This window comes from Homo sapiens, chromosome 5, assembly GCF_000001405.40.
Source record: "Homo sapiens chromosome 5, GRCh38.p14 Primary Assembly".
NCBI lineage: Eukaryota > Metazoa > Chordata > Mammalia > Primates > Hominidae > Homo > Homo sapiens.
The window spans coordinates 161,807,235-162,060,364 of NC_000005.10; the positions used below are offsets into that span (position 1 = coordinate 161,807,235).

General features: G+C 34.8%; 1 protein-coding gene and 2 long non-coding RNA genes across 8 annotated transcripts, besides 1 other annotated feature; 1 reads left to right on the top strand and 2 right to left on the bottom strand.

Moving 5' to 3' along the window:
* Positions 1-1,614: 1,614 nt before the first annotated feature.
* Positions 1,615-43,359, bottom strand: LOC105377696 (uncharacterized). 2 transcript variants are annotated; one of them, XR_941158.4, is made up of 3 exons: positions 43,286-43,359; positions 12,224-12,277; positions 1,615-1,965 (listed from the first exon to the last, which is right to left on the bottom strand). It is a non-coding gene; the product is annotated as an uncharacterized LOC105377696 (long non-coding RNA). The 2 variants fall into 2 exon arrangements; XR_941157.3 differs by lacking the exons at positions 12,224-12,277; positions 43,286-43,359 and adding an exon at positions 7,484-7,600.
* On the top strand, positions 39,957-92,737 carry GABRA1 (gamma-aminobutyric acid type A receptor subunit alpha1). 5 transcript variants are annotated; one of them, NM_000806.5, is made up of 11 exons: positions 39,957-40,177; positions 40,957-41,188; positions 43,562-43,650; positions 46,924-47,036; positions 58,487-58,554; positions 65,883-66,103; positions 68,326-68,408; positions 75,324-75,467; positions 83,664-83,816; positions 88,432-88,634; positions 89,877-92,725. In NM_000806.5, exons 3-11 carry the CDS (start codon positions 43,577-43,579, stop codon positions 90,186-90,188), a joined length of 1,371 nt encoding a protein of 456 aa, NP_000797.2. In that variant the 5' UTR covers positions 39,957-40,177; positions 40,957-41,188; positions 43,562-43,576; the 3' UTR covers positions 90,189-92,725. The 5 variants fall into 5 exon arrangements, with proteins under 5 accessions (NP_000797.2, NP_001121115.1, NP_001121116.1 ...); NM_001127643.2 differs by lacking the exon at positions 39,957-40,177 and adding an exon at positions 40,497-40,552 and having other exon boundaries at positions 89,877-92,737; NM_001127644.2 differs by lacking the exon at positions 39,957-40,177 and having other exon boundaries at positions 40,886-41,188; positions 89,877-92,737.
* On the bottom strand, positions 103,228-193,962 carry LINC01202 (long intergenic non-protein coding RNA 1202). The gene is made up of 3 exons (NR_126372.1): positions 193,886-193,962; positions 116,383-116,630; positions 103,228-103,599 (listed from the first exon to the last, which is right to left on the bottom strand). It is a non-coding gene; the product is annotated as a long intergenic non-protein coding RNA 1202 (long non-coding RNA).
* Positions 228,859-229,465: an enhancer, noted in NCBI's record as "OCT4-NANOG-H3K27ac-H3K4me1 hESC enhancer chr5:161463099-161463705 (GRCh37/hg19 assembly coordinates)". NCBI's record gives its function as "activates a minimal SCP1, AML or CMV promoter by ChIP-STARR-seq in naive and primed H9 embryonic stem cells {active_cell/tissue: H9 hESC(naive and primed)}" and the evidence as "EXISTENCE:reporter gene assay evidence [ECO:0000049][PMID:30033119]".

A 253,130-nucleotide genomic window follows, 5' to 3' on the forward strand; every position in this document is an offset into this window, starting at 1 on the left:
GCATAGTATTCTGTGGAGTATATGTATCACATTTTATTTATCCAGTCCACCACTGATGGGCCCCTAGGTTGATTCCATATGTTTGCCATTGTGAATAGCTTGGCAATGAACAAATGAATGCACATATCTCTTTAATATAATAATCTACTTTGCTTTGAGTATATACCCAGTAGTGAGATTGCTGGGTGGGATGGTAGCTCTGTTCTTAGTTCTTTGAAAAATCTCCAAATTGCTTTCCACAGTGGCTGGACTAATTTACATTCCTACCCACAGTGTGTCCCTTTTCTCCACAGCCTCACCAGCATCTGCTGTTCTTTAACTTTTTAATCATAGCCATTTTGACTAGTGTGAGATGGTATCTCATAGTGGTTTTGAAAATATTAATAATTAAGCATCTAATTCTTGAAATTCATGGTGGATAAAACCAGTCCTAATATCATCTGACACTTGTTCTCAAATTCTGCCATTGCAATATTCAGCCTCTCATAGGGGACACTTTTTTGGTATAAAATGTAAGCCATAGTGTTTCAAATCATCTTCCATGGTTACAAATTAATGCCCATCCTATCTCTGATAGCGCGTCTCTATTTTTCTAGTTCCCAGTTTAGCATTGTGTACTGGGCAATGCCCTCTCTCAGAGGCTAGAAATTGAAGAATTAGATTGCATAGCATGGCATACATGTCTTGATTGGTAAATTAGTTGAGTATTTACTCAGGCATAGACAAGTAGCCTGGGAAGACTCATTGAGAATGGGACAAGTATTAGGTGAGATGAGAGCTGGAAGCAGAGACATGTTGGTGTTGAGGGACATGTGTGATATACTGTACTAACATTCACCAGAGACAGCATTAATACTAGAACCTGGGTAGGGATTGATCTTGAAAGTAGAATTCAAGAAAGTGGTTTCAACTATGTTTCAGATAAATCACCCCATTCCCAAATAGTTTTACTTCTACATGGCACTATTTGAAAACACTTGTGAGGAGGCAAGTTCTTGCAGTTAGAAAGCTGGAAAGACTCTTGGTGGTAGAAATAAAATATGTTTCACTATGAGAGAAAGAACCATAATAAACACATAACAAGTCATATGTATTTTTTTCTTTTGAAAAATATTGTGTTAATTTATGAGGGACCAGTGTAATTTTGTTGAATGCATAGACACATAGTGATAATGTCACAACCTTTAGGGTATTCAACACTCAAATAACATACATTGTACAAATAACGTAATTTCTCATCATCCACCCCCTCATCCTTTCAAGTATCCATTGCCTGACATTCTACTCTCTACGTTCACGTGTACACAATATTTAGTTCCCACTTATGTAAGAACTTGCAGTAATTCTCTTTCTGTGTATGATTTGTTTCACTTAAGATAATGACTTCCAGTTCCATTCATGTTGCTGTAGAAGATGTGATTTTATTGTTTTATGGCTGAACAGTATTTCATTGTGTGTGTGTGTGTGTGTGTGTGTGTGTGTGTATATATATATACATATATATATATATATATGTCACATTTTCTTTATCCAATCTCTTGTTTATGGAAACATAGGTTAATTGCATTACTTTTCTCTTGTGAATAGCCTGAAATACACATATGTGTAAAGGTATATTTTTGATACAACGATTTATTTTCCTTTGGGTACATACCCATTAGTAGATTGTTGGATCAAAGGGTAGTTCTTTTAGTTCTTAGAGAAATCTTCATGCTGTTTTCCATAAATGTTGTACTGCTTTACATTCCAGCCAACGGTGTGTAAGATTTCTCCATTCTCTGCATCCTCGCCAGCATCTGTTTTTGTTTTCATTTTTTTTTTTTTAATAAGAGACATTCTGACTGGGGTAAGATGATACCTCATTATGATTTTAATTAAGTCATGTTTATTCTTGATCTTGTTTTTGTTCACTTCCTTTGCCAGTTGAATGCTTTCTCACTTTCCAAGCATAACAAATGGAGATACCTATAAAGGATGAAATATAGGCATTTTGATTTTCAATTGATGCTGTATTAGAGTATGGCTTCCATCAATTATTCATTCCCGGATTTGGCAAAACTATTCTAGTGTGAAGGCGTGAGGATAAGAAGTAATAGATAAGATAAGAAAGCATAGGTAGTAGAAAAATGCTAGCTATTTTTCAAATAATTAAAAAATAATGTACAATAACTAATTGGTCATCAACTGTGCGTTTTTATAGTTACCCAAAAGTAGATATTAATTTCTGTTCTTAAATGCGTATACTTTATTTTTTGAAGTCAAGAATATCGAAGAAAAGGTTAAATCACTAAATACAATTATTCACAATAATAAAATTAGATTCATAAAATAATAGAAGACAGTCATGTGATTATAAAAGTATTAATCCCTAATAAACTCCCAGTATTTGAAAGACACTTGATTTTTCTTTCTTTCTTTCTTTCTTTCTTTCTTTCTTTCTTTCTTTCTTTCTTTCTTTCTTTTTGAAACGGAGTCTTGCTGTGTCGCCCAGACTGTAGTGCAATGGCACGATCTCGGCTCCCTGCAAGCTCCACCTCCCGGGTTCCAGCGATTCTCCCGCCTCAGCCTCCCGAGTAGCTGGTACTACAGGCACCCGCCACAACGCCCGGCTATTTTTTGTGTTTTCAGTAGAGACGGGTTTCACCATGTTAGCCAGGATGCACCTGATCTCCTGACCTCATGATTCACCCACCTTGGCCTCCCAAAGTGTTGGGATTACAGGTGTGAGCCACTGCGCCTGGCCAACACTTGATTTTTTAACATACCAGCCTTCATTTTATTTAAGAGTCGTTCTTTCATTTTTACTTTCATATCTCTCCTTCATTCTCTTTTGTCATGAAGGCGATATGATTAATCATGGTAAAACTACCTAAATGAAAATATATCTATTTTACAATTGTTTTGCCAAAGATAACGGAAAGGCTATATGGAAGTATTTTATTTAAAAAATGAGTAATCAAACTTATTTCTGTTTTAAAATACAGTCATGGAGATAGCTTGGGTAAAAAGCAGAAGCAGTTTAGAATAATAAATGTTCATAATTGATTTAAGCAAAGGAAGTTTAGAGGTGTGATAAGCTTTAGTCTAAATTCCATGCCAGGCAACCCCTATGAATACATACTTGACTTCCTTAGAAAAACTGAAGGTTTTGTTCTCCCCCTAAATAGGTGTTTGCTGTATTATATTTTCATCTCTCTAAAGAAAATTTTGATATCTTGGATACATTATGCAAGCCTCTGGCACTCCTGTGTTTTGTAGGATGCTTCCTCTTAAGTGTTTGGATTGCATTAGACTGTGCTGATTGTGGGCATGCTTCGTCTGGGCAGAATACCAAAGGGACAAAAGCACATTCCTGAGCCTTCAACATAAAGCACTCCATCCATGCAGCCCTGGCACCGGAGGGTGAAATATCAATTATTACAAACATATTCTGGGCACTTTAGAGACATTACTCATTCTTCCATGTGTAATGGGAATTTATGTTTTCAGGATAAGAGAAGGAGTTGGCAGGTGCAATGGGAAGCATTGCAGTAAAATTTTTCTCTACAAAGTGAGATGTTGTCTGTAGAGAGCACGTGCAATACCTCTAGCTTTGCTTAATCTATTTCTCTTGGGGTGGGGAAGCCAGTTTACATTTTCCAGTGAACCATATCCATTGACGATTGCTTTGATTTCATTGTACAGGAGGCTTAACAAACAGCCAACGGATTTATGTTTTAGTGGAAAGCACGACATAACCTTCAGCAGAAAAGCTCCTTCAGAAAGAAACTATGTGCTTAGACTGCCAAGTGCATTTAAATGTTGTAAACAGTCTAAGAAAACAGGACATCTGTGTGCCATGTTCACCAGGCTGAGTGTCCTTTGAATTATGCCCTTGGCGATGAATCTATGCACAGTAGCACGTGCTTCTTGACCTCAACTCCTTGAGCATCTCTCTGGCTGATGTCATAGAGGCTGGAAAGAAACTATGTAATAGTAAAATTTTCCTGTTCCCCTTTGAGGGATTTATGCATTTAAGAGATGCTCCTATTTAACCCACACATTTTGTTCTCTGTTGAGGGCAAAAGCAAAGCAATGATGTGGATAACACAACATGTCATTTCAAAAGATCTTTGTCTTTAATTGGAAAATTAAAATTGTGAACTATGTAATTTTGGAAAATGAAGAGTATAAAGAATTACCCCAAAAAGTTACCCATAATTACTCTGCTGGAGATAACATTTTGTTTTATTTCCTTTATGCATCTGTTTGTATCTGTTGGTATATTCCCATGTATTTGTTCATATCCAGATACATAAGTATTTACAAAGACATACCACATTATATCACAGTTCTTCACTTATCCTTGTATCTTGGACATTTTCTCTTGCTAACATAAGTTATTGTAAAGTTTAATTTTAAATATTTTTATAATATTATATCATATGATTGGTCCAAATATATTTATCCATGTCTTTCCTAGGAGATTCTGATATCCTCATTCTTTTTTTTTTAGGTGTCTGTGATAAAAGGGAAACAAAACAGCATGGGATTTGGAAATAAATTGTGTTGCTTTTTTCCCCTCAAATTCATTTATTTTTAAAATTGACATATAAAATTGTATGTAGTTACATGAACAACATGATGTTTTGAAGTATATATACAGTGTGGAATGATGAAACCTAGCTAATTAGCATATGTATTATCTCACACAGTTAATCACTTTTGTGGTGAGAACACTTCACATCTATCCTCCTAGCATTTTTCAATAATACAATATACTGATATTAACTATAGTCACCATGCCGTACAATAGACTTCTTGAACTTGTTCCTTCTGTCTAACTGTAAATATGTGAATTTGTGTTGCTTTTGTCCAGAGAGTTGGCTTTTGTTAAGAGTCTAGGGTAGAAAATATAATAGTCAGGTGGTGAAGCTAGCTTGCCTCATAGCTGGCTAGAACAAAGCCTCTACCCTGCAAACTTCTCCTGAAACTGTTCGCTAATATCCAAGAAATTTTAATTCCTACTTTGAGCTTTGACCTCTTTAAAAAATATAAATCCTTAGAAGATATACTATTTGAAGCACTTCATCATTTCATCGTGAATGACTTTTCAAGGGGTAGATTTCAATGCTTACCTGAAGAATCAGAGTCTGAAGGGACTAAGGGAAAAGTGAGAGGGAGATGCATTCCAAAATTACCAAGAAAGGGGGTTTCCCTGAGAGCTTGTAAGCAGGCTCTAAATTTCGTCTTAACAGAACAGGGTGATCCGGGAACCTGGAGCCTCTTTAGGGATATTTACTAACCTGGATTAGACATATATAGTTCATTCTTTATCAGATGTTATAACGAGAAGATACAGGAGCAAACAAAAACTTACGTTTGTTCGTTTTATAGAGCATAACACCTGCCAAGGCAAGGACTTGGCTAAGTTATCTTGACAACTCAGACTTAATGGATTTTTTGTTTGCTTGTATTATAGGGATAACATCATGACAATCTGCTTTATTTTTCAAGCAGAGATACTACATTTGGAACAGTGTCAAGAAAAAAATATGGAATCAAATTTGATGTCTGTGGTTGGTTTCTACGTAGGTCAAATACTGTGAGATTTTATTTTATGTATATGAATGGAGGGAGTTTTAAAACCAAAATCTTTTTGGTCCTATTCAGATTTACATGGCTTTGTCTCTAACCTAGGTTCTGTGGGCTTAATTCTAGCTTTGTTGCTTAACTGATGGGTGTAATTAGAAAGTAAATGTTCTCTGTTCCTGTGGCATTTCAACACAAAATTTGGAGATAGAAGGACATATGCCTCATTCATATTTATGCAACGTGTGAGAATCTTGAGAATTTTTTTTTAATTCCTTGTTTGAAAGAATCTGAGTCTCTCATTCCTCAATGTGTATTAGAACATTGCCCATGCTGTTCCTTCCACCTGGAACATCCCTCAAACTTCAATGGAACTTTCTTTTTTTTTTTTTTTGACAGAGTGTTGCTCTGTCACTCAGGCTGATACAGTACACTGGCGATCTTGGCTCACTGCAACCTCTGTCTCCCGGGTTCAAGTGATTCTCGTGCCTCAGCCTCCCGAGTAGCTGGGATTACAGGCACACACCACCATGCCTGGCTAATTTTTGTATTTTTGGTACAGACTGTGTTTCGACACATTGGCCAGGTTGATCTTGAATTCCAGACTTCAAGTTATCTGCCCGCCTCTGCCTCCCAAAGTGCTGGAACTACAGGCATGAGCCACTGCGCTGAGCCCCCCACAGGAATTTCTTCCTCACTTATGTCAAGATGTTGCTCAGATGTCATCTTCTCAGGAGGGACTTAGATGTGATCACTTTATTTAAAACCTCATCTTATTATCTGCATTTTGTATCCCCCCATCTGGCATTATTTTTCTTTCTAGCACTTAACACTTTACAAGGTGGAATATAATTTTTATATCATTTGTGTGATTGCCTTCCACTAGGATGAAAGCTCCACGAGAGCAGAGATTTGGAGCTGCTGTTTCACTGGTGCTAACTAGCACCTAGAGCACTGCCTTACACATAGTAGGAAAATATACACATTTGTTGAGTGAATGCTATTAGTGCAAGATTTTTTTTTATCAATAGATAAATACAGCTATATACAGCTTAGATTGATTTTAGAAAACTACCATGATCAAGGACTCTAATAGCAGCAACAACCCAGAATACCTGTCTGAATACTTATAATATTCTATTCCCAGATTTAAGCAATTATTTTAAAATTAAGTTGGCTGCATTAATTTTAAACTGAATACTTTATCATCGATTTGGGCATCAGCTCCCTAAGTCTCAAAATTTCATTTTTGCAAGATATGTTTTAGCTTAAAGGATATTCTTCCTTTCAAAATATTTTCCAGTAACAAAGGAATTTTTTTACACTTTAAGAGAATACAAAGGAAATTACAATAGAGTATTACCCAGTTTCAGTCAGTCTTTCACCAAAAACATCTAAAACAGGAAAGAGAAAATCAAACAACAAAAAATGACATTCTGAGAAAAACAACAGCATTGCTGTCTCAGAGTTCATGACTTTCTTTCTTTCTTTCTTTTCTTTCTTTCTTTCTCTTTCTTTCTTTCTTTCCTTCTTTCTTTCTTTCCCATTCTCTCTTTTCTTTTCTTTTTTTTTCTTTTATTTTCTTTTTTCTTTCCTTTCTCACCCTCCCTCCCATCTGTGTTTAACTGCATGCATTTACTGGAAGAGGGCACAAATTCATAAAACTTGTTTTCAAAAACACATTATCTATTTCAGCTATCAAACCTGATGCATGAGTTTGTTAGCCACTTTAAATCTGAGTAGGAATTAATTGCCAAATAAAAGATTATGCATTTCACTTATCACTCATTTATTAATCATCATGTACGTATGTACATATTGAGTGAAAGCCCACTATGCAAAAAACATTTTGCTAGTCTTTGTGTTATCTTCAAGATAAACAGAAGAGTCTTTTTATCCTCCAGCAACTTACAGTCTATGGTAGAAAACCACTTGAAAATCCAGGCTGTGTGTGACTGTACTTAGCCAGCTTCCCACAGGGATCTTTCATACAGTTGCTCTCTCCATGGTAATTCATGAAACTGTGCCTATAGTACACAGTCTCTGTGGTCACAAGTAGCTGCTGTGATGCAAACAACTTGCTAAATAAGGCAGGAGACCATAAGTGCTATTAGAGAGGTGTTATCAGTGTGCTGTGGGAGTAATTAATTCTGACTTAAAGTTTGGAGGGTGGGAAAGGGTGGCAAGAGCTAAAATTGATGTAATGCGATTTAAAGTCAGGAAGGTTATTCGGTTTAAGTAAACTGTTAGGGCTACTGGACGTAAAAGATAGAAAATATTTTATAGATCATTTCTAGTTCAATAAAATTACTGATCAGGAAACTGAAGTTCAGAGGGAGGAAGTGCCATTCCCTAAGTTATAGGAATAGTTAAATGCAGTACAGAATTCTGACATCATTTGTTAGCAACTATTTACTATTAGATATTATTTTCAATTCAGAATTTAGCTTTCCTTTTTTTCAACAAAAGTCATCTTTTTTAAAGGAAGCTCTTGATTACTAACATGATCTTGGTCAAACATAAGGAACTTGCAAGGTGAAGTGTATGTAGTATGAAAAACTTTTAGATAAAATAATATTTAAAAATCCACTTCAGGGAAAAATTATTAAAAAGAAATTTTTATGCAGTTTTTCTTAACTATATGAACTTAACATTATAATTTTGTATTTTTTTCTTCTCATGCTTAAAAAATAATTTAACCATAGCAGAAATAGCATGTGGTAGCAATAACAAAGGGGATTATTTGAGTTATTTAGAGATTGTAATAATAAATTTTAAATTTAAAAAAATCCTTTAAGTCTACTGTGACAAAAAGAATTAGAGCTGGAAAGGTTTTCCTCAGGAAATATTAGCACATTTATTAGGAGGCTTCAATTTGGTTCAGTTTCTGAATTCATCCCACCCGCTTCCTCCCCACATGGTGGCTTTCTTGGGAAAAATTATTTCGTTTAAAACTTTTTATTTAAAACTGGAAAAAAAATCCATAGTATGAAACAGCATTTAAGTCATCTTTTCACATAAAAAAAAAATCCAAGTTCTGAGACCTTCAGATAAATAGTCATTGACTCTTGGGTTGACCTTTAGCTATGTCTGTAGGCACTGAGAACTCATGTTCTCTAGGCACAGACATTTAGGGTAAAATTTCATCAGCTCAATACAAATAATATACATGAATGTTATATATCCATTTTTTTTAGTGTTCGAATAAATTATAAACGTCACTCATTAACTCATTCAGCAGACATTTTTGAGCACCTACACTGACAGTAGGCCCAGAATATGCAGTGGTGTACATTTAAGTGGGTTCTTAACTGTAATGTACCTGCATCCTTCCTTCATTTTCATCTGCTTGTCTTTTTGTTTTTGAGCCGGAGTCTCCCTCTGTTGCCCACGCTTGAGTGCAGTGGTGCGATCTAGGCTCACTGCAACCTCCGCCTCCCGAGTTCAAGCAATTCCCCTGCCTCAGCCTCCCAAGTATCTGGGACTACAGGCACGTGCCACCATGCCCAGCTTTTTTTTTTTTTTTTTTTTTTGTATTTTTAGTAGAGACGGGTTTTCACCTTGTTAGCCAGGATGGTCTCAATCTCCTGACCTCGTGATTTGCCCACCTCGGCCTCCCAAAGTGCTGGGATTACAGGCGTGAGCCACTGCGCCCAGCCTCATCCACTTGTCTTAAATCCAGCTTCAGATCCTTAATAGTAACCAACATCTGTATTGCAAGATTACATTTTCTTTTCCTAATTTCTTTCCACGTAGGAATCAAGTGTGACATACGGAGCCATAGAATTACAAATTATGTGAATAATGGCTTTTCTTTTGAGATTATCACTGACTCCATACAAGAAAATTTTCATTCCTACTCTCAGCAATACACAGCAGGTAATGCTGCAGATAAAGGGAGCAACCAGGTTTGTGTTTTGCTTATTTATTTTTTCACTGAATCTAAGCAATTCATATTATTTTACTGCTTTGTCTACATATATCTGGCCTCATCTACAATATTACAGGCTTACAGAAAAGAAGACAATGTTTTATACCCAATAATTTGTATCTGCCTTGGCATGAGGTTGGACTTTATCTATGAAATTGAATTGAAAATACTATTTGAAAGAAAAATTAAATGGAAACACTTTTTAATCAAATAAATTCATACACTTGAAAAATTATGAATCTGTCATTCAAATGATAGTAACTAACATATTTGAAAGACTGCAGTTCTAATAGTGTGCTCAAAATTCAGAGACATAAAAATATTAGTTAAATAAAATATATTGTCAAATTGCTACAAATCCCAAATATAATTTCATCTAGTTTATGAGATATTGAGTTAACTTTAGAGCCAGATTACTTGTTTACTAAACCAGTTCTGTATTTCCAAAAGGGCTCATTATTTTAAAGCATTTATGAAAAGGAAAAGAGATTTTTTGTGTGGATAGTTATTTATTTTTCTATTGAAAATAAAATTAAAGATAGTCAGAAAATATTAATGTCAGACATAGTTGAAAAGTGAGATTATCATTACATTTTCCTCCCATATTTTAGGATTGTAAACTTTTCACTGTTTTTGGTTTTGAGTGTATGTTGTATCTATCATTTGAAAAAGCAACCATGACTTAAAAACAGGCAAAACAACAACAAAATTAAAACGTGTGATTTCTTACAAGATTCCTTGGCATATTGTTTACTTATATATAATTTAGAGTTATTTAGAAATGGTCTGAGAATACTGTGTAAAAAATACCCTACAAAATTGAAAATTTAATGAAACAACTGTTAAATAAGGCATTTAATAGCTTAAGGGTACAACTGAAAAGATATCAGTGATTTATCATACCTTTGAGTTTTATGGAATACTGAAGTACCCTATGATATTATTCCAGGTTTCAAAGTTCCTAAATTTTAATCTAGGAGAGATATAGGAAGCGTAAGCAATAATTCAGCAGATGGCACTCATGCCCTTAGGTCTAGAATCAAACTCAATCTAAAGATGTTGGTTTCACACCTAAGTATAGAAATAGCACTTAGATATCTGTAGAAATTATTTATCATAATACCAGAAAGGGCAGCAAGTATATTTGCAGTGGGGTGGTAGAGTGGGATGAGCAAGCTCATATGATTCACAGTAAAGAACTGATACAGTTGAATCTGTCAGTAACCCTGAGTCTAACTAACAGTGTTCCATACCACTGTCATTGGCTTTTCTGCAAAGTCAGTAATTATCATTTTTGGAGAAACTATCGTTCCTTGTGGTTTAAAACTTTTAAAAATATGTTCACACTTGCAGAGTCACACTTAGTCTTCTTTCTCCTGAGATATTTGACAAATACCCATTAAGGAAAAGCCATGTGAAATGATATTGAAAGGTGTTTCATGGAGGGCAAACATGTTTCCGTTTTTTATATACTTGTTTTGGTGTAGAAAGCAATATGAGATGGAATCCCAATAATGCTTCTTTTTTATCATCAATCCTATGATACTAAATCAATTTCCCATCAAGTATATGAAAACTATAGAACGACCCTGTGGGAGAAAAATCAGAATTAAGACTATTTTTAAAATAAATGTCTTGTCCTGCTAAAGCACAGTAATATATGGTCCTTTCCTTTACCTTTCATAAATTGCATAAAGTTTTGAATTATTTGGTCAGAATCACAATAATGTAAATTTTTCCTATTCACAGTGTGTCATAGTAAAACTGTTAATACACAAAATTTGCCAATAGATTATGTTCTAAAAACAAACCAATAATGCTAAACTTTCAAAGTAGGAAAGCTTAGGAAAAGTAAATTTGATTTCTGTATCTTAATGCCATACAAATTTATTGAATGTTAATGGAATAATTTCAGAAACAGGAGTTAAAACTGCACTTGTAGTCCAACAAAATATCAGTAGCTTTCATTCAAAATTTTAGTCGTCTAAATGTTTAGACTACACAACACCCAATACATTGGGCAGACTGGAGGTCATAGTCAAGATTCATTTTGAATAATAAGAGACATACTCTATCCTCCTCACTCAAGGAAAGAATAAATAGAGAGTCTAAATGGTATCTATATAACTCATGATAGTGTTCCAGAGACTGTGACTTTGTCTGAGATGCTCCTCGGCTGAAGAGATCCATATTTCTAACATTCAGAGATTGTCGCATGAATCCTAAAATTAATTGGTCCATGACTTATGGAATATGTTACCGAGTACAAGTAAGGCATTATAACATGGGGGTCAAGAGTACATACTCAAGTTCCCTAGTTTAAAATCCTTGTTCTGCCACATAATAACTACGTGACCATGGACAAGTTGCTTATCCACTGTGCCTCCATTTCCTTAGCTGTCATGTGGAAACATTAATAGTACTTACCTGATAGTAATGACAGAAGAATTAAAGTTATTACTTGTAAAGTTTATAAAATACTGCCTATACATAGCAATTGTTACGTTAAATATGTTAAATAAAATACACTGGGGAAATGTTTGTATTGTAGCTTCCTCTTTAAGGTCACGATGCATAATTATATTAAAAGCTCCAATAAAAAATAAACGAAGATATGTCTTGGTAACAAACAACTCCAAAATAGCAACAGCTTACAACAAACATTTAATTTTTACTCATATATTATGTAAAATGGTTTCAAATATTGGTTCTGACACTTACCAGCAATGCGACCTTGGGCAATTGACTTAAGTTTCTGCACATCAGGGTCCACATCTGTACAATGAGAACAATAATAGTGCCAATGTACCAGAGGGCAGCTGTGAGAAATAGATATATTAGCGCATGCAACATGCTTAACACAATAACTGGGAGATTGTAAGCATACTATGTTAATTTTATAATTTAAATTCTTTTTCTGTCTTACAAGTGAGGAAACCAAGACTCAAAAGATGAGGTGATTTAAACAAAGGTAATCCTGCTATCAAATCAAATGATGAATCAGAGGCTCTCACTAAGATTGAACTAAATTAAATCCCCTTTGTACTGTTTTGCTTTACATTAATTACTGGGAAATTCTAATTGTTATAAATACCTACAATAATGCTATTGAGATATGTGATCAAGAATTTGTAAAGAAATAACTTTTTCCTAGCATGTTATATTTCGGTGAGACATATAATTTGCCGCATTTATATGCACAGAGACAGAATGTGAGAGAATATGAGATGGCAAAAAGTAAAAATACTGGTCACCATCATTGTGATTTTATGTATTTCCCAGTTCTCATTAATGTCCCACAGTAGGATAGAAGATGGGAACAGTAGGGAAGGAAACATTTATCGAGTACTGATAAGGCTTCTTGCACTATGCTGCACCACGCCCTACACCTCACTTACTTCCCAGAACAGCAACCATGTAAAATAGGTATAGTGGCTACAAATGTTAATCTTTGATCATGGCAATATTATTCCTAGGCTGATACTTTTTGATGTTCTCTCTGTCACTAATTTCAGCTTGAACCATAGCATAAAGTGGAAAATATTATTTTTCACTTTGTTAATGTCCCATTTTCTAAGAAAGATCTCTCTTGATCAAACTATGGAAAAGAAGTTTCATCCTAGTCATATCACTCATCACTCCTTGAAACTGTAGTGTACATTGATAATCTGCATCCCTCAACATTAATAGAAGTGTCTTACATGCAGGGGAATTGTCTGTCTCGTTCACCGTTTAATCCCCAGTGTCTAGGATAGTGCTTGAATGAATGAATTCATCTGAGAATGTAAAATAGAATGAATGAGGCTAAGAGATTTAAGAAATTTATCCAAGCATTCACAGCTTGTGTGTTGTACAACTGGAATTTGCGCTACAGATTTGAGTCCAAACCCTGTGGGCATCCCATTGTGCCAACTGTTTCCACCTTGCTTCAACAGTTAGTATCACTGTTGTCATGGAGAGCAACACAATGTGGTATTAGGTTAAACCATATGGGATGTTTTTCTGAATTTAGTGACAGTAAGTCTATTGTGTGAAGTATATAAAAGAGCTACACTGCTAATGGGAAGGATATTTTGTTATAGAAGAATCAGTAAGTTCAAAGGCCCATATGTCAGTGGAGAGCACAGGTTTTTCTAGAAACTGACAAAAGACCAACATGCTTGGAAATTAGTGAGTGACAAAGGGGGGTTTGAAATGAGATTGGAGAAGTAGGCAATGTATAGATTGTACATAGCCCTGCAGGTCTTGCAAATAAATTCAAATTTTATTCTACATGCAATAGAGATTTACTGGAGATTGTAAGTAGAACAACATAATCTGATTTGAGTTTTTGCAAAGTCACTTTGGCTGCTATGCAGAGAATGGACTAGGAATGGACAAAATATAAGTAAAATAAATGCATGCACACACATACACCTTCACACCCTATATGCTGCCTTTGAGGAATGTGTCAAATGGGAGAAGAGATTATTTTGCACAGGTCCAGAAACATAGTGACAGTGAAGTTTCCATCCAGATGATAGCATCCCAAACCTATGAACAGTAGAAGGTATTGACTCCCTCCATCACTGTTCAGCTGCCTGCCCTCTGAAGTAGCAAAAATGATCTCACACAAAATGGGATCCTACCCTATTGATAGCAACTATAAACCAAATATAATTTTGTATGCAAAATAGTCAGTGCATAACAACAACCTATAAATTTCCTATTATCCAAAAGCATTTTATTCTCTGTACTATGCAGTTGCTAACAGTCGTTTTCTTTCATTTTCTTTTTTATGACCATGTCATTCTTCCATCCAAAATTCCCCACCAGCTCTCCATTTTCTGTTATTTTCTAGGATGAAATTCAAACACTTGAAGTTCCTCATGATCCGATCCCCATAGTCTTCTCCATTCTCAACTTTATCAGCAATCCCTACTCATCCCTCTTTCTCTCTTTCTCTCTCTCTCGTGTGCACACACACATACACATGCACACACACACACACACACTGTACTGAGGCAGTAGTGAATATATTTATCACATTCTATTATTTTTCCCATGTTTAGTATCTTTTGAGAATTTTCATTTTTAAAATTTTTGGTCTGACAAGCTTCTTTTCAATCTTAAAACCTCAGTTATTGTCATCTTCCTCAGAAAGACATCCCTGGTACTTCCTTAATGGGAGGCAGATATACTTAAAAAAATGTTCTATACTTTTGTGCATGGATATATCAATTTATTATTTATTGAATTATTATTTATTTATTACTAGTATTAGTTTTCTGTTGAGGGACTGCATTTCATTTGTTTTATGTTTAATGGGTGTAGTATCATTGGACTCAAGATTGTTTAGCCATTCAACAAATATATTCCAGGTTAAATTATACCTTTCATATATATAGATATTCCAAATAACGAACATGCATGCAGAAATAAAGCAGATTATGCATAAACAGTAGAACCAAGATAACTATTATTAGCCCTTTGTCAATTCCTAATTACCAAAAAGTATTGCAACTTCACAAAACAAAAGAAAATAAATCCTCAGTAGAACTGAAAATATTCTTCGAAGTTCTAATATTTGTGTTTGTGGTTTTGGAAATCTACATATCTGGCATATATATTATAATGTAAAAAATAAAATGAAGTCAACTAAAAAGCTTTATTATTTTAAAAAGTAAAACTTGTAAAGAATGTGTTAATGTATTGTGGATACCACCCTCTTTATTGTTTTGATTTAAGCACTTCAAAAATGATGTTTCAATTGGGTGCCACCACCACAATTTATAAGGGTTTTGGTCTTTATTCGTTTATTCAATATGCTACCGAACTTTGAAATTTAAGAAACTGTGAGATGGAACAAAACAATGCACTATTTGTTATTTGAGAAAGCAGTAACTATAAGACTGCTGTCAGTTCTGGCAAACGAGATCACACTTGTGAAGGTACAGGAATAGGTTTTTTAAAGTCTCTATTCATAATTTTGATAATATGCAATACTTCCTGGACTCAGGACAACAGAAGTGAGGAAATAGAATATACATGCAATAAAGAAGAAGCCACAGTGAATATATTTATTTTTTTGTTGAACATTATCATTTCTTTCTCAGAATCCTTTGCTTTCTTTCACAAGACCACTGGAATGTCTGCAAATAACATACATGAAAATAGTGTTCTAATGAATTAATTACTTCAGGAAAAGGATCACAGACTTCAGCATAGTTATGTGAATTCCACTAGAGAGCAGATATTTGTGGGAAGTGTCCTTGTTTTACTTGTTCTCTTCTGTAAACACTGCATCTGAATCAGTGGAGCAAGCCAGGGAGAATCTTGGCATTTGTTGGACTAATGAATGATGCATTGAGTATGCAACTTAAAGTTAAATGAAAATAATAGTATTATTTTCAATGGTTACCACATTTGTTGCATTTTCCAATCTGTTTTTTTCCTCTGGAAATATATAGCCATATATTTCATTTTTGGGGAACTTTTCATGAATAAGGTGTAGACACATTGTTCCCTCACCCCAAACAGTACGGTATGTATGTTCCACAAATAACACTTTCTTGAATAACTATACTATAACTCTCCAGTTCAGAAAATAAAAATTGGTACAGTATTACCATTTGAACCTAAATTCCCATTCAAATTTTGTCAATTGCTTTAATAATGAGAACTTTATCTTGTTGGCTTTGGGTCTATCCAGAAAAGCAAGTTACATTAATTAATTGTTGCAACAGATTCTTTCATCCTGAATCAGTTCCTCAGTGTCTTTCTATCTTACATGTCATTGACAAGTTTAAAGGGGACACGCCCTACATTCTGGAGGATGACCCTTGACGCGGATCCATCTAATGCTTCTTCGTGTCCTGACTAAGGTCATGCATTTTTGGCAGGAGTGAGTTCCATGGAAATGAGGTGGCACGTTTCTTGGTGCATCACCTTAGGAGACACATGATATAGACCAGTCCTTCCCCTGGTGATTTTAACTTTAACCACTTGGAGACACAGGGTCTACTAAGTTCTTACACCTTACAATCACCATTTTTCCATTTGAATTATTAGTATATTGTAGGGCAGTATTTCACAATCATGCCATAAATTTATTCCTCAGTGAACCACCACTAAATGGCTTTCATATCCACTGACAGTACCTGCTTTAACCAACCATTATCTCTGATGGCTGCCAAGTAGCAATTCTCTTACTCCTATTATTCCTTTAAAATTCATTGGCATTCCATTGTAAATAAAAATTGTATCCCTACATTTCTTTATTTTTATATATAATAGACTAAATATAATATATAATGATTCTAATAATTAACTCATTTATGATGACAGTATAAAATCATGAGCTTCTATTTTATTCGTTAGGGTTGCAATACATTTTTGCCATTGGCTATTTTAATGCCAAAATCATCCCATTCAAACTAGCTTCTATATAGTTTTGACATGTCCCCAACATTCATTGAACATTGCCATAATGTCAGGTGCAACAGAATGTTGCAATCATGCTTTTCCCGCCCTTGTCCTGGAATCAGTCATTTCTCCAAGAAGCTCTGGCTCCTTTTAGTGAGGACAGCATTTAGAAGCTAAGATTATGGCCCTTGCCATGCTCAATTGTTACAGGGGTGTCATTGCTTCTAGGCCCTTTCAATGGACAGAGCTTGTATATAAATGTATACGAATGCATATACAACTATAAATATTTGTTGAATATGTACATTATAAAATCATAAGCCCATAGTGAAACCTCCAATTTCAATCCAATACCTCATGCTTGTTTTCATTATTATATTTTCTTTGTCTATTAATAACTTCTTTTGCTTTGAAAGGTTCCATTTTATTCTAAATGCAGTTACTTACTTGCTCAGTGTAACCAAACTGTAGCTGTGAAGGCCTCCTTTCTGTCTTTGCCGATCTCCTCCCAGCACTCCCACTGTTGGTCACCAAGCTTCTGGTCAGGTTATCTGTGTGGATCTCTAATCCTCCCTAAATGCCCTGCATCCCTGGTCACCATCAATCCTGCCAGCCCACACCTCATGTAGCTCTCCAATTTTCCTCTCTGTCACCACCTCACATTCTACTTTCCATGTGTTCTCCTCCACATGGTAAAGATTAACAAAAACTGGTAAACATGTTTTAAAAGTTTTTTGTTCATTGATGATTACTTCGCAAAAGATTCATTAAACATAGCCCATCTGTGCCTTCTTAGAATACCAACTAAAAAAATAAAGAAAAAAAGAAGAAGGAAAAATTCTAGCTCTTTCTTTTTTATTTTTGGGTCACATTATTTGAGTCATCTAAAGAAATAATTCTGCAGCTGTGCTTAAGACTTTATCTCTTTGCAGGTCGAGCCTCAGAATACTAATTAAATTTAAAAAGTGTTTATTGTAGTATTCAAGAAATCTGTCAATTGTAACACCTGGTGTTAGAGTTAAAATGTTGTGATATAAATATTAGTTATATAAGCACTTGTAAGTTGCTTTTTTGAGAGCATTCATATAAAATTTTATGATTTTTTAAAAAATAGAATACCAAGTGACCATATATATTATATGCAAGGTATAGTCCTTACTTAGGGCAGATTTACTGCCCCCATTCAACAAGAGAACATTGAGACAAATGTATCAAATAGTTTCCTAAAGTCTCAGAAGTGTCCAACTCTTACAATTTCACTACATAATGCTGCTAACTCTAACATGAAACATGTATCTAGAGATTATCTTCTCTTTTCTTCAAAACATAAATAGTATTGTGATGATATTCAGATAAAATATTTTTATCCATAAATAATAGAACATGCCATTCAAAGAGGGTCTGAGGAAATTTATTACCTCATACAACAGGAAACCCAGTGCCAGTAACGGTGAAGACGCTAAGATTTTACTCTGCTAGATCAGCTTTTGTGTTGATTTTAACTGCACACTGGTTCAGACAATGCCCTTACATGAAGTTGGCTGCATTACAGGAGAGAAACTCGAAACTTAGAAAACAAGTCTTCTTCAATGGACGGTAATCTTGCCTAAAGTTTTTTTGTTTTGTTTTGTTTTTTGTTTTTTTTGTTGTTGTTGTTTTGTTTTTAGGTAAACATTATCTTTACCACACTGAAAACAGTAAGCAAAGCCGCCGTTGGTTCCAGAATGAGACACTATCTGTATCTTTCAAACTCTTTTGCTATACAAACATCCTTGAAAAAAATGATCAGAATCAAAAGCAGTAAGTGCCTTTGCCTGCACAGAGATTTAAAGATATTCAAGATACCTACAGAAAATTAGACACAAGCTTCAGCTTGATTTTAGAGTTCATATAGCAAATCAGCAATATTATCATGGACCCAGATGCTCAGTACTTTTGTCCTCTTTTCTCCTTAGGATATTGGCAGCTGTTACTTACGTTTGCAAGATGTGTTCATCAGTTTCTTGGTACCATATTGGCATATGCCCACTGTAAGTGAAAAAGAAGGGTGTTCCTACTATTACATGTTTCCTGTGGGTAAAGCCACATAGATAGATTTTCCTGCATGTCTCTCTTCAGTATTGGGCCATACATTCATTCCTAATCCCCAGGTACCAAAGGGTATGAGACTGATCATGATTGTCAGCCTCCATTTTCCGTTCTGAGCCATTTAAGGGCCAATATCCAAATAAACTGAGGTACTATGGCAAAAAAAAAAAAAAAAAAAGTAGACAGACGAGGCAACCAGCTGAGACTTTCAGGCTCATGGATTCCAGAAATGTTGCTGCTTCTATGCTCTATAAATTTAAAAAATTTCTTTTGCAGCACAGCAGTAGAAAATGGCCTTTCTTTTCCACACAGATTAATAGAATATGAGCAATTACAGAAACCTTATATTTGGGGCAAACCATAACTAGGGAGCTAGGTGGGTCATGCAGCTTCATCCTAGGGTCTGATAGTTTAAGATTCTTACGCCATTTACAGGGATTCAATTCTAGATGTTTCCCTCGTTTTTACCCTGAAGACAAGTGACAATATATATTAGCATTACTATCTCTTTAAGGAACCTTTCTCAAGCTTCTGTTCTAAAGTGCTTCTTCTTATTTATATCTTTAAAAATATGAGTAGGACTGCTCCTTCTTATATTCGCTTGTGAGCGTATCAGTATCTTCTTCATCAACAAGTCATCTCTTGAATTACCAGAGAGCCAATTAGTATGATTCTGAGAGCAACTTATGTTTGAATGGTCTCTAAAAATGTGTTTTATGGAAGGAAAGTGAAAAATATCCATTTGATTAATTTAATCACTAAAGATGAAACTTCTTTTTCTTAAAAGTCAATACTTTCCCTCCAGTAGTTTGGCTCTTCTTTTTTGCTAAGCTAAACTTTTATATCCAAGAGTTCTGAAACACATACCCTACTGTGATATAATGGGATCTTATGAAACTGGGTTACTAAGTATTTCTAGAAACCTAAAGAAGATTCGTTAATCTTTTAACCAGAAAAGCCTTAGCAGAATACGATAAAGGCCTTTTTTACTACTTGAAAAGAAGAATGTGTTCTCATGTCTCTCTTCCTTAAGAGAAGTAACTACCTAAATTTTTCTATCTGGTTTTAAAATTCTGGTTTGCATTATGTTACATTTAGTTACTAACAGAGGACTTTTTAGTCTTTGATCTTGGACACTGGTTCAAATGTTTCTTTTGCTGTTTTTTTGTTAGAACTCTTTTCAAAATCATGGCCAGAGATAAAAGCCTACACATTGGGTATCGTGTATACTGCTTGAGTGATGAGTGCACAAAAATCTCAGAAATCACCACTAAAGAACTTATTCATGTAACTAAACACCACTTGTTCCCCAAAAACCTATTGAAATAATAAACAATAACTAAACAAATTTTTTAAAAATCATAATTTTGCTTTCTACGAAAAAAAAAATCAGAAAGTAAATGTGTCCTAGTTCACATAGTCACCTATTGACTTTGCAGAAGGGAGAAAAATGGAATCCTAAAACAGATCTTTCTCCTAGAATAAGTTGCCTTAGAGTACATCAACTAGTAAATTTTGAAGTAGGGTTCAGAAAGCCCTACTTAGCCTCTATTACTGTGTGACACTGAAAAAGTTACTTAACTTCTCTGGTGTTTTTGTTTCCTCACCTGTGAAGCACAGGCATTACATTAAATGCTCTCTAAGAATCATCATTCCATACAGACTTATTTCAGAATCTGTGGGACTTTTATGATTTGCATTACTTTTATAAACCAGTAGTCAGTATGTTTCCTAGATATGAGAGAATGCCTCTAATTCTCAAAAAGTTTTGTTTTGTAATGTTTTAATGATTCAGTTCCATGATTTTTATTCCAGTGTTTTTATCTCCATATGTGCAAAACAAAGACTGAGCTTCCTGACCCACCTTCCTAAAAAACAAGCTATCTATTTCTGCTTTTCTTCTTACTGATCCTATTGCTCTTTTGAAAATAACAAGTTGAATTTAATTGGAGTAAAATTAGATTTATATTCAGTAGTGTTCTTTTCTATTGAATTTGCTCTCTAAGAGACAAGCAAAACTTTTAATAGAATAATGATAGTAGTAATATGCACCACTAGCCACTACAAATTCCCTTTGGAAACAAGTTGAAGTACAAATAAAAATAAGAAAAAATATATTTTCTATAAGCAACCTATTTTAGAGTAATATATTTCTAAAATATCCATTTGTTATTTTCTAATTAACATACGTATTTATTAAGCTCACTAGGTAAGCAAAACCGTCACTCTATTTTTCCCTCCAGTCTGTTTACTCAGTGTCCGCCATGGTCAGATGAAAACGATGATACTTTCTGCCAAAAATTCTTGTGAGTGGTGGTTCCTGGATATACTATTTAGCATGAAATGATGCATTTTATGGGCTTAAAAGAAAACAATATTCCTAGAGAAATAATTTCAGAGACAATAGTCTTTAAAAAAATATATAGATGGTGGTCAAAACCACATGGGTGCACCTGAATACTAATTCCTTCTACGCTGACTGATTTCTCTCAGAAATTTACTTGGCAGAATAGAGGTGATGAGAATTGTGGCTAGGATATAAATGATAGCAACAACCACTATTACAATGAGAAAGACAGTTTACCTACAACCATCCCAACAAGAAGACCCTGATAAAATCTAATTCCTCAGCTTGGAACCACACTCAGAAGTATTTTACAGCCCTTCCTAAAAGATCACAAAGTAAACGTTCCACAGTGAAGATGGGGGATTGTTCAAAAGCTCACAACCTCCTCAGAATTTAGTGTGGTAGGAAGTTGGGCCAGGAGCTAATGAAGAGGGATACGGACTATTAAAAAAAATTAGACATGCTAAAGGATCCTAAGGCTGTTACTGTTTCCGAAAAAGTGATTACTTCCTTTGAAATCAGGGCTATACAGATTTTCACTGATGCAAAACCACTGGCACTTTAGTGTAAATGGTACTACTTTGTTGAAAGTGATCTTGGCTTCAGTCACAATGCCCAAGTGGGCATAGTGATAAATGTCACTGTGTGCTGTCTCTAACCAGCTTCTAAACGCTAGGAAAGGGGAGCCCTGGGAAAACGCAAACTTCCTTGACTACGTAGAATAGACTATGCTCTTGGCTGGGTGCGGTGGCTCACTCCTGTAATCCCAGCACTTTGGGAGGCTGAGGTGGGTGGATCTTGAGGTCATGAGATCGAGGCCATCCTGGCCAACATGGTGAAACCCTGTCTCTACTAAAAATACAAAAATGAGCCAGGTGTGGTGGCGTGAGCCTGTAGTCCCAGCTACTCAGGAGGCTGAAGCAGGAGAATCACTTGAACCTGGGAGACAGATGTTGCAATGAGCCAAGATCGCACCACTGCACTCCAGCCTGGGTGACAGAGTGAGACTTCATCTCAAAAAAAACAAAAAAAAAACAAAAAAAAAAAAACAAAAAAAAAACCAAACGAACAAACAAAAAAAAAACAAGAATAGACTATGCTCTTATCCTGAGGTACTAAAAGGTCTGCAAAGTGGCAGAGAAACAAAAACTGTCTTCAATGTGGAAGCTGCTGTTAGTGGGAAGATCTGATTAAATCAAAGAGGTGTCTGCAACTTTGTGCACTTATAAAAGGGTTGTTCTTAAATAAAATTGGAAAACGGGAGGATATTTTTAAATTTTTAATTCATGGAAATTATTTCCTCAAATATGAGCTTTCTTTTGGTTTAACAGTGAATGTTCTTAATTTCCTTTGATGTTGGTTATGTTCATGGAATGGGCATTGTTGCATGAATAAACACCAGTGGCTTTTTATTAATAAGTCAGAGAAGTGACTGCTGTAGTAGTTTGGGCTTTCTTATATTTGTTTATTGAATCCCACAAATAAGCTCCCTTATCCATCCTCCATATTGATGCCAGGAGGTCATTCAAGAACACAAATACAATCCTGTTTATCTTTGCCTACAACTGCTTAATAATTCCATGTTGCCTAGTGTACAGTGCCTGTATTCCTTAGATTGCTACAAAAAGCCTTTCACAATTTGGCCTTTGTTTACCTCTCTACATATGTAACTCTGTTCCAGGACAACATATCCACCCTTGAGACAAATTCACTCCTGTTTTCCAGCTGTATCAAGCATGCTGAAGTTCTTGGGAAACATGATATTTATATCTCTTTTCCTTTATTACACTTTCAATCTGTATTATATTTCCATTTTTCCCTCTAAGAAACTTCTATTCACCCCTCAAAACTTAATTTAGCATCTTCTGAAAAGCCTTCCATGACATAGAATCAATCACTCTTCATCTTCCCACATCCTCAGTATCTAGGGCAATCTCTAGCACATGGCAACTTCTTTTTTTTTTTTTTTTTTTTTTTTGAGACGGAGTCTCGCTCTGTCGCCCAGGTCGGACTGCGGACTGCAGTGGCGCAATCTCGGCTCACTGCAAGCTCCGCTTCCCGGGTTCACGCCATTCTCCTGCCTCAGCCTCCCGAGTAGCTGGGACTACAGGCGCCCGCCACCGCGCCCGGCTAATTTTTTGTATTTTTAGTAGAGACGGGGTTTCACCTTGTTAGCCAGGATGGTCTCGATCTCCTGACCTCATGATCCACCCGCCTCGGCCTCCCAAAGTGCTGGGATTACAGGCGTGAGCCACCGATGGCAACTTCTTAGTAGTTATTTTATTTATGTAGATATTATTTATGACAACACTTTTCAGGATTTTTAATCATCAAATGTACCTGCAAAACCTTTAAGAAAAATGTGGAATATGCAAATGTATCAGGAATTATGTCCATTTTCTGTTAAATAGCAGAGACCTGGCTACAATGGCTTAAACCATTACCATTTTACTTTCCTACCAAACATCTAATGAAGATGTCAGTACATCAGGGCTCATATAGTAGTATCACAAAGTAAAATGAAGTTTCATTTATAAGTTTTGTTATGCTAATTTGTGGATTTTATCCTGAAAACAACCCAATGTCACAAAACTGGGCTGTTGGAGTTCCATCATTACACACAATTTCCAAGCAGAAAAATAAAACAGGGAAGTGGCAAAATGGATGCTCCTCCAAGTTCATTTAGAACCCTTTACAGGACTTTTCTCATAGTACACTCCAAAATTAGACCTACATTTCACTGGCTTCCCCAGTGAAGTAAAGGCTGAGAAATACAGGCACATAGTATAAGATTATAATCCTTCCCCAACTAACTAAATGGGGTTCTGTTACTAAGAAAGAATATCAATTCTTATAATAAATAAATAAATTTTGCCAGAGGTTTTTCAAACTATGAGAACTTATTTTCATAAAATGCTACTATCTCTAGAAACATGCATTCTTTATAACACAGTTATGAAAACACTGGTTTAGTCAATCTCTTTTAGATATATTTTCCCAGTGTAACAACATGTCAACATGTTGGTTGACAAACCAACAACAAATTGGTTTCCAATTACCCAAGAAGTAAATTTCAGATCACTGTATATTTGATATTCTATTAGATCAAAGCCTACTTTTTCAGATAATTTTATGTGTTCCCCTTGATTATGTGCATTTATGAAACATTTCCTTTGGGATAATAATAATAATCCTTTTTTCTTTAGAGATATTTTCCAGAAACTCATCCTTTTCCTTCCAAAAGACCAAAGTCTAGAAGCACCTGGAATGCAGCATGGATCAGCTATATCCTCATGCTACATGATTGATTTAGGCACTTCTACTCATCGTATTGTGTAGACATGATACATCTGTTGTCTGATGACACCATTAAAAGATAAAAAGAAAAAAGAAATGTTATGTGCTGTATTTCAGCCAATGTGTAGAGCGACACTTTTCAAACAATGCAGATAAAAACCACCAATCATTTTGTCCCATGACTGAACCTAACAATCTTTGAAATACTGCAACTCTCTATCAACTGATGACAAAGCCGTCTGCTTCATAAGTGAAGGAACATCTGCGGCATAAAGATGCTTCATTACAATATGGGCTGCATATTGCACAAATATCCTGGCTCAGGAGCTGGGTAGTTCCAAGGTTCAACTCCTGGCCCAGGCATTGGCTAGCTGGGAAATCCCAAACAAAGGACTTCACTTCTGTGAGCATTCATTTCTGTCTCTGAAAGGAGCACTGCAGCATTTTATTGAGCACTTTTGAAGTTTAGAAAAAATATGTAAAGCAGTGAGCTTAGTTCTTGGAAGATGAGTCTCTCAATAATTTGTTGGGTTTTTTGTTTGTTTGTTTTTCTTCTTGTCTTCTGCCTCCTCCTTCTCTTTTTCCTTATATTTATATTTTATTTTAGTAGCATCAGAAGTATCTATGTTTTAGTAGTAATAGAAACAGTGTAATTAGTTGTAATAATACTTAGTTCTATTTCAGAAGTTTCTAAGTAAAGGTATTTTTTTCTCATTCTGTTCTAGAAATCCATACACCTGCATTTTCCAGTGCAAATGTATTCCTTACTTTCAGAATACTCATGGCATCAATAAACTTTAAGACTTTTAAAAATAATGAGGAAAGTGAAAGAATTCATAAAGTTAAAGAGAAAGCAGCTACCCTATTTGATTACCTTACTGTGGTCTATAATTTCCAGTATGATTTTGTGCCAGCACAAAGGGCTAAATTCATTAAATATCCATTTTTTCTCATCCATTATGTCCCAGCCATACTGCTTTTCTTTCTCTTTCTGGAAAAGAAAATCAAATGTATTAAATCCTAGGGTCTCTTCTATTGCTGTTTTGTCTTTTGCTCTCTTTCCTTTCCTCTTCCCCTCTTTCTTCTTTTCCCCTCCCTCTCACTCCTTTTCACTCCCTCTCCTTTTCCTTGTCATCTGACATGTCCTTTCCCAAAAATTCTACATTGAAGACCTTATACCAAATGTTATCACTTCATAAAGACTTTTCCTGACTATTATAATTAAAGAAGTGTTAGTTTATTTCACTGTCCTTCTTATTTAGCTTCATAGTATATATAACCATCTGGAATTTATACAAACACACACACACACACATTCACATATTTGTTCCTGTTTCTGCTCAGTACCAAGAGAAGAAGGAAATTGACAGTCATAGTCAGAACTGTATTCCTGGTAAGTAGAATAATATCTGTCACATAGAGGGTGCTTACTATATGAATAAATGAGTTAACGCTAAGTGTGTCTTTATTAAACAGGAAGAAAGGAAATCTCAGGCTATTTTTTAGTTTTCCCTTATTGAGTTATTTTATCTTCTTATCACTTTATCTGACTGCATTGTATCAAGAGCTATGCAATGTCTAATGCCTTACCCTACTTGCAAGCTAACACTTTCTCTTCCTGCAGTTTCATAACTGCTGGAAGAAGATGCAAGACTTCTGGGTAGGAGACAAAGTGCTTTATTATTCATGGGACAGCAAACAGCATGACATCGTGTTTGCATCAGTGCCCTTTACCCCAATTCCCACAGGGCAACGTGAAGAGGGCCAAGTGACATCTACAGATGAAATTGGGTGAATTACAGTAGATAGATCCTCAATTTAGGAAACCCACCTCTTTCACTATGAGAAGTAAGTGTACCTGCCCCTTGCAGAGAGGAACACTATCTCTATCTTCCATGGCTATGAGCAAATCTGCTGTTTCTTCAGGAGAGAGACACTACCTCTATCTTCCAAGGCTGTTTATTACAGAGAAATACTTGAAAAGATAATCTGGAATAAAGGCAATCAAAATCTGTGTTCAGAGAATGTGCAGAAATGCAAGATACACACAGTGAATTGTCTCCCAATAAGTCCCTCTAATTCTTACACTTCAGTCCAGAAATCTATTTTGCACTTCAAGATTAAATCTTATGTATGACTTTTAAAAACCATTTGTTTTCTCTGAATACTCCTGGTCTTCATGGAACTAAGAGTCTTGTATTACTAAATAAGAAAACCCAGATTCTCTGTCTCCAAAAACGTATTCCCAGCCCCACCCCATCCTAGTGATTACAGTCTCATAAGTAGTTTAAGTGCTGCCAGTGTTTTTCAGGCTGATATCCTAAGTAAAGCAGACAGGAGATAATCAAGTAATACTTCCCAATGAGAATGGAAGACTGGTTAATCTTTGAAGCATTTACAAATATGAAACCCAGCAGGAGAAATTAAAGCATGATTGCAGTCACAAAAATCCTCTCATGTGAATAATTACTATTGGTGTTTGTAATAATCAAAATGTTCCTAATCAGCATGGCTTCAATACTCTGGAGCTAGAAATGTGCTTCTCTTAGTTTGGAATGCAGTCACAATTTATAGTTAGAGTCAGGACTCAAGAAGGGAAGTTGTATTTCACTAGATATCTAAGCACCAGTACTTGAGCTATCAAGTATTTGAAATTGTTCAGTAAAAACTTTTTACTTTATCCATAAAGAAGGTATAAACTGATACATAGGGAAAAATGTTCTTGCTTAATTTCTGCAATAATAGACCTAATCATTAGTATTGAAAGAAGAAATAGAGAAAGAGAGTTACACATAATTCACAAACTGCAACATTAGCATATTATTTTTACATACACAGAGATTCATGTAGCCTAGGAGTAATCGTGCATTCTAACTGCATCTCCAGTAACGGTACCTACAGTGATGCTTTCCTTGAATTACTGGTTTCTAACCTTAAGATAAATACAAAGTATTAACTTCAATCTATAAATTTAGAAACTGAGTCTCAGAGAGGTTTTTAGTTATAATTTAATAAGAATATACATTATCAGTTAAGGTCTAAAAAGTTTTATTGAATATTTATCATGTGCCAGAAACTGTGCTAAGTACTTTAGCTAAGTTATATAATTTAGACCTCATAAGAAAACATTTGAGATGGCTATTATATCTGATCTTCAGGTGAAAAATCAGATATTAGATGGTTAAGTAACTTGTCTCAGCTCAGTACTTAGTTGAGCCACGTTTGCCTGAAACTGGCCTGTTATAACTCCACCCAGATGTTTCTTTCATTGTGTTTGTGTTGAATGAAAATCTCTCTGCCATCTTTCTGCCCACCCAAGCCTGGAAATTTAGCACCTATCTCCACCCTCTACCCTCATTTGATCTCAAGAGATGTAGAAAAATTGCCCACTTTACTGTACCATACTACAGGACAATCAAGTTAATCTTCACTACCTACTCTTCTGAAAGGCAAATATATTTAAGGGGAGTGAGAAACAAGATATGCTAACTTTATCCACCGGGACTCAATAGTAAAATGTAATGATCAAAGTTCTAAACTTAGAAGCATTTCAACAAAATCTTGAAAAAATATTATTGATGACTTAACCTGATTTTTTGTTCATTAGACAGAAACCTATGCTCTCAACTCATAGAATATATCAATGGATGTCCAAAATGTATATTCATATATGGAAAAAGTGTTGTATTTCTTTTAGAATGATATAAAGAAGAGATACTTTTTTCTTGACCATGAAGTTAACCATTTATGTCTCCAGAAACACTGAATGGATGTGGTACATTATGTAGGGGTGAAAACAAAGGAACTTGAGACATTTAAATTTATTCTCCAGTTTAAAAGTTACTCTCCTTGCTGAGGCTATGTGGGACAAAATATTTGCACATGAGAGAAAGAGCATCCTTGATGGAATTTTGGAGCTGATTACTTACATAACTGTTGTGCAAAAGTATAGAGCCAAATGTAAACATCCTTCAACACAGGGGATAAGAGGGGTTCATTTAACAATGAGGCTATGAGAATTACAAAACTAGTGAAGAGTTCCAAAGTGTAGAGACAGCAAAGTAAACAGAGTACTCTGGTTTCCATAAATATGCTACTAACATGCTCAAACATATGTTCCCTAGGGTATGTAGAAACACAAAACGATTTCTCCCTGAAACAACAACAACAACAGGAGCAGAAGCAGCAGAAGATGAAGACAAAGACAGAGATGAAGACAAAGAAGAAGGAAGAAGAAGAAGAAGAAGAAGAAGAAGAAGAAGAAGAAGAAGAAGAAGAAGAAGAAGAAGAAGAAGAAGGGGAGGAGGAGGAAGGAGGAGGAGGAGGAAGATGTAAGTATACATGTAGGTAACATTGCAAAAGTGATTTGGTATTTATAATGTGCATTAGACAGTTTTTCTTACTCAAACATATCTCTTTAGTTGACTGACAGTTTCAATTTCCAATCATTTGTTGTTGAATTTACAGTAGACCTCTAAGCATGTTATTTGGAAAAATGTTTAAGATTCTGAACTATCTTATTACCGAAGAGAAGTGTTACTCTTGGATGGCTATATAATTAGGAAGACAAAGAAAGTGAGTATGAGCTTCTAGCACTATGCTTCCACTTACTTCTCAACTTCTAGAAGTGAATGAAATCGCAACAATTTTGAGAACCCAACTCTTCTTCGGTGATAATTATAACAAACCTGTCTTTGTAAACCTAGAGTTCAGACTTTGGGATTTTAAGCGAACTCTGGGTGGCATTGATTTATGTCTTCTATATCTAGGAATCTAAATGTCATTATTTTCTTTTTCTTTTGTTATTATTTCCTGAAAAATTTTTACAAAAGATATATATATATATATATATATACTCACAAAAAATCATACCTAATGTAACGGATAAAATAAAAAGAGATAATTCATGTTAATAGTTTTACGTATATGAAATGCATATCATTGCATATTCATTTTAGACCTATACTTTATCTTGTATATTATATATATTTTGTAAAATACGAATAATACTATTTAGATCTTCGCTCATTGAATCAGCTAACCGTGAAAATGTCTTTTTGCATCAATGGATAAATATATACCTCATTTTTTAAATGCTCATTTAATTTCATGATGGGAACATACCAAAATTTATTAAACTATTTTCCTATTCTCAGACATTTAATATGGCTCTGATTTTAAAAGCATTTGCATTAATCCTACATTAAACTTCCATATGCTTATACCCTGCCACACTTGCATTCAAATATCTGTAGAATGGATTTCTAGAACTAGGATACTGATTTAAAATTTGTATACAGTATACTGATAATTTGATAGCCACTAACAGATTGCCATTTTTACAACCAACAACTCAAATAAATACTGAATAGCATCACTTTTTTAAAAAGTTTTCATTAGTCTGATAACTGTGACTGTTTTAGTTTGTGTTTCTATGATCACAATTGCTGCTGAATATCTTCTCTCATGTTTATTGGCCACTGGTGAAATTTCCTTGTTGACCTATGGTTTTGTCCTGTGTTCTCATTTTTATGTGCATTGTCTGATTTTTTTTAATTGAATTCATTAATGCATAGGATATTTGTAGGTTCCTTCTTTCACCAGTAAATCATTTTTATTTCTATTTGGGGGTGTGAATTTAATTTTAATGTTTTTGTTTACTTGTGTTTTTGTTTTATTTTATTATAATGTCTGTAATCCTTTTCCATGTATTAAATAATAAATTACACTGCTTTGGAAAGCTTCCTTTCCATATACAATTTCTTGATTATCCATGGGTCCTTTCCTGGATTCTTCATTGTGATTATAGCTGTGCAAGTCTTTCTGTGCCAGAATTATTGAGTTTTATTTACTATAGCTTCATGTATATTTTTATATCTGGTAAAATCTCTAAGCCTTGATTTGATGGTTTTGCTCACATTAACTCCTTCAGAGAACTTCTGGATTGATTTAACTAGTTCTAAAAATAAACTGATTGGTTTATTCAGTGTATTTTTAAAGATTATGTATACAATAAGTTTTGGAAACTGCAAGTTAGTGTACACATGTGTAGGTATGAATTCCTCAAATGGGCAGGAGAAAGTTTGCCTGAACAGGCATGTCCTTTTAATATAGTGTGCCGCTAAATGAGGAAATCTCAAATTTGGATTTAGATTTGGAAACCAGATAAAAACAATGATGAGTACAAACGACAGTTACTGAAGCTTCTTCAAATAAAAATGTGATAAAGAAATAACTACTTATATTTTCTAGGAGTCATGTTTATTAAACTGTTATGTAAAATTTTAGTTTTCCTTGACATCTGACATGCTGAACTTTGAGAACTATATTTATTTTTTATGTCTGCATTAATATACTTTAATAGAAGAGCAACCTTAGAGTGAAAATTATCTTTCAAAAGGAAAGAATGAGAACAGAATTTGTGACTACAATTTCAAATTTTACAACCACATTCTCTACCTGTACTCATGCATTGCTGTTGTAGAGGAGTTACTGCAAAGTTTATAAAAATCTTGTACTAAAATGTTCTTCTTTTTCCCTCTACATTTTCCTGGTACTTCACAAGCTCTTATCAAGGGAGATATTAGTTCATCTTTTGTTTTTTGTTTTTTTTTAATTTTCTTTTGTTTTTATATACTTTTCAGAGTAAATTACACATTGATTTTAGGAAACATAAGAAATAGCCCCATCTTGTAATGTTTGTTTGTTTGTTTTTGGAATTAATGGGGCCTTCCATGAGCATATATATGGGAAGCAGATTCCCTTCTATCTGAAAACAGGGCTTGTATTTGAGCCCTCTTTAAGACTTTGACAAAAGCTTTCTGAACCTTGACTAACCTTCCCCAACCATGTTCCTCCAAAGCCACAGGGCAATTCTACTGAATTCGCTGACTTGTTTGGGAGCCTGACAAAATTTTCTCCAGGCAATGAAATCATAATTTAAACATATGGCTGTCAGACTGACTTAGGACTGTTCAATCTGTGAAATAGCTAGGTTTCCTAGAGGTATCTAGTCTCCCAAGGTCATACAAAGAGTAACTATAATATTTTAGCGTAGTTCACAGAGCTAATAATGAAGGATAAGAACAGAACATCATTCCAGTTCCTAATTCTCAGTCACTGTTTCCAAGTTTTGACTTTATTTCACTTTGATAGTTTAGAAAAAGTACAAACTTTTAACCCAAATTGGTTTATATAGAAATTATAAAACAAAACAAAATGTTTTGTTTTGTTTTCAATACAATCATAGTTGATTTTTGTGTTTAATTTGAATTTAAGAACATTGATATGATTCACTTGATTCATAATAGAGTGAATTTGCTTGCTAGAATATTCTAAAAAATAAATAAAACAAAAATATGGTATAAAAATGAGCCTCTATGATAGCAATCCCTGATTCTTTCTTTGTCTAGTAAAAGTTGGTTTTCATTTCAGAATTTGCTGAATCCAAACTACATGGCTTCTTTTTCGGTATTCCTTTCTGATGTTTTGTAAATGGTTTTTTGCTTCAGCAATACCTACTCCAGTTGTTAATAAACATGTAAAACATGGCAAGCATAGGTTAGTTTCCTTTAATTTCTTATTCATTGTTTTTCATTCAATTTGTTTTGCATTCCATTTTATTTGATTTGAATTTTAAAACCTTCCCTTCCTCCCTCCCTCCCTCCCTTCTTTCTTTCTTCTTTCTTTCTTTCTTTCCTTCCTTCGTTCCTTCCTTCTTTCCTTCCTTCGTGCCTGCCTGCTTTCTTTCTTTCCTTGTTTCTTTCCTTCTCACTCTCTTTCTTTCTCTCTCTTTCCTTCCTTCCTTCCTTTCTTTCTTTCCTTCCTTCCTTACTTCTTTCCTTCCCTTCCTCCCTTCCTTCCTCCCTTCCTTCCTTTTTTCCTTTCTTTCTTTCTTTCTTTCTTTCTCTTTCTTTCTTTCTTTCTTTCTTTCTTTCTTTCTTTCTTTCTTTCTTTCTTTCTTTCTTTCCTTCCTTCCTTCCTTCTTTCCTTCCCTTCCTCCCTTCCTTCATTTCTTTCTTTCTCTTTCTTTCTTTCTTTCTTTCTTTCTTTCTTTCTTTCTTTCTTCCTTTCTTTTGTCTTTCCTTTCTTTCTGTCTTTCCTTTCTTTCTGACTTTCTTTCTCTCTTTCTTCCTTTCTTCCTTTCTCTAAACCTTATTGTCTTGTTAGTAAAAATACTTTAGCAGAAGTTGGATGGAGAAAGAATATTTTTCTTACTGTTGTGATGCTAAGGTTGAGTTTAACAATAGCTTGGGCCTTAAGCATTTTGTCTTTGGTCCTACCGCCTGCTGAGTTGAGTTTCTCTAAAATAATGAATTCACTTTCCTTGCAAATGCCAATTCTTCCTTGCTTCAGGCCTCAACCATATGATGAAAAAAACCCAAATGGTTAGTCTGGTATTTGATAAATTTTGGCTGAGTTTGAGTGTGGTGGTTCAACTGCAAAGCCTCAAATGAATTGGTTGCCATAGGCAAAAATCTTAATTTTATTATTCAAAAAGCTAAGAATTATACTAGAAAAACTTACTTGTTATCATAGACTGTTACACTGTAATGCTTGTGTTAACAATAACCATACATATCAATTGTTGAGAATATTTTAATTTGCTAACTACTTTACCAGTATTATTTCACAAATATTCCATGTAAAATGAAAGTATTAAATCTCTATTACAAATAAAGATACTAAAGTTCAAAGAAGTGGCCCAACTTAACATCCGTAAATAATCTACCTAGAAAAAAAGGACAGTTTTGCTTCCAAATTTCTTTTTTTAATACTACATTAGGCAGCTTTCCTAAAAAAATATATATATTTTTTCTTTTTTTTTGAGATGAAGTTTCCCTTTTGTGGCCCAGGATGGAGTGCAATGGCGGGATCTTGGCTCACTACAACCTCCGCCTCCCAGGTTCAAGTAATTCTCCTGGCTCGGCCTTCTGAGTAGCTGAGATTACAGGCATGTACCACCATGCTTGGCTAATTTTTATATTTTTAGTAGAGGTGGATTTTCGCCATGTTGGCCAGGCTGGTCTTGAACTCCTGACCTCAAGTGATCCACCCACCTAAGCCAGCCAAAGTGCTGGGATTACAGGTGTGAGCCACCGTACCTGGCCTGAATATTTAATTTTTAATAATTCATAATAACTACATTTCATTGCTGCAGATATTTGTGATCAGAAACAGTATCAACAGTCTCTCATTACAGTTATACTCCCAGGCTATGTGGAGGGATTTACCTTCACTGCCTTATAATCAGGAACTTTTGGAAGCCACAAAATCTATTTCTACATTCAAATCCAGATTCTGACTTATAAGCCATGTGTCTTTAGGAAAGTCTACTAATCTTACTGAACTCAGGTTCCCTATCTGTAAACAGCACCTTTATAAGAATGCAATTACGAATATTATGTGAGATATAAGCAACGACAACAACAACAAAACTAGTAGAGTGTCAGGTATATTATAGCTACTAAATAATAACTTTTTTTTATGAGGAAGGGACTGTTATTTGGGAGTTATTTTTTCTTTTCCCTTAAATAAAATTTAAAGGTGGCCAACTTTATGTTGAAATTCCAATATTGAATGTGGTTAATCACAAGCAGAAAAACCCACTCAATTCTTATTTATTTATTTATCTATTTTTTCTTTTCTTTTTTTTTTTTTTTTTTTTTTTTGAGACAATATTTCTTGCTCTGTCACACAGGCTGGAGTGAAGTGACGCAATCTCGGCTCACTGCAACCTCCAGCTCCCAGGTTCAAGTGATTCTCCTTCTTCAGACTCCTGAGTACCTGGGATTACCAGCATGTGCCACCACACCTAGCTAATTTTTGTATTTTTAGTAGAGACGGGTTTTCACCATGTTGGCCAGGCTGGTTTTGAACATCTATTTATTCATCCAGAGCATGCTTTCTGGGCCAAATCCCAAGTTTTCATAGGGGTCAGTCCACATTTCTGAGATTTGTATGAGCTTATCATTGATATATAATTACTCAAACTTGAATATTACTCATTTTTAAAACTCTCGATCTCTCCCTACCCAAGCGGACACTCTCTCTCTCTCTCTGTCTCTCTGTCTCTCTGTCTCTCTCTCTCTGTCAAAGTTTATTTAGGTCAAAAAAGAGAGAGAGAGATAGGAGACAGGTAAAGATATCAGTATCAATTTAGAAGTATAGATATCAATATTGATATAGAGATATGGATATTGATAACTAGTAGAGTGTTTATATAGCTATAGACAAATAGATATCTATATCTATATTTACATATCTATATCTCTCTATATGTAGACATAGAGAGAGAGAAGGGAGAGGCTATGAAATTTTCTCTGCAGAGAAATCTTGGTGAATGTTATTCTAAGCAAAATTGGAAATGAGTTTGGTTAAGAGAGATGCTTTTGTGTAGTTGTAAATTATAGTAAAAATATAATTACATCCATTTTCTACATTTAACACAAGGGCACTAGTTATGTCTGGAGATATTTATGTACAGCCGTAATAAAAGTGCATCTATATCCATAAATTTGTTTTCATTTCATTCCACACAACACAATTATTATAAACATCAAGAATTGGGAGCTATTGAACAGATGGTTTATTAGTGTCCTAATTCTTGATCTTTATTCTAGTAAATCCTTCCATTTCATATCCTTTCCACAAATCCTATGGCCATTCAGGGCATGATGAATGATTTTTTAAATGCTGCTTTAATGTTGATGTCATTTTTTTGTAAACAAATATGTAAATGCAGCTGTCCAGCAGGATAATGATACCACGTTAAACTCTTCAAATATTTAAACTAGACATATCCTAACATGCCAGCAGGTTATGAATAAGCTGAATGCAGTTTCTTGCTACAAATATGCCTAATGGTTTTCATTATTTTTGATATATAATCTCTGTAAGTTGACTCTCTCACTTAGATCTATGTTTCTTTCTGCAAGATAGACACTTAGTCGTTGTTACTGATTGGATATGTATTCATTCTGTTAACTTTAACAATGAAAAACATAAGTAAACATACATTCTTATGGTTTAAAAGGAGTTTACACATAGACTATGTGTGTGCATATATTTATGCACTTTAATTTTACCAAAGGAGACACATAAACATCCTGAATGCCTGATTTTAGCTATAAATTTTTTTTAATTGCATGTTTCCTCAATCAAGTTATATAGGATACAGCATTTTAAAGTATTTAATCTAGAGAGTTGTGACAGCATTTTAATAAATTATATTTATTTTCTTACCTCCCTTCTGACTTACATTAGTCATCGTGTTACCAATTTTATTTGGAGAGTCAAAAAATTCTTCTTCAAGGATTTCAAAAATAATTTATATATTATTTGAACTTTTAAAATAAATAATTGTTTCTAATCATCAGCTTATTATCATTTTTCCTAACTCTGAATAAATCTGCATTTACCTTCTTGGGTTGATGGGTTAGACATCTGTGAAAAGAAAAGTCTTTGAAAGAAAATGGGTGAATCTGGGTTACATTTGAGTTGCTGATAAACTGAAAACTGCCAAAAGAGGAAAATTGGATAGTGCCCTATTTACATTACTGTTAAATAGACTCTGATTCTCACATACATATTTTTATTCCTGATGAGTATTTGTTGCATCTTATGGAAAAATAATGTAAATGTATCTTTTGGGAAGCCTGTGGTTGACTGTACTAGCTGTGGTTCGAACATTTGCTGTGGTTGGCTATATCCTGTATTATATTCTCTTCAAATGTTACTGGTTTAACGTGTATGTAAAATACTCTATGCCCAAGGCCCATGTAGGAAAATTTCCCCGACTCAACATCTTAAAAATAAAAACATGGGCCTAGGATTAAGATGGCACAGGAGCTAGCTTTTCCCACTACCTGTCTAAGTGAAAATTTTATTTCGACAGTATGCAAAATGTTGACAGTACTATCAGTATTATTAGTTATTTAAACACGCTGTAGATAATGCACTAAAATGCAGAGAAAAGAATAATTTTATGGCAAGAAAAAAGAGAGAGGAAAATTGGCATTCATTAGATGTCTATTAGGTGTCACACAAGAGGGCTATCTGATTCACACTTGTTTTCCTATGTAATGCCACCACCAGCTTATAAAATATCATTACTTCATTTGAAAACTTCAGAAAAGTTCAGCAATCTGCCCACGGCCTTACAGTTTTGAAACATCTGTGACTTCAAGTATATATTCGTGCATAATCATTTATTGTGCCATGCTAACCTGGGTTCTACTTCTGTAAAGATCATGTGAAAACTTACGTAAGCTTTGTGACCTGTCAAAGTGGTTGGGGCAAACAATCTCTAAATTCCACTAGAGTGCCAAACACTTATGACTCAAATATACATAAATTTTGTTTTTGCTATATTTACCATGTTTCTCTGTATGCTGAAATACCAAACGAGACTTCCAGCCTGGGAAATATAATTTGCCTAAATAACCCAGATGACAAAGATGTCTAGATTAAGGTACAAAAATGTAACCTATTACTTAAACCACTTTTATTTTCTTTTACTCCTACTGAGCTATTATTTCAATATCACTTATAAAAGAAGAGACATCCCTCTGGATATGCTAGTATAGTCAATTAAACATGGTGGTCTGTATTATATACAGAGGGATTAGAAAAGTGGGACTACTTAAATGAGTGTAATGAAATATTCCATATAAATATTCATATATATAATGCATAATGCTAAAACACAATTTCATTGTAGATATCTGAGCCATTCAAATACACTTTAAAGGATCAATTTTTTCTGAGTTTCAACGAAAGTTTATTTGATATTTTATTATTTTTACTTATTTCTTTTCCTTCACCCTACATTATTTTGTAAACTATAAAAAGACACACTGAATAAATGAGAACACTCTTGCTATTTTTTTCTCATTTGGTTCACGTTTAGTTAAAGAAAGTAAAAACGTTTCTCTGTTGAATAGAATCAGCACCACTTCATCAATTAGGTAAGGGCTTCCTGCCATTTAAAATTGACAGTAAAAGCGAAAGGTACCAGACTGCAGCACTGGAGATAGAGTGATTAGGCATCCCTAGGATCCCTGGTTCTAGATTTGACCTCAAATTCTTTCTGCCAAGACTTTGTAACTGCTCAGAGGGCCTTGGCCACCGGCCTCATGAGACAAAAGAAAAGTAGCTTAAATCTCTGAAACGCTAAAGTAAGCCTGATTCTATGTTGCAGTTGGATGTACTGGATCATCAAAATAAAACTCTTGCCATGAATAAATAATAATAAATACTCAGAGATGAGCTTTATGTGACTGACATAAAGGTGGTCAAGCATGGATATAAAATGAATGAAAAAGATTTTACTATGAGCTCACAGTCTCACAGTAAGGAAAGAGAGTAATGTAGGAGTGTGGTTAAGAGAATAGGCTTTGAAGTCAGAGCATTTGGATTTGCATTTTAGTGTGGATATTCACTAGCTGTGTGACCTTAGGCAAGTCTTTTGATCTCTCTAGTCTACAATTTACTGAATGATTTGTATAACAGAAATATTAAGACCATCTCTCATAGAGACTCATTTTGAGAATCAAATTGAATTATTATGAAAATTACTTTTCACATTACTTGGCACCAAGTAAACACTCTAAGAATATTAAACACCATAGTTATTATCATTTAAAAAAACTGACATCATTATATGCACACATAGTTTGAAGTGGTTCATTCTGGCTAAAACAAAACACAAGAATATCAAAAATTATATAAAATATTGAATATAAAAACACAATATAAAGTATTTTCTTGTCATTAATTTATTATATTTTATGGTAGTATGTGCATATATTAATGACATATCAGATGGAACACAATAAACACACCCATAATTAGAGTATCAATTGATGTTTTGGAGTATTAAAATATCATTATTTTTAAACACTCACAATTTATGAAAAATATAGATGTCTTAAAGCAAATTACATGTATGTGTGTATGTATACATACATGCATATACATATTACAAGCTGATATTCATAGAGAATCATCTAGTAAAATCTACCTTGTGAGTATTACATTTTAAAGAGAGAATCATAGTATAGGTATTTCCATTTCCATATACACACTATAGCCCCCAAATTATTTAATATTTATTTCTTTAAATGTTTGAAAACGCTGTGCAATTGTATCCTGTTTCATAGTCACATAACATTTTTTAATCTGAAGCAGAATGTAATTGGCATTGCTCTGAGACTATTGTTCACATGATGAAGCTTCAGTGAATTTGTTTGCAAAACCAAAATCAGTAGAGTGATTTAGTTGTGTTTCATTAGATAAAGGATATAAATTTATTTTCAATTTGTAGAAGATCATAAAAGGACCTGCAACAGTTTAGCCAGGAGAACACTAAAAATTCAGATTTTTATAACTGTTGACTTTCATTAAAACAAGACAAAACTGTGGAATTGCATTGTAGATGAAGTAAAAGAATAATGTTTTCTAATCGTTAACTCAGGATTTCATTATTAATTATAAATCTCATTAAATTCAGTTTTATTCTCCAAACCACTCAATAAATTAATTAATCAATGGATAAGTAAATAAAAATTGGGTAATGACACATAGGGAAGCTGTGATGTTTCTTCAGCGAATATCTTTAAGAATACATTGGCATTTATTATATCTGAACATAACAGGCAATTAACTACTGCCCAGAAACAGGGCTATCTTAACATAATCTTCAAATCTCTCTTCCAAAAGTTTATCTCTAAAATCACTTCCCAGTTGACACTTGACCACAAAACTCAGAAGGTAACCAAGCCCAACCCCTAATGTGGTCTTCAGTTTTATATTCCTTATTATTGCAATCACCTTATTTAAGTTTTAATCATTAAGCTGATTGCATTGCTGCACAAGGTCAAGAAGCACTTGTAGAATCAGAAACCCCAAAGTGGTTATGGACTGGCTACTCAGATTTTTTTCTTCACTTGCTCAGGCTCCGCCCCATCTGAAACGTCTTCTCTGCTAGGAACTCACTAGGAGAAAATGACCAGTGAGCTTACCAAAGCTCAGACCTTATCCACCAGAAACATTGTATGGGGCACCTCACCTTTTCAGCACCTCCTGCCATAACAGGACGGAAGTGCTGAAGGGACAGCTCCCAGTGTTTTAGGTCTTAGTAAGCGCTCCCAGGAAGACAGCACCCATCCCCTCTCTGCTACAAACAGCCATTCACAAAATCCGAGGAGGAAACCAAGTCATCCCTGATTCCTTGGAAATTTAGTTAGACTGATGTTGAAACACACCCCCCTTTCCTAGTGTATAATTATTTGTGGGTGGAGAGCTACCAGGGAGGGTAACAGAAGATGCCGGAGAAGGGGGGGGAAAAGTAGATGCGGATTTCGTCCTGACTTCTAAAAATTCCTCCTCTCCCTCTCCCATTTTCCTAATCCGAGAATGATGGAGCTCGAGGCAAAGGAATGATTCCGGAAATGGAGATATGATTCTCAAACCTAGAAATGATCGGAGTGATTTATTAGTTAAATATTCTTCGTCCAGGAACCCAGCACAATTCAGAGGTAACAGCGCCTGCGTTTTCTCCATGATAACATAGACAAACAGTTGCCTCCAAAGGTAAAAACCCGGTTCCGGAGGGTATTCTTGCTGTCCTCTAAGCTACAGAAGAAGGTGGGGTGGAAAGCGCTCCCAACCTGAGAAAGTGCGAAAGACTCTCTAAATCCAGTAGCCAATTTCCTACCTGCCAGAACTCTTTCCTACCATCCGTCACCATTCGTGACTCTGCAAGACACGGGGACTTAGACATATGTGTGGGAGTGTGTGTGTGAGGGAGAGAGGCGAGACGAGTGCTCTCCCCACACGTGTAACCCTGCATCTCCCAGTTTCAGAGCTTGCGTTCATTCATATGCAGGCAGTGGTTTAATATTTGATCAAAGGTAGAATAGTTGCACTAAATAGTTGTATTTTTAATGGGCTCACCTTAAAATCGGGTGTTCATAAATTGCAAGTGTGAAAAGACTCTAAGTGCAGTCCGTATGTCTCTCACCCTTTCTACCCTTCCCTCCCCCATTGCCGCTCCCCCCAAAAAGAGAAGCTTGCAGCAGATTGTAGAAGGATTTGAGCCTGCAGCTAGAGAGAAGGGGATTAGGGCCAGAGTGGTGCAAGTTAAATTGTGCTGCATATAAAAAATGGGCGGATTGGTCTCCAGATCCAGAGGCTGGTACCACCTTCCTTTCTAAAATAAAATCTCTCTGGCATGAAGTCACCGCCTATTTCACATCCGGTTTGCCCTGGGACGTATTACTACTGTCTTGGTAAAGAGAAATCTTTTGTTGTATAGCTGCAGATTGGATATTGGGAAGCAAATTTGGGTGTGAAATCTTCAGCAAAGGAGCACGCAGAGTCCATGATGGCTCAGACCAAGTGAGTGAGAGGCAGAGCGAGGACGCCCCTCTGCTCTGGCGCGCCCGGACTCGGACTCGCAGACTCGCGCTGGCTCCAGTCTCTCCACGATTCTCTCTCCCAGACTTTTCCCCGGTCTTAAGAGATCCTGTGTCCAGAGGGGGCCTTAGGTAAGTGCGACTTTGGACCACGATACACAGACAGAGCTTTGAACGTGGCTTTTCCTAGCTGGAGAGACAGGAATGTTATAGTCGGGGGGGGGGGGCGGGGGGAGACGGGGGGAGAGAGAGAGAGAGAGAAGAAGGAGAGCGAGCGAGCGAGCAAGGGAGCGAGCAGGACAGGAGCCTGATCCCACAGCAGGTAGAAACAACGAAATGTTTTTCTTTCAGGGTGAAACCGCAGCAATATAAGAGCATTATTATTATTTTTTTCCCGCTGTCTTTCTTCTTTTCTTCTCCTCTTTCTTAGGCATATTTGAATGTATTCCGCAGGGTGGGTGGTGGCATGTTGTTTTGGTCTTTTATTTATTTATTTATTTGCAAGGGGGAGCTGGGGTGAGTTGGGGAGGGGCGTCGGGGGCCATCATCTAAAGTTAAGACGCTGGGACGGAAAACCTGTCTCACTGTTCCATCATCCTAGGGAAGGCACGCTCTTGTCCTGGCTGCAAAATTGCCTGTTTTTCCCTTTCCAGTGGACGCTGGTGAAATGCCCTCTTGTGTAGGGGTCTCTCCCATTCTGAACACGAAAACTCAACTTAGTCTTTGATATGGATGGCATGGGATGGTAACGTTTGGAGCGTGTGTCTGGGGGAGGGGGAGGTTGAAGGTAGAAAGTGGTAAGACTGCAGCTTAGCCTTTCTTTTAAACTATTATGTTTGTATTTGCAAGAAACTTTCTTAACAACTGAAGTGCCATGATAGGTTTGTTTTTCTCTTTTAAAAATGTCAGAAGAGGGCAAAAATCTATGGTGCCTTGTCAAATGGTTTTGCTGTGTTTTGTTTACCCATTCAGATATTCAATCTTTTTAAAAAGATCAACAAAAATTAATAGGGCTAAGAAAAGTTGTTTTTCCCTTGTAACAAACGATGAAGATTAGTAAAAGGGTAAATTAAAATTTTGCAATTTAGATGTAGCATTTTAACATAATATTTATCCAAGATTTCTTGTCATAGTCAACTAATCTGTTTCAAAACCAGTCACTAAATTACTAAATTAAGGAAAAGCTATGACGAGGCTCAGAGTTCTTATCTCTAGACCATTTCGCTCTAAACATATTATGTTTCATTGCTTACAAGCCTGTTTGTAATGGTTTTTAGTGATTTAAATGATTTCCCGAGACTGCAGAAAGCATTTTGTAGATGTATTTAAAGGCATACCACATTAAACTATAGAGGGTTTAATGAAAAAGAAGCTTTAAAAGATTGCAGTCTATTAATCACTTACCCTACAAAGAAATATAGATTAAATACTTTGAACATTCCTTATATTATGACTGGAATTAATTACAGCACATTAAAATGTTACCATAGCTGCTCCTTATCCAGGTAGTGCATTGAATTTCGAAAACTGACTCCACACATAGACTATATACATTTTTAATTCTCTAAGCTTTCTGTACTCTTCCAGTTCTCCAACATTCCACTACCAAGTCTAAATTCAACAATCAGATGGTGATTGATTGCACTTTACCTAAGAGGTAAAAAGATCCCTTTATTCATGCAAAGCAAAGCACTCCAGCTTCCATCTGTTTGAGATGAAACATTTTCTAGCAGCAACCTGGCAGAATTTGAGAGGGCTTGAAAGATATGTGTGGGCATGTTTGTGTGCATTTGTGTGTGTGTGTGTGTGTGTGTGTGGTTTGTATGTGAGAGAGATCAGCACATGGCTTGACTATAAAGTGTGTCCTTTAGCTTCACAGAAACATTAGGAAGCATGTTTAACAAAGCAGTCACAGGAACAGAATAAAAGCACGACTCCGGCATTCAACAGTGTGTTTCCTATGTTTTTAAATAGAAATAAATACAGTTGCTTCTGAAATCAAGGTACCTGCAGAATTCAAAGAGGAATTCAGCCATCACAACATGTTAACCTATCCCCTCCAATCCCTAAATATGTTCTTCCTGTTAGAGACACCAGCTTAAAAATTTTAATGCACAGTTCACTGTGGAAACTGAAATCTTAAAAGTCCAAATATTTAGATGATAAACAACAAGAAGAGAATAAACCAAACTATATTCTAAATATAAAACCTAGAGATAAACAACTCACAGTTTTTATGTTGAGCAATACTGTCACCTGAAAGCGTTTCAGCTTGTATTCTTTTACAGGAGAATAAGGACACTGATATATTTCTGAATGGAGAAATGGAAGGGAAAGTGGAGAATGGATGGTCCAGGTTTCCATTGCTTCCAATGAGGTGTCATATCCCAGTGAGGTCATTTCCTGACTTCAAAGCATTCATCTAAACTGCCTCAGTCAGCCCTGGTGGTTATAACCTGATGTTTCTTGCTAGAGACATTGATCTCTACTTATTCTACTTTTCAGCTGCTCCAGCCCGCGATGAGGAAAAGTCCAGGTCTGTCTGACTGTCTTTGGGCCTGGATCCTCCTTCTGAGCACACTGACTGGAAGAAGGTGGGGACACTTTTTTAAAAATCTGCATGAAAATTTCTGTAACTTTTCATTTATTTTATCGGGGGAAGAAAATTGTCCTCAAATGAATTTATGACTAAGGGAATTCAGAAAACTTAACTGCAATAATTTCCAGCTAAGAATAAAGAGGAGCAGTATGAAACAAATCATTATGTTTGCACGTTAGTTAGAATACAATTAACAAGCCATTGTTAAGACATGTATTAATTCAACATTTAAGTCTTAGATTGAACTTCTCACTGTTCAGTTGGAACTGAACAAAACGTGCGGTTTCCTAATTCATAGAAAAAGTTACCCCAATTAGTGGTTGCATACTGTGTAACCTGATTTAACAACAAGAAAATTTCTAGCCTATTGTAAAGATCATAGAGTAACTTTTGTGTTTATAGAAATGGAAAGTTTTAAATAATATCTGTTATTTGAAAATCACGTCTCTCTAAATGCATATGCATATCACGTTTTGAAATTGTTATCTATATAACTAATAAAAGTGGACTATATGAGACAAATATTTAAGAACTTTGGTAAAATCAAATTTCCCTATTAAAAAAACAATTACTAATTGTTTATAAAGCTTAATCATAGTCAAAATATGTTCTAATGATCCAATCAAGCATGTGAAATTAATATAATAGAAACTATTTACATGACTAAGTATTACAGATTTTTCTTTATCTGCTTTTGTATTTCTTGTGTAGCCTATTCCTGTGACCCATAAGAAGGTCAGACATATAATAAAAACATGAGTTTATTCAAAATGTAATGGCAAGGGAACTCTTAAGAGTTAAGATAGGGAGATGGAATAGTCTGGAAAGACATATGAATTTAGGAAGATTTATTTTAATTCAGAAGTTTTCTGTTGTTGTTTTTTGCTATTGTGTATGGTAAACACTGACAGACAGGCATTATTATCAGATATCCTTAATGAGAGAAGTTAAATGTCTTTACTGCTTTTGAAAAATTATATGAAGTGTTACTATTGCAATGACCTGTAGATGGAGTTAGTGCACAGTGTTTTATTATATAGTGGTTCATATGGAATCAAAATCAGGTAATGTAACTGGCATTTCTCTTCAAAATATATATTCAGTTTAGGAAACACTACATTGGGATGAGTGTTTAATACAAAATGAATAAGCATCTTATTCGTAGGGTTTTTTTCTGGCAATTAAAACTTGACATAGTAAGTTAGAAGTAAAGATGAAATGTCATTAAAAAATCACGTAAAATAAAGATTTCCATTCCAGCTGGGAAAGCAGAACTGGTCTTGGGGAAAAGGCAGTGGTCTCTTTGGGCATCTGCATTCCAATGCAAACAATTGGTGAAAACATTTGTAAGACAAAACCAGGAAGAAAAGCATTTTCTGAATTTTATATAAGCTGTAAAAACTTAGAGGGTGTAGATAAAGGTAATAAACACTCTATATTTTAAGAATTGTTTTAATAATTTAAGTTTATTTAGTCATGTTACCCCATTTCATCTTTTATTTCTTCTTATTGTATTGCTTTCTTCCTCAGAGTTCCCGATCAGGGCCTCCTCACAACTTAGGGTGTTCTAGCATTTATTTTCCATCTTTATCAAGATGACCTTCCAGCATCCTTGAAAGATGCAGGAATGGCAGTTGATTTTGTGACAATGAGTTTTTATAAATAATTGCATTCACAAAACTATTTTTGCCTTACTGTTGTCTTCTGCCAATGAGACATACTGGAAGACACTTAGCTTGTTGAAAATTTGATTTAAAAAAACAGCAAGATGTTTAATTTTGCCAAAAGAGAGTAAGCCCTCAATCTGCATGGCATCAATGTTGAAATTAGGAGAATGAAAAATTGTTTCAAAGAGACACATTACATATATCCAATATTATGGATAGCCTTTAGTTTTAGTAACTTTATCAAATTAAAACTTTATCAGAATAATAGCCATTGCATTTTGCCGATACGAAATTAATTACCTGCAAAACAGTGTTTGTTTTTGAAATGATTTTTTGATCATATATCTTGCTGCTGTCAAATAAGTGAATTCTGGCTTCAAATGTTACTATTTTTCTTATATTTATCAGTAACATCAACACACAGGAATGAAGCCCAAAGTATATTAAGTAGAAAATACAAAAGTGATATATTTGTGGCAGTTTCTTAGTTTACACCCTATATTCATTTTGCTTTTGTACTCAAGGTCAGAACTATGATTGAAATATATCAGTAAATGTGATCCATCCTAAGATAGAAAACAATTCTCTCAAAGGATTTTGGAGTTGTCATGCTAATCATCACATAAAATATGATTCAAGGAGCATAGATAGCAATGTGATTGATGTAGGAAATACACAATTTTTGAACTGAGGTCACTATGTGGTCGAAACACAAAGACTAATAATGGTAAGGGACACAGGCTACATCTCCAACTAGCAACGTTTAAATATAAATAATTATCCCAATATAGAAGAAGAAAATAAAGTTTCAGACTAGAATTTGAAGAAAGCTAGGTTCTAGGTCAAGGTTTGCTCACAAATAGGTGTGCCTTCTTAAACAAAACACTAAAACTGTGCTACAGCTTAGTCAACCACAAATTAAGATTATTGAACTTGATCTTTCTAAAGGTTCTTTTTACATCTGAGACTAGAAATAATAAAAATTAATTAGATGTTTGAGCAGACAAATTTTAATCATTGGGTCATGAATCTTAAGAGGAATGGAAATTTGCACACTGATGTAAAAATATAATTGTCCTAAGAAATGTTTTACCTAAATCTCTTAAAAGAACATCAAGAAAATCCCACCAAAACACAGACCTATATGAAGTGAATGAAGGAAAGGATGTTGGTAGGTAAAAACTTAGGCTTTTGCTGCATGTTAAATAAAAAAGAAAATCAGTTGTTTTGGTAACTCTTTTTAATTTGGAAAGAACTTTCCTAGGTTTGTTTTCTCTATTTTTTTTTATGTGCATTAGCATTCTTGCTTGCTCAGAGAAGACGTGCATTGCAACGTAATAAACATGATAAGAATTCAAAAAGTAAACAGACAGAAGTCATTTCTTACAATTTTCCTTTCACATTTAAAAACTGAAAATTAAAAATATAATTAAATGCCCAGAGTTTAAAAATAACATTCCTTTTTACCTTGTGAAAAAATAATTTTCAAGTTAAGATTCAGTAGAAACCAAAGTAGAAAAACTGAGAAAGGATTTATTTGGAAAGAGGTTTTAGTAGAAATGTATAATTTAGCTATTGCTTCTCTTTATGTTTTTTTTCAGCTATGGACAGCCGTCATTACAAGATGAACTTAAAGACAATACCACTGTCTTCACCAGGATTTTGGACAGACTCCTAGATGGTTATGACAATCGCCTGAGACCAGGATTGGGAGGTAGGTTGCATTATTGTATTTTTGTTTTAGAGAATAATATGAGATCTTTACTATCACAGCCTTAATTTACCTCTAAATGGTCAAATAATAAAAATGGTGACATGTAATTTAATGACAAATCTATTTTTAATGGATCACTCTATGTTAATTCAAGTTACTCTGTAGTTTCATATCCATACGTAGTAAAAGGCAGACACAAACTTCTAATAATGACACGAAGCAGATGCTACATTTATATGATAAGCACAGTACTTTCTGTGTAACGATTTTATCATATAGGTAAAAACTGGGATAATATTCTATCTTCCAGCACAATGACTGCAGCTATCTCACCTGGTACTGGTATGTTTGCATTTAATTCCAACAGGATATCTTTGATTCTATTGGTTCAAACATTTATTTTGGAATATTTCATATTGATCCACTATTATGTGTTAAATTGCCACCACCTCTAGGATAATAGGGGAATGAGATAGATGGTAGTGTTGTGGTTTAACTGTGCATTTGAACTTATACCCTAATTTTCTGTAATACAATTTTATTTTACTTGGTATATCAATTACTCGGTTATATTGATACATTTCTGCTTAGGAAGAAGACAGCACTTAATAACATAATATATATATAACAATAAGAGTAAATAGTTCTAGGAATTGCACACATTTGAATAACACTTGAATAAGATAATCAAACTATCTTATTTGGTTAAACAAAGACTAATGAAGCCAAATCAAAATATTGATCTCAGAGTAAAACAAGTGAAGCAAGGAAATAAATTTTCTTTCAAAGTCACACAGAAAACCAAGGTTAGAATCCATGATTCCCAACTATAGCTGATACTGAACCTTTCCTAAAGCATTTGTAGTAGCTATTTAATAGCAATATTTAAATAGTGATTAAATGGCAATATTAAGACAGCCACTTCTTCTTCATTTAGACAGCACAGATAAGCAAAGAATAAAAAGCTTACAAATTCAAACAATGATTTTTCAACTAAATGGTTGCATGGATTTACAGTTACTTTTAAATAAATATTTTGCACAGTATAATGACATGGTTGTGTATTATGGGTCTATTTTGAAGCTGCCAAATGTCATTAGAGTCTCAGAGGTTTAAGGGAAACTGCCTTGGCAAAGACACAACCCAAATATATGTCAAAGGTCTTACCAGGTGTCCTTTCTAATCAATTTCAAACATTCATTTTAGGACATACTATACAAATTTCCCCAGGTTTAGACTTCACCAAGTTTATATTGAAGTTTTTAGAAAAAATTCTTTAAGTCAAAATAGAGTGGTCACAAAATGGGGAGCCTAATTTTGTATATGATATGTTAAAACACTGCTTGTGTACATTTAAACATCTCAATTGGCTTCAAATTTTTTTTAATTTATAAAATTTGCGATAAATTACAAAACTAGCTAGATGAGGAATGTATGAAAAGAAGAAATAGCCAGGCTAGTGATATAAATTTTACATAGCAAGACTTTTGAAAATACTGGTTGTAATGTATCTGATTACTTTACCTAATCTCCTCCCTACCCTATGATCTCATTCCCTAAAAAGTCAGCAGAATTTTACAACATATTTAAAAAATTTCTCTTCATCCTAGTTTAGAAAATTCTATTTAATATTTTGGCATGTAAATATGAGTATTATTTGACAGATTTGTGCATCATCTTCAATTTATTAAATAGTTTTACACACAAACTGTTAAAATATTAGCCATGTGGTTATATTATTGTTCAGAGTGCATGTAGCAAACTGTGACTGTTCATTTCCTTTTAATTGCATAGAATAACTCTTTAATAAATGTATACTTTAACCCATTCATCAAATAAATTTTAGGTGAAATTATTTTAACTAATTCTCATATGCACTCCTAGACCCTGGAGAGCCATAGAACTTGAAGATATAAAGATTAGACTGAGAGTATATTGAAAAGCTAATTTTCAATACTGGTGATACTGGTAGATTTGCTTACAGGAATAACTACATTAATTCATACTGCCACACTGCTATTTTTGTAGAATCTACTTTTATCATCCAGTTAATCCCAGAAAATAACAAAAATAGATATGTATTTAAAGAGCAGAAATAGTAGTTGTCCAAGTATAGACAAGCTATCTTCCTTTTAGTGAAATGAGCCTAATATGCTACAATAATTCCAGGACTTGAGAAAATTAACAGTGGATGTGCTTTTATCTTTACTAAAGATGGTTTTTCTGATATTTCTGATTCCTGGTAACAATGCCTTTTGAGGGTATGATAGAAATTAAAACAAACAAAAAAGTAGCTCAAATATTTTCTCTATTTTTATTCTAAACATCCTATTGGAATTTAGTACACTTAAATGTGATGGATTTGAGATTTATGAAAAAAACTTTGATACTGATTAAACTTTTTTTTAAATATTCTTTTTTTGGAATTTTTTTTAATCCTTAAGGAATAAAATGGCACATGTTTATTACTTATATCTACAGAGTCATCAACATTTTAAAGTACATTTTGAGAAGGTATCTGTCATTAGAGAACTATAGTTTAAAATACTAAGTACAGTTTTAAGACATCTTGAAAAACATAACCAGCCATAGACTTAGAGAAATGTGATAATACCATGATAGCTGGCTGCTATTAAGTTGACATTATTGTGGCTTTTTTTTTATTTTTGCAGATTTGAAGTACTTAATTTTATTCATCTACCATGAATTTTTGGTACTTTAAGTATGACATGCATCCCAGTAGATCCCAATTGCAAAACAGACCCTCCCTTTTTACTTTTTTTTATAGGAGCCATTTGCCTCCAGATGAAAAGACTATGTAAAGGAAATAAGTGAGATTATCATTAGCTTCTAAGGGAGTAAAAGTTTTCCCTTAGTAATTTTATGATCACAGCTAGGATGATTTCCTCTTGCAACATAAAGGTGCCCACTGTCTTCTTTATTATGACAAAAGTCTTTTTTTATATAAAAGTAACAACATTATGCAAAAAACGGGGATTTTTGCTTCTGAATGTCCTCAGGAAATAGAAAAATGTGATAAGCTGAGACTTGAGACTAATACAAGAAACTCCTGTATTTGCAAATCCATCATGACCTGTTTTTTAGAAACACACACTGCATCAGAAGGTATAGCACTGTTCTTAGTTTATATGTACCTTGGATTCAATAATTAGAAAACAAAATATATAACTTGGTTAATCTAGATGATAGGAATCAGTTTGCAAATACTGTAAAACTATTTTAAAAGACTGCCTTTTCAGGGATAAGAGCAACCATGCAGAACTGCAAATAAAAGGATGACTAATAAAGAGGTATCTCCAGGAAGGGATTTTTAAAGGTAGGAGAGCTACAAAGGATTAGAATACGTGGAATTCTAAAAATTTAATATGGTCTATTTGGGATTGTAAAGAGAAAAATAAGATAGCTATGTTCATAATTTAAGTGCAATGTCAATGAAGACACTTTTAAATAGACTTGAGTTAAAATAATCAGTATCCAGAAAATAAAACTAAAAATTATCAGTAATTACTGGATTCATTCTTGTCCATAATCACTTTATTTGGTGGCAAGGTGTGGGGGGCTGCTACTTTCTTACAACTAGAAGCTGAGCAATGTATTTGAAAGAACTCTTACCTAAAGCATGGTCAGTGTAGAAGAATAAAATAAGGAAAAAAGGATAAAAGTCAGAAAAAATGGGAAGATGTGAAAGAAAAAAGTTAAAAAAAAAAGGAAAGCAAAAGAGGATAGAAAATAAAGAGAGAACAGAGGGGAGGGAGAGGAATTGAGGAAGTGAAGAAGAGCAAAACAGAGGAAATGAAAAATGAGAGGAATTAATCTCATGAGCCTGGGGAGACTCAAGTGTCCCTTGATCAATTTATATGGCTCTTTTAGTTTTAAATCAGGACGAAACCAAAATTTTCCCAGGAAATTCATTTTCCCAAGTTTTCTCCTCTTTGCCCGTATTATAATAAATGAAGGAAGCCTGGATGTTCTCCAGCTTCCTAAAAAATTAAATAATGCTCCTGCTGTACTGCACCCATCTGCGTGAAATTTCAGTCACTTTCATATTGGCTTCCCCTGCACTTTGGGCATAGGACAAAAATAATCCATAAACAGAGATTTGAAGCTGAATTTTGAAGGAAGATAATCAGGCTTTTATGGATACTTAATACTCTTCCAGTGATATGTTTCTCCTCCCTTTTGCCCCACCATATATACAGGCTACACTTTATTTACAATAAGCCAAAATCCCAGGTGAGCCACACTGATGTACAGTTTATCACTAAGAGGTGATGCCACCAAGCTAAGGGTTTTTTCTTCTTCTGTACATATGCTCATTTCCACATATCTAACTTACAAAAGATGTATTATTCTATAAACACATTCATTTCACTTCTTGGAAAACAAATTAGGGCAGATACTTCTTTAACTAGAACACAAACATGCTATAGCTGAAGGAATGAGGTCTTGAGTCACATTTTGAATTTCCGAAGAAAGACCTTTTCATCCTCTCTCTCCCTGTTAATGGTAGTTCCTGGAAATATTGTTATAATATCTGAATCAGTCTTCAACTTAATATCAGTGTATACTAACTTGGATGATAAATGCCCATCAAAAGTTTTGTCCTCAAACCACATAGATAAAGACAGCAAAGGAAACAGAGATGATTGTGTATTCCTAAAACGACAAATCCTGAGAGAAGAGTGGAGAGGCAGATGATAGAGAAGTAAGATTGTAGGTAGAGAATGGCCTACCTTTATCCCTGCTACACATTTAACAGATATTTAGTTAACATTTTCTTTTTCCTGTAAATGTTGTAGATTTGGATTTTTTTGGTTTTGGGGGTTTTGTTTTGTTTTCATTTATAGAGTTTCTTTGACAGCGTCAATTAGAAGAGCGTTAGTAACTGGAGCTGTCTCTGAATGTATTTTAACAGTAACATATTATTTTACAAATCATTTATGCCTCAGAGCAGACTTTCTCCTTACCATCATATTTTTTCCTAATCTTGAATTATTTATGCCAATATAAAACCTTTAAGACTAACCTTTAGCCTAATTGTTGCAAGAGATCTCAGCTTTAAGATGTAAGAATTCCCAACTCCTAATGCAAGGCAGCTGGGTTGGAAATTCCCTGCAGTTGGCAAGATGCTGTTGGCTTCTTAGGGAATTGGCTTGGGTCTTGGGTTCCATTTCTTTATGTAAAAGTAAGAAAAAATGGAAAACTAAGAGTGCTCTAAAAAGATCAAAGTATTTTTTGTGCAACTTTGTAAAATTTAGGTGACTCGAGGATAGGGAAAGCAGCACAGTTTAATTCTTTTAAAATTCAACTTTGAGCTGTCCCGGGATGATAAAATGCCTGATATTCATGTGATCTTTTGATTTTTTAATATCCCTTGTAACATTGAGATCAGAGAGAAACATTTTGTTCATGTTCAACTAATGTCAAAATATCTATTTTGTATTTATATTAAGAAAACAAAATTTCAAAAAATAGGACAAGATAATTTCAGTCACAAAGTGATAGCATTAGATAAAATAATCTACATTACTGACGATTTCCAAATAAAATTAAAAGATGGTTAGGTTTATCCAATCTCTTGTTGTTGTTTTTGCTGTGTTTACTTTACTAGAGAATAGCCTTTAGTATTATGTTTTGAAATTCTACTCTGGAATCCTTCCTTTTGAATTTGCTGTCGTTTTCTCTGTGGCTTTTAATGCAAGGTATGGAGCAGATGCTCAGACTTTGGCAAAATGCAATACATTTCCACAGAAATACTGTACCTAGACATTTCATAATTCAACAAATTATAGAGAAAAGGTAGTTACCAAAACCCCAAGAAGAATTGTTAAAATGAACAGAGAATACCTTTTAACATTTACTGGCTGAGGTCTACCATCAGCTCATGAAGCCACATTGTCTGATGAATTTAACTGAGCTACCCAAAGGAATGTTCTAGCGTGTTTAGACAACTTGCTACTTTCATCTTTTCTGTGGTATATAAACTATCTACCTGATCAGTGCCAATATTTTCCTGAGATAAAATGAAACTACTGCCATGTTTGTCTTTCTGTGCCTGCCTTATTTCACTCAGCATAATCACCTCCAGTTGCATCCATGTCACATGTTCTCACTTATTAGTGGAAATTAAAAATCAGAGAAATTAAACCCATGGAGACAGAGAGTAGAAGGATGGTTATCAGGCAGGGTAGGGTAATGGGGGGAGGGAGGTGGGGATGGTTAATGGGTACAAAAGAAAGTACAAAAAAGTAGGAAAAATGACTAAGACCTAGTATTTAATAGCACAACAGGGTGACTATAATCAATAACAATGTAACTGGACATTTTAAAATAACTAAAAGAGTATAATTGGATTGTTTTTAACATGAAGAATAAATGCTTGAGGTGATGGATATCCTGTTTTCTATGATGTGATTATGATGCATTGCATGCTTGTATCAAAACATCTCATGTACCACATAGATATATACACCTATTAGGTATCCACAAAAAATTAGAAATGAAACATTTACAAAAAAGTAACCACTGCAACTATGTCCAAGTTATAAGGTGCACAGTATTAGTAAACAGCCATTTTTTGTGCAGCTACTCTTGACCTTTTTATATAGTTTCAATTTCCTGTGTTGATTCCAGATCCAATGTGGGATTTTAACAAAATGTTGTCTATAGATCATTCCTTTTTTTTCTGGCAGAATCAGAATTCTGTACTTGAAAAATAACGTAGTGTTCCTGAGATGAGAATCTCATTTGCTATACGTCACAGAATGCCATTTTTGGAAAACTTAAGAGAAAGCAAGGCCCTAAGTATTGGCATATTTCTGTAAGATTGTTAATAGTATTATTCTCGTATAACAAAATGCTACCCTGTGAATGTGAAATAGGGTGCCTGAGAGTTATCACAGTTTGTACAATTTTGATCAAGACTTATACTGATTACTCACTGCATGCTTGTATCCAAACATCTCAGGTACTCCGTAAATGCATACACCTACTATGTTCTCACAACAATTAAAAATTATAAAAATTTAAAAAAGACTTCTACTGACCAAAAGAAACCCATTGCTCCAACAGCAAAATATACATTTTTTTCTAAAGATTAGCCCTATGTCCATAGAAACTGCTCATATTACAGCATATGGAGGTAATTTATCAGTGGAAATAAGATAAATAGCTCCTGCAATAATATCGACCTTTCTTCCTAGGACATGCTTGTATCATCTGAGTTCTTGGAATCCCAAAACACTGAAGAATCAGGGACTGGTCAAACGCCTTGAAACTTGGGTGTCTACCCCCATATCTAGACTTAGTAGCTGAATACAGCCAAAACTAAGTAGCTCTACATATCATCTAGGGGATAGTTTCCTGTTTTTCTGAGGCATTAATTGAATGGAGATGAAGGACAGGGGACAAAAATGTTGCTCCAATCAATCAGGTCAGCAGGGAGCTGGAACATTGCTTTATCCAGGAGTATACATTGATGTTTATGTAGGAGCCCAGGATATTTTCAGTTTCCAAACAGGACCATTTTAAAGTAGGGTTTTCAGATACATTTTATTATAATGACTAATATTAGTCCATTTAGTCTCCATGTGGTGCCTACCTCTGTGAATCAATAGACACAAAATAGCTTAAATAAGGCAATAGACCTCCATCATCAGTTATGAACCCATGGAACTGTTACTCTGAGTTCCTCAGCAGACAGCATTTCCGGGGAAAATATGGCCAATACCATATTAAACAAATGGTTGTGATAGGATTACTAACAAAATACCACCTACAATTCTTTCTTATTCATTCCCTCCTCCATTTTTTTTATTACAGTCACTCTTGCATTTCACTATTCACACAGCATCAGCTATCTTCTTAGACTGCAAGTTACATCATTTCATTTCATTACCCAAAGGCTTCCTACTGCATCAAAATAAAGGTCAACTGCTAGCTGAAATGCACAGGGCTCTTCAGATATGGTCCCACCTACCTCTAGATTGTCATCTTGTGCCATGATCTTCAGCATCACCAGGATCCAGATATACTGCACTTTCTGTTTCTTAAACATAACACATTTAACACATTTATTTTCACCTCAGATCCTTTGCCTCCTTCTTTTTTTTAATTTTTTTCCTCTCCTTAATGTATTTCCCTGGATCTTACTAAATTTTTCCCATCTTTAAAGTCTCATTTCAAGTTTTATCTCTTCAAATGACATTTTTTCAGAGCATTTATAATCTGAATTTAATTAGCAGAATGTGTATATATGTGTTTTTGCATAACTCTGTAGGTACTCACATCTCTATCCATCCCCTAATCGACCTAAAATATGTTTTTCCTAAAGTAAGTATGTGGTTTGCTACAGAGGAACAGAAGCATTTACAGTTTTACTCATCATTGTATTACTGTTACCTAGAAGAGTGCCTAAGTGGCACATAGAAAATGTTTAATAAACATTTATTACTAAATTAATGTACGCAATAGATGCCTCTCAAAGTGTTTTGGCACCACAGTGTTATTTGAACATCACTCCAATGCTATGTAGTCATTTGAGCAGGTATTATTTCTTCATCCAAAATGTAAGAATAGAGACTCAGAGAGATTAAAGTATTGCACCTAAAATCACATAGCTTGTTCTCGAGAAAAATCAGTTTAAATCTGAGTATTTAGATGCTTAATCTATTGTGCTTACTACTTATTTTACTACTCTGCTTTTCTCATTTTTGCCTCCAGTACTAATCTCATCTTTTTGAATTATCGCTTCAAAACATATGTTATTTCAAAACTTATCAGCAAGATATCAATATTGTAGAAAATTCCCAGGAAAAACAGATACCTGTTGTCTGGGAGTTAGGGGATGTAATATATAGTATTTGTGTATATATATATATACACATATACAGTGTGTATATGTAAAAGTGAGGATGTGGTTTGAGGAAAATGATTAAGTTTATATTTGAATAGAAAGTGGATGTGTTAGACTATTCTTGAATTGCTATAGAGAAATAACTGAGACGGGTAATTTATAAAGAAAACACGATTTATTGGCTCAGTATTCTGCAGGCTGTACAAGCATGACACTGGCATCTGCTTGGCTTTTGATGAGGGCCTCAGGAATTTCCAATCATGGTGGAAGGTGAAAGGGGAGCAGATGTATCACATGGCAAAAGCAGAAGTGAGAGAGAGAGCCACACACTTTTAAATGACCAGATCTCAGGTGAACTCAGAGATAGAGAGCTCAATTATCACCAAGGAGATGGCCCAAGCCATTCATGGGGATCCACCCCCAAAATCCAAACACTTCCCACCAGGCCCCAGCTCCAAAATTGGGAATTAAAGGTGCACATGAGATTTGGGCGGGGACAAATATCCAAACCATATGAGTGGATTTATGTGGATGGTGGCATTCCAGGAAAGGAAATTTTACTTGTTTTCATGTCTTTCTGAGTTTTTTAAACTTATATTTTGAAGCTTTTTTTTTTCTAACAACATAATGTATTATATAGTTATATACGCCTCAAGCGTACCCTACAGCTTTTGAAATATCTTAGAGTAGCAGCCCCAAATAATTTGGGGAAACATGGGTAAACAAGTTTGACCATATTTATTTAAGACATGATTTCTCAGAGACATTAGGATGTTAATGTTTTCAACAGTGTTAGAAAATTAGCAGAGTTTTCCAGCCACAGAAACTTCCCCCCTTGCTGCCCCGCCACTGGACACTTGCCAAGAGCTGATGACAAATCAAATGAAAGAATTTCTTGGGTATGTGGCAAAGGAGATATATTAGAGAGGAAAGTATAAGGAGGGGTTTATTTTCATTGTCATAAGCTATGTTCTCATTTTGAGCTTTTAAAAGGGTAAACTGCAGATAATTCCTACATCAAGGGGCTCATTTAAGCAGTTTGAAGTAAATTAATTTTTTTTTCTTTTATTATTATACTTTAAGTTTTAGGGTACATGTGCGCATTGTGCAGGTTAGTTACATATGTATACATGTGCCACGCTGGTGCGCTGCACCCACTAACTCATCATCTAGCATTAGGTATATCTCCCAATGCTATCCCTCCAAAAATATTGTATTGTTATTGAAGGGAATATCTCTGATTCAAAATTATTTTTTTAGCTGACTTACACATTATGTGTAGGGTATAACATGACCTTCTAGGGATAAATTTATACTGACAGTCTTAACTCTTCACAAGTAAATTGCTAAGGGAAAAGGGCCAGCTCTTGATTTCTAAAGGAAATGATCATTTTATAAATTCAAAGGAATTTATAAAAGGTGAATCACCTTTTTTATGTTATATGCCAGAGATGCAAATACCCTGGCATATAAATATTTGTACATGGCTAGAAAGATCCTCCAGGTGTTTAAGATACTCTTGGGAAATATATAGTGTACTTTAGCAAGACTTATTAACTCTTTAAGGACTCAAGAGTACATTTTATAAATGTTTGTTTTCTTGCATTAAATCATAACTGAGTTATCCAAATTATTCCCGGGGAAAAATATAAATTAAAAATAATTTAAAAAGTAAATAAAATAAAATAAAATAAAATAAATATAAAAAATAAAAAAGTAAATGAACTGTTAAAGATACTGCACTGCATTTTTCAGAGCTAGAGATGAAAATTATAAAGTCATATTTTTCGTTTTCACCCCTCAACAAATTGTTCCTTTTCTGAAAGCATTGTTTTTCTATTTCTTGGAGAATGGCAGTATTTCTCTGGAAATGTCTGTGTTCAGTTATTATAGCACTATAATTAATATGCTTTATTGGTTGATGTATGTGCCATCAGAGAACAATATAATAAAATCACATGGAATGTGAAACAGAATATATTAAGTGAACTTTTTCTGTGCCATAATATGTTCTTCTCATCCTGAAAATTGAAGAGACTTATATGGGATGTCATATTTTCCCCAGGGAATAATTGGATAACTCAGTTATGATTTAGTGCAAGAAAGCAAACATTTATAAAACATACTCTTGAGTCCTTACAGAGTTAATAACGCTTGCTAAAGTACACTATCTATTTCCCAAGAGGAGCCTAAATACCTGGAGGATCTGTCTAGCCATGTAAAAATACTTAAGCTTAAGCTATACCAACATGTTAATGTATTTTCATTACAATGTGAAGCAGTTTAGTATCATTTAGGCAAGTATGTCCACTCTTGAAGAATTCATTAGGCAGCAGCTGAGTTTTCCATAAAGTCTGCCTCCCAAAGTGGCATATTTAGGCTTCATTCTCCATAGAAAATATTAACTGTGAAATTTTATGTGTAAGCAGTAAATTATCAGGACTACACAGTGGACCAATTTTAGAAATAGCTAATCAAAGACAATCAATTTCCCATTTGGGTGTCAGTATGTGGTGGTGAGATCTAATAAGGACGGTTGACAGACACTCACTCGCCCAATTTCCTGCTTCAACAGAGCGTGTAACCGAAGTGAAGACTGATATCTTCGTCACCAGTTTCGGACCCGTTTCAGACCATGATATGGTAAGTGGACACTTTATCTTTGCTTTTCTTGAAGAATTTTTAAAATTTAACTTTTCAAAGAAAAATATAAACTAAGTTCTTAGGGAGCAACCTGAAAAGTCTTGGCTATACTTTTGTGTCTTTCTGTGTGTAATATGTAATATGTAATATAATATTTATACAATAGAAAAATACTCATTTGCATTCCAGATCAGACCTATTTCCATGATTTTCAACCACTGCAGTCATCTTTTTTTAAAAAATATTTTAAATGATTGGTTTGCCTTGGTTAATACCCCACAAGCCATACAGTATGAGTTATGTTTCATTTTAGTTAGCAGGCCATGTTGATTCAAGGATGCTGTTTTCAGGCAACCAGAACTGTTATAGAATGGCCATAAACATTATGATTTCTAAATTATTTTTGGCTACTAAAAACTAAAAGGAAATGAGTGTAAAAGTTGGCCAGAATTAGACAAAAATACTTAAAACACACCACCAGGAAACATTCTGCTTCATTGCAAAAAGCATTCATTAAAGTATTATCCAGAGTGGAAATACAATGAATCTATACCTGCTCTTTTTTTCTAGTTCAAATAAATTAACATGAATTTCTCTTCTGTCTGATGGGAGTTATAGAGCTCTACAGAAATTATATAATATTCCTGAACTAATAACAGCCAAGGTTCTATATAAGCAAAACATCATAAAGTGGTCATGGAAACATACCATTATGAATATTTCAAAGATACATTAATTGAATACTATTTTTGAAATGCCTCATGTTAGCACCAGCTTACTGTAAAAGTATTTTGATTTCAAAATAGCTCACAGAGGGTCAGAATAAAACTTACAGAAACTATGAATGGCAGAGTAAAAGCCCTGACAAGTTCTGAGGTAAAACAAACAAAACTATATTTTATCTGGTGTTTTCACAATTGTATTTGCCCAAGACCTTTTTTGTCATTTGACCCCTGTTTATATTCTGTAGAACTAATATTCTGTGAAGTGAACGTTGGGAAATTCTGGCCAAGAGGATAATCAGATATTTTAGATTTTAAGACAAGTTTTGAAATATGCCAACTGGACAAAGAAAAATATGTGGAGTATATAAGAGGTAACAGAGTGGTAACTAAGAATGCAGATTTCTGAACCAGATTGCCTGGTTTATAATGCCAGCTACTTCACATAGAAGGGTATATCCTTAGGGAAGTTACTTAATATCTCTCCAGATCAGTTTCTTCATGTATAAGGTGGGATTAATAATGCCACTTAACAAATTTTAGCCATTACTAATATGCAAGAAATATAATATGAAAGTCAATCATACTTGTGAATGTATGCATCTTACGATTTATTTTGTAATTATGGTCAGTCTGTAGACCACTTTATTGAAATAACATGTGATACAATGTGTTTTACTAAATTGACAACTCTCTGAGGACTCATGATTCTCTCATGTTGGAACTCAGTCTTCCCACACTATTCTCTCATGGTACTTTTATAGTTAAGAATGCTTATTAGGTCCCAGTCATGTTTAAGGTCAAATAAAAACTGTTCTGCCTGTATTCCCATAAATGATTTTGCCACTCTCTGTCACTTGTTCCCAATATTAACTATTTGTTTTAGTCCTGCTTTCTGCAAGGCAGTACAGTGTGGGGGTTAGCAGGGCTGGCTCTGGGATTCAAGCTGGTTGAATCCAAATCTCACCATCAGCAGCAGCATGACCTTGAACAAATTGCTTAAGCTTCTAAGGCTCAAAGTCTTTCAAATGTATATATTATTATAGTTGCCTATTCCTTCAACATTTTTATAAGTTTTAAATGAGATGTGCAAATAAAGTGTCTATCAATAGTGCTCAATAAATGATAGCTATTATTATTTTTACCTCTGAGCTCCTTATCATGCCATGCAGACCTCATGGAAATTTCTTCTACTCTTTACCCATCTAAATCAAATACTTCCGCAGAGGCCCAAATCAAGACCCAAACGCTTTATGAAATCATTTTTATTAGTCCAATAAAAAATTGACTTTCCGTTTTTGTATTCTAATCACATGTATTGACTATAAAATACCTTTTAGCTTTCGGCCACATATATAGCACTGCTTTGTAAACTTATTTCTCTTATTTATAAATAAATATCTTATTTTCTTAAATTGTTGCCAAACCTGTAAAGGCACATGTGTTTCACATCTTTCACAGTATTAGTTCATTGTTATTTTAGAGTAAATGTTAAATTACTCTTTTCTTGGTGATAGGTTTAGGAGCCTATAATATTAAAAAAAAAATGAGGTCTTGTGGGACCTAATAAGTTATGCCCTCTTTCTTATCTGTGTTCTGAAACTTTGAGATATAAGACAATAGGGTAGAAGGCATGGGGAATTAAAATGTCATATATATTGCTAATAATGATGATATTACAGAATGTGACTTATATCTGTAGACAAGTAGATTTGCAGAGATTAGGCACCAGAATCAACCAGATTAACCCACCCAGTCATAGGCAGTGTTGACTTTCCTTTGCTGGGGTGTACATTATGCATGTAAAACCTCCAGCATGGAAGAGCACAGGAGAATTTTTCACTCTTATAGGCAGCCAGCAGCCAAATGGAAAAGACAAGAGAAAAGGACTGAAATAGGTAAAATTGATGTTTTTTTTCCAAATTAACCTATCAGATTAAATCCCCTTCCTTCCTTCTTTTTTCCCCAGTAGAAGAATTGGGGAATTGGGAGCATACAGAAATTTCCTTTTTCTCATTGATGAAAACATCAAGAGAGGGCATGCAACATTCAAAAACATCACACACTGATGGCAATACTCATCTTACTACTTATAATAATGTAAAATTTGCTTAATGGCCATTCTATCTCAGTCTCTGGCACCTGGCATGGTGCTCACAGAGTCAATGTCCAATAGGAGTTGTTAAAGGACAATGCCCAAATGAAGCCACAGGCGATCAAAAGCCTTTCTCTTTTCTTAAAAAATAGGTGACATGCCTTTGAGTTATTGCTTCAGATTAATTGTGATTCCATAAACCAATGTTGGAGTTTTTAAATCTTAGAATAGGCTTTTTGATACACCTTCAAACCTGTGATTATAATCTACATTTTATATTTTACATTTGGTCAAATATCAGGAATAAGGAACAGCGTGTCCAACCAACAATATTCCCTATTGCCTAAAACCTCTGAACAAGACAATGTTTCAATTGCTCTGTCAAATGATCAGATTAGCCATAGGTCTGCCACTGGTTTGCTAGTAGCTGGTAGAAATTGTATCTGACCACCTTGCTTTAGAAGATTAATCATTTAAATTACATTATAGGAGAATTGTGTACAAGAAGAAGCAGCATGATTTAGAAGCAATCAAAATTAGAAGGCAGAAAGACAAAGCTATTTTTCAAAATGGGAAAATTTTGTAGTTTTTAAAGTGAGAACTAATAAATTAATCTACGTTAATAACATAACAAGATTTAATGCTATTGAATGCTTACAACACATTAGGCACCATGCTAAATGCTTTCTAGAAATTTCATCTAATCCTTGTGCAAACCTTTTAGCTAAGTATTATTCTTGTCTACATTTCCTGGAGAAGGAAAGTGACCTGCTAGCTAAGTGTAGCAACTTGAACCCAGGTTATTTAGCCCTAGAGACTCCATAGCTCCCAAGGCATCTGACTTCATCTGGAATAGCAAACAAAATTAGGACAATTCTCTAACTTTATTTTAAAAACCATTAATTGGCAATCAAACAGAACATTCCCAGGGCACTAGGTTCTGACAGAAATATCCAGGCAGTACAATCACAGAGCCTTGTTTTCCATAGTGCTTAAAATGTATTAAGTCAAAATACACACAGATGGTAATAAATGGCACAGGCAGGAACACTTCAATACAATATTTATTTAGGAACATAGCGGATGTTTTGTCCCAGATCTTCAGACTAAGACTCACATTCTCCAGGGACCTACACTATTGAACAGAGCAACTCATACTTTTCACTTGAGTGGTGGGGGCTGGAGCCTGGAAACTTGAGCAAATTATTTAGGAGAGGTTTACCTTTGTCCAACCTCTCTTCCACGGAGTCCCCTCTTCTGCATTTTGTTTTTAGTTAACTTGGTTTCGGCCACCTTCTTACTTTCCTTAGATTTCCTTTCCTACAATCCTTCTAAAGAGAAACACATTTTCATGACCAGCTACATAAAAACCTAATATAAATTTGTGTTGATAAAATAATAAAATGGGAGACAGATAATAATTTCTAACTTTTACTAACAGCTTCCTATGTTCTAGGCACTCTTAAAAGATATTCTCACAAGTCTCAACTCACTTCTCACGATTGCAGGGTGAATTATCCCATTTTATAGATTAAGAAACTGGGGACTTAGCAAGCGTAAAATAATTACCTAAGGCCACTCAGCAGGTAGGTTCAGAACTTACATCCATAGTCATTATGCTATAGTTCTGCTGCTCGCCTCTCTCTTTTTCTAGCTTCCTTAAGAAGGGGCTTTGGCCAGGCACAGTGGATCACTCCTATAATCCCAGCACTTTGGGAGGCCGAGGCGGGCGGATCACCTGAGGTCAGGAGTTTGAGACCAGCCTGACCAACATGGCGAAACCCCATCTCTGCTAAAAATACAAAATTAGCCAGGCCTGGTGGCGCATGCCTGTAAATCCCAGCTACTCGGGAGGCTGAGACTGAGCCAGGAGAATAGCTTGACTCAGGAGGTGGAGGTTGCAGTGAGCTATGACCGCGTTATTGCAGTCCAGCCTGGGCAACAAAGAGTGAAACTCCTTCAGAAAAAAAAAAAAAGGAAAAAGAAAAAAAGAAAGAAAGAAAGGAAGAAAGAAAGACAGACAGACAGAAAGAAAGAAAGAAAGAAAAAGAAAGAAAAAACAGAAAAAGAGGGGGTTCTGGCTAATCTTCATCCAGAAGCCCACTCTTGGTCTAATGAACTGTGCCCATGGGGCAAGGTCATCTTATAGGACTAGCTTCTGGGAACTACCTGCTGCTACCACAGCAATCACACAGGGAGAGTTCTCAGAAATGGGAGACCAAATATTTACACTGTTGGTTAGGCAGAAACTAATTTTCATCAACTGCTTTTATTTCATTTTGTATTTCAACTTCTAACAGTGCAGAAAATGGAAATGAAGATTAACCAGCGAGTGTTGCTCTGTGTGTGTGTGTGTGTGTGTGTGTGTGTGTGTGTGTGTGTGTGTGTGTGACTGGTACAGTATTTGAAGGAAGAATGTCCTAAATGAATTTGGGGATTCCATTGTCTGTCATTAGCACAAATAAAGCTGGTGACAAACACAATAAACATGTGAACATCAGGATGTTGGCAAGTCTTGACATAATTTTTTGAAATTATTGCCTTTGGGATACATCTTGTCAAAGATTTGGTAATACATCTAGTTTCAGTTTAGTTTATACTTAACATTTATTTTATTTTCATAAAACCTCTTTGGAGCAAGCAAATAAAATGAACCAAAGGCTCGATTCATGGGAACGTGGTCACCTTCAGCATCCTTGGAACTTTGATTTGCAGGTGGCCATTCATTCCTTCTGCTGTTGACCAATCTAAAGTCATTCAGTTGGACAGAAACTAGAGCTTATATGGCTAAGACCTGAGTAACAGAAAATTTCGTCACATATTATATCCCTACCTCACAAGCTTGTCTGTCATCCAGAGAGGAAAACCTGCACATCCTGAGGTAGATCCATCCACCCAGTTTTCCTGACAGGCATTGGCACATTGTATCACTTGCTGATATCATCCACAGTCTCCCTTCCCATGGAAAATACTATTCTATGCCCATCGTACACCTTCATGAGTTTTTCTTACAGTGCCCAAGCTTAAACAGTCCCTCCTTTGCTGAATTTATTAGGTGCTTAAGAGATATTTGTTGGTGAGTAAATTCCCTTTATGTATCTATCACAGTGCCTTTCATCTGACACTTCCAGACACAAAATCCTAACCAGGAAACAAGGTAACTTGTCTTGTCTACAAAGACAGTCTGTCACCGGATTACACCTCCTTGTTTCTATCTCAGTAAGCAATTAGTACTATATCTGGTGCATTATAATACATTTAATAATAATTGTTAGTTACTTGATCAGTAAGGGCTCAGTAATGCCAAACATGTGCCAGAGAACACACCTTCATTCAGCCTTCACCCAGTATTGCTTAAGCCCTTGGAAGGAGACATGTAGTTAAGTTCGTACACGAAACTCCTAAACACATACATTTTATTTTGTAGGTCCTAATAACGATATGTTTAACATTTAAAAAACACAACTGCCTTGTGATGTAAAAGGGCTTAAAGGATTAGGAAAATGTAGTATGATGTTTTCAAGTTAGTTCTCTTTCTGGTTTGGAGTATACTTAGATTAACGGAGAATGTGGTAATCTCTATTTCAAACCATTGAGCTCCAAATTTAGTGCCAGTGTGGCAAATACTGCAAGAAAGATGGATATTACCCTTTTCAATTTTAGGAGCTGGTAAGTCACATTGCTTGTTTTCAGATTAGCAGATGTTTGTCTCTGGGTATTGCCATAAGGAATGCTGTGTTTATTCAAATAAATAGATTCCCTGGCTGTGAATGATGATGAGCTTCAAACATTTCTCATGTGGCTTATACACATGTACAATCACAAACACATACTCACACACACCGACATACTCTGCATTCTTATTTTTGTTCTTTTTCTTTTTGAAAAGGATTCAAATTACCAGTAGAAGCAGTTTCTTTGTTTTCACAATCTTCTTTAATGTGTAGGATAATTGAAAGTCTATATACATTATCTGTGAAAAAAATGTTTATTTCGCCAAAAAAAGATGGAATTTTTACATCCATATTGGAATCACAATTTACTTGGGTGTGGGCATGAGGTTTTCAGAGACAATGAGAGGGCCCCCAAAACACTAGGCTTTATCTTTATGGCTGGAATTGTCTAATTTAAACATTTTTTTCCTGTGCATAATACCCTCTAACATGAGTTTGTTTTAAAATTGTGATATATTCTATTTCTTCTAGTGCTGCTGTGATAGGGTGGAGGTGGGGTGTTACTTTCCTTTTACATATCTGAGCAGATAATTGGAAAAATTTTTCTGACCAAAAAATATGTCAGGCATTTTAGATATTTTTTTTAAAAAATCATTACACCAACCAGTGATTCTCCTGACATCAACATGTACATGCTATCACACGTTTACTTCTAAAAACATCACCTAGCTAACATTATACTTCCAAAGTTGCAAAAATTATGCACTGTCTGCGTTAGATATTTGCATTGCAAAATACAGCACAGTGAACTCTTCGTCATTTTCCAAAATTACCTAGGAATATACAATAGATGTATTTTTCCGTCAAAGCTGGAAGGATGAAAGGTTAAAATTTAAAGGACCTATGACAGTCCTCCGGTTAAATAACCTAATGGCAAGTAAAATCTGGACTCCGGACACATTTTTCCACAATGGAAAGAAGTCAGTGGCCCACAACATGACCATGCCCAACAAACTCCTGCGGATCACAGAGGATGGCACCTTGCTGTACACCATGAGGTAAGGATGGCTGCACTGCCATTCATGAATGTTTCTGTACTTCATTCCCTTCCACTTGTAGGCAATCATCAGGCTGATGAGCCATGGTGGAATATTTGCTTCCTTGTTTTTCAACCTTAACAATCTTAAAAATCTCTCCAACCTGTTCTAATTCCCTCAGTCAAGGATGAAGTATTATTTATGCAAATGTTTATTTGCTTACATCTAGTTTTATTCTTAAATAATTTTCTGTAGCTAGGTGGATTCAATATAAGGAACTTCCTCTCCCTACTATAAAACTCATATATTCCTTCATTCCAGTAAGACCTAAATTTCTAGAAGCCATCTAATGATCTACATCTGAAAACATTCCTACTAAAAATGAAGTAATAAAAAACAAAAAATATGGAAAGTTACAAAATTCATAAAACACAGATTCATGTAGACATAGGTATTTTAAGAAGTATTTGAATTCACAATGGCGTTGATAGCTAGACGAGAATATAGATACTATTAATTTTGCTCAAACTAAAGACTACGTATACATTTCTGTTTTATAAACATTTCCCTCTCTTTAAGATTGCTGTAAAGCTTAGCATCTATTAAGTGTTGAATACCTTATGACTGAATGAAGGAAACATGAATCAAATAAAGTTTTGAATTTTATATAGAAAAAAAGAGATGTTTAAAAGTATTCCTCATTTATGAGAAATTAAGAATTGTCTGGAACTCATTCTTGAGAGCAGCAGTAATTTATTCCCAGATGACTTGTTAGATACGAGTTTTTTACATTTGGTCAATACACAGTAATTCAGATTTTTCAATTATTTCTTTGGTACAAAAAGGTAATAAAGGTAAAATCCTAAATTTATGGATTGTATGCAAGTACAGTAATATTTTGCCTTTGGAGAAAGCTGCCAGAATGCCTAGCTTTTCAAATGCAAACATCCAAAAGAAAAGAAAAGAAAAAATTCTTCAAGAGACACTTTGGATATTGAGCCAACTAATTAAAATGTATTAGGACTTAAAAAAATCTAAAAGATAGAAATAGAGGACCAATGGACACATGTGTTGAGAACTTTCTAGATTATCTAAGCAGGACCTATTCGTAATTGAAATTTGAAATATTCCCCCCTGATGAAACACCATACACTTGGCTTTGAGCCTAAATCCAGTACTCATTCCTCTTAGATGGCAATTTTCTGAGGAGAGACTTGCATATCCTAAGTGGTTTATTGATTAATGGTTTCTGATGTATACAGTGTTCTTCATCTGTATCTTTCATCTCCTAAAATTTTCCTTTGCTAATGTGTTTTTACTTTCTTTAATAATTTAATTTAAGAATGCAATTTAATCATAAATTTATACTTTGTATATTTGCTTTAGTTGGTATTCTAATCATTTAATGATTGACTATAAATCTATCTTACTACGTTTCTTGAGCTACTTAATAATATGGGTAAATATGCTTGCTAAAAATCATATGAAGGACATGAATATCAATTTCCTTATAATTCTACAAACTGAAAGCAAATATATTTCAGTGAACTTCTTTCTTAGCAATCCAAAAAAAAACAAAACAAAACAAGAATAGATTTCACATCCACAGAACATCCCAGGGACTAGAGAGAAGCACAGCAGAGTCCTAGCTTCAATTAGATGGTGGGTTTGTAAATAAAACGAAATGGTTTGCAAGTAGTGAGATCATGTATGGAGATGTTGTATTAATCTTAATCTCACAAAGCCTGAGGACACATCCCCCTTCAGCTTTTCCTACCTTCTTCTATGCATTTGGTGCTATTTTAGAGAAAGAAGCAGAGAGAGATGCACTTAGAACAGGAGAAATTCTCTTCTCTTCCATGCTATCCATGTCTTCCTCTCAAGCAAGGATAAAGTAGTATTTACGCAAGTGTTTATTTGCTTACATCTAGTGTTATTCTCAAACCATTTGCTATAGCTGAGTGGATTAATTAATGGTCGTTTTGGAAAATATTAACAAGGCTTGCCCATTGTACAATATCAGGGGTTGCCTTGTTTCTTAAAGCAAACAAACAAAAGGATAGAATCCACTCATTATTGTAAATATGTATTTTTAGATCATTTGATTATTAACAGCTCAGCATAACCCTGCAATTATGCCTTCTTTGTTAATATATTTGCTACAGTTAATAACATTCCACTTGTACTTATCAAGAAGTATCTAATCTATATGGCTCTTGTTTGTATTCTATGTTTCCCTTAAGGCTGACAGTGAGAGCTGAATGTCCGATGCATTTGGAGGACTTCCCTATGGATGCCCATGCTTGCCCACTAAAATTTGGAAGTTGTGAGTAAATTTATATGGACTTTTCTTGATTGTAAGTCATTAAGCAAGAGATCTCTAGCTATATCTGTGAGAAAAACGCGTAGATAAGGGAATCAAGAAAATTTAAACAGCAATATACCACATGGACTTTCCATAAGTAGTGCTCTGTGACTTCACTTTTTAATGTTGCTTCAAGAGAGAGCTTATTCTTTATCTACTGAACTAGAAAGCATGGATTAAACTAGTTATTGAAATAATTCTATTTATGCTGAATTTGTATTTATAGAAAAAGAAGTGAAGTATGGATGCTTCTACCTCATGGATAATATTTTCCTCTCAATTAATGGAGATCATTGTGTCTATTTTATATCTTTACTGACACTTGTTTGATCTTAAAAATAATTAAATTCGTTTACCAGATTAAAGTGTTGGTAAATGGCAAAGGACAGTAAGTGTTTCTTAATAATGAAGCCTACACCAAACTGATGTTGCAAAAAACACAAATACCCTAATCATAGTCTTAGAAAATTAGCTGATATGTGTGTGTATCTCATGGCATTCATATATATATATATATATTAGTGCTCTTGAAAGTATCCTGGATAAATGCCCTTCATAATAACTTCCTGGGTTTCAGCTGTTTGAAAATATTCAGAAACACCTTGGAGCAGCCAAGAGAAAAATGACTGTGAGAGTCAGGTTCTCCGGTCTTTTCTTTACCCTTCTGCTTTCAACTGGTTTACATGCATGGAGTGAGTGGGAATAATGTATTCTTGGTTTCCTGCAGGGGAGTTATGTACAAGGACTGAGTCAACTCCTGGACTACCTAACCGATTTTCTGTTCTCACTAGACAGGCAGTCTAAATGACTATTTTGGTGAAGATATGATTCATAGAAAAATAACAGTGGTAGTGTAGGAAGACAGAAAGTAAAGAAAATAGCAAAAGGCCTTCGGGCTCCTAGCAGCATCAGTCCTGGAGAGAGAATTTTATTTATAAATCCCATTTTGTACTGAAACTCGAAGATAAACTGCTTCAAAAACTCTAGGTTAAACAGACATTTGGTGATAACTCCCTTCTCCCTGCTTTTTTCCCAATTTAATATACATTCCTTAATATGAACGATTATGTTTTCTCCTGAATAACAGATCCATTTGTAATAATGACAATATGTGCTACATGTTACTTGCATGTCAGATAGTACATTAAATATTTGTATATTTATAAGTTCATCTAAATCACAACCTAATCTTACAGTTAGGAAGATCATACGCCGTAGTTTGCCTGGGACAGTATCGGTTTATGCCTAATATACTGGTATACTTTTTTTAAGAGACAAGGTCTTGCTCTGTTGCCATGGCTGGAGTCCAGTGGCACAATCATGGCTCACTGCAGGCTTGACCCCCTGGGCTCAGGCAATTGTTCTGCTTTAGGCTTTTGAGTACCCAGGACTACATACATGTGCCACCACGCCTGGCTGATTTGTAACTTTTTTGTATGGTTGTGGTATAGACAGGGTCTAGCTATGTTGCCCAGTCTGTCTCACACTCCTGGTCTCAAGTAAACCTTCCACCTTGGCCTCCCTAATTTTTGGGATTACAGGCATAAGCCACAGTGCCCAGCCTGGTATAAATACTAATAATTCCCCCTTTTATCTTAAAAAATCCTAATTTGGAAAATGAACTGCATATTTTTAAAAATTAGTCAGGAATGCTTTCAGCAGTGAGAATAGCTGAAAAAAGGAGAGTTTATCATTTTATATAAGATGTGTGAAAGTGAGTGCTGATAGATTTCTGATTGGTTCAGCATCCTAACAAGGCCACTGTCTTAAGATGTCTTTAGATATTCTTTCTCATCACAAGATGGCTGCTGTAACTCCAGTCAATGCAATTCTGTTTGTGATAGAAGGTAATAGTTGGTAAAAATGAAAGGAGTAATGCCTATACGAAAAAGATAAAAGCTTTCCCTAAAATCCTAGTGGAAATCTACTTACATCTCATTAATCAAATGTCTCACATTGCCAATGATATTTGCAAAGAAGGCTGGAAGTAAATATTTTTAATTGGACACATTGTCAACCTGAAGAATATTAGAGGTATTTTAAGAAGAGGTAAATGTATAGTGAGTAGAAAACAGTGTCTCATATAAGAAAATTGAAGCTAAAGAAAAATAAGTAAGCTGTTTTCCACCTCAGAGCCATATGCTCTTTTCTTTGCTTGGATTACTCTTCCCTTGGTTCTTAGCATGGCTGACTTCTATCTCTCCACATGTCAGCATAAATGTCATCTCCCAGGGCCTTCCCTGATGACCTTATCGAAATTTGCTTACAGTCTCACCAGTCTTGTTGATCACAATGCACATTTATTTTATACCATTTATCACAGCAATGATGATTCATTTTATTTATTGGTTAACTTTTGTATTGCCTGGAGACTGTAACGTCACGAGAGAAGGACATACTTTGTTCAGCTTTTCCTAGCACAAAGGCAAATACACTGTAGGTTCTCAGTAAATATTTATTGAATGGATAAAGGTTACAAGACTCAGGCTTTAAATGCCCCTTCACTGTTTAAGCTTCAGAAAAGAGAGTGTAAGACCTGTGGGGAATGAAACAGAGCAGACTAGACATTGAAGTGCAGGCTTTGACGGTCATGCTTAGCGGAAAAGAACACCATGGCTAATTACCACTGCCTGGCATTGGCACAAGAAGAGGCAGGGGCAGTCCATTTGTTGTCCAGTCATTTCTCTGACCTGGCCTACTTAGCATATTTCAAAGGTGAAGAAACTGAGGCAAGAATGGGCTAAAAATATTTTGACTCATTTTTCGAAGTAAACACCTTGCCGAAATATCAGAGAAAAGAATAGACAAGAGGAGTTTTCAATAATTTAGTGGAACAGTCTGTAATAAATGTTTATGAATATTCTGAAGCAACCTTATCCATATGGTGATAAAATCTAAAGTTGAGAAGCAGTCTTTCTTACCGTTCTCTATTAGATTCTGATTGTTAAGGCTAACTTAAACTTTCTACTGGTTATGGATAAAGCTCTCTTTATAAAGTCAGCTAACCCGAGGGCAATGTGCATGATACAACTGTGATCGTTTCACTGCTTTTGAGAAATATACCAAATAAGGCTTTGTTTCCAAAAGAAGAGATTTGGGTTGCAGATTCTGACATAAAGACCTAGGCAAAAGCTGAATCTATTAAGGCCTTAATATATGATTGTCTTTTGGCTAATTATCAAAAAACAATGCATTGCAAACACACTGAGAGGAATGAGTCAAAATTTGAATGAATTCTGAACAATGTACGACTTTAGAAATCATTTTGTTCATGTGGCTCATACAAATGGAAACACAGAGACTCATAAAAGTGAAATGATAGTGTCAATTAGCAACTCTCCTGATACTAAGTAATATATGTTCCCAGTGTTTTACCACCACAGAGTTCTTTCATAACACCAACCAAAACCTTCTTGTCTTTTTTATTTTATTAATTAATGTTTTTGAGACAGGGTCTCTCTCTGTTGCCCAGGCTGGAGTGCAGTGGCACAATCAGGGCTCACTGCTGGCTCAACCTTTTGGGCTCAAGTGGTCCTCGTACCTCAGCCTCCTGAGTAGCTGGGACTACAGGCACATGCCATCACACCTGGCTAATTTTCAAATAAATTTTTGTAGAGACAGAATTTTGCCATTTTGCCCACACTGGTCTCAAACCCCTGGGCTCTATAGATCTGCCCATGTTGGCCTTAAAAAATCCTGTGACTGCAGAAATAAGCCACCGTGCCCAGCCACCTTGTGGTCTTATTTCTAAAACTTTTTTGGGGGCATTATAATTTATTTGAAATTGTAACTTAAAATTTTTGGCTAAGTAGCTGAAGACTCTTTTTAATCTCACTTTTCTTATGCTGATGTCTCTGGTCAAGTACATTTTCATAGGAACTATTTTCTGGTTACTAAAATTTAAGGAAACAATAGGATATATCATCTTTGCTAAGGCCTTAAGTATATCTGTATTCTCCATCTTAAAATACTAACTTGCATCAGGTGAATCTACCCTTCATTTTGGAAGATTCTCATGGAGAGACATGGATAATGAGTCATCTGCACCTTCACAATGATGTCATGTTTGTAGTAGATGGCCTATACATTTTCATATGCAATGGTGCTTCTATGAAATTGCAAGAAATGAGACACCAAAATTATATAAAATGAAAAGTCAATGGTAACACATTTTTCCCCCTCTACAACTATATTAGCAGCTCCGTAACAACACATGACAAAGTATAAAAAGATAGGGTGCAGACACTTTTGCTAACAGCAGTGCAATATAAAAGCAAGAGTTTTAGTTTGTTGTGAAATGACACAAGATCTAGACTTGGTTTCATCACTAATTGCACAACCACCAAATATCTTTGCTTGGCTTATGCAAACCTATCTAATATACAGTTTTGCCTAGAAAAACACTTACAAAACACAGTAAAGTCAAATGAACGGCATCCTAAGTCTTTATCTTGGTTTTCCCAGTTATTAGTAATGTCTGCTTAAACAAGTCATTTATTTTTTTCCCTCAGTTTACCATCCGTAAAATGCAATTAAACTCTATGACTTTTGAGGCATTTGCAAATTGAACATTCAATCATTCCATGTTACCATAAACTCATTATGTCTTCTTAGGTAAGATGCTTCCATTAAAAAACAATAATTTATCATATTAAAATATTAGTAAATGTGGTTATCTACAAATTGTAAACGATAGGGTCCTTCTCAAACTAGTGTGCTCTGCCTTCTTCTAAGAGATTTGTAAATCACATTTTACATCCCTCCTAATAGACACAGTACTGCTATACACAATGGTGAAATGCTTTCATTTTTAAGACCATGAGGATAACCACAATTAAAAAGGAAAAACAAAGATAAATTCAAAATTATCCATTTCGTACTTTTACATGTCCCATGAACCACTAAATTTTTAGTTCATTCTCTTAAACTTATGGAAAATTTTGTTTTTAAAAACCATCTGATTATAAATTGATGCAGAAGTGATATTGGAACTGGCAGGCTACCCTTATAAAATCAGGGAACACTGGCTACATTTTTCTGCATCACTCACCTCAGTGAAAAGTAATCACATTAGAAGCTTTGTTTTAGGGACTGAAAGGCATGGCTCACATCTTTTTTCAGACAGCCTTATTTTCATGTAAAAAAGCAACTATAGTTTTACACCTCACTATATCTTATCTGGGGAAAATGTGTATTGGACAGAACACAAAAGCCTGGTTATTTAAGTGGGGATTGGGTCAAACAGAGGTGCATTATGACTTTTATGAGCCCTAGGCACTTTTGCCTTTGGAGGCCATTCCTCCAAGAAGAAAATTAAAATTATTTCATGACCAGGTTGCTACAAAGATGAATATAATCCAGATTATATTATATTCACTTTATCTTTGGATTTCAAAAGAAATTAAAATATTTTTGTGGCCTCCTAAAAGTATTGAGGGCCTCAGGCCCTGTGCCTAATGGAGAAGTTGACTGTTGGCCAATGAGTCAAGCTCTTGTCATAGGCCAACATTTACTATGATGCCTCCCCCTCAAAAACACTGGAAACAGCTTGCTTTTTCTAAAGTGATATTTTCTTTAATGTTTAACCTCATTCTGCATCTAAATAGAAGAGAGTACGTACTATCATTCCAACCTATGTGAAGTGGGTGTTATAGGACTAGAAATCAGAAAAGGTATGGAATTCCTTTTCCTTCTCTTTCTCTCTCACTCTATGCAATCTCTCCCTCTAAACTGTGTAAATTATCCATCAGAATTATGACCTAACCTCTTATTAGGAGATGGCCAAGTTCAAAGTGACATGGCAAATAAAAATGATTGAGAAGAGTGATAGAATGTAACTCATCATCATGGAAAATATCTATAAGAAGGATAATCAGTAGAAAAGAGGAGAGTAAACTCAGACTTGCTAATGGACATGCAGCAAAATTTCCAGTGATTTTTACATTTATCATGACCTTCGCATTTAACATGACCTTTTCCTGGCTTAACAATAATTTGGACCAAAGCTACTGCCTCTAACCTCATTTCATCTCTCATATGCTTCACTCTAGTCAAACTGGTCTTCCTCAAACTAGTCAAGCTTTTGCCTGCAATAGAAGAAAACACTTGGGAGGCTGAGACAGGAGGATTACTTGAACCCGGGAGGCGGAAATTGCAGTGAGTTGAGATGGTGCCACTGCACTCCAGCCTGGGTGACAAGAGTGAAACTGCATCAAAAAAAGAAAAAAAAAAAAGAAGAAGAAGAAGTAGAAGGAGAAGGAGAAGGAGAAGGAGGGGCAGGGGGAGGGGGAGGAGGAGGAGGAGGAGAAGGAGAAGGAGAAGGAGAAGAAGAAGAAGACACTTGTTAGTTTGTCTATTGGACAAACTCTTCCCCAAGATTTTCACATGCATCTGCCATGTATTTGTATAAATGTTACCTCCTCAGAGACGACTCTGTCTGAGCCCCTTACCTTACTTAGGATAAGTCTCCATCCCTTCATTCTCTATCCTTTTACTCGGTTGTGTATGACTCTATCACACTTATCTCTACTTGAAATTACATACGTATTTGCTTATATGTTTTTGTCCCCACTGCTACAATGCATATTCCATAAGATAAAGAACATTTGTTCTTATATTCACTACTGTATCCCCAGCACAGTATTTTGTCCTTTGTAGATCCTTATAACCATTTGTTGGAAGAGTGAATAAATGACTAAAAAAAAAAAATCAGAAAACGTGTTTTAGTTTTTGTAAATTAAGGGACATAAGCTCATCTTTCCTAGCCTGCCCTCTGGAACCATGATATAGAAAATATGAAGCTGATGAAAGGTACCAACTAAATAAGAGAATTGAAGTGGTAAAATATATGGATCATTTTCTACTGTTTCCTTTTAGATGCTTATACAAGAGCAGAAGTTGTTTATGAATGGACCAGAGAGCCAGCACGCTCAGTGGTTGTAGCAGAAGATGGATCACGTCTAAACCAGTATGACCTTCTTGGACAAACAGTAGACTCTGGAATTGTCCAGTCAAGTACAGGTAAGTACGATTTTGTTACTTCAGTTATGGAGGAAGAAGAAGAATAATATTTTGTGAGAACTCAATGAATCATTCAGTAACACAAGTCTAGGAGAGAGAACATTTCACTAAATTGGGCATCAGTTGAGCTGGGAACTAATGTAAACTCGGTAGACCTGTGACCTTGGACATGTCATTTAATGCCTCTTGGCCTCTGTTTCTGTTTGTTTGTTTGCAAATTGAGAAACTGGCTATAAGTAATTACTGTAGCACAACAGGTAGCTATGTGAACTCTTAGAGATGAACATCTGGGTTAAATCCTTATTCCCCAACCTTGTCAGTTGTTTGTAGTCCCCTTGCAGGGTGGTTGGAAGAAATACATTAAATTCTTAAAGAGTACTTATCACAATTCCTGACCCATCAAAAGCTTTTCATAAATAACTATTTATATAGTCTAGGCTCCACATATTACCATTAGTTAATGAATTTTGCTAAATTTGTAGCAGTGATTATTACACGCAGGACATCAAAAAGCCAATTCCTTCTACAAATTCGTTTGTATCTCTAACCAAGCATCTTCCGCAGCTAAAGCCAACAGAGTCATAACCACATTATTGATCACTCCATGTGGGAATTAAAAGTAGGTAGCATGCCATCCTTTTTAGTGTAGTAACTGATTTACTAATTCTATACTCAGAACTAGACCTGACACTGTGGAAAAGCTGGACCCACATCTTTAAAGTTGTTTCGAACAATAAGATAAAAGTTTTGTTATTCAAGTGTCCATTTTGTACTATCTGAAATGTGATCATCAGACCAGATAATTATAAATAAAAACTGGACTCAAACAATTAGAAAAATACATGCCCCACAAAGCCCATTATTTACTGAAAGCTTTAACGAGGGTCAAGAATTATTTTTCCAAAATTATGTCTTTCAAAATTTAAGTTGACTTTATTCACTCTTATTTTTTATTTCTAAGGAAATACGATTTAGTAGTAAATAAGAGGAGTGGTGATAAAAAAAACTTCTTCTGATTTCATGCTTTATATTGGGACCCTCACAAGCATAATACATTCCAATAATAGGTCGACCTCTCTTGCTATGATTATTAGACAAGTTCTGACTAACAGGATCTGTCTCTTGCTTGCTTAGAAGCCCTCATTGCTAGCCCAGAAGCTTAAATGTTTATGTGTTTTATTTTTTTTTTAAAAAATGGAAACTGTTTCTCTTTTTTTCTTATTTCAAATCCAAGTGGCATAGTGGAAAGGTCATAGGCTTTGTAGTGAGGGAGATGTGAACTCAAGTTCTGATCTTGTCGCTTAGAAGCTTTGTGACTTTGGGCAAGTCATTTGTTCAGTTGGAAACTCTAGTATTGCCTAAGTAATGATAGTCCTGTATTTTGTATTAAAGATGAAATAATATAAAATATTGCAGAGTGTTATATAATAGGTACTCAAATGGTAAGTAAGAGCTGTTGCTATGGTCCTGAAATACCCCAGAACATGAAAAATGCTCAAGATTTTTCCTTCTTACAACATATTATGTTGGAAAAGATATGAAAGTAAGCTGTGTTTACTTTTTAAAACTTGAATGTCATTATAAGCTGGATATAATGGCAGTCACTACAGATTAAATGATAGACAAGCTCAGATTTTGCTGTCATGGAACTTGAAGTCTAAAAGAAATTGAACACATAAACTGTAATTATCAAAATAGGTAGTTTAAGTGCTGTGATTAACATTTTTTTGTGATGGAAGAGACCACATCTGTCTTCTCTATCCCTATTATTTTCTGTAGTAGTTGAGACATAGGAGGCATTGAACAAATATTCTGAATTAATGAATAAAAAGTAAATCCAGCTTAAGATGATCTAGGAAGGATTGTTGCAGGAATTGATTTTTCATTTTGTTAGTCTGAATATATTGGGGGATAAATAATCACTCTCTAGGCTCCAGGCAGACCAAATAATGCACACATAACTTTTCCTCAAGGAACTCTTCATCTATTTTTGTTAGAAAGGAAGTTGGAGAATGTTGGGAAACAAATCAAATGCAGTAGTATGCAGGCATATATGTATGAAGTCTCAAAGGTTGCTTAGAGGAGGGAATATTCCTGCTCTAATTTTAGCTTTAACAACCTTAGTCATGTTACTATAACCCTCTTATGCCTGAGATCCCATGTGTTCAAAATTAGAGGCTTAGTCAAAATAATGGAGGCCTTCCTCACCTTTGGCTTTCAAGGGATTCAACCTGTCTACATTCTGGATACTCAGAAAAAATACGCAGTCATTTAGTAGAATGAGAGACAGTGGCCCAACCCATTGACACCTATGAGGGTAGACCTCATGGGCTGGGCCCACTAGAAGTCATCATTCTGTGCTAGAGCAGCAAGTTCACCTACATAAAATAAAAGCTTTTTCCTGTCACCACATAGTGAATATTAGGGGGTAAGAAGAACAATGAGCAAATTCTCAAATGGAAGCTCAGTTTGATGTACGTTTCAACTCCACAGTAACGCTGAATTATACTTCCTCTGGGACCACTTTAGCTCACCAAGAGTCCACCTTGATAGATTTCAGTAGAAAGAAACAGAGACCTTTGTGTAAGGTCTGCAATGCTGTATTTTACATCTCTTTGTGGAGCCCTGAAAACATCAAAATAAATGACCTTGAGTACCATTACCTTCCTGTTTCTGTCAGAAGACTAGAGAATGATGGTGAGAGAGAACACACACATTGAGAATGACTAGATAAAAGGCATCTTCTTCTACTTTAAAATTCTCCCTGGAGAGAGAATCATTCAATCCCCTTGGTAGTTTAGAAAGTGCTACTTACCTGCCACCAACACATGGGAAAACATAAACACACAATCCTACTGACCTCTTTGAGTCAAAATACTTTCTAAATCACTTCATTAACATAAGAGGCAAGAAGATGGAAATCCTAGCACAATATTTGAATTTCTAGTTCAGTACACATACATTAGAGGTACAATTCCTTCCTTGGATACTACCATTAAATTTAGGAAAAGAATATTTAGTTACAGCCTTAGTTTTAAGTGTACTTACTCACCTGGCAGAAAAATACTACTGGACAGAGTATATGGCAGAGAAATAGGCAAACGGGAAAGATGATCCAGTTAGTTTTCAAATCCAATATGTCTTTATTATTCATTCATTTATCCACGTAATCCTTAAATCACTTGTTCATTTACTGTGTCTGACACGGTGACTGGGCTTGAAGAAGAGAGATGAAAGGCACAAAACCCCTGCCCTTCAGAAGTTCTTAGTTGAGTGAGATAAATAGCTAACATGCATTGGCACTGTTCTATTCTTCAGATCTAATACTCACAAAAATCCTAGAATTGAGGTAATATTATTATCCCCATTTTATAGATGGGATATATGGGGGCCCAGAGAAGTTTAAACATTATTCCAAGGTCATACAGCTGGGAAGTGGCAGAACTGGGATTTGAACCTGGGTTGTCAACCTGCAGGGTATGTACTCTCAACTACATGTCATACCAATAACAGGCATCAGAGACACATGAGATGTGGAAGCATAGTTGCTAAGAGTATGAACCCTGAAGTTATACTACAAAGATTTCAATGCTGGTTTTGCAACTTATTTACTGTGTGACTTTTGACAAGTGTTTTAATTTTTATGGTTTTTTTTTTTTGTATGTATCTTTTTCATGAGCTATTGTGAGATGGAAATAAGAAAATGCATGTAAACTGCCTAGAAGAGTATCTGGTTTGTAAAATGTATGCAGTAAGTGTCCGATATTACTATTAATAATAAGAGTAGGCCTGGGTGCAGTGAGTCATGCCTGTAATCTCAGCACTTTGGGAGGCTGAGACAAGCAGATCAGATCACTTGAGACCAGGTGTTCCAAACCAGCCTGGGAAATGTGGAGAAACCCCATCTCTACAAAAAATTAAAAAATTAGCTGGCCATGGTGTTGCATGTTTGTAGTCCCAGCCACTTGGGAGGCCAAGATGGGAGGATCACCTGAACCCAGGGAGGTAGAAGCTTCACTGAGTCGAGACTACACCACTGCACTCCAACCTGGGTGACAGAGTGAGACCCTGTCTCAAAATAATAATAATAAAAATAATACTAATAGTAAAGCTAGTGTAAGGGAACTACATGATGGCATAAAGGAGGAAGGGGGTCATTTCTACTTGATGTGTCAAGGGTGGCATAACCCCTTGTCTCTTCCCACCCTCACCACATTATGCTTTCTAAGTAAGTCTTCAAGGACAGCCCATGCAAAAATTACTACAGTGACTTAAGGCCATGAAATATAACTTATAAAGAAAAACAAAATAATGAAATTGATCACGAAGCATAACAATATCAGTGTCCAGAAAACATTAATAATGTAATGCCATGCAATGTTTTAAAAACACACAGTGATGACTGCAAGTTCTCCATATTTACCTAAATAAATTTGATTATAAGAAAATTTGATAAGTTTGGTGAAAAAGAAAGTTTCTTCTGAATGACTATTGTTAATCCTTAAAAGAGATGACTAAGAAACATTGTAGTATTCTCTTTTTTGGACACAGAGTCGTCTCTGCATGAGTTGATGTAATCATGACCCAGAAGGGTCAAGATAATAAGAAAAGCAACAGTCTTCTTTGACTATGGAGTAACATTGGTGATCATCATTCATCCAAAGAGCCTAGGGGCTTCCATTTATGAAGCCTAGTACATGGTCTCCAGAGAAATAATTATAACTATAGAATGTAAGTCCTGGGAAAAAAAAAAGACTTCTGTGGTCATTTGGTCAAACCATTTATATTTCAAATGAAGACATGGTCCCAGAGAGGCTAAATGATCTAGAACTATAATGAGTGTCCCCTTATCTCTATTTAGAATCTCTGAAGCAATTAAAAAACATAACCACCACTTTCTCAATAACATTTTTGATAGAAAATTCCTTTTGCAATATTAGTATCCATAGAAAACACCAAGTTTAGAATACTTGGAAGGAAAATGACAGCTTCACAAGGAATCAATGTTCAATACAATTTTGTTGAATGACCAAGTGGTTGATCTCTGACTTAGAGAGAGAATGCATGTCTGTGTTTTTAATCTTCATACTGTAAATGTCCATAGAAATAGAGTTTTTAAAAAGTGCTTTCACTCAGATTATGTAATTTTATCCTCACATCCTCCTAGGAGACAGTTAAATTAAAAACTATTATATTAATTGGACAAATCGGGAAACTGTAGCCAAATGAACCTATGCAAGGTATTTACCTCCAAGTAACTAATATTTGAGAAGGCAAAGATTGAAAGCCAGGTCTAAACAAATCTTTAATGCTGTTTTGAAAAATTATATTAGTTGCTTTTCTTCCACTCTCCTTAATTTTGTTTTGCAATATATCAGAAATATTGTCACATCTAATTTGCAAGCTTCCTTCAGGGTTAAATAAACTGCAAGAATATTTGAATGACAATTCCCCTAGACTGTTGAAGGAGGGAAAATAATTTGACATGCTTTGTGCATAAGCACTTGATGTCTAGACGTATTATTTCAATCCAATTTAGGTGACTTGGTTTTTTGTTTTTGTTGTGTTTTTCTTTCATTTTAAAGCTATTACAACATGATTCTGATGTTGCTTCCCTTTTCTTCCTTATTTGAAAGTTTGTGCCAACACTCTTAAAATTGTATTTAATTTAGGAAAAGGTTTCAAAACATTGGAATTTCTTCTGTTAGGGAAAATCTGTTAGGGAAAAAGTTGTTTATAAAACAAATATAATGTCAAATAATAGCTCTTCAGATCTCCAAAAATTATATTCTTTTCAGGATCTTTGCAAAAATGTCATGTTGAGAACAACAAAAGATAATGGAATGTATACAGACACTCATTTTTCTGACATTATATACAGATGAATTTTTTTCTTTGAGCTGGTGACATTTTGCAGGCTGCAGTTGAATGAATTGTTAGGAATAATAATGCATGCCCCTGAGATGGTGAAGTGTAGCATGGGTATGTCCACATGAGACTATATTTTAGTAGTGTTTTGGGAAAATTGTTTTTCTACATTTTTCTTAAATTTGGATCACTTTCTTCTTTTCAAATGACCTTAAAGATATCACTAGAGGAACACACAGAAAATAATAAGAAATTAATCTGGTAACATTCCATTTGTCCTTTAAAAGAAAGATTCTTATGAATTTTGTTTTGATTGAGTGACCGTGAGCCTCAGTGCATCCATTTTCACTATATGAAGGTATTAAATACTGAGGATATGGCCGGTCATGCTACATAACCAAATAACTATTCTTCTTTTAATTAACTTTCAGTTTGGTGGGAGGAATATATGTATGTAGTTAAATAACTAAAATGCAAAGTATGATATATTATAAATATATACAAGAGATATAAAGTTGAACACAGTAAGTGTTTAGTAAAGGGCAGGTGCTATTATCAATAACAGTTAATAATGAAAGCAGGCATAAGTGCGTAGATAATTTCCTGCTACAGAAAGCAGGATGTGTTATTCTACCAACACTTCTACCAGTTCTGATTGAGGAGAAGTGTGAAGAAAATGGAGAAACAAATTAAATTTATTTTAACATTATAATGTGGTTACATAGTATCATCTTAATTAGAGCCATTCTTCTTTATTATCCCCATATTGTGCTTCTGACTATTTTGTAGACAAGAATACTAAGGGTAAGAGAGTTTAAGTGACTTATCAAAAGCTACACGGCAAGAAAATAGCAGATCTGGGTTTTGAAGTCAAATTCATTTGCTTCCAAATATTAATACATTTTCTTCCATAGGACAATAATTTCTATTCCACTGAGGACCTGGTACTTGGGCTGGAACCAACCTATAGATGAGCAAAATATTCAGCTGCAGAAGATAGGTAGAGTTTTGTAGGCCAATATATTGAGATGTTGAAATATTCGAAGAGACAAGAGAATTCAGTGCATATTAGAACTATGCTATGCATACTCTTAAATACAGATTAGGAAGTTTGCTTGTTACTTTGTAGAGCTTGAGTCACTTTATATTGTCACACAAGAGAGGGGCAGCTGTTTGCTACTGGCCTCTAGTAAGTAGAGTCCAGGAATGCTGCTAAACATTCTGCAATATATAGGACAGCCACCTTCAATAAATGATTATCTGTTCAAAAATGTCAATAGTGCTGAGGTTGAGAAAGCCTAATGCTGCTAATCAGTCTCCATTAAGATATTTTAAGTTAAAAAAAAAGAGTGGCAGAATCGCACATGTGAAAGATCACTCTACATCAAAATTTAGGAAAAATTGGAGTTAAGATGTGACTACAGCCTATATTAACCCTATATTTTGAGTGAATAAGGCTAAACAATCCTAAGATTTTTAACTGAGAAAGTATAAGGCAAAAAGAGAAACAATAAGACTCTCCTGCAATTTGGGTTGTGTGTCTACTGCTTTATACCTCTAACTGAAGTCAGAATTTGAAGTGTTTAAGGACCTTGGAGAGCACCTAACTAGACCACTGTTTCCCAGATCAATCTAGGAATTGGGACAAACTCAAAATCTGGTTATTAATACAGATTTTCCTGACCTTTCAAAGAATGGTTTGTAAATCTAGTTGGGATTTGAAGAACTGCATTCTTCAAAAGTTTCCCAGGTGATCCTGGAAAATAAATTTTGAGAAACAAAAGATTCTAGCCCACTCTCCTTATTTTGTAGATCAGGCCATGCTAAATTACTCTTCTGATGTCAAAGAGATATTTAATGCAGTTTTGGAGCTAAAATTAAACTGTCCTGATGTACACGCCAAAGCTTCTTCAGTAGGTATTGTGGATATGCTCTGTAATGGACACACTGGAGATCTGATCTGTTTCTGACCCATTGGTCTATGTCACAGGGTTTAGCATATTGCCTTCTCAGTCAATTTAAGGATTGGAAAGCCAATCCTTAAATATAAACTCAGATTTGTTCCTCCAATATGTGATGTATTTGAATTAAGAGGTAAGAATATCTTTAAAGACTCTGGCACCTCAGTCTCATCCTCAGAGTCATTTTACTGTGTGTTAAGTATGTCTCTTTTATTTTCTGGATAAAAACTTTTCCCTCCAAGAACTGGATGTCACATGGAGAAAGGATGTGTCTAATTCCCAGACCTTTGGTACTCATAGTAAACCTCAGAGATTACCTTTTTCTAAAGTCAAATTGCTCATCTTTCTTGTGTGTTTTACTTCTCAGGAGAATATGTTGTTATGACCACTCATTTCCACTTGAAGAGAAAGATTGGCTACTTTGTTATTCAAACATACCTGCCATGCATAATGACAGTGATTCTCTCACAAGTCTCCTTCTGGCTCAACAGAGAGTCTGTACCAGCAAGAACTGTCTTTGGTAAGTCCCAATCAAGATACATACGCAAGGAAGGGTATGGAAGACAAGTTATGTCATATCTGTGACACTGCAAAGAGAAATAAAAAAAAATATACACTCAAATATTAAGTTCATATAACAGAAAGTTTCAAGGAATTGCCACTCTCATTATGGTATATATTTTTTAAAACTATTTAACTAGCAAGCTGTTTTAGTATTTGTGAATAGATGGCATTAATGAATATTTGATTTGATATTTTGAGGTAAAAATGAAGTGAAGCAGGCATAAAATGCATAATATTAAAAACTCATAAATAAAAACTTAATATTTAAACAATATATTTAGAATATATAACATGAATCACTGAGTTGTTCGAGAAGCTTAGAAAATATCAGCAGAGCTACTTATTTACATTTATAAAAAGCAGAGCTTCTTTAAGTAGGGAGAGCCAATTAATGACCACCATATCACTACAGGAATAAGTCACTTTACCTGATGTGTGCACTTCTGTAGAGTTACATGCATTCATTTTTTCTATTACAATATTTTTAATGACCTACATGCTTCAAGTTAAGAAATCTAATTGAGTATTGTTTAAAGGGTAAACAACCTTTTACAAATAGGAAAACTTATTTCCTCATGTATTATTTTAGAGGGTGCATTTGATATAAAAAGGTATTTCCTGCCTATATCCCCGTATACTATTTCAACTGTATTTTTCAGGCTGATAAAAATGAAAGATTCCAATACAATATCTTCTAGACACAGAAAGCAGTAGTGAACTGAACACAAATCACCACTCTCGTTATGAAAATTGCATTCTGAAGCTTAAAATTGAGTAATCATAAAATCAAATGCTTTTATACTAGGCGCTATTCTATACAATTAGCCTGTATTACTTAACTATAAAACAAATTCTATCTACTATTATTATTTCCATTTTTAAAAGTGAAATCTAAGGAACAACAGATTAAGTAATCTGCCCATAGTTAGAAGCTATTAGATGGAGCCAGGACGAAGACCCTAGCATTTAGCTCTGGAGTCTGTTCGCCTAATGACAATGCTGTATCGTCACCTCTGAGCTATCCTGCTGCAATGAAAATAATTGAAATGGGAGTATTGTGGTTAACTTCATTTGGAAATCACCACTACGTATTTATTGGTGAGAGGTGCAATTATCAAGGTTCATTCCACAAATATCAACTAGGCACCTGCTGTTTTTAAGAGCTGTGCTAAAGGATAAAAGCCTTAAGAAGCTTATAGTCTAAACTGAGGATTATTCACCTGAAGAGATTCCTATGGTATCATTTTTCAATAATATGTAGTGTATGAAAAATCAGTTATCTCAGAAAAAAAGCAAGACTCTGCTACAAGTACCAGAAACGTGTATTTTCTTCTGAACTTGGCAATATGCTTCTAGATTGGCAAACACCAAATCATTGCTCCGACAATTGCCTAAGCATATAGCTAAATTAATATTCAGAATAATTGCAGCTGCAGAACAAAAGAGCAGTTCATTGCATACTCATTCTTTCCCATTACCACGTGTCGATATTAATTAGCAATGAACTCACTAAAGACGAAGTCTTGTTAAGATGCTTATATCTGTATGAGTATGCCTTTTTCTCACTAGGAAATTAAAACAAACAAACAAACAAACAAACAAACAAAAACAAACAAAAAACACAGGACAGGCCGGGCACGGGGCCCACGTCTGTAATCCCAGCACTTTGGGAGGCCGAGGCGGGTGGATCACGAGGTCAGGAGATCGAGACCATCCTGGCCAACATGGTGAAACCCCGTCTCTACTAAAAATACAAAAAATTAGCTGGGTGTAGTGGTGGGTGCCTGTAGTCTCAGCTACTCGGGAGGCTGAGGCAGGAGAATGGCTTGAACCCTGGAGGTGCAGCTAGCAGTGAGCCAAGATCGTGCCACTGCACTCCAGCCTGGAGCAACAGAGCGAGACTCCTTCTCAAAAAAATAATAATAATAATAATAATAATAATAATAATAATAATAAAATAAACACAGGACATATTTATGTTTTATTTTATTTTTGTAGTATGAGTACAACACTATATTGGAAAAGGTTCCTTTAAAAGGTGATTTACCCCTTCCCACACCAACGAATTCTACTCTTTTGATTTGAAAATTATTTACAGCATTTCAGATGGTGTATGTCAAAAAACATTGCTCTTAACTTTTTCAGCAATCTTATATCTCAACAGACTCATGGCCTTTGATGAACATAACTATATGTCTGTAAACTTAGTTGTGACAAGTATTTTTGTGTTTCAAGTTTTATGTTTCTAATATTTTAAGTTCACTAGAATCACAAATACAATTTTCTAGACTTTTAACCTTTTAACATTTATTTTGTACACATGTTTCTATGCTTTTTAGTTTGAACTCAGCACATTTTTTTTTCTGAGCTCTGTGAGAAGCCTAAAAGGATCATGTAGATTCAAAAAGAAAAAAACAAAAGAACCAAACAAACAAACAAAAGTTGTACTTTATAACCATTTATTAAAAGACATCCAGAATGAAAGAAGGTTGCAGTCTATCTTGTGCCTTAGAAGACCATATTCTTGGTTTTCCATGCTGTCTCTCATCTGGAGGCAGTGTGGTCACTTAATTTTGCTGCCAAATACATCCAAGTTTGAGATTCAGTCTCGCCACCTACCAGCTGCATGGCATTGGCAAATTTACTTCCTCTTATGGAGCTTCAGTTGTCTGTTAAATGAAAGTACAAGGAAAGTAAAGTAATGCTGTTTTTTAAAAATTTAGCAAATAAAAAAAATATACATTGTCAGGTTCCATACTTGTAACTTAAAAGCTGTTCAACAAATCTGTGTTCTTTTCTCTTTTCCTATAACAGGAATTGTATTTTCCTATGGCACAAATTGTATCTTCATGTTAATCTTCTCAACTGCTCTTAATTTATGGACACATTTGGTTTAAAAATACCCGTTACCACATTACTTCTGAGAACTGACTACATAAACCAAGATTTTTTTAAAAAAATTGAATTTATTGTAGTAGGGATTTATCAAAAAGGACTAAAGTTGTCAATTATAATAGTCATTAGTTTTGCCCTTATTATCAGGCTAAGAGCTAAACACTTCATTGCATTACCTTACTTAATATTCATGATAGCCTTCTGAGTTAAACTTATTAAATCAACTTACAAGAAAAAAATTTTATAAACCCCAGAAGCTCGTGATTTTAAGTCAATTTTCTCAACGTCATTCAGCAGTTATAGAACAGGGATTTGAAACTCGGTTGCCCTGGACTTTCAATTACCCTAATATTTGCTCAAGTTAATACTGACATGTAAATTCAGGAGCCTGAATTTACAAGTCATTGCATTTAATCCTCATGATAGTCTTTTGAGTGAGTGAGCAAAAATGTCCTTCTCCTAGAATTTCAACAATGGTATAGACAGTGGAGAGAATGAAAAACAAGTCATCCCTTTTACAGATATGGGCACAGAGTTCCTACAGGTTAAATCACTTAGCAGAGGTCATAGAGCTAATAAGTGGTAGGATTGAGACTAGTCACTGGAAGAAGTCAGAATTATTTCTACAATATGTAGCCTGATCCACCCTGAATGGGTAACTGTGACTGTTTTTTTAACATTTTTATATGGTTTAAAGGGAACCTGACAGCATTATACTTTTGTACTGAGTATAGTGCATTACAAATAGTAGGCTGATAGTATTTGGTAAATGAACATTAGAGGGTATCATCTTTCTCATACTAACATATAATTGTGTAAGTAAACTAAAATGGGCTAACTTGAAAACTTCTTTTGAATAGAGGGCATTTTAATCACTAGGGATGGATTTGCAGAGTAGGAAAGATGAGGCAGTCTTATCAGAAAGAAAAAAGATTCTAACATTCGAATCAGAAAAACTGGTGTTCAGATGTTGGTACTGCTACTTCTTAGCTGTGTATTCTCTAGCAAGTTACATAAAATGTATTATTATATATATGTGTATATATATATATGTGAGTGTGTGTCTATATGTATATGAGACACACATGTTTCTATCTATATATGTCAGATTTAGGAATTTCTTTAAAAATGTAGCTATTTTTGAATCAGGAAAGATAGTGTAAAACCATGAGTCAATAAAGTGGCAATTTTCCCCGAATAGTTCAATTATCTATAAATTATCAAAAAGTCATTCACTTTCTGGTTTACATATTTGGGGTACATAGAATATTAAACAGAGCTGAGTATCCAGAAGTTACCTGTGGATCACAGGCAAGTGAAGATCTGTGATTTCTATATCAAGAACTAGGTACAGTGAGGAATGTTATTTCTTGTTTTACCCAGGACACCCATGTTCAAAGCGCCAATTTAAAGGAGCTTACTATCTTCTGAAGAGCACCTCAATAGCAGAGCAATTTATTCCTACAAGATATCCCCCTCAATGCTGCCATTCCATGAATCACAGACTACACTGGGGTTAAATTAAGACTCATCAATTCTAAACCAAAATAAGATGGTCTAGAAACCACATTCTGTCATGATACTGTTGATTTCCTTTTGTTCAAGTAGGCTGTCCCATCATGATGAAATTTCACAGTATGAACTGGCATCATGTATGTTTTTTTTTTTCTTTACAGGAGTAACAACTGTGCTCACCATGACAACATTGAGCATCAGTGCCAGAAACTCCCTCCCTAAGGTGGCTTATGCAACAGCTATGGATTGGTTTATTGCCGTGTGCTATGCCTTTGTGTTCTCAGCTCTGATTGAGTTTGCCACAGTAAACTATTTCACTAAGAGAGGTTATGCATGGGATGGCAAAAGTGTGGTTCCAGAAAAGGTAAATGCTTTAATGGTCACTGTAGTACATCAATATTATGTCTCTTTAAACCTATGAAATGAGATGTTTTGGCCTGTGGTATTGGATGGAGTATGCAGAATAATAAGGATTCTTTTTTTCTTATGTCGTAAACAATTAAGTGCCATGATAATTTTGTTATTGATAAAGGGAGAGGTCATTTAGGTGAATAGATGTACAAAGTGGAGGAGATAAAGGAGAGTCAGGAAGGCAAACATTTCTAGTCAAATAGGCTTTCCTGTGGTTTCTATTGATTTGAGAACAGTTTTAATGAACCTGATATTAGGAGCAAATAAACTTAGTCAAATCCTTTATTTACCAAGTGCGTTATAATTTTATAACTTGAAAGTTATATTCTTTTGGTTGTTTTCTGAGCCTAATCATTTGGTCATAAATGTATAACCATAATGCCTCAATTAAATTAAGTTTGCCACATGAACCATCCCTAGTTCTCTGCAAAGTCAAGGGCAGGCACATTTTCTCTTTCCAAAATAGACATATGCTTTAGGGATCATAACACACAGAAATTACCAAGAAATGCCTCATGGTAGAAAATGTTCAAGTTAAGAATACTGCTGCTTCTCTCAATTAGAACCTATTACACAGTATGGATTTTATGTCACAGCTTGGGAGGATAGCTGTGTTTGTGGGGTTTGAAGAACAAGCGTGACAAAATGCAAGTAAGCTTTGGGATGCTGTGATGAAGAGCAAAGACAGAGACAAAGAGATTTTAAGATGTTTAGAAATAATCTAGAAGGAGTCACTTGACATAAGCTTTTCTGAAACTTTATTCTATAGAATATTAGTTTCTTAAGATACTCTCTGAAAATTTAGTTCTTTGTTGATGCCCACTTGAATATTGCTGCATACTGTATTTCCTGGTCACAGCATATTAAAGGGGCTAAGAAATTCTGTAGTAAATAAACTGGCTTAACTGTGTTTATCCCATAGTTAAACAAATGCATTAGATAAGAAAATCCTCTGTAGTGGTAACATCTACCTTATTTAATAAAATCTAAGGTGTTGTACTTCTTGATGGCAAAAGGCTATTAAATACTGCCTGCATTTTTAATTTATTATAATAAGACAGGCATAAATTATGTTTTTAAATTCCTAAATAAGGCACAGATTTAGGCTGCAAAATAAGGGCCACCTTGCTCAGCAACTTATAATTTTGCTTCTCACTGTTTACTAAACAAAATGCATTGCTCTTTCTTTCTACAGCCAAAGAAAGTAAAGGATCCTCTTATTAAGAAAAACAACACTTACGCTCCAACAGCAACCAGCTACACCCCTAATTTGGCCAGGGGCGACCCGGGCTTAGCCACCATTGCTAAAAGTGCAACCATAGAACCTAAAGAGGTCAAGCCCGAAACAAAACCACCAGAACCCAAGAAAACCTTTAACAGTGTCAGCAAAATTGACCGACTGTCAAGAATAGCCTTCCCGCTGCTATTTGGAATCTTTAACTTAGTCTACTGGGCTACGTATTTAAACAGAGAGCCTCAGCTAAAAGCCCCCACACCACATCAATAGATCTTTTACTCACATTCTGTTGTTCAGTCCTCTGCACTGGGAATTTATTTATGTTCTCAACGCAGTAATTCCCATCTGCTTTATTGCCTCTGTCTTAAAGAATTTGAAAGTTTCCTTATTTTCATAATTCATTTAAGAACAAGAGACCCCTGTCTGGCAGTCTGGAGCAAAGCAGACTATGCAGCTTGGAGACAGGATTCTGACAGAGCAAGCGAAAGAGCAAAGTCATGTCAGAAGGAGACAGAATGAGAGAGAAAAGAGGGGGAAGATGGTTCAAAGATACAAGAAAAAGTAGAAAAAAAAATAACACTTAACTAAAACCCCTAGGTCATTTGTAGATATATATTTCCAAATATTCTAAAAAAGATACTGTATATGTCAAAAATATTTTTATGTGAAGGTGTTTCAAAGGGTAAATTATAAATGTTTCATGAAGAAAAAATTTTAAAAATCTACGTCTTTATTACACAAACTATGGTGTGCTTATGTTTTTGTTTTGCTTTTTAAACTGATGTATAGCTTTAACATTTTGTTTCCAAAGCTGAAGATCCCCATTCTTTCTCTTTGAAAAAAAAAAAGGCCTAATGCATTATTTTGTCATAAAATGCTATTTTAAAATTCATGGAACTTTCATACGTAAAGGTGCAGTTGCTCATTGTAGAGCACATTTAGTCCAATGAAGATAAATGCTTTAAATAGTTTACTTCACTTTCATCTGAGCTTTTACCACTAGACTCAAGGAAGAATAATTTTAACAGACATGTATACTCCATAGAAACTAAACTAAAATAGTTTAAAAATATTCCCTTTTTCACCCTATTTTCAGATAGCACATGAGCCCAACACTCACTTAATTCTCATTATGAAGATGTTTTTAGAGGGGCAAAAATATTTTGCAAGCTCTGGAATTGTTGAATGTATTCTTTTATATAACTACATTAAAAGCTTTAGATTGAAATTTATGACTAGCAAACAAAAATAGAATATATAAACGATATATGTAAATATACAGCATGAGATTGTACATTTTTTACTTTTTTAAAATTGTGTTCTTAAAATATTGTGTAAGAATCACTGCACTTAGCTGTTGGAATGTTGTTAAATGCTATGGAAATACATTTAGAACCTGCATTTAAGAACAGAACAGCAAGTATGAACCACATGGAACTTAAAACATATGGGTGTGAAGTCCACTTATGTAGACAAAACTTATAATTTCCAAACTGTTGTCTAGTATACAGTGATCAGTTGCTCTCTGTTCAAGTCATTCCACACATTTCCCTATTTTAGGCTATTATAATATAGAAAGAAAATGGGAAGCATTAGTTGGAGCTAGAAAATGAACTGTATATTATTGCTATATTTGCTAATACCAACTATTTCAATAAGTGTTGTACCATATGTAGCATTAAATATAAAATACATAAAAGAATGTACAGAAAATAGCTTTTATTGAGTAATATTACATTTCATTTATACTGTAGCAATATATTTGTAGGTATACTATGTAAGGGCTTTAAATAAAAGAGGTCCATTAATACTTCCTTATAAAAATTCTAGTCTGTTTCATTACTGCCCAGATGTTTTAGAGATAAATATTTATGCAGAAGGTATTTTTGAAGTCTCCTTTTGTCTGATAGAGTTTAACAGATATTTAAATTTAGTGCTCAGAATCCACAAGTCACGGTCTAAACACACTTAGAATACTACAGCATAAATCTGTTAGCATTATTGCCAAATAAGACAGTTGGGATCCAAACCCAAGTCTTGAGCAATGTTTTTCTCAAAAAGCTGCTATCCAATGATATAGGAAAATACATTGTGTTTTCCTAAACACACTTTTCTTTTTAAATGTGCTTCATTGTTTGATTTGGTCCTGCCTAAATTTCACAAGCTAGGCCAATGAAGGCTGAATCAAAGACATTTCATCCACCAATATCATGTGTAGATATTATGTATAGAAAATAAAATAAATTATGGCTCTAACTTCTGTGTTGCTGTTTATCTTGTTATTTTTCGGCGTTATACTAATGTGTTTATTGAGAGCATTTTACCTTCCAGACTTCTCATGGCTAACTTTTGGTCTGTATTTTGCTCCTTAGATGTGAATATTTCTTATTAGTCTGCTTCCTGCTACGCAATGACTGCATTTCTATCATTTCTCAGTTTGTTAGTATATGTGGATAGTATTCTACTGTATAAATGATTGCAAAGTTTATCAAAAACAAATTATTATATGTAGCTTTTCTACAGTGCTTTGCTAAACCATGTAGTACTAGTTAAGTCTTCCTTGAAAATAAAGATACACTCTTATAGGGGACAGTTCCTGTTCACTCCCAGGAAACTTTTTTAAAAGATGACACTGAATGTTTATTGCACTTTAGTGCAGTGAAGTGGCAATAAAACCTAACATGAATCAAGGTTGTTTATGGCAGATGCATGTGTTGCTTTACAGAGTTTAGCAAAAGCTCTTAATTTTATGTCATACTGTATTCTACTGAATAATAAAGCTAACATTATTCAATAATAAAATGGAATACTTGACTCTCTTTTCATGTTTTGAAAGGACTTTTCATTGCTCTGTTTTAATGCATTTTTACATTAGAAGCACCTGAAAGTACCAAGTGCTAGCAGGAATCTAGGCCACTAGAAAGATACTAAAAAATGTCAATAGTATGATCCTAAACTATGATTTTTAAAAAATTATTTATGATATAAAAATGAATTAAACACCAGGTTTCTGGTATTACTAGTAGCACTTTGAAGTTTATGAAATATAAACATAAGAGAGTGAAAATGCTGAAATGATAATGGAATTTGTTCATATGTATTGATAGCATAGGAAACTCATTTTTCATTCAATCCTGAGACTCTGACTTAATTGTTTTGAGGTTGCATCTGAGCACTGTAGTTTTATAAGCTATCCTGGTGACTCTCAGTATGTAGCCAAAGTTGTTACATTGTTAATACTTTTCATTTTAACTTAAATTCCTTAAGGTTTCTGTAATCAGTCACATCAAGGTAAAAAATATTTATAATCACATGCAAGACAATAGAAAAATCATTTCAATGATAGACATAAAACCATAATTGGATTCTACACACCAGACCACATGAGACAAAATTTCTGCTTTAGATGATGGTCTTGCCAGAACAACGTAAATTGTACCTTCAACAAATAAAACCTACATATTCCCTAGTAATGACTCACAACTTTATAAAAACTCACAATTAAAAATCCTCCGACGGCTGGGTGCAGTGGCTCACGCCTGTAATCCCAGCACTTTGGGAGGCCGAGGTGGGCAGATCATGAGGTCAGGAGATCCAGACCATCCTGGCTAACACGGTGAAACCAGGTCTCTACTAAAAATACAAAAAATTAGCTGGGTGTGGTGGTGGGTGCCTGTAGTCCCAGCTACTCGGGAGGCTGAGGCAGGGGAATGGCCTGAACTCGGGAGGCGGAGTTTGCAGTGAGCCGAGATCACGCCATTGCACTCCAGCCTTGGCGACAGAGCGAGACTCCATCTCAAAAAAAAAAAAAAAAAAAAAAAAAAATTTTCCAACTAAATTATTTATTCAAATAAAACTGTCAATGTAAACTAGCTGAACCATCATATTTGTTGATTTCTGGGTTCTCATAAAAAAGAATGCGGTGAATGATGAATATTTTGTCTATCAAACCAAATTCATGTCAAGGCTCACCACATAATTATCAAAGAAATCACAATAAGAAAGGGCTTGGCATTATTGCTGACCATCTGTTTGAAATTCATTGTACCAGTTAGTTATAACCTTCTGTTGGATTTTTCTGAAATCTATCCAGCTCTTATGACCAACAATAATAAACATCTAACTTGACTATATTATACCCACAATCCAGCAAAATAGTTTAACTTCAAATGTTGATTTAATTTAATTAAACTAAATTCTACTAACATTGGCTGAGTCTTTTCCCTGTACTAAATACTGTACTTGATGATGGGGATGTAGATGTAAATATCGCCATTTTCCTTACAAAAATAATGGTTATGTTGGGGAAGGAAAACAATCAGACAAAGATAATAAAATAAGTATTATGATAAAGTAGAGGATGCTAACCAGTATGTAAAAGAAGTGCCTTGCCACTTTTCATAAGGCTAGCAAATTGGATTTGTAGAAACTAATGATGTTCAAGTTGAAACTTGAAGTATAAGAGGAATTGAAACCATCCTGGACCTGGACTATGAATGAGTGGACTTCTGATCTAATGCCAGTTTTGTGAGTTGTTAGCCATTAAACCACAAACCAAACATTTGAAACCTCTAAGATCCCTTTAGCTACTGGGATAGATACTGAGCTTGCAGAGAAGAAGATGACAATATAATCTTGGAAAGCTCATAAGTTCATAGAGATTCAGAAAGAATCTAAAATTACAATACTACCTATATTACATATAATTACTGAAAAATGTGCAAGTGTAGGAGACTTACCTGGGGAGTGGTATGAGGGAAGTCTTTAAATGAAAGTGTTAGCCAAGCTAGCTTTTGTTTTGCTTTAGGAATATAAACTTTATTTTTTCAATACAAGCTCCATCAATTCAAGACACTTCTGTAAGCAATGATACCAGACATTCAGTCCATTCCTAAATAACTGAGGGTCCTGGGAATATAACCATGTAAATGAAGTATTTTTTACATTAAGTGAAGAAAATGAGTGTCTTTTAAAAATTGTTAAGATCAGAAAACAAAAAATGTCAGAAAGAGATAAATCAGGACTGTAATGATTTCCAGTCAAAACTCTTGCAAAATTGCCCTAGTTTGACGAGATGCCCAAGCAGCATTGTTGGGGTGGAGAAGGACTCTCTGATGAAGGTTTCTTGGGCATTTTTCTGCAAAAGCTTTGGCTAACTTTTTCAAAATACTCCCATATAAGCAGATGTTATCATTCCTTGGCCTTCCAGAAAGTCAACAAGCACATTGTTTTTAGTATCACAAAAAAACTGTTGTCATGACCTTTGCCTTTGACCAGTCCGCTTTTGCTTTGATTGGACCACTTTGATATCTTGGTAGCATTGTTTTCAGGATTGTGCTGGTAGAGCCCATTCCATCTTCTGTTACAATTCTTAGAAGAAATGCTTCAGGCTTGGTCACATTTATTTAAATTTCCACTGAAAGGTTTGCTCTTGTCTGCAACTGATCTGCGCTTAATAGTTTTGGCACCTATTAAGTGGAAACTTTGCTCAACTTTGATTTTCAGTAAAATTGTGTAAGCTGAACCAGTTGAAATGTCTATGGTGTTTGCTGTGTGTTCTGCTATTAGTTGTCTTCAATTACAGCATGAACAAGATTAAAAATTTAAAATTTGCAAGTTGATGTAGATGGTTTGCTGCTGTGGGCTTCATCTTCAACATTATCTTGGCCCTTCTTAAAAATAGGTATCCATTTATGAAGTGTCTATTCATATCCTTTGCCCACTTTTTGATGGGCTTGTTTGTTTTTTTCTTGTAAATGTATTTAAGTTATTTGTAGATTCTGGATATTAGCCCTTTGTCAGATGGGTAGATTGTGAAAATTTTCTCCCATTCTGTAGGTTGCCTGTTCATGCTGATGGTAGCTTCTTTTGCTGCGCAGAAGCTCTTTAGTTTAATTAGATCCCATTGATCTATTTTGGGTTTTGTTGCCATTGCTTTTGGTGTTTTAGTCATGGAGTCTTTGCCCATGCCTATGTCCTGAATGGTATTGCCTAGGTTTTCTTTTACTTTTTATGGTTTTAGGTCTTATGTTAAGTCTTTAATCCATCTTGAGTTAATTTTTGTATAAGGTGTAAGGAAGGGATCCAGTTTCAGTTTCCTACAGATGGCTAGCTAGTTTTCCCAGCACCATTTATTAAATAAGGAATCCTTTCCCTATTGCTTGTTTTTGTCAGGTTTGTTAAAGATCAGATGGTTGTAGATGTGTGGTGTTATTTCTGAGGCCTCTGTTCTGTTCCATTAGTCTATATATCTGTTTTGGTACCAGTACCATACTGTTTTGGTTACTGTAGCCTTATACTATTGTTTGAAGTCAGGTAGCATGATGCCTCCCGCTTTGTTCTTTTTGCTTAGGATTGTCTTGGCTATGCGGGCTCTTTTTTGGTTCCATATGAACTTTAAAATAGTTTTTTCCAATTCGGTGAAGAAAGTCACTGGTAGCTTGATGGGGATGGCATTGAATCTACAAATTACCTTGGGCAGTATGGCCATTTTCACGATATTGATTCTTCCTATCTATGAGCATGGAATATTCTTTCATTTGTTTGTGTCTTCTTTTATTTTGTTGAGCAGTGGTTTGTAGTTCTCCTTGAAGAGTCCTTCACATCCCTTGTAAGTTGGATTCCTAGGTGTTTTATTCTCTTTGTAGCAATTGTGAATGGAAGTTCACTCATGATTGGGTTCTCTTTCTGTTATTGGTGTATAGGAATGCTTGTGATTTTTGCACATTGATTTTGTATCCTGAGACTTTGCTGACGTTGCTTATCAGCTTAAGGAGATTTTGGGCTGAGACCATGGGGTTGTCTAAATATACAATCACGTCATCTGCGAACAGAGACAATTTGACTTGCTCTTTTCCTGATTGAATACCCTTTATTTCTTTCTCTTGCCTGATTGTCTTGGCCAGAACTTCCAACACTATGTTGAATAGGAGTAGTGAGAGAGAGCATTCTTGTCTTGTCCTGGTTTTCAAAGGGAATGCTTCCAGTTTTTGCCCATTCAGTATGATATTGGCTGTGGGTTTGTCATAAATATCTCTTATTATTTTGAGATACATTCCATCGATACCTAGTTTATTGAGAGTTTTTAGCATGAAGGCTGTTGAATTTTGTGGAAGGTCTTTTCTGCATCTATTGAGATAATCATGTGGCTTTTGTCGTTGGTTCTGTTTATGTGATGGATTACGTTTATTGATTTGTGTATATTGAGGCAGCCTTGCATTCCAGGGATGAACCCGACTTGATCGTGGTGGATAAGTTTTTTGATGTGCTGCTGGATTCGGTTTGCCACTATTTTATTGAGGATTTTTGCATCGATGTTCATCAGGGATATTGGTCTAAAATTTTCTTTTTCTGTTGTGTCTCTGCCAGGCTTTGGTATCAGGATGATGCTGGCCTCATAAAATGAGTTAGGGAGGATTCCTTCTTTTTCTATTGATTGGAATAGTTTCAGAAAGAATGGTACCAGCTCCTCTTTGTACCTCTGGTCGAATTCGGCTCTGAATCTGTCTGGTCCTGGACTTTTTTTGGTTGGTAGGATATTAATTATTGCCTCAATTTCAGAGCCGGTTATTGGTCTATTCACAGATTCGACTTCTTCCTGGTTTAGTCTTGGGAGGGTTTATGTGTCCAGGAATGTATCCATTTCTTCTAGATTTTCTACTATATTTGTGTAGAGGTGTTTATAGTATTCCCTGAAGGTAGTTTGTATTTCTGTGGGAATGGTGGTGATATTCCCTTTAAAATTTTTTATTGCATCTATTTGATTCTTCTCTCTTTTCTTCTTTTTTAGTCTTGCTAGTGGTCTATCAATTTTGTTGATCTTTTCAAAAAACCAGTTCCTGGATTCATTGATTTTTTTGAAGGGTTTTTTTTGTGTGTCTCTATCTCCTTCAGTTCTGCTCTGATCTTTTTTATTTCTTGCCTTCTGCTAGCTTTTGAATGTGTTTGCTCTTGCTTCTCTAGTTCTTTTAATTGTGATGTAAGGGTGTCGATTTTAGATCTTTCCTGCTTTCTCTTGTGGGCATTTAGTGCTATAAATTTCCCTCTACGCACTGCTTTAAATGTGTTCCAGAGATTCTGGTACTTTGTGTATTTGTTCTCACTGGTTTCAAAGAACATCTTTATTTCTGCATTTGTGCAGCCAACAGACACATGAAAAAATGCTCACCATCACGGGTCATCAGAGAAATGCAAATCAAAATCAAAATGAAATACCATCTCGTGCTTGTTAGAATGGCAATCATTAAAAAGTCAGGAAACAAATGATGCTGAAGAGGATGTGGGGAAATAGGAACGTTTTTACACTGTTGGTGGGAGTGTAAATTAATTCAACCATTGGGGAAGACAGTGTGGTGATTCCTCAGGGATCTAGAACCATAAATACCATTTGACCCAGCGATCCCATTACTGGATATATACCCAAAGGACCATGCTACTATAAAGACACATGCACAAGTATGTTTTCTGCAGCACTATTCACAATAGCAAAGACTTGGAACCCACCCAAATGTCCATCAATGAATTACTGGATTAAGAAAATGTGGCACATATACACCATGGAATTATATGCAGCCATAAAATAGGATGAGTTCATGTCCTTTGCAGGGACACGGATGAAGCTGGAAACCATCATTCTCAGCAAACTATCACAAGGACAGAAAACCAAACACTGCATGTTCTCACTCATAGGTGGGAACTAAACATTGAGAACACTTGAGCACAGGGTGGGGAACATCACACACTGTGGCCTGTTGGGGGATGGGGGCTGGAGGAGGGATAGCATTAGGAGAAATACCTAATGTAAATGAAATTGATGGGTGCAGAAAACCAAAATGGCACATGTATACCTACGTAACAAACCTGCGCCTTGTGCACATGTACCCTAGAACTTAAAGTATAATAATAATAAAAAATAGTTATCCATTCGTAAAGTGCTACTGATTTCTTTGGGACATTGTCCCCATAAAATTTCTGTAATGTATCAGTGATTTCACCATTCTTCCACACAAGCTTCACCATAAATTTGATGTTTGTTCTTGCTTCAATTTTAGCACAATTGATGTTATCCTTCTTAGTGCCTCAAACTAGATCCAGAAACAGAATTTTCAACATAGATTTCAGACCCAGGTTTTAAAAACTGGAACACATTGCTTAATTTTCCCACAAAATCAGTCTTATTCTCAGTAATACTTTGGGATATTTATCACTGAGATGTACTGTTTCCTTCAGCAAAAAATTTTTAATTTTTTTTCAATTTTTTAAATTTAAATTTTATTTTTTTCCATCAAAGTATTCTCTACTACCAAGTTCCAACAGATGACTCAACTGGTTCTTTATAAACAAAAGACAACCCAACAAGAACATAGACATATTTTTCGAAGGAAACAAGAATGTATCTTCTTTCCTTGAACAAGGATGAGGGCTGACAAAGATTCTTTGCTTGACTAAATTGTCATCAGGTTAGTGAGCCGTCTTCTAGGCCCATCAGTGCACTTCCTTGTAAGAACTAGGTTTAACAAAGAACACTGCTAAATCAGTTTATTAACAAAGAACACTGCTAAGTAAATGTAAAGAACTCCAACCCTTGACTTATCTTATCAGGTTTCTAAACCTCCACCATCTCCCAGGTCTGATCACCCTGGCCTGAATCCAGTCCAGCTGGCTTAGCAAGACTTCCCCTTTCCCCCAATACTTCCTTTTAGCAATTTCCATCCTCTGACCCCATCCAGCTTCTTGGCTGCAAACCCCCATTGAGCCATGCTATGTTTAGTGTTGAGCCCAGCCTCTCACTCCCACTGCAAGACCCCATGGCAGTGGTCCCTACAACTGTTGTGATAGTGCTTAATAAAGTCTGCCTTACCATGCTTCAAGCTAGGATTTGAAGGACGATTAGACACTTATCAGACACTTTGGTGATGGAGATGCAGTTGATGATAAGAAATAGAGCCTTTATTAAAAGATAATGTTAACCAACCTAGGTGTACACCAAAAAGTGAATTTATAAAGAAAATGTGACATAAATACAATGTTAGAATAGTATTTTACTTTTTCTTAAAAGGAAATTTTTTCATTTATGAAAACATCAATGATCCTGGAGAACATTGTGTTACATGAAATAAGCCAGGCACAGAAAGACAAATACCACATGATCTCACTTGTATGTGAAACCTACAAGAGCTGAACTTATCGAAGGAGAGGGGGAATGATGATTACCAGGAGCTGGGGAGGTGGGTGTGGTTGGGGAGATGTTGGCCAAGTGAATATAAAATTTCAGTTAGAAAAAATCAATTGAAGAGATTTGTTGTAAAATGTGGTGACAATAGTTAATAACAGTGTATTGTATTCTTGAAAAAATGCAGTGAGGAGTTTTAAATATTCTTACCACAAAAAGTGATATGTGAGGTAACACCTATGTTAATTAGCTCGATTTAGCCATTGTATACATATCCACAATATATACATCTTTCAAAAAACAACATACTGTACATGATAAGTATATACAATTTTATTTCTATTAAAAATAACTTTTAAAAAGGATATAACTTAAAATATTAAACACAAAACTATTCAAAACAATGAAACAAGAAAACATCAAAGGAATTAAAAATAGTACACTAGAAAAATTCTACTTAACCCACAAGAAATAATAAAACAAGACTAGAAGATTACAAAAGAATTAGACACACAGAAAGCAAATAGACTGTCACCTGGCAGCATATACAAAAATAAGTCAAATTAAATCATAGATCCAAATATAAGCACCCAAACTATAAACTTTCCAGAAGAAAACAGGAAGGGAAATCTTCATGATTTGGGGTTAGCCAACAGTTTTTGGACACACTAAAATCAAAATCTATAAAAGAATGGTCATGGTTAAATTACACTTTATCAAAATTAAGAACTCTGGTGCTTCTAAAGACCACATTAGAAAATTAAAAATAACACAATCTGATAGAAAATATTTGTAAAAATTATATCTGATAATGAACATTTATCCAAGCTGCATAAATAACTTATAGAACTATATAATGAGAAAAACAACAACCCATTCTAAAAATAGGCTAAATATTTATTTGTTTTTTGTTTTTGAGACAGAGTCTGGCTCTGTCGCCCAGGCTGGAAGGCAGTGGCCCGATCTCCGCTCTCTGCAAGCTCCGCCTCCCGAGTAAAAATAGGCTAAATATTTAAGTAGGTATAAGCAAATGACTAATGAACCTATGAAATGTTCATTACCATTAGTCATTAGGAAAATGCAAATTAAAGCCACCATGATAACTTTATATCCATAGAATGGCTATAATCAAATGATAGACTATAGAAAGTGTTGAAGACAATGTGGAGAAATTGAAACATATATACATTGCTGGTGAGAATGTACAGCCACCTTGGAAAATGGTTTGGCAATTTCTTATGAAGTTAGACATAAACTTATGATATATCTCAACAGCTCTACTATTCAAACAAATTAAAAATTATGTATTCTTACAGAATTGTATGTAAATATTCATAGATACATTATTCATAAGAACCTAAAACTGAAAACATCCCAAATGTCTGTACATTAATTAATGGATAAATAAAATGTTATTCAACAAAAAAGAAGGAACAAAAGCTTGATACAAGCTACATGGATAAACTTCAAAAACATAATAAGTGAAAGAAGCCAGACACAAAGACCACATATTGTATAATTGTATTTACACTAAATGTCCTGAAATGTAGAGACAGCAGATTGTCGTGTCTGATACTGGGGGTGGCAGTGGGAACTGGTTGGAATTGAGCATGAGGGATCTTTTTGGCACAATGGAAATGTGTTAAAATTGCACTGTGGTCATGGCTTCACAACTTTATTAATTTACTGGAAATTTTTGAGTTGTACATTTTAAGTAGGTGGCTTTTATACTGAGTAAGTTTTAACGCATTAAAGCTACAAAAATAATGATAGTTAACGTGAAGAACTGTTTTGAAGCATCACTGATATCAAATTTATGTAAAAGAATCAGGCATACTTCCTGTCCTATAGTATATCTTGCAAAATTAAATAAACTATTAAGATAAGGCCTCCATTTTTAGATTGCAACAAATATTTAAAATTGAGTCTAAGGAGAGAAAAAAAATTACCAATGGGCCAAACATAACACATAATAAAATAGGGTAGGGAATTCTTATCTGTAAATCAGAAGTAGGGTTAAGGGTCAGTATGGATCCAAATATCTAAATAATCTAGTCCACATATATGAGGCAGGTGACTTACTTAAAACATTTGTAGAAAGATTCAACCCACCTCCTTACACACTGTGTGCATACTTCCACACTTGAACAAAGGTATTCCCTGTAGGCAATAAGATAATACAGCACCTGAGTATCCTGGAAAGCCACAGACCAGTGGTTCTCAAACTTCAGCATGCATTAGAGTTGCCCAGAAGGGCTTGTTGAAAGACATATTGCTAAACCGTACCAACAGACTTTTTGTTTCAATAGGCCTGGGGTGGGATACATTTGCAAATTTTATTTTATTTGATTTTTATTATTATTTTTAAGACAGAGTCTTGCTCTTTTGCCCAGGCTGGAGTGCAGTGGCACGATCTCGGTCACTCCAACCTCCACCTCCCAGGTTCAAGCGATTCTCCTGCCTCAGCCTCCTGAGTAGCTGGGACTACAGGCACAGGCCACCTCGTAAGTCCCCAGCTAATGCTGATGCTATTGGGTCCACGAAACACACACTGAGAAATTTACATGTAATATCGACATTATCCACAGTCCATGTTTATGGATTAATTGGCTTTATTTCAGAATTTAAATTAACAATCCATGTGCTTGAGAAAGAGGAAAAACAGGTTTTAAACAATAAAGTATGGACTTATTAGAGAAAGCATATACATTTTATTATTAATGACAAGGAATTTAAAGTTTTATTAAATCTATGAGATTTTTGTTTCATTCAGTATAAAACTGGTAATTATAATAAATTCCACCCACAAATGGAAAAGTGAATACAAACACAATAAAGAAATACAATTCAATAAGCCAGTTAAAACAGAGATTTTTTACACAGAATAATACTCAAATATTTTTGAAAATTACTTTGTCCTTTAAAGAGGGAAACTCAATTTCAGACACTGTAAGTGAGACTATATTTTCCTCTCTACATTATTGCACAGCTATTTGTAGGTCAGCCAGAAATATTTTCTCCCACTGTTTGTAGCTGTATCTACTTTGCCTATTAGCTCTAGTGATTTGAGAGCAGGGAAATGTCTGTGAATATTATGATTATTATAAATGTTTATAATCTTGAATGATGAAGTATAATTTATGCTTAGAATAATCTCATTTTAGAGGATGGCAAATGCGCAAACAATAGACACTGCCTAGATGTTTATAATATTGATGGTTGAAAAACCATATTGTTGAATATAAATTTGAATTTCTGGCATCACAATTATCTCCAGGTAAGGAGTACAATAAGAGTCTCTTCATAGTATTCTTGAGTACGTCTCTTTAACAAAGCTATTCAAATACTAAAAGGTAAACACTTAAAATTGCTTTTATTAATACTGGTGATTTTCTGTTCTCCAGTAGCCATATCTCTTCAGACTACCAGTGGGAGTTGGTAAATTGACATATGGAAACTGAATCCACATACTGGGAGGCCAGTTGTCCTCATCAATTTTCTTTATGGCCCCTGCAAAAATAGAAATGACAAAACATAATATACTAAAACTGTTCTCCAATTCAAACTGTTAAAGCAAGCTAAATATGGCCTGAGAAGGATTCCGTTCATCTATATTTGGGTCCTTGTGGATGAACTGTAACCTAGCTTAATAGACAAAATTGAAAACCTAATTTAGGAATAGGTATCTGTAACAATAGCTGAGTTTTGGGCAATCCCAATGGCCATACTTCAACCATTCATAGACTGTTAGGTGTTCAAACTGTGTTCAAATAAGGCAAATGCCAACCTGTAACCAATCCACCTATTTCTGTACATCACTGTTGATTTCTGTACTTCATTTCCCTTTGTCTATAAATCTTCTTCCACCACGTGGCTGTGCTGGAATCTCTGTGAATCTGCTGTGATTCTGGGGGCTGCTCAATTCACAAATCGTTCATTCCTCAATTAAACACCTTTAAATTTAATTCAGCTGAAGTTTTTCTTTTATCAAACCTTATGTAATACTTATTAAAGAATCAGGAACGTACTTTGATTCAAAAACTATTTTCTTGAAGAAGGCACTATATAAAGGTAAGATGGGGGTGAGGAAAATGGGCAGATGTTGGTCAAAAGGTACAATCTTTAAGCATAAGATGAACAAGTTCAGGGGATCTAACAAACAGCATAGGTAGTGATGTAATTAATTTGATATGCATCATTACACAAAGTATATTAAATCATCACATTGCATACCTTAAATCTATACAATATTTTGTCAATTAAACATTTCAAAATTAATTCAAATAAACTTTTGATATGTGGTCCAAAAAAGGGGACTTTATCCCCTTAACAAATTTTAGCTAGTGACCAGAAAGAAGTTAAATATTGATGTACAATTATATCTCTGAACTCCATGTATCCTAAATATAACTTTCTATCAGAAAATAAGCTATTGTATGACAGTGATAACAATCATTATTAGAAGCTCACGATAATGTGTTGATTTTTAGTGTCAGGGATTACGCCATATATATATATATATATATATACACACATTATTTAATTCTTACATCCCTACTTCATAGGGATGACAATCTCCATTTTATGGATGAGAAAACTGAGACTTAAAAAGGTTATAAAACTTGCCCGTTGTTATATAGATAAAAAGTGCCAAACCAGGCTTAGAAACTTAGGATTGAAACTAGGTCATTTTTTATGAGTTTAAGTGGATTGAAAAAGTTATCTAGATTAATTCTTTTATTTTATAAATAAAATAAGAAGCCACAATGGATAAGCCCCCAGCTAAAGGTAGAGTCAGGATTATAATACACTAATACACATTTCTCAAATTCTAACAACAAATAAAAATATGAATTGGTTCCTTTACATTAAACCTGTTACTGTGTTGTCTTAACCCTTAACTATTACAGTTTACAGACAGAGAGAGAATCGGCGGTTGGGGGGAGAGAGAGAGAAAGAGAGAGAGAGAGAGAGGGAGAGATTTAACCCAAGATGTAACTTTCAGGCTATGGGTACTACAAGAAATTAATTCATTGAGTAGATACATGTTATGAATTGCTTATGTGTCAGGAAATGTTCTAGACACTAGGAATACAAATATGATTATAATTTGTATATATTCTCTCTCTCAGAATACCTCTCCCTTTAAGAAAACACAGGTAGCATAATAGGCCAAAGGTTCTTTGGGACACATATGAGCAGAACTATAGGGGGCTGAATGGTAGCTCTTCAAAATATATGTCCATGTTCTAACCTCGTAACCTGTGAATGTGACCTTATTTGGAAAAAGGATGTTTGCAGATGTAATTAAGGATTTTGAGATGAGATCATCCTGAATTATCTGGCCCTAAATTAAATGCCAAACCCTTAAAAGTCATTATAAGAAGGAAGAGAGAGATAACACAGACCAGAGACAACACACACAGAGGAGAAAGCCCTGAAGAGCGGAGTGATGCAGCCACAGGAGATTCCTGATGCCACTAGAAGATGGAAGAGACAAGCAAAGACCCTCCCCATGGAGCCTTCGGAGGGAGGCTTAACTGAGGGAGGCTTAACTTTTAAGCCTTCAGAGGGAGACTTAACTTTTGACCAACACCTTAACTTTTGACCGTTGGCTCCCGGAAAATTGAGAAAATAAATTTCTGTTGTTTTAAGCCAGGAAGTTGTGATAATTTGATACAAGAGTCCTAAGAAACAAATATAGGCACATATATGGATTTTCCTAGCCCTAGAAGAAGAGGTGTTCTAAGCAACAATTTTTGAAATAGATCTGTCATTAAGCTTCCTCTAATGTGGCAGTGAACTAAATAGCAACAGATATTTATGTTAAATGTCTGTATCAAGGAAGTTTCCTATAATAAGCAATTAAGAGTTAAAACTTTGGGTCTGGCATTGTGGCTCATGCCTGTAATCCCAGCACTTTGGGAGGCAGAGGTGGGTGGATCACCTGAGGTCAGGAGTTCGAGACCAGCCTTGCCAACATGGTGAAACCCCGCCTCTACTAAAATACAAAAATTAGCCAGGTGTGGTGGCAGGCACCTGTAATCCCAGCTACTTGGAAGGCTGAGGCATGAGAATCGCTTGAACCTGAGTGGAGGAGATTGCAGTGAGCCAAGATCCTGCCACTGCACTCCAGCCTGGGCAACAGAGGGAGACTCCATCTCAAAATAAATAAATAAATAAATAAATAAATAAATAAATATAAAACAACTTTGAATTTAAGAAATCTACTAATTATCTTATTTATTAAACAACAGGCTCTGAGTCTTGAAGTACTAAAGTCTGTGACTATAAAACATGGTACATTTCTAAGATTTTCCCACTGTACTACATAATGGTTTAATAATCTATTTAATGGTATTCAACAGCTCTTCCACATTTGGAACCAAATAATTAATTCTCACAAGTTTGAAAACATAAGCAAGCATTATTTATCATGAATTTAAACATTTAACAAGAATGCAGCAGAAATAAAAGCACTATTTTCTTTATAAAACTCTGTCTCACTGGGATAAAATATAATCTTTGGACCAAACTAGCATCGTCATCATCCTACTCATCTTCATAATTTAATCTTCATCCAAAAAGCCTGCATCTACTAAAATACTAGGTCATAAGTGGTGTTGAATAAAAATACCAAAACACAAAAGTACTGTTCACTTGAAAGGAAAAAAGATGAAGGTTTAGAACCCAAATGGATCATTTGTAAACATTTAAATACTAGGAATCAGAATCACTTATTTTCTGAATGAAAATTCAGGTTATGGAACTTGAAAAGTACATCCAGGGAAGTAACTTCACATCATAGATGAGGTCACTACATCACAGAGAAGTGAATTACCCAATTTGCACAGTCTATGGCAAAGGTGATATCTGAAATGTGATCTCAATTCCCTAGCCAATGCTATTTCCAAGATTCCTTATTCACATTTTTATATCTAAATAATGCATTACTATCAATGTTACCAAGACAAGTGAAGGGTTTTTTGTAGGTAGGTGTTGGATTAGGGAGAAGAAGAAGCTTGAGATGATCATTCTATTGTATGAACATCAATAAATTTCATATAATTATACTTCCCACACAAAGAGTAACCCAACTTAGATTTAATGATCATGAACTGTTATTTTGTTGGCTTAAAACATATGTTGTCTCAATAAGTAATATATTCTAACAGGTGGCATTCAGCTATTACTAAATTCCTACCTCTACCCATTGAAAGCTTTTAGAAGGGTTTCTACTCGAAAGCCCTAGTCCTCAAATGCCCGCCAGGCTATTATGAGATTATTTATTTAAACCACACAGGCTTTTCAAGTGTACAGACGTTTATAATTCTTTTATACACTCTGACAAAAGTAAAAGTTGCAATTCTAACAATAACCTTAACATTTAACCAAAATACACTTAAACTACACTTGTTAGAATATAAATATTACACTCATCCATAGACACGGTTAGGCTATTTTCCTCATGTAAGGTCAATGTACTAGAGCAGGTGGTAGGATGGACAGACTAAATTAAAAGAAATAAATTTCTCTTCCTTATTCCACTTATGTGTGGTATTGAACACAGTCAAACTCATAGAAGCAAAGAATAGAATGATGGTTGCCCGAGACTTGGGGTGAAGGTTTATGGAAATGGAGAACTGCTCCTCAGTGGGTAAAAAGCTTCTGTTTTGCAAAATGCGTTCGTTCTAGAGACCTACTGTATAACATAGTACCTATAGATAACAACACAATATTGTACACTGTAATATATCTTAAAAGGATAGATCTCATGTGAAGTGTTCTTACAAAAATGAAACATGGAAATATTTTGGGGGTGATGAATATATTTAGTATCTTGGTTGTGGTGATGCTATCACTGGTATATGCATATGAAGTAATTCATCAAGATGTGTATGTTAAATGTGTACAAATTTTTTTTTTTTTTTTTTGAGATGGAGTTTTGCTCTTGTCCCCAAGGCTGGAGTGCAATGGCGTGATCTTGGCTCACTGCAACCTCCGCTTCCCGGGTTCAAGGGATTATCCTGCCCCCACCTCCCAAGTAGCTGGGATTGCAGGCACATGCCACCACATCCAGCTAATTTTTGTATTTTTAGTACAGACGAGGTTTCGCCATGTTGGCCAGGCTGGTCTCGAACTCCTGACCTCAAACGATATGCCTGCCTTGGCCTCCTAAAGTGCTAGGATTACAGGCCTGAGCCACCAGGCCTGGCCAAATGTGTACAATATTTGTATATCAATTATACTTTAATGCAGCTAAAACAGAACAAATGCCCTTTTTTTTTCTTTTGGGTAAAGGGATGGTTTCTGGTGATTATTTGAAACGGAGTGTGCAAACAGTTAAGTCTGACGTAACTTTTACCTACCTTATTTTCTTCTCCCGTTATCTTTGCCAGTGAGTCATTAGGCATGAGCTTGTGACATAACTTTGAACATGAGGTGAAGGTGAAGTTTCCTATTGGGCTATGGAAAAGATTTCTTATTCCCTTGAAGAGGCACAGAGGAAAAGGCAGGCTCTTTTCTCCCTGGATGTGGTTGTGTAAGACTGCGTTTCCTTGAATTGCAGCAGCTATCTTGGGACCCTGATAAGAAACTCACCTCAGGAGAAAATTGACAATGCAAATGTAGAAAGGGGTGATGGAAAGAACCTGAATGAAGACTTTAACATAGATGATCTGCTGAATTAACCAAATGCATGGCTCTACTACTCCTAGGTTTCTTGTTAGGTAAGATAACATATGCCCTTATTATTTAAGCCATTTTGACGTAGAAGTTTTTTGTTAAAGCCAACAGCTTTCTAAAAGATGTCCAGAAGCAGATTATTGGGGCAATCAGGCAGAAAGGCAACCTGCCTAACAGATGAATGCTTTTAACTCCGTTTTCTTATGCCTAACCTATTCCAGGTGTCTCTCATTCTTTAGACTTCAAGGCTCCCTCATGATTTTACATTAAGTTAGAGTTACTCATTGAAGATTATTTGCTTTTGTTTGATTAGGGCAGGGTGTGTTTACAGCTGAAAATACAGAGATAATAAGTATTAAATGTAAATGACTCCTGCAAAAAAAATCATAAAGAAGCAGGTTTTTCCACTCCAATCAGACAATAGAGAGGATGCCACCTAGCATTGCTATCTGCATAGCAATATTCAGGAGACAGTTTATTGTCTAAATAGTTCAGACTCTCACAATTCAAGCACTCTTTTTTTTGGCAAGCTATTTTCTCCAATGAATATACACCTCAAACATTTTTAAATGTTTTTTATATATAGGTGAATATTTATTTTGACATAAAATAGAATTTATTTGAAACTTACATTCATTTTTGCAATGAGCAAGTGACCTAGATTTCTTTTTTAACTTGTACAAATTCAGTGACTCAATCTTGACTCACATTTACCTTTACCTGAAGGGTCTTGTTTCACTAGTTTGATTGTAAGTTGAGAAATTGAGACAAGAAATTTTTACGAAGTTTCATAACATGATTAAAAATTGTTTCAAGAACACTGTTTTTCATGTGAATTATGTAAAAGATAATGTTCCCTTTTATAGAGATGGGTGGCATGACTGCCTCTTAGTATAGCCATAAATGTAGGTTTATCCATAAAATATTAAACATTTACATCCAGCATTCCAGAATCAAGATACTTTATTACCTCAAAATTTTAGGTAGTTAATATGGTAGATAGTGTTGAAGAACTGCTTGTTCACTTTCTTCAATATGGCCCAACTGAGTTAATAAAGTGACATTTTATTTGGAAGGTAAGCTGAATTCAGATATGATTATTCTTGTTTCTTTCATATTATAATTTTATGTATTCCAATGGAAAATTGAGCTTCGTTTGAATGAGTAAAAATGAATTGAGGATTAAGCTGTCTGTCTGGATATGTGTTCAAATGTTTGGCAATAATATAATGTGCTACGTAGACCTCTTGTATCCTTGTGATCTTTATAGGGGATCCACATGGTCAAGTCTATTTTTTTCTAATGATACTAAGACCTTTTGTTTTGTTTCACTCAACTGACATTTGCACTGATGGGACAATAGCATTGTGGGTAAAATGTCTTGAACGTTAGAATAGATCAAGACACTCAAACCCAAAATTACAGTAGTCATTATGTTGTTTACCATCCAGCCATCACAGGAAAACAAAAACAAAAAAAGTCGGTTTTACTTAAAAGTATACGCAGTAAAGAAGTAAAACTATTGATTTTATTATATCTCAACCATTAAATCCACAACTCCTTGGTATTCTGTGTGATGAAATGGAAAGTATTTATAAAACACTTTTGCTGAAAGCTGAATGATTATGTTATTTTAAGGAGAAGTTCTTAAATAATTGCATGAATTCTTATCTGGGGCCTTGTTTCACAGAATACCATCTGTACGTAAAAAACCATTGGCACTATCAAATTTGGGTATTGGCCAGACATTTTCTCAAAATGAATGAAGTCATCTTATCACTTTGAAGAAAACAATGAATAGTATTTTTTGCCAGTAATAGGATTTGAGCTTTCAAGTAAAGATTTATATAACTCAGTGATTGAAACAACATTTTCTAAATGACTAGTGAATAATTTTTTTTAAACACGTATGGGTAGAATATCCATTCATGTCCCAGATGGACTATTGGATTTTGTTGTAACACAGTAAGAAAATTTTATAAATACAATTTCAGCTTCTATATTAACACTACCCTTTAAAAAACAATCATTTGTCAAATTTTTGTGTAATATCAGATAATATTCACGATTATCTTAAAAGAATATTTAAATATTTCTCCGCTTTCAACTACATATTTATTTGAGACCAGCTTTTATTCATATATTCAAACCAAAACAATGTATTGCAGCAGAATGAATAAGAATTAGATATAAGAATCTAGCTGTCTTCTATTAAGCTGGACATTAAGGAAGTTTGCAAAAATATAAATCAGTATCACTCTTTTTTTGTAAAAATAATTTTCATTGAAATTATTTTTGGTATTTAATCAGTTTAATTATTTTATGTTTAAATAACATGCATGTTTACCTTTTAATTTGTGTGTGTGTGTGTGTGTGTGTGTGTGTGTGTGTGTGTGTGTGTGTGTGGTGACGGAGTTTCACTTTGTTACCCAGGCTGGATGGAGTGCAGTGTTGTGATATCTTGGCTCACTGCAACCTCCGCTGCCTGAGTTCAAGCGATTCTCCTGCCTCAGTCTCCCAAGTAGCTGGGATTACAGGCATGTGCCACCACACCTGGCTACTTTTTGTATTTTTAGTAGTGATGGGGTTTCACCATGTTGGCCAGGCTAATCTCCAATTCCTGACCTCAGGTGATCCGTCCACCTTGGCCTCCCAAAATTATCTTTCAAATTTTAAAACAGCAAATACTGATAGGTACAAAAAATATACAAAAGTCTTTGGGGTCCTCAATAATTTATTATATGGCAAAAGAGTCATGAAACTAAAATATTTGAGAACTAGTGGTATAAGGTGACAGATAACAGTTACTTTGATTATATGCTGCGTTAGAGACATGCCCAGTACAAAAATAGACTATGGGGACTCCAGAGGGGGAAGGGTGGAAAGGGTGTAAGAGCTGAAAAATTATGCACTGGGTACAATATCTAGTATTTGAGTGATGGATATACTAGAAGCCCAACTCCCACAATTACACATGTAATGCCCATGCAACAGACAAGCACATTTACCTAGCTGAATCTAAAATAAAATTCTAAAAAGACTAAAAAAAAAAAAGATGAAAAAGAAAAATGCTGAATACTATCTCCAAAATCTAAGAATGAGAAACTCTGTTTTCTTACTTAGAATTTGTTACATGTTCCTATAGGTTTTAAAGACATTGACCAGAAATTTTCTGGAGGTCTTTCATTCATATCTTTGGCAACATGTTGATAATAACTACGGCAGCTATTACTTATTCACCTAATGCACTGCCAGACACTCTGGTAAGTGCTTCACACGCATGACCTCACTAACTCTTACAACTTCATGAATTTAGAATTATTTATGCTTGTTAGGAATTTTTTATAAAAGAAACTCAGGTAGAATTATTTTATCAGTCGTCATGTTTCTTACATGAGAGAGAGAAAGGGAATATTTTTCTCTAAGTGCCAGACACTGTCTTAAGCACTGGAAATGCCAAAGTGAACAAGACAATACAGGTTCCTGATCTCATAGACTTTACATTCCAGTGGTTTAGACGAATGATAGAAATGTAATTAAATCATTAAGATAAGTACAACTAATAATATAAACCTATTTATAAATAGCACCTATGGTGGTCAAGGATGATCTCCGTGGGAAATCAACACAAGTTCTAAGATATGAAAGCCAGCAACTGACAATATACATGAGCCAGAGAGAAAAGTAAGAGCAAAGGACCTGTGGCTGGGATACATTTGTTAAAATTCTAGAAGAGAAATAAAGTACACATAGCTCAAGTGTTGTGGCTGAGATAGAGAATTGGAGGAGATGCTGGATAGATATGCAGGGGATATCCTGGAGGGGGTTTTAGACCATAGTTGAAAGACTGGATTTAATGCTAAGTTTTATTAGAAGCCCTTATACTTAATCAAATGCCAGTGGCCCCAGTGCTCTGCTGCTTTTTTAACATGAATTAAAAATTCATGTTTTTTCAACTCTGCCAATAACTGTAACATCATAACTGTTTCAAAAGAGAGCCAGAGAGATAGAGTTGATTTTAAAATAGATAAGAATTGCTTTGTAGGAACAAAAATATTTGTACATCCCAGGTGGTTTTTAGAAGAAGGAAAATAAAACCTATTTCTCTAAATGGTAGGAGAAGTTGGAAAACCCAACCATGAGCTTAGTGAGTCAACCAAGTGAAATCTCATTTCCAGGAACCAAAACAGTATATCTTCTCTTTGGGTATGTATTCACGTGTGAGTTTTATTTGTTTCCTATTGATTGACTAATGCCTGGGGGGAAATGGTAATGTAGAAAATTGCAAGTACAAATTTGGAATTTGTTGTAAACTTGTAATGGATATATAAAGAAAAACTACAACCGGAAAATTAGAAAGGGCCAATTGAATGAGAAATAGATTAAGCTGATGTTGGGCTTGGAAAATTAGAGAACCATATTTTTTTAAGTTTAAATAAATAGTATCAGGATTCTCCCACTCCCCAAGATAGGCTGAAAACTATAAATTTCAATACCCTAAAAGAGAGATTGCATAAAAATGAAATGAGCTTTGTAAGGGGAATTTCAGAAGTTGGCATACCAGTTTTTTCTACCAAGTAGCTTTAGCTGAACCCCCCAAAAAGGGAAAATTTTGTTTATAACAGATGAAGAAGATAGTTAAACCTCAGTAAATAGGTTTTGGAATTTTAAGAGAGAAAACCCAGATTCACAGTTGATGAATACATAAACACTCTATTATATACACTTTAAAGAGACAATGAATAAAAAATATTATTCTTCCATCACAGAGAGTAATTATCACTCTAAAATATATTTTCTACGTGTATTGACCCTGAATTGAGAGAAAATGTATAACACTCATATCTTTTAATATTATGCTTGTTTTAATCTATCTCTATACTAAAGTAATAACTGAAGGCATATTAAAAATAATTAGTTTTAAAATTTTAGAGATTCTTACTGTAGAAGAGAAATGGAAAAGAGTTAGAGTCACTTAAACAATTCGGCCATGAAGGCACAGGCTATAATAAGACCCATCGGCAAGCTTCAGCCTTCTGGTGTGTTTTTGTTAAAAACAAAATAGAATCATTATTTCTAACTCAGGAGAAATTGTATACACACCGGTTTGTGGGCTTCTTTGGAATCAAAAGAAAAGCTGGCAACATTAGACCTGCATTCTGCAAGAAAATAGTGGCTACTTCCCCTTCCAGATTGGGCATGAATGTCTCTGCTCTTCTTGTTTCTTTCCCAACACCCCTGATGGGCCCCAACACCCTTGTTGGGCCCCAAAACCCAGCAGCCAGGTCTGGCTTCATTTATTGATACAATCTTTCTGAACCTTGCAGGCATTTGGAGCCCCTAAGTCTGTAACATTATGCAGATCTCAATGGAAACTAAACAGTTAGGATTTATTACCTAGTGCCTTCTTCATATATCTGGATATTTGACTATTTATCTTTCTTATACTTGAGGAAATAACTACACATTTATGAAAGTATGTATGTATGTGTGTATTTGTGTATTTGTCTCTCTCTCTCTCTCTCTCTCAATACATACAGCGAGAGGGAGAGAGAAAGAAGCATATACTTACACGTAATTATGCAGTTATCCCCACAAATATTTAAATATTGCCTTCTACACTCAGATCCTGGTGAAGACAGAGTAAAAAGCATAGCAAAAACAGCAACCACACATTCTTTGATGCAGAAAAATTACAAGCCCATAGGTGATCTTGATTCTAAATGAAACTTCTCAATAACTTCTTATGGTACGGATGACACAATTTTTTTAAATAAAGGACAATTTCTCTAACTTGGAATCCCTCAGCCTTTAGGTACCTGTTTGCTTTTGTTGTTGCCAAAGGTTATTGGGACATAGCAGAAATGACAGATTGTCTGGAGACCATAAGGCTGCTAGAAGCCCAAGGCAGTCCAGGCAGCACCAGGGAGCAAACTTCCACAGACTGCCAGGCCCTGTGCTCTTTAATCAGGACTGCTAAATGATCCAGGTGGCATGGATTTCGGGCCCCTTAGAATAATGCAGAAAAAAATAGTGAATATTCCCTTCCCAACTGTCCCTTTTGGCTCTTCTTCACTCAATACAAAATCCTTGGGGGCAAAGGAGACCTACTTTTAAGGAGGGGCCAAATATCCTCTGTTCATCTATGAGAATACAAAGAAATTACAAACCTAAGGGAAAGCAAAACAAAACACCAACAACAACACAAGAAGAACCTGTTTATCAGACCCAGAAAAGGGCAGAAATAGCCACAAGTCTAAAGATTTCTAAAGGCACTTCAAATAGAATGTATGATTTTAACCTCTTATTGTACTTCAGATGATTGTTCCCTGCATGAACTAGGTCAGGTCCCTGGACTAAAACTCGGCTCCCTCTGAATGTCTGCCTTAGGGGTATACTTCCGTCACCCCAATGTCTTTTGCAAACTCTAGAATTCCCATTTGAGGTTGATTTCTAATTCTTAGTGCCTCCATTAAATTGAAGGTTTATCTTTCTTTATTCCCCTTATTCTCTTCACTGGCAACCAGGCCCTCATTTGCCTTGCCTGGTACCCAAAGTCTCAGGTCCTATCTGCCCCTTCTCACACCCATCACTGGCTCTCAAGACTCTCACTGGTCAAGTGGTTCACCAGAGAGACATGTGTCAAACATAAAATCAATATCACGTTAGAGGCAAAGTTAATATGGTGTTGAGTCACTTACAAACCTAGCTTTGATTCACTCCAAGGACTGTACTCTTAATAGCAATAAAAATTTTACTAAATCCACAAGAAAGTGGGTGAATGGAAGGGACAGAATGCACTGGTGGGTTCAGAGGTGAATGCACCCTCATGAGCTTGAAAATCAAGAAAAAATGCTCCTCCGTGTACTCCAAATGGACAGGTAAAGTTTGAATATAAAGTCCAGAAGTAGTGAGTATCCTGGGATGGAGAACAAAAAGACAAAGGTGACAGTTTAGAATCTACTGGGGCACATTGTGAGAACAATGAGGAAATGGTCTGTTTAAGCCATTTTGTTTCCAACAGGAGAGCAGCTGTGGAAGCTAAGACCATGTTCTAAAATAACATGTCTTAATGTACGCATTATTCCCATTCACAAAAACATCTACTAAAGTGCAGTGCTTAGGAGTATGAATTCTACTTTAAAGAGACAAATTTGAAATGTCCACTGACATTAACGCTCGGTGTGAACAACATTAAATCCTATATCCTGTCTATGACTTATTTTCCTACTATTTAGAGTAGGAATATTATTATTTAGTTTCTAGACAGATTGGGTAAATTGAATGAGGTAATGCATGGAAAAATTAAACAAAATATCTTGCACATAGAATTATTCAATAATTATATCATTAATTATTCAATCATTTGATATTTTTGAATCATCTATTTGGTTATATTTGCTGTGCTTGACACAAGTACTAGAAGGATGAGTAACATTGAGTTCCTGGACTCATCTCATCGTCTGTGAAGAAAGAGAGAAGTTAACCAATAGTTTTAATACCACATCATATGTAATGTGTTGAAGGTAAATACAAAAGGTCTCACCCCAATGCAGTGGAATGAGTAACACCTGAGGCCAAAGGGTTTGCGGTGCTAAGGAGCAATACCTGATTCAGGACTAGGAGGTCAGATCAGTTTTCCACAACATGGAAGTAAGAGCTGACAAAACAGAAAGGATCTTCCAAGCAGAAGGAAACGTAGGTACAAAGGTCTCCCAAATAGTTCAAATTGACTTAGTCGAATGGTGCACCAGGAGCACACCCGGCCAGGACAGGAGACAGGATTGGAGAATTTCCCAAGGACCTGACATTCGTTCAGTACTGATTCAAGTAGTGTTGGTGGAGGTTGTTACTTTCTGCATGAAAATCACAAGAAAAAAAGAAGGAAGGCGAGTGACTTCATAGAGTCTCTTATGATGATTAAAAGCATTGGCTTTGGAGACAGGGAGGCTTTGCATTTTTAAACACGGTTGTTACCTTCATAGCTTCAGGTAAGTTAACTGGTGCAAATCTCATCTTCCTTATCCATAAAATGGGGACATTTTCCCCATGGAATTACAATGGTGATTAAATAAGGTAATGTTAACAAAACAATTAGATCAGTGCCTGGCCTATAACCCAGATTCTGTATTTGCTATCCCCACTTACCACTGATTATTTTATTAATGGAAAGGCTTTGTTAGAGAAGTCACAATGAAAGGGGTGGCCCTTTATAACATGTGGCCCTACTCCTGTAAACATAGCTGGTTTTACCAAGGCTTCAAAAGTGACACAAAATTCTTTCAAGTAATGTGAAAGTTGAGTCACTTAAACGTTATGCTTGAACTAAGATGTCACAATGGAAATATGAGAGAACACTTACTAGTTTCTTACTATGTGTCAGGTATATAGTTACTATGTTATCCAATTATCAACCATACTTTACAAATTTAAAAAGAGAAGGACTGAAGTAAATTAGTCAAGTCATCATAAATAATCAATAATTTATTAATTCAGTGTTTGATTTAAAAGGAAAGTTTGAATTGGATTATGTAAGCTGAAAGCTCTTGCATAGAAAATAGGAAAAAAAATGTAAATTTTATTGTTGATTGATTGGTGGCAATCTTGGACACGCTCTTTTACCCTCTCCAGCCCTTGTCTTCCACATCCGTAAAGTGAATAGATATGTTTGAGGCATGCTAAAAATTTTATGTTTTTATAATTTTATGTTAGTTTTCTATAGATTTATCAGTCAAGCTGGACTTTTCTATATCTTCTTGGGAAATTTCTGAAATAATTTAATTTAAAAAGCTACTAGAAGTTAATATATTATCCCATCATAGAATTAAAAATTCCTAACATTGTTATTCACACTTCCTCACTTCTTTTCCCAGGCAGGCATTGCAAATCAATCACCACACTCATTCTTGCCAAGACTGGATGAGGCCCGATTATCTCAGTGAAATCAGAAATGACAGATGAAGTAAAACTTATTTGTCAAGACATCTGCATAGTGATGTCTTGAAAAAGAAAAAAAAACCTCTAGATTTCACACGAACCATTTTGAATACAAAGTTTGCTATGTTGGGGCCAAAATACGCTCATTTTTTTTACAGCTCCTTGAATTCTGCCTGCCATCAACAAAATCAAGCACCATGTACTTCTTACAGCCTTTCCAGTTATCCAACCTAACACTAATACCTCTCATTTTGTTTAGTAACCAGAGGACCAGCTTCCTGGGCCTTGATTATATCAATTTGGAGCATGATTATATAATGTCTTATAGAGTTAAACGAGTTTTTCTTACATTTATTCATTCGTTATTCAACAAATATTAGCTAATTTGTTTTTATAGATGAGGCAGTGATCTAGGCACTATAAATAAAACATGAAGATGATAGACACAGATTCTACAACTGAAGTTCCTTTTTTACAGTAGATAGGCAAAAACTATAAAATGTAATTAACGGGTTATAGGAACACAGAGTAGGAGTGTCTGAGGCATGAAGGAAGTCTTCCTGGAAAACATGAATTTGAGTTCTAGAGGATGTGTAGTAATTAGAGAAATACAGATAAAAGCAATGGGGTTCCATGATAAGGGGACATGAGGAACAAACGTCTAGAGCCAAATGAAAGGATGATAAATTAGTGAAGGAGGGAGAATTCAGCAAGTCTCAGGTACAAAGTGAAAAATGGTAAGAGATAAAGTTGAAGAACAATAGACGGATCTATTAATAAATGTTCTTGGAAACAAATTCAACTATGGATAACTTTTTAGAAATAAAAATAATTTAAACTGGCTGATATGGTTGGGCTGTGGGCTGGGCCCAGGCCCCCCTTGCTGTGTGCAGTCTAGTGACTCGGTGCTCTGCATCACTGCTGCTCTAGCAGTGGCTAAAAGGGGCCAAGGTACAGCTCAGGCCATGGCTCCAGAGGGTGCAAGCCCCAATCCTTGGCAGCTTCTACATGGTGTTGAGCCTGCAGGTGCACAGAGGTCAAGAATTGAAGTTTGGGAACCTCCACCTGGATTTCAGAGGAGGTACTGAAATGCCTGGATGTCCAGGTAGAAGTTTGCTGCAGGGATGGGGTCCTCATGGCAAACCTCTGCTAGAGCAGTGTGGAAGGGAAATGTCAAGTTGGAGTCGCCACACAGAGTCCCTACTGGGGCACCCCCTAGTGGAGCTGTGAGAGAGGGCCACCATCCTCCAGACCCTAGAATGGTTGATCCACTGACAGCTTGCACCATGCACCTGGAAAAGCCACAGACACTCAATACCAGCCTGTGAAAGGAGCCAGAGGGAGGCTGTATCCTGCAAATCCACGTGGGCGGAGCTGTCCAAGACTATGGGAACCCGACTCTTGCATCAGTGTGACCTGGATGTGAGATATGGAGTCAAATGAGATCATTTTGGAGCTTTAAGATTTGACTGACCTGCTGGATTTCAGACTTGCATGGGGCCTGTACCCTTTTGTTTTGGCTAATTTCTCTCATTTGGAATGGGTATATTTACCCAATACCAGTACACGAATTGTAGCTAGGAAATAACTAACTTCCTTCTGATTTTACAGGCTCATAGGCGGAAGGGACTTGCCTTGTCTCAGATGAGACTTTGTACTGTGGACTCTTGAGTTAATGTTGAAATGAGTTAAGACTTTGGGGGACTGTTGGGAAGACATAATTAGTTTTTAAATGTGAGAACACGAGAGTTGAGAAGGTCCAGGGGTGGACTGATATGGTTTGGCAGTGTCTCCATCCATATCTCATCTTGAATTGTAGCTCCCATAATTCCTACGTGTTGTGGGAGGGACCCAGTGGGAGGTAATTGAGTCATGGGGTGGGTCTTTCCCATGCTGTTCTCATGATTGTTAATAAGTCTCATGTGATCTGATGGTTTTATAAAGGGGAGTTCTCCTGCACAGGTCCTCTTGCCTGCCACCATATTAGACTTGTCTTGCTTCCCCTTCAACCTCTGCCATGATTGTGAGGCCTCCTTAGCTATGTGGAACTGTGAGTCAATTAAATTTCCTTTCTTTATAAATTACCCAGTCTTGGGTATGTCTTTATTAGCAGCATAGGAACAGACTAATACACTGGTTAAACCACATAATTGAGATAGAAGCTGTGTAGTCAGATCACAAGAAATGTAGAAACAAAGCGGTTCCCAGAGATCTCAGTAGCAGAGATTCATGATATCTTCGTTAGGGCACAGTCATTGCATTGCATTGACTCAGTTCTGACCAACTTTGGTCCTTTTTGGCACTCTACTATGTATTCAATTCTTGGAAAAGATCGATTGATCTCATTTGGTTCATGTCCTCATTCTCTAGAGCAACACTGTTGTTGACAGTCCTAACAGAACACTATGAAATGGGAGAGGTAATTTCTTCTGAAACAAATATGCGTAGGTGCACTATGTAGGCAAAAGGAGCTGCAAAGGACAAAGAGCAACAGACTCAAGACATGCATACCACATCATCATGATAAATCTGGATGCTAAACTAAAGAAAATAGCGTGACACTGGGCAATTCATACAGGAGAATGACATGAGCAGGTCTGCACTAAAGATAGACACAATGAGATATGGATTACAGGTAGATCATCCTGAAGGCCTAAGGTTATAGAAGTGAGAGATTATGGATGGAGATCTGAATAAGATAGTAGTAGGAGGAACAGAGAGAAGAAAACTGGTTCAAGAGATATTAACCTGTAGAAGGAAAAAGGCAAGGAGAAGCCGTATGTATTAGAGCAGCTAGCACATTTTCAGGAACAAAGCAATAACTCAGCAAATATCTATTGATATGACATAAACACAGAACCCTATGTCTTAGAAGGTGCTTAGTAAATTTTGGCATTTATAGACATTCTATGCATTACAACACCTGAATTTTTTCAAGTTGCTCTTCATTTTCTTTACATAATTCATAATAATTTCTTTAATCCCTCAATCTTCATAGTTGTATTGCCTAATTATAAGTAAGGATGCTTGCATTTTTAGGGAAAATGCATTTGTTTCATTTGAAGAAGAATCTTTATGTTAGAATTAAATTGAACATTTAGAATAAATAGTTTCAAACATGCACCTGTTGCTTAAAATGCAAGAAGATAGAAAACCTTGGTAGGTGGACATGTAAGAGTAACTCTAATAAATCTTCCAAAATTTTACATTTGTTAATGATGATAGCCTTTACAAAGCTCAGATTTCAGCTTTTTTCTCATCTACAACTGTGACAAATACAGTATTTTTCACCCATTTTGAGAAAATAAAACAATTTTCTTGGCACGTGGAATTTCACAGTAATTAATTGGAGATATGGATGTTAATAAGATTTGATGTAATCTAATTTGTATGAATTAAATCATTTTAGTTGTTAAGCTTGTGTAATGGCAGCCCACATTTTAGATAATTCCTTGTTTCTGGAACAAAGTAAGATGAGCAAGGAAAAAAAATATCACCAAAATGTGTAAAACAAAACCAAAAGAAAAACATTGTAGAAAAAAAGGTTGCTTTAGCATACCAACCTGAGTAAGGTTTTAGGAGTTACAGATGAAAATCTATAGTCATCGTCCTATGCACCACTGTCACAAAAGAAGAAAATGCTAAAGGTTGCTTTAGCATACCAACCTGAGTAAGTTTTTAGGAGTTACAGATGAAAATCTATAGTCATCGTCCTATGCACCACTGTCACAAAAGAAGAAAATGAGAAAGTAGGGTAAGGGCTCAGGAGAGTTAGAATTGAAATATAAATTAAATGTAATCATGCAGTGTATTACCACCTATGCACCTGCACAGCTCAAAAACCCATTTCAGCATAAACACAGCAACGGGCTGTTCCATCTGTAACTAGCTGACCTCAAAAGAGAAAATAAAATGATCTATTTTCACAATTGAAGCGTACTCTTGAGTAAAGAAATGTGATTTTAAGGGCATAGTTGGCACAGTGTTGCAATTCAAACGAACTGTTCGTTTGAAAGAATATCATTGATCAATCTCCTTTTTTTTTTCTTCCTCTCCTATCCCCTTGTCTTTTTGAAAACTGGAAATATAAGATCCAAAATTTGAATTTGGAGGAATAAAACATTAAAAAAGAAATGATTCACAATTGATTGAAAACAAGTTTTCCAGTGATGATTTTAAGAACAGTGTATGTAATCATGTCCTATGCTCCAAAGTACAATTGCAATTATTTAGGCAAAAAAAAAAAAAAATCACCATTCTCCAATTACAACACCTAAATAGATTTTAATATGAACTCACACGCCTTGTGTATACATGGAGTTAATAACTGGTGAGCATCAAGCACTAGAGAAATGATTTCTTCCACCCTCCCAGGGAAGTTTGAGGGTCCTGAAACTTATATATTACATTATATAACCTATATATTACATATAATATACACACATATGTATATATACGGGTGTATATATATATATATATATATATATATATATATATATAGTCACATACATTCTAGATATAAACAATAAAAAAGAAATTGTGGTGCAAAGGAATATTATTCAGACTTAAAAGATAAGAGGATGCTTCCATTTGTGACAGTATAGATGAACCTGGAAGACATTATGCAAAGTGAAATAAACCAAACACAGAAAGAAAAATACTGCATGACTTTATTTATACATGGAATCTAAAAAATGTTAAATACATAGAAGTGGAGATAGTAGAAAAGTAGTTATCAGTGTGAGGAGGAGAAAATGGGAAGGTGTAGGTCAAGAGGTACAAATCGTAATTATGTACATGAACCTATCTGAAGATGCAATGTGCAACAAGAGAACTAAATTTCATATTATAATATACTATATTCCAGAATACATGAGTCAATAATAAAAAATCAATTTATGTATATATAATATAGTAAATAATTGTGCATACCTTATACAACTACTTCAGAAATATTCTAGCTAAAAAAATCAAAATATGCTATGCTTAATAAAAGTGAAAAAAATTCTCATATATAATTGTGATGGTTAATACTGAGTGTCAAGTTGATTGAGTTGAGGGATACTAAGTATTAATCCTGGGTGTGTCTGTGTGGGTGTTGCCAAAAGAGATTAACATTTGAGTCAGTGGGCTGGGGAAGGCAGATCCATCCTTAATCTGCTGGGCACAATCTAATCAACTTTCAGGAAATATAAAGCAGGCATAAAAGCCTGAAAAAGGAGAAAGACAGGCCTAGCCTCCCAGCCTACATCTTTCTCCCATGCAGGATGCTTCCTGCCCTAGAACATTGGACTCCAAGTTCTTCAGTTTTGGGACTCAGACTGGCTCTCCTTTTTCCTCAGCTTGCAGACAGCCTATTGTGGGACCTTGTGAATTAATACTTAATAAACTCCCATATACTTATATGAGGTATATGTGATGCTGTTCCTACATTTATATAAATGTTGGATTCATTGTTAAAAGACCAGATGGGTGTACAGTCTCCTGGACTACTCTCTCTCTCTCTCTCTCCATATATATATATATAAATATATATAATGTATATATAGAAATATATATAATATATAATAGGATATATATATATATATATATATCCTACTAGTTCTGTCCCTTTAAGAGAACTCTGACTAATACAGTAACCATTTTCCACTAGTATTTAGGCAGGTAAATACAGTAACCATTTTTTGCTAGTATTACACTAGTATTTAGGCAGGTAGATTAGGATATGTACTAATTAGTAGCAACATTTAAATAAGTGCAATATTGCATTACTGAGATAAAGTACCGTCATTGAAGGCATTGTTCTTTCTTTTTTTTTATTTAAAAAAAAGGAAAAAGAAATATGATTGCTAGTATTCATGGGCTTTTTCAGCAAGTTTGTTATATTTCTCACATTCTTGATATGTCTGTGATATAAAATATTTCCATTCAAACTGTAGCATATATAGGTCACTCATTCATTCATTTGAACATGACTTTAAAGAGAAAGTACTCATTTAAATACTTCTTTGTCAGAAATATATCATCCTCATTGTCTTGAGAAACTGTCCTTTTACAGGTCACCTAAAAATATGAAATTCTGTTTTACATGTGTAACTGAGTAATCAGGAAAGGCTTGGAAGTGGGTTCACTGGAGAGGTAAGTGAACACAAACCTTCTTTTGTCTTGAGAGTATCTCCCTAGTGGACTGTAACTTGGGTTCTAACAGAGCATGGTCACCGATGGCCAATACATTCAGGTTTTGACTTCTACGACTGGAGTGTGATTGCTAGTAATTATTCAGACTCCTAATCAGTGCAAATATTTTAGCTTATTTTTCTCCAACACCAGCATGCCTACTGGTTGGTTTGACCTCATTCACTCTGATCCCTGGAAGTGTTTCCCACATTGGTGGGTTCAAGTACATTTCTGCAAGCTACCTAAATTCTTAAAGCCTGCCAACGGCCTGCAGTTAAAGCATTACCACACACTAAAATGGTAAAAATAAATAATCATTCTTATATGTGGGATTTAAAGCTTCTGCAGGTGCTGTATAATGCATCTCCTCTTTTAATGGCCTTGAAAATAAGGCATAGAATTGTCTGACTTTAAGACAGAAAAATCCAGGGAGGTGCTGCTGCCATCATCATACTGACTGACAGCCTGCTGTATTGACCACTCAGCAAAATGGGCTGAACTGACAGCAATGTGCTGGCCACAGAAAATGCTGTTCCTACATTTATATAAATGCTGGATTCATTGTTAAAAGACCAGATGGGCGTACAGGCTCCTGGACTACCCAGATATGTATTGTTTAAGGAATGACCACGTGTGTTGACTAACTATGGGAACAGATGCAAATATTTAGGCAACAAGCCAATCGTATTGTCACACATGTACCTGCCCAAAGAGGGTTCCACATCTAGAGGAAAAATCCTTTCTGCCAGCAAAACCTATCCATTCAGTTACAATTCTCTGGGATTGTGAAAGTCTGGAGACTCTTATTCTGTGACTGTGAAAGTCTGGAGACTCTTACGCATCCTAATAGTCCTTTCCTTCTTTTTTTTTTTTTTTTTTTTTTTTTGAGATGGAGTTTCGCTCTTGTTGCCCAGGCTGGAGTGCAATGGCACGATCTCAGCTCATCACAACCTCCACCTCCCAGGTTCAAGCGATTCTCCTGCCTCAGCCTCCTGAGTAGTTGGAATTACAGGCATGCACCACCACGCCCAGCTAATTTTGTATTTTTTATTAGAGATGTGGTTTCTCCACGTTGATGAGGCTGATCTCAAACTCCTGACCTCAGGTGATACGTCTGCCTCTGCCACCCAAAGTGCTGGGATTATAGGCGTGAGCCACCATGCCCAGCCTAGTCCTCTGCTTCTACGTGTCTAATTTAAACTGTCACTGCCTGTGTTTGTGGTGTTTGTCCCAGCAGCATACTTGACAAGTTTCTTTTATGGGAAAGAGAAAGAAGAATATATTCAGAGAGAGCCATATAGAGGGCTTCAAAGTACCGGTAATTTTCCATTACTGTGCTGTGTAGTGAGCACACAGGAATTCATTTCACTTTTATCCTTTGAACTGAACAATAGCATAATATGTAATTTTTGGTATAAGTAATTTCCATAATATTTCATATTATTTAATATATGACAAGTCTACTCATACTGTTCCCAAACAGTGTACTGAAACACACTGGGGTGTCACAGAAAATTTACATGGGTGTTGTAGGATATTATTCAATTTTTAGGTAGACACAGATATACAATTTTGCACAACTGTGAGTGTGCAAACTATCAGCCTGATGAAGAATATAGTTTCAATATTAGATTGCTACATCCCTTCAATGATGTCATTTCTTTGGAAAGCTTGGTTTTCAGTAGTTATTGTGATAAAAGTTGGTAGTATGTAAAATCTATGTGTAACAGAAAATGAGAATAGGAATGTCCAATCTGATTACAAAATTTGAGAACTTGTTCAGTGCTCAAGTTCACCTGGTGTTAGTACATAAATATTTAATTTATTTGAGAGAATCTACATAATAAATGAAATACACATATATATCTTATTCATGTATATGAATATATGATATACCTTGTTTTTTTGCACTTTGCTTTATTGTGCTCTGCAGATACTGTGTTTTATACAAATTGGAGGTTTGTGACAACTTTACATCAAGCAAGGCTTTCGGGGCCATTTATCCAACAACATGAACTCACATCATATCTCTGTGTCACGTTAGGGTAATTCTGAGAAAATTTTAGACTTTTTCATTATTATTATATCTGTTGTAATGATCTATGATCTTTGATGTTACTATTGTAATTGTTTTGAAACACCACTAACCACACCCACATAAAACAACAAACTTAATTGATAAATGTTGTGGGTGTTCTGATTGCTCCACTGATTGGTCTCTCTCTTTTTCTCCTTGGGCCTCCCTATTCCCTGAGACACAAATATACTGAAATTAAGCCAATTTATAATTCTATAATGGCCTCTAAGTGTTCAAGTGAAAGACAGTTGAACATTTGTCACTTTATACAAGAACTAGTAATTATTACACTTGGTGAAGAAGACATATCGAAAGCTAAGATAGACCAAAAGCTGGGCCTCATGCACCAAACAGGTTGTGACTGCAAAAAAACCAAAAAAAAACGAAACAAAACAAAAAAACTTCCAGAAATGAAAGGTGCTACTCCAGTGAAAGCATAAATAATAAGAAAGTGAAACATCTTTGCTGCTGATATGGAGAAATTTTGAATGGTCTGGATAGATCAAACCAATCTCTACATTCCCTTAAGCCAAAGCCTAATCCAGAGCAAGACCCTAACTCTCTTGAATTCTATGAAGGCTGAGAGAAGGGAGGAAGTTGTGGAATAAAAATGTAATGCTAGCAGAGGTTTGTTCGTGAGGTTTAAGGAAAGAAGGCATCTCCAGAACATAAAAGTGCAAGGTGAAGCAACAAGTATTGATGGAAAAGCTGCAACAAGTTATCTAAAGATCTAAGTAAATTAATTGATGAAGGTGGTTACAATACACAATGGAGTTTCAATAGACACAAGAGCCTGCTGTTGGAAGAAGATGCAATGAGGACTTTGGAAGCTAGAGAGACTTTAATCCCTGGCTTCAACCCTTCAAAGGACAGAGTGACTCAATCTTATTAGGGGCTAGTGCACCTGGTAACTTTAAGTTAAAACCAAGCTTATTTACCATTCTGAAAGTCATACAGCCCTTAAGAATTATGCTGAATTTACTCTGCCTTTGTTGTATAAAAGCAGTGACAAAGCTTGAATGAAAGCACATCTGTTTACAGCCCAGTATGCTGAGTACATTCAGTCCACTGTTGAGACCTACTGCTCAGAAAAGCAAAAGAGCCCTGTTAAAAATTACTGTTCATTGACAATGCACCTGATCACCCAAGAACTCTGATGGAGATGGACAAGGAGATTAATGTTTACATGCCTGCTAATATGCCATCCATTCTACAGCCCATGGACCAAGCAGTGATCTTGACTTTCAAGTTTTATTATTCAAGAAATACATTTCACAAGGCTACTGCTGCCATAGATAGCAAGTTGCCTGATGGATCTGGGAAAAATAAAATGAAAACCTTCTGGAAAGGATTCACCATTCTAGAGGCCATTAAGAACATTTGTGATTCATAGGAGGAGGTCAAAATAGCAATATTAACAAAAGGTTGTAAGAAGTTGATTTCAACCCTAATGCATGACTCAGAGGGGTCCAAGACTTCAGTGGAGAAAGTCATTACATATGTGGTGAAAACCGCAAGAAAACTAGAAGTAGAAGTGGACCATGAAGACATAGGTGAATGGCTGCAATCTCATGATAACACTCGAATGAATGAGGAGTTGCTTCTTATGAATTAAAATAGAAAGTGGTTTCTTGAGGTGGTATCTACCTTGTGGTATCTACTCCTGCCGAAGATGCTGTTGTTGAAATAACAAAAAAAAATTAGAATTACATAAACGTAGTTGATAAAGCAGCAGCAGGGGTTTGAGAGAATAGACTCCCATTTTAAAGATGTTCAATTGTGGGTAAAATGCTATCAAAGAGTATCACCTGCTAATGATATTTTTTTGTGGGTGTGAATGTGTCAATTAATGTAACAAATTTTACTGCTGTCTTATTTAAAGAATTTGCCACAGCTAACCCAGCCTTCAGCCACCACCACCCTGATCAGTCAGTTTCCAACAACATCGAGGCAATACCTTCCACCAACAAAAATATTGTAACTCACTGAAAGCTCAGATGATTGTTAACATTGTTTAGCAATAAAGTATTTTTAATTAAGGTATGTACATTGTTGTTTTAGACATAATGCTATAACACATTTAATAGACAGCAGTGTAGCATAAACACAATTTTATATGCACTGGGATACAAAAAAATTATTACTCACTTTATTGCAATATTCACTTCATTGCAGTGGTCTGGAAGCGTATCTGAATATCTCAAAGGTATGCCTTTATTTTACTTATATATATGTGTATATGTGCACACACACAAACACACACATTTTTTGCTTAAGAGTGCTCTGAAAAAATTACTGAGACCCTAAAGATGCCTTCAATCCCTGGTATACTCTACTATAGGCACCATTTTATATTATGTAAATACAGAGATCTTGAATACTAGCGGGGATAAAAAAAGAAATAACCCATATAAACAAATATACAAAAAACTAGCCCACCACAGTGGCTCACAGCTGTAATCTCAGCACTTTGGGAGGTCAAGGTGGAAGGATTGCTTGAGCTCAGGAGTTTGAGACCAGTCTGTGCAACATAGTAAGAGCCCATCTCTACAAACAATGAAAAAATTAGGCAGGCATGGTGGTGTGCACCTGTGGTCTCAGATGCTTGGGAGGCTGAGGTGGGCAGATTGCATGGGCCCAGGAGGTCAAAGCTGCAGTAGGCTGTGATTGTCCCACTGCACTCCAGCCTGGGTGACCTTGTCTCAAAAATAAAATAAATTAAAAAAAAAATAAGAAAATAACTGAAAAAACATATTCTGCAGTGAATTAAAATAGAATCTTCTAATGAATGGCCGAGTCACTAGTTTAGATAGGATTCTACTATCACATATAATTGAAAATGCTGATGTATATCACAAACTTCAAATTTTTGTCTGAAATAATTAATTAATGGATGTTATTTTTAGAGTACTTCTAGGCATATTGAAAATTAAGGTCCAGAGTTCCTATATCTTTCCTCCCCCTTCCTCAGAGTTTCCCATATAATTAACATCTTGTGTGGGTGTAGTATATTTTTAATAATTAGTGAGAGACCAAATATTGATACACTGTTATTATCTAAAGCTTATATTTTACATTTAGATTCACTTTTTGTTTTGTACAGTCTGTGGGTTTTGAAAAACAAATTATGTCAGTATCCACTATTAGAATATTATTTTCTCCAAATTTGTGGCTTGTCTTTTCTGTCTCTTAACAGTATCTTTCACAAAGCAAATAATAATTTTAATGAAGTCAAAAGTACCATTTTTTTTTCTTTCATGTATGGTGCTTCTAGTTTGGCATCTAAAATTCATCACCAAGCCAAGGTCATCTAGAATTTCTCCTATGTTATATTTCAGAAGTTTTTGAGTCTCATATCTCACATTTAGGTCTTAGATTCATTTTGAGTTAATTTTTGAGAAAGGAGTAAGGCCAATGCTAAATGTTTCTTTTGAAGGGAGTACAACTGTTTTGAGCGGAGGCATGTGATGTTTAGTTGTTTATTTAAAAGAAATTTATTAAAAATAACATCTTTTTGCCATTGAATATCCTTCTTCTTTGTCAAAGATCAGTTGACTATTATTTGTGGGGATCTGTTTTTAGGCTCTCTATTCCATGATGCATGATTTATTTTTCTATTCTTTATCTAATATCACACTATAATAATCATAAGTTAATAATGATTCTTGAGGTTAGGTAGTGTTAGGCTGACTTTCTTATTCTTCTTCAGTATTGTATCACCTCTTCTGGTACTTTTGCCTTTCTATAAAAATTTCAGAATCAATTCGTCTATATTCATAAATTAACTTGCTGTGATTTGGTCAGGACTGCATTGAATTTATAGACGAGGTTGGAAAGATCTGGCATTGAGATTTTCTATCAATGAACATAAAATGCCTCTCCATTTATTTAGTTCTTTGATTTCTGTCATTGGTGTTTTGTAGATTTTCTCAAATAAATATTGAATTTTCTCAAATAAATCAGCTTGAATTTTTTTTCCTGAGTCTTTCAATTTTGGAGTTTTTTATTATTATTATTATTATTATTATTATTATTATTATTATTATTATTATTATTACAGAGGTAGGTCTAGCTTGGTCACCCAGGCTAGAGTACAGTGGCATCATTATAGCTCACTGCAACCTGGAAATCTTGGGCTCAAGTGATTCTCCCACCTCAGACTCCCAGTTAGCTAGGACTACAGGCATGTGCCACCATGTCTGGCTAATTTTTAAAAATTTTTTCTAGAGATGAAGTCTTCCTATGTTGCCAGGCTTGTCTCAAAATCCTGTCCTCAGGCAATCCTCTTGTCTTGGCCTCCCAAAGCACTGGGTAGAGCTCATTTAATAGTAGTGTGTCTTAATTTCAAATGAAAATTGCTCATTGCTGGCAAGTAGCTGATTTTTGTTTGTTTGTTGTTTTCTTTAATAATTTAAACTTTTATTTTAGATTCAGGGGATACACGTGCAGATTTATTACATGGGTATATTTGCATGATGCTGAGGTTTGGGGTATGATTGATCTGATCACAAGGTACTGAGCATATTACCCAATAGTTAGTTTTTAACCCTTGAATCACCCTTTCCCTACCTCTCCTGTCTAGTAGTCTCCAGTGTCTATTGTTGTCGTCTTTATGTCCACGAGTGCCCAATGTTTAGCTCCCACTTATAAGTGAGAGTATGTGGTATGTGATTTTTTGTTCCCACATTAATTTTCTTAGAATAATAGTCTCCAACTGCAACCATGCTGCTGCAAAAGACATTATTTCATCCTTTTTTAGGGTGGTGTAGCATTCCATGCTATATATAAACTACATATTCTTTATTTAATATACCTTTGATAGGCACCTTTTTTGATTCCATGTCTTTGCTATCATGAAAAATGCTGTGATGAACATGCCAGTGGATATGTCTTTTCTGTAGAGCAGTGTATATTATTTTGTATATATACTCAGTAATGGGATTGCAGGTCAAATTGTTGTTCTGTTTTAAGTTCTTTGAGAAACCTCCAAACTGCTTTCTACTGTGGCTGAACTTATTTACATTCCCACCAACAGTGTATAAATGTTCCCTTTTCTCTGCAGCCTCACCAGCATCTTTTTTAAAAAAAGACTATTTAATAATAGCCATTCTGACTGGTTTGAGATGGTATCTCATTGTCGTTTTGATTTGCATTTCTCTGATGATTAGTCATGTGGAGCTTTTTTTCATGTTTTTTGGCCACTTGTATATCTTCTTTTGAGAAATGTCTGTTCATGTCTTTTGCTTTTTTTTTGAAATTTTAGAATTCCTTTATTGAAAGATGCTTGCTGATCAATATTTGCAAATCATATATCTGATAAGGAAACTGTATCTAGAATATATAAGAACTCTTACAACTCAATAATAAAAGGACAAACAGAACAATTTTAAAATGTACAAAGAATTTGAATAGACATTTTCCCAAGGAAGATACACAAATGGCTAACAAGAACATGACATGATGCTCAACATCATTAGTCATCAGGGAAAAGAAAATCAAAACCACAGTGACACACCACCTCATTCCCACCAGGATAGCTATAACCACAATGTCAGACAATAACAAGTGTTATCAACGGTGTGGAGCAATTGGAACCCCCATATATTTTTGGTTAGAATGTAAAATGGTGCAGACACTGTGGAAGGCAGACTGGAAGTTCCTTAAATAGTTAAACACATAGTTATAAGATAAACCAGTAATTCTACTTCTGGGAATATACCCAAAGGAATTCAAAGGAGGGACTCAAACAAATATTTGTACACCACTGTTCAGAGCAGCATTATATAAAATAACCAAAAGTTGGAAACAACCCAAATGTCTATCAACTGATAAATGGATAAAATAGTATGGCACATTCACACAATGGAATATTATTTGGCCACAAAAAGGAATAAAGTACTGATTCATGTCACACACACACACACACACACACACACACACACACACACACACGCACAAAGGCTTTTAGTTTCAGGGGTACCTGTGCAGGTTTGTTATATAGGTAAATTTCATGACTCATGGGTTTAGTGTACAGATTATTTCAGATTATTTCATTACCAGGTAATAAGCATGGTACCTCACAGGTAGTTTTTCAATCCTCACCCTCCCCACTACCTTCTTCAAGTAGCCCCTGGTGTCTATTTTTCTCTTTTTGGCCTCCACGTGTAATCAGTGTTTAGCTCTCACTTGTAAGTGAGAACATAAGGTATTTGGTTTCCTGTTCCTGCATTAGTTCACTTAGTCTAATGGCCCTCCAGCTCCATCCATGTTGCTGCAAAGGACACAACTTCATTCTTTTTTATAGCAGCATAGTATTCCATGGTGTATATGTGCCAAATTTTCTTTATCCAATCCACTGTTGATGGGCATTTATGTTGACTCCATGTCTTTGCCATTGTGAATAGTGCTGTGATTAACATAATGTGAATGTGCTTAATGTGAATGGGCATGTGTCTTTCTGGTATCTTTTGCTCTTTATTAAAATGAAGTTATTTGTTGTTTGCTTGTTCAATTGTTATGTATCTTATAGATTCTGGATATTAGTCCTTTGTCAGATGCATAGTTTGCAAATGTTTTCTCCCATTCTGTAGGATAGTCTGTTTACTCTGTTGATAGTTTCTTTTGCTGTGTGTAAGCTCTTTTGTTTATTATGTCTCATTTGTCTTTTTGTGTTTTCTTCCGAGGACTTAGTCATAAAATATTTCCCAAGGATGATCTCCAGAATGGTGTTTCCTAGGTTTTCTTCTAGGATTCTTATAGCATGAAGTCTTACATTTATATCTTTAATTCCATCTTGAGTTAATTTTTACTCACGGTGAAAGATAGTGGTCTAGTTTCATTCTTCTGCATATCTCTAGTCAGCTCTCCTAGCACAATTTGTTGACTAGGGAGTTTTTTCCTCATTGCCTATTTTTGTGGATGTTGTAAAAGATCAAGTGGCTGTAGGTATGTGACTTTATTTCTAGGTTCTCTCTTCTGTTCCGTTGGTTGATGTTATGTTTCTGTACTAGTACCATGCTATTTTTGTTATTGTAGTATTATAATATTGTTTGAAGTCAGATCACATGATGCCTCTGGCTTGCTCTTTTTCCTTAGAATTGTTTGGGCTATTCTGGCTCTTTTTTTGGTTCCATATGAGTTTTAGAATGGTTTCTTTTATTTCTGAGAAAAATGACATTGACAGCTGATAAGAATAGCCCTGAATAAACATCTGGGATGTTTATTCATTTGTTTGTGTAATCTCTGATATCTTTGAGTAGGTTTTTGTAGTTCTCCTTGTAGGGCTCTTTCACCTCCTTTATTAGATGCATTCCTAACTATTGTTTTTTGTAGCTATTGTACATAGGATTGCATTCTTGATTTGGCTCTCAGCTTGAATGTTGTTGTATAGAAATACTACTTATTTTTGTACGTTGACTTTTGTGTCCTGAAACTTTTCTGAAGTCATTTATCAGTACTAGGAACCTTTGGCAGAATCTTTTTGGTTTTCTAGGTACAGAATCATATTGTCAGTGAAGAAAGTTAGTTTGACTTATTTTTCTATTTGGATACCTTTTATTTCTTTCTTTTGCCTGATTGCTCAGGATAGGACTTCCAACTTTCATATATTAATCTTTATTCTTCAACCATGCTATAATAGCTTATTAAATCCAACAGTTTTCTTCTGTTAATTCTTTGGGATATTCTACACAGCAATCATCATGTCATTTGTGAACAAAGACAGTTTTATTTCTACTTTCCCAATCTGTCTATCTTTATTTCCCCTTTTAAACATTTTATTTTACTTTTTTTGTTGATGTTGTCTTAGTATTGGCTACAATTTCCAATATGATGTGAATAGGAGTGGTCAGAGGTGACTTCCTTATCCTGTTCCTGATCTTAAGGGAAAAATATTCAGTTTCTCACCTTTAGGTATGATGCCAGCTGCAGGTTTTATGTAGGTGTTCTTTATGAAGTTGAGTAACTTTCTCTCTATTCCTAGGTTGCTGACAATTTTTATTGTGAATAGGTGCTGTATTTTGTCAAGTGCTTTTTTTGCATCTATTGATATGATCATATAATTTTTCTTCTTTAGTGCATTGATGTTATGGATTATATTACTGGATTTTTGCATGTTGAACCAGCCTTGCATACATGAAATAAATCCCACTTAGTTGTGGAGTATAATTCTTTTTATACATTTTTATTTGATTTGTTAATGTTTTATTGAGAATTGTTGCATCTAAGCTCATGAGGGATATTGGTCTGTAATTTTGTTTCTTGAATGTTTTTACCTGGTTTTGCTATTGTATTATGGTAATGTTGGCTTCATCAAGTGAGTTAGGAAGAAAGAGTTAGTTATAAGTTTCCTCTGCTTCTATTTTTTTGACATGATTGCAGAAATATGACTTGTGTCTTGTTTGTGGAATTCACCAATAAAAACAATAGGTCCTAGCAGTTTCTATTCTGCAACAATAAGAGTTAATGATTCATTTTTTAATAATATAGTTATATTTAGATGGTCTTTTTCTCCTTGCATGCATTTAATCAATTTTATTAATCTTTTCTTTTCGAAAAAAGTTTTCAAAGAAAAAAATCTCTTTTGCTTTTCTGTTATCAATTTCATTGATTTCTGCTACTTTAAAAAAATATATTTTCCCACTTGATCTATGTTTATGTCGTTCTTTCTTTCTCTAGTTTCCTGTGGTAGAAGCTTAAGCATTGATTTTAGATTTTTTTAAATGTTCCATAATATGCATTCAATGCCACAAATGTTTCCCTAAGTACTGTTCCCATTGTATCCATACATTTTCAAATATTATTTTTTAAATTTTCATTCAGTACAACTTTTTAAAATGTCTCTTGTGACTTTGCCTGTGACACATTTGGTATTAGAATTTGTGGTTTAATCTCTACATATTTTGGAAATTCCTATCTTTTTGTTATTGATTTCTAGACTAATTTCATTGCAGTCCCAGAGCATACTTTGTATGATTTTTGTTCTTTTAAATTTGTAGGTAAGTTTTATGCCAAGAATATGATCTGTTTTGATGAAGTTTTGTTTGAGTTTGAGCATAATATATATTCTGTCTGTTGCTGTATTTTATATACAGCAATTAGATATCATTGTTTGACGATACTATTTATTTAAACTATGTATTTGTTCATTTACTACCTGTTGAATCTTTCAATTACTAATAGGTAGTGAAATCTCCAACTATAAAAATGAGTTTATTTACTCCTCTTTGGGATTATAACAGTTTTTCCTTCATGTATTTTGATGCTCCATCTGAGATGAATGCAAATTAATGATTAGTATGTCACCTTGGAAAATCAACTCTTTTATGCAATCCACCTCTATATCCCGATAATTATCTTTGTAATATTTTGTAATTCTTGGTAATTCTCTCTAATTCTCTCTGTAAATTTCAGATACAGAGGCCACTCAATGTATCTGAAATTAATAAGCTACTCCAGCTTTTTCTACTTTTGTGTTAATATGGTGTACCCTTCACCATAAATGTTCTTTTAATTTGTATCTTTATATTTAAAATAGATTTCTTATAGACAACATAAAGTTGGGTCCTCTTTTTTTATCCAGTCTGTCAGTCTGTATTTTAATTAGTGTATTTAGAACATTCACTTCTAATGTGATTATTGATATATACATAATTGAATAATATCTACTATATTTGTAACTCTTCAATTGATTGCACTTAATATTTGCTTACTTTCTAAATCTTGTCCTCTTTTTCTGCCTTCTTTGGATTTAATTGAGCTTTATATATCATTTATATCATTTTATTTTTGTCTTATATCATTTGTATCATTTCATTTTTGTCTATTTTTGTTTTAAATTAATATTTTATATATAGTGTATATATATAGTGTGCATATGCATATATGTGTGTGTGTGTATATATATATAGTGTATATATATATAGTGTGTGTGTGTGTGTGTGTATATATATATATATATATATATATATATATATATATATATATATATATAGTGTCTCACTATGTTCCCTAGGCTTGTCTTGAACTCTTGGCCTCAAGTGATTCTTGCACTTCAACCTCTCAAGTAGCTGGGACTACAGGCCACCGTACCCAGCTAATATTTTGTTTAGAAAAGAATTATTTATAGATAGGGTCTTACTATATTGTCCAGGCTACTTGTCTCTTAACAGGTAATTGTGTTTCCTTTTTATTTTCCTTTATTGACTATCCTAGGTTTGAAGTATGCATTTAAGACTATTTTAAGCTCACTTTCAAATAACATTATACCACTTAACAGATAATACAAGTAACTTATAACAGACTATCCCCAATTCTACCCTTTTCCTTATAACATTGCTACTATTTATTTTATGTACTCATAAGCTGTAATTACCCCACATATCCTGCCATTACTATTTTGAACCGTTATTTATTCAATTTGTTGAGTAAGAGAAAGTAAATGTTCTATTTTACTTTTATTTATGCCTTATCTAATGATTTTTGTTTTTATGTAAATCTGAGTTTATAACACATATTATTTTCCTTCTCTCTGAAGAATTTCTCTACCATTTTTTTGCAAAGCAGGTCTATTGGTAACAAATTCTCAGTTTTTATTTGTCTGAGAAAATCTTACTTTTCTTTCACTTCTGAAGAATGACTGTTGGATATGGAATTGTAGGCTGGTAGTTTGTTTCCTTTAGCACTATAAATATTTCATTCCACCATTTGCCTTGCTTGAATGTTTTATGAAAAATTCTGATGTAATTCTTCTTCTTATGTTCTGTAGGTAAAATGTGTTATTTCCTTTAAAATCTTTCAACATTTTCTCTCTGTCTTTAATTATCTGCATTTTGAGTATGATGTACTCAGGTGTGGATTTTTTGGTATTTATCCTGCTTGGTGTTTTCTGAGTTTGCTGTATATGTGGCATAGAGTCTATCATCAATTTAGAGAAATTTTCATTCATATTGCTTTACTACTTCTTTCCGTTTTTCTCCTTCTTTTGGTAGTTCCATTACACATGTTACATCTTTTATAATTGTTCCATAGTTCTTGGATATTATGTTGTTGTTGTTGTTTACCCTTGTTATTTTCCTTTTTACATTTCAGTTTGCAATGTTTCTATTGACATATCTGCAAGCTTACTGATTCTTTCCTTGTCCGTGTACAGTCTACTGGTAAGCTGATCAAAAACATTCTTCATTTTTGATACATTATTTCTATTTTTTCAATTTCCTTTGATTCTTTATTAGTGTTTTTCTTCCACTTATTAGATTACCATGTGTTCTTGCATGTTATCTACCTTTTGCATGACAGACCTAAGCATATTAATCATAGTTATCTTATTTTATTTATTTTTTTGAGACAGAGTCTCACTGTGCCTCCCAGGCTAGGGTGCAGTGGCATGATCTTGGCTCACTGCTACCTCCTTCTCCTGGGTTCAAGAGATTCTCATGCTTCAGCCTCCTGAGTAGCTGGGACTACAGGCACGCACCATCATGCCCAGCCAGTTTTTTTTTTGTATTTTTAGTAGAGAAGGGGTTTCCCCATGTTGGTCAGGCTGGTCTCGAACTCCTGACTTCAAATGATCTGCCCACCTTGGCCTCCCAAAGTGCTGGGATTACAGGCTTGAGGCTCCATGGCCAGCCAATTATAGTCATTTTAAATTTCTATCTGATTACTCCAATATTTTTGCCATATGCAAGTCTAATTTTATATTTACTTTGTTTATTTAGATAGCGGTTTCTTTCTTGCCTTTTAGCATAACCTTTTTGAATGCTGGACATGACATTTTGGGTAAGAGGAACTTGAAGTCCATAGGTCTTTACTGTGAGATTTTTTAATTTATTTATTTGAATGGAATTTAGGCCTAGTTCAATGTGTGCGTCAGCTGTAGGTGTCAAGGGCTTCCACTTCTTCTAGTGTCCTTGTTTTGTCTCTGCTATTGACTTTGGGCTCCCCTAGAAACTCCTTAAATGGAATGTGTATCTGGCAGCTCTCTAAGTTGTTATTTACTGTTACTCAGTATATGAAGCTCTGTTGATGTGGTGGTAAGATACCAGGAAAGGAAAACATTCTATAATCTATGCTATTTATTTATTACTGGTGAGTCATAGTTCTTGTGCTGTGACTTTCATAATAGTTTCTTAGTTTTTTTTTTTCCCTCTCCTTGTGTAAAACAGGAGAGATAAAAGTTCACTAATTGATCTTTTCCAGGTTAAATATGGCATTCTGAATGTAGTTCTTTGAGAGTTAGCCTTTATTAAAATAAATAAATAAATAAAAAGAACACATGCTCTGGATGTATTTCAAAACGATGACTTTTCTTCTTTGCATATGTTACAATGGTTACCTTTTCCCATCTTCTTACAAAAAGTGTGATCAGATTTTTCTCAGATACTCACAGTGAGAACCTGATGGGGGTCCTGATAGTAAAACTCGTGAACGTGTGGGAACTACCTAGGACTGCACCCTCCGTAGTTTTTAACTCTCAAGTTAGTTCATAGTGAGCCTCCAGCAACTCATTAATCAGGGTGTTGGTATTCATGGTTGTATTGGTTCTGTCATTGGGCTTCTGCTCCTGGCAAGGTGTGATTCTCTATTTCTGCTTCTTTTTCAATTTTTCAGGTCATCAGTTTGCACTGACACTCCAATTCTCTGATGAATCTAAGAATAGTTGTTCCTTTTCAGTGTGTTTAGATTTTTTTCTTGTTGTAACAGGGGAGTGATGACTTCCAAGCCCTGCAAAAATCAAGAATCTAGAAGTTTGACAGACAATGATTACTCTTTTTAAGGGAAATCTAAATAAAGCAAGTGGTTTTGATGGTTTAAATTAAATGCCATAATTTCCATCATAATAAAGAGTTTCTTTTAATAAAAGGGGAAATATCCTGACTTAGCTAACAGCCTTATTGACTTTCATCATCATTTCTCAAGCTCCAGTTAAGGGTATAAAGTTCAATTATATAAATATTAAAAATAACAGTTAAAGAATATTAATGAATTGGTTTCTATGTGCCTGCTTTTGTAATAAGAACTTTGCATTCAGCACTTTACTAAGTCCACACAGCAGTTCTGAAAGATGTTAACAGCATCCTTAATTTTCAGGTGAGAAGAAAAGCCATACAGAGTTTACATTATTTAATGAAGGTCTCACAGGTCAGAGGTAATACAGATAGAGTTTGCATTAGATGAATCTTACTTCAAAGCCAGCTGTCTGATAATGCCTTTATGCCTTTTAAGTTTTATTTCCTCAATGTAAGATCAATCTATTGTTTACCTATTGATAAAGTTTGCTACATATATATATATAGATAGATAGATATAAAATTATAAATGAAACTAAGAAATATCCTGGGTGAAAGAAGCCAGGCAGAATAGACTACATACTTTATGGATTCATTTGTATGAGATTCTAGTTGGTAGTACCAGAAAGCGGATCAATGTTTACCTGGGCTGGTGAATGCAAGGATTGATAGAAAAGGGGATTTATTGAGGTTATACAAGAGAGTAATCTCCCATAGTTCATTGAAACTATATACTCACATTTTGGGCATTTTGTTATTTGTAAATTATACCATGATACAGCTAAATAAAATGTGATAATGAAAAATCTAAAGAAACATTACATAGATATTAGGCATATGAAAAGATACTCCACTTTACTAGGTGTGTTAGTCTGTTTTGCATTGCTATAAAGAAATACCAGAGAGTGAGTAATTTATAAGAAATGAGATTTGTATTGTCTTTTGGTTCTTCAGAATATATCACAAGCATCTGCTTGTGGAAAGGCCTCAAGAAACTTTTAGTCATGGAGAAAGGGAATAGTAGCCAACTAGTCATATGGTGAGAGAGCGAGCTAAGAGAGAGGAGGGAAGTCCCAGTCTTTTTAACAATCAGATCTCCTGTGATCTCATTACTGCAGGGAGGGCACCAAGCCATTCATGAGGGATCCACCCTCGTGACCTGAAAACCTCCCACTGGGCTCCACCTCCAACATTGGAGAGATTTCAACATGACATTTGGGGAGGACAAATATCCAAAGTATATTATTCGTATTTAGAAAAATACAATAGTGTACCATAACCAAATTGGCAAAGATTAAAATGTCTGAAAATAGCGATTGTGCACATGAATATGGATATCATAAACTCACATACTTGGCTCATGGGGAAGTTAATTGGTTCAATAGCTGTAGGCAATAGTTGATAGGATTTGGACAAGCCACACCCACAAGGTCACATGCAGTCAACCTGCTGGGTTCAAACCCCACTCATTTACTTAATATAAACTCTTGCCTTAATTTATTTGCAAACTGAGGATAATCATTAAAGCTATTTCTTGACAATCTTATGGGCACTAGGTTAGCTAATATATGTAGTATCTGTAAAGTGCTTAATACAATGCCTGGTTTAATCAGGGAAGTTTACACAGGAGATTCCACTTTTTATAAAACATTTTATTTTTGCTTTGTTTCTTTGAACAATATCTGAATTAAATAGGATCATGTTAAATTTTGTCAAGCATGTGTTGCATCACAAGTGTTCAGGTTGTTTTATTTGAATGGTTTAATATATAAACTGCAGCTTTTCTATACTAGTCCTAATCTGTTTACTTTTTTTTTCTTCTGACCCTGGTACTACTTGTATATATTGTCCCCCCGCTAAAACAATAAAACAATTTCAGCATAGGTTTAAAGCATATTTCACAAGAACAGACTTAGTTTACACACATGTGTATATCTTATTTTTATTTTATCATTTTATCAGCTGTGAATATTAAAGCCAAATTTATATTACTTAAACATTAATATAAAATGTTTAGTTCTTTGATAGTATTTAGCATCAATTTATTTTACAAGAATTTTGCCTTCATTATTTTTTGTAGACTTTTTTGTTTTGCTTAATTACCCGGTGTTTTAGCCAGGGTTAAGGATGAATAGCCTAGACTCAAGAATCTGGAGATAAGTTGCTTCTTTTGTAAGAGTTTAAATGTTGATTATGCTCATTATTTATATTCTCATCAAATTTCTATATATTTTCCTCCTTATTCTTGTGTCCCAGATTCCATTGTTTGTTATAATGTTTTGAAAAAAGCATTTTATCATTATATCATAAATCACTTCTGAAACATTTTCCAAAAATCAATGGACAAAATCATGTAATTTCAACATTTTTCTTAAAGGTAAATTGAGTTGTCAGACTAAATGATCTGGGAATTCAAAATTGAAAGCAGTATTGAGAGAGAGAGAAAGAGAATAGGTTGGAACTAATAAAATATTAGTTTACCAAAAAAAGGAGAGATTTTTCTGGTGTAAACTCTTTAATGAAGTTGAGCTTTAGAGCATTTAAATCTATCGCTGAAATGAGAATGAATGCAGCAATAAATAAGAACAAATAGTTGCTAAATAGATTTAAAACGAAAATGTATCTATTGACATTTCCTACATTGTAAACTCAGGTGGAGTGTTGTTAAGCTACCCGAAAGTTACTTTCTTCAAAGTACAATTTCACCCACATATATAGTATTTTTTTCTAGATGGTAGCATTATTGGTGAGGTTTATAATTTTTGAGCTTTAGATTTAACAATAGCATACAGTATTCTTGGAAAATTTTATTGTTAAAATGTACCTAATATCTTAAAATAACACAAAGTTTAGAATAAAATCAGATTCCATTTTTACGGTATACTCAACTCAAAAATAAAAAACAGATCCTTTTAGTTCCTAAAACTTGCCAGTTGTTGGAGGGAATAAAATAGTAAGAGTTCTTTTATATTCTATAAAGAATATATCATGGATAACTTCCATGTTAAATATACAGATTTAATGTATTTGGCTGAATAGTTACAAAGTACATTCAATCACAATTGTACAACACAGTGGTTAAGAATATGGGTTTTATAGTTTGCATTTCTGGGTACCAAGCATCCTAGCTGAGTGATCCAAAGCAAATTACCATGCCTTTCAGTGCATCAATTTCTCTATGTTCTAATGGGAGATTTTTTAAGTTTTTACTTACTCCCATGGGTTTGGTATGAGAACTAATAAATTAACCAATGTAACAAGCATAGTAAACTAATACAAAGTTAGTAATTGTTAAGTAAATATTACTTTATATTATTTAGATTTTTCATTGATAAACATGTAATTTGCATTCAAAAGTTTTATTTAAGCACATTTACTAAAATGTTAAATGGGGAGAGAAACTAAAAAATTTAAAACTGAAAACATGGAAACAATTTATTTTCACCACCTCGCTATATTCATTTTACAATTAAAACACAATTATGGTCCAACATTTCACAGCTACACAAAGAGTCAGTGAATAGGCCAGGATGCAATCTGAGATTCTTATCCCAGGGTCAGCATTCTTTCCACAAAACTTCTCTTATTTGTCTTTAGATTCTTTTTTTAATGTGTCATAGATCACAACACCCTTCTAAGAATGTATTTTAGAGCAGTAAATGATGAATAATTCATACAAGCATCAATTCTGCAAATATAAAATGCTTCAATTGATCGATATTATTTATTATTAATTAATCTTCATTTATAGAAGAATTTCTAGTTGACTAACCACTTGGTGATGACACTTTTGGACTGCCCAGAAAATATGGCAGATTCAGCACTGGGTTAGCCACACTACTACCTCTCCACACTCTCATTAAAATGTCAATCAACAAATAATATAGGCACATATTCACAAAGACAAATGAATGGGAGAGAAGACAGCTGTTGACTACCCATGCCAACAGAATTTTGGAAGATAGAGAAGAGATAATAACTAACATAATGGAGCAGATAAAGCCGAGTTCGTATGCTATGACTTTTACAAGAAACAATCAAGTATGCACAAGGAACAAAAGTTCCATGAACTGGAGATACATACACTTATGACAGTAGGACTTGAGGAATAGCACGAAGATTAGAAATTCATGAAAATCTATTTAATAAAATATATCCTCATACATGTGCAGTTGAAAGTCAGCTCTCCAAACAAATGGAAGATAGCAATTTTATTCTCTGGATAAACTGAACTTGGTAAGCTACAGGCTAGGGCACAAAGGAGGAGGTGTGGCTACATTCTAACAACAGTGTTTTGGGGATATGAGTAGTCCTAATAAAAACCAACGGCTTTTCCTGTCTGATTTTAGAACCATCTGAGATATAGACAGATGGAAATTAAAATACAAGCTTTATGATGAGTATAGATGAACCCAGACTACAGGTGATCTTTGAAGAACATAATGGTTGGGATTCTGACCTTCCACACAGTTGTAAATACATGTATAAATTTTGACTCCCTGAAAACTTAACTACTAATAACCTATTGATGTCTGGAGGCCTTAATAATAATATACAGTCGATTAAAACATATTTTGTATGTTTTATATATTATTTATGTTACAATAAAGAAAGCTAGAAAGAGGAAATGTTATTAAGGAAATTGTAAGGAAAAGAAAATACATTAACAGTACTGTACTGTACTGATCAATACCATAAGTTTACCTCATCTGTTTACAAGATGAATCCTGTCTGAAATGGTGGGCAATCACAGCTGCAGATCTCAATCTAAGATACATATGAAGCAATTCAACCTTTTTCTTGTAGTGTCATGACTTTTCTCTGCATCTTGGGAGCACTCCCAGTATCACTGGTGGCACTCCACATGGGTTCCATGGTGTTATTCAAGGTTTATGGTATTGCCCAAAATACGATGAAAAATACGCACTGCAACAGATCACTTTATGCTGCTATATGCAATTTACTGGAGAGGTGAAATGCTCACACAGAGATGATTAGCAATCTACATCATTTTAAGTGGACACTCCCAACACTTATGTTCACTGCAATAACAACAGTAGGTAGCTATGAAATTATTACAATACTACAGTATAGACTACAGTAAATGTTACAAAGTTATAATTTAACACTGCATTCTTATGTTTGTTTACATTTCTCTTGACTGTGAATGGTGCCATGTATGGTCTGTATTTGTGTAAGTTTTAATACATTTTAACTGTTTATAATAGATGTATATATATTTTATGGTAGTAAATGATAAACTAGATAGTATCAATATATATTTTATGCATTTGTAACATAATTAATTTTTCCTTAATCCTTTCAATGTTTCTGGGGTACTGCGTTCATCTAAAAGTTTTTTCAAATCTCTAAAAATTTTTAATATATTTATTGATAAAAATATCCATGTATAAGTGGACATGCTACGTTCAAACTCATGTTGTGCAAGGGTCAACTTTAATTGGTAAGATGTGCCTTTAGATTTGAAACATAAAGAGGCTTGCTAATTCTCCTAAGAATCACATTGACTTATCAACTCCGTTAGTCAGAACTGTGAAACTTTAGGCTTCCTCTGTAGACTTCTCCACTGGAAAAGTATGGCACAGAGAACCTCAGGTTGCATGTGGTCAGGCTGGCTCATCAAAGATGGGAAGAAGGAGTGGTGCTGAGCATACCCAGTTCCCTTTGATATACTTATTCATTAGGTAGCAGTGGGGAGAGAAGCCATAAAACACTCCTTTCCAGGGAAATCCACCCACAAGGCAGATTACGTAGAAGGAAAAGTACTGAACCACGAGACACACTCAGCCTCTTTCTGCTGTTCATTTCCCACCAGGCTGGCGTCCAGCATGGAGTAGCACCCTAAACCCCTACTTCCAGGCCACTTCAGATACTGGATTGGAAACTTTTCTTTAGGGAAATTCAATAACTCCAGTGAAAAATCTAGAGACGCCATTTTTATAACATTCTTTAAACATGGATATTCATTTCTCTCTTTTTTGGGGTGGGGGTGTTTGGTTTTGGTGTTATTTGTTTGTTTATTTCTTGACATTGAGAGCTGAATGAAAGCCTCAGGCTGAAACCCCTTCCTTTTGAACATGCATTGTCTTTTCTTCAACTGGTTGAAGTCTTTCTCCTGTTGTAGCTGTTGCTTGGCCTGCTAACTTTTCCCCATCCCCAAACCCTGCTTAGTTCAGGCTGTCATTATTCCTCACTTACAACTTTATGATAGCTTCCTTACCTGGGCTTTCTGCCACTAGAATTATCATTTCTGAAGACTTTGCGTTCTGTAGCTATTGATTCATTCAAGACCTGAATCTGTATCTGCAACTGTGAGATACTGACTACCATTTTCAAATCGCCCAGAAGGCCATTCTAAGTCCATTTATCATTTGTCTCTGCTTGTTTGTTTGCTTTCTTGCTTCATTTCTTTTCCTTATTTCAAAAGTAATACATTTTAATTACAGAAAAATATAGAAAGACAGGTTGCCAAAAAGAAGAAAATAAAATTATCTATATTAGCACCCTTCAGATGGAGGCGAATCACTTTAAACAGTTTGGCATGCATTTTTCCAGCAAAGTTCTGAATTTGCTTTTCTGCTACCTACACTGATTTCGTCAAAAGGGCCTATTTATCATGAAGACATATTGCTCTCATCATTCATTTGCTTTTTGCTTTGAAAATAGCATGGAAGTTTCAAGTATAGAATTCTTCGTGGTCAGAAATATGCAGGAAAACTAGATTAGTGAAATCATCTACCCTTCTTCAGTCACAATTCAATGCTGCAATCTGTGAGGTAATTTACTTAAAAATGCTGTACATTAGGAAATAAAATACGAAACATAAACATTTTATAAAATTCATAGGACATATCATTAATTAAGAGCATTAACCTAAAATAAAATAGAGAGTAGCTCTCACTGAAGGAAGTAATATTTTACATAAATTAGAAAACTAATCTCAATACCATTTAATCATTACACTAATTGACACAGTAAATTGACTATGGAAGTAACCAACAGAATATCTAAAACTAGAAAAATGTGTAAAATTTTTATTAACTAAAATTGAAACAAAAATCTATTCTTATTGACAAAACATATCTGAAAAACTATTTTCTATGGTCTGAGACTGTTGTCATCAATTTTACTTTTGGAATTTATGACACAATTGGGTGGAAAGAAACAAAACCACAGAAAGAACAATCAGCAAAATCGAAAATAAATAAATGTGGTCAATTAAGCAAATCTTTATTGTTAAATGTATCAGAAAATAACTCTTCCTGCCAACAATAATGCTTAAACTGTCCTTATTATAATATTGATCAAAGGACTACATTTGCTTAATTGGATTAGTAGCAGAAAATACCTTTTGAGAAAAATTCATCGATGTTGGCATAATTCAGTTAAAATCTTCACCAACAAAGTGGAAGTTAAAATATTCTGGGTCAAAAAAGCAGAAACTAAATGGTAGGGTCAAAATTTCTTATAGAAACTGTTTCCCCCTCACGTTGATTTGAAAGTATCATGTTGTAATCCATTGATAATCCATATGTTACAAATGCATGTAATCCATTTGTTCTCCAATTTTCTTTATTTAACAGTTATAAATAGATAAATATTGTTACATGTAATTACAAAGCTGATATATTGTACCTCTAATCATACTTATTCTAGACTGAAAATTTTTAGGTAAAATTTTTTCACAGTTTACATCTTAAAAAATAAGAATCCCTTATAGCTTAAGGAAGAAACCATAACTAATGGAATCAAAACTCTATGTTCCCTTCTCTGATCACATTCTCATAACTTGTTATAAACCAAACATACAACATACTTCTGATACGTTTCTTCCATTTGTGGCTGTTCAAGATTCCAGACAGACCTGAACTCAAGCCAGGTTCTGCCATTTTTTAGAGGCAGGATCTTTTTTAAGTTACTTAATTCTTATAGCTCATGGTTTCCTCAATGAAAAATTTAGGGAGTAATATTACCATATCATTTATGGTTCTGTGTGGACCAAGGAGATAATCCTTAAAATTACTCAGCACCAGGTTAGTATTTAATACATGTTACATGTGTAAGAAATTTTGATTTATTATTATTATCATTATTTTTAATAAAATTAGGATTAATGCCTAAATCCATACAAGGCCTTTCCCTTGGGATGGGTTTCAACTAGGAACTTAACAACCAAACAGCTGAAGCACTGGGAGTAAATATAAAACAATTCTAAAGTCACCCTTTATAAAAGGAACATAAAATTGCCATGCTAAATTATTTGTATAATGAGAAAATTTGGACATATTTTGTAACATTTTCCAAAGGCTTTAGTAATTAACTCAATTTAAGGCAGTTCAGGAGAAAAAAAAGTCTTTTGGAAGACAATGGTTATCAAATGAAGTGAAATATAACCTCCACTATCAGCACTGTTTTTATACCAGTGCAAGACAATTGATGAGAAATGACTTATTTTTCTGTGTTAGTACGACCAACGTGCAAAAATAGATGACGTATTATAGAGATATGTGTGCACAACACCCGTTCTATTTGAAATGATATCTGTACTCCTCTGTGTGTCATTTGCTTGTTTTTACACATTTTCCAAGATAACTAAGTCTAATTACACTTAACCATGGCTATGTTTGCTCAGATTCACATTAAAGAATAAACTTAATAAAAAAAGTATCACTGTATTTTTAGCCTGAATTAGAAATATTGAAAAATTACATTTTCAAGGTTTCCAAATGCAGAATATGTAAAACATGCAGGAATTATTATTATATAATCTAAAATAAACTATGCTCAAATAAGTGAAAAGCAGTGTTAGAACAGAAATAGTGTCAAAAAATATAGCAAGAATACTATTATTTTCTGAAGTAATTGGACTTGGGAATATATAATGTTAAATGTATTTTATCAGCAATTTACATAAAAGTATATGTATTTTTTATTTAAAAGTTTGACAGAATAGAAAATGGTGTTTAATTTTCAATTGCTTTGTTTTTAAGATTGTTCATTTATAAAAAGCAGCAGAGTATCATTTAGAAATTATGATGAATTTTCAGGTTTAGAGTCAGATGCAAACTCTAAAATTAAGTAGTTCCTGAGGATATCAATGATATGCACAGATCTCATCAAAAACATCTTTAACATCAAGGTACGGCTGTAATCAACATTACCGATCAATGCTTATTCTCTTACTTGGTGGAAGGTCAAAAAAGATGTGGGAAAATAACAATAGCAAAATACTTTTTCCTAGCTTCTATCTTGGCAAATAGCTAGTAGTCATAGTACATTTAAGCCTAAATACCTTTAGAATTGATGATATTTTTATTCTTAACTTGATTTCACAGAATCTCAACACGTACTTTGACACAAATGTGAATATAGCGTTCTCTACCTCTTCATTTTGCAGGTTCATTGATTCTGCAAGTCTCAGTCTAAAACTCACTTAATGCTTCAAAATTTTAAAGTTTTAAATATAAAAGTAATATAGTTGCTTTTGTATTTACTATTGTAGCACTATTCCAAAGAGGGGTTCTGTCCCTAAGTTTTCTCCCTTCCTCCAGATACATTTCAAAGAATATTTCCTTGTGATATTTGTCAGGTGAACATATGCATTTGCCCAGAGGATTTTCTCTCTGTCTCTATAGATATTACCTTTGGCATATCTGAAGACACTTTCTCATTTCTTTTAATCAAATTAGACTTAATATCAGAACATAGTCTCTCTTATAAAAATATGGAGATTGTGAGCACATCAAAAGTCACAGTGAAATTAAACTCACTGGCCATTTTTGTATTTAAAAAAATTTTGAGAAATCAATATTAGTCAACCAGTATTTTCTAGGCATTTTGTAGGTGAAAGTAATATGTGTAAACCCTGTGGAATAAAATGTTGTACAATCTGAGGGGAATTCAAAAAGTTTCTGGAAAATATGTATGATGAAAAAAACTATGCATAGATCTCAAAATGTTTTTGAACCAAAATAAACTTGCAGTAACTTGTTATAAGATATCTGAATAGGATCTACTTTAAGGCACTAAGAAGGATAAGACATCAGTTTGAAAAGAGTCCTCATCAGAGCAACACGAATTCTGCTAAAATTGGACCAAAAAAAACCCCATCAAACTTATAATGAAGCTTGGGTGGAAAAATGGTGAAATAATTAATGCTTTACAAAAATTTTATGGGAGTAATGACCCAAAGAAATCAACTGCTTCTCTGAAAGAATAACTATTTGTAAGATGGGATGAGATTATATTGAAGGTAAACCCCACTGGAGCAGGTTATCCACATCAATTGTTGAGGAAAAAGATTAATCTTGCTTGTGCCTTAATTGAAGAGGGTTTAGGATTAACAACAGAACCAATAGCCAACACTGTAGACATCTCGATTGATTTAGTTTACACAATTCTGACTGATAAATTAAAGTTGAGCAAACTTTCCATTATACAGTTGCCAAAACTGTTGCACCCAGAACAGCTGTAGATAGGAGCAGAGCCCTCAATGGAAATATTAAGTAAGTGGGATAAAGATTCTGAAGCAATTCTTTGAAGAATTGTAATGGGATATGAAACATGACTTTACTAGTATCATCCTGAAGACAAAACGCAACCAAAACAGTGGCTACCAAGAAATGGAAATAGTCCCAAAGCAAAAGCAGACCAGTTAAGACAAAGGTCATGACCTGTTTTAGGGAAGTTCAAGGCAACTTGCTTGTTGACTTTCTGGGGGGCAAAAAAGACCCACAATAACATCTGCTTATTATGAGAGTATTTTAATAAATTTAGCCAAAGATTTAGCAGAAAAATACCCAGAAAATCTTCACCAGAGAATTCTTCTCTACCACAAAAATTCTTCTACTCATTCTCTTCACCAAAGAAGGGAAATGTAGCTAAAGTTTTGATGGGAAATTATTAGGCATGTGCCTTGCAGTCCTAATTTAGCTCCTTCTGACTTATTTTTGTTTCCTAATCTTATAAAGTGTGTAAAGGGCACCCATTTTCTTCAGTTAATATTAAAAAAAATCTGCATTGGCAAAGAACCCTCAGTTCTTTAGGGATGGACTTAACGGCTATTGACCTTGACAGAACTTATGCTAAGAAATAAAGTTTATATTTATATTTTTATCTTTTAATTCCATTTTCCATGAACTTTTTGAAGTCCACTTATATATTCCCTGTATTAATTCAGTTTTAATTAGAGGTGGTTTGTGCATTTGTCTTTGGTGGGAAGTGTTGGCGTTAATAATGAGATATGGGCATAAGGAAGGTGAAGCTGCAACAATCTAATGTAGAATAGGAGGAAGTGCCAAAAGTGTGTGATCTCAGCTATATATGTGCTCTAGAAATTCAAAGAAGAAACTGAGTAAAGAGATTTGTTAAAATCTGAAGTAGACATTGCAAGAAAAGCTGTAAAATAAACTATAAGATTTAGAAAAGCTAACGAAGGTTGACTTGAGCAAATAAAAAGTGGAGGACTTATTTTTCACGTATTGGGTTCAGGTGCTTCAACAGGATGGCTTCATTCCCAGGCTCCCCATGGAAGTGAGATAGTTGCCTGCAAGATTGTGTCTACACCTACAGGTTGAATACTTTAGAAAAGAGAATGTCTCCTTCTTGAATAGCCCTTGCAAATATAGACAAGAATTAGCTCTGATTGGGCCAGGTGTTTGTCTTGAGATCAGTAACTATGGATAAAGAATGTTATGACCTGATTGCACTGGACAGAATCATAAAGCAGCTTTAACACATTGGTGTGGGATCAGAGCTACCTGAAAACCACCCCAACTGAAAAGAGGAGGACTGCTGATGGCAAACAAACAAACAAAAAATAATAAATATTTAGTATGCACAGGCTGATATATTATTGTGTAACACAACATTTATTTTCAGAAATTTACAGGGAATTCTTGCATAATTAAATAGCCAGCATTTTGCAGGTTCTACAAGAGATTATTATAAAATTTTCGATCACCAGTGTTTTCTCTAGGACTAATGATATTGCCATTTACTGCATGCTATTTATCATGCATTGTGCTTGGTGCCTTTTGTATGTCATGTCTAATCTGCAGTACACCTATTTCATTGAAAGCATGATATTGCGCCTTATTGCCTTGCAAATAATTCCAATTCTATTTCTAAGGCTCTATTTGAGTTCTAACATTTCTCACAGTGTTTTGTTTTATTCTGTGAATATCACCATTTTTTACTTTTACAACTTTTTATTTAGTTAGACTTCTGAAGAAGAATGTTTTATTCAACAATTTTCCCTCTAATATTCCAAATCTTAATATTTATTTTCCAGGATATATAGCAGACAGGATAATGACAAAATGCATGGAATCCGGAGTCAAATAGACCTGAGTCTAAGTCCCTGTTATGCAACAAAATAAGTACCAAAAAATTAAAACAAAGTAGACAGAAACGCTTTAGAAATAAACACAACGTTAAAATTATTTTTCACATTACTTTCAGTTATTATTTCTATTCTTTTTTTTCATTTTATAACTAGATTTCCCTGTCAACATTAGTAAACTATCTGCCCTACTATCAATGAGTTCGATTTTATATCCCTGGGCCTTCACTTCATCTGTAAAATGGGTTAGTGATGCTATGTAGTACGAATATGTTAATTACTTTATGTTTGTTATCTCATTTGTTCCTCCCTGTCAATTTTTACAAAAGAGAAGGTAGACATTCTGAGGGTTAAATGATGTGGCAAAAGTTACACCAGAGGTCAGAGTCTCATATTAAATTTAAGTTATAATTGTCTCTGAATCATTTTTGTATGCACATATAATAATTTACTTCAATATTTCTAAAATATATTTACAGGAGATTTCAAAAATATACTTGGTGATATTAGTCCTGGATGTTGACACAAAATGAGAAAGACGCAAACAAACAAGCAGACAAAATTAATGAATAATTAATAAATAAGTAAATAAATGATTGATGATGAAATGAACTAGGCAATATACATTTCCCCTTTTCTAATCTTCAACAGGGCATAATGGCAGTGCTACCAATTGCTCAAAGGCCAGAGATTCTTACCTGACTACATGAAAACCCCAGAAGTATCTTTTATTGACATTATGTAAGGTAGCTAGACGCAGATAAAACACTCTTTTCTCCCAGCATATTTTTCTCTAAATGCAATGAGGGTCTTGAAAATCTAAAAATGAATTATTTCAGTTTATTATTTTGTAGCTATACTTAGAATGACAACATCAGAAGAGTGGTTACTTTGCTCTGCAAAATACTGAAATAACCACTATTGCTGTTAAATGTTCCTTTTGATAGAGTGTATTCAACTTCAAATGCTAAAGACCCTAATATAATTTTCATTTCTTTATTCTCTCTTCACAATTTTGATACTATATAACACAATTGAAACAAAATTATAAACTATTTTCCAGTTCTTGATATTATCTGTATTATTTATTTTTCAAACAAAATTTGTTTTGTACAGTAAAATGAAGAGACAATTGCTCAGTAAGATTTTTTGATGAAATCATATGTCTTGAATTTGCATCTTTAATATCTATTAGCGAGGGTAGGAGAAATAGACATCTTTTGAAGTTGTTCATAGGAGATGAATTTATATATCTCTTTAGAAAACAATTTGCAATATTTTTCACAATATAATATTGCTTTAGTGTATTACTATGGACAGAGAACATATTGATTGAGGAATCCCACTTCTAGAAAAGTTTCTTAAAATAGTATATATAGAAGCATATTATTTGCGCCATAGTTAGTAATCATAAAATATTGGAAAAATCTGAATGTCCACCAATATGGAATTGAGTAAATAAATTATGATACATAGTTATAATGACAGACTATATAGCCATTAATAGAATAAAGCATCTCTACATGATTGTGAGGTGAAACAATCTAAACATATATTATTAAGTAACAGTAAGCAAGTTGTACATCCGCAGTAGAGCAAAATACCATTGAAATTAGTAAAGGAGTATACATACACATTTGTAGAGACACTGGATATTAATATATGGTAAAAGAATTTCTCTAAGAAGAGGAGTTGGTGGCAGAGGGGCAGGAAACTTTTTTTCACTTTATGTACTTCTGTAACTTTTAATTTTTTATCTTTACACAGAGTAAATATGCATTCTTTTTAGAGAAAGAATATCTGGCTAAAAACAAACATTTGTATGTAAACCCTTTGGGGAACTATACTATCTAGACAGCAAAAGTTATTTCTGAAAATCATATTTAGAAGAACTTCCTAAGATGAACATCTCAGAAAACTTCTACCAAAACGACAGAAAAGATAAATAATATGCAGACAGAAAGAAAAACATTTCTATAATCTTGCTAAAGAAACTAGCTCTTGAGATCAATGTGGGAAATTAGCGATGCTAGTTATAGTGCAGAATTGGAGCTGTCTTATTGATAATTTTGAATATTCATATTGAAAAGTTACCATATGTAATACATTCATTATACATGAGACAGACAAAGACGCAGCCAAAAAGCTTCAATATGCTGACATGACCCAATTTATTCAAGGTCACTCAGCCAGTCTGTGTTAAAATCAAAAATGAACTACGGCTCATAATGGAGCCCTCATTTTACTAGACTACATTCTCTGAGAGAAGTGAGTAGCATTCATCATGGTGACATATTACCCTTAGGCTAGACCACTGTAGTTTGGCATTCATAATAAAAGAGAAGCAGTAAAAGAAAACAAAAAAAAAAGAAAAATCCACTTATTCAAGTTAAGAGGATATCTCTTTTCCAGTAACTCCAAATTTACCAGTATACCTGTTTCTTCCCATGAGCCTGATACAATAAGTGGGAACAAGATGTAAGAGCAATATTTGGGGTAAGGACAGCATCTAGAATGGCAAATGAATTTCAGACTCCAACTCCACCCCACTTCACTCTCCAGACTAATTTCTGATTGACATTAACAAAATGCAAACATGCATTATAAAGACATTTTCTCACCTCCCTATTATTTGCATTATTTACTTATCACGAACAAAATGCATTTTAAAGGCAGAAATGTATAAAAGTTATTCAAGTCTGAATTCTTGTATTCTGAGTATGGTCCACACCTTCACTTATGACATTACTTATATGCAAAAATCAAATGCAAGCTTATTACAATAGACATATATTTTGCAGCTCCCAATGTTTAAATAAGTTTGAACAGTAATTGTATTTTTCAACAATCCCTTGGGAGGAAATAAAATATTGTTTCTTCTGATCTCTAACTGCAGGAAAAAAATGACTTTATTACTACTTTCCTTTGTTTCCTACAGTCTGTACTTTGACACTACATAAACTGAAACATTTTTACAAATAAATAAAAACACTTTTCCTTCATAGATATCTTTCTAGAAAGTCTAAGTTTGGGCAACATACACACACACAGGTACACACACAGGCACACACACACAGGCACACACTCCCTCGAATGAAATGGTCAAACCGAATAAATATTTGAAATATAGACAAAAATCTGAATCTTCTCTCCTTTCATATGAAGTAACTCATTTATATATGCATTGTTCTCGTCAAACCATCTTGGAATGTGGTATATACTACTAAAAAGCAAAGCTTTATTCTCCTTTGTGCTGACTCTATCCTTTCATTCGTTAATTCAAAAGGAGATCACAACAAATTTTTAGGCATTTTCTACAGTTAGCTCGTGTTGAACTAAAATTCCTGTATCTCTCCTATCTTTACTTAAATATACAATTAACTTATTGTTCCTGTTATTTCCTTTTGGCAAGCCAGCATAAGATTTTGTATTATTACCTGATATTTTATCTTCTTAAAATGGAAAATTATCTCAACCACTCAAACTTTTTTTGCATTTGATATTGTATTCCATCACCATTTATTTACAATATTCGTCACCTTGAAATTAGATAGACAAGCTATCAGTGTCTTCATCTGAGTCATTAATAAAATTTTTGATGTGCCAGAGCCAAATAAAAAGCCATCATATTCCAAAGTTAACATTAACATATATCCAACACTTGCAGACTCATCCATCTCTACTAGGAAATATTTCTATGCCTGGTTCAATAACATTTCTGGGCACTCTGTCAAATACCTTATTGACTTACAGAAGCACTGTGGCTTCTAATCTATGAGATCTGTTTGGGGATAGGTGCAATAAATAAATAGATTGTTGTAATTAATAATAATCAATGTGTTATTGTAATTAACATTTAGATGACAATAAATAGCTTAACATCCATTATTTTGTCATAATAACATTTTCACTAATTCTAAGCAAAATTATGAGAAAATAATAATACCACATATCCTGTTCCAGGCCTCTTTACCATCTTACTTTTTTGCATCATCTACTTATGTTCAAATTTCTATGCCTTGTTTACTTTATGCCAGAATTTTGAATCTCATAAACTAATTAAATTTAAAAATAATAGAGATTCCAGTAACAATAAGTTGCCAGCTTTGTATTTTTCAAGTAAAGAGAATAAAAATAAATCAACTCAATTATGATTGCTTTCATTTAATGAAATAAATATTTTTTATTAAAAACTAGAAAAACAATCTCAGAACATGAAAACATACACAAATTTACCTTTATGAAAACTAATCACATTTGTTTATTTATTTTTCATTGACTCAAGAAAATATTTCCATAAACCATTTTTTGGCAATTACTGATCTAGACTTTGTTGTCAGTCAACAGAAAAAGAAACATTCCATTTGCTCAAAACACATCCTGAAAAACTGCTATGTCAGGAATTGTGATAGGTGCTAGAGGGATGGAGATTTTGATAAGATATGCTTAGCTGGGGAGAAGTAACAGACGGGCAAACTGAAAATCAATTGCAATATAGAATAATGTTAAGTCTATGTCAGTGTCAACATAGGGTGCTATAAGCAGAGAGTAAGGACTACCATTTTGATTAAAGGATCGAGTGAAGTGTTCCAAGATAAAGTGAGGGCCAAGCTAAAATCTAAGTTATGATGACAATAATGACTATGATTATGATGACAGTAGCAATCAGGAAGGAGGGAAAAGATGCAGAGAAGAAAAGATTGTTCAGATATTGGTAACAAGTAGTGAGACCAAGCACTGAGAAATACATTGGAATTTTGCAGTAACCTAGTTTATTATAAAGCACAGAATCCCGGAATAGGATTGATGAGATGTGAGAATAGAAACATGACTGAATTTGCTGAAGATAACAATGCGTACTTTCTATTTAGTTTCTACATGGCACTACAGCCATTCTTCATTTAAATTAATTTCATTCTTACACTTTTATTATAGTTAAGAACTTGTAAAACAGCAGTCTATCTTGTGAGAGAGAGACAGAAACTCATTTAATCTTCAGAATATCTATAAAGTAGGTGTGTTATTATGGCAAAACCAAGGCCCAAAGATAGAAAGATGCTACTAACTCGTTCAAATGATACAGCTGGTAAATGGTAGAACCTGGGTTGAAACCCAGTCATGTTCTAGAATCTCAGCTTTCAAACATCACATTAGGCCATAAGAAATACATAGTATCTCCATTCTAAGATTTAAGAACTCATTTAAAAGCCCAACATTACTAAGTACAGAAAGTTCTAAAATTTAGGAACTCAGTTAAAAGCCCAAGATTAATAGGTCCAGTTAAAAGCCCATGATTTTAATGGACCTCAACTTCTGTGTTCTACAACTATGAGAAAGTAGCTCTGAACATTCTGAAGCCAGACTGACAGTGTTCACGTCTCAACTCAACTGCTTATTAACTGTGCCAGCCTGTAAAATTTCTCAGCCCTCCTATGAGTCAATTTCTTCATCTACAAAAAAATCAATAGTAAAACACTTGCTGTGTAGGGTTGTTTTATGCATAAATAAGTTACTTTTAAAGATAATTTAGAAGAATGCCTAGAATGATTGATAACGCCCAGTAAGAGTATCTATTACAATATTGTTTTACACTGCTTCCTGAAGAACGGCAGGCTCTGCAATCATTCATTGTGATTATGTACACTTTTACAGATGTATGATCAAAGAAACCATTTTTTAATATAAAACCACTCCTGAATACATTAAAAGAGCAAGTTGATCATTTGACTGGCTATAGATCAATTCAAATATTAAGTTTTAAAATTAAATTATTAATTTATGTGTTTTGTTATTTTTTCTTTCTGTGTTTCATTGTTTAGATTTAAGATATTCAGGTATTAGTTTTAGCTAAAGGGGAATTTTAAGTGATGCCCTGTCTCTGCTGCTTATAGCTCTCAGATATGTGGCTTACTTTTCAAGAAGAAACCGGAGTCTCCAATTAGAGCAATATGACCTGTCAGACAAATGAACCATTTGCTGATTTCAGCAATAAGATGTTCTCAACTGATTTTGTTGTCACTTTTTCTTTTCTCCCTTATTTTAAGACTCCTTAACGAATTCAATGCAACAAAAAAAGTCAGCTGAAATTTGATGAGAAAAAATAAAGTAAGTTACTTCCCACGCAAATAAAATCTTAAACTTCACTAAATTTTATATCAACATTATCAGGTATAATTTATTTTCTAAGCCACCCTATAACCTCATAAACCTGTCTTTCACACATTATATCAATATCCACAGATTTATGGATTGATTGCCTCTCTATTTTTTTCCTACAGTTTAATTTAGAAGTCAGGCAAATCCTGGGGTTTATTAAGTATCACAGAAGCTAGATAAATTATGTTATGAATTGCTTAAAACTTTAAGAACTATCAAGCCTAGTACATTTCAAATGTAACTAAATTTTATGAAATATTGTCAATGTTGGCTTACCAAGTGCCTGACAATGGATGTGAATGCCACACACAATGGGCAAAAGATGTATTCCCAGTTAGCTGGGAAGAAATAAAAATAATTCAAGAAGTACACTAACAGTTAACATATTTTTAATAACAAGGAAAGAATATAATGATAGCCTTTCTTACAGATCAGGAGTTCGAGACCAGCCTGTCCAGTATGGTGAAACCCCATCTCTACTGAAAAATACAAAAATTAGCCAGGCGTGGTGGCACGTGCCTATAGATCCAGCTACTCGGGAGGTTGAGGCAGGAGAATCGCTGGAACCCAGGAGGCAGAGGTTGCAGTGAGCCGAGATTGTGCCACTGCACTCCAGCTGGGGCGAGAGATTGAGACTCCCACTCAAAAAAAAAAAAAAAAAAAAAAAAAGAAAAGAAAAAAAAAAGAAATAGAGCACATCTAACTTGAATCTGCTCATCTATATATCCACCCACTCAAACAAAAAAATCTTTATGTAACATTGATTATGTGTCAGGTGTATGTTGGACACTAGCAATACACAGAATAATAAAAAAAAGCACCTGCCCTGAAGTAACAATTATATTTCCACTATTTTATAAATCTGAAATTCAAATGATCACTTTACCTAATATCCAATTATACTTAATTCAACTAGCAATAGTCAAAGTATTTATTGGTTGATATCAGTTAATCTTTAAATAATATTTATTCTTCTTTTAAAAAGATTATATAAAGTTAAATCCATTGACTTTTTAATAAAATTATGCCTCTTTCAGGTTAACAAATACACGCTTAAAAACTTGGTATCAGTAGTTTGACCTTCCGTATGTCCAGGATCAGGAGTTATTACCAGTTAATTATATAATTCTTGGCTAATGGGGAAATGAATTGAGTGTCTCCTCTTTTGTATGGGCAGTTGTTTTTCCCTTTAGAAGAAAATCTTATTCTCAATTAGAAGCTATCAGATAAGTCATTTCCAAGGTGAAGTATGGCTAAATGCATGCATTAGCATTACAAACTGCTCAATAGAATTTTCTAGATAAAGTCCTTGCTCCTAAATTACAATGTTCTTTCGGCTTCTGCACTGAAGCCAACATTTTCTCCTTATGCATATAAAAGAAAACAGCAGTTAATATGATATGCTGGGTAAAATACTCCTGTTGTCATCATCTATAAGTGTCACCTTTTTAAAATGTCCTTTTGCACTCATCTGACAGGAGTAGCCATTTAAGAATATTTTAGAGAATTGTAATTAACCCTTCTTTTCATTTCCTTAAAGAAATTTATTTTAGAAAGTATTTCAAGATGGCTTTTCTTTTCAAAAGGAGAAACTCAAAAGCATCTGAATGAATTAGAGGGCTACATAATCATTATCTACAAAAATGGAGATTTAGATATGCCATTTCATTCACTGTAAATTATGTCTCTGTGATTTGTCTGGAAAGGAAATTGCTCATCAATTTAAGATTATGTTTGCCCCTCTTATAGAGACAAGTAGAGACACATATGCTACATTAGAGATGAAGTAGGACAGGAAACCCAAAAATTTTATTATAAGCCCCATATTGAATTTAATAGGACAGTCGTGCATGGCATAAATGAGATTTGAATGCTTTTTGAATACAGGCACTTTTTTTTCTTTTATGACATTGCAAACGAATAGTTTATGCATCAATTGCTATGGGATGATTTAGACAGTTGAGAAAAATGTTCACGATTATCTTAACATGGCATTCAATTGTGTCAGCTCTCTTTCAACAAAAAGCATTTGTGTTTCTACATCCAGAGAAATAACAGGGCAATTTTTCTCATCATGAGAACTGGAACTGTTTTCTCTAATGTTACAAAAGAAATGTTTATCTTGCTCTGAACCACTGCACTAACTGCAAATAGGTAGAGTAAGTTTCTACTATTTATTACTCAGAGAAGGAGAATATGCTGGCAAACGTGTCCCTCCTTCATCAGTTACCTCCATTAGGAGGAGCTCTAACAATATTTGGCCTAGCTGGGTTTAACTTGGCAAGCGTTAGAAGCTACTCATTTTCACAGTGCTGCAAAACATACTGAATTTTAAAACCCAGAACACACACATTTTCTGTCATTTCTTTCTCCATGTAACTGCAAAGTGTTTATCTCAGAGTCTACACACTTCTTTGGTTCCGTTGAAACATGCTAAGAGGGCTTCTTCAAGCACATTCAGCTCAACAAAGTACTAAGTCTACTTTTCAAAAGCACTTAGAGATGGTGTTGGAAAATTACAGCTTAAAAAGAAGACGAGAAATCTAAGAAGCAAGCTAAGCAGGGGACAACTTACAATAATTGTATGCAAATACATTTTCAAATTTAGTTCTGATTTTCATATAATGCAATAATTAATACAATATTTTGAACTCATCAGGTACTGAAACTGTTCTAAGAATTTGCCATAACTTACTTATTTCTAAGTAATTTATGATGTATCTAAAATTCAGAAAGTTAAGTAAAAAAAGTCTCACATGAGTGAAGACATAATAATTGGTCCAAAACCTGGGAGATCAGAACACTGGCTGCAGGGAAATTGACAGAAAGAGATTTGAAATTGTTCAGAACAAGAAGTGACAGTCTTGAGAGAGGACTGCTTCTGAAGGAGGACCAGGCATACCTTGGAAACTAGGAGGCAAAGGGAATGAATAAAACAGATAGTAGAAATTAAAGTTCCCTAGGGCTGGGCACAGTGGCTACCACCTGTAATCACAGGGTTTGGAAGGCTGAGGTGGGTGGATTGCTTGAGTCCAGGAGTTCCAGACCAGCATGGGCAACATGGCACAACCCCATCTCTATTAAAAAGAAAAAAAGAAATTAAAGTTGCCACAAAACAAAAGAAAAAAAATAAAAAAAATCAACAACATACCTAATATCCTCTACTAAAATAAACACTGCCTATTAAAGATACTACACTTCACTGTATAGCTGATTAAGGCGGTTCTGAAATTGGGAACTTAGTGAATTACCCTTTACTTTCATTAGAACACTACAACAAATTGCCATTGATAGTGTTTTTACTCTGGACTATCACACGTGTTTTATCAGCCTGAAACACTTTCTGCAATTGCTTCCAGATGGAAAACCTTACTTATCTTTTTATATTAGCCCGAGTATCATTTCCTTTCTTCCTCTGCTGCCAAATTTTATGTGACTTTCTATGTGATCCTGTGGTAGTATATATTTTCCCATCCTCGTTCTTGCCACACTGCATTGCAGCTGTCTTCTTACCCCTCTCTCTTTCCCCATTAGGCTGTAAGACCCTTGAGTGCAGAAGCCACACCTTTTTTATTTACTGATTTTGGCCCCAGTGCCTGGTAGGCACACTAAATATTGTTTGAAAAAACTAATGATGTCCTAAGTTAGTAAAGTGTAAAGATTCATCAATGAATATCAAGTGCAAAGAATCTCATGTTTCAAATTCCCAGAGAAGGTTTGATCAAAGTATATGATAAATATAAGCACACATGGAAGAGGTACTGAGCTAGAAAAACAGTGCATTTAAAAATTTGTTCCATATCATTGGAAATTTGCTTGGAGCTAAAAACAACACAGTAGATAAGTTAGTATTAATTAAACTACTTTCTGGTACAATAGAGTTTAACTTTAATTAGGTTTTGTTTTCCTCGTCTGATAATAACCTAATTTGTCTTCTTCTCTCACCTTTCTTTTTTCACCAAAATTTCATGCGACCTATTAACTACAACACAATAACTTAAAATGCATCTTGTGGTGTTAATTTCAAATTTAACAAGTTTATGTTACTGAAGATCTTTAAGTACAGTAGTCCTCTTATTTATGGAGGATACAGTCCAAGGCCCCCAGTGGGTGCCTGAAAGGACAGGTAATGTCATACTATGTGTTTTTTTTTTTGTCTTATACATACATACCTATGATAAAGTTTAGTTTATATATTAGGCACAGCAAGAGACTAACAACAATAACAATAAATTAGAACAATTATAACAACATAATGTGATAAAAGTTATGTGAATGTGGTCTTTTTCTCTCTCTCTCAAAAGATCTTATTAACCATACTCACTTATTTTTTGGATCACAGGTGACTGTAGGAATCTGAAAGTGTGGAAGGTGAAACCATGGATAAGAGGGGATTACTGTATCATTGACTTAAAAGTTCAATAGACATGAACCTCTAGGTTTCATTAAAAAATCAAACGTGGGAGAAACAATATAGGCGTTTTGAATTTATTAAATTGAAGTATATTTGCAAAGAAAATAGCATTCAAATTCCAACACTTCTACTCATGCATGTAAATATAACACAACCACCATGATTCTGTAAAAAGCAACTCTAGGTTGCTCTTTTTTAGGAACACTAAATATTGTTAAAAGAAATTAATGATGTCTTAAATTACTAAAGTGTAAAGACTGATCAATGAATATCAAGTACAAAGAATCCCATGTTTCTAATTCTCAGGGAATGTTTGACTGAAATATATGATAAACTTAAGCAACTCTAGGTTGCTTTTGGTAGAAAATATTTGCTAAAAGACACCATAGTATTTCTTAGTTACAAAAATCATGTTAGTCATAACACCATGACCCTGTACCCCCAAATATTTTCAACTTGCATTTTAAATGTCTCAGCATTTTTCGTCTACTATATGTACTCAAATTATTTTTAAACATTTTATTTAAATAACTATAGATTCATAAATAATTGAAATAAAGCACAGAAAATTCTTATGTACCTTTCACCCAGTTTCACCCAATGGATACATCTTATATCATATAAAAATGAGGAAGTTCACATTGGTATAATTTGTATATACAGTTCTTTATTATTTTATCATTTGTAATTTGTGTAGCCATCACTACAATCAAGACACAAAGCTATTTCATCACCACAAAGATGTCCCTGGTACTACCATTTTGTACACACTCAAGCCCTCTCCCTACCCCATCCCTGAACTATGGCAATTGCTAATCAGCTTCCCTCTATATAATTTTGTAATTCTGAGAATGTTATGTAATGAAATTATAGAGTATTTGACCTTTTGAGAGTGTCTTTTTTTTCATCAGCATGATGCCCTTGAGATCTATCAACTTGTTTGAATCAAGTTTGTTCTTTTTTCTTGCTCAACAGTTTTCAAAGTATAGATTCATCAAAGTTTGTTTAAACATTTGCCCATTGAGAGGCATTTTGGTTATTTTCAGGTTTTTACTATTACATATAAAGCTGCTATGATAGGCTTCTGCAGAATTTTGAGCGTATGTAATTTTTTTTTAATCTGCTTTGTATCCTCTAGGGCATTTATCATAGTTTTTATTTTTCTAGGATAAATGCCCAAGAGTGCTATTGCTGGGTTTTATGGTAAGTATGTTTATTTTTATAAGAAACTCCCAAATTATTTCCTAGAGTGACTGTACCATTTTACATTCCCACAGCAATGTATGTCATATCTATTTTCTTTGTAACCTATCCAGCATTTGGTATTTTCATTATGCTTTATTTTTGCTGTTCTGTATCTTTCAGTAATACCACTTTGTATTTCTAATTTGCATTATCCTAATGGCCAGTGATGTTGAACATCTTATGTGCATTTTTGACCTCTATATATCCTCTTCAGTGAAATGCCTTTTCATGTCTTTTGCTCATTTTGTAATTGGATTTTTTTTTAAATTATTGAGTCTTAAGAGTATTTTATATACTTTGGTTCCTAGTCCTTTGCCAGACATATGGTTTGCAAATATCTTCTCTCAGTCTGTAATTTGTCTTTTTATCCTGTGATTAGAATTTTTTTTGCACAGCAAAAGGTTTTAATTTTGATAAATTCCAACTTATTGATTTCTTCTTTTAGAAATCATGTTTTCAGTGTCATGATTACACCCTATGTCCCTAAGTTAAGCCTAATTAAGACCTATGTCCCAAAGTTTTTCTACAGCACAATCTTTTAAACTTTTATAGTTTTTGATTTTCATTTTTATTATTATTTATTTATTTATTTGAGATGGAGTCTCGCTCTTGTTACCCAGGCTGGAGTACAGTGGAGTGATCTTGGCTCACTGCAACCTCCGCCTCCTGGTTTCAAGCAAGTCTCCTGCCTCAGGCCCCTGAGTAGCTGGGATTACAGGTGCACACCATCAGGCCCGGCTAATTTTTGTAATTTTAGTAGAGACGGGGTTTCACCATGTTGGCCAGGCTGGTCTCGAACTTCTGACCTCAGGTGATCCACCCACCTCGGCCTCCCAAAGAGCTGGGATTACAGGCGTGAGCCACCCCGCCCGGCCCTCATTTTTTTTTCCTTTTCTTGCCTATGGATATACAATTAGCCAGGCGCAATTTGTTGAAAACATATTGTTTCACTGAATTGCTTTTGCAAATTTGTAAAACATTCAGTTGGTTGTACGTGTATGAAAATACTTCTGGGTTCTCTAGTTTGTTGTTTTGTTCAATGTGTTCATCTCTGACAATATTATATAGTCTTGATTACTCCAGCTATATAATAAGTCTGGAAATGGAATAGACTGATTCATTTGATTTTCTTTTATCTTAGAAAAGTTTCAGTGATGTCATTTTTAATTTCAAATAAATTTTAGAAGAATCTTGTCTATATCTACACAAATTTCCCTGAGATGTTGAAAGGAACTGTGATAAATCTATGCATCAATGTAAGGAGCATTTGCTTCGTAGCTATGTTGAATCTTTGAAACAATGAGCATGGATTGTCTTTTATTTATATCTTCTGTGGTTTTATATCTTCTGTGGTTCTTTTGATTAGCATTTTGTAGTCTTCAACATGTAATCCTCTACATGTTTGTTAGATGTACACCTAATTATTTCATTTTTGAGTAATTTTAAATGGTATTATAGTTATAATCTATATGTCCTCATTTTCATTGCTAGTACATGATTTTTCTATAGTAATCGTATATCCTGCCAACTTGCTGAACTCAGTTTTTAATTTTAAGAGGGGTTTCTGTTGCTGTTTTTAGATTTTTTGGGTTATTGTATGCAGACCATTGGGAATTAGGGGCTGTTTTCTTTCGTTTTTATGATCTGAATACATGGACTAGAACTTCTAGTGCTATGTTGAATAGCAGTGGTGAAAGTGGGCATCCCTAAATGTTCCCAATCTGAGGGCAGAAGCATTCAGTCTTTCACCATTAAGTATAAGGTAATATACTTTATCATGCTAAGTAGTGCTACCACCGTGGTGAATGGAATAGACATGGGCCAAGTGGTAAGCCAGCTAATATATGCTTGTGAGAATTGATTACTACCCTTTCAAACATTTTGCGAGGCAGCTGACATCATGTTAGTGGCTTCATTTTAGCCAAGATGACAGTATTAATAGCATGTAAATTGGCAAGCACCATGATATGGTTTGGATCTGTGTTCCTGCCCAAATCTCATGTCCAGTTGTAATTCCCAGTGTTGGATATGGAGCCTGGTGAGAGGTGATTGGATCTTGGGGGTGGGCCTTCATGAATGATTTAACACCATCTCCTTGGTCTCCTTGGTGCTGTTCTAGTGAGTGAGTTATCAAGAGATCTGGTTGTTTAAAAGTGTGTGGCACCTCCCCCATCTCCCTCTTGCTCCAGCTCCTGCCAGTTAAGACATGCTGGCTTCTCCATCATGGCTTTCCGTCATGATTCTAAATTTCTGAAGGCCTCCCCAGAAGCCACGCAGATGTCAGCCTCATGCTTCCTGTACAGCTTACAGAACCCTGAACCAATTTAATCTCTTTTATTTATAAACTACCCAGTCTCATGCATGTTTTTATAGCAATGCAAGATGGGACTAACACACACCACAAATCAAAAATTTGTTGAGGCCCATTGTAAAACATTTACCAGTACTTACAAACATTTACCAATATGTTACTATGTGGATACTTGTTTTAATAAAAGTGTGGATCAATGTAGAAGGCAGACGGAAACAAGTAAATTTATAATTGTAAAATAAGAAAATTGTAGAGAGGAAAGGAGAAGAGTAGTGTGATAGGGAAAAACAATAAAGACTTCTTAGAAGAGACATTTGATTTGAGATCTGAAAGCTGAGAAAGAAAATCATGTGTGGGTTTGGATATGATTGTGAGTTAGAGGAGTACATCAGTTTGAATGTGAGAATGTTTCAGGAGGAAAAAACAGCAGTAAGTTAAGGGATGGGGGGATCTTGGAAATTCTGAGGAAAAGAAAGGAGGCTGGTATTCCAAGACAATAGTCAATGAGGGTTAAAGTGGCATAGAATGTGGTTGGAAGGGAAAACCAGGTCAGATCTTACACTACATGCAGTGGAAAGCTCATTGAAATTCTTCAACTTGGGATGACATGATACAATTTACATTTTAGAAGATCCTTTTGTGCTGCTGTGTGGATTATCTGTGAGCAAGATTGAAAGCAAGGGTATCATTTAGGGTAATATTAACAGAGGTTCTCTTGGTGAGACTTGATGGTATTTTGACCTACACTACTAAGATTAGAGGTTTAGAGGATTGGATGTTAAACACAGAGAGAATTTGGAGATAGTTTGGATGGATGTGTGTGATAGGAGGAAGTATATACTTTTTTATTTTTGTATTTTATAATTAGTGTAACTATTTGTATATTTTTTCTAACTGTAGATGAGTAGATTGTACATGTAGGGTGAACAAGAACATCAGCTCTGAACTCAGTCTGTCTGGTTTGAAATCCTCCCTGTGGTACTTATTGTTCATTGGAATTTCAGAGGTAATTTAATCTCGATGTGATTCACTTTTTCTTCTTGGGAAGATAAGAGTGCTAATACTATAATACTACCTATCATGTGGGTTACTGGGAGGATTAAGTGAAAATTCAGCTAATGTTTTTAACAGAGGCTTGTATTTAGTATTTAGTGAAATGAAGTATATTAGAGAAAAGCATTTATTAAACATATGAGAAGTTACCACCAATACTATCAGTGAAATCAGGAAGGAGCTTGTAAAAAGATGGTACTTTAAATAACACTGGACTACCAGAAAACAATGGGCAGGTTAATAAAGCAGGTGGGACAGAAGTGAAATCCATTGATTTAATTGAAGGAAAAAAAAACTAATCATCTTGAACATAATTACATATTAACCTCAGTTAAAAATATCTTTAGCCCATAAGGCACTCTTGTAAGTTTCCAATAATACAGATTAAAGTAAAAAAAAAGTATTTAATATCAATTCATTTGTTTACTATCAATGCATTAATTTAATATCAATGCATTTTGTGAAAATTTTTATGTAGATGAATGATGATGAAGTGCTCTTATTACAAATCACAGTCTGAAAAGCCACCCTATGTGTATGGTTTACTCTCCACAGTACTCTTAGCAGTGCAGTTGGAAAGTTTCTATCAAAATTTCCTAAAATAGCCGTGCGCAGTGGCTCATGCCTGTAATCCCAGCACTTTGGGAGGCAGGCGATTGCCTGAGCTCAGGAGTTCGAGACCAGCCTGGCTAGCATATGAAACCCCGTCTCTACTAAAAGTACAAAAATTAGCTGGGCGTGGCAGTGGACGCCTGTAGTCCCAGCTACTCGGGAGGCTGAGGCAGGAGAATCTCTTGAACCTGGGAGGCAGAGGAGTTGCAATGAGCCCAAGATTGCCCCACTGCACTCCAGCCTGGGCAACAGAGCAAGACACCGTCTCAAAATAATAATAATAATAATAATAACAAAATAAAGTTTCCTAAAAGGTAAACATATTTTGGTTGAAACTGAGTAGTCATGACCCCTTTCTGCCGGGATGTGTGATAGTCAAATAGCAACTTCCCTCATTTGGGCTTCATCCTATTCATGTTACACCCTGGTTCTTTAAAAAAAATAACTGTGCAATGCTTTTTTTTCACATCTTTCTCTCTGTATTTTTTTTTATTATGTACCCGAGGAGGTGGCTGTATTTATTTAATAGTAAAAGACATGAAAGGAACATACACTCATAGTTCCACACTGATAGCAGTTCAATACTAGGGCTCTGTAATATCTGGAGCAACAGTAAATAAATAACAATTATCAATGGTCTTTGTGATTTCTTCACATAACCATAGATTATTCAGAAACATGATGTTTAAATATATGGAGACTTTTAAAGATATCTAATTGTTATTGATTTCTAATTTAATATTCTTTTGGCAAGAGAATATACTCTATTTTAACCCTTTAAAATATATTAAGACATTTTTATTGCTCACTATGTAGCCTGCATTCATAAATATTACCCCATGCTTTTGAATAGAACACCTATCAAGCAGCTGTTGGATGTCATGTTCTAAAATGTGGATTAGAAAAAGTCATTGATGGTGGTTTTCAAATCTTCAATTCTTTTGGATTTTTGTATGTTTATTTTATCAAATACTAAGAAATGGTATTAAAATTTCTAGCTATGATTCCCTATTTTTCTATTTTCTCCTTTAGTTTTTTCAGTTTTCAAATCATATACTTTTCATCTGTTCTACTATGTATATATATTCAACCTTATGTCTTTTAGATGAATTGATTCTTTTTACCATTATGAAATGACATTTTAATTTTCAGTAATGTTCTTTATCATAAAATGTATCTTGAAAACATTATGTTATTAATATTACTTTATAATCAAGGCCACTCATATATTACACTATTTTTTAAATGTTGATATTTGTATAAGATTAGTGGCTCCCAGAAATTAATATATTGTGAGATTTTATGTTGTGAGAGGATACAAAAAAATGAGTTGCTTCTTCACATCCACCTTGATTCACTAATTTATTTAATTCATTCAATACAGAGACATAGTCTGTGCCAGCCTCTGTTCTTGGTGCTGAAAATACAGCCATAAAAAGCAAAAGAGATATCCCTATCCGCTGGAGCTTACATTCATCAATAAGAGAAGCTTACCTTTTATCCATGTATACACTAGAATTATGTAAAATTCCAGCTCGAATTTAAAGCAAATGTATCTGTTGATAATGAAATGGTCACAAATCTACTCATATTAACTCAGTTTTCTCAATAACTAGGCTTTTAGAACTGATAGCTTAAAATAAAACATTTTTTACTTTCCATTTTATAAGAGTGAGCAGCTTTGGAAGCCAAAACTGTTAAATATCTAGGTAAATACCCACTATTATAAAATAGTTAGAAGAAAATTCTTAAAGAATAGTTATCATGAAATTAAATAGTTATTTGGACATGGCAGAAAAAAAACAAATTGTCTGGAAGTTAAGCATGTAGAAAGTATCCAGATTGAGGCTGAGAGAAAAATATAAAAATGGAAAATACAAGAAATAAATTAAATGTGTTTTGTAAAGTGGTGAAAATATATCATGTACTTTTTAAACTTTGAAATAATTATGGATTCCATATGCCTTTAAACCTTTTTAAGTTTAGGAGTACAAGTGCAGATTTGTTACATAGGTAAAATTGTGGAATCAGGGTTTGTTGTACAGATTATTTCATCACCCAGGTATTAAGCTTAGTATCCATTATTATTTTTCCTGATCCTCTCCCTCCTCCCACCCTTTACCCTCAGAAAATTCCCAGTGTATGTTGTTCCCCTCTATATATCCTTGTGTTCTCATCATTTAGCTCCTGCTTCTAAGTGAGAATATGTGGCATTTGGTTTTCTGTTATTGCATTAGTTGTTAAGGATTATGGTCTCCAGCTCCATCCATGTCCCTGTAAGGGACATGACCTTGTTCTTTTTTATGGCTGCATAAAATTCCATGATTTATGTCAGAATCCCATAAAGTGAGAAGAGAGAGCATTAGTCCAGACAATTTGAAGAGCTACTGGCTAAATATTTTCTAAAACTGGTGAGATATAGCCCACATAATTTATCTCTAAATAACCCTATATGAAAAAACAAAACAATATAAGAAAGAATAACAAAAAAGCACCTGGGTCATATTATGTTAAAATTCTTGAGATTTAAAAGGAAAGATACATTTTAAGTAGATAGAGGGAAAGTAAAGGACATATAACCTTCAAAGGGACTACCATGGTGGCACTCTGAAAGGACAGAAGGCAGAGGAGAGAGGATGGTGTGACAACATTCTCAATGTATGCAAACTGGAAAGTTGCTTAACTATTATAATATTATTAAAAATAGAATTTAAGACAAGTTAATATTAAAAGCATAGGATTTTTTTCTTACTAAAATGGGACTAAATTAAACAGAGAAATGCAAAAATGCAAAATGTTTATGCACCTGACAATGTAGTTTCAAAGCACCTGACAAGGTAGTTTCAAAATACATGAAGTAAAATTCATTAGAACTAAAATGAAAGATAGATCAATACACAGTCACAATTGGAGATGTCAATTCATTTCTCTCAGCAACTAAAAAACAAGCAAATAAAAATCAAGGAGGCATTAAAAAGCAGCAAGAATAGATTATCTAAACAACATGATTTAAAAACTTGATCTATATGACAAATATAGAGTGCTGTACCTGCCCAATGCAGAATAAATACAATTTTAGTGTCTATAAAATACTTGATAAAATATACCATATGCTAGACAATAAAGAATTCTCAAATTCTCAAAATAATTGTGATTAGTAATTGTGCAGAGTATATTCTCTATCCGTAGAGAAATGTAGGTAAAAATATGCAACAGAAAGATAACTTAAAAATTCCATTAAATGATTGGGAAATAGGCAATACCAAATTATGTAAGCCAAGCATTAAAGACGTCACATGGGAAATTAGAAAATATTTTAAACTAAATCATAATGTAAATACTATATATTAAAATGCTCAGAATAGAATCAAAGCAATATTTAATGAAAATGTATAGCCTTATATCTGTCAAATTAGAAAAAAATTTAAAAGTCTGAAGATCAATTATTTAAATATCTATTTCAAGAAACTTTATAAGCAGTGTACATGTGAATAAAAGCAAAAATATTAATGAAATAGCAAATACATTATAGAAAATCAAACAGTCTTAATTACTTTGAAGATATTAAACATTTGCATATTTCAAAACACTCATCAAGAAAAACGAAAGAAAACACAAATGCCAATATTAGGAAAGAAAAGAGTGGTATCACTGTAAATCTTACACATAATAGAAAAATAATAAAAGCATATGATGAACAACTTAAAGCGCCAAAACTTGATTAATAACTAAAATGCATACCTTTCTTGAAAAAGGAAATTTACCAAACTTGGAAGAAAAAAATTCCTTCAGTTCCACAAAAGCAATGGCAACAAAAGCCAAAATTGACAAATGGGATCTAATTAAACTAAAGAGCTTCTGCACAGCAAAAGAAACTACCATCAGAGTGAAAAGGCAACCTACAGAATGGGAGAACATTTTCACAACCTACTCATCTGACAAAGAGCTAATATCCAGAATCTACAATGAACTCAAAAAAATTTACAAGAGAAAAACAAACAACCCCATCAAAAAGTGGGCAAAGGATATGAACAGACACTTCTCAAAAGAAGACATTTATGCAGCCAAAAAACACAGGAAAAAAAATGCTCATCATTACTGGCCATCAGAGAAATGCAAATCAAAACCACAATGAGATACCATCTCACACCAGTTAGAATGGCAATCGTTAAAAAGTCAGGAAACAACAGGTGCTGGAGAGGATGTGGAGAAATAGGAACACTTTTAAACTGTTGGTGGGACTGTAAACTAGTTCAACCATTGTGGAAGTCAGTGTGGCAATTCCTCAGGGATCTAGAACTAGAAATACCATTTGACCCAGCCATCCCATTACTGGGTATACACCCAAAGGATTATAAATCGTGCTGCTATAAAGACACATGCACATGTATGTTTATTGCGGCACTATTCACAATAGCAAAGACTTGGAACCAACCCAAATGCCCAACAATGATAGACTGGATTAAGAAAATGTGGCACATATACACCATGGAATACTATGCAGCCATAAAAAATGATGAGTTCATGTCCTTTGTAGGGACATGGATGAAACTGGAAACCATCATTCTCAGCAAACTATCGCAAGGACAAAAAACCAAACACCGAATGTTCTCACTCATAGGTGGGAATTGAACAATGAGAACACATGGACACAGGAAGGGGAACATCACACTCTGGAGACTGTTGTGGGGTTGGGGGAAGGGGGAGGGATAGCATTGGGAGATATACCTAATGTTAAATGAAGAGTTAATGGGTGCAGCACACCAACATGGCACATGTATACATATGTAAGAAACCTGCACATTGTGCACATATACCCTAAAACTTAAAGTATAATAATAATAAAATAAAAATAAAAAATAAAAAGTTTAACCATCTTAAGCCAAATAAATATGACTAATTTTTCTTTGAAAAAAAAGAAATAATCGTTGATAGTTTATAAGTCAAAAAAAAAAAACAAAAGTAAATTTTTAATCAAAAGCATTTTTAGAAAGGGACCTCCAGGCACAAATGGTTTCACTGGTGAATTGTTATAGATGTTTTAGAGAAAAATGAAACCATCTTTAAAATTTTTTTTCACACAATGGAAACAGTAAGTATACATGTTATCTTAGTTTATAAGGCCAGGACATTGTAAGAAAAGATAATTACATGTTAATCTCTCTTATAAATACAGACCTAAGAGTGCAAAACTAAATATTTGCTAATTGAATCCAGCCATATAGAAAAAATAATATCTCACAATTCGGAAAACTAGAAACATAGGAAATAAAAATTATCTAATAAAGAATATTTATAAAATGCCTATTGTAAACATCATATACATTGACACATTGTTGAGAACATTTTTACTGAGTTCAGTCTCTACTGAATTCAACATGATGAAGTCCTAGGCAAAGCAATAAGGTAAGAAAAAGTACCTATGTAGAGGATTTGAAAAGTGGAAATAAAATTTTCATTTATTCACATATCACATTGGGGCTGGAAAAAGTTCTATAGGCATCTAACGAAAAACTTTTAGAACTAAGTCAATATCAAACAGTTACCTGGGTAATAATGTATATTTCTATGTATTAGCAAATATTAAAATGCTTTAGTTGTAGTAATATCAAAACAGTAAATGTGTAGAAATAAATTTAATCTAAAATACTGATTTTTATTCTTAATAGTTAAAGAAATCAAAATAAGTGTAATATCAAAACAGTAAATGTGTAGAAATAAATTTAATCTAAAATATTGATTTTTATTCTTAAAATTTAAAGAAATCAAAATAAGTGGAGAGATATACCACATTCATATAAAATCATAATCATTAGGCAAATAGATTTTCTTATTGGAAATTGATAAAAATTGACTATTAATAGCCAGATATAAAAGATTTATATGATATCATTAATGTAAAATTTTAATCCAGTGATATTAATATTTAATTTAAAAATTCAGAATTGTACTGCCTTTTTGGGGCAGTGGATGAGGTGTATTGATTTTGATAGGGGATAAGGAAGGCTTTCATTGTGCTAGAAATAATCTTTGTCTTCATCTGGATGGAATTTTCTAGACGTACTTGTTCATAAAAATCTACTAACCTTTTATGATTAAGGCAAATTATTTTTATTCAATTATATTAAATATTAATTTCTTAAAAAAGAAAAGATGTCTATATAACTTAAATAAAATTGATATAAGCTTAACATGGAGGAAGAAAATCTGAGAAAATGACTGGAAAAATCCATGGTATTTACATCTTTTAAAGTTTCTTCAATAATAAACGAGCAACATATTATTTCAATGGTGATGAAAATGACAGATACACTTAACTATTTCTGTGACTTCCATGTGTCATTTTAACACTTTATGGTGAATGAGTGCATCTCTTTAGAAACTTTAAAATATCAGTAAAATATTCAATTTTATTGATGTAGATATTGAAAAGCCCCTAATTTGAATGGCCCCAAATCCTAAATATTGTTTATAATATCATTTATTATATGTATAATAAGTTATGTATACATATAATACCTATCTATAATATATAACTCTATAAATTTAAGTCTTTTAATTCTGCTCTAATAGGTCATTTTAATGAAACTGCTTGAATATTTGATAGTCAATGGAATCATGGTTTCACTTGTTGAAACTACTCACAATACTTTTTTTCCATTAGGTTCATTATATGTTACTTTTTTATTTTAAATATTAATTTATCTCATTTTAAGATACATAATTTTTCTCTCTTTTTGTTTTGTTTTGTTTTGTTTTCATTGATAAAAATTACTTCTTATCATCAAGTTTGACCTTTTAAGGTTTAGGGCACCATTATTTTTCCAGGCCACCCAACTGTTCCATATTAGAATAGAAATGAACTAAACCCCTGTAAATATATGAATTGTTAGGTGTTGATAAATGAAATGCTCATTGCATTAACAAAAAGCCATTGACAGCAGAAATAAAATTATACATCAGAGTAAGGATTCAAAGCATGGTGAGTATAAGCTTTTGGTTAGCTAAATATATAATTTTTACCGAAGACATTCGTCTTTCTGTCTTCTTGACAAAGTTTTAATAATATTTCTTTACTTTTGTTTCAGTAAAATTAGAAGTACATAGGAGATAATAAAAGCTTCCCTAGACTAAGAATGAGGAGATCTGTATCCTAAGTACACAATACTATTAACTAACATTCAAACGTGGCTCAAAGTTATCTCAAATTTGCTGTTTAGAATCCTTCTTTTGAAAAAGATTTTGTAAGCCTTAATTATGCCACAATGACCTTAAGGTCAACTGATGCGAAGTGAGGGAATAGGCAAGACAAGTGTAATGTCAGATTAGGGTTACAAAATTGCTCCAAACTTGATGTAGTACCCAGAAGCTCTAGGAAAAGCATTACAATTTACTTTTTTTAAAAAAAATTATACTTTAATTTCTAGGATACATGTGCAGAACGTGCAGGTTTGCTACATAGGTGTACATGTGCCATGGTGGTTTGCTGCACCCTTCAAGCCATCATCTACGTTAGGTATTTTTCCTAATGCTATCCCTCCCCCAGCCCCCAACCCCCTGACAGGCCTCGGTGTGTGATGTTCCCCTCCCTGTGCCCATGTGTTCTCATTGTTCAACTCCCACTTCTGAGTGAGAACATGCAGTGTTTGGTTATCTATTCTTGTGTTAGTTTGCTGAGAATGATGGTTTCCAGCTTCATCCATGTCCCTACAAAGGACATGAACTCATTCTTTTTTATGGCTGTATAGTATTCCATGGTATATATGTGCCACATTTTCTTTATCCAGTCTATCATTGATGGGCATTTGGGTTAGTTCCAAGCCTTTGCTATTGTGAATAGTGCAGCAATAAACATACGTGTGCATGTGTCTTTATAGTAGAATGATTTATTATCCTTTGGGTATATACCCTGTAATGGGATGGCTGGGTCAAATGGTATTTCTAGTTCTAGATCCTTGAGGAATCGCCACACTGTCTTCCACAATGGTTAAACTAATTTCCACTCCCACCAACAGTGTAAAAGCATTCCCTTTTCTCCACATCCCCTCCAGCATCTGTTGTTTCCTGATTTTTTAATGATTGCCATTCTAACTGGCAAGAGATGGTATCTCATTGTGGTTTTGATTTGCATTTCTCTAATGATCAGTGATGGTGAGCTTTTTTTCATGTTTGTTGGCTGCATAAATGTCTTCTTTTAAGACAAGTCACACCCTGTTATTTCTTAGTTTATGAAGATTCGATAAGCTACTTCATCATATAAAAGGTGATTTTCATCCAAAATGTCCTTTTATTTTCTACATTTCAGAAAATAAAGGAACAAAATATAATGAGGGATCAGAAGGAACCAGAATATAAAAATGGCAGAAAATGAATTCCTGGGCTCAATGGATCTGCACACCTCAGCCTCCCAGAGTGCTGGGATTGCAGGCATGAACCACTGTGCCTGGCCCATAAATATTTCAATGAGTGTATATGTGCATGTATGTGTGTATGTATATATTACATGCAGAAGGAGAGAGAATCACACTCAACACAGAGAGCACTACCATCACCCCCAAAGGTTTCCTCCTGTTCATTTTCAGTCAGTCTTCTTCCATATGTCAGTCTCCTGGCAGTCATTGATCTGCATTTGTTACTATAGCCTTGACTTCTCTATTCCTTCAAATAAATGGAGTCATATAGTATGTAGTCATTTGCATCTGGCTTCTTTCACTTAATAGGATGCTTTTGAAATTCATCTATATATATTCCATATACATATGGGATTTAACTATTAAATAATTCTATAAAACAAGTGCTTTTCATCTATTTCTTTATATTTGTTTCAAATATATTAGGATTTCAGATATCCATTTTAAATAGAAGAAATGTGCACCTGAAAACATATATATGTATAGAATATATATGTGTGTGTGTGTGTATATATATATATATATATATATTCAGAAAATTTTTAGTATATGCCTACATTCTTTCTGTAATTCCTCACCTCAATTTTGGTTTTAGAGTGAATATTCTAATGGCAGGTCTTTTCATAGTCATCTTAAAAAGATGCTAAATGTATATAAATTCTACAAGTGTCACTATGACATTTTCGTTCCTAGCAAACACCAGATAGGTAGAAGCAACCCTGTAAATATTATTTTTAAAATAGTGTTTCCCATTTATGAGCAAAGCAGTGCAGTATCCTGGTTAAGAACACAGGCTCTGGGCTGGGCGTGGTGGCTCACGCCTGTAATTCCAACACTTTGGGAGGCCGAGGCAGGCTGATCATGAGGTCAGGAGATCGAGATCATCCTGGCTAACACAGTGAAACCCCGTCTCTACTAAAAAATACACAAAAATTAGCTGGCCGTGGTGGCAGGCGCCTGTAGTCCCAGCTACTCGGGAGGCTGAGGCAGGAGAATGGCGTGAACCCAGGAAGCAGAGCTTGCAGTGAGCCAAGATCGCGCCACTGCACTCCATCCTGGGTGACAGAGTGAGACTCTGTCTCAAAAAAAAAAAAGAACACACGCTCTGGAACATGCCTGAGTTCAAAGCACATTCCTGCCGCTTATGAACTGAATGTTTGGTATAGTTAATCTCACAGTGTCTAAACCTATAAACTGGGGAAATAATAGTGACCACTTGAGAGGATAATGATTATATTACTTAATGCATGTTGCATGCTTAAAACAGTGCATTTTGCATGTGATTTGCTCTGTACTAGCAGTCTTGATTAGCTAGCAAAGTAGAGTTGGTTTTGAAAATTGTATATGTGTTTATGTGTTAATTGCAGTCTATGTTGTGATATTAGGAAAATTAACTATTAAATAATTCTATAAAGCAAGTGCTTTGCATCTATTTCTTTATCTCTCTTTGTTTCAAATATATTAGGTTTCAAATATCCATCTTAAATAAAAGAAATGTGCACCTAAAAATTTCATAATTTAAATCCTGCAGGATTCATATGATCCACTGGTTGGAATCACTGATTTTTCTTGTCTGCCTCTGGACAATTTCTACACCTGCTCTCATACATATTCTCAGCATGGATCTCTGACAGCCTCCTTCTCTTTTTTTGGTCCTGCTTTGAATTAGGTTTTCTTATATTTACAATGGAGATAATGAATCTGGGGCCTAGTCATCTCGTGAAGATATTCACAAGGTCTTTTGAAAAAACATGGATCTCTTTGTAATCCATATTCTTGTAAAGAAATAATATTGTTCTATCATGTTCATAAACACCTACCCAAATCAGAAATACAGATGACATGTAAGTCATAATCCTTTCGTCCAAGGCTTACACTCACAGGACTCATTTTCTTTTGGCATTTACTTCATGCCCCATAAAGTTTTAAAATCAATATTTCAAAGCCTCCTTTAATCAGATTTTCTATGGCCTTTATCCTTACAAAAATGTTGGCTGCTTTACATTGTACTAGAGTCTAGCTTTGTCATTCAAACTTTAGACTATGAAATTGGTTTAATTACATAGTTAAAGAATCCATAATCTGCCTAAACTTTGTAAAGAAATTCTCTGCTTTGGTATTAAAACAGGAAAGTCAATTTATAATAACAAGCTAAACAGATTATAGAACCTTTTCTTCTATAATTTTTCATGTTCTACTTTTTTATTGGGATCTGGAAATTATTTTCATTATGGATAATTCTTAGAGAAGAACTTTATAAATACACATTACACTGTAATTAATAACAAAAACTTAATGCCAGTTGTTGGTTTTGTATCATCTGAGATAAAAGTAGAAGCATAAATCTCCTGTCTTCTTGATTGCTAAAGATATTTCAAACCATGGCTAAAAATAACTTCATACAATCAAGTTTGACCTTTTAATATTCATAGGGGTTTATGGCATCTTTTTATTTCTCTGTTTCAGGAACCACTGTTCTTTAAAAAATGGAAAATAAGATGTAACTCTTAAAATATTTCAGAGCAAACTTTCCTGGGTTTAAAATTCTATTTATTTTTACTTTTATTTTTTTTCCTTTTAGGTATTTCAAAATATTTTTAATTTCAGTGTAATCATTATATATATTAATTCCTTAAGGTCAAAAAGCTGATACACACTGCCTAATAGTTGAAAACGAACTAGAATTCCCATAAAAAGAATGTATACTTAGTGGTTAATAAATGAAACAAAATATTTGTTTTATGTTTAAAAAGTCAATCATAGAGCCATAATTTAAATATCACATAAGAAATAGCATTCAATGCATTTGGTGAACATAAGTCATCTCTTAGATCAATAAACACATCTGTTTTTCTGGGACTGTTAATAATTTTTTTTCCTTTATAAAAAAAATCAGTGCTGTTTTGTTTTGTCCTTTCTAGATGAGCATTCTATCACCCTCAGGGATATTTCTAATTTATTTAAAAAATAAAGAACTCTCATGTTAGATAATTTCATAAACTATAAGAGACTTAGAGCTAATGTGGACCTCTGAAGAAATTAAGATCAGTTACTCTGGATAATTTAACCAAGACACTCTTTTATAAAACACTGTCTTTCTAATTCTTACAAAAACAGAATCCAAAACCAGAGAGATTTAGTTTTCAGACTTTCAAAGAACCAAATCCACATAAATAAAAATTAAATTTTAGTAGTTCTCTGTTACTAGGTTAGGCATAATATATTAGATATATTTTTGCCCAAGTTGGAAGAACAATTGGAATGGTCTGACTTAAATGCATATCTTATTTGATAAAGTATTAAATCTTTGGTGGTTGGATTTATATTTATTGTACAATTATTCATGGACTTGTTTCAAAATACAGTCTTTGGAATATAGGGTTTGACCTGGGTTTGAGTCCCAATATCACCACTCTAAATTACCAGGAAAATCCTTTAATTACAATTAGCCTCACGTTTTCTCATCTGCAAAATGAGGACAATAATACCTTATATACATCATAGGGTAGTTATTTGATTAAAGGGTAGTTATTTGACTATCTCATAGGTAGTTATGAGATGAGGCACATAAAGTACCCAGCACAGTACCTGGTGTACAGAAAGTGTTCATTAACATTTGTTAGCTATTATTGGTATTATTATTACACTTAGGCAGTTGTTGTGAATGTTAGTGATTGCCACAAAGATAAACAAATTGGACTTCTGAATACTACTGGTACAGATAGCAGGTATTTGCGTGTGTTGGGGGTGGAGGACAGCTTTCTCCTCTTGTGTCACTAGTTCATTCATTAAATACAATTCAACAAAGTTCAACCATCCACAATTATTCCCTGTTAATATACAAATATTTATTAGCAACTGTCATCTATATAGTATCTACTGTATAATATATAAAGAGCCAGTGGGTAACATTTTAGTAGTATAAGGCATGGATGGTCTATGTTCTTAAATAATTTGTATTTTGGCTGAATTAAAGAAGACTAATTCCTACAGGTCATTCACACACAACATAATGGACTATAAACTCAAAGGCTAAATATCATAGCAAAAGTGTTGATGTGGTAGTGTATTGGTAAGAAGTTCTCCAACTTCTTACCTATTTATTTAATACCTATGAATTATTCCTTATTCCTTATTTAATACCTATGAATTATTCCTTTCTCCAATGGTTCAGATGAATACTAAAATTACATGAAAATTCCTACATCTTATTTTGGGGAAACAAAACGTATTCAGAAATAGATAAAATGTGGGTTCTTCAAATGACCCAGTTTAATAGACAATAATGTTGAAATGACTAAATTTGGACCCTGCAGATAGATGGATAGATAAATGCATAGATAGATAGATAGATAGATAGATAGATAGATAGATAGATAGATAGATAGATAGACATCAGCATAGATAAGGATTAATCTGCAATCTATACTTTACAAATCGCAGAAACAAATTTTAAATATATTCATCAAGCAAAGTGGGGAGTAGGAGAGAAGGATTGATACTGGAATTTGCAGGGTAAGCACTAAATTCAGAAATAGCTTAATCCATGTTCAAACAATATTGTGGGTTTCTCCCTCTTTTCTTTATACCCATCCATCATTCAGCTGGCCTTCCCTGACTTGTGTTAGATGCACTTTCTTGCAGACTTTCTCTATGAGGTGGCCCCTGGCAGTCCAAAGTTACATCCTCACTACCTCAAGGACAAACAGGAATCAGAGACAAATGATTTTTTAACCATCTCAACAAAAATCCCATGAGTACATTATCTGCATCATTAGTTCTGGTTTGTGTACCTACATGACCATGCCTGAAGTAAGCACACTTGTGTATGAGGGAGGGAAATGAGAGAGGGTTACAATGCCTTAATTGGTCAAGTCTGATATTCCTAATGCTAGAGGTGAATTCAGCACCACCACAAATAAACCAAGTGAATTCTTATGAAGGAAAGGTTTCTTCTCCAATGAAAAAATCACTATTGTATCAAAAGAACATTATATAGATGCCTGGAATCTTCCAAAACAGATGCCCATTATACTGATAAAGGCAGGTTTGACTCCAGATTACCAGTGCTTATTGTAGAAACCCTAGCACTGTTCCAATAATTTCAGTCAAATCTTCTTCAGCAACAGCTACTTAGTAACTAAACTCTAAATTGCTTTCCAGTGAGCTTTCAATACTTTAAACTACTTAGGTAAATATTATAATCTTCATACTGCAGATGAGGAAACTGGAGCATATCTGGGGTTTGTGAATGGCTATAGGGCAAATAGAATGAGGAAAAATTATACAAAGCCATGTCTACCTAATGTAATTACCTTACCAATTTAATGAAATCATTCAGCATTCTCTTAAGTCATAAGTCATAAAGCCCATGTCCTATAAGAGCAAGAAAGATAATATAAATTGATGGAGTGAGCAGGGTAGTGATGAACAAAGTCATGAGTCTGCATATCTTCTCCAAAGGGGACAGCTTCTACTCAGTGCCAAATAGTTGTTATCATGCAAAAATTCAGGCCGTGTATGCCTAATCTTCTCATTTTTAAAAAAGTGGCTGACTGTCTGATGGTGGTATGAAATTTCCTCATATTTAAAACTCAAAATCTAATTTATTGAAAAACAAAATGCAACTCTGTGGGCCACAAAGAAACATTTCTCATGCCATCCATATATGGCCTGCTAATTCCAATAGCTCAAGACTCTGGCTCCCACTCAATGTCAACACTGCAGAATTAAGTATGTTTACTCCACCTTTCTCAACCTACTGTTCTGAGAATGAATAAATTCACAGGAGCATTGTGCTGTTTGTTGGCTAAATGAGCTGCATACATTAATCTTGTTCGTGATCATTTTTCTTTGTCCTCCTCTTTCTTTGCTGCATTGTTATTATATCTCCAAAAATTGTGGAGTAAAGTGGAAGAAGAAGCAGATAGTATAGAAAAAATTAGGAAGATGATCAGAAAGATTCCATCTAGTTAATATGGAGATAAAAGAGGGCAATAATTTGAAAAAAAGTTTCAGAGATAGAATCAAAAGTATTTAACTCCTTTGGATAGTTAAGAGAGAGGAATTGTAGGGTGTATTTGTCTATTTTCACACTGCTGATAAAGACATAGCTGAGACTGGGCAATTTACAAGAAAAAAAAAAGAGGTTTAATTGGACTTACGGTTCCACAAGGGTGAGGAGGCCTCACAATCATAGTGGAAGGCAAGGAGGAGCAAGTCACATCTCACATGGATAGCAGCAGGAAAAGAGAGCTTGTACAGGAAATTCCCCCTTATAATAACCATCAGATGTCATAAGACTTACTCTCCATTATGAGAATAACATGGGAAAGACCTGCCCATATGATTCAATTACCTCCCACTGGGTCTCTGCCACAAGATGTGGGAATTCAAGATGAGATTAAAGTGGGGACACAGCCAAACCATATCATTCTGCCCTGGCCCTCTCAAATCTCATGTGCTCACATTGAAAAATCAATCATGCCTTCCCAAAAGTCCCCCAAAGTCTTAACTCATTTCAGCCTTAATTCTAAAGTCCACAAGTCCAAAGTCTCATCTGAGACAAGGCAAGTCCCTTCTGCCTATGAGCCTGTAAAATCAAAAGCAAGTTAGTTACTTCCTAGATACAATGGAGGTACAGGCATTGAATAAATACAGCCATTCCAAACGGGAGCTATTGGACAAAACAAAGGGGCTACAGGCCCTATGCAAGTCCAGTGGGACAGTCAAATCTTAAAGATCCAGAATGATCTCCTTTGACTCCATGTCTCATATCCACATCACAGTGATGCAACAGGTGGGCCCATGGTCGTGGGCAGCTCCCTGTGGCTTTGCAGGGTATAGCCCCCCTCCTGGCAGCTTTCATAGCTGGCATTGAGGTCTGTGTCTTTTCCAGGAGCAGAGTGCAAGCTGTCAGTGGATCTACCATTCTGGTGTCTGGAGGACTGTGGCCCTCTTCTCACAGCTGTACTAGGCAGTGCCCCAGTAGGGACTCTGTGTTGGGGCTCCCACCCGACCTTTCCCTTCCATACTGTCCTCACAGAGGTTCTCCACAAGGGCCCTGCCCCGGCAGCAAACTTCTGACTGGGCATCCATGCATTTCCATATTGCCCCGTCTCCCTTATGTTTTTATCAGGTGAAATCTAGGTGGAGGCTACCAAATCCCATTTCTTGACTTCTGTGAACTCGCAGGCTCAACACCACATGGAAGCTGCCAAAGTTTGGGGCTTCCACCCTCTGAAGCAACAGCCCAAGCTGTACCTTGGCCCCTTTTAGTCATGGTTGGAGTGGCTGGGATGCAGGGCACCAAGTCCCTAGACTGCACACAGCATGGGGACCCTGGGCCATGTCCAAGAAACCATTTTCTCCTAAGCCTCCAGGCTTGTGATGGGAGGCCTGCTGTGAAGACCTTTGACATGCACTGGGGACATTTTCCCCATTGTTTTGGAAATTAACATTCTGCTTCTCATTACTTATGCAAATTTCTGCAGCCAGCTTGACTTTCTCCTCAGAAAATGGAATGTTCTTTTCTATCACATTTTCAGGCTGCAAATTTTCTGAACGTTTATGTTCTGATTCCCTTACAAAACTGAATGCCTTTAACAGCACCCAAGTCACCTCTTGAATGCTTTGCTGCTTAGAAAGTACTTCCACTAGATATCCTAAATCACCTCACTCAAGTTCAAAGTTCCAAAAATCTCTAGGGCAGGGGGAAAATGTCGCCAGTCTCTTTGCTAAAATATAACAAGAGTCACCTTTGCTCCAGTACCCCAAAACTTCCTCATTTCCATCTGAGACCACTTCAGCCTAGACTTTATTTTGCATATCGCTATCAGCATTTTGGGCAAAGCCATTCAATAAGTATCTAGGAGGTTCCAAACTTTCCCATATCATCCTGTCTTTCTGAATCCTCCAAACTGTTCCAACTGTTAGCTAGTTCCAAAGTCGCTTCCACATTTTTGGGTATCTTTTCAGCAGCACCCCACTCTACTGGTACCAATTTACTGTATTAGTCCATTTTCATGCTGCTGATAAAGATATACCCAAGACTGGGCAATTTACAAAACAAAGAGATTTAATTGGTCTTATAGTTCCACATGGCTGGGGAAGCCTCACAATCATGGTGGAAGGCAAGGAGAAGTGAGTCACAGCTTATGTGGATGGTGGCAGGCAAAGAGAGCTTGTGCAGGAAAACTCCCCCTTACAATAACCATCAGATTTGTGAGACTTACCCACTCTCATGAGAACAGCATGGGAAAGATCTGCCCCAATGATTCAATTATCTCTTACTGGGTCCCTGTCACAACACATGGGAATTCAAGATGAGATCTGGGTAGGGACACAGCCAAACCATATCACAGGGATTTCCCTGATTTTTACTTCATAAAAATATTAAGGTCAAGAGGGCTTGTTCAAATCCCTGATTGATTACAGAGATGTACCTGGAACAACCCAGACATTGTTGTGACTTCCAGCTATCAGTTGTCCAGCTCTTTCAAATCCCCAGAGATACTCAGGTTCTCTCTCTCTTTTAGTCTCTCTCTCTCTCACTCTTTCTCTCTCTCTGTGAATGTGTGTGTGTGTATTACACAGTGAGGTGACAAATGGATAGAGACATGCTGCTTATATTTGTGCCTGATCATATGAAAATATTAAAATGTGGAAAGGAGAATTGATGTTGAGCATAAAACATAAGTAAAACAAAACCAAAAAGAATAGATATCATTCTTTCAGTAATAAAATTCATTGTTCTTCTAAACATTCCAAAAGTACTTTTTTTTTTTTTTTTTTTTTTTTTGAGACGGAGTCTCGCTCTTTCGCCCAGGCTGGACTGCAGTGGCGCTATCTTGGCTCACTGCAAGCTCCGCCTCCCAGGTTCACGCCATTCTCCTGCCTCAGCCGCCCGAGTAGCTGGGACTACAGGCGCCTGCCACCACACCCGGCTAATTTTTTTTTGTATTTTTAATAGAGACGGGGTTTCACCGTGTTAGCCAGGATGGTCTCGACCTCCTGACCTCGTGATCCGCCCGCCTCGGCCTCCCAAAGTGCTGGGATTACAGGCATGAGCCACCGCGCCTGGCCCCAAAAGTACTTTAAGGAAAGATCTGAATGCCTGTCTATCGGTCTATCTTTCTATCTCTCTACCTCCCTCCCTTTATTTGATCACCTAAAACAGGAGCATGCCTGTAATATTTTCTCAAATAATTTATTTTTCATTTCTTTCATTTGAGTAGGAAGGTTTTGCCTACAACTTGGTTTCAATTTCCCTACATTTTCTCCCACACATCACTTTTGTCACAGTCATATTAGCCTTTCTCTTTTTGTTCCTGGAACATGCCAAATTATTTTTCACTTGCTCTTTTTACTGCCTGAAATGTTCTTTCCTCAAAATTTCACAGGCCTGACTATTTCTCCCTATTCAGACACCAGCTCAAATGCCCATTACTATTCAATCTGAAGTAAGTCCAGTCAAAGATTCTGTCCCTAATATTATCTTAAAACAATCATCCTATAGATTTATTGCTTCTGTTGTTTTTCTCTTCCACAAGATGGAAAGCTCTATTTGAAAAGTTCTTATCTGTCAACGGCACCATAGCATCCCCAAATCTAGAAGAGCGATTGACACACTGGTGGTGCAAAGGTCTTGGAGGGGCCACATCTTTACATCTTCTCCATAAGTGTTCGAGAAACAGAGAGGTGGAAAAAAAAAGAGAAAAAAGGAGTGGCAGATGATAAGTCCAGTCAATGATTCTGTCCCTAATATTATCTTAAAACAATCATCCTATAGATTTATTGCTTTTGTTGTTTGTCTCTTCCACAAGATGGAAAGCTGTATTTGAAGAGTTCTTATCTGTCAATGGCACCCCAAATCTAGAAGAGTGACTGACACATTGGTGGTGCAAAGGTCCACATCTTTACATCTTCTCCATAAGTGTTTGAGAAACAGAGATGGGGGAAAAAAAGAGAAAAAAGGAGTGGAAGATGAAGGTCAAAGTATTATCTACATCACTGGCTGTAGTATAGTGTGATAAACAAATAGGTCAACTAATTAACACAAGAATTAGGCTGACTCTCTCTACCTGTTTCAGTCAATATCAGCTGGGTCAGGCCTGATGCAGAAAAATATACTGCTGGAGGATCAAATGAGAATTCATGACTTACAATGAAAAAAGAAGGAGCTGTACTGAGACTGACCAGTTTATTCTTCTGGTATCAGATGAGATCACTCTGCTGTCCTAGAGGGTCAGTATGTCAAGAGGCGGAGAGAAGCCAATAGGTACATTAACTGACCTCCTTTCACCTGGAAAGAAGTGTCTCAAGAGAGAAATTAGTGATATCTCCTAAATAAGAAATCAATAAATATTCTTTGAATAATTTTTTCGTGAACTCATTACAGATGACAAAATGGAGATGTTGTGGGGTTAAAAGAGATTTTCCCCCAGATTTAAAGCAGGTGTCCTGTTTTCTAGTCCAGTATTTTCATACAACACTGTAATAAAGTATTTCTGAATTTAAACTTACTGGTGGCCAGCAAAGGCCACAGGAACTAATAATGAGGCATGAATGAAAGAAAACAGATATGTCCTGAAATTGTAATAGGGGACATGAGACCAGTGTTTACATTCCAAGCACCCATCAGTTTGGGATCTAAGAGCCGGTTTTCTCTGCTCATTGGCTGCTCATTTTCAGTGAGTCTCCATTACTAAAAGAAGACAAATAAACCATGGATAGAAACTAATCTATCTACACTCAATTAAACTACGACGCACTTAATTTTTTTGCCCCTAAGAGAGTGCAATTAGTCCCCTTTGAAAATGTATTCCTGTTCCAAGGGAATAGCAGAACCTCTGAAAATGGATGTTGAAAGCAAAAATGTTTTGAAGAAAGTCTCCTCACCCTTTCTTAACCATCTGGCATTTCAGTTTTCCCTCTTTAGGCCCAACTTCCCCTTGTTCAGTCCCTGATGCCTCCCTAAGATAATTCTCTGCATGTCATTGTTTTTCTAGTAATAATTTTCTTCTTATTGTTCACAGAGGCACCTAGGCTAAGATCTAAGAATGTATAGAGTCAGAAGTGTACCCTAGAAGTCACCCTGGCTTTGGAGGACAAAGTTCTAATTTCTAGTTCTTCGTTTTGTAACTCTGGGAAACTTGTTTCACTCTCTCTGGGCTTCAAGGCCCTTATTTTTAATTTGAAGTACGGGATTTCAGTTAGCAATAGAACACCTGAAACATTTTTTTCATCAAACTCTTAAATAAAAAGCAATAAAAATATGCAACTTCTCTGGTTAAAGTAGAAAGAGGTTGTGGGGGAAAGGGCAAAAACCAAAGGAAGTCCTTCTCAGGCCGTTAGATGTACAGGGAACAAGCCACTGAACTAAACAATGTCTGATATTCTTTGCATTTCTAATAACTCTGATTCCTTTTTAGTGAAATATGGTCTGTAGTTATCAGATAGATCTAAGTTTGAATTCAAGTATCTGTGTGACCCTTGGAAATTTATTTAACCTCTCTATGCAGATTGTTTCGTCTTTCGCAAACGGGGGAAGTTAAAATACATTACTCTGTTTTTCAAACAAATGTTGGCAAAATACTTTTTCTGAGACTTTCTTATCTCAACAATATCTTAGCATTTTTTCTGTGTAAATCTTCCTCATCTTTGTAACTGCTCCAAACTATTCCAAAGCATTAATCAAACATAATTACCCTTTGCCTTTCTATTGAACTTCAGAATTTTACCATATTTTTTTATTGTAAATAATCTTGCAATGAATATCTGTATGTTATCTACTTCCAAATGTAAAAGATATCTGGCTTATTTATACGTTTTTCTTTAATTCTTCCCAAAGCTCCATGTGTTAGACAGAATATAATTTTCTATTTGAGAATTGGGACTCAAACTCAGTTTTTTTCAGACTTCTAGAATATACAACTTTAAAAGAGTTACATTTCTAATAGTGAGATAATCATACTGTGGTCCCTCGCCCCCTGTAGTATTGGAGAAGACCAGATCTATGGCAGCCGTTTAGTGACTTTTTGGAAAACTTGCAAATTCTGATTGCAGGATTAATTTGAGTTCTGGAGTTTTAACCAGGACAGGCAAAACTTCAGCATTTGTGGTTGGGTGTGATCGCTCATGCCTGTAATCTCAACATTTTGGGAGACTGAGGTGGGCAGATCACCTGAGGTCAGGAGTTCAAGATTAGCATGGGCAACATGGCGAAACCCAGTCTCTACTAAAAATACAAATATCAGCTGGGAGGGGTGGTGCATGCCTGTAATCCCAGCTCGTGGGATTGAGGCACGAGAATGGCTTGAACCCCAGAAGTGCAGGTCGAAGTGAGCCGAGATTGGGCCACTGCACTCCAGCCTGGGCAACATGTTGAGATTCTGTTTCAGAAAACAAAAACAAAACTTTAGCAATTGTTTTTCTATCCATTGTTGGAGGGAAAAACAACAACCACAACAACACCTAGAACAACTTCTGAGTTAAGAGATGGGCAAAACAATCTGAGTGTAATTTACTCAATTATTTTTAGTTCCACATGAGACACTGACCATTTGGCATTTGGCAAGAGAAGAAAAATTCATTCACGCAACTCTTGGGAAATGTTAGGAATCTGAAGAACATTACAAACCACGAAGCCAGTATTCTGCATAGATGAAATAATATCCCTGCTAACTCAGTTTCTCACCCTGGATCCTACCAGCAACTGACACCAATTGTCTTACTACCAAAATTGCTGCAGTCACTTTTCAAGTGGTCTTCATCATGGAACTAGTCCTTTCATAGACAAAGAGTACTGAAGCAACAATAAAGTTGAAGCTGAGAGCAAAAACCTAAACAAAACCACTCAAGCAAACAAACATGGCTGCAGTGCATACCCATCTCTAGTGGGGATCCTGACTCTCATCTATATGAACCTCAAATCTCCTTAAATATTATTTATAGCTTACTCTCTCATCCCTACTTTACTACTTATTTGATTTTATCCATACCCTCAAATAAGGAAAACAAATCTTATAGTCAATTATTTATCCCAGCTTACACACATCCCATCATTTCCAACTTTTGCAAAGTTACCTTGTTGCATCCTTTCCTTCCATTTCACTTTACCCACCATTCTCTAGGATGTCATTATCTCATGACTGGATGGATAAACAACATTAGTCTGTCATCAAACTTTACTTTAGTCTTCTCCTTTTGTAGAATATTCTAATCATCCAAATGAAATTCCCGGAATATATCATAATGTATATATTGTTACAAAGATCCTAAAACACTTGGCTGACTGCAATAAACAATCCTATTTACTTTCAAGTTCCTTTATTCTAGGACATAATTGGCCATCTTTGTTCTCATATAAATCCTCAAAATGAGTCTAGCTTTCCTGTCTTCGCTCCACACTTTTTTATTTTATTCTTTTTTTTTGTAAATCCAGCACATCCCCTCATATTAAATATAAAAAGAAATAACCCTCAAGCTTTGTATTGAGGAAAGCGAGGGAAGAAAATACATAGTGAAGTTACAAAGTGCTTAACTTCAGAATAGTGCTGCAATAAACATGGGAGTGCAGATACCTCTTCAATATACTGATTTCCTTTCTTTTGGGTGTACACCTAGCAGTGAGATTGCTGACTTATATGGTAGCTCTATTTATCATTTATTGAGGAGCTTCTAAACTGTTTTCTATAGTGGTTGTACTAATTTACATTCCCACTAACAGTGAATGAGGATTCCCTTTTCTAAACATCCTTGCCAACATTTGCTATTGCCCTTGTTTCAGATAAAAGTTGTTTTAACTGCAGTGAGATGATATCTTATTGTAGTTTTGATTTTCATTTATCTGATGATCAATGATGTTGAGCACCTTTTCCTATACCTGTTTGCCATTTGTATGTTTTCTTTTGAGAAATGTCTATTGAGATATTTTACCTGTCTTTAACTCATAAGTTAAATTTTTTCCTCTAGAGTTGTTTGAGCTCTTTATATATTCTGGCTATCAATCCCTTGTCAGATGAATAGTTTGCATATATTTTCTCCCATTCTGTGGGTTGTCTCTTCACTTTGTTGATTGTTTCTTTTGCTGAGCAGAGCTTTTTAATTTGATGTGATTCTATCTGTCCATTTTTGCTTTGGTTGCCTTTGCTTGTGGGGTATTACTCAAGAAATCTTTTCCCAGAGCAATGTCCTGGGGAATTTCCCAAATGTTTCCTTTTTGTAGTTTCAGTCTGAGGTCTTAGATTTAAGTCTTTAATCAATTTCAAGTTTATTTTGTATATGGCAAGACATAGGCATCTAGTTTCATTCTTCTGCATGTGGATATCATTTTCCCAGCACCATTTATTGAAGAGATTGTCCTTTCTCCAATATCTGAATAGACATTTCTCAAAATAAGACATACAAATGGCAAACAGGTAAAAGAGAACGTGCTCAACATCATTGATACAACAATCTGAGAAATGCAAATCAAAATTACAATGTGATATCATCTCACTACAGTTAAAATGGCTTGTATCCAAAAGACAGGCAATAATACATGCTGGTGAGGATATGGAGAAAAGGGAACCCTGTACACTGTTGATGAAAATGTAAGTTAGTAAAACTACTATGCAGAACAGTTTTGAGGTTCCTCGAAAAACTAAAAAGAGCTACCATACGATCCAGCAATCCCACTGCTGGGTATATACCCCCCAAAAAGGAAATCAGTATATTGAAGAGATATCTACACTCCCATATTCATTGCAGCTCTATTCACAATAGCCAGGATGTGGAAGCAACCTAAGTGTCCATCAACAAATGAATGGATAAAGAAAATGTGGCACAAATACACAATGGTGCACTATTCATCCATAAAATATATGAGATACTGTTATTTACAAAAACATGGATGGACCGTCTGGCCATTATGTTAACTTAAATAAGCCAGGCACAGAAAGACAAACTTGACATGTTCTTACTGATTTGCGGGAACTAAAAATTAAAACAATTGAACTCATGGAGATAGAGAGAGGACAATGGTTACCAGAGGCTGGGAAAGGTAGTTGGAGGTTTAGAGGGAAAGTGGGGATGGTTAATGGGTACAAAAAGTAGTTATATAGAATTAATACGATCTAGTATTTGAAAGCACAACAGTCAATAATAATAATTTAATTGTGAATTTCAAAATAACTAAAAGAGTATAATTGGATGGTTTGTAACACAAAATATAAATGCTTGAGGTGATGAATGCCACATTTACCCTGATATGATTATTACACATTGCATAACTGTATCAAAATATCTCATTTACTCCATAAATACATACACCTCCATGAATACATACACCTCCTATGAACCCACAAAAATTGAAAATAGAAATTTTTACAAAAAGAAAGAAAAAATGCTTATCTTGGGGAAAATGGGAGTGTAGGTATCATTTTATATCATTTTTCTACTTTTCTCTACTGTTTACAGTTTTTAGTGGGAAAGCATTTCTTTTATAACACAGAAAAGAAAAAAACAGCCATTTTCTTACTTTGCTATCTACTCTCTTCCATCTTAGCATTGGAATTTTTAAAAATATTTGAACATGTTGCTGCACAGAATAAATAACCATGTTTTCCCGTTTGCTTTACAGTTAGATATGGCCATGTGACTTAGTTATGGCCAATGAGATGTAAAGGGAAATAGTATATACAATTTTGAGAAAGTTGGATCATTTGGAACTAAAATTGGCTGAAAAAAAAGGGACTTTTTCTTCTATCTTCCATCTTTCCTTGTCAAGTAATGATATTTTAGAATTCCCACAACCATCTTGGATCATGAAGTGAACTTGAAAATAGAAGCACTAAAGAGAGTGATGGAGCAGAACAATAGCAGTCTGGGGCCCTGAATCACAGCGTGGAGCCTTCTTATCTGCTTCAGCTTATCTACCTCCAGACTTCACTTCTCTTTTTCCAGAGATGGAAAATAAAGTTGACCTTGTTTAGGTGATCATTGCTCTAGTTATTGCTTGTTGTATATGCAGAGAAGCCTAAACCTAACTAACGCAAGGAGGTAAAAAATAAATCATCATAATGTTGTTAATAATTTAAAGTAATATAATTTATGATCACATAAATCAACACACAAACGATTTACATAATTTATTTGTAAGAAGAAAGAGCTAATTATTCAGTCCTGGGACTCCTAGCTTCCAATATCAAATCCACCTTTCACAGCAGTATGAATTTACTGCATCTATTGAATCTCAGTGTCTTATTCAATATAATAGGGTGTGCAGTTCCCACATTGATCTCTATCTCCTGGCCTTCATTCTCTTGTGTATTCCTCCCCTTGAGTACAGACTGCAATTATTGTTTCTATTCTGTTCTAATTTATATCTACATTTGTATATGTAGAGAAGCCAAAATCTAAGAAATGAGCTTTAGTTAGGTTTAGGAATATACAACAAGCAACAACTACAGCAACAATCACCTAAATAAGATCAATTAGCTCATAAAAGACCATCATTTCCATCTTTCACTTGCTTGCTCTTTCTCTCTCGCTCCTTCTCTCCTTCCCTCCCTCCCTCATTCTCCTTGGCTCCGTTGCCATGAAGAAGAAGCCAGCTGCTATATCCTGAGCAGCCCTGTAGAGAAGCCCATACTTCATGGCTGAGATCTGAAGCTGTCAGTTCAGCAGCCAGTAAAAAACCTGAAGCCTAATAATCATGTGTGTGACCTTAGTGGATCCTTTGGACTCACTTAAGTCTTGGTATGTCTGCAGCTCTCGCTAACAGCTTATGTGAAACCTCATTAGAGACTTTGAGTCACAGAAATCCAGGCAAACCACTTCCAAATTTCTGACCACAGAAAGTGTGAGAATATAAATCTTGGTTGTTTTCAGTCGTTAAGTTTTGGAGTAATTTGTTATTCAGCAAAACATGGTTTAATTGTATTACATAGAGGTATAAGTATCTCCTCATATATATTTATTTTAATAAAACAGCTTGAACCCTGGTATTCAAGGCTGCAGTGAGCCAAGATTGCACCACTACACTCCAGGCTGGATGACAGAGTGAGATCCTCCCTCTTAAAAAATACATATATAAAAAGAAAAAGAAGCAAAAATGTTTTTATTAAAAATAATTAACAGAAAATTATTTCTGGGAATTTTATCTCTCATTTGCAGAGCATACTCCTCTTTCCACTTTAATTTCTAGATAAAGACTACTAAAATGTCTTATTTATCTTTTTTATAAGTCTTATGTTAGTGTATCATGGTCTTAATATAGAGTAGGCATAACAAAAGTTGCTTCACTATGGGCCATGCTTTAGGTAAGAGTTTTTAACCTCAGCACTACTGACATTTTAGGCCAGAAAACTGGCTAATTATTTGTTGTAGGAGAGTTGTATGGAGGATTGTAGGATATTTAGCTGCAATGCTGGCATTTACACACTAGATATCAACACCATCCCTCCCTCCAAGGTCTGACAATCAAAATTGTCTCCAGAAGTGGTCAAATGTTTCCAAGAGGAGCAGACAAAATTGCACCTGTTTAATGTTTTAATGTCCTGTATTATGGGCAAAAAGAGGGATTTTATTTGCAAGTAATAATTTGAACAGGGTTGAGTGATGTTCTTGGCAGATGGCACATCCTTTCTGCTGAACCTGTTAATGTCAGCCTGAGATGGACTATGACCTCCACAAAGGTAGCACTCAGTGATATGTCTGTGATTGTGCCATAGCTCCCACTCACTCTTTGAGGCAATCAATCATTGCTGATCATGGTCCTGGACAGTCTATATGTGTGTGTGTGTGTGTGAGTGTGTGTGTGTGTGTGTGTGTATTTTTTGTTTGTTTCTTTGTTTGTTTTCCCCAGGGTCTCACAAAACTTTCTAATCTTTTGGGACCTGTTTCTAGTCTATAATAGCGGAGTCAGATTTATCTGTTTTTATTTTCTTTCAAATGTATTCTTTCTAATATAAGCTTCTCCTTTTGGGGCTTAGCCATTTAAATTCTGAGTTAACAAGCTTGTACAAGCCAAAACCTTATGCTTTCAAGCTTAAATTCTCTCCAAAAAGTTAAAGAAGTTTGTTTTTATTTTTACTTCTGTTCTGTGCATATGATTTATCACTCTGATCTATTTTAATGTGAATAGCAATGTAAAATAAGTGGTAGTAGTTGACAGGGAAATAAATCCCTAGTAGTTAGTATATCAAAATATTCCCTCACTACAAATTTAAACAGATTATTTCAAAGTATTGGAAAAAATATAATATTTCAGTGTTGTATGTCTGTGAAATCTGGGTCACATTATTATGAAGCCATGACTCATAAGATTTAGTCTCTAAGGATGGTTGCTATTTTGCAGCATGATTTACAACTGAAAATTAATTAAAAGGAGATTCTATTCTTTTATATGTTACGGAGGCCACTACAGATGGTCCAAATCATTAACTGTCTAGCAAATTTTCTAATATTTCCTTTTAATTTTCAAGCATGGAGAGAGATACATATCTCTTCCTCAATTTGGTTTAATAACTTCTTTTCCTTTTCCCCTCATTCTTTCTTATAGAATTTTTAAGAACAAAAGGGCTTACCTCCAAAAAGGGGCAACACTTTCCTATATGTTGTGAAGAAAAAGAAACAGCTTCAGCGAGATTGCCATCCTCTTTCAGTCCAGGTTGAAGGGAAAGGCTCAGCACATAAAAGCACTAGCAATCTGTGCTGAGTGCTGAGAGAACACCAGAAAGGAAGTTCTCCATCTGTGTAAGGGGAGGAGGGAAATGGGTGGGCCAGGAAAGCATATATGGAGGACGTGGGGTCTTAAAAATGAAAAATGTGCCAGAAGGAGAAAAAAAGAGCTGCAGAAGTGTGATCTTGCACTTCTCTCTTCTCAATCTCTCTCTCTCTCTCTCTGAGACAGGATCTTACTCTGTCGCCCAGGCTGGAGTGCAGTGGCATGATCATAGTTCACTGCAGCCTTGGACTTCTGGGCTCAAGTAATCCTCCTACCTCTCCCTCCTGAGTAGCTGGGACTACAGCTCCACACTACTACAGCTGGGTAATATTTATTTATTTATTTCTGTAGAGATAGAGTCTTACTATGTTAGCCTAGCTGGACTCTAACTCTTGGCCTCAAGCGATCCTGCTGCCTTGGCCTCCCAAAGCACAGACTATAGGTATGAGCCACCACTCTTGACTTTTTGCTTCTCTTCACTCTTCTAACCCTGACTTATCTCCCATGCAACTATTATTTATTACAACTTGTGTTTGTGTGTGGTGTCTGAGTGTACACGGTCTCTTCCCTTATATTACACATTTCTTGAAGGTAAAATTATGTATCACATTTACTTATTATTCCTAAGAAAGCAATTTAATAGATTGTAGATACTTAACAAAGGCTATTTTTTTGCCTGTTGCTGAACCTAATTCCTTTATGCAAAATGTGAATCACATGTGGCTACAGAGAGGCCTTCAAAATCTTCAGCCCATAGAAGGAAAGCACAGTAACTATAACTCACAAGACACTTCTTAACTCATGTGGAGCTTGGAATAGAAGTCTGGAGGAGGGAAATTCCACAAAAGATCACAGATGTATTATTTGCAGATTAGTCAACATATGGCATGTTTAACTGCAGCTCTGAAAAAACAAGACTAAAACTGATGGTTCATTTTTAAAGTCACAAGCTATCGAGGCTTCTAAACATCATTTGAAAATGCCAGTGTTGGCCTGGCGCAGTGGCTCACGCCTGTAATCCCAGCACTTTGGGAGGCCGAGGTGGGTGGATCTCTTGAGGCCGGGAGTTCGAGACCAGCCTGGCAAACTTGGTGAAACCTCGTCTCTACTAAAAATACAAAAATTAGCTGGGCGTGGTGGCGGGTGCCTGTAATCCCAGCTACTTGTGAGGCTGAGGCAAGAGAATCTCTTGAACCTGGGAGGCGGGGACTGCAGTGAGCCGAGATGACACCATTGCACTCCATCCTGGGCCACAAGAGTGAAACTCCATCTCAAAAAAAAAAAAAAAGAAAGAAAGAAAATGCCAGAGTTTTGTTGACTCAAACGAAATTACCTAAAGCATTTTTCACATTTTAAAAATTGAATTGGAAATTCCAAAGTAGTTGAAAGTTTGGAGGGAAAAATGATTTTTTAAGGAGGCCAACTGTTCGTTTCATCATAAAGTCACAATCTACTCCCCCTCTTTCTCCCACAGGAAAAAAAAAAACACAAGATATGAAATAAAACCATTTTAGTATTACACGAAATTTATAATCTTCCTCTTCATTCATCTTGAACAGTAAAAAGAAGCATGGAAATTTAAAAAATAAAAGATTAACATTAAATCCCAGGAAAACATTCAGAATTCACTTTTATTATTGAGATAATTTAACAATGAGGAGGCCTCCTTGCTCTAAATTAGATCATACATTGATCATTCATTTTAATCACAGAGAGACAGAAATTTTAGGACTCCATATGACAGAGTGGACAAAAGGTTTACGTGACTCCTACACCTTATCAATTGCAATGCCCACTTCATTTCCACTGATTACTGTTAGAGGTTTTAAATCTCTACTTGAAGGTGGACAGCTTCAATTTTCTGGAAGATTAAGAACCTCACAGGTGCACTGCATTTGTGCATGGGAAGAACAGATTGCCAAAGCCTCTCATCTGAGACTGGCAGGTTCTACTGCACTGCAATCCCGTTGTTTGAACTATGACTCCATAATGAAATCCAATTACAGTTTCTTTTTTATAGTATTTTAAATCCCCATGGACTATCTCCCTAATATATTTATGGAGATATATGTACTAAAAGCACAAGACAGGCATACTTCTAACCAAAGGAAGAATATCACTCATCTTTCCTCAAGACAGACGTGCATCTAGTTGTTCATAAAGTATAGACCAATACTTTGGTTTAAGGACTGTTTTCATCTTTTATTTGTGTACTAATTTTCTCAAAGAAAAAATATATATCTTGCTGTTACACACTGAATGTTGTGTCTCTTATAGAATTCATAGGTTGAAGACTTAACCCCCAGTGTGGCTGTATTTGTAGATGGGGTCTCTAAGAATTAATTTAGGTTAAATAAGGTAATAAAGGTAGAACCTTGATCTGATAGAATTACTGTCCCTATAAAAAGAGACACCAGGCTGGACTTGGTGGCTCATGCCTGTAATCCCAGCACTTTGGAAGGTTGAGGCCGATGGATCACGAGGTCAGGAGTTCGAGACCTGCCTGACCAACACGGTGAAACTCCTTCTCTATTAAAAACAGAAAAAAATTAGCCAGGCTTGGTGGCATGCACCTGTAATCCCAGCTACTCAGGAGGCTGAGGGAGGAGAATCTCTTGAACCTGAGAGGTGGAGGTTGCAGTGTTGCAGTGAGCCGAAATCACACCACTGCACTGCACTCCAGCCTGGGTGACAAAGCGAGACTTTGTCTAAAAAAAAAAAAAAAAAAAAAGAGAGACACCAAAGAGCTCTCTTACCATATGAGAAGAGATTGGCCATCTGCAAGCCAGAAAGAGAGCTCTCAACAAAAATCAGTGTCCAGATCTTGATCTGGGACTTCCAGCTTCCATAACTGTGAAAAGAAAATTCTGTTGCCTAAGCCACCCAGCATGTGGTATTTGGTTATTGCAGCCTGATCAGACTAATACACTTGCTAATACCATGTAATCTTAGGCTACTTAGAAAAGGCACAATTAGGCTGATGACAATTAGAAACTACCTCTTCTGAATGTTAATTTTATATTTATTTTTTCTAGTATATAATTAAGTGATATTACAGTATGGTTCTTTGTGTTATTCTTTGAAAGTAATTTTGGAAGAGAAAATGTAAGTCAGAGTATTGCAAAACCACAAATTTGAGTTTTTATCTGTAAAATTCTAAGAATTCACATAAATCTTAACATTATTTCCTGTTATCTATAAGTTATCTGAAATTGTTATGTAAGTGACTTAAGATTGATTATATTTCTAATTTTTATTATAACCTACATTATTTGTTTTATTTTTACTTTTTAAAAATTAGTATTTATCTGTTTTACTTGTTCTCATTACATCCCCATCTTTAGTTCATTGCATCTGCCCCCTAGTGCCTTTAAAAGCATTGTATTTGTATAATATTTGGCTATATCTTCCTGATACAGCAAGAGCTCTGGCCTATAGCAATTACATTCTCCCTTGAAGCAACAATTTGATGAAAATTTTGTAAATTGATTGTATCAGGACTTTCCTCATTTACAACTTTATTAAAAAATAATCACCAAATATGCTGAATTTTGTCAAATTGTTGTTCTGAATCTGTTACATCAGGGGATTTTTCTATTTTAATCTCTTAATTCGGTGGATTACATGAATTAATTTTTGTAGTATTAAACAACATCCCTTGCCTTCTGTGATGCCTGTAACTTCCTTGTTATCCATTTTAAAGTAGTTTTAGTTTGCTACTATTTTGTTAGGATACAGCTACATTCATAAAGGAACTTGGAATGAATATATGTATGAAGCTAGAATATGCTTGATACAAAAATTCAAAATAGGGCAGCATGAAAAAGAAAGAAATATATATACATATATATATACATACATAGTGTATATATATATAGTTATCTTTATTCTTATGTGTACATATATATGTGTGTGTATATATATTTTTTCTTTTTCATGCTGTTCAATTTTGAGGTTTGAATCACAAATATGCTAGCTTTATAAAATAAGCTAAGGTTTTTTTCTTCTTTTTATATTATCTAGAAGCATTTTTGTGTAACTGAATTTTTTTTTTTTTAAACATTCGGTAGAAGCTATGAGTAAAGCCACTTGAGCCAGGAGTTTTCTTTGTGGGAAGATGTTTCACTACTTACTCAATTTTATTAATGGTTATGTGATAATTTAGGTTTGCCTATTTCTTCTTTTTTTACTTTTTTATTTTATTTTTGTGGGTACATTGTAGGTACATATGTTTATAAGGTACATGAGATGTTTTGATACAGGCATGCAACGTGTAATAATGACATCATGGAAAATGGAGCATCCATCCCATTGAGCATTTATTCTTTGTGTTAGAGCAATCTAATTATGCTCTTCTAGTATTTTAAAATGTACAATTAGGTTATTATTGACCATAGTCACCCTGCTGTGCTATCAAATAGTAGATCTTATTCTTTTTTTATTATATTTATTCTGAATAAGATTTGCTAACATATACTTTAAAATATTTTGTCTATATTCCTTAAATTCCAAATTTACATGCATAAATCATGTCCTGTTATTTTATATTTTTAAAACTTGCAATTTCTGTAGTGTGTCTTGTTTTAATTCTTGTCATTAACTATTTGGGCTTCTATTTTTTTCAAGCATTTTTCTCTTTTGCACTTTATGAAATTTATTTTTGATTAATTATTTTTCATTTATTTATTATTTATTTTTTCATTTATATTAGCCAGAGTCCACTCATAAAACATGAACATTAGACATATTAAACATATATGTTTGTTTAATGTTAGTCCACCTCCCTGGCCTTCCCAGGATTTCTGTAACTTGCTTATTATCTATTATTTTAAGTTGTTGACTTTGTGTGTGTGCATGTGTGTGTGTGTGATTATATGGATTTGATGTTATGCAATCATGGGAGTTGATTAAACAAACAGTTTCTGTAAGGATGCTGTATTTGTGTCTTGCACTAGAGCTTTAAATTGCAGAGTAGGAAATCAGGAAGGAAAGATTGATGTATGACCAGAAACAATGAGGATAAGCTGAAACCCATAAGTAGAAGGTGGACCCAATGAGGATGCCCTAAGATGTTTCAATCCTTCTGCCTTTCACCTCCTTTAACTTCAGCGATATGGATGTCCTGCAAGACAAAGCAACACCCTGCATCATGGAGTTAAACATGCATTTTTCCCAGTTGTTGGAATAGCTGAAGGAAAATGGTGAAAGGGGAATGAACAGAAGAGGCAGCTGCAGGCTGATTGTAGCCCATGCCAAGGAGGTGAGCCAGCAAATATGAAACTTGTGTAAGCTGCAAGTGTAGTGTACTTGGTAGCCCAATCTTGGATGTAAAAATCCATCACTTTTATCATATGCTATTGCATAAGAGCATTCCTAAATCCAGCCCATCCTGAGAAAAAGGGGAATATGTAACAAGAGGCAGCAAACATTGAGGGGCACCTTACGGGTTTCTTACCAATTGCTTTTCTTTTCAAAACTGCATTGACAAAAAACAAAACAATCTCATATCTCAAGATAAGCAAGTGTCATCAAACTATCAGGAATTATAAACCTTTTCTATATTTTCATAACTTTAAAATTTAAAAAAACATGTTATGCAATGTTTTACTTGTTTCTTTTCTAATACTACTATACATTTTCCAGGTAAACACATATATTTACATAAAACATTAACAATAATAGTAAGAAGAAAGAAAACTAAAATTTGATTTGGCATGAGATAATATTCTTTTAAATTCCTTGTAGTTTATATATCTTTTCTTAAAACAAATGAGCTCATTTCAGCTCAGGCCAATATTTCATACTCTATCTAAAGAGTTCTCTATGAAAATTTGCAAGATATTCCAGGTGGCATAACTCTAAAGATATTTGAAAGACAGGTATCAAGCAGGCTGTAAATTTCTTCATTTATCTTTTCTCCTCTATATACTTAATAAGGACATCCTGAACAGCAGTCCAAGCTGTCCTGCTTCAAAAGGCAAAAGTATAACAGCCAGTGATTTTTATGAGTACCTTGGAGACCAAGTTGAAAAAATAGATGTAGCCAAATACTATCTAAATTATCTCCATATAAAAGTAAATATTTTTCTTACTTTTCTATGGAACATAAATAATTTTAAAACTCATATATCACTCTTTATCACCTTGCTATCCAAAGTGTCAATTAAACATTTTTGGGAAGCTTGTGCAGCTACCCATATAAAGAAACTCCATTTAATATTTAACTAAGATGTGGATAACTTTCACTCAAATTTACTAAGATAGTTAATCAGAATGTTGTAAAATATATTCTATAGCCTATTGTCTTTTTAAAATTTTATTTTAATTTCAAGTTGGTTGCAGGGATAAATTCTTTAGGGGTGATTTCTGAGATTTTGGAGCATCTGTCACTTAAGCAGTGTACACTGTACCCAATATGTAGTCTTTCATCCCTCACTCATTCCCAACCCTTATCATCTGAGTTGACAAATTTCATTATTATTATTATTATTATTAAGAGACAGAATCTTGCTCTGTCACTCAGGCTGGGGTGCAGTGACATGATCTCGGCCCACTGCAACCTCCACCTCCCAGGTTCAAGTGATTCTCGTGCCTCAGTCTCCTGAGTAGGTGAGATTACAGGTGTGAGCCACCATACCCTGCTAATATTTTGTATTTTTAGTAAAGACAGGGTTTTGCTATTTTGGCCAGGCTGGTCTCAAACTCCTGGGCTCAATTGATCCACCCTCGTTGGCCTCCATTACATCATTCTTATGCCTTTGTGTCCTCAGGGCTTGGCTCTCACTTATAAGTGAGAACATACAATATTTGCATTTTCCATTTCTGAGTTACTTCACTTAGAATAATGGCCTCCAGCTCCATCCAAGTTGCTGCAGAAGACACTATTTAGTTCCTTTTTATGGCTGAGTAGTATTCCATGGTGTATATATACCACATTTTGTTTATCTACTTGTTTGAAAGGCATTGAGGTTAGTTCCATATTTTGCAATTGCACATTGTGCTGCTATAAACATGTGTGTGTATGGGTCTTTTTCATAAATGATTTCTTTTTCTTTGGGTAGATACCCCAGTAGTGAGATTGCCAGATCGAATGGTAGTTCTACAAATCTACATACTGTTTTCCATAGTGGCTGTACTAGTTTACATTCCCAACATCAGTACAAAAGTGTTTGCCTTTCACCACATTGGTGCCAATATCTATTATTACTTTCTAATTATGGCCATTCTTGCAGGAGTAAGGTGGTATCTCCCTAGGGTTTTAATTTGCATTTCCCTGATAATTAGTGATGCTGAGCATTTTTTATATGTTTGTTGGCTGTTTGTATATCTTATTTTAAGAATTGTTTATTCATGTCCTTAGCCCACGTTTTGATGGCATTATTTGTTTTTTTCTTGCTGAACTGTTTGAGTTAGTTCCTTGTAGATTCTGGATATTATTCCTCTGCTGGATGCATAGTTTACAAAGATTTTCTCCCACTTTGTTGATTGTCTGTTTACTCTTCTGATGATTTATTTCTCTGTGTAGAAGCTCTTTAGTTTAATTTGGTCCCATTTATTTACTTTTGTTTTTGTTGCATTTGCTTTTGAGGTCTTAGTCATGAATTATTTCCCTAAGCCAACATCTAGAAGAGTTTTGCCGATGTTATCTTCTAGAATTTTTATGATTGCAGGACTTAGATTTAAGTATTTGATCCATCTTGAGTTGATTTTTATATAAGGTGAGAGATGAGGATCCAGTTTCATTTTTCTACATGGGGCTTCCCAAGTATCCCAGCACCATTTATTGAATAGTATATCCTTTCCCCACTTTATATTTTTGTATGCTTTGTCAAAGATCAGTTGGCTATAAGTACTCGGCTTTATTTCTGGGTTCTCTATTCTGCTCCAATGGTCTACATGCCTATTTTTATTCCAGTACTATGCTGTTTGGGTAACTTAAAGCCTTGTAGCATAATTTGAAGTTGAGTAATGTGATGCCTCCAGATTTGTTCTTTTTGCTTAGTATTGCTTTGGCTATGCAAGTTCTTTTTTGGTTCCATATGAATTTTAGGATTGTTTCTTATAGTTTTGTGAAGAATAACGATGGTATTGTGATGGGAATTCCACTGAATCTGAGAATTGCTTTGGGCAGTATGGTCATTTTCACAATATTGATTCTACCCATCCATGAGCATGGGATGTGTTTCCATTTGTCTGTGTTGTCTATAATATCTGACAGTAGTGTTTTGTCATTTTCCTTGTAGAGATTTTTTACCTCCTTGGTTAATTATATTTCTAAGTACTTTTTTCTTTTCATAGCTTTTATAAAAGGGATTGAGTTCTTGATTTGATTATCAGCTTGGTCATTGTTGGTGTATAGCACTGCTACTGATTTGTGTACATTGATTTTGTATTCTGGGACTTTTCTGAATTCATTTATCAGGTCTAGGAGGTTTTTGGATGAGTCTTTAGGGTTTTCTAGTTATATGATCATGTGATCTGTGAACAGCGACAGTTTGACTTCCTCTTTTCCAATTTGGATGCACTTTATTTCTTTATCTTGTCTAATTACTCTGGCCAGAACTTCCAGTACTATGTTGAATCAAAGTGGTAAAAGTGAGCATTTCTTGTCTCATACCAGCTCTCAGGGGGAATGCTTTCAACTTTTCCCCATTTGGTAGGATGTTGGCTGTGGGTTTGACTTTTAGTTTCTATTTTATTATTATTATTATTTTGAGACGGATTCCCACTCTGTTGCCCAGGCTGGAGTACAGTGCGCGATCTCGACTCACTGCAACCTCCGCCTCTCAGGTTCAAGCAATTCTCTGCCTCAGCCTCCCGAGTAGCTGGGATTACAGGCACCCACTACCATGCCTGGCTAATTTTTGTATTTTTAGTAGAGACGGGGTTTCACCATCTTGGCCAGGCTGGTCTTGAACTCCTGACCTTGTGATCCATCCGCCTTGGCCTACCAAAATGCTGGGATTACAAGTACACGAGCCCCACCGCACCTGGCCGTGACTTTTATTACATTGAAGTATGTCCTTTCTATGCCTGTTTAGTTGAGGGTTTTTATCACAAAAGGATGCTGGATTTTATCAAATGCTTTTTCTGCATCTATTGAGATGATCGTATGACTTTTGTTTTTAATTCTGTTTATGTGTCTATCTGTGCTCTTTCAGACTCTTGATGTAGGCATTTAATGCTATGAACTTTCCTCTTAGCACTCCTTTTGCTGTATCCCAGAGATTTTAATAGGTTGTGTCACTATTATCATTCATTTCAAAAACTTTAAATTCCCATCTTGATTTCCTGGTTAACCCAAAAATCATTCAAGAGCAGATTATTTAATTTTCATGTATTTGTATAGTTTTGAGGGTTTCTTCTGGGGTTCATTTCCAGTTTTATTCCACTGTGATCCGAGAAGATACTTAATCTGATTTCAGTTTTCTTAAATTGATTGAGACTTGTTTTGTGGCCTATAATGTAGTATACCTTGGAGAATGTTCTATGTGCTGATGAGAAGAATGTACATTCTGCACTTGTTGGAAAGAATGTTCTGTAAACTTCTGTTAAATTCATTTGTTCTAGGGTATAGTTTAAGTCCATTGTTTCTTTGTTGACTTCCTGTCTTGATGATCTGTCTAGTGTTGTCAGTGGGGTATTAAAGTTTCTGACTATTAGAGTGTAGCTGTCTATCTCATTACTTAGGTCTAGTAGTAATTTTATAATAATTTTTATATGTTTATAATTATTTGTATATGTTTTATAAGTTTGGGAGCTCCAGTGTTAGGTGCATAGAAATTTAGGATTTTAATATCTTCCTGTTGGACTAATGCTAATTCCAGAAAGCATTAAGAGCATTTGGTGTAAAGTCAATAGACATGTGATAGACATTGTTTAAAACTTGAACTTTTGATTTTGCAGCCACTTAATTGTTCTCAAAAGGACCTGATGAAATCTTCTACATTGACATGTGTATACACTCTTAACAGACGGCATCTTGTGCCCAGAATATTCTCAAGGAGGAGGAAAATTTACTTAAGTTGTGTATTAGTCTGTTCTCACACTACTAGTAAGACATACCCCAAAAATGGGTAATTTATAACTAAAAGAGGTATAATGAACTCACAGTTCCACGTGGCTGGGGAGGCCTCAAAATCTTGGTGGAAGGCAAAGGGGAGGCAAAAGCATGTCTTACACGGCAGAAGGCAAGAGAGAATGTGTGCAGGGGAACTCCCCTTTATAAAACCACCAGATCTCGTGAGACTTATTCACTACCATGAGAACAACACAGAAAGACCTGCCCCATGATTCAATTACCTCCCACTGGGTCCCTCTCATGACACATGGGAATTATGGGACCTACAGTTCAAGATAAGATTTGGGTGGGAACACAGCCAAACCATGTCAGGCTGTCACTGTGTCATCTTCAAAGGAAAGATTCTAATTTTGGTAGTTACCGATTAATAATGGGTCTAAACTAACTTAGGGCGACTATAGCTTGACATCAATACCTCAGCATTCAATGGGTTTGAGGAGTTCTATCTTCAGGAAAGAAAGGATCTGTATTAAAATTTTTTCAGGTCTTTTATTTTGTCCAAAGCTAAACAGCAATTGTATGTCTTAACAGGTAAGGGTAAGTGTGATTTTTTTGGTGTCATTTCTTGTTTCCTAAAGTCTTCTTCTGAAAACTGATCAAGTCAAGTGTTTGCTAAGGAAAACATCACTTCATTGTTTTTGTTTGTTTTTAACAGCATCTTTTGGATTGTATGTGTCTTTCAAATTTTAAAGAGTAATACTTGCTCATTGTAGAAAACTTAAGAAACACGGGAAAAATACTGAAATTTAATTTTCAGAAATCATTCATAAGCCACCATTCACATTTTGATGTTTTCACTTTCAGAGGTATGTGTGTATATACAAGTTATCTATCTATCTATCTATCTACTCATATCGCAAATTCTGTTTTCCAGGCTGCTTTTTATCCCTCTTAATTAAACATGGTAAATCAGCTTATTGAGTGGTAAATATTCTCATACATTCTGATTTTTAACAGTTGCATAATGTTTAGTTACAAGGAAATGACTTGAACAATCTCTTACTTTTACATAGTTACCTTATAATTTTTCAGTTTGTTATCATAAAATTTTCTGCAATGATTATCATATATAAATATTAGCTTACATCTCTGTTCATTGATTTCCACATAATAATTAACTAAAAGTAAAATTGCTATGAAACAGGACATGTTATATTGATATTGTGATCAAATCTGCATGCCACTTATTTTTACCAAAATAAGGGAATAAGACAAAGCATAACTTAGCAAAACATACATTAATAATGAATACACTGGCCAGGAACAGTGGCTCATGCCTATACTCCCAGCACTTTGTGGGGCCAAGGCTGGCAGATCACCTGAGGTCAGGAGTTCAAGACTGGCCTGGCCAACACGGTGAAACCCTGTGTCTAATACAAATACAAAAATTAGCCAGGTGTGGCACATGTCTTCAATCCCAGCTACTGGGGGAGCTGAGACAGGATAATTACTTGAACCGGGGAGACAGAGGTTGTAGTGAGCTTAGATTGCACCACTCACTGTACTCTAGACTGGGACAAAGAGTGAGACTTCGTCTCAAATAAATAAATAAATACACCAACATTCATAAAATAGAAATATAAGAATGCTTTGAATAAAGATGGATGTCAGGGTAGGAAAAATTGTCCCTTTTCTGCATTTGTGATAAGCCAAATCAAATGGAAAATTACTTCAGACATCGAGTTTTCTACTCAATTTGTTGCTTTGTTCAGAGAAAAAAATAAAAGCAATGATTCATTTAACAAATTACTATCCAAATCAAAAGTATGATAATTGTGCTCTCTTTTTAGCAAATTATAATTACAGTTAATCTGCATGGAACTTTTCTATTTGTCAAACATGTTACAGGTCTAAGCTAAATAAATGTTTCAGTAATTTTTAGGAAGGCTATCCTCTGTTGTTGCTATTTAACAGATAAAGGAAAAACTGCAGCTTAGAAAATCACTCATCCAAAATCAAGCAGAACTTTTATTTGAATTCTGACATTCTGATACTAGAGCCCAAAAAGAAGTTTACCAAATTCAAAAATGTGTCAAAAAGATAATACACCACGATCAAGTGGGATTAACCACAGGGATGTAAGGATGGTTCAACATAAGCAAATCAATAAATGTGATACATAACATCAACAAAATGAAGAACAAAACCCACATGATCATATCAGTAAATCAAAGAAATTATTATTCAACATCCCTTCATGATGAAAAGTTTCAGCCAATTAGGTAATGAAAGAACATACTGCATTATAATAAAGGCCATATAAGACAAATGTATGGCTAACATCATACTAAATTGGAACAAGACAAGAATGCTCACTTTCAACACTCTTATTCAATACAGTACTGAAAGTTCTATCCAGAGCAATAAGGGAAGATAAAGAAAAAAAGGGCATCCAAATTGGAAAAGCTGTAGTAACATTGTTTCTATTCACAGGGACATGATCTTATACATAGAGAAACCTAAAGACTCCATCAACAAACTCTCAGAACTGATAAAACCATTTCGTAAATGACATGGTTTGGCTGTGTCCCCACTCAGATCTCATTTGAATTGTAGTTCTCATAATCCCCACGTGTTGTGGGATGGACCCAGTGGAAGGTAATGTAATTATGGAGCAATTACCCTCATGCTGTTCTCATGATAGTGAGTGAGTTCTCAAAAGGGCTGATGGTTTTATAACAGGCTTTCTCCCTTTTCATCAACATTTCCCCTTGCTGCTGCCATGTGAAGAAAGATGTGTTTGCTTCCCCTTCTGCCATGATTGTAAGTCTCCTGAGGCTTCCCCAGTCATGCTGAGCAGTGAGTCAATTAAACATCTTTCCTTTATAAATTACCCAGTCTTGGGTATGTCTTTATTAGCAACTTGAGAATAGACTAATACAGTAAATTTGCATGATACTAAATCAACATTAACAAAATCAGTAGCATTTCAATGTGCAGATAAAAAACCAACTGAAAAAGATATCAAGAAAGCAATGCCATTTACAGTAGTTACAGACAAATAGAATAAAATATTCAAACAAGGAGTTGAAAAATCTTTAAAAGGAAAAGTATAAAATACTGATAAAAGAAATTGAAGAAGACACACAAAAACAACGAAAAAACATCTCATGTTCATGGATTGGAAGAATTAATATCATGAAAATGACTATTCTACCCAAAGTAATCTACCAATTCATTGAAATACTTATCAAAATATCAATGACAGTCTTCCCAGAATTAGAAAAAATAACCCTAAAATTTGTATGGAACCACATAAGACCCCAAATAGTTGAAGCAATACTGAGCAAAAAGAACAAAGCTGGAGGCATAACACTCCTGACATCAAAACTTATTACAAGGCAATAGTAACCAGAACAGAGTGGTATTACTATAAAAGTAGACACATAGACAAGTGGAACAGAATAAAAAGCCCAGAAATAAATCCACATATTTACAGCCTATTATTTTTGACAAAGCTGCCAAGAACCTACATTAAGGAAAGAGCAGCTTCTTTAATAAATGGTGCTGAGAAAACTGACTAACCATATGCTGAAGAATAAAACTGAACCTATCTCTCATCGTATACAAAAGTCAACTCAACATGAATTAAAGACTTAAATGTCCAACTTAAAACTATAAAACTATAAGAAGGAAACAAAAAAACTCTTCAAGACATAGGTCTAGGCAAATATTTTATGGCTAAGATTTCAGAAGTACAGGCAACAAAAGCAAAAACAAATGGGACTATATTAAGCTAAGAAGCTTCTACATAGCAAAGGAAGCAATCAACAGAGTAAAGAGACAACCCACAGAATAAGAGAAAATGTTTGCAGGCTATACATTCAACAAGAGAGTAATATCCAAAATGTGTGAGAAATTCCAACAACTTAACAGGAAAAAATGAATAATCTGGTTTAAAAGTGGGCAAAGAATTTTCATAGAATTTCTCAAAGAAAAGATATGGAAATGGCCGACACATTTATGAAATAATCTTCACCATAATTAATCATCAGGTAAATGCAAATCAAAACCAGGAGATCTTATATCACTCCAGTTAGAATGGCTATTATAAAAAAGACAAAAATAACAAATGCTGGCAAGGATGTAGAGAAAAGGGAACTCTTACACACTGCTGGTGGGAATGTAAATTAGTACAACCAGTATGGAAAACAGTATGGAGATTTCTTGAAAAACTCAGACTACCAAACGATGCAGCAATCCCACTGCTGGGTACTTATTCAAAGGAAAGAAAATCAGTATATTGATGCAATATCTGCAACCCCATGTTTATTGCAAAATTATTCACAATAGTTAATATATGAAATCAACCTAAAAGTTCATTAACAGATGAATAGATAAAAAACGTGGTGTACATACACAACTGAATACTATTGAGTCACAATAAAAATAAAATGTTGTCATTCATGGCAACATGGATAACCCTGGAGGACATTGTGTTAAGTGAAAGAAGTCAAGCACAAAAAGAAAAATACTGCATATTCTAATTCATATGTGAGAACTAAAAAAAAGTTGAGCTTATAGAAGGGAGATTAAAATTATGGTTACTATAGGCTGGGAAGCATAAAAATGACAAGTAGAAACAGAGGTTGGTTAATAGGAACAAAATTGTAGCTAGATGGAAGGAATAATTTCTAGTGCTCTATAGCACTGCATGGTGAATATAGTGAACAATAATGTATATGTTCAAAAGCTAAAAGAGAGGATATTGAATGTTCAAAACACAAAGGATTGATAAATATTTGAGGTGATGGATATGTTACTTACCCTGATTTCATCATTATATCCTGTATGCATCTATCAACATATCACTGTATCCCATAAATATGTACTATTATTATGTGTCACCTAAAAATAAAAGGAACAAAATTAGAAATTTACTTATGTGACTATATGCTTATCATTTCACCTTATTTTTCTTCTGTGTATCAATACTGAAAAGTTAATTATGAGAGATAAAAGCAGAGACCTAGGTATAGAAAGAATCATTAGCAGCTGACTTATATACATTGATATTTACATACATTAATTCACATTTCAATTTTTATCATCACCTACACAGCTTACCTATATTACAATTGCTACTATCTGTTTTTCTTATTGTTTTTAGATTAAGAAATAACATATAATGTGTGTATACCTTAGATGTATAGCTTTATAAACTTTTACATATGATTAGTACCTGTAACTACTATTTTGATTAAAATTTTGAACATCTTTCAAGACCAAAAAGGATCTATTATTCCACTTCGAAACATTATCCCCTTTTTAAATGTAATCACTATTCTGGCCACTAACACAACAGCTTAGTTTGCCCTCTATAAAATCCATGTTAATGAAATCATATAGTATAGAGTATACTTATTTTAGCTTTCTTAGAAATTTTCCAATTGTTTTCCGAAGTGATGGTACAAATGTACTAGTGATGTAATTGACACCACATTGGTAACCCTTGGTATTGTCAATCTTTTTAATATTAGTTATTCTGTTGACGCATAGTTGTATGGCATTCTGTTAATGATTTGTATCTCTGGTGATTAATCCTGCTCATTTTTTATTAGTTATTCAGCTGATGAACTTGATATGATAACCCATTTGTGGCTTTGGCAATTTTTTTAAGATGAGTTGTTTGTTTTTTCTAAGTAGTGGGTTTTGGGGGTTTTTTATGTTTTTATCTCTTTGGCTACAGTGTTTTGTCATTTTTCTCTCTTCTTTAGTACAGTTATTATTTTTTAATGCTATGTGAAATAAAAATATTTGTATTTGCAAAGTAGTGAAGATATTCTCTAACATTTTCGCCTAGAAGATTTATGATTTTAGCTTTCACATATACATTTTCAATTCATATTGGATTATTTTTGTATATGGTATAAGATAGGCATCAGTTAATTTTTCCCATTTTTTTCATTTACGCCAGCAACATTTATTGAATATCCACTTATTTTCCCTTTACATATAATAATATCTCATTTATGAAATATTAAATATGCATATATGTAGGTATATTTCCAGGATTTCTACTTAATTTCTTTGGTCTAATTGTGCTACCTTACCCTAATCTTATACTGCCTTAATTACTGTAGGGTTATGTAAAGTCCAGAAATCTAGTGCTGTAACTTTTCCAACTTGGTTCTTCTTTAAGCTCGCATTAGTTAGTGCTTCCGGTACAACGTTGAATGTGAGTAATGAGTTAGGCTACCTAGATATATTTTACAGTGGTTACTTGTCACCTTCCCTGCTAGAGATATGAGGGGATCTCTGGCTTTTCACTATGAGAACTTGGTGGGAATCCTGATGATAAAACTCACCATAATGTAGGACGTCCCTTAAGACTGCAATGGGAGTTTCACACCGTATAGCTTGTTCACACTCAACCTTCAGCCATTTATCAAAATTGCTACTTAGGTGATTACAAATTTATGACTCCAGGAGAGCATATATCTCAGCTGTTCTTCTCTGATTTGAGGTGGCAGTCTGCTCTGTGAACTTAGTTCTGTGATGGCCATAGGAAAATTATTGCTAAATGTTTCTCTTGATTTTTCTTGTTCTCAGGATAGCAGTGACAACTTTCAACTCTATATATTGGAACTGAAATTGGAAATTCTCTGCCAGATACATATAATATGACAACTGTTCAAGTTGCAATCAAGTCTACTATTTTTCTTTTTTTATATGTTTTCATTTCTTTCATTTTTGTCACATTCTTCGAGATTAAGTATTTTAATTGTTTCATTTTATTTCTTTATTAGCTCTTTAATCACATTTGATTTTGTTACTCATTTTATTCTTTTAATGGTTACTCTATAGATTAAATTATGTGTCCTAGGTTTATTCACACTATTGATTAAATTCATTTATTTGCTGCTTCCCAGAGAATGTAAGAAACTTACAACATTATAACTTCACTTACCACTTCCTAATCTTTTGTGCTAAATATAATTTTAATATATTATAAACTTCATAGGATATTATTATTTTTCTTTTAATAAATAGCTAATATTCAATTATATTTATCACTGTACTTAACTTTCTAGTCTTTTTGTATTTTTTTTTCTTAGAGTTTTGTGCTTTCATTTGTGATAATTTTCTCTTTAATTTAAATAATTTCATCCTGCTGGCAAGAAACTATTGAAAAATATGAGCTTTTTAATAAAAAAACACAATTCCTTTCAAAAAACTTTACTTACTGAAGAAGAGTTTATCCGCATATAATTCTGAGTTGGCAGCACTTTTATCTCTTTAAAGATTATCTGAATTTTTTTAGATTTTTTAAAAGGTTTATCATTGGTCTATTATTCCTTCCTTTTAAATTTTTTTAAAATTTTTTAATCTGGCTACGTTTAAGATGTCAGCTTTTTGACTATCATATGCTTAGGTATGGTTTGTTTGTATTTATTTATTCTGTACCGGGCTTGCTAAATTTTTTGAATCTGTGGGTTGATGTTTTGATCATATTAAGAAAAATACTGAACAATATTTTTTCAAATGTTATTTATGCTCAGTGTTAACATTCTTTTTTTTAGGAACTCAAAAATAAATGTATATTATATATATGACCGTAGTTCACATTTCTTAGAAACTATTTTTTGTTCTTTTCTGTCTACTCTGGATCTCTTCCATTAATTTGTCTTTTACTTTTCAAATCATTTTTTCTTCTATCTCCACTCTCCTCTTAAAACCACCCAAGTTCTTAAGTTCAAATATTGTATTTTGCCATCCCAAAAATGTCCATATGACTTTTTAAATGGATTCTCAGTTGTCTCTAACATAGGATTATAGTTATGCTGATGCCTTTGTCTACAATATCCAGTGTTTTGAACATCTTCGGTCATAATTTTACTGTCTTTTTTTCCTCTTTATTAGCTGCTGCTTTTTCTTTCTTTCATAGTTTTTTTATTGCATTGGATATCATGGAAGATATGTGGTGGGTATATATTATATAACTTTTATTTAAGGAGCATTCTGAAGTACGCCCAGAGACAGTGGACCTGGGGGACATGCGACATACTGAGACACCAGCTGGGGCAGTCAAGGAAGCGGTGGCATCACCCATCCCTAAACCCAGGCTGCACAGCTCACATGGCTCCAAAAGAGATCTGTCGGACAGTGATCAGTCAGGTAATACAAGTGAATCACTTTGTATCAAACTTTGGTTTTAGGCTTTGTTGAGTATTTTTTTTTTCTTAAAAATATGGCATGATCATAATCCTAGATTATGCCTTCATTGGAGTTTCAACTGAACCCCACAGTGTCTATCAATGTCTCTTTAGTTGGGCACAGAACTTAAGCTCTCTCATCCAAAATGGAGGCATATAAATAGAAAAAACAACAACTTAAGCTCTATCTCCCCAATACTGTATAAGCTCTGAAATGTTTGCCTGGATCTCCAGCTTCCCAGTGGTTCTGCCTTCCAGACCTCCTGAAGTTTTCCCCTGTAGATGTGTAGGAGTTGGTAAAGACATTAACAAGGTTGTTTACAAAGATTTTTGGAGACTCTTTCTTGCTTCCTTCTCTCTAGGACCAGGTTTCCCAAATCCCAACTGTCTGGCCAGTTCTCAATACTAAATCTATGTTCCCTGCCTGCAGAGACCACTGTTCTCTGCTTAACAACCTATTTTCCTACACCACATTTTAGAGCAGGGATTGACAAATATTTTAGTGGGGAATGTAATTTGCTGATCCCTGTTTTCGTGGGTTCTCAGGACAAAAGCCACAGTAAAAGTGAAGTTCAACTCTTGTACCTCCCTTATTTCAATAATTTTATGTGTTATCCAGAAAATATAAAACAGACACCTGATTGCTTGGAGATATTCCGCCGGGATTTTATAGTTTTTTAAAGTGTGTGTATGTGTGTGTGTGTGTGTGATTTACAGTGATTTGGTCTGATGTCATTTTATGCCATCTTTTATAGAACCAGTTGTGTGGTCTTATTATTTTCACATAAAGCTTGTAGTTAAATTATAAGAAAAGATAAATATGACTCGCTGTAATTCTACATGTTCTCTGATTACTTCAAAGGAAGACAGATGTAAGGCATAAAGTTTAGAGAGGGTAGAAGGTGAGGATGAAGGCAAAATAAAACAATGGGAGGGCGGGTGAGCTCTTTCTCATACATTGTATTGATCAACCAGAGAAGTTGTACAGTTCTGTCCCTCTGCCTCAAAAGATGAAGATATAAGCAAGTACCATGTCCTTTTTCTTAGAGCTCTTTTATTTGTTGTGAATCATTTCTCATTTAATTAGCATCAATCTTACACATACTCTGATCAGAGCTAAACATAAATATCTCAGAGCAATATGTAGATAATAGGAAGCTTGCTTGAAGTTTGAAATTCTCTTAACTATTTCCCATTTCCATTAACATATATAACTGATAGAGGCTGTTAGAATCTCCTCATCTTTTTTTATAAAAGAATGTCTGCATTAAGAATACATTAGAGAGCGAGGCAGAGCAAAATGGAGGAATAGAACTCTCCACTGATCACCTACCTCCACCCCCAGAAAAACACAAATTTAACAAGTATTTACACACACACACACACATAAAACACTTTCGTAAGAACCAAAAATCAGGTGAGTACTCATAGTATTAGGTTTTAACTTCATATCACTGAAAGAGGCACTGAGAAGATAGCAAAAACAGTCTTGAGTCTCAACACCATACCTCCCCGACCCCCAGTATCACTTGTGTGATCAGAGAGCTTCTCTGGATGCTGAGAGGTGGAAAATACAGCAATTTTGAGGGATTGAACTCAGTGCTGTCCTGTTAGAGCTGAAAGAAAAACTGGACCAACTTGAGGTGATGCCTGCCCGCAGAGGGAGCATTTAAACCAGCCCTAGCCATAGGGGAATCGCCAATTCTAGAGGTTCAAACTTGAGTGCCGGCAAACCTTGCCACCCAGGGCTGCCGTGTTCTGTGCTTTCAAGTAAATTTGAAAGGCATTCTAGACCACAAGGATGGCAAAACCTAGATGAGTCCTAAGGCTGAAGTACGCCCAGAGACAGTGGACCTGGGTGACATGCAACATACTGAGACACCAGTTGGGGCAACTGAGAAAGTGCTGGCATTGCCCCTCCCTAAACCCAGGCTGCACAGCTCACATGGCTCCAAAACAGACCCCTTCCTTCTACTTGAAGAGGAGAAGAGAGGACAGGAGAGGAGAGGAGAGGGAAATGTGGGGAGGACTTAATCTTGCATCTTGGATACCAGCTCAGCAATAGTAGGATAAGGCAATGATCAGAGACATGAGGCTCCCATTCCAGACCCTAGCTAGCAGATGACATTTTCAGACACACTCTCGGCCAGAAGGGAACTCTCTGCCTTGAAGGGAAGGACCCAGTCCTGGAAGGATTCTTCAGTTGCTAACTGGAGAGCTCTTGGGCCCTGAATAATCAGCAGCAATACCTAGGTATTACATCAAGATCCTTGAAAGAGCCTCTGAGATTTGCTGGCTTCAGGTGAGACTCAGCACATTCTCAGCTGTAGTGGTTATGGTGCAAAACTCCTTCTTCTTAAGAAAAGCAGAGAGTAAAGTAAAAGGGACTTTGTCTTGCACCTTAGGTATCAGGAGACCTACAGTGGGTAGAGCACCAAGCAGGCTCTTGGTGTCCCTGATTCCAGGACATCAACATCCCTTCATGATAAATATCCTTCATCATATTCAACATCCCTTCATGAATTCAACATCCCTTCATGATAAAAGCCCTCAAAAAACTGGGATGGAAGAACATGCCTCAACTTAATAAAAACCATATGTGACAGACCATTCAGCTAGTATCATACTGAATGAGAAAAATCTGAAAGCCTTTCCTTTAAGATCTGGAACACGACAAGGATGCCCAGTGTCATCATTGTTATTCAACATGTTACTGGAAGCCCTAACTAGAGCAATCAGACAAGAGAAATAAATAAAGGGCATCCAAATTGGAAAGGAAGAAGTCAAACTGTCTTGTTTGCAGAAGAAATTATCTTATATTTGGAAAAACCTAAAGACTCCACGAGGAAACTCTTAGAACTGATTCATTTAGTAAAGTTGCAGGATAGAAAATCAACATGAAACAGTCAGTAGCATCACTATATTCCAACAATGAACAATGTGAAAAAAGAAGTTTAAAAAGTAATCCCATTTATGATAGCCACACATAAAATTAAATACATAGGAGTTAACTTAACCATACAAAACACTGATGAAAGAAATTGAAGAAAACACCAAAAAACGGAAATATATTTCATGTTCATGGATTTTCAGAATCAATATTGTTAACATGTTCATACTACCCAAAGCAATCTACAGATTTGATGCAATCCCTATCAAAATACCTATCATACTCTTCAGAGAAAAAGAAACAAATACTAAAATTTATATGGAATCACAAAAGACCCAGAATAGCCAAAGTTATTCTAAGCAAAAAGAAAAAACATACTGGAAGAATAACATTACTTGACCTCAAGTTATGCTACAGAGCTATAGTAATCAAAACAGCATGGTACTGACATAAAAAACAAACACATAGACGAATGGAACAGAATAGAGAACTCAGAAACCAATACACACATCCACAGTGAACTCATTTTTGACAAAGCTACCAAAAAATACACTGGGGAAGAGACAGTCTCTTTAATAAATTGTGCTGGGAAAACTTGATATTCATAGGCAGAAGAATTAAACTAGACTTTTATGTATCACCATATACAAAAATCAAATAAAAATGGATTAAAGACTTAAATCTAAGACCTTAAACTATGAAACTATGAAAAGAAAATATTGAGGAAAATCTACAGGACACTTGTCTGGGCAAGAATTCTATGGCAATACCCCACAAATACAGACAACAGAAGCAAAAATGGGGACAAATGAGATCACATCAAGTTAAAAAGCTTCTACACAGCAAAGGATACAATAAACAAAGTGAAGGGAAAGCCCACAGAATGGGAGAAAATATTTGCAAACTACCCATCTGACAAGGGATTAATAACAAGAATATAACAGGAGCTCTAACAAACCTACAGGAAAAAAAAAAAAAAAAAAAAAAAACTAATACTCCGAACAAAAAGGAGGCAAAAGATTTGAGTAGACACGTCTCAGAAGGAAGACATACAAATAGCAAACAGCCATATGAAAAGGTACATCATCAGAGAAATGCAAACGAAAACTACAATGAGATATATCATATCATGCAGGTAAAATGACTTATATACAAAAGACAGGCCATAACAAATATTTGCGAGGATATGGAGAAAAGGGAACACTTTTCTGCATTTGGTAGAAATGTAAATTAGTACAACCACTATGAAGAACAGACAGGAGGTTCCTCAATATACTAAAATCTGAACTATCATATGAATCAGCAATCCCATCGCTGGGTATCTACCCAAAATAAAGGAAATCAGTATATCGAAGAGATATCTGCACTCCTGTGTTTGTTGCAGCACTGTTTACAATAGCTAAGATTTGGAAGCAAGCTACGTGTCCACCAACACATGAATTGATAAAGAAAATGTGGTACATATACACAATGAAGTACACAATGGAGTTCAGCCATAAAAAGGGCTGAGATTTAGTAATTTGCAGCAACGTGGATGGAACTGGAGACCATTATGTTAAGTGAAGTTAGCCAGGCACAGAAAGACAAACATCGCATGTTCTCACTTATTTGTGGAATTTAAAAATCAAAACAATTGAACTCATGGACAAAGACAATAGAAGGCTAATTACCAGAGGCTGAGAATGTTAGTGGAAAGTGGCGGGGAAGTAGGTATAGTTAATGGGAACAAAAAATAACTAGAAAGAATTAATAAGACCTACTATTTGATCACACAACAGGATAACTGTAATTAATAATAATTTAATTGTGCTTTTAAAAATAACTGAAAGAGGGTAATTGGATTGTTTGTAACTCAAAGGATAAATGCTTGAGAAGATGGATACCCCATTCTCCATGATGTACTTATTTCACTTTGCATGTCTGTATTAAAACATTTCATGTATCCCATAAATATATATACCTACCATGTACCCACAAAAATTAAAAATAAAAACAGTGAAAGGGAATACATCACAAAATGCCTTCAGAGAAAGTTGTGTTCTGGAGCTTAATAATGTTACTTAAGAAGAAACGTTACCTAATAAAGTTTTTAACCTGAGGCTCAAATTTCTTGAATATTAATTAAATTCTTCAAGGAAGACATTTTTCAAACCCAAAGAAATGAAAATAAGTGACACTTTTTCCTAAGTAGCTAGGAAAATTTGGGGAAAAAACTCCAGAAAACTTATTTAGAGGCAATACTTATGTCTCAAGTAATGTAGGTATTCAAACTCTGAGCATAATTCAGCTCAAATCCTTCACTCCACTTGAAGTGATGTTTGCAAATACTAAAACTAACACCAAGTCGTTTGTATTGACCAGCACTGCATTTGTAAAATCACAAAACCCTTTGCATAGAAATGTCCTTGATTTATATTTACCTCAAGTTAGCTAAATCCAACATGAAGTAAATAATTCTAAATTGTTACAAAGACACATTCTTTGCTGTAACTGCTCAAGGTATATATGCATGTGGAAGAAAGATTGAAATAATTCCAAAATATAGTGTGGTTAAATTGCCCATAGAAAGTACCTAAAATCTCTCTAATTATGGTGTTAACTCCTTACTTATCATATAGCTAATGTTCTCACTTTAAATATGAACTTTTAAAATATTTTAATATATTTTTTGGAGAGATGGTCTCACTATGTTACCCAGGCTTGTCTCAAACTCCTGGCCTCAAGCCTCTAATGATCCTCCTGCCTCAGCCTCCTGAGTAGCTGAGACTACAGGCACAAGCAGCCTTGCCCAGCTTCTAAATATAAATTTTAACATGTGGAATTAAAAATTAAAGGGCGTTGAGGAGAGCTCTATTTGACATTTATTGCAACTGATGACCTATGGACAGATAGACTCACTTTGTGCAGCAAGAACCCCAAGAGTTATTTCTAAAAATCCTAAGAACTAACTAACACTTACTGAACCCTTAAAACAGTGTCAAACACTACACATAAGTTATATTTTTAGCTTTCCCAATACATTATAAATTGTTATGTCCATTATGTGCAAATGACTAGGTGCCCAAGATGGTCAAGTGACTCACAATTCCGCAAACTAGTCAGTGTCAAAGCAGAGTCACCCTGGGTCTCTCAGTTAAAAGCCGAGACTCTCAATGCCTTTGACATTTTGCCTCTGAGCTAACATGACAGTTATGAAAAATTAGTTCTTTTGGGTTTTAGTCAATTAAACTATAAGCTCAGAAAGGCTGAGAGCACTTCTGTTGATTATTTTATTCACTCATTTGTTAATTCATTTAACAAATGTTTATTTAATGAAGATCCCCTGGGCATTAGAAATTTAAAACAAGACAGAAAATAATCCCTGTATCATGAAAATTATATTCTAGTAAGGAAGACAGTAGCATAGTAAGAAAAATAAATAAGATAATTTCTGTTAGTGCTAAGTTCTATGAAAATTATAAAATGTGATAGAAATGGGTTACATTTAGCTAGAGTGGTAATGTGAGACCATTTTCGCAGAAGAAACATTGGAGTTTATAAATGCACAACCCTGCATCAGCATTTTGAAGACAAGATTTCACATCTGTCGTCTTAATTTTGATTAATTCAAATTCAATTTTTTCTCTCCATTTCTTTAAAATTACTTCAGATGAAAAGTCACAGAGCTCCTTAGATGGAAATGTCTCCTTCTGTTGCTAACATTCTTCTTTTTAATCACAGTTACTGCTTCATAGTAAGAACATTTTTTGAAAAGAATGAGCTTGTATAATAGTATAACTTTGAGGAAAAGGTGATTATTTTTCCCATTGCTTGTCACTTAACAATTCAAAGGGCCTCTTTTGCCATTGTTAGTCTTGTTGAAGGTGGCTCTAATAAGTGAGCAAAGAACAATCTGCTTTAGTAAACGAGGCATATCAATTCATGAGATGGTAGTGAGTTTCTTTGTTTTCTAATGTTAGAAAAAGTATTAACCAACTGGGCGAATGAGGGAAATGTAGTGATAATATCCAATAGTCATTTGGGCACTATCTTTTTTTTAGTTTCCTAAATCGAATAACTGTCACTACTCATATGAACCAAATGCTTCCCTCATGTTTACCTTAAAATATAACAAAAAAGAATTCAGGCTAAATTTTTTTTAATCACAAAATTCTTATCACTTTCATAATACACCACAATATTTATTGCTTGTTCACTTTACTAAGGCAATCTCTGAATTAAATTTTTGTTTGTAATATTTCCTGATAGCATCTGAAAGTCCAAAATAAAACCTCTGTATACAGAGGCAATTAGAAACTTATCTTTCACTGGGGAAAATGTATCACCGAGGAGAAAGACTTTAATAATATTCTTCTTTTAGAGGACAAGATAGCCAACAACTATTAAAACTCTGAAATAGCATTGTAAATTTTAATTATATATTGTTTCACTATGGCCAAACTATGATTAAAAGAATATTTATATTCTTGTTACCAAAAAGGTACAGCACATTTTTTTTTTTTTACTTTGCCTCCTATTAATTGAAGCTATATAATCTCTAAACGCGAGAATAGAGCCATCTGCTCTTTCTTCTTCCTTTAATTAGTTTGTGTTGGCTTTGACAAGGTGTTACTGGAGATTTATTGCAAACAATTTCACTGCACTGGAGCCTAGGTCCTGTTATTTAAACATGGCAAAATCTGAGTGCCCTGTGGCTTGTGTACATGGTTTTTCAATGGGCTAATTTCCAAAAGAAAGCTCAGAATCTGTAAAAGCGGCATGATACAACTGATGTCCTACTCGATGGACTCTTGCTGAAAGCAAGATTTTGTTACCAAAACTCTTATTTTGTTAACTTTTTATTGTTATCTTGTCTGAACAATCAATATGTCTTTCTAAATTTTCGTTCCACAGATGTTCAGTCCTCTTTCTCTAGGACTTTCTTTGTAAGCTCCATTAGGGAAAGTTGTTTAAATAATAAATGTTTCCTGTTTTTCTCACTTGCTGTCTCTTTGAAATGTTGTTGAATAGTGATGCTTTTCCTCCTGAGAATGTTCTAATAATTAAGTTTTCCTGGAAACCTACAGCCTATCAAGATTGCATCAGCAAGAAATAGAAAACCTGAGCAGACCAATAACAAGTATCAAGAAGCAGTAATAAGGTCTGCCAACAAAGAAAAACTCAGGACCAGATGAATTCACTGCTGAATTCTCCTAAAGATGTAAAAAAGAACCAACATCGAACTTCCTCAAACTATTCCAAAAAACGGAAGTGGAGGGAATTCTCTGTAACTCATTCTTTGAGGCTAGCATGACTCTAATACCAAGATGAGAGAAGGACACAACAAAAAGAAAACTACAGGCTGATATCCCTGATGAACACAGAAGTGAAAATCCTCAACAAATACTAGCAGACCGAATCCAACAACAGGTTAAGAAAAAATAACACACCATGATAAAGTGAGATTTATCTTAGGGTTGCAAGGATGGCTCTATATTTGCAAATCAATAAACTTGATGCATCACATTAACAGAATAAAGGAAAAAACATATGACCATCAATAGATGCAAAAAAAGCATTTGACAAAAATAAAAATCCCTTTATGACAAAAACTCTCAAGAAACTCAGCATAGAAGAATCACACCTCAAAATAATAAAGGCCATATATGACGAACACCATACTGAATAGGGGAAGGTTGAAAACCTTTCATCTAAAAACTGGAACAACAAGGGATGCCCACTGTCACCACTCCTATTCAACAAGTACAGGGAGTCTAGTAAGAACAATTAGGCAATAAAAAGAAATAAAACACAGTCAAATTGGAAAAGCAGAAGTCAAATTGTTCATCTTCTCAGATGGCATAATTTTATATTAAGTTGGTGCAAACGTAACTGCGGTTTTATTCTAATGTCTAGGAAAAAACAAATGACATCACAAAAAAACTTTTAGGACTGATGAACAAATTCAGTAACGTTGCAGAACATAAAATCAACACACAAACATCAGCTGCATTTCATACATCAATAATGAAATAGCTGAAAAGAAACAAAGAAGACAAACCTATTTACAATAGTTATAAAAAAATACCTAGGAATAAATTTAACCAAGGAGATAAAAGATCTCTACAAGGAAAACTACAAAACACTGTTATAAGAAATTGAAGAGGATGTAAATAAATGAAAAGACATTCCATGTTCGTGAATTGGAAGAATTAATATTGTTAAAATGAACATACTGTCCAAGTTAATCTATAGATTCAATGCAATCTCTATCAAAATTCCAATGTCATTTTCACAGAATTAGAAAAAAAAAACCTAAAATATTTATGGAACCAAAAAAGCAAAAGCAATCCTAACCAAAGTAAGGAAAGAAAAATGGGAGGAAGGGAGGAAGGAAGGAAAGAAAGGAGGGAGGGAGGGAGACACTTAACATGCAATAATTCACAAGGTATACAAGCTACAGTTGAATCATGAATTCATTTAAAAACATATCTTTGGTTAAAACTTGATAAGTATTTTCTCTTTAATTATGATTTTCAATATATTTGAATGCAGAGATTTTAACAGCAAATAGAAAGAAATATTCATGGATTGTGATTTTTCTGTGTGAACTATACATAGTGGTTGACCTTGCATTTTTATTCATCATTTTGCATCTTTTGATTGTCAAGTAATATTTAGTGATTGATAACTGAATGGCTATCAATTATATGTGATAAATGCATTGATTAATTTAACAAAGGTTATACCTATATTATAGGAAACTAGCTCCCTTGCACTCACAACTATTTATGTTTGAATCATTTGTGAGGAATGTAAATGGACAAATGTAAATATTTTCTAAATGATGGTAGATAGGATTATGTACTTAATCATAAATCAGAAATTATAAATATTATGTACTTAAATAATTATTTGAGACACTAATGAGGTAATCTTACTATGTCTTTTAAAAATTCCTAAGTAGGTAATATCAAATGTCAGGAATGGTGTGGAGTTACTGAAATATATTTCTGGTTGAAAGAGTACATTGGTAAAATGACTTCAAAAAATAATTTAGTATGACCTGATAGTGTTGAATTTGCACACAGCTTATGGCCCAGCAATTTCATTCCTAAGCATATGAATATATATCCTCAAACCTTCTAGAAGAGATATGTTCCCATAACATTACGTGCTGATGGCCTAGAGGTCTTAGCTTCAGAGGGAGGAACGCTGCCACCAGGAGACACAACAATGATCCCATTAAACAGGAAGTTAAGATTGCCACCTGGACACTTTGGGCTCCTCCTACCTTTCAGTCAACAGGCTAAGAGGAAGTTACAGTGTTGGCTGGAGTGATTGACCTTGACTATTAAGATGAAATCAGTCTACTAGTACACAACAGAGGTAAGGAAGAGTATACATGGAATATAGGAGATCCATTAGGTTGTCTCTTATTATTACCGTGCCCTGAGATTAAGGTCAATGGGAAACTACAACAGCTCAATCCAGGCAGGACGACAAATGGTCATGACCCTTCAGGAATGAAGGCTTGGGTCACTCCACCAGGAAAAAAACAAAACAAAACAAAAAAACCACGATCTGATGAGTGGCTTGCTGAAGGCAATGGGAATACAGAATGGGTAGTAGAAGGTAGTCATCAATACAAGCTATGACCACGTGACAAGCTGCAGAAATGAGGACTGTAAATGTGATGAGTATTTCCTCATTGTTTTGTTAAATACATGTTTGTGCATGTATACACTTGTACTAAGAAAATATCTTTATTTTATTTCCTTTCTCCTTTATCATGTGACATAAGATTTATTGACTTCATATCAGCATTTAAGTATTGTTATCTTTATGTAATAATATTTGGGTTGGGGATTGGTTCATTTCCGGTTGTACAAAGGATAGTTGTATGACGTTAGGCATAATTATGACCTTACTGTTGTCTTTATTTGAAGATTATGTATGATCTCAGGAGATGTGTATGGGTTTAAGTTCACAAGGGGTGGACTTGTGATGGTTAATACTGAGTGTCAACTTGATTTGATTGAAGGATGCAAAGTATTGATCCTAGGTGTGCCTGTGAGGGTCTTGCTAAAAGAGATTAACATTCGAGTCAGTGGTCTGGGAAAGGCAGATCCGCCCTTAATCTGGGGGGACACCATCTAATCAGATGCCAGCATGGCTAGAATATAAAGCAGGCAGAAAAACATGAAAAGACTAGACTGTCCTAGCCTGCATCTTTCTCCCAAGCTAAATGCTTCCTGCCCTCAAACATCAGACTCTACATTCTTCAGCTTTGAAACTTGAACTGGCTTTCCTTGCTCCTCATCTTGCAGACAGCCTACTGTGGGACATTGTGATAGTGTGAGTTAATACTAAATAAACTCCCCTTTATATATAAATATATTTATATATAAATAAATACATATATTCTATTTGTTCTGTCCCTCCAGGGAACTCTAAGATATTTAAAATTATATATAAAATAACAGCTTGTAATTAAATAAATAGTGCATGACCACCAACATTAGAAGAGGTAAGTAATGTTTTTTTTTTAATTTATTTATTTATTTTTTATTATTATACTTTAAGTTTTAGGGTACATGTGCACATTGCGCAGGTTAGTTACATACATATACATGTGCCATGCTGGTGTGCTGCACCCACTAACTCGTCATCTAGCATTAGGTATATCTCTCAATGCTATCCCTCCCCCCTCCCCCCACCCCACAACAGTCCCCAGAGTGTGATGTTCCCCTTCCTGTGTCCATGTGATCTCATTGTTCAATTCCCACCTATGAGTGAGAATATGCAGTGTTTGGTTTTTTGTTCTTGCAATAGTTTGCTGAGAATGATGATTTCCAATTTCATCCATGTCCCTACAAAGGACATGAACCCAACCTTTTTTATGGCTGCATAGTATTCCATGGTGTATATGTACCACATTTTCTTAATCCAGTCTATCATTGTTGGACATTTGGGTTGGTTCCAAGTCTTTGCTATTGTGAATAATGCCGCAATAAACATACGTGTGCATGTGTCTTTATAGCAGCATGATTTATAGTCATTTGGGTATATACCCAGTAATGGGATGACTGGGTCAAATGGTATTTCTAGTTCTAGATCCCTGAGGAATCGCCACACTGACTTCCACAATGGTTGAACTAGTTTACAGTCCCACCAACAGTGTAAAAGTGTTCCTATTTCTCCACATCCTCTCCAGCACCTGTTGTTTCCTGACTTTTTAATGATCGCCATTCTAACTGGTGTGAGATGGTATCTCATTGTGGTTTTGATTTGCATTTCTCTGATGGCCAGTAATGATGAGTATTTTTTCATGTGTTTTTTGGCTGCATAAATGTCTTCTTTTGAGAAGTGTCTGTTCATGTCCTTTGCCCACTTTTTGATGGGGTTGTTTGTTTTTTTCTTGTAAATTTGTTTGAGTTCATTGTAGATTCTGGATATTAGCCCTTTGTCAGATGAGTAGGTTGCAAAAATTTTCTCCCATTTTGTAGGTTGCCTGTTCACTCTGATGGTAGTTTCTTTTGCTGTGCAGAAGCTCTTTAGTTTAATTAGATCCCATTTGTCAATTTTGTCTTTTGTTGCCATTGCTTTTGGTGTTTTAGACATGAAGTCCTTGCCCATGCCTATGTCCTGAATGGTAATGCCTAGGTTTTCTTCTAGGGTTTTTATGGTTTTAGGTCTAACGTTTAAGTTTTTAATCCATCTTGAATTGATTTTTGTATAAGGTGTAAGGAAGAGATCCAGTTTCAGCTTTCTACATATGGCTAGCCAGTTTTCCCAGCACCATTTATTAAATAGGGAATCCTTTCCCCATTGCTTGTTTTTCTCAGGTTTGTCAAAGATCAGATAGGTGCACATATGCGGCATTATTTCTGAGGGCTCTGTTCTGTTCCATTGATCTATATCTCTGTTTTGGTACCAGTACCATGCTGTTTTGGTTACTGTAGCCTTGTAGTATAGTTTGAAGTCAGGTAGTGTGATGCCTCCAGCTTTGTTCTTTTTGCTTAGGATTGACTTGGCAATGCGGGCTCTTTTTTGGTTCCATATGAACTTTAAAGTAGTTTTTTCCAATTCTGTGAAGAAAGGCATTGGTAGCTTGATGGGGCTGGCATTGAATCTGTAAATTACCTTGGGCAGTATGGCCATTTTCACGATATTGATTCTTCCTACCCATGAGCATGGAATGTTCTTCCATTTGTTTATATCCTCTTTTATTTCCTTGAGCAGCGGTTTGTAGTTCTCCTTGAAGAGTTCCTTCACATCCCTTGTAAGTTGAATTCCTAGGTATTTTATTCTCTTTGAAGCAATTGTGAATGGGAGTTCAGTCATAATTTGGCTCTCTGTTTGTCTGTTGTTGGTGTATAGGAATGCTTGTGATTTTTGCACATTGATTTTGTATCTCGAGACTTTGCTGAAGTTGCTTATCAGCTTAAGGAGATTTTGGGCTGAGACAATGGGGTTTTCTAGATATACAATCATGTCATCTGCAAACAGGGACAATTTGACTTCCTCTTTTCCTAATTGAATACCCTTTATTTCTTTCTCCTGCCTAATTGCCCTGGCCAGAACTTCCAACACTATGTTGAATAGGAGTAGTGAGAGAGGGCATCCCTGTCTTGTGCCAGTTTTCAAAGGGAATGCTTCCAGTTTTTGCCCATTCAGTATGATATTGGCTGTGGGTTTGTCATAGATAGCTCTTATTATTTTGAAATACGTCCCATCAATACCTAATTTATTGAGAGTTTTTAGCATGAAGGGTTGTTGAATTGTGTCAAAGGCCTTTTCTGCATCTATTGAGATAATCATGTGGTTTTTGTCTTTGGCTCTGTTTATATGCTGGATTACATTTATTGATTTGCGTATATTGAACCAGCCTTGCATCCCAGGGATGAAGCCCACTTGATCATGGTGGATAAGCTTTTTGATGTGCTGCTGGATTCGGTTTGCCAGTATTTTATTGAGGATTTTTGCATCAATGTTCATCAAGGATATTGGTCTAAAATTCTCTTTTTGGTTGTGTCTCTGCCGGCTTTGGTATCAGAATGATGCTGGCCTCATAAAATGAGTTAGGGAGGATTCCTTCTTTTTCTATTGATTGGAATAGTTTTAGAAGGAATGGTACCAGTTCCTCCTTGTACCTCTGGTAGAATTCGGCTGTGAATCCATCTGGTCCTGGACTCTTTTTGGTTGGTAAGCTATTGATTATTGCCACAATTTCAGATCCTGTTATTGGTCTATTCAGAGATTCAACTTCTTCCTGATTTAGTCTTGGGAGAGTGTATGTGTCCAGGAATTTATCCATTTCTTCTAGATTTTCTAGTTTATTTGCGTAGAGGTGTTTATAGTATTCTCTGATGGTAGTTTGTATTTCTGTGGGATCGGTGGTGATATCCCCTTTATCATTTTTTATTGTGTCTATTTGATTCTTCTCTCTTTTTTTCTTTATTAGTCTTGCTAGCGGTCTATCAATTTTGTTGATCCTTTCAAAAAACCAGCTCCTGGATACATTAATTTTTTGAAGGGTTTTTTGTGTCTCTATTTCCTTCAGTTCTGCTCTGGTTTTAGTTATTTCTTGCCTTCTGCTAGTTTTTGAATGTGTTTGGTCTTGCTTTTTTAGTTCTTTTAATTGTGATGGTAGGGTGTCAATTTTGGATCTTTCCTGCTTTCTCTTGTGGGCATTTAGTGCTATAAATTTCCCTCTACACACTGCTTTGAATGCGTCCCAGAGATTCTGGTATGTTGTGTCTTTGTTCTCGTTGTTTTCAAAGAACATCTTTATTTCTGCCTTCATTTCGTTATGTACCCAGTAGTCATTCAGGAGCAGGTTGTTCAGTTTTCATGTAGTTGAGTGGTTTTGAGTGAGATTCTTAATCCTGAGTTCTAGTTTGATTGCACTGTGGTCTGAGAGATAGTTTGTTATAATTTCTGTTCTTTTACATTTGCTGAGGAAAGCTTTACTTCCAAGTATGTGGTCAATTTTGGAATAGGTGTGGTGTGGTGCTGAAAAAAATGTATATTCTGTTGATTTGGGTGGAGAGTTCTGTAGATGTCTATTGGGTCCGCTTGGTGCAGAGCTGAGTTCAATTCCTGGATATCCTTGTTGACTTTCTGTCTCGTTGATCTGTCTAATGTTGACAGTGGGGTGTTAACGTCTCCCATTATTAATGTGTGGGAGTCTAAGTCTCTTTGTAGGTCACTCAGGACTTACTTTATGAATCTGGGTACTCCTGTATTGGGTGCATATATATTTAGGATAGTTAGCTCTTCTTGTTGAATTGATCCCTTTACCATTATGTAATGGCCTTCTTTTTCTCCTTTGATCTTTGTTGGTTTAAAGTCTGTTTTATCAGAGACTAGGATTGCAACCCCTGCCTTTTTTTGTTTTCCATTTGCTTGGTAGATCTTCCTCTATCCTTTTATTTTGAGCCTATGTGTGTCTCTGCACATGAGATGGGTTTCCTGAATACAGCACACTGATGGGTCTTGACTCTTTATCCAATTTGCCAGTCTGTGTCTTTTAATTGGAGCATTTAGTCCATTTACATTTAAAGTTAATAGTGTTTTGTGTGAATTTGATCCTGTCATTATGATGTTAGCTGGTTATTTTGCTCGTTAGTTGATGCAGTTTCTTCCTAGTCTCGATGGTTGTTACATTTTGGCATGATTTTGCAGTGGCTGGTACCAGTTGTTCCTTTCCATGTTTAGCACTTCCTTCAGGAGCTCTTTTAGGGCAGGCCTGGTGGTGACAAAATCTCTCAGCATTTGCTTCTCTGTAAAGAATTTTATTTCTCCTTCACTTATGAAGCTTAGTTTGGCTGGATATGAAATTTTGGGTTGAAAATTCTTTTCTTTAAGAATGTTGAATATTGGCCCCCACTCTCTTCTGGCTTGTAGGGTTTCTGCCAAGAGATCCGCTGTTAGTCTGATGGGCTTCCCTTTGAGGGTAACCCGACCTTTCTCTCTGGCTGCCCTTAACATTTTTTCCTTCATTTCAACTTTGGTGAATCTGACAATTATGTGTCTTGGAGTTGCTCTTCTCGAGGAGTATCTTTGTGGCGTTCTCTGTATTTCCTGAACCTGAACGTTGGCCTGCCTTGCTTGATTGGGGAAATTCTCCTGGATAATATCCTGCAGAGTGTTTTCCAACTTGGTTCCATTCTCCCCATCACTTTCAGGTGCACCAATCAGACGTAGATTTGGTGTTTTCACACAGTCCCATATTTCTTGGAGGCTTTGCTCGTTTCTTTTTATTCTTTTTTCTCTAAACTTTCCTTCTCACTTCATTTCATTCATTTCATCTTCCTTTCCTGATACACTTTCTTCCAGTTGATCGCATCGGCTCCTGAGGCTTCTGCATTCTTCACGTAGTTCTCGAGCCTTGGTTTTCAGCTCCATCAGCTCCTTTAAGCACTTTTCTGTATTGGTTATTCTAGTTATACATTCTTCTAAATTTTTTTCAAAGTTTTCAACTTCTTTGCCTTTGGTTTGAATGTCCTCCCGTAGCTCAGAGTAATTTGATCGTCTGAAGCCTTCTTCTCTCAGCTCGTCAGAGTCATTCTCCATCCAGCTTTGTTCCGTTGCTGGTGAGGAGCTGCGTTCCTTTGGAGGAGGAGAGGTGCTCTGATTTTTAGAGTTTCCAGTTTTTCTGTTGTTTTTTCCCCATCTTTGTGGTTTTATCTACTTTTGGTCTTTGATGATGGTGATGTACAGACGGGTTTTTGGTGTGGATGTCCTTTCTGTTTGTTAGTTTTCCTTCTAACAGACAGGACCCTCAGCTGCAGGTCTGCTGGAGTACCCTGCAGTGTGAGGTGTCAGTGTGCCCCTGCTGGAGGGTGCCTCCCAGTTAGGCTGATCGGGGGTCAGGGGTCAGGGACCCACTTGAGGAGGCAGTCTACCCATTCTCAGATCTCCAGCTGCATACTGGGAGAACAACTGCTCTCTTCAAAGCTGTCAGACAGGGACATTTAAGTCTGCAGAGGTTACTGCTGTCTTTTTGTTTGTCTGTGCCCTGCCCCCAGAGGTGGAGCCTACAGAGGCAGGCAGGCCTCCTTGAGCTGTGGTGGGCTCCACCCAGTTCCCGCTTCCTGGCTGCTTTGTTTACCTAATCAAGCCTGGGCAATGGCGGGCGCCCCTCCCCCAGCCTCGCTGCCGCCTTGCAGTTTGATCTCAGACTGCTGTGCTAGCAATCAGCGAGACTCCGTGGGTGTAGGACCCTCCGAGCCAGGTGCGGATATAATCTCGTGGCGCGCCGTTTTTTAAGCCCATCGGAAAAGCGCAATATTCGGGTGGGAGTGACCCGATTCTCCAAGTGCCGTCCGTCACCCCTTTCTTTGATTAGGAAAGGGAACTCCCTGACCCCTTGAGCTTCCCGAGTGAGGCAATGCCTCACCCTGCTTCGGCTCGCGCATGGTGCGCGCACCCACTGACCTGCGCCCACTGTCTGGCACTCCCTAGTGAGATGAACCCGGTACCTCAGATGGAAATGCAGAAATCACCCGTCTTCTGCGTCGCTCAGGCTGGGAGCTGTAGACCGGAGCTGTTCATATTCCGCCATCTTGGCTCCTCCCCCCGGTAAGTAATGTTTGATATATTAATTCCACAGACTATTCTACAGCAGAGAAAACAACTGAATAATAGCTATATGAAATGACATGGATGAGCTGCAAGATGTAAATCAAGCGAAAAGAAAAACTGAAGAAGAATATACAACTTAATTCTATTGATGCATATTTCAAATAAAACAGGAAACTTTTAGAGATAAAAATATATATAAGTAAGTAGAAGCAAAGGAAAAATAAATAACTCAATATGATGAGTACCCTGAACATGGAGAGAAGGAGATGGGAAAGGGATTGGGCACACAAAGAATTTTAAGCTAATAATTTTTTAATTACACTGAGTGTTGTGCCCACAGAGCATCACCATATCTTTATTCTTAATCCTTTACACATATTTTATAAATTTCCTTTTGTTTCTACTCAATATTTAATGAAAAATGATAGGTAATTGTGTAATGCTTGTGTTTTAAATAGGTATTTATAATAATTAAAACATATTATTGCTCCTTAAGCATTGAAGAAGAAATAAAAAAGAAAGAAAATAAATTAAAAAATTAAACCCCAAACAAAATTTTAGAAGTAATAAAAAAAGAGAATAATTTTGGACTCCTGGCATTAGCTACTATGATGACCTATTTATCTCCTACAGTGTAGTTGACATGAAGAAAAATTTGGCTAACTCTGGATTTTATTTCTGGCATATACTGCATTTAAAAACCTGTTCAGAAGAAGAATTGCTTGCATTTTGATTCTCACATAGCTAGATCCCCAGCCAAATCTAAGACTGTGTTTCATTGCGAGTAGATGCACATCTGTGTGTGTGTGTGTGTGTGTGTGTGCATGCACACATGTGACCTGCCTACTGGTACCATCCAAGGACTTGGAATAACATTGAAATTGGCTCAATACTTTTATCTATCTGAGCTATCATTTTTTCCTTCAGAAGCCATGAAATGTGTTTGATAAATTATAACCATATTATTTGATAATATATCACTACCATTGCATTGTAAATTATCAATCACAAGAAGAGTCAAGTCATCAGGCCCCCAAAATAGAGTTGTGGGAAGTAGAAAGCATTAAAGTCAAAAACACTCATGTTTCTCCTTTCTGTATTACATGTCATATGACCAAGCTCCACCTCACTATGTCTTCAACACTCCGTGTCTAGCCTAGGCTAGATATTTAACCAAGCTCAGTTCATTAACTAATCAATTTCACTTTACACAAATTCTGCAAACATGTTTTCAGGGGCAAACAAATTTTGGAAATACCTTGTCAACCACAGGTAACAGGTTCCTTTACTACTGATTTAGAGGATGTAAAACAAACTGTATTTTGATTCTTCATTAAATGGGGAACATTATACACATTTTTTTTTTCAAATTCATTTGATTTTGATGGTTATTCCCCTCCCTCGAAGATCTACCTCATAGGACTAGTGATTTTGTGGAATGGACTTTGGGAAATGCTGCTACAAGTTATTCTATTCTATTCTGTACCTGTCTCTAAAAAGGTATGGTAATTAGAAAATCCAGGATGTGTTAATAGAATATTAGCATATATCATGGAGTAGCAGAATGGGCACAGAAGCTACTATTGTTTTAATGTGTCCCACAGATATTCATGTGTTGGAAATTGAATCCCTAACGTAATAGTGTTGGAAAGTGAGGCCTAAGAGGAGGTGTTTAGGTCATGAGGGCAGAACCCTCATGAATAGATTAATGTCATCATAAAAAAACAAGTTCAACCCCCTCTTGGGCTTTTGCCCTTCAGCCCTCCATCATGTGATGGCACATCACGAAAGTCTTAGCCAGATGCAGGTGTCTTGATCTTGAACTTCCCAGACTCCTGAAGTATGAACCAACAAATTTGTGTTTATTATGAATTACCCAGTGTCAAGTATTCTGTTATAGCAGTGCAAAGCAGACTTAGACAGAAGTGAGCAGAAGTAAGCTGAAGCAAAAGTTTAAATATATATATATTTAAACTTTGAATATATAAATATATATAGTCTATAAAATATATAAAACTTTGAATATATATAGTATATAAAATATTTAAAAAGTATTTTATAAAATGTAATTTCCCCCATGATCTTTGAGGATACTATTAAAGACAGCCTTTGCCTTTAATATTTACTTGTAGCTTTTTTCCCCTGTTCTAAATCCCCCAAAATTAATCTGGCATCTAATGGTTAAAAAAATGGTATTCTAGTTAGATTCACCTTCTCTTTAATCAGGCCAAAGAATTTTCACCTTAATTATAGAAGAAGGTCTCACTCAAGTTTCTCTACAAATATCATGTGACCCATATCCTACTTGTTTGTTTTTAGATTCTTAGTCTCCATAAAAGAACAAGACCAAAAGGTGAGAAAAGTCAGGTGAATGTTCTGAATGGAATGTAATAAAAAGAATCTAACACTCCATATGGAACTAAGTTTTCCTTAAGTGTGAAAATGAGAGAAAAATAACGTATAATGTTGTTATGATTGCCTGTAGGATTTTAGAAGTTTCAACGCTAATTCACACATACCACTTTCCTCCAAAACTTTATGTAAGTTGTACGTATACTTATGGGATTATAATTTTTTCCCACATAAGGATGATAAATGTCAAAACACAAAACATTTAGATTACCTGTATAAAGCCACAAGGAATACTATGACATTCATACAGTGAGAGAGCTGGATTAGATGTGTATCAGGAGCTGATCAAGATCTAACACTATTGGATTCTATAACGTGCCGATATTTCTTCCAGTCACAACTTGCTTTCAGCAACATGAAGAAGGATGACAACAGCAAACACATCAAGGTTATTTCTCATGAATAGTCTCAATACTAACCACACTCAACACCTTGATTAATTTCTAAATCAACCATTCATCTTTGGGTCAAATATGGTAGTATGGAGTGACTGAGCTGGAGTCCATTGCTTCTGCCCTACTTGCCTGCACGCAGGCAGACGGTGTAGCACTGCTGGTCTACAATAGTGGTATGTAGAATTCTGCCTGTTACCAGTACATGAACAAAAATACAATGGCATGCAGGTGCTTAATAGATTAAATAAATATACAATACGTAAAACAAGCAAATATTTTTGGTTTGGTTCAATAATTGGAATGTTTGGTTCAATAATTCCTGGAATATCAATTGGGAAAGATTGATAGCTTTGTAGAACTGGAAAACTAACACACAAAATGACTCCTTGCCACTTATCCACCATCAGACCAAATATGTGCTCTAAAGTCTTTAGTTAATGAAGTTTGTTGGTAATGTCAGGCACCTGTTAACCTCAATTGGCATGGATATTTGATAATGTCTATTGCAATTTCTGCTTGAATTGTCTGTACAGATGAGCACCAGATAATCAGGTGTCAAGATGGGAAAAGTATAAAAAATATAGGGGACTAACATGTCTTCATTTCTTAGTTTGTTCAGAAACTGCTCTGCAGAGTGAAAACTGGAAGCAAGTCTTTGGTTACAAAGTGCGTTTCTTGAAAAGATTGGGTAGATTTTGCCAAAATAAAAATGGAGAATAATACATCCCAATATTTTCATATGTTTATGTTTTTTAGGCCTTTAAAACAGTTCTAAGCTATTATTCCCATTGTGTAGTACAGGAAGCCAAATCTGAGACAGGTTAAGTAACCTAGCCAAGATTTACAAACCAAAAATGGCAAATCCAGAATTCTAACTCAAATATTTCTTACTACAACACCCACTACCTTTTTTTTTAAATTTGTGTGGGTACATAGTAGGTACATATATTTATGGGATACATGAAATATTTTGATATGGGCATTCACAGTGAAATAAGCACATCATGAAGAATGAGGTTTCCATCCCCTCAAGCATTTATCCTTTGAGTTACAAACAATCCAATTACACTCTTTAAGTTATTTTTAAATGCACAATTAAGTTATTATTGATTATAGTTACCATGTTGTGTGATAAAATAGTAGGTCTTATTCATTCTTTCTAGCTACTTCTTGTACCCATTAACTATACCTGCCTCTCCCCCACCTCCTACTACCCTCCCTAGTAACCATCCTGTTACTCTCTATCTTCATGAGTTGAATTGTTTTGAATTTTAGATCCCACAAATAAGTGAAAATATGTGATGTTTGTCTTTCTGTGCCTGGTTTATTTCACTTAGCATAAGCCCTCCAGTTCCATTCATGTTGTTGCAGATGACTGGATCTTATTCTTTTTTATGGCTGAATAGTACTTTATTGTGTATAAGTACTGCATTTTCTTTATTCATTCATCTGCTGATGGGCCAGGTTGCTTTCAAATTTTGAGTATTGTGAACATCGCTGCAACCTCAGTGTCTTAAGCACTAAGGTTTTTGCCCCTAAATAAATGAGAAGCCTCACATAATGTAGAGGAGGACTTTTCTGAAACTCTGAAATTGTATTATTCTAATTTGTACTAACTGAAAAGACAATTGTGTGTCACTCCCATTTTATCTCACATATCTCAAAATGCAGAGCAACTTAGCGATATATAGATGTAAAATTCAGAATGTTGGATTCTTTTCTACCTGTGAGAACTGGGCAAGTCACATACCCCTTTCAGAACTCAGTTTCTGCCTTAATAAAATAAAAAGGCAGGAACTATGATCTTTAAGGTCCCTTTTATATTAAGCACTGTTCAAAATTCCATCATCATTTTTCCTTTATGCCTAAGAATATGATTTTAGAACTCTTCCAACACATAATTCTTTGGTAAAATGGAATTGTACTATGAATAAATAAATAAATAAATTTGCATTGACATTAAAATAAGTCTTTCCAAGTTATATATTATAGATCTGTCTTATCTATTTTAAACATGTCACGGTGCCTCAAGTTTATTTAGATATACTTCCATACAAGGGTATTTATTATTATTTCCAGTGTTTTATTTCTGTTTTTTTTTTCTTTTTGCTTTTACAAGTGAGGCTGATGTGTGCATGTGTTGTGTGAAATTAGACCATATATATGCAATATATATATATGTATCAAATATATAACATAGATATATTCATCTATCTATTTATATGCACTATTTAATTTGGATAGATTCCTAAGATTCCTAGTATTAGTAGCTGGTTCAAAAGAGATGAACACTTTAATTTACTTACATTTATTTGCTGATAATTATCCAAAAATGTTGCAATAATTTACATCACCGTCCACTGTTTGAGGTATTGTATCAGGTTACTTTGGGTTGCAAATAAAAGAAAATGTCAATTTAAGTTTATTTAAATTAGAAAATTCACTTTGTCATGTAACAGAAAGTTCAGAGGATGAAGAGGGCTGTGCTGTGGCCTATTTTTCCTCCTGTTGTTCTATTCTCATAGAGCTCTCCAAGGTGATTTCAAGATGACAGCTGCAGCTTTTCCTAGTGTCCATGCTAGGCCTGACACCATTCAGAGACAGAAATGGGCCTCTTGACCTGTTTTTTAAGAGTGTTCAAATCTTCTGCAGAATTTTTTTTAGCAGATTTCTCCTCTCTTATTTCCCTGAATTATGTCAAAAATCCATGCTTAAACCAATTACTGGGAAAGGGAATGACTCATGAGGATTTAACCCAGATTCGGATCTATGGCCAGCATATTCTAAAGTGTATGAGTATACTAAGAGGAGAAAAAAACTGAACAAAATTGGTTGTTTTTAGAAACGATGTAGTTGGTTGTGGTTAGGCAAGCAATAATGTCTGCCACAGATATTTTTGGTCTTGAGGAAAGGATTTATAACTATATGATGGGCATAATGGTAGATGTTTTAATATGCATATACCTGGTTACTAGTGTACTTGAGCCTTTTTTTCATATATTTATTGACCTTTATCAATTCTTCTCAGTTAAAATTCTTTGTGTATCCCTTTATCATTATATTAAAAAGAAACACTTGTCAATTAATTGGAGCTCTTTGAAGAATAATATTTTCAGACTTTTTGTGTTAAATATTTTGCAAAAAATTCATAGTCTGTAGTTAGATGTTGATTTCTTTTACATTTTTTTCATGAAGATTTCTATCTCATCATTTTCCTTTATGAATTTTGGATATGTGTCTTGCTTAAGAAACCATAAGTTATAAAAATATTTTCCTGTGACTGGGCAAGTAAAATCTAAGCTATTCATTTTTTGATCTTCATCTCTTTTGACATAAAAGTATTATGATAAATTTGAGGGAAGTTGCATTAGTCAATTATTTATCAAGATATATGAGGGATTAGAAAGCAGGATTTGTTCAGCATTTAATAAGGCCTTTCCTGAGCCCAACCTCAATGTAAACATGTCTTCTACCATGTTCTAGTTTTCATTACAACTTAGTTTATTTAGTTCTTATAATAATTCTTTAGCTCATATTTATTTACTGCTATGTGTTTTTCTGTTTAATATCTATCTCCCAAACTAGAAAATTAGACCAAAGAAGAAAATGACTACCTTGTTTTATTCATTGCTCAGTCTTCAGGATACCTAGGGATTGTTGCCTAATGCACAGTAAATGTTCAATAGTGTGATGAAATGAATTAATTGAAACAAAGTTAAGTAAGGAAAGGTAAGAAAGGACAGTGAACCCTGCATTGCAAGCAAATGCAAGAATGGAGATACTACTGTGGAGAGGCCTTTTGGTTTTTTTTTTTTTGAGACGGAGTCTCGCACTCTCGCGAGGCTGAAGTGCAGCGGTGCCACCTCGGCTGACTGCAAGCTCTGCTTCCCAGGTTCACGCTATTCTCCTGGGAGAGGCCTTTTCTGAGACCTAGTTGCCAAATTGTTGCAATTTGACAGTACAGCTTAAAAATGGAGAATTATAAAAATGCTTTTGTCCTTTGACTCAATAATTTGGTAACAATAAATTATCCTATGGGAATGAGTAGAGTGACAATCAAAGATTTGTGTATAATAAAATTTTTAAATTTTATTTTCCTTATATTTCCCAAATATTCCACCTAGATCATGGGTTCCTTTTGTAATCAGTAAAAAGTAAATATTATAAAATGTATGAAGACACATTTCTCAGAAATAACACTGGCATAGCCAGGTTTTTCTAAAGCAGAGAATTACACGTAATTGTTTTCCACTCCTGCCCACCCACTCAACTACATCCAGTTCACTCGAATCTCCCTAATCTCCTACCAGTGAGTGGTATTGTTTCTCACATTCTGATTGATATTTAATATAGATTTTTTATCACCCTACTTTCAATAACTGCATTTAATAAAGGAAAAGGAGAGAGAGAGAGAGAGAGACAGATGAAGACCTCTGTCTAAATGCAGGCACACGAAGCAAGTAGAATATTTCACTCAATTAATTTTCTTCAAGATATTCCACAAAGTTTTGGGAAATTAAAATATGTATTATATATAAGTCTCCGTTTTTTCTCACCTTTGATGCATAAAATAAAGATAAGAAACAACTAGTTAGATTTTAAAAGATTTGTGAATATTAGACCAAACACAAAGGAAGGCCCTCATAGGAGTAAGCCTCTAATCAGAACTGGACCAATTTCCTTTTGTTTTCACTTCTGAAATGTATCTTTCTAGTACTTATTTCTATTCTCTAACAACATAAAGCAGCAATGATATTTGCCACTTGTTAATCTTTATATAAAGATAAACATTCTGAGAAGGTAGTTATACAAACATAGACCTATTCAAAAGGACACAAAGTCAAAGAGTAATGAAATATACAATTTTATAAAAAAAAAAAAACTCAAAACGTAAAAGATCTTAAGTGTACCAGTCTTTCTGTTATATGGATTGGAGAGTTAAAATATAATACCCTATTAAAATGTGTGGTACCCCTTAAGTATCAAGCTGAACGCTTTAGCACGTAAGTATCTTTCTAAAGAGTATTTATAGAATTTCTAGCAAAACATCTAAAGTACTAAATATAGTTAGCAGTAAAAAAATACCTTGATAAGGCCAGGCACAGTGGTTCACGCCTGTAACTCCAGCACTTTGGGAGGCTGAGGCAGGTGGATCAGAAGGTCAGGAATTCAAGGTAAGCCTAGTCAAGATGGTGAAACCCCATCTTTACTAAAAATACAAAAAAATTAGGTGGGCGTGGTGGCGGGCACCTGTAGTCCCAGCTACTCGGGAGGCTGAGGCAGAGAATTGCTTGAATCCGGGAGGTGGAGGTTTCAATGAGCAGAGAAAGTGCCACTGCACTCCAGCCTGGGTGACAGAGCAAGACTCTGTCTCAAAAAAACAAAACAAAACAAAAAAAACCACACCTTGATGATTTCACTTAATCTTACAACTTTTGTTTATTAATGCATAGACGGTGTGAATGGATTAAATTAGAAATGCAGGCAGTTTTTAGGCTAGTGTTTTTTCTTCAGGATCTAGCCGTAGAAACAACTTAAAGGGCAGAAGAGGGAGAGGGAAAGGAGTAATAGCGTGTGTGGCAAAGGATCTGAAATAATTTCTTCTAACAGTACGGAGTAGTGGTGAGGGACACAGTCTGACATCATGAAGATTTAGTTTCTTGGCCGACCTCTACTACTGTCTTGGCAATATAATCTGTCTAAACCTCAGTTTTCTATTCACTATTATATTAAATATAACACTATTCCCTACTTCATTAAGTTGTGATGCTTAAATGAAACAGTGCATATGAATCAGTTAACCGAGTGATTGGCACAAAGCATTCTCCAATTCCTTCTCTGAGGCGGGTGATATTAAAAGTCTATGCCTGTGACTATTTCTGTATCTATGACCCAGTCATTTGGTCAAATGCCTTGATTTCACAATGACATATATCTTAGACATATTGTCTTATGTATTTCACTTTTCAGGAATTCGATTTTTAGAATAGAAACACAGCAACACGGAGCCATAGAAAGTATCATATTAAAGTGGGATCTAGCAAGCATTATGAGGTTTCCAGAACTGGTCTGTTTTCCTTTCTTTCTAGCTGTTAGTTATTCAAGTCTTTATATCTATAAGATGTATTAAGAGTCTTCTGCCGAGCATGGTGGCTCACACTTGTAACCCCAGCACTTTGGCAGGCTGAGGTGGGAGGATTGCTTAAGGCAAGAGTTCAATAATAGCCTGGGGAAAATAACAAGACCCCCATCTATACAAAAAAAGAATAAAAAAAATATATTGGCCAGGTGTGGTGGTGTGTACCTGTAGTGCCAGCTATTCAGGAGGCTGAGGTGGGAGGATCACTTGAGCCCAGAAGTTTGAGGCTGTAGTGGGCTATTATCACACTATTGTACACCAGCCTGAGCAGCAGAAAGAGACCCCAACTCTTAAAAAAGAAAAGATCTTCTAATATTTTGTTTTAGGTAAGACAACAAGAGTTTGTAACTCAAAGAGGCTCAATTATTAATAGTATAAAACTGCTGTACATGCTAGTTACTGTAGCTTGTAACTAAAAGAACCTCAACTAGTAGTACAAGACTAAGAAAATGTTCCAGTTCTCATGTGCATATTCAAATTTCTATTTTTATCTAGAGTGGCAAACAAAATTAATGTTTTAAAGAACATGATATTGAGAAGTGAGACATGAGAAAGAAAGAGGAAGAAAATAAAATTCAGGAAGAGCAACATCTCAGAAGTTGGAGAATTGACTAAATGCATCCCCCAGCTAATTCCCTACTGCATGTTTTTCCTTCACTTTTCTTTCCTTTGTAAAGGATAAATAATAAATAACATATAAAATGGCTATTTTTAAACTTTTATTCCTTTCACCTTAGAGGATTTATAACAAATTGGCAGCTACAGGAAAAAAAAGGATTCTTTTTAAATAAAATTTAAATGTTTTTTAACTTTATAGCTTAGAAAAATTATTTGAGAATTACTGCACTATTATTAACCTCTTGTTACCTCTTTTTAAACATATTTTAATTTCTTAATTCCTTATCTCTGATTATAGCAAAAAATACCTTTTGGAAAGATTGCAAATAACAACTACTTGCAATTTTTTTTCTTTGCATATTTGTGTGACAACACTCAAATATCCGTGTTGTGGAGGTTTACTATAGTGAAAAATGGAAAACAACCTAGGGGAAGAGGAGTTAAATAAATTATGATATATCCATTCCTTGTGATATTAGTCTGCACTTACCTAGAATAAGATAAATTTGTATTTTGTCATGAAGCAATAGTGCTTTTAAGGCAAAAAAATTAAAAACTACAAAACAATATGTATAATATAATCAAAACTTTATATAAAAAATTAAAAAAGCTTTCCACTTCCTAATACCATCACATTGGGGATTCAAACTTTAACATATGAATTCTGAGAGGTCACATGCATTTGGTCTATCACATTTTACCACTGGCCCTTACAAGACCTCTCCTTCTCACATGCAAAATACCCTCATTTCATCTCAACAATCCCAAAAGTCTTAACTCATTTTGGCATCAACTCTAAAGTCTAAAGTCTCTTCTAAATACTACTAAATAAGATATAGGTGAGACTCCAAGTATAATTCATATAATTCTTCCAGAGACAAAGATCCTCTTCATCTATGAACCTGTGAAACCAGATTAGTTACCTGTTTCCAAAACCCCAAGGGCATGCACAGCAATTTGCCTCAAATGGCCTGCTAAAAAACAGCCTCCCTATTGCCATTGACACTTCAAGCATTACTGGATTTGCTAGATCATAAGGTCGAAGCAGTAACACATCTTTCACAGCAGCCTGAACCTCTTGCAGAGCCTTTTCTTGTTCTGGGTCCCACTCAAAACTAGCACCTTTTTGGATTACTTAGTAAATTGACCAGAGTAACACACCCAAATGTAGAATATGTTCAAAAATTCAAATAGGTCCCTAGACATTGTTCCTTTTTTTTTTTTTTTTAATCTCAGCATGCCCTATATCATTGGACCCCAAGAAATTTTGCTGAGGTAGAAAGCCCCTGAATTTTTGTCTGATTTATTTTCTACTCTTTACATGCAGATGTCTTACCAATAAGTCCAGAATAGTTGCTACTTCTTGCACTCTAGGTCCAATCAGCATATATTATCAATATAAGGGACCAGTGTGATATCTTGCAGAAGGAAAAGGTGACCCACATCTCTGTGAAATAATTAGGACATAGGGCTGGAGGGTTAGTAGATTCTTAAGGGTTGTAACTGTGCCAGCCACAGTATGAGATGCTGCATGTAATTTTCAGTCACCTCAGACTTGTGGCTATAGAAGATGAGGATCTCCTCTAGAGCACTCAGAGAATCTTTCAGATTAGTTATTTGGCACTCAAACTGGGAAACTGAATCCCTGAGCTCATCTTTTTCTGCCATCATTTTGTCCAGCAACACTAGGAGCAACAATTTTCACAATATTCCTTTTTTTCCGAAAAATGTCTAAATATAATATAGAGTCATTCTGATTCTTGCTTTTTATAAGTGGTGGTTGATTAGGAGTATCATTATCTATAGTTATTACTTTTATTTAATTACAATATTTAGTGGGTTTTTTTTGGCTTAATACTCTTAAGTAAAAGGGAACAATTGCTTGCGAATAGTTGAGGTCACAAACAAGGTATCATATTGAATAATTTGCTCATAACTGGCAATATGACTACCTCAGATAAAATATATTGAATACAAGAAGGAGAATTCTATTCTTATCACAATGAAAAATTGTTAAAAACTATAAGGTACAATCCCTATTTTTAAGAAGCTTGAAGTTTCCTTAGTAAGATGAGAAACTATATTGACGCAGTAGTATTTCTTAAAAAATAATTTTAACAGTGTATTCAGGTTTCACACACACATGCACATATGTACACAAATGTACACACACACAACTCTCTAGTCACAGAAACACATTATTATTATTATTATTATTATTATTATTATTATTATTATTATTATTTTGAGACAAAGTTTCGTTCTTGTTGCCCAGGCTGGAGTATAATGGCAGGATCTCAGCTCACTGCAACCTCCACCCCTGGGTTCAAGTGATTCTTCTGCCTCAGCCTCCCAAGTAGGTGGAATTACAGGCATGTGCCACCAAACCCGGCTAATTTTGTATTTTTAGTAGAGGCAGGCTTTCACCATGTTGGTCAGACTGGTCTCAAATTCCTAACCTCAAGTGATCCACCCACCTCAGTCTCTCAAAGTCCTGGGATTATAGGTATGAACCACCGTGCCCGGCACATTGTTTTTTAATATTACTAACATGTTAAAGTTATCTTTGATATTACTGCTTGAAGATTTACAGACTGAGGTATTTAAATATACAAAAAATATAATTTTCTGTGGGGTTCAAAGATACTTATTTTTCACTTCCATGTATAGGTTAATATGAGAGAGACAGGCAGACAAAGGGATCTGAATGATATCTGCCATGAGGCAGTATAGTCCCAGAAGAGGGAAACTTTAAAATTATGAGAAAAAAGTAGGCATGGCTTCAAAGAAGAGGTACTCAAAGCATGGTATTAGAGAAAAATCAGAAGGCTGTTTCTTGCTTCTGTCATGCTTATATTGTGTAGTCTTTGGCAAATCATTTAGCGTTTTCAGAATTCAAGCTGTTTCTTAGTATAATAAAAAAGATTGAATTGAATTATCTGTCACTAAGATTCCTTCAACAAACAATCATGTATGGGTGTATTCGAGAAAAAAGTATACATTTTACAATTCATTTTATTTAATTGTGGGGATAATAGGTTTTCAATTTTGCATGTAAGTTAAATTTTAAGAATGGTTAAAATAACCTTAAAAATACCAAAATTACCCATGAAATTTAAATATATATGCTGACATTAAATTAGGTAGAATGCTCACATTGTGAGCAGCGTGTGGGAAATGAAGATAATAAGGCAGTAAACAATTCACTTAATTCATTCTCTGCTTCCTCTTGGAATCAATGGCAGAGATTAAGGGAAAAATCTCCTGGACTCTACCTTCTCTTCTTTGATCTTTCACTATCTAACTCTTGAATTTGTACTCACCCTCTCTGGTTTGCACTTTTCACCCACTGTAATTAAACTTGCCTTCCTCTGTAACTTTATAAGTATCACAATACCTGCAGATGTCTGTATCTCTCTCACAAACCTACACATAGTTGGGGATTAATAAATGTTTATTGAAACAACAATCAAATTTAAAATTTAAAATTTTATGTTTACAATGAGGCTCAATTAAATATGTAATATAAAAATATATGTATAAATCATATTAAATAAAATGCCTATACATGTATACATATAGATGGTAATAATAATACACAAGTGAACACTTACTGCTATGATATGGCTAGTTTTGTACCTGCCAGTATGCTAAGCACTTGACTAGAATTACCTTATTTTATTCATAATAGCCTACGAACTAGTTATTGGTATTACCTACATTTTACAAATGGGAAAAATAAGGCTCAGAGAGACTTTATGTAATTATAATACACAATTAATTAACCTAGAACTAGTAAATTTTCAGCCAATATTCAAACAATCTGTGTAATTCTAGCAGCTACAATTTATTCTAAGTGTCAGTCTGTCTACCATCCATCCATCTATCCATCCGCCCATCCATCCATCTGTTCTTTATGTCTGCATCATCCATCTATCTATAATCTGTAACTTAATTAAAATCATGTAAGGTATATCTTCTAAATCCTGCTTACTTATTTAGCAATATACTATCAACATATTTTACATCATTCAGTATTTTAATATTGTCTTAATGACACATATATTTCCCTCTGTTTTTAACACTATCTACCTCCTTCTTTAAAAAAAGATCTTTATTTCCTTGCTACTTAATCTATATCTTAACACAACTTAAGCTTTTAGCTTCCTAAAAATACCCTAGAAAAATGGCATTTTACTCAAGAATATTTCATAAAATAAGTCAGATGTGTCCCTGAATTTAATTATGTACTCATAAGTTAATTATTATTCAAAAAGTCTATTCAATTAGCTATGTATCACATTGGAGTTTGAATTCTCCAGCAATTTTTTATTCATTTAAAGTCTGAAGCCAAAAGTCTAAAATAAAATGCTAAATGACTAAATGGGTTCTCTGTAAGGCAACTGGAGATGACAAGGCTAATATGGTCTAAATGAAAATGAAAAATGTTTGGAAAAATGAATTTTTGTGTTGAAAGGGAACATTTTGCTTTTCTTTCTTTTTTTTTTTAGTTTTTTTTTTTTTTTTGCTCATACTAAATGCTTTATGCCAGCCTAGTTGAAACAAGCATATTTTTCTCAAATGAAAATAAAACTTATAATCACCACTTATATTTTCGTACACTTCAGGTATGTAAAGTACTGTTTAAAATTTGGCTAAAATAAAATGGTTGTCACTTGAGTAAGATTCCAAGTAATGCAATCAACATTCCAAGAAAGGAAAATAAAATGAAGGCTATCTTTCTGAAGAGATGAGTAAAAGAATGCCACCAGCTCAATGGTTCAAACCAATTCCATCATTAAACTTAATTCTTAGCCAAGCAAAACTCCCAAACTGAAAGCCCCACCCTATGCATTGCACTAATAAGCAATCCTTTGTTCTTCATCCCCAATACTATAAAATGATAAATGGAATATTGTTACATTGAATAATTGAATATCATGACTTAACTAAAAGCATATCATCCTTTAAAGACTGAATTAAATAAACAAGAAACAATTTTATGTATTTCAGAGTATTTAGTAAGAAGAATTGAATCACAAATACTTTATGACCATAATATTCACCTTTGTCTTAAACTATAAATTGAAGTTGTTTACGTGGATGTGAAGACAAAATGAGGCCTGGTAGTGAATTTGCATTTCCTATCTTAATTCTGTTATTAGTCATCTGGGTAATTTTCAATCAGTCATTTATCCTCTCTGGGCCAAATTTATATATTTTTTATTCACAGAGAAACTTTGGTCAGGCATTTTCCTAAGGTCACGTTCAGGTCTGGAATTACATTTGATAACTTTCACACTGAGTAATCCATTTGATATTGATTAAGGAAAATGAGCAGAAAGTAAGAAAGTTGATAAACTATCAAATTCTATAGGAATTATATTGATGGACTCCAGAATTTTTTTTAAAAGTTTTAGTTGCAATTCTATTTAATGTCTAATCCCCACAATCTGCCATGAATAATCTCTTAGAATGCTAATAAATATTTCGTCTTCTTAAATCATTTTTATAAAATGCAGTACCCTAAAAAATTTGTCACCACACTGCTTTTCTCATGTAATTATAAGGGACTTGAGGGCAAATGTCATGACTTACTCACCTCTGCATTCTCCAGCACCTGGCAGTGTCTGACACCTTAATGATAATTAACAGTATTTGTTAAATAAATGAATAAAAATGAATAAATGAATGAATAAATGAATGATAACCTGACTTGAAAGCACACTGGTTTGCCCAGGTTTTTGGAGAACTAGGTTTGAAAAATTTTTCTATTAGAAATTGAATATTAAAATAGTTTCTACTATTTTGTTACAAAACTTATAATAACCCTATGATATATAATGTTCCTTGGTTTAAAATGTTCCATGTGTTAAGATTATTTGATATAACTACACATAAATCGTACAATATTTTCCCATTATCTTTTAAACATGATCAACTTGAAACTTATTTAATGTGCAAATAAGAGCAGAAAATCAAGAAATTGGGGAAAACACAAGCAGTGAGATTTGGACATGAGTCATGCAGTCATTTAACTATTAGGCCACCAAGGAAATGCTACTAGACCATCTTTTGCAGAATGTATGGTTTAACTGGAGAGACAAGCATTAAATAAACATTTAATTAAGTATGGAATTATAATCATTTATATTTGAAATGATGATAAATCCAGGATGATATGAAGCATGTTTAATGGAGACGTAACCTAATTTGTGGGTGAGGGAAGGCTGCACTGAAGAAAATATGTTTCAGATGACATCTGCATAGTGTGTAGGAGACAACCAGGCAAATAGGAAAACATTATAATGCAGAGACAACAGCGTGAGCCAAGGTCCAGGGCCTAGAAAAGCCTTTTGTACTGTAAAGTGTCAGTGTGGTTAGAAAGCCATTACAAAATGGGTCTGAGAAAGCCATTACAAAAGAGGTCTAAAAATAGACAGATGGGTAGGGTTAGCTCATTCGGGACTTGGGCATGTTAAGAGTCCTTAATTTTATCTTACTATGGCAGAGAAGATGTATTAAATTAGCTTAGCAAAGTATGTGATTTCATACAATTTGTGTTTTTACAAGATCACACTAAGTATTCTAAGAGCAGCAATGGATATGTGGTCAATATATAAGGATATTGAACAATAATAGGTGAAAAAATGACGAGGATCCATATTAGGGGATTTGCAGAGGGAAGGAGAGTAGTATGGATTAAAGTTAAATTTAAAAACAATAATTGAGAAGACTGTGTTTGAATGTGAAGGATGAAGGAAAGAGTTATCAAAGATGACTCCAGGTTTATGCCTTGATTTGCTAGTTAATATTATATGAGCAATCATCTGCCTTGAAACTGGCTGAGGTCCCAAAGCTGATAAAATACAAAGAGTTTCAGACCTCCTTTGCAGAGTATACTGAAAAAAAAAAAAAAAAAAGGGAGTAAAACTGATATTATAATCCTCAGCGAGTATTTTTCAAAGGGGCAATTTTGGAAATGTGTGGGATGATTCTGGCTATTACAACCATTTGAATGCCTCTATATATGCTGCTGTGTGCTAAATGATACAACCTTATGAAGAGTCATTCTTCATCCCACAAAACTAAACTACTATATATGTTGATAAAAGAAAAACTTCAGTCGAATTAAGTTTAAAGGAGTTTAAAGGAGGAATGAATGATTTGTGAATCCGGCAGCCCCCAGAATCACAGCAGATTCACAGAGACTCCAGGGGTGCCTGGTGGTCAGAACGTATTTATAGACAAAAAAGGTAAAGTGACGTACAGGAATCAACATGAGGCACAGAAACAGCGAGACTGGTTACAGCTCAGTGTTTGCCATATTTGAATGCAGTCTGAACGCTCAGAAGACTATGAGTGGTTGAAGTATGGCTGCTGGGATTGCCCAACACTCGACTATTGTTATAGGTGCACACTATTAAGTTAGGTTTTCAGTTTTATCTGACTATTAAACTAGGTTTCACAGTTCATCCACAAGGACTCAAATATGGAAGTATGGAGTCCTTCTCAGGCCATGTTTACTTTGCTTTAACAATATAAATCATATTTCTTAATACTAGAATCTCATCTGGGCATGGTGGCTCATGTTTGTGATCCTAGAACATTGGGAGGGCAAGATGAGAGGATTACTTGAGACCAGAAGTTTGAGAACAGCCTGGGCAACATAGGGAGACCTCCTCTCCAGAAAAAAATTTAAAAATTAGCACAGTGTGGTGGCACATGCCCGTAGTCCTAGCTACTTGGGAGGTCAGGAGGGAGGATTGTTTGAGCCCGGGATGTCAAGGCTGCAGTGAACCATGATCGCACCACTGCACTCCAGCTACAGCCTGGGCAACAGAGTGAGACCTTATCTCTAAAAAAGCAAAAAACTATAATCTTTTAGGTTACATGAAAAGCTAGCTATTAAACAAACAAACAACAAAAAAAAATTATTGAGATGGAAACTTAATGGAAAGAAGATATGATGTAGAAAATTTGTTCATGGGGCATATTCTTAATGCTGAAGACAATTTACAATATAACATTTCTAACTCCATATTTACTTGGCAATATTGCAGCACAATAGTGCAATAACTGAAAAAGGAAACTAATTGCATCGTTGCAAATATGACATCGATCCCCTAAAAGAAAATTAGATCCAATTATTAAGTTAGTAGTGACAAATGCAACATTTCAGTCTTATTAGACTTTAGCAATATTTTTTTGTCTTAAAATTGTTTTATACTTTCTCACACAGTTAATTTTTGTGGACCCCCCAAAAACAAAAGATATGCATCACTAAAGTTACATGCTAAAATTCTATTTAAATATAATTTTGTTGTTGGTTTTTGCTTACTTTTAGTCTTACCTGCTCCTATCCCCACTGACACAATGTTTTTGTGTGTGTGTATGTGTGTTTTATGTTTCTTTCTTTTTTTATTATACTTTAAGTTCTAGGGTACATGTGCACAACATGCAGGTTTGTTACATATGTACACATGTGTCATGTTGGTGTGCTGCACCCATTAACTTGTCATTTACATTAGGTATATCTCCTAATGCTATCCCTGCCCCTCTCCCCACCCCACAACAGGCCCCAGTGTGTGATGTTCCCCTTCCTATGTCCAAGTGTTCTCATTGTTCAATTCCCACCTATGAGTGAGAACATGCGTTGTTGGTTTTTTTTGTCCTTGCGATAGCTTGCTGAGAATGACGGTTTCCAGCTTCATCCATGTCCCTACAGAGGACATTAACTCATCCTTTTTCATGGCTGCATAGTATTCCATGGTGTATATGTGCCACATTTTCTTAATCCAGTCTATCATTGATGGACATTTGGATTGGTGCCAAGTCTTTGTTATTGTGAATAGTGCTGCAATAAATGTACGTGTGCATGTGTCTTTATAGCAGCATGATTTATAATCCTTTGGGTACATACCCAGTAATGGGATGGCTGGGTCAAATGGTATTTCTAGTTCTAGATCCTTGAGGAATCGCCACACTGTCTTCCACACAATTCTTACATAGTGTCTTAAGTTCTTTTCTTGTCAATCTTGTCTTTTCTGTTCTTTTCCTTTCTCTTTTCCCTTCTCTTCAATCAGACTGAAAAAAAATGGGCAAAAAATCTTAACAGACACCTCACCAGTGAAGGTGTACAAATTCCAAGTAAGCATTTAAAAAGATGCTCAACACCATTAGGAATGTGCACACTAAAAACAGAATAAGATACTATCACTCCTATTAGAATGGTGAAAATCGAAATCCAAAACCCTGACAACCCGAAGAAAGGCTGGTAAGGACGTGGAGCTGCAAGAATTCACATTCTTTGCCGGTGGGAATGAAAACTGGCACAGAGACTTTGGAAGAGAGTTTGACAGATTCTTATACAACAAAACGTACTGTTAGTATATCATCCAGAAACTGTGTTCCTCAGCATTTACCCAAATGAGTTGAAATTTATGTCCACACAAACCTGCACATCATTTTTAAACTAACTTTATTCATAATTGCCAAAAGTTGGAAAAAACAAAATATTCTTCAGTATGTGAATGGATAAGTAACCTGCAGTACATCCATATGATGAAATAGTATTCAGTGCTAAAAAGAAATGAGCTATCATGCAGCAAAAAGGCATGGAGGAAACACATTTTGCTAAGAAAAAGACGCCCATCTGTAGGATTCCAACTATATGACTTTCTGGAAAAGGCAAAACTACAGAGACAGTGAAAGATCAGGGACTGCGGGAGTTTTGTGGGGAGAAAGGAATGAATAAGTAGAGCACAAAGGATTTTTATGACAGTGAAACACCTCTTATGATACTGTAATCGTGACTATATGCCATTATACATTTGTCAAAATCCATAGAACATACAACACAAAGAGTGAACCCTAATGTAAACTATCGACTTTGGTTAATAATGATATGGGCTGGGCACAGTGGCTCACACCTGTAATTCCAGCACTTTGGGAGGCTGAGGCGGGCGGATCATCTGAGGTCAAAAGTTCAAGACCAACCTGGACAACACGGTGAAACCCCATCTCTACTAAAAATATAAAAATTAGCCTGGCGACAGAGGTTGCAGTGAGCCGATTTCAGCCACCACACTCCAGCCTAGGAAACGGAGCGAGACTCAGTCTCAAATAATAATAATAATAATAATAATACGTTGGCTGGGCGCAGTGGCTCACGCCTGTAATCCCAACATTTTGCGAGGCTGAGGGGGGCAAATCACTTGAGGCCAGGAGTTTGAGACCAGCCTAGCCAACATGGCGAAACGCTGTCTCTCTAAAAATACAAACAATTGTTGGGTGTGGTGGCAGGCACCTGTAATCCTAGCTACTTGGGAGGCTGAGGCAGGAGAATCGCTCAAACCCAGGAGGTGGAGGTTGTAGTAAGCAGAGATTGCAAGACTCCCCTCCAGCCTGGGTGGCAGAGCGAGACTCTGTCTCTAAATAAATAAATAATATGTCAATGTTGGTTCCTCAGTTGTAACAAATGTATCACACCGGTGCAGACTCTTAATGGTTGAGGAGGCTACCTGTGAAAGAGAAAGAAAGAAAAAGGGGTATGTGGGAACTATTTACTTGCTGGTCAGTTTTACGGTGAACAAAAGACTGCTGTAAAGCATAAACCTATTATTTTTAAAAAATATTGATTTCTTTATATCTTTTATGATAGTCATGCCTTGGTGTTTACAAGTTGGAAATATATTTGTATTATATATTACTTTACTTTTATTTTACATTATATTACTCTTAGGAAAGTATTTTTAAATTATTGGCTAGGTTGGGGTGGTTTTGAATTGTATTATAAGATAGTCCATGGATGAATAAAAAAAATTAGTTAACAAAAAAAGTGATTAGGTTTGATACAGTATCAAGCCATTAGAAAGGTAATTCACACTACAATTCCAGTGCCTGTCCATCCCACAGGCACTTCTGTGACTCAGATGTCTACAAGGAAGTCCTTCAGAGGAATATCATTAGCAATAAGATGATAGCCTGGGAAAAATTTGCTTAAGTGTGTAGTGATTGCCCAGAACATCTTAGAATCATTACAAGGTAATTCACAGCATTGATCAAGTTTTTACATTGTGTGCCATACTAAGTAAAATATTGAGAGTGGCTAGGAGTTTTCAGACTATATTTTTGGCATTTTAAAAAATGATAAACCTGGTGATTTCAAAAGAATAGTCAAATTGGCATTCACACATTTGTTTCAAATGTATATGGACAATATTTCTGGAGTATATTTTATGGGTCAACTTTTAGACTTCGACAAATATTCAGTGAGCATATGCAGTTTGTGCCAGGCCCTGCTGTAGGTGCTGCATTGAAGACAAGTAACAGAAGACTAACATTCTCACATGATGGCAGGAGCATGAGAACAAAGATGGAAGAGGCAATGCCCTTGGAGGCCCAGACTTCAGAACTTACATATCTGTATATTCTCTTGAACAAAGCAAATCATGAGGGCAGCCCAAGCTCAAAGCATGGAAAAAATGAGTCGACCTCTCAATCTGGCTCATCTAGTATTCTCCTGAGCCATGGGGAAGTACTTTGACTCTCCTATGAAATTTAAGAACACTAAGCTTAAGATGAGTAAGCAAAGCATTTTTTCCAGTTTTTCTTTTAGTGAAATAACATGGACATTGACCCCATTAATGTCATGGTCTAATTAAACAAGCTAATTTATCTGGAGGAGTTATAGATATTTTGTCTCATGGTCAGTGAATGCTATAACTTTAAGGTTTGTGTCTATCTCCTATACCATTCCCTCATTGTATTGATGAGAAAATCATATCTGAAAAATGCAGTAATTTTTTCAACATCACAGAGTTAATGACAGAATCAAGATTCCTGACTCTGAATTACATACTTTCTGTATCATAGCATCTTTTCACTAAAGTTTTGTTATAGCTAATGATTAGAGAAGTGAATTGATAAAAATGCTATTTATTACAATCATATTATTAAAACACTGTATACATTTATGCTTAAGTGTGCAAATTTTAAAATCAGATTTTCCAGGTTTAAAACTTGCTCTACCATGAACTATATGAATTCTATGGGCAAGCAATTTAACCTTCATAAACTTTAATCTTCTCTATAGTAAACTTTAATAATAATAGTATCTGCTTTGTAGGAATTTTTAAATAAGGATCAAATAAGATCTGTCACCTAGCACTCAGTCTGGCATAGAAAAAATGCTTAATGATTAAGATAATATTTATTAATCAAATTTGTAATCAAGACTAAATTGACACATAGTGAAAATGCTTAGATCTTAAGTGTATAATTCAATTAGTTTATAAGTATTTAAACCTATTTATAACTTCCTATAAAAATGTGGAATATTACTTCACTCAATAAATTTCTCCTGTGCCTCAACCAGTGAATTGCTACCTATTATAGGCAACTTTTGTGCTGATTTTAATCACATAGACTTATTTTGCTATTCTTGAAGATTATATAAATGGAATTAGGCAATATGTACTGTTTTTGTTCTTTGTTTAACATAATATTTTTGATATTGAACAATGAGATTGAATGTGTAATATTAATGAGTTTTTCATAAGGTTATTGCTGAATGGTATTCCATTGTATACGTATCCTGGAATCTGATTATTTGGTTTCCTGTTGATGACATTTCCAGTTTGAATATATCTATACAAATCTTTATTAGAAGGGCTTTATTAGAGATATGTATTTTGACTTAAAAAATAAATATCTTGAAGTAGAATCACTTAGTTTTATGATAAATGAGTGATTAACATTGCTAGAAGCTCCAACATATTTTGCAATTTGTTGTACCATTTTACATTTTCACCAGAAGTATTTCAGTTTTTGTTGCTCTATATCCTCAAAATAAAATTGGTGTTACCAGTTTTGTTCATTGTGACTATTATAGTGAGTATAAAAAGCAAAAACTGAAAGCATTCCCTTTGAAAACCGGCACAAGACAAGGATGCCCTCTCTCACCACTCTTATTCAACATAGTACTGGAAGTTCTGGCCAGGGCAATCAGGCAAGAGAAAGAAATAAATTGTATTCAAATAGGAAGAGAGGAAGTCAAATTGTCTCTGTTTGCAGATGACATGATTTTATATTTAAAAAATCCCATCGTCTCAGCCCAAAATCTTCTTAAGCTGATAAGCAACTTCAGCAAAGTCTCAGGATACAAAATCAATGTGCAAAAATCACAAGCATTCCTATACACCAATAACAGACAAGTAGAGAGCCAAATCATGAGGCTTATTTTGTAAGAAGTTGAAAATAATGCACATTTTATAGTTTACTCTGCAATTATTGGATGTAGTATTCTATACATGTCAAGTCAGAAAACTTCTGTTAATAATTCCAAGTATGATTATGGGATTTGTCTATTTCTCCTGCTCTCACTGCTTTTACTACATTTACTTTGAAGCTCTATGATCAGACATATAATTTCTTATAATTTGTATGTCTCCTTGGTGAGTTAATCTTCTTATCATTATAATAAACCTCTCATTATCTTTCATAATACCCCTTAGATTCATATCTACTTTCAGCCACAATTTTGCTATTTGGATTTTGTTTGTCCCATTATTTTCCTCCTCTGCTCTGTACTTTCTGCCTTCTTTTTCATATATTAAATTATTTTTTAGTTTTTGTGTTTTAATTTCTGTGTTTTTAAATATATCTTTTTTGTATTATTTTTATTGGTACTTTCAGGATTGCCATTTTCATATTTAATGTATCAAAGTCTATTTATAGTTACTATTATATCACTTCATGAGATAAGCAAGAAACTTAGTAGAATTTTATTTATCTCCAACTCCAGAAAATGTTAATAAGTACAAATTATAGGAGGCTATTA

Bases quoted from the DNA above. Each gene is read 5' to 3' on its own strand.
- GABRA1 (NM_000806.5), top strand. From the start codon at position 43,577: ATGAGGAAAAGTCCAGGTCTGTCTGACTGTCTTTGGGCCTGGATCCTC. The intron at 47,037-58,486 runs GTAGGTTGCATT...CTGCTTCAACAG, and splicing joins CCTGAGACCAGGATTGGGAG to AGCGTGTAACCGAAGTGAAG. The intron at 88,635-89,876 runs GTAAATGCTTTA...TTCTTTCTACAG, and splicing joins AAAGTGTGGTTCCAGAAAAG to CCAAAGAAAGTAAAGGATCC.